At 37.4% G+C, this 288358-nt stretch overlaps 1 protein-coding gene and 1 long non-coding RNA gene across 7 annotated transcripts; one reads left to right on the top strand and one right to left on the bottom strand.

The window, feature by feature from the left end:
- Positions 1-126828: 126828 nt before the first annotated feature.
- Positions 126829-271574, bottom strand: SOCS5 (suppressor of cytokine signaling 5). Of its 6 annotated transcripts, none has more exons than XM_074205285.1 (5): positions 271498-271574; positions 176064-176131; positions 166231-166364; positions 154943-155003; positions 126829-143771 (listed from the first exon to the last, which is right to left on the bottom strand). In XM_074205285.1, exon 5 carries the CDS (start codon positions 143757-143759, stop codon positions 142110-142112), a length of 1650 nt encoding a protein of 549 aa, XP_074061386.1. In that variant the 5' UTR covers positions 143760-143771; positions 154943-155003; positions 166231-166364; positions 176064-176131; positions 271498-271574; the 3' UTR covers positions 126829-142109. The 6 variants fall into 6 exon arrangements, with proteins under 6 accessions (XP_074061386.1, XP_074061373.1, XP_074061403.1 ...); XM_074205272.1 differs by lacking the exon at positions 271498-271574 and adding an exon at positions 223618-223921; XM_074205302.1 differs by lacking the exon at positions 271498-271574 and adding an exon at positions 156929-156995 and having other exon boundaries at positions 176064-223364.
- Positions 224076-280858, top strand: LOC141501396 (uncharacterized). The gene is made up of 3 exons (XR_012472226.1): positions 224076-224201; positions 276538-276640; positions 280575-280858. It is a non-coding gene; the product is annotated as an uncharacterized LOC141501396 (long non-coding RNA).
- Positions 280859-288358: the final 7500 nt, after the last annotated feature.

Below are 288358 nucleotides of genomic sequence, written 5' to 3'. Positions count from 1 at the left end.
TGTGATGAGATCAAAGGAGACAATATTTGTAAAAGTGTTAAACCCAGTATCTAGCATACATTAAGTGCTGAATAAATGCTTATTCTTTCCCCTCCACATGTCTACATGTTTACATGCAAATGAGAGACAATAACATTAGCTCAGCTCCTCTCTGGAAGCTGCCTGGCTGATTTTTCTCCTCCAAGAACATCAATAATACAAAGTGGTGGTGACTCACTCGGGATGACTCAGCTGTGTCCTTGTTCTCAGCAAAGGGCAAAATTCTCCATATCTTCTTACATCTTCCCAGGGATGAAAGATGCGCCTGCACTTTGGGCTTCCGCCTTTGCTCCAGGTCCACCATGTAAAGGGAATGAGGGAATCAAGGAGGGACTGGTGGAGGAAGCAAATTTTCTCATTTCGGTTGGACCCTAATTGAAGTAAACCCCCTACACAACCATCTGTATTTATGAAATAAATACATTTGGGAGTTATTATTCACTTTGCAAAAGACCTCCCAAGTGGAATAAATTTAAAGAATTTCTCTTTGTGCATTTAAAATAGATCTTATTATTTCCATGCAATTTTTTAAAGGGACATGTTGATTGTATAAACTAAGGCAAAGCTCTATATAGTTTATTTTATTTTATTTTATTTTATTTTTAGACTAGGTCTCCTCAGCTTGTTCAGGCTATAAATACAGTAACCCCTCCTGAGCTCTGTCCCATGTCTGATTGGCACAGAACCTTTGACCTGCTCCTTTTCTGAGATTCCTCTACAGGCAGTCTAGTGTTCCCCTTTTCCAGGAGACTCACTCTATTGATGGGGGGAGTACTTGGGGAGGGTATCCCATAGACTTTTTAGTTCTACTGTATAGAGCTCAGAACTAAGCTTGAGACTCACCAGCTGGGGACCACCAGATCCTCAGGATCAGAGATTACAGGTCTGCACTCCCATATCTGGCCAGGACAATCTACATTTTTAGCAAAAGTTCTGGGAAAGATTATAGGGGAGGGACAGCACTTTAATGAAAATTCTGGACTCATCAGTAAAAAATGCCAAAAAGCATTCTGACCTTCATGACTTATCACCACCATAGCTATCATGACTAGTCTCATTGTCACAGTGACAAAACCATCCTAGTAACAGCCCTCATTTAGCAGTGAGAACAGGGACAAGCTGGGCAAGGCTTTGTACTGGGCTGAGAGCATGAGCTGGGGAGGAAGGAGGATGGAGTCCCACTCTGACTCAACTTTGTTCATGTCTAAGTGAATTGTTTTATCTTAGTTATATCCCATTTAATTTAGAACTTATCGAGCATCATTTATAGCACTGTTCTTTTGGCTATAGGAATATTAGAAGAATGCCCCTATAGTTAAGTTGGGGAGATCAGACAGAAGAGTTTGAGAACAATATAAGTCGATGTGTAACTAGGTATGGGATGGGATGGTAGAGAGGTAAGGATGGTTTGTGAGCAAGGATGGAGTTGGAGAGGTCAGAAAGCATTTTAGAAGATTGTAGAGTCTCAGAGATGGACTGGCTAAATTCAATAACTTGTGTAACTCAGTGGTTATAATAGCCATCACTATTGTGGGGAACATTTAGCATGTTTCCCCCCAAATGCTGTGAATTAGCTTTTATAAACATTGATAATCTCTTTTTGATATTTGAGAAAACTGAGGTTTAAGGGAATCAAGGGATTCCTTTGTCTGAGGTCAACCATGTCCAGTAAGTACTAGACCCAGAAACAGAATTAGAATACTACCTTAAAAAAAACCCCAAAACACCTAACCGGTTCCTAGGATAGAGTGCTTGGCCTTAAGTCAGGAAGACTTGAGTTCAAATGTGACAAAAGATATTAACTAGTTGGGTTAGCCCTGTTTGCCTAAGTTTTCTCATCTATAAAATGAGGTAGAGAAGGAGATGGAAAACCACTTCGGTATCTTTGCCAAGAAAACCCCAAAAGAAGTCCAAAAGAGTCAGAGATGACTGAAAACAACTGAACAATAACAACAAAACTTGATATCCTCTTCACTATTCCACAATGCCTATGGTGGTCCTACAGAGCTTTACATGAGTTAATAGCAGCTAACCATGGGATTACCAATCATGCCATCTCCACTCAAGGTATCACCCCCCTATCCCTACCCACTGTAAATTCAGTGCTGCTCCTGAGATTTTTCTGGACTTTTTTCCCACTTTGAAACCTCCCTAGTTTTCCCTAGATATCTCCAGCCATGCCACTACATGGGTATTGCCCACCTTTCCAGGTTCCCTTTATGTGTTGTCTTCTTATTAGATTGTAATGTATTTGAGGGCAGGGACTATCTAACATGCTTTTATTTGCATTCTCAATACTTTGCACATTCCTGACTCATAATAAGCACTTAATAAATGTTTTCTTTTTTAATCATTTATCTATCTATCTATCTATCTATCTATCTATCTATCTATCTATCATCTATCTAAACCTATCTATCCATTCATATTTCCATCCATCCATCTGGCAATCCATTCATTCATCCAATAATGTGTGTATGTATGTACATATCTATCTATCTCATCTAACATTTAAAAAGTTTTTAAGATTTGCTAGGTACAATGAGTTAGATTATCTCCTTTGACTCTTTAAGGTCAGGAGGAATCACCCTCCCAAGACTTGTCTCATGGTTCAGGGATTGCACATTCTGGAAAGACAAAGCTGTCCCTGATGATCACAGCACCCTCAGAGTCATCCTGGGCATTCATCCTCTACAAATCCTGCCAACCCTTTGGGGAAGGGTAATCAGATAGAGTTGAAGATTCCAGTCAGCTTTACTCACAACCCAGGACAAGGACAGTAGATAAGTATTATTCTTCCCAGCTTCTGACCTCAACCCCTTTCCATGCACTCATTTGGGAATTTCCAGAGTCCTTAGGGAGTTGGCTAACTCACAAAAGACCACATCCAGTGAGCGCTAGAGTCCCCACTGTTGGGTCATTCTCAGAACAAAGCTGGGGTATAAATGATGAGGGAGAGGAAAGGGAGGGAGGGGAAAGGAGAGAATGAATCACAGGGTCATCAGTTAATATCAATGAATACTCTTTACTGAGAATCTGCTTCACACAAACATTAGTGGAGATTCATGAGGTGGGCTTCAATTTCCCATCTGTAAGAGGATAGACTGGCTATAGAAACCTGACTCCACTGTGTTATCACAGACCAAGTCTGATCTTTAAGTCTTTTATCTCTTCTCTGTCTATACTAGTATATGCTATGGGGGAGGAATGAAAGAGGGAGCAGCCAGACCCTAAAGTGCTCTGCTCTGCCTTGCTCACAAAGAAATATGTGCAGGGTCAGGGTGCTCCCTATCAAACCCTATCCATGGTGCTGAGGGCTGCCGGCCTCCTCACTCACCTACTCTTTCATTCCCATTACCTTCATATCATTCTCAGAGACTAGCTAGTCTAATCCCCCTACCAGTTGAGAAAACTGAAGCCCAGAGAGGAAAAAAGTTGGTTAAGGTCATATAGGCAATTAAGTATCAGAAGTGGAATTTGAACCCAGGTCTTCTGACCTTAGAAGGGAGTTAGTGTGATAAAGGGAGAAAAACAGTGACTGTGGCATTAGGGGTCCTAGATTGAAATTTTACCTTCGATCTCCTCCAGCTCTAGGTCTGTGATTCAAAGCTAGAGTTTTTTGCACTCTACCACTGCCTTCAGTCTCATTTTCTCCCAGAGATCACAAGGGATCACAAAAGACCTCATGGGAAAGTCAGTGCTCAAGCTTAGCTTTGAAAGAAGCTAAAAATTCTCAGGGGAGGGCAGAGAAAGGGTATTCCAGACATAGGAAACACCTATGCAAAGGCACAGAGAAAAGAAATGAAGAATTATGTGTGAGAAACTGAGAGGGCAGTTGGGTTGGATTGTTGGTTGGTTCTTGTCTTTTGTTATCAAAGAAGACCAAAACAACATCACTATGTTTGAAACAAATTACAGCAGTTGTGGCTGGAACAGCCCAATATGAGTTTGGAATGCTCTACGACAGGGTGGGCACAAATAGTTCATGTGAACACCTGGGGTGTGTACTCTAAACTTACATAATGTCATGTTTCCTTTGAGCTGCTTCAATTCTGCCTTCCTCCTAGAGTGCAACACCCTCCCTGAAGAGGGCATACCATGCTGGGCAGTCCTGTACCCTTGCCTCCCAGTTCTTCAATGAACATTCAGGGTGTCTTGGTATCACTTCTTCTGACCCCCTTGTGAGTGCTTCCCCTGTGTGAGTTCTCCATAAAATAGTTTTTGGCAAGTGTACATCTGGCATTCTAGCAAGGTGTCTAACCCATCATAGTTGCACTCTGTTTTAATGTTGGAATGCTAGGCAGTTTAGTTCTTCAGAATCTTCCTAAGACAATTTAAATGTAAGCAATTCAGTTTCCTGACATGGTAGATGGTCCAGGTTTCTCAGGCATATAGCAATGAGATCAATACAATGGCTCTGGAGACCTTCAGTTTGGTAATCAGTCTAATACTGCTTCTCTCACATATTTTCTTTTGGAGCCTCCCAAATACTGAATTAGCTCTGGCAAATGCAACTGTAGTATATGAAAGAGAGTCATATATCTTAGAAAAATATATAGAGGCCAGGTTATAGGTGCCCCAAACAGTAGAATTTAGTTCCCTTCTCAGATAAATGAGGTTGGTATTCAATGCTACAGGTAATTGGGAGCCAATGGAGTTTATTAAATAGAAGAGAGAGAAAGTAAGAAGACCAGGTCTTTAGTAAAAAAGAAATTTGTGTAGAGGATAGATTTGAAAGGGTCAAAAATTGAGACAAAAATCCCAGTCAGGAGGTTGTTATAGGAGGTGAGGGGGGTGGTGGCTTGACTTGGGGTGGGAGATGAGTGTAGAAGGAGAAAGGACAAGGATAAGGAGGAAGAATCAACAAGACTTGGTCACTGATTGAAACTGTGGGGTAAAGGAGAGTAAAGGGGCAAAGGTGACACTGAACTTGGGAACCTGGGAGACTGGAAGGGTAATAGTGCCTTGACAGATGCAAGAAATTTCAGAAGGAAAGATAATGACTTCTAGGTTGAACCTGTTGAGTTGGAGATACCCAAGGATAATTCACTGGGTAATATCTAGTAGAAGTTAATGATGTGTCCCTGGAGCTTAGGACAGAGATGAGGGCCATGTGTGTGTATGTGTGTGTGTGTGTGTGTGTGTAACATACTTTGGGGCTCATTCATTCAATTCTCATTACCACCAGCCGCTGGGGGACTGGTAATACTTCTAAGGGTAACCCTTTGGGTGGTTATCTTCCTAAAGCTAGTTCACAAGCCCTCACAGTTGTGCTTCCTCTTAATGAACCAGGTGACTCAGTTCCTTAACAAAGGGATTTATACAAATGGCACAGCAAAGGTAGAAGTCACAAAACATTTTCCCAACATCTTGAGCTCCCTCTTTCACAAACAAATCCAGAGTCCAGGAGTATAAGGAAAAGCAGACATGAACTTAAAATACAATGGAACTGAAGTAACACACAAGTTTGGACCTACAGGGCTTCTGTGTTGTTTCTCTCCCCAAGAGCTCTCACTAAGTTCTTGCTATGAGTCATTCTGCTATTTAGCTAGCCTGGCTTTTTAAAGGGCACAGCTACTTTGATGAACTGGCAGCTCAGCTGAATTGCTCCTTCCAAAGAATGATATCTTAGCTGGAAGGACCAGTGTTTCTGAGCTGAATGAAGCGGGTCATTCACTTTGCTGGTCTCTTGGGCTCATTCTGGTTGACTGCAGTCTTTCTCTTTACTAAGAATGTTACTAAACTCTTGTAGGAAGGACAGTAACTTTTAATGTAAGAGTGTCACAAGCTTCTTCCCTTTGACTCTTTCTCTCCATTAGAGAAATTCTTTCTAGCTCAAATGTTCTTTCCTTTGGAAGTCACTCTAATTGGCCTCAGAGGGAACAGTTATGACAGACATTTTCACCTCCCATCCTTCTTCTGGAATCTTAAGTAGGGGAGTAGCAAGAGTTAAAAGTACGAATGCAATTTATGTCAGAAGGACTTTCGTTGTCTTGCTGGCCACTTTATATACAATTAAAGTGCTTATATTTCCCACACATTCTAGGATCAGGAATATTTATTTTGCAACTGAAAACTTTTCCTTTTTTGAAGTTTTGTTGAAGTCTCACTGGGATATTCTTATTGTATATATCTTTAATGCATAAATTCTTGATATATAGATAGGAGTTATCAGTGTAAAAGTAACAATTAAACCCATGGAACTGTTGAAGTCAACAAGTGAATGTATGTAGAAATGATATAATAAGGCCCAAGATGGAACTTTGGGATACACATAAAATTTGAGGACAAGATATGGCTGATGATGTAGGAAAGAAGACTAGGAAGAAATAGTCAAGGAGGTAGAAGAAGAAACAAGTGTGAACAGTGTTATAAAAATCCAGGGAGAAAAGAGTGCCAAAAGGAAAGGAGAGTCAATGGAATTAAATACCACAGAGATATCAAGAAGGCTGAGTATTAAGACAAGGCCTTTGAATTTGCTAATTTGAAAATCATTAATAATTTTGTGGAGAGTAGTTTCTTTTAAATGAGGAAATTGGAAGCCAGAAATCGTCAGTGATCAAGAAATTAGTACATCTGAACTTCACTTAACAGTCCTTGATATATTGAACAAGGGAGAAGAAATGGCACTATAGGGAGAAAAAGAGCAGTTGAAGCAGATGAAATATGCACATGGGAGAGAAAAAAGAACATAAGAGTAGACAGGTTTTTTAAGAATTTGCTTATGAAAGAGAAAAAAAGGATGTCAGTTTGAGGCAATGAAGGATCAAATGAGGGTTTTGATTTTTTTTTTAAGGATGGGATAATGTGGGTACATTTTAAGGCAGCAAGGAAGGAGACAGTAGAAAGAGAGAGATGAATAATTAGAGGAGGAAGAAGATTGTGGGGGCAGTAATTTTGCTGTAGAAGACAGGAGAAGATAGGATTGAGCAAGAATAAAAATGAGAAAACATGGCATCTCCATCTGACATACTTAGACAGACTGTTGACTCTGGAAAATGGGCAATGGATAAAAGAACTTACATTGACACAGATCATCATTGTCTCATAGAAAAGTTAACTGGCATTAATTAGTCATCACAATGAGAATCATGACCAAAAAATCTAGAAGTTGCCTTAGCTAGCAGACATTTGAGACAAGTATAGAATAAGGGCAAAACTCATTTAGAATAACAACTCATTTGTAAAAATCTCATTTGAGGAAAGGGAGTGGAAATTTATGAGCAATGTTATTTTATGAAACAGAGAAGATTTGGAGAAAAAAGCAAATTTATAGAAAATGGTGAAAAACTCAATTAAATAGCATCATTGCAAAAGTATTTAAGGATAATATTTAGGTAAACAACATGAAAAAATTGGGAAAGATCTTTCAAGATTACTGTACTAAGCTATTCATTCACCACACTAAAGAAAATTAAAAATTTAAAAAGCAGACCAACCTTATGCACTATGAGATTAATTCTCAAGATAGATGAAAGAGTGGAAAGATTGTTGCTGTTTCTCCTTTGTTCGCAAAGAGGATCAGGACATCAGGGAGGTGATTCTATGACATGCAAGTGAATTGGATTTCAGGCAAGGGGTGCTGTGCAAAGTCACCTACCTCACTTTTTCTTTCAGAGCCATTTGGGACAAGTACCCAGATATAGATCAGAATGACAGGAGGTGGCCCTGGATGCAGAGGGAGACCTGGTCTTTTAAAGCTAAGATCTTTCCCAGGTCTCAATGAGTAAGGCTTAGGTAAAAAATGAGGCAAAGAATGTCCTCTTTTACTTAGTCTAAAATCACATTCAATCTGGGAGGGGAAGACTCAAAATCTTACATCTCATTAATCCCCTAAAAACTTATCAAGAAAATATTAGCAACTACCAACTCATAGGCCTTCTTTTCCATTTGTGCTAAGCCATCATTAGAATAATCTCCACCAACAGTAAGCATAATTCATCAAAGGATCAGAAGAAAACAATTGTTTTGTAAATAATATTCCATAGCAAACTTCATCTTTATAGTCATACAATGAATGAAAGATAAAAAGAACCCATGGCCCACTATATTTATTGTTCCTTGCCAAAAAAAAATAATTTTGATTAAATAGAGAAAAATACTGCCTTAGTGGTTTGTCCTCCAACTAGATGTCTCCCAAGCAAATGTTAAAATCATGCAGGAGTACTCAAAAAATGCAATGATAAAAATTATTTTGCATGGGAAATTCATGCTTGCTAAAAGAGCATTCCACTGTCATGAAGGATGCCCAGAACAAGAGCACAAATGTAAGTGGCATTTGTGATGTATACAAAATCCAAAAGATGTAATTTCTGGGTAATTAATCTCTCATAAACCAAAGACACTCTCATGGAGGTCATTTGATGCTTATATACCCTTGGAAGAGTGGGTGTTCCCAATAAGAGGGAATCAACTCTGAATGTTCAATAGTTAATGAGAGAATGAATGATGAGAGGTGGACCTAATCTAATGAAGGTTCAAGATATGTGACTTTGATCATGTCTTTCTTGGACAAAGAAAGACTCATCTCAAGCCAGACTTCTCCACCTCAGGCAATCCATACAAAAATCTATCCTCCATCCAATCAGTGAACAATGAACAATGAATTCCATCTAAGTAAGATTTTCCTTGTAAGGTCTTCTAGTTGGGTAGAGTCCCACCCGAGGGTGTACCCTGAGGATTTGGACAATCTTATCTGTCAGCAATATCCTTCAGACACTGGCTGAATAACCCACAAGAAGCTGAGTTCTGAATGAGAAACCAGAAAAGGGAAAATTTTAATCTCAAATAATAATTGGTTGTTAATAGAAGAGAGAAATAATCATTTTCCTCAGATTCCCTATAGATGGTGAATTTTTCTATATGCTCCTGCCAATTACTGGAACATTGCCAATTATTTTGTTCATGCCAATTACTGTGGAACATTGCAAAACCTCTCAATTATATCAATAATCACTTTAAAGAGTTTAGCCTAAATAGTCATACAGGAAGAAACCAAGCAGATAAAGAATTATTGTTCAGGCTCCAGCCTGCATTTGAGTGCAGCCCACGGAGTTGATCTATTACTACACAGTACCTAGTACAGATGGACAATGAACTAGGCCCACAACTGAAGAAGAGGAGGAGAGGAAGCTGGATTAATTACACAGTTCTTTTAATGGCCTCAAGTTTCTTCCTGAAATAAAAGTCCGTTTTTTAAAAACCAATATTCTTCCAGTTATTCTATATGGTGGTAAATAATGGAACAGTCTCTGAATAATAAAAGATACTAGCTTCCCAAAGAGTAATGTAAAGATGTATGGTGAGAGTGAGTAGGTTACCAATGAAAACAATGGTAAAGGAGAAGCACTGAAAAAAAATATCATATCAGAGAAATGTATGCCTGGAAAGGCAAGTTGGACAGTTGAATGACAAGAGGGAAGGATAACTGATAGACAGACTATGCTAATCTCTACCTACAGAATATCAAAAGACTGAAAGGTTCTATGCCATTGGCTGGACACTGTGGAGGATCTATAGTCAGACATGGATAGGTATCATGCATGATAAGAGGGTATAGCAACCAAAATAAGTATAAATATAAATTTCTACTAAATCAATATGACTATCATCACTATTAATAACAGCAGTGATAATAAAGGGCACAGAACCTTCAGCTTATTAGGCTCCAAGAACTCTGGAAGATGACTTAAGAGGCAGAATTGTCTGGCTGGGGACATTTCCTTGGGAGATGTCTGTAGGGTCATGTTCTAAGCAGAAACTTGGTCCCTGGAACAGCAGAGCTTGTTTCTTTATTGATCCAGTATGGTTTTGTTGTTGTTCTTGTTGTTGTTCCAGTACATTTTTAAAGGAGGAAATTGAATGAAAATGAAAACTCTAAATGAAATTAGTACTTTAATTAAAGTCCACAAGTGTCATGGCTAGGGCTTGTGGCAGGGATTGTTTAGTCAGAGAAAAAGAGGCAAAAAAGAGGGCGAGGAAGACATACATGAGGGAGTGAACAATAAAATCTAATTTATAACTTAAAAATAGTATACCTAAAAAACTCTGAGTTCTGAAAAATAATGTTTTTCTTTACCATTGAAGATTTTGAATGTTTGAAGGATATATAATTAACTGACATCATAATACATCTCAAGCCATGGAGACAAGAATTTTGTAGCACTGGAAATATGTACATTTACAAAAATAATGTTAAAATGAGTCTTTCATCATGATCCTTTACTGCATTGTACCCTGGGATCCTGCCTGCTTTATTTATTCCCAGTTTCAGTTTCAATCAAGGGTAAGATTTTATGTAATGGTAAGATTCATATAACATAGAAGTGTTATATGAATTCAAAGAAGGGAGAATGTTTAATTGTCTGAAGTGATTAGAGAAACATCATAGAAGAGTTGGAACTTGAAGGAAGAGAGGATGGGGAAGCTCACCACAACAAATGTACAAAGATAGGAAGGGATAAAACATATATTGAGAATGCAGTTTGGCTATAAGTGGAACAATGGGGCTGGGTGGTCTTTCAAATGACAACAAATACTCTCACTGGCATCCTCTATAAACAAACAGAAGAGAAACCCCAGCTTTGTGGAAACAATGATTGGGTGCCAGCCCAGTTTTGTGTCTTGAGGTTACCAAAATATCAGAAATTGAAAAAGCAGGATGCTGTCTTAGAGGCATCCCTTCTAGGGAGTGGTTGCGGTAAGTGTTTAAGAAATCTGAACATTCTGTACTTTGAGAAAAGTCCCCACAGACCAAAAACCTCCAGGGGACAAGGAAGCTACAAGGAGGAAGTGATGGGAAAGGAGACCAGTTCACTTCTTTTAGCTTATTTCACAATTAACAAATGAAATCAAAACATTTACTGACCATCTCCTATACGAGCTACCCTGTAGAAGAAAGAAATACATTATAGTAGAAAGAGGACCCCTGGTTCTAGTGCAAAGGCTGGAAGATAGGAGGTAGAGTGTGTTGTGTGTGAGGAACAGCAAGAGGACCGATTTGGTGGCATCTCAGAAGATGACAGCAGTGATGCTGATGGTGGGGGCAGAATTACAGAGTTTGGAAAAGAGGTTGTGACCAGATGTGAAGAGTTTGTAAAAACTAAATATCAGAGTTTAAATTGCCTAAATAGATTTAATTTAAATTGCCTAGAAGCCAATATAGATTACTGAGCAAGGGAGTAACATGGTCAGGTCTACACTTAAGGAAAAACACTGGCAGCATTGTGAAGGACTGACTAAAATGTAGAGGTGAGGTAACTTAGATAACTCAGGACTTGAAAACTTGACATAATATAGGACACCTTTTGCAGTAGTGTAGGTGAGAGATGATGATGGCAATATGAGGAGAGAGGAGGCTAAGGAATATGAGTTAAGTGGAAGGAAAACAGATTTGGCAACACACTCTTCTCATCTGTCAAATGGAGATAATAGTGCCACCTAGACTATGGTCAGTAATTAATAAAGTAACAATATAACAATATTAAATATAATACATATAATTTAAAATAATAATAAAGTAATAAAAAATCTTTCATCTATCTTTTTATCTATCTCATTAAGTTGGTATCATGCTCAAATGTGATAATAAACATGTCTCTCATCATTCCCTTACTGTGTTGATATGCTTATAAATAATTTGTTATGTAACATGTAATGCACACATCTATATTTCTTTGTTCCTTATACACAAGACACTGTCTCCAGCTTCCCTGTCTTTGCAGTGGAATCCAAGGACTCCCCTTTACGACGTAGTCCATCCACTATAGGCAGTTCATACAGGAAGTGGTCAGCCAATGTGCTGGCTTTCTTCATTAATATAGAAATAAACAAAAAGAAAGCAGGATGCTTTCAGGATGCAGTCAGTTTTCTTTCCTTCCTGTTCTCCCTTGCAGCTGGACCTATGATTCCATCAATATAAGAAACTTTTTTAGTGTGGATGCAGATTTACAACTCATTGATAACTGATAGTCTCACCTAACCATTATATTCCATAGGCAGAGTTTGAAGCCAGGTCTTCCTGACTCCAAAGGTCAGCTTTCTACCTATTATGATAGGCTGCCACTTTATAAAGTAGAAAGTATCACTATTGAGATGGAAAAGACATGAAGTAGCCTGTCACTAACAGAAGCTACCCTTAGGAAGAACCTGTCGTGGTCAGGTATCTCTCAGTACCTGAAGACCCAACTCTTCTTTTTCTCCACTAATCAGGGGTCACATTATATTCCAGGGACAAGACAAGTCCAATATTAAAAGGGAGGAAAGGGGGAAAGAGGGATGCACAATCTGAAGTCACAAATACAGATATCTATAGACTCATGTTCAAGTCCTTCCTGGACTTAGTGGGGTTTTTGCCTGAGTCCCACCTTCCCTTCTGCCAAACTTTTTTGATTTAAAAAAATCCAATAAAATGAAATGGATCAATGGACTCAGATGATGGAGAGGTCACTGGTGAGAGGCAACCAAGTTAGGGAGGTTTTAAATTTTAATTAATATTGAAATAAACTAAAAGTAGTGGACTGTTCTCTGTTCCCATCACTTCCTCCTTGCAGCTTCTTTGTCCCCTGAAAATTATTGTTCTGTGGGGACTTTTCTGAAAGTACAGAATGTTCGGATTTCTCAAGCACTCACCACAGCCACCTCCAATAGAAGATATTGAGTGAGCGATACTTTCAGAAGAGAAGAGTGCAGAAGGGGAGGGAAACATTCCAATAACTGGGAGAGAGAAAATTCAAGGGGGAATATTGCTTTCTGAGTCTTCTGCTGTTAACCTCTACCCTCTTCCCATATGTATATCTCTCACCTCTGCTCCATCCATGCATTGGGATCATCAAGAGCAAGGAAGGGAAGAAACAAGGAAGCATCTGTTGATCATTGGCAACATGTATGGAGTACCCTAGAAATGCACAAAGGAAAAGAGAAGACACCTTTTCTGTCTTTGGAGACTTCTCCCTCTAAAGCACTTCCCTCTTTGATAGTCAGGATAACAGAGAAAAGAAAGGGACCTGGAATAAGAAAAACTTGGTTCAATTCCTAGTCATAACACTTAACAGTTATCTTTCCTTTGTGTCTCAGTTTTCCCATATGTAAAACAGAAATAATAATGTTTCCTCAAGTTAACTTAGAGTTGTTATGAGGAAAGTATTTTCCAGATCTTAAAGTCTATAGAAAGATTGTGATGTAAATTTGTGGAGAGGTAGGAATGATCAGGAAAAATTCCTATTTAGTAGTCATAGATTGGACACTCAAGTCCTCAGACACACACACACACACACACACACACACACACACACACACACACACAGACATATATACATATATATACCACCTATCACCAGAGGTGATATTTTGTTTTTTAGTTTTTGTGAGGCAATGGGATTAAGTGACTTGCTGAAGGGCACACAGCTAGGTAATTATTAAATGTCTGAGGTCACATTTGAATTCAGGTCCTCCTGACTCCAGGGCTGGTGCTCTATCCACTGTACCACCTGCTGCCCTACCAGAAATGATCTTGAATAATCACTAAGGTCCTAGATACTGTGGATGGTTGCAACTTTCCCTCTGCTCTGCCTTTGGTGGGTCTTGTGGATTTTCATTCTAGGAGTGTGGACAAGGTTTGGTTCTGGGGCCCAGTCTCAAATAAAATGAGGGAGGCTTCCTTTTCTCACGTACTTCAGTTTACTAACCCTCCACCATGGTACCTAGTGAGAATTTACTTAGAGCTTAGATTATGGTATGAAGGTATAACCTATAGAACCTGGCAACTGATTGGATATGGGGAAATGAGAGTGAATGAGAATGTAAGGATGACCTCTAGATTATAAGTCTGTAACTAGGAATATAGTAGTACACTCCCTGTTTATAGGAAAGTTAGGAAGAGGGGAGGTTTTTGAATATGAATTTGAAAATAATGAGTTCATTTATGAATAAATTGAACTTTAGATGTCTATGAAATATATAACTCAAAATGTCTAATAGGAGATCAGAAGAGAGGTTAGAGCTAGAAAAATACATCTAAGAGTTACCTCCTTAGAGATGATAGTTGAATGCCTAGGTGCTGATGAGATCACCAATTGAAATTAGCACAGAGGAAGCTGAGAAGAGGGCCTAAGAGAGAGCCTTGGGGGACCACTATAGTGATAAGCATGACTTATCTGGAAAATCCAACAGTAAAGACTGAGGAGTGGAGAGACAGGTAGAAGAACCAGGACAAGGACTTTGAAAAGAACATTAAGAAAAAAGTCACTGGAAACGTAAAAGGAGACAAAGAGGTCAAAAAGAATCAGAATAGAGAACAGAAAAGGCTCACAATTGTACATTCAGAAAATTGTTTTTAACAAAAACATATTTAAAGCAAGTTTTAGTATTAACTTACTACTACTTTACTCTTTCGGGAGATTGACACTCAAACATTTCTTTGGAGCAAAAAAGTAGTTGGTAAGACTGTTAATTAAATTTCATATTTCATCTAAGTCAGGGGTTGGCACACTATAGCCTGAGGGCCAAATCCAGTCTGCCTCCTGTTATTGTAAGAAGTGAGCTAAGAATGGTTTTTTACATAAAAACCTGGTGGGCTGTACAAAAACAGATGGCCAGCCAGATTTGGCTCTCAGACTGTAGTTTGAAGATCCCTGATTTAGGTTCTCTAGCTTTGAGTAATGAAGGGAATAAGCATTTATATAGAGTCTACTGCGTGTTAGGGACTATGCTGGTTGGTTGTTGTCCTTCATTCTGGAAGAGGACCAAGTGATATCACTATGTTGGAATCAAAGTCCAAGAATAACTGATCAGACCAATACAAATTCAGAAAGTTCTACCACAGGTAGGGCACAAATAATCCAGATGAACATTTGGAGTGGAGATATTTCTAAATGTGTTCATCCCATGGTTATTTTGAGCTACCACAATTCTACTTTGTTCCTAAAGCACAGTCCCTTCTCTGATGAGAGCATACCATACTGGGAAGTTCTGTGCCAGTGTCTCCCATGTCTCACAAGTGATTCTTGAGTTCTTCAGAGAGACCTTGAGAGTGTTCTTGTATTGCTTCTTCTGACAACCATGTGAGCACTTGCCTTATATGAGTTTTTTATGCAAGTATGTTTGGCATTTGAACAAAGTGATCATCCCATCAAAGTTGCAATTTCTGTAGTCTTGTTTGAATGCTTAGCAGTTCATCACTGGAAAGGACCTTAGTGTCCAGTACCTTATCCTGCTGGGGGATCTTCAGGATCTTCCTAAGACAATTCAAATGAAAGAGATTCAGTTTTTTTTTGCTATAGTGCTGGTATCCTATCCAGATTTCATAGGCATATAAGAATGAAGTCAGCACAATGGCTCTGTAGACCTTCAGTCTGGTAGGCAGTTTGATATTTCTTCTTTCCCTTACTTTCCTCTGAAGCCTCCCAAACACTGAGCTAACTCTCACAATTCATGCATCAACCTCATTATCCATGTATACATCTTTGGAAAGTTTATTGCTAAGATGAATGAACTTAGACACAGTATTCAGATTTGCTATAACAGATGACTCCACAATATCATTGCAGAGTGCTGGCTGGTAGAGAACCTCCATTTTTGTTAAAATTTAAATTGCTGGAGTAAAAGTAGAAAAGCAGAGAATTGAGCCATACTTTTATTGCATCTTGGTCTCAGAGGTTGCATTGAAAACAGTCATCTCTAAAAAAAATGTCAAGCACCAATTCTCCCTCTACTTTAGTCTTGGCTTGTAGCTTTTCAAGTTAAATAATTTCCCATCAGTGCTGTAACTGAATTTGATGCTCTTTTCATCCTTCTTGAAGACTTCTGATAACATCACAGAAAACATCATGCTAAAAAGCACAGAAACAAGCACACATAGTCCTACTTTACTCCATTGATGACTGGGAAATTAGGAGAGCATTGTCCATTATCCAGAACTTGTGCAAGCATGCTATCATAAAAACTGATGTACAATAATAATGAATTTCCCCAGCAACCAAATTTTGCCATAGTTTTCTCCAAGTTCTCAGGACTAAGGGCTTTATAAATATTATCTCATTTGCTTCCTAACAGACCTTAGAGGATTATCTTTATTTTACAAATAAAAATACTGAGACAAACAAAGGCTAAGCGACTTATTAAAGTTATTAAATGTCTGCAACCAGATTTGAATTCACACCCTCCTGAGTCTAGACCTGGTACTCTATCCACTTTACCATCTAGCTGTATGTATCTGCTGGCAAAACATCCAAGTTTGACTGGTTTCTTGTTGATACCCATTCTCTCCAAGAGTATTAGCACAGTCTTCAGGGATTCTTCTTCTTGTTAAAATTCAACTCTGCCTTGTTGGTCTCTCAAACTCACACAAACATCCATTTCAGAATAAATTCTTGTTTACCTAAGATTGGGAAAGGACAAATGCAGGAGAGGCAAGTCAAACCCCAGGCTCAGGCTGCACGGGCTTTAGATGCATGTGCCACTTGGAGGTCAAGGTAGGATAATGCAAGCTGTTCCTCCCCACTTCCCATTCCTAGGAAGCAATTTGATGCTTAGAATCAAACCTCATAATGGGAGTGTACTTAATAAATACTTGTTGCCTGCCTGACTGAAATGGTCTTGACATGATTTATAGCCCTGAGATGAGGAGGGAACTAAAGGAGAAGTGGGTCCCTTTTAAACATTCTCTAAGTCATTTGATTTTCTGACTTTATAGTCCATAAGAGTTCTCTTCATCATTTAAAAAGAAGGGTGTTTTGTTTATTTTTTTTAATTTTTAAAATTTTTAAAAATTTAAAAAAATTTTAATACTATGTCCCACACAACCAGTAGCAGTCCCTAGAGCTCCCATATAATTGTCCAGAACTAGGAATGTCAACTGAGGATGCTCTATTGTATGACCCTTGTTACATAAGCAAAAGGCAAGGCTCAAGCTCAGAAGTAAATTTAAAAAATAAAATATTGGAAAACTAACTGGTCATGAACAAAAGAAGGATAGAGATCAGAAGTCAAGATATTGAAGCAAAAATCAGATAAGGTAAGCAAAAGTTTGATAGACATTACAATTGGAGGTTCAAGAGCTTCTGAAAGTAGGAAGCAGATTAGAACCAGTAGGACACAGATGTTGAGGGGCAAGGCAAAGAAATTTAGTCAGAAGCCAGGAGATGCATAGGATCTGAAGGAATAGAGCAGAAAAGTTAGGAGAACAACTATAAGATACCAGCATTAAGAAGACTTCTGTAAGAAAAAAGAGCTTTTTGTTTTAGCCAGGGAGTTATTTTATGCTTCCTTTTAGGTCACGAAGCAATTCCTCCAATCTGAAGCAATTCTGAAGATCTGCAGGTGGAAGCAGCTAAGTAGAAATATCTGCTTGGGTAGACAGAGCACCGACCCTGGAGTCAGGAGAATCTGAATTCAAATGTGACCTCAGACACTTAATAATTACCTAGCTGTGTGGCCTTGGGCAAGCCACTTAACTCCATTGCCTTGGGAAAAAAAGAAAAAGAAAAATCTGCTTGGAGATAGGGACCCAGAGACAAGAAAGACTTCTAACACACTGATGTTAACCCACTTCCTGGAAATTCTCTGTATAACAAACATGAATCTCTCATAGCAATCTCTTTGATTGAATTAGGACTTTTATTTTTATAGATCAGATGTTACTTTCTTCTTCTGAAGGAAACAAGCATTTATTAAATGCCTATTACATGCCAGGCACCTTATAAATATGATCACCTTTGAACCTCAGAGTCTTAGAAACTATTATTATCTCTATTTTACAATTAAGAAAACTAAGGCAGACAGGGTTTGAGTGACTTGTCCAGGGCTACACAGCTAATAAGCATCTGAGACTGGAGTTTGAACTCAAGTCTTCTTGCTTCTGGGCCTTTTGTTCTGTCTACTGGTCCATTTAGCCTTTTCTGGGCAAATAGCAGAATTTTTCCTCAGAATAGAAATAGAGGGGAGACTGAAGTAATGTGTTTCTTCAGGTGGATGTTCTGTTAAGAGAAAACTGTAGATAGGTATGAAGATAGAGCCCAATATCCAAAGCTGGGGAGGTATGTCAATAATATAATGAAAAATATCATGTTTTTTAAAATTTCCACAACCTAATTTTATAACCCTCTTCTATCTCTTACTGCAGAATGAATTCATGTTTTTAAGAAAAGCAAAGCAACATCCTCATCATCATGAACAAATTTCTAAAATGTATATAATAAAGAATCAGTTTCAATACTAATTTGGAAATTTGGAATTGTTAAATGCAGAAGAGAAATGTATACCATCAAATTAGGGGGAAAAGCCACGATAAAAAACAATGAATTTCAACCCTGGCAGGATTGTGGAAAACTAGACATGTTCATTCATTGCTTGTAGAATTGCAAACTTCTTTTTGGAGAGCAATTTGGCAATAAACTCTAAAAGTTACAGAAAACACAAAAAATTCTACCCTTCAATCCAGTAAGTCCATTGCCAGGAATGTAGCCTCAAAGTTTAATAAAAGCAAAACAAACAAGGACTGATCAAAGATTTTCATAGCAGCATTAAATGTAATTGCAAAAGAAAAAAGGGAAAAAAACCCTTTTTTAAATGTCCAACAATAAGGCAATTGCTAAATAAATAGAGGTATAATGGAAGATTATAATGAAATTTAAGCTGACAAATATAGACAAGCATGTCAAGAAAGACCCTTATGAAATAAAGGAAAACAGAGCAAAAGCATAAGTAGGAGAATAGAATCCACACTAGGACCATGTGAAAGGGAAAGTGACTGAGCACAAATGGAAAATAAGAAATTCTGATGTAAAATTAGAGCTATAACAGGTGAGAGGATAAGGGAGATTCCCATTCTTTTCTCTATTCCTCCATTCCCTCCCCTCCAGGGCTATTCTTTTTCTGGAACCCTTCACGTCTGGATTTGATCAATTAGACTTCTGCTCAAACATGAAATTGACCTGCTGAATTATCCATGGGGTCCAGAGCTGTATTTGAATTTTTTTTTTGCCAAAAGTGAAATATTTCCTAAAGTGTCACCTGTTTTTTTAAATTTGATTGAGATAGCTAGGCCTTCTGTGATTATTAATTGAAGTTTGTGTTGAGACTCATACCCTTAGAGAGTAATGACTAAAAATTGTGATATTTTAAACATAAAACTTAATTAATTTAAATGTAAGTATATTTAAGGTAATTGCAGTAATGTTTAAGTTTTAAGTTTTAAAAATATTTGATGTGCCTTTTTTCAATTTTATGTTTTGAATAAAAAAATTAAAAAGTATTTTGAAATATACAATCTATGGTTGTTTGGTTAGTTGGTTCTTGTCCTTCATTATCAAAGAAGACCAAAACAACATCACTATGTTAGAGACAAGTTACAGTGTGTCTGACCAATACAAGTTCAGAAGTCTCTACCACAAGTCGGGTACAAATAGTCTATGTGAACGCCTCAAGTGGGGTACAACCTCTATCAGATTACTCTGGGGAAGGGGGCGGAGGCAAGGAAGGGGGATAAAAAAGAAGTTTATGATAAGATGAATGTTGAAAACTATCTTTGCATATAATTGGAAAAATAAAATAAAATGTTTTTTTTAAAACCATTGTGGAGAAAGAGAGAAAGCTAGACTCAGAGCCAGGAAGACCTCAGTCAAGTCATAGTAGTTATGTGACATTTACATTTTCAGTGCTCCAGACAACTTTCTAAGATTAAAGTTGCAGAGAAGATGCCAACTCATATTGGTGTAGGAAATTCTTTATCTGGAAATTTTCTGTACCGATAAAATAACAAATCTAGTTCCTATCCTTATTTAATTAAAATTTAATTAAAAAATTCCTATCAATCTTCTTTTGAGGGATGAGGGAGTGAGGGAGATGAAAGGAAAAGGAAGGAATCAAACCCCATTAAGAAAGTATTTAAGTTAAAAAGGTTAGGAATTAACAAAGAAGCATATGGTTTTGCCTCGAAGAGCCTCCCTGAATTTATTTAGTTCATTCCTCTGATGGGACAATCTCTAAGCAATCACAGATCTTGTTTGAGGTAAATGGGATATCAGGGAGAGAGACAAAGAAATCTCTCCGCTTTTGGGGGGGGGGTCTCTTTAGAAGATTGCCTATCTCTCTCTCAGGAATTGTGATAGAACTCAGCCAACCACCCACAGTCAATTTGAGGGTGATTGCTGACGGCCTGTTATGTCTCAGAATGTGGAGAGAGGGTCCCTCCTTTGATCTGTGGATGGGGATCCATGCCAATTGTGAACAGCTAGTAGAATAGCATTGTGGACTTGTAACAGACATCTGCTGGCAGTATTGAGGCGAGCCTGTAATGGGAGCCATAAATCAAATGTGGACAGAAGAAAAAAACATCAGAGTTGCCCTGAATTCTTTCATAAAGAAAAGGCAGAAAACAAAATCATGCTCTTGTGGCATCTGATGCTCAGATACATAGTTGGCCAAGACTGGCCTCCCAAGGAAGTCCCAGGTGATGGATTTTAAGTTTTGGCGTCTTCAAGAAAAAAAAATGTGACCAACCTTTTACTAATAACAAAATTGTCAACCCTGAACAGAGAAGGATCCCCTTTACCCCTCTCCCCTCATTTAGCTTTGCTCCTTGGAAACAAAGTATGATAAAGACATCATCATATTATTTACTCTTGACTTCTCTTCACCCTTGCTATGTCCTTCACCCCATCCTCAATTTCCTAGACTTGTCATTGATTACTCAGAGGCCTCTACTCTAGAAAGTACCCTATGTTCCAAGATTTCTTCCTCTCTCAACCACAGAAATTTCCATTCCCAGTGTTCTACCTTCAGAAGACAGGGAGGAAATGTTCTGTTAAATTAAGTTACACTAAGATATTACTGACTAATTAGGTCTTAGTGTGCTATTTAGAAATAAGGTCCTTCTTTTCTTTTCAGCCAAAGTCAATATGACAGTAAATATTTATCACTTACTATGTATACATTAGGTATTGTACTAAGCACTGGATCTACAGATAGAAGCAGGAAGACAATCCCTGCCCTGCAGGAGCTTACATTTCAGTGGAGGAAGACTATACAGAAAAGAAAACTGAGGAAGGGTGGGGGAACAGGGAAGGGAGAAAATACCTCCCCAGGGGTGTGGTAGAGAAGATCATGAGAGCAGGGGATGGAGATGAAGACATGGCCAGCCTAGACTCTTTACTTAAAATAGAGGTTTGGGGACAAACCTATCAGAGGAGGTGACCATAGGGACACATGTCCACTAATGAATAGACCAGTGGAGGAACTTTGGGGGTGAGGAGACCACAAAGTTTATATGAACTTACAAGAAATCTTTGTGGCACAATGGAGAAAGTCTAGAGTCAGAGGTGAAGTCTGGAGAAGAATGAAGAGATTTCAATAGTGGAGGGAGATCCCAATGAGGGGAGTCTAGGAATGAATACCAATAAATAACTGGGCAGTAATATGAAAGCCTAGTTCTAAATAGGATAAGGCATCTCTGGTAGTTGTACTGAAGGGGTTGAATTATTTCCCCAGAATTGTACAATTAGTGTGTGCTGGTGGGTGGAAGCCTTTCTGACTTCAAAGTCTACTCATTTTCACTAAGTTATCCTGCCTCCCTCCAGGTGTATTAAGAGAGAAAGGTCAATCTTTAACCATTTCTTTGTATCCCCACACTTGAGACAGTTAGGAACCCCAGAATAAATGTCAGTTAACTGACTGACTGATCCTAGGAAATATATTAATCAAAGATAGTGAAGCGTGAGAACTTTGACTTTTATACTAGGGGGCTGGGAGAGAACTTCTTTGGGTATAGAGGATTATTCCATCTCCACACTCAGAACTGTGAAGATAGAAAGACCTCAGTGTTATCTTGGAGTTTTCCAATTTATGTGACGTTTTGCTGGTTCTATTGCCCAGGAGTGTATCAGCTTCTTTCAGACAGACTGTTGGCAGGACACAAACCATCAGCCTAGCTGGCTTCTCCTAATAAAGTGCATGGTCTCAGGATATGAATTTAAGTAATTGATGAGACAGTTTGCAAGTGGTTCCTATGCTTCCCTTTCTTTTCTTATTTTCTATTATTACCTTATACTAGCTACATACAGACTTACTATACTAACTGGTGGGGTCAGGGGACAAGAACAAAATAAAATTTCAATATGTTGCTGGCTAGGACACAGGAGATGGAGGGTGGGCCAGTGCTAGTACTGCCAGAACAATGATGGGAACCCTCAAATCCTCCATGTCCTCAAAAGCTCATGAGGTCCTCCTGTAGACAGGAGACCTAGTCTGAATCCTCTTTTCTCTTTTTCATCTGCTAGCCACACAAATGGCTCCTCTTCAGGAGGCACTTGATCCTATCTTTGGAATAATTCCAGTTCTCATCTTAGCTTGATATTTTAGAGATAATCTTGAAGACATAACCAAGTTTCCTTAACCTATCTTTCCATTCACAATCCCTATGCAATGAATGCTACTTATTTCATTCAAGGTTTTTTTCACTAATCCTGTGATTGATTGATTGAGACTTGTCCTCTTCTCATTAATGGCATCATATCAGGGACTGATTCAATAACTCATTGTACTCTTTGTGCTTATTACAGTAAACATTTAAAAATGATTTTCCTTTCCATTTAAAACCCTTCCCATAACCCCTGTTGTTATTCAGTCATTTCAGTTGTGTCCAATTCTTTGTGACCCAAATTGGGTCTATCTTGGCAAAGATACTAAAGTGATTTGTCACTTCCTTTTTCAATTCATTTTACAAATGAGGAGACTAAGGGTAAGTGACTTGCCCAGGGTCACATATCTATTAAGTATCTGAAGCCAGATTTGAATTCAGGGCTTCCTGACTCCAGGTCTGATGTTCTTTCCACTTTACCACTTAGCTGCCTCTCATCACCCATAGGATCAGATAAATTCCTTGAAACTGGTAACTACTTTTCCCTTTTGTCTTATCCTCAGTGCCTCCCATAATACCCTGAATGTAGAAGGTAATTAAAAATGTTGGTAGAATAGAATTGAATGGATGATCCATTCCTAGGGCCAGTACAAAATGGGTGCCAAGATGGAAAGAGGGTGACATGAACTCCATAAAAGTTTCTATTTTAGGCACTTTTTAAAGATCGTATTGGAAGTCCTGGTTTTCATCAGCATTTCTATTCAATACTCAGTTTGGTGAGTCTGAAGACCCCTTCTGAATAGTCCAAGAAGGAGTTAAATTATCAAATAAAATGATTTCATTGTATTGTAGTCCTTTGAAAATTGGAAACTTACCTCTGGTATGAGTGATTACTGTAGAAACCATGATGTTGGATTAATCAGATTACCCTAGTCTTCTTTTGGGTCAGTTATCAGAGAGAACTTGTCACTTATTTTCAAATAAAAAATAATCCTATTTCATTAGTCAGGGAGTCAATTTATAGAACTTATTACTCTAAGTAATGAGTCGAAAATACTAAACAGGTTTATACAATCTCTTGGATAACTGACAAATCATTCCAGTCATGTTGCATTTTCACAACTGTAGATGTAAGACAATAAAATTAGGAATGCTTGAAGCATCTTACCAAGCTTTGGAGGTGACCATGCTTCCTCTAAACTACCCTTTGGTGTCACCCTCAAAGAGAGGACTTGGGACTGAAGGGACCCTAGAGTTCATCCCAGAGGGACATTGTTTATGTTCTTAAGTTTCCATTTGGGAGATATACAAGCTTTGACATAGTTTGTCAAGTGGGGAGATGCTCCACAAGGAGGTCCAACATGGATTCACCATCCCTCCTCTAAGAATATACACAAATAAATCCCATAATAGGTAAATATTAAAAAAAAACTCTATCCCTACTTCCCAAGCTATAGAGAGAAGTGTATATTCCACTCCTTAGCAAAAGAAAACTGCAGAGAGCTTAAAGAGAAGGGGGTCGGGGTCAGGGTCCGAAAGAAGAGAAAAGGGTAAAAAAGGCTTTTGTGGCACTTGGTCAGGGTCACACACTTCTCAAAGTTTTAAGGAAGGAATGAACTGAATTAGAGCACAAAGCAGGCCCTTTCTCTCCCCGACCACTCACTGCTGCAACTGTTTAGGGCTTGGACAGAGAAACTGCCCAGACAGCAGTTTGGAACAAACTCACAATTCACTGAATAAAAGTTGTCAAGGCTTGTCCCCTGCAGCTGGCTTCAGCTCCTTTCCTGCCGGCCGCTGCAGAGATGGGCCCTTGGGTACTTTGTGACTTCATCTATGTGGGTATAAAAATTCTTCACCAAGATGTAGAAAATAGGAATACCCAGGGCTTGGGGCTGGGGCTGATTAGAGCAACTCTGCAAAACAGTCAAGGCCCAGAGAAGGTCTCAAATTGGTCTAGGGCCAGGAGGAACCAGCTACTAGAGTCACCCAAGGCTGTGCCAAGGTCATGGTGGTTAGCACAGCCTATCCAAGGACAAAGGGAGAACTTTGATTCAAAGTTAGGTAGTGAGACCTGAGTTCTAATCACGTCCCTGACATTTATTAACTGTGTGATCCTGGGCAGGTCACTTAACCTCTATTTGCCTCAGTTTCCTCATCTGTAAAATGTAGGATATTAATAGTTTCTTTTTCTCAAGAGTTGTTAGAGGATCAAATGAGATAAAAATTGTTAAAAGTCCTTAGCACAGTGCTTGATACACAGTAAGTATATATAAATGTTAACTATTATTATTATTATTACTGTTTTGAGGGTTTTTTAACTTCTCTTGACTTTTTTTAAAACACAAAACTTTATCAAGTTTTGTTATATGCAAAATTTTATTTACTTTAAACAATCTGAGGAGGTGATTATGCATTGCTCTTCCTTCCCCTGGTCCTGGGGATGCTAAATTCGATATTTTGTGGTGGGCCTTGGAATAGAGATAAGTGTGAGGCAATAGAAACAGGTCTGTTATAGCAGAGGGGGTACAAAAACTTCTATCTCCAGAAGATTGTGGGAGGAAGAGAGCTAACTCAGTAGAAATCCAACTTTGGCAAAGTTTTGTCTCTGTGTCTTCTCTTCAGTGCTCCATCCACTTTCCTGTAGTTAAATCAAATTATTTGGTTAACTGACAATAGACTTCAAGGTTTTTTGCTTTTTATCCTATAGGACACATTTGAATTTTAATAAGTGTAATAATTTGAAGGTGGGGAGACTGATGCCTAACCTTATATATAAGGAGCAGGTACTGTCAATCTATCACCCATTCCAAACTATTATGTTGTTGTTCAGCTGTGTTCCACCCTTTGGTTTAGGGAAAATGTTTTTTGGTGGTTTGTCAATTGAGGTCACTTGACAGATGAGGAAATTGAGGTGAACAGGATTAAACAACTTATCCAGGGTCACCCAGATAGTAAGTGTCTGAGGTCATATTTGAACTCAGGTCTTTCTGATGCCAGGGCCAGTCCTCTATCCACTCTGTTACCTGGTAGCTCTATGTCACAATAATTCAAAAACCCTTTCTTATTCTCAGAGAACAAGGTAACTCTCTCTCCTCTTAACTCCACCTCCATGTACCTGGCTTTCAGAATGTCTTTGATCCTGGTTTTTTAGGTGTGGACTAAACAAATCAAATCTTGGCTCAGCTGTCATTCTATTAGAAATATTCCTGTCATTCATTATATCATGCTGTTTCATTGATTCATTTCTAACTCAAAGACATCTTACATAAACTTGATTTTTGTTGTTATTGTTAAGTCATATCTAATTCTTTGTGACTGCTTTTGGGGTTTTCCTGGCAAAGATACTTTGCCATTTCCTTCTCCAGTTCCTTTGAAAGATAAGGAAACTGAGGCAAATAGGGTTGTGACTTGTCCAGGGTCACATAGCTATTAAGTGTCTGTGGTTGGATCTGAAATCAAGAAGATGAGTTTTCCTGACTAAGCCTGGTGCTCTATACACTATATACACCTTACTATCTCACTGCCCCAATTGCAATTTTAGAAATAAATAAATAGCATCAATATATCCACTGTAGGTCCTGCATTCACTCCCAGCCTAAGTGATTCTCCTTATCCCCAGTTTCTGGATGGATGCAAGAAGGTTAAAAGGCAAAAGTTTTGTTCTCACACCCACAGGTTGCTGACTAAAGCATTTAACTTGAGGTTTTGCAACTCATGATAAAAAAAAAAGTATGTTTTCAACATGCTGGTTTGGTACAGAAAGCTTCTAAGCAGGACTCCAAGGGAGCAATTATCTTTTCTCCTTGGGTTCCTTTTTTCCTTAAGATACCTCTATTGCCTTTGTATCACTGCCTCTTTTCCTGACCAGCTATTGTGTGAATGGGAGTTGGGGGGGTGGGGAGAGTATCCAGAGGTTATGGTGACCTAGGTCTCAAAGTCCTTCCCAAGTGGTTGGAGAAGAAGAACACAGAAACTTGCCTCGCTGGGTGCCCCTAGACTCATTCCTCACATTCAGTTCAACCTCTCTCTTAAATCACTCAAGTTTTCAGCTTAGAAGCCTACAGGCACATTCCCTTTATATCATCCTAGCTAAGCATTTTCTATGGGTCTGCCAAAAGCCAAGTGTGCATGTTACATAAGGAATTTGAGGAAATCTGGGGTGAATGGGGTACTTTGTACGGAGAGAGAAGTTGCAGCCAAGTTACAGATGGTACAATGGTGAGCCACTGACATTTCCCCTTCTTTTGATTAGAGGGAATGAAATAGAGATGGGGGGTAATGTAAGACTTGGAAATGCTTGGGTTTAAATCATTCCTTTGGGAAAGTCACTCCATTTTTCTAAGCCTCAGTTTCTTCATGTGTAAATTAGGGCTAATAATTTAATAATAATAAAAAAACAGGGATTAAATAAGGATTAAATAAAGTTTGTCATTCAAATGCTCTGCAAAATTTTATCAAGAAACAGAAATGTCAACTAAGATTATTATGAGTTATAAAGAAGAATTTTAGGAAGATTCACCTTCTCTAGTTGATTTTGAGGAATTATGCAGAAACAAGAGATTTTTTTAATGAGAAATTGAATTTAGGATTAAGGCATTGGTTATAAGCTTAAAATTCAGAGGAGTTTCAGGAGTCAAGATGACAGATTAGCAAAAAGAATTACAGTGAACTTTCCATTCCACTACTGCTACTGTTCCTCCAAACAGATCTAGAAAGCACTCTGGATAAAATTATGATTGAGAAAGCCAAGGAAAAAAATTAGTGATGAATATTTTAGCCCAGGTTGGCATGGGGAGATAGAGACCTTCAGGGACTAAGACCAGGAACACAGCAAATGGAATATTCCAGTGCAGGAAGAGGTTGTGTTACCAGGGCAAGAAGTTCCTGATCCAAAATAGGGAACCTAAACTTGCTGAGGTTGCAAGAACAAGAGTCAAATGGCAACTTCATTACTCACTACTATGTTCCTAGTCTTAGGGCCAGGGTGGACTGAGGAGGGGACTGCACCTAGGGTTGGCATTCTTCAGTGAGGAGTGGTCTTGGGTCCTAGATTGTATATTGAACAAGAAGGAAGCAGTTGGTGTTTATTTAGACTCGAGGAGTAGAAGTAATTCTAGGTTACAATTCAGGCTATAGCTTACATAGAAATAACCGTAACAGGAATCCCAGACCCAAGGGAAGCCTACACCTCTTTCATTGAATAAGCAGAGACTGTCATCTCTGGGGAAAACCTGACTGTTAGTGACTGAGTCCAGTAACCTACTGGGGTCTACTGAAGATCTAATTCCTGCAAGCTTACAGGACTGTTTTTGTGACCCAAACCCATTTTTTTTTTTAAGGCTTTTTTTGCAAGGCAAACGGGGTTAAGTGGCTTGTCCAAGGCCACACAGCTAGTTAATTTTTAAGTGTCTGAGACCGGATGTGAACCCAGGCACTCCTGACTCCAAGGCCGGTGCTTTATCCACTACGCCACCTAGCCGCCTCTGACCCAAACCCATCTTGAATTGGCAGATCTCAAACCAGGAAGGCAAAGATCAGATTTTGCTGTGGAAGCACTGAGACCCTGGAATTAAAAAAACAAAACCACTCAATATTTATAAAAGACACCGGTAAGACCAACCTAGATATTTCTTCCAGAGGTACACTGATTCTGACCATAACATAAAAGTCTGGAATCAGGAAATTGGTTAGAAGAATGAGAAGATTAAAAAAAAAAGAATTCTACCATTAAGGACTATTATGGTGTTAGGGATGTGTAAGACACAAATCTAAAGAACAGCTCCAAAATATTTCCAAGAAAAGTCTCAACGCCCCCCCAAACAACATAGTTCAGATACAAACTCAAACAAAATTCTTAGAAAAGGCAAAATAAAAGTTGTTGATTTTTTTCTTTAAAACTTAAAATGTTTTTTTATAAATGAAAAGAGAGTGTTAGAGGTAAAAACTGGAGAGCAAATGAGAGTTATGCAAGAAAGATTTGGAAAGAAAATTAACAATTTGACACAAGGGGTGCAAAACCTTGCTCAAGGAACAGACTACCAAATGGTCTAAATAAAAGATGATGACACCACAAGTCAAAAAGAAATATTAAAACAGGTCACAAAAAGAAAATGTAAGATACCTCAGTGAAATATAATTTGAAGAGAGCTTACATAAGAATCATTGGTCTTTACTGCCATGACCATAAAAAAGATATTAGACATCATATTTTAAGAAATCAGAAAAGAAAAATATTCAGATCTATCAGAACCAGGGAGCAAGGTTTAGATAGAAAAAAAATCCATCAGTTACTTCCTGAAAGAAACCTCCCAAATGAAAACTCTAAGGAACAAAACTCCCAGCCCAATCCAGAGCTTCTGGTCAAAGAAAAAATACTGCAAGCAATCAGAAAGAAAGAATTCAAGTACTAAGTAGTCATAGTCAGGATTTCCTAGGATGTAGCAGACATTACTTTTAAGGAAAGGAGGACTTAAAATGTGATATTGTAGAAGGCAAAGGATATAGGCTTACATCAGAAATAACTTACCCAGAAAAACTGAGTAGAATACAACAGGGGAAAATTGACCTTTAATGAAATGTAGGACTTTCAAGCATTCCTGATGAAATGACCAGAGTAGAGTAGAAATTTTAAAGTGCAAACACAGGAGTCAAGAGAAATTTAAAAAGGGAATGAAAAATTATAGAATTCTAAACAAGGATAAATCACTTGTTTTCTAGTATAGAAAATATATGAGCCCTCATTTTAACCCTCCTTTAATCAGGGGTTATAGAGAGAGAGTATAATAAAAGGGTTAGGAATGGTTCTTTTATGTTTTGATGATCTTAAAGGAAGCATGGGAAGTAGGAGAGAAAAAGAATTCCTTGTCTAGGATTGGGGTGGAGAAGGAAAAGGAAGGGAAAGGGAAAATTATTTCACATAATCAGGATATGCAAGTAAAAATCTACACCCACATTGATGATGAAGTGTGAGGAGCAATGACAGATGAATTTCTCTTTCACAGTTGGATATAGAAATATATTGTACTGTAGTAGAGAAATAGAAGTGAAAGGGGAAAAGGAAGAAAAGGTGGATAGATTAAGGAAGGTGTTAGTTCCAAATAAAACAACCTTTAACTAAAGATACATGCTAGTGATCTATTTCTTTTCTAGCTAAATTTCATCTAAGATCTTCAAGGGATACCTTCACTTTCTCTCCCCACAGTATATAATTCCCTATGGTCTGGTTTTTGACCTTTTAATTTCACCAAAACTACTCTTGGCCTTTTCCCCCTCAGTCTGTAATTCTTCTTGACCTCTTTCCAGCTTTGACACTTTTGATCACTTTCTCTTCTTTGATTTTCTCTTCTCTTTACATTTTCAGGACATCAGCCTCTCTTGGTTTTTTTTCCTACCTACCTTATTGCTCCTTCTCTGTCTCCTTTAGTCCCAACTACAGTTCTACCTTCCACAGAAAGCCTTTCCCAATATCTCAGTTCCAACACCTTCCCTCTGTTAATTATTTCCCATTCATTGGATATATAGGCAGCATTTATATATTTGTTTGCACATCATTTCCCTCATTAGATTGTTAAGTTCCTTGAGGGCATTAACTATCTTTTTGTCTCTTTTTGTATCGCCAGGACTTAGCACAGTGCTTGTGCCAATAAATAAATATTTATTGATTGATTGGTATGCTAAAATATTTATGGCTCTTTTTGAGATGGCAAAGAATTGGAAACCAAGGGAGTGCCCATCAAGTGGAGAACGACTGAACAAATTATGTGTATATGATAAAATATTATTATTCCAGATACAATGAAGGGAAGGGTTTCAGAGAAGACTTATATGACTTGATGCAAAGTGAAGTGAGAAATAATATGGTAAAGACAAATAAATTTGAAAGACTTAGGAACTCTGATCAGTGTAATAACCAACTACATTTCTAGATAATGAAGCAAGCTCCCTTCCTTTTGAAAGAGGGATGAAGAACTAAGAGTGAGGAATTTATACATATACAAATACACACATACATCATATATATACATATACATGCATATATATATACATACACAGGCATATAACGGCCAAAGTGGACATTTGATTTGCTTGATTGTACATGTTTGTAGTGGGGTTTCTGATTTTCCTTATTTTGGGCTTGGCTGGGATGGGATGAAGAAAAGTCAGGTTTTGACTGATTAAAGATATTTAATTAAAATTACTTAGGGGATCTAAATGACACAGTAGATAGAGTACAACACTTAGAGTCAGGAAAACCTGAGTTTAGAATTGTACTTTATACATTTACTAACTGTTGATCCTAGACAAGTCTTTTAACTATGTCTGCCTTAGTTTCCTTACCTATTAAATAGGTATAATAGTAGTACCTACTTCAGAAGGTTGATATCAAGCTAAAAATAAAATGTTTGCAAAGTACTTTGCCAATCTTCAAGCACTCTATTAATAATAATAATAATAATTGTTGCTGTTGTTAAAAATGTCATTCATTAAAACCTTTATGTGAAATAATCTATAAACCCCCTTCTAACTTTATTCTAGTGTCTGACACTTCACATTGAGTAGTGAATCTGTCTAGTTATAAGGTAGACTCTGCTGGCAATGTCTGGAATACTTTGACATTTCCTTAAAATTGTCTGTCCCAGCCCTCGAATGCCACCCTGATGTTTATGTCCTTAAATTCAGATCCATATTGCCTCTCCTTAGAGAAAGGACGGACAGGGAAGAATTCTCCTGAGATGCCCTTGAAGTCCGGTCCAGCCAGAGTTGTGGGGGTGGGAGTGTGTTTAGTCTCTTTGGCTCAGTGTTTTCACCTCTCCTATAATCCACCAAACTTTTGACTCATCAGCTGTTCAGGTATCAACCTCATAATCAGCAGTTATTTTCCTGTGGGCTTTTGTAATGGTACCACAACAGGAAAAAGACATAGTTTCTTGGAGAACTATGTCTGGTTCCTTTATGAAATCCAAGTTAATAGGTGCAATAATGTTCTGAGAGTCTATGTGGAGTGAACATCTGGAATTATCCCCTTGGCACAATGATTAAGTCCCCTATCTAGAAGGATTCAGTTGTTCCCAAATGTTTTGTAGCTTTATTAGTCTGGGAAGTCAGTGTTACCACTGGTCAAATCTTCCCCTGCACTAACTGCTGGGAAGCTTTATAGTGGATCCTGAAGCTCCCCATTGTCCTCCAAAGAATGTTCCAGGTCTTCAGGAGAATGTGAGAAATTGTCAACAGTACATCCCAGAGGCTTCTAGTGTTCCTCTCTGCCCTAAACCCACCCAGGACCCCTGCCCATGGCTCAGTCCTACTTTCAATAGCTGCTCTCTCTCCCTTCTAGTCTCTTTCTAACTTCTTCAGCTTCCTTAAACTTCCAAGGCAATTTGATAGATTTTTTTAAGTCATTTAAAAAAACACCCTATGCCAGAGGAAATTTCAAAGCAATGACTAATCAAATTCCTGCCCCCTCCCCCCTCACTTTTTTTCTTTTATCTAAGGCTGAATAATTTCTTAGTGAGATCCCTGCTTAGCAGAAAGAAAATTGGAAGTCCCTCAGATTCAAGAGAGACACAGTGCTCTATGTTTTCTTCAGAGACTCGCCTTCCCCACCACCTACTTTGGTCTGCATCTTACCTTTTCACAATGATGTTGCTTCTAACCAACTACACAGGGCTGGTTGCATAAAAGGATATTTCTGACCTGTTTAGGTGATCTGACTGGGAGTGAGGCACTGAAATTCAGGCTTAGGGTATCTGGAATGGTCCCATGGAGCAGGGGTGAGGCAATTCTCCCTCTCAACTCAGGAACATCCAAAACCCAACCAAAGCTCTAAGATCCAGTTCTGGGCATCTTAAATTGATGAGGGAGGCATGTGAGGAATTTGAAAAGAAGTCAACAAATAATACAGAAAACCAGAAAAAAAAAAGCTCAAACTTTAACACGAGAGACCTTGGTTAGATAGAAGGAAGACTTTCCTTATTGTGAATGATACTGTAACCTAGAGCCTATTGCCCCAAGTTCTGAGCATGCATACACTCATGATTACCCTTTTCTCCTTTCCTTCAAATCACTAACTCTGACCCATCTTGACCTCCAAATCTCTGTATTTACCTCCTGCCTAGGACTCCACACTTGTGAGTAAACTGTCTCTCAGCTGCTTCAGAAGCACTCAAGGAGAGAGAGAAGCTCCTTTTCTTTCACCAAATGGGACCCAAGGCCACTCTTAGTATCTCACAGACAAGGTAAAATGATCCAATGGAAAGATCATTGAACTCAAGAGTCACAGAGTTTGGGTTTAAATTTCCACTTATTGGTATGACTTGAGCAAGTCACGATCTCTCTGGGCCTTGGTTTCCTTGTCCATAAAATGAGAGGGCTGGTTTAGATGACTGCTAAGATTTCTCCAGTTTTTCATCTATGATTCTATGACCAGAACGAGCCTAGGCCAGCACAAATGGAGTGCCTCATAATGTTGGGAACCAATCAATGTTGGGGACAGCCCTAGTCATTGCATCTGAATAAGGAGATGACTTGAGACTTCCCGGGGTGGGGGGTGTCAAAGGATATGGTATTTCCCATTAATTTGGACAAGACATTTATGCTTTGAATCTGAGTTGGCCTCACTTGTAAACTGAGAATAGATTAGCTGACCTCTGCAATCTTCTAGCTCTAAATCCATGATCTAATCGTCTTTTATAGAATTAGACTGTGGTACCCATGTGTGTATTATAGATAAAGATTAGCTAGGTAGTTCAGTGACTAGAATGCTGTGCCTGGAGTCAGGAAGACTTGAGTTTAAATCTGAACTCAGACACTTATTAGCTGAGGTGACCTTTAGCACGTCATTTAACACTGTTTGCCTCAGTTTCCTTATCTATCAAATAAACTAGAGAAGGAAATGGTGCTCTAGTATCTTTGACAAGAAAACCCCAGATGAATTAACAAAGAGTTAGATACAACTAAAAATGATATAACAACAAAATATATATTTTGTATATTTGTATATAGTATAAATGGTATATAGACACATATGCATATCATATATAAACATATATGATAATGTGAATATTCAGAATCAGAAAGTCCTTGTCCATAAAACCATGTCTATAAAACCTGCCCAGAGAGATCGTGACTTGCTCAAGTCATACCAATAAGTAGAATACTGGTTCTGCCTCTATAGAACATCCTTTAGTTCATCTATGTATCCATATATACTCACACATATATATATAAATATAAACACATGTGTGTGCATATATACACACATACAAATATATACACTTAGGCATGTGTATGAATTATATATGTATATCTATATTATAAGCTTATCAAATTGCATCAATAATAGATCATACCTTTAGAACTCTAAAGGTTATCAAGTGTTTTCCTCATGACAATTCTGTGAAATAGACAGTACATGTATTATTTATTATATGTATTTTATAAAAAAATTGCATCTCAACAAAATCAAATGATTTGCCCAGAGTAAGTGGTGGATCTAATACTTTGACTGAGATCTTGCTAGAATTCTAACTGATGAGTCCTTCCAGAATGCCACCATGTTTCAAAGGATGGGATGATCAGGAACTTGGTTTCTGAGCTCTTCCACATCTGTTGTGGGGAGGTCAGTCCAAAGAGGAGGAACAGTGGCAGGCATGGGTAAAGGGTGCAAACTACATTAAAGCTCCGTTCCCCCAGCTTAGCTTTTTAAGCCTGCTATTTCCACAACCTCAGAATCCATACTCTTGCTTTCTCTCTTCAACCCCAGAAACCTCTTGAATGTCTTGGAATCTCTTGGAATCTCTTGGAATGATCAAGTCAAGGTGCTAGAATCTTGATGGAATTCCACAAGATTGTAAGGAGTCAATGAGCAGTCTTGGTGAAATGAGAAGAACCAGTTCCATGACTTAAAAGGGAAGGAGGGAAAAGGGAGGAAAAGAAGGGAGCCGCCTGGCTTGTACAACTCCGAATGCTTTACTTGGGTTTTCTCTTTGAACATTTTTGACCCAGAGATCGCCTGCCCCCTTCTCTAGGAAGATAGCTTAGCAGCCAGATGCTGTATTTCATTTGGTTTCTTTAGGGAAGATCGCCCAAGGTTGAGAAGGGGAAACAAACATTAACCACAGAATGTGCAAGTTATGAAAGCCTCCCTCACAGCCCAGCATTCCTTGCAAGAGTCATTTTGTTATCTTTGGATGGTTGCTGATGTGGGGGTAGGAAGCAGAAAAGCAAGGAGCCCAGAAGCAGAGAAGATCCCCCAAGCAGCCCATGCATTTGGCAGGGTTCAGAGGGACACGGTGAAGGATTTTAGCACGGTGATGAATAGGAGCCCTCTCCAACACCTTGGCTTCAGGCTCCTGAGAGTTTATTCCTATGTCCTTATTTGGGACTCTACCTCGGATGGTTGTCAAACCCCTAAGGTCACATGCAGCTACATTCACAGAGAAAAATAAAGTACATTTATTTATAATATTAGAAGAGAGCTAGAAGAAATCCAAGTGATTCCCCAGCCCTGCCTCCTCCTGCCTAAACAAAGTCATCTATATCATTTGATCATTCATATGATCTTTCAGTAGGAAATATGGAAAGGTCAGTGGCAGAGAATGCACTCTGTCCTTGTAGTTAAAAAAGATTTCAGTCCAAATTTGACTTCTGACCCTTACTAGTTATGTGACTATGGCCAAGTTACTGAATCTCTCTGAACCTCAGTTTCCTTATCTGTAATATCCATAATCTCTAACTCCCAGGGTTGTAAAGCTAAAGTAATGTATGTAAAATGTATTGCAAACTAAATTACACAAAAATGACATTTTCCAAGCTTATTGTCAAGCAAGTCACTTTACTTCTTTGGGAGCATTTTCTGTGAAATGAAAGGATTGCCTTACCTGATATCGAAGATACTTCAAGTTCTAATATTCTATGAATTCCTGTGAAACTGTCATCTCTACCCCAAGGTAAATACCTTGTAAAAACTATATATTTATTCAGTTGCATTCATGTGTATCTTCAAAACAGAATATAAATCTTCGAGGGCAGGAACTATTTTGTATCTCTGCATCCCCTAGCATTTTAGAATGTAGTCTTACACACAGTAAGGGCTTAATTAATATTTGTTGAATTGAAAGGAATGGAATTGAAAGATTCTATGACTGGATTGGTAGCAGAGATAAAAGGTCAGAAGTCATCAGGAATTATGCCCCAATTCCAAAATTTTACCCAGTGAAGAACTCCTTCAAAGATACCATGGATACTTCTATTTTTAGGATACAAAGTCCTAAGTAATTACTTTAGATGAAACTTCAAGCCTAAAGTATGATCCTAACCAGCCTAAACTATATTCTGTGAAGGTCCCTATACACATCCTCCTTCCTGGCCTTGGGAAAATTCAGCTTTTCTTCCTTTCTTGTGTTTTCTCCCCCAGTCCTCCCCTGAACCCGAATACCTCTTCTTGGCATCTTGCCATCCCTTCCCCTGGGCTGGATTTTTGGCTATTCTCCTCCCAGGAAACTATGTCTGTTTCTTATCTCCCCTTCCATTCTGAGCAGCCAAAGTAGTGTTTTAGCTGCTGGGAGGAGGTATTGTCAGCATAATAACTGAATGTTCAGATGCAGCATGGGTGAGAATCCAAAGGCCGTCCAGTTCCTTATCCCAACCTTTTGTCCCAAGATGAGGGTCATTGTGGGGTTCTTTCTGGGTGAGGGCAGAGAGGTCATGACATACATCTTCCTGATCATTCTCCATCCTGCGCCCTCCTTCCTCCCACTAAGGACTTTTCTGCTGTGGATCTTGAGGCACATACCCTTTGTTTTTTCTTGGTTTGAGCAAAATTAAAAAGACTGCCCTAATCTGTTTGTTAAAATGTTGTTCTCATCAAGATCTCTAGCCAAGGCATCTATAGGAGAATACATAGATAGACCCTGATTCTTGGGAGTTCTCCTTCCCTATGAAGGCTGTGGGAGCCTAGTCATATGAATTGAGGTTTGAAACAAGCTACTTCCCTTCAAGTTTTGGAAAATCCCAAACCAGAGCCTTTTCCACAGCTTGCCACTGCGGTTGGCTGTTTTTCAAATCCACTAATGATCAAGGAAGCTCAGTCTCCAAACTGAACTCTATTCCCCCCCTCCCCCCTCAAAGCCAGTTCTTGTTTCCAGTTTCCCTTCATGGCATCACCATCCTTCCTGTTGCTCAGGCTTAGAAACTCAGGATCATCTTTGGCTCTTTCTCTCCCTCACCTCCCACATCCAATCTATTGCCAAGCCCTATCATTTCTAACTTAACATGCATCCTATCAGTTCCCACTGACATTACTCTAATTCAGGGCTTCAAGATCTCTCACCAGGTCTACTGCTATAACATTTTTGTTGTGGGATCGAGAAGGAGAGGGAGCAATTGGTCGGGGTCACAAAGCTAGTTAAGTGTCAGAGGTCAGATTTGAACTTAGACTCCTCTTTTTTTTAAATTTTTTTGTAAGGTAAATGGGGTTAAGTGGCTTGCCCAAGGCCACACAGCTAGGTAATTATTAAGTGTCTGAGGCCAGATTTGAACTCAGGTACTCCTGACTCCAGGGCCGGTGCTCTATCCACTATGCCACCTAGCCGCCCCTAAAACTCTTAAAATGGTATTTCCACCTCTAATTTCTCTCTTCTCCAATCCATTAAATGTACTGCTGCTAGTGTAACCTCTGCAAAGTATAATTCTGATCATGACCCTCTTCTGCTTTATTCTATTACCTGTAGAATAAAGTTCAAACTCCTTAGACTGGCATTCCAGGTCATTCCATCTGGATTACTCACCATTCCCTGAACAAGTCAAGTATCTGCCCCCACACTAGGCTTTTGCTCTTGGTGCTTCTTCAGGCTGTAATTCCCTTCCCCCTTCATTGCTATTTATTGAAATTCTGCCCATCCTTCAATAATCAGTTTGAATGCCTCTTCTTCCATGAAATCTCCTCTGATTAACCCAGCTGGAAAAAAAAAACTCTACCTCCCCTATCTTCCCATAAAACATTGTTGTTTACCTCTTCTACTTATCAAATTTTTGAATTCACTTGTACATACTGTGTCCTACAAGGGCAATGACCAAGTCTTGTTTGGCTCCTTATATTTAATAGATATGTGACCCTGTGCGAGAACCTCTTTATTTCCTTTTTATAATTGTTAGTTTATTTATTATATCCATGCCAATCAAGTGTCTGACTCACTGCAAAGGGTTGTTGTAAAGAATTAGCTGTAGGGGCGGCTAGGTGGCGTAGTGGATAGAGCACCGGCCCTGGAGTCAGGAGTACCTGGGTTCAAATCTGGTCTCAGACACTTAATAATTACCTAGCTGTGTGGCCTTGGGCAAGCCACTTAACCCCGTTTGCCTTGCAAAAACCTAAAAACAAAACAAAAAAACCCAAAAAGAATTAGCTGTAAATTTTAGAGTATTATACCAGTTATGCCAGTCAAGATTTGAAGAGCTAGGATAAAACATGTAAGAGGGGTATTGCATATCCCTCAATAATTACAGAGGTTCTTAACTGCTTGATTGAACTTATCTGAGGTATGAATTGAGAATGAATAAGTTCTGGACATTTCTAGTGTTTGATGTTATCGATCCAGTCTTGAAGAGGATCAATAACATCAGGAGGGTGGCATCTTGACTTGCATGTGAATTGGATTTAAGAGAGACAGGGTTATGCAAAGTCATCAGATTCATTCTCTCCTCCAGAGTCTTCAGAGTTCAATAGCAAGACATGGGTCAAGATGACTTGTGATGACCATTTCTATTGATTCAACAAATCAAAGGTATTTTAATTAGGTTGAAAAGATTCTTGATCCATTTTGAAAGACTCAAGGTCATCTGATGAAGTAAAATGACACTACAAAAGAATGTTCTTAGAAATGACAAAAGAGCTCAGGTTATACTCCTGTGAATTTTACATAAAATAGAAGAACAGTTTGGAACCCAGACAAGAACAATGGCAAACCCGGAAAGAGGCAAACCACCCCTGAAAAGCTGCCGCCTGGTGTTTGTGGGTGGTGGGGAAGAGATAAATCTCAGTTCCCCTGCTTCTACTCCCTCACTCACCAGCCCCAAGACTTGTCCAAATAAAGACTTTGCGAATATTAGAGAATCAGAAGATCTGAGCTTTTCATCAGCATCTGATAGCATTCCTAAGATAGCAGTGACTGGTAGCAGTGTCTATGTTAGGAGCCAAGGATAAACTAAACATACTGAGGAAGCCCAACTTCAAGACCCTAATAGGAGCCTAGTAGAAAATTATCTAGGGGGATAACAAAAGAACTTCTAAGAGCTGAGAGTTACCCCCATTTCCATATGCACTACGTCCTGATAGAAGTGTGTGTCATAGACTTTTGGAGGGATGTTTTATTTTAACCTTCTTATTATAAATACCTAAATAAAATGTCTCCTTTTAAAAGGTTAATTCAGCCTGGCTCACTAATGAACTGCTAATCAGGGAGGTGGCACTCTGGTAGGGGCTCATAAACCTTAGCACCAGAAAACTACCTCCAATCCTTCTAGAACACCCCTAGACACCCCTGAAGGGAGTTGTAGCGGCTATGATCTGGGACCCCAACCTACTATCAAGAGCGTGGCATGGGAGAGTCCTCTAGAGCATATGCTAGACAAAGAAAAAAATAGCCCCTGACTTTGAGCAGTTTGTAGTCTATTGTTCACCTTTGTATCACCTGCAGCACCTGCTCTTTAATAATGCTCAGCAAATATTTATTGAATTGAATTGTGAGAACCAAGAAAGAAGTCAGGCTGTCACGATTGTGAGATTTTGGAATAGGAATGATGTTTTATTTTCTTCCTAGGGGATGGTTAAAAACAACCCAGATCCCCACTGTTCCAGGGAAGGTATAGGTACTGAGGTATGTGTAGGTAAGAAGAGAACCTGGATGACTTCCCAGGCTTCTATTTAGGCTACTAGATTGTGATGATTGGGCCTTGGAAATTCTTTTTCTTTTTTCATTTCTTTGAAAACCATGTATTCAAGACAGACTGAGTGGTCTATTCAAAAATGGAAAGAAAAGTGGAAAAAGATCCTCTCTTTCTCCTTTTCCCCTAGCCTTCATTCGCCAACATTACACAACAAAGTGACTTGTGCTTATGAAATATGGTTTTCTTAGTCTGCAGGGGGATTGCTATGTGCTTTCTCTCCAGAGGAGATGGAAGCCCAGATTACATTGTGGCACTTCAAAGGCATTTCCCTCAAGGCCCTTAGCTCAGTTCAAAGCCTCCTGTATTTTGGCCAATCTCCTGACCTCTCCATTGGCCTCAAACCCAGAACTATGTATCCCTATCCAGTCCATAAATCCATGGGACTGCTCTCCCTGGAGTTCTTCCTCTGCACTCAGATGCCTGAACTTCTGCCTTGATCAGCCAAATGCTTTTCTAGAAGCCACACTGAACCAGGAGTGTTTTCCCCACTTAAAGAATTATTTTCTGGAGAATAGTTGGGTCTGATATCCAATGGATACCAACTGCATCAGTTACTTGTGTGCCCTTAATGGGTCTGTTTCCTCCTTTTTGTTGCTTGGGCTTTTTCACTAGTCATCTCATTAGGGATTTAGTATGTCAAACAAACTTTAAGGGTTTATTTAGTATATGGGGTGTTCAGGAGGACTAGCACCTCTGGTGTGAGGGCTGCTGAGTTTTTTTCAAGGCTGCTATTTTCCTTTGATGCCCAACTTCACTCAACTCTCACCTGTGGCTCCAAGAAGCTTTTGTATGTACAATGGTTACAGCTAGAGCTAAACCAGGTTGTGGGTAACTGACAGGCCTCAAACACATTGGTAAGGTAGCGACGTCTACCCCAAGCATGTGAAAACTTCCTTGGTGGAATGGGCAGATAACAATCCGTTCCAGTGGCCATGAAGGTGGCTGAAGCAGATGCTGTGGAGCATTTAGAATTGGTCAGACATGGAAGATGCAACCCAGGTCATTTGGTGTTTGTTCTGAGTTTTGTCTTGCCCTTGGACTTCAGCGACTCTGGAAAAGAGTGAGGTTGATGACTGCCTTACTTAATCCAGTTCATGCAAGACATTATCCCATGATGTCACTAACTCTTCCAAAATGAAGGACAAATAGCAATAAGGATTTACTAAAATCCAGGATGAAATGCTGCAGATACAAAGAAAAGCAAAAACTCAGTTCTTGACCTCAGGGAGCTCACATTTTAATGGGGAGACATGTTTCAAATGGTATATACAGTGAAAAAGATGCCATTAATCTCAGAGGGAAAGTAGAGATGACCAGAAAGGCCTCCAGTAAAAGGTGAGATTTTAACTAAGGGAGCCAGGAAAGAAAGCCAAGAGGTGGAAGTTAGGAGGGAAAGAATTCCAGGAATAGATGAGGGGCAGCCAGTGAAAAGGCAGGAACTTGGGATTGAAATTTCAGTTAAAAAAAATACTGGAAAGTTAAGAAAGCTGTGAAGGGCTTTAGGATTTTATTGTAGATCCTGTAGATTTTATTGTAAGTAATAGGTACCCACTAGAGCTTTTTGAATTGGGGGGTGACATGATCAGATTTGTGCCTTAAGAAAAATTACTTTGGAAGCTGAGTGAAGGAAATACTGGAATGGGGAGAGACTTGAAGTAGGGAGACCAAGTGTATTGGTTTTTGCAATAATAAGAGAGGATAAGAGCCAGCAGCTGGGTGGTGGCAGGGCTAGGGAAGAGAAGGAAGCATATACTAGAGATGTTATGACTAAAAATGACAAGACTAGGTAATAAATTGGATATAGTGAGGGGAGTGAATTCAATAAAGAAGAAGCCGAGGATGATATATCCCTAGTAACTGGGAGGTGGTAAGACATTCCACCTTAGAAGGAAGTGTGGAAGAAAGGAGGGTTTGGAGAGAAAGAAAATGAATTTCACTTAGGATATGTTGAATTTGAGACATCTGTGGGACCTATGGTTTAAGATATCCAAAAGACACTTAGTTACACATGAAAAACTAGAGCTATGGCTAGGTATAGTTGGGGTGTTGGACAAATTCTCCCTACATTTATGGATGCTCTTTGGTTCTCAAAATTTGTCCTGGATGTTGTATAATGCCCTTTTGGTGTGATATGAGTTCCAACAAAGTCAGGACAGAATTTTACAATTAGATTGAGAAGAGATAGAGCAATAGAGATGCAGTAGATAATTGGTTGACTAACCGACTCAAGTTCCATTCCTAACTGCACCATTAAATAGTTGTGTGAACATGAATAAATTGCTTAGCTTCTTTGGTACCCAGTTTCTTCATCTATAAAATGGGGATAAGACCATTTATCCCTACCTGTTTCAGAGCTGAGGTGAGCATTTGGAAAACATTAGTTTTTTAAAATTTTGTAAAAATCTAGTAATTAGTAATTATTTAAAATGAATAAAATAATCTCTAATTATTGTTTATTAATAATTAACAATTAGTCCAATTAGTATTAATTTTAGTATAATACTACTATAAAAGATCTGTGTTTTCACTGGTGAGAGCACTCTTTTCTCCAAGGCAGATCAAAACTTCACCATATAATAGAATATGGTTTATAAGCCTCCAGTGTCCTCTTCTTTCAAGTGAGCAGAGCCTGGATCAGAAGAGCTCTGATATTCTGTGATTCTGTGATGTGCTGTGTACAAATTTTAAAAAATCATCACAAAAATATTCATATCACACATTAATTACTCATGTTAATATGGTAGTGTAAGGTTTACAAAGAACAGTCCTTACAACCTCTTTGTGAGGTATGTAGTACAAGCTTCCTTGTTCCCATGTTTCAGATGAGGGAACAAAGAATCAGAGAAATGGAGATTATCTATTATCCAGGTTCATGGAGCTAGAAGTCAAAGCCAGGAATCAAACTCTATTCTCCTGTTGTAAAAATTTCAAACTCCTTCCACTACATTTCATTGCTTCTTGAAATAAGGCCCTATGTATTATGGGACAGCAGATTTTTTTGGTTCTAAAATCCATGTGCTCATTCAAAAAAATATTATTTAAAAAGTTGACCTCATTGAGCCGCCAAGTAGGTAGTGTTTTGGTCATCTGCCTATCTGTTTGGACACTGGATCCAGTGTATATGAGTATGTGCGTGGGAGTGGGAGTAGGAGGAGGAAGTTAAAAGAACACATAATTATCTTCTCTAGACACCTTCAGATTGATGAAAGTCTGACATAGATGGCATAGGACTATGGAATTTTAAGCTAAATGGCATATTAGAATCATCTAGACTCATTTAGTCTAAGCCCTTTCATTTTATAATGAGAAAAAAGGAGACTCAGAGATAGATGGCCAGGGGAAATTTTAATGACAGGCAGGTGGGTTTTTTAATCCTGAAGATGATATTAGCTCCGGGAAACTGGCCTGGAAGCTAGGACAGGAGAGAAGGAAGAATTTAACCTACAGATGTTCAAGTCCTGGGACATGGCAGCCAAGCCCATAAACCAATGGAAAGATACAGCCTTCTGGGTGAGAAGTAACACAGTCTCCTTCCCCCTCCATTTTATTGCCCCCCCCAATCTAAATACAGCTTTGGGATTAAAAAGCATTTGTTCAACTTCTTCATTTTTTTTTCTATCAGGAGACAGAAACATGGCCTGTAACCAAGCCCAGATCTGTTCATCGAGGCCTAGGGCTCTTGGCTGTGCTCTCCCTAATTATAATCACATGTGGAACACATGCTCTATGGGCTGGAAGAAGACAGGTTTTGCTTTGGGGGGGGGGGGGGGGGAGCGATTCTGAGCCATGACTTCAAAGGGAAAGGAATAGAGCTAGAGGTAGTGTGGAAGAGTAGAAAATCCTGGAGAAAATCCTGGAAACTCAGCCTTGTTGGGTTCTAGTCATGGACCTGGTACTAACCTGCCATATGACCCTAAGGCAAGTCATCCCCCATTCTGGGCCTCAGATTAATCATCTCTGAAATGAAGGGGATTGGAGTAGGATCATAAAATTTAGAGCTGGAAGGGACCTTAGACATCATTTAGTCCAAGTTGTTCATTTCTGTTGTTCAGTCATTTTCAGTTGTGTCTGATTCTTCATGACCCCATTTGAGATTTTCTTGACAAATTAATGGAGTGGTTTGCCATTTTCTTCTCCAGTTCATTTGACAAATGAGGGATCTGAGGCAAACAGGGATAAGTGACTTGCCCAGGGTCATACAGCTGGTACGTGTCTGAGATCACATTTGAACTCAGGTTTTTCCTGACTCCAGGCTCAGCCTTTTGCTACAAAACTATTTAACTGCCCTTTACAAAAAGATAGAAGCCTAATAAAAATGGTATAACTTTATACATGTTATGTGGTTAAGAGATAGATAAACTACAATAAATAGTGATGGTGTCTGGAGCTTCAGGTTGCTGCTCAATGAGGAAGCTTCATGGGCTATAATTTCATGGCTCCAGGCTTGGTGCATGGTAGAAGATGGTGAAGAGGAGGGGAGACCCAACTCTCCTCTGCCCAGAGCTCCCAATAACCAGAAGATACATACATATATCATATTTTACCTTGAAAAAGAACTGAAGCTTGCTTGTGGAAGTGGATGGTGTAAGAGCTGCAATTTCTGTGACTTGGGAAGGCACCAGCATTAAGAGAGGTTGGAAATGGTTCCTGTAAAAGATGGGATTTTAGTTGGACTTAAAGGAAGTCAGCGAAAACAATAGTTTGTGAAGGGAGACCATTTCCAGGCATGAGGAACAGTCAGAGAAAATGCCTGGAGATGGAATATCTTTTTTGTGGATCAGTCTTATTAACATTTTCTCCATCACTTTCTTGTCTAGACAATCAAGCCCTGAATTGTAGTTTCCCCCAATTTCCAAGGTATAAATAAATGCTCACTGAAAATTTAACAATTGATTCTTGAGAGCCCTTGCCTTCACCCCCAAATGAGACATTAGGAGAGGACCATAATGGGCCTCAGTGTAAATGAATGATTACATGACTTTCCCCTTCTAGAATTTCACAACTGGGCAAGGTTCCTAGCAGCTATCTTATTCAATCTATACAACACCACCTGGGCAAGGTGGTGCACAGACTGAGACTGAGGGATGGCTAGAGCAGTTCTGAGCTTCTGTAGTAGAGCAGAAGCCAAGGAAGTATTTGTATTCAATTCAGAACCAATATAATGAAACTCTAGAAGTAGCCAGTGCATTCCAAATGGACAAGATAAGGAAACCCAGTCTTAGAAAACCCCAAATCAAACTAAACCAATAAACCTATACCTGAACAGGGATCCTCCCTTCAGTTGCTTGAACAATACTCAATCAACTTCTGGGTTATAGTCCTTCTTATGAGCATGACCCATGACTAGGTAATTTTTTTTTAAAAAAACTTTAGTGCTTAGATATAAATTCATAGGATCATGGATCCCCACAGATCCTCACAGGTCTCCCATTGGTCCAGCCTCTTAAAGTTATAAATGAGGAAACAGAGACCCAAGAAGGTACTAAGCATCAGAGATAGGATTTTAACCTAGGTCCTTTGCCTCTAAAGTCAATGCTCTGGTGTTCTGTAGCTGGCAAAAAAGGAGAAGGAAAAAATTATTTAGGAACAGGGGGTCGGGGTAGGACTCCAGGAGGTCACTGCTTGCTTTCGATAGAGAAAGAAGAGGAGGAAGACAAACTTCAATGACATTTCACCAAAGTCATTGTACTGACCCCCCCTTTTTTAAATTGATATTTTATTTTATTTTTTTCCAGCTGCATGTTTTTGAAAGTTTTTCAGCATTCATCCAGTTACATATTTATAAGTTTCATTTTTCTACCTCTCTATCTTCCCATCCCCTTCCATTAGCAATGAACAAGAACTGGACGATTTCTTCTCTGATTCTTGAGTGATTTTTTTTTTTGTTTGGTTCAGACTTGTGAGTTCATTGATGTAGAGAACTTTTAGTTTGAGATTTGCTTCACCAATGTAGACTGGCAACATACCTATAAGTAAAATATTAGGGAACTGCCTGGGTCACTTAATAATTAGATGACTTATCCATGTTCCCATCTAGTATGCATCAAAGGAGAAATTAAACCCAGAACTTCCTGAATTCAAGATGGGTCTCCTATCCCTGGTATCTCTGACATAGTATAAAGCAATTTCTCTTTAGCTTGAGCTTATTGAATTCATTGAGATCAGCTGAGTGTTGTCTTGCCACTCTCACTTATACTTCATATAAAGGGCATGGAAGTCAGACCTCATCTGCCTAGTCCTTAGTTGTTGAATGAGCATCACCTTAGATAAATTGAGGTCTAGAGATGATCTTAATTTTTCTTTTTCTTTTTTTTGAAAGGCAATGAGGTTGAATGACTTGCCTAAGGTCACACAGCTAGGTAATTTTTAAGTGTCTGAGTCTGATTTGAACTCAGGTCCTCTTCACTCCAAGGCTGGTGTTCTATCCACTGCACCACCTAGTTACCCTAAAAGATCTTAATTTATAAAATTCAAGGTCATCCCTTGTAGCCTGGACTATTGCCAGTTGTCTTGACTTTCGCCTTATCCCTAGACTGATCTCTCTGGGAAAAAAGAGTGAGGCTTACAATTTTGTGCAGCTCTGCCTCACTTATATCCAAATCATGTGCAAGTCAAGACTTCATTCTCATCATGGAACAAAGAATAACAACAACAAGCATTTAGAGTTTTACTTTTAGTTTGGGGCACCACATTTTTAAAAAGATGCTGTTATGAGGCTGTGTCTGGGTCATAGGACTAGAACGAAATGAGATGCTCAAAGGGAAGTTGCCTTATATCATGGAATATACCATCCTATGAGCTAGACATGTCCCATATTCCCTCCATACGAAAATGCATCTGGTCAGAAACAATGTGCTGATTTGAGTGAAAATAAGGAATAGATAAGTCTGAGAGTCCTTCATCCTTTGTGAGTCCGTCCTAATTCCTAGGTGACTGGAGCCCTGGTCCAATGGATAAATCAAATCTCAGGACAGACTTTTCTGCTTTTTTAGGGAAAAACTAACCTAGCCCATATAGCAAATACCTCAGAAGATATTATACCTCCTGCAAATGTTGACCAGCAAGAACTTGTTTGGAAGGAGAGTGAAATAGATAGCAAGGGAACTAGAAACTATTCCATTCAAATATTAGTTTAAGGTGAACATGGAGAAGAGAAGATTTAGGAGAGATATAGTCGTTTTCTTGAGGGCTGTTATGAGAAAGAGATGTTAGATTTTTTTCCCTGCTTAACCCTTGGAGACAGAACTAGGAACAATGTGTATAAGTTAGAAAGTTCAATCATATTCAGTATCACATTCAATAACCCCTCTTCTGGACTACTTAACTCTATTTGCCCGGGGATTTGAATCCCCAGAGGGTGGCTGATTACTTTTCCCCTCACATATCTGTTGTTCATGACTTATTTTAGAAGACCAATGACATCACAATACTGAGGTATGAGTGACATCTTGACTTGCCTATGAATTCGATTTAAGTGAGACAAAGTTGCACAAAGTTGTTGACCTCTCTCTCCCCTCCAGTCATCAAAGTCTAGTAGTAAGACAAAAGTCAAGATGATTGGCAACAAATGGGATGCAGGAGATAACCTTGGTGTCTTCCATGTCTAACCAAGCTCTAAGGGCTCCGTAGTGCCTGCTTTAGACTTCGAAGATGTTGGAACAAATTCATCTGCCCATTCTACCAGGAGAAATCTTCACTTGCTTGGGTTAGCTACTCTCTAATTCACAATGAGTCTAAAAACCTGTTGACTAAATGTTTTAGTTGGTCTGCCAAAATGGTTTTTCAAGGTGTAACTAATGTCTGTGCTAGCAAGGGAACTAGTAACCATCTTTTTCAAGTGTTAGTTTAAGAAAGAGGGTGCTTAGCATGGAGAAGATGTAGAAAGGATATAGTAGTTTTCTTTCAAGTGTTCAAAGGGCTGTTATGTGGAAGAGGTATTATAAATACATATATATTTATAAATACACATGTATAATATGTATATATATAATCAGTTTATTCATATTCAATATCATATTCAACATCTCTACTAGGATTTCTTCTCAATTTTTCTCCATTTACTAAGACAGCTTGGGTCTTCAAAGTGTGGCTCATTACTTTTCCCCTCAGGGATCTAAGGGGTAATTGTAAGGAGCTGCGATTTCTATTATCTGTAGTGCCCTCCATTGATCATCTATTACCCAGCCAGAATTAATTAGCTATGTGAAAGGGGTGTTTACTAACCAGGTATAGCAAGGAAAATTATCATAGAAACAAATACCCACCTGGAGCACACTTTCCCCTTGCACACAAAAGGTCCCTGGGAGTCTAGGTTCTAATATAAAGTTCACATGGCTAAAGGGGAAACTTAAACTTCCATATTACTAAAAGTTCTCTTCTCTCTTTGTGGGTTCTCCAAGAAATTCCCCTTAGATGGAACTCTCTTATGAGCTCCAACAATCAGTGGAGTCTTGAAGTTGCTTTTTTTCAGTGTGTCTAATTAGTTCTCCCCTCTCCTGGTGCAGAGCTTGTTACTATTGCTAGATGACTTTGCTGTAGGTTTTGTTGCACCTAACTGAGACAGTTAAGAATTGCAGATTTTCCCCTCCTTTTGTAGTCCACAAGGTCACCCTTTGGTGGTCCTGGATCAGAGAGAAATTATAACACTCCAGGTTTCACTCATACCCTTCACTTGCTGCCCTCTAGTATAGTCTGCCTTTTCAAAGTGCTCCCAAAGGTTGACGACTTTTTGCTCAGTCTATTCTTTGATAAATATGGGCCTAATGTTTGGCATGATTGGATTTCATCCAATGACTTAAAGCACTCCATTCCTTCTACAATCAGGGACTTAGTCTCACCTAGTTTATATCTCAATTGAATATTAATTGATTTTGTTACTCAGTTTGCATTCTTGCCTGATAAAATTATTATGGCAGAGAGTTTATTAGTTTACACTAATTAGAGTTGAGGGATGGGACTCCCCTCTTGCACAGGGAAAACTTGAGAACAATTAGTTATTTAAAAGTAGAATTGGGTGCTTGGGGAGGTATCAATTTAACTTTTATTCAAGGGCTTTAGATGATGGTTGGATGACCACATGTAGAGTGGATTCTAATTCATATATGGTTTAGACATGTTGGACTTTTAATTTTTTCCAACACTGATTCTATGAAATAGCAAAATCAACATTGTCATTCAAGACTGTTGCATAGTTACAAAACATAAATATGAAAAATTCAGAGAAGTACAGGAAAACTTGTATGAATTGATGCAAAGTAAAGTAAGCAGAGCCAGAGCAGTGGAGTTATCCCTTCCATGTTGAGAGGGTTAAGGGCATAGAGCCCTTGCTCTCTAGAAAATGAACAAAATTTTTTGTTCCTCCCTTCATATCAAAATAGAAGTCTAATTGTTTTCTTTTTCTTTTAAGGGGTGTTTACAGTACCTTATTCTAATATTTGGATTAAGTATTTGGTCATATACTCTTGTCATCTGCTAGCTTCAAGTGTCATCTATGGCTTCCCAAATTCCCATTTAATTTCTTATACTGACCTGCAATAATACTGAATTGAGATGGGGAAAGTTGAGATGTGGATTAACTGTTTATACAATGATGTGAATGTGTTACCTATACTCCAATAGAGTACAAGCTGTTGGAGGGCAGGGTTAATTTCATTTTTTTCTTTTTTATCCTCAGCATCTATAACAGTGCCTTGCTCATAATTGGTGATGAATACATGTTTATTGAGTTTTGAAAATGACAGAATATTAGAGCTTTGGGGATGTTTGGAGGTCATATTATCCAATTTTTAAGATGAGGAAACTCAAGTCTAGAGAATATAATTAGCTTCTCTAACATCACACAGCCAGTTTAGACAGACATAGGACAGGAATCCCAGTTTTTTGATTCCTAGTCTAATGTTCTCTTTTATCCCTCATCTCTGTCCCCACTGGACCATATGTTCTATGATATCTTGTGCAGACCAAAATGTATAGGATTTCTCATTAAAGTAAAAACCATTTCTACCCTAAATTGATTCTGTGGTAATTCTCCCCAGGGAAGGGATAAAAAACTCTATTGTGGAAATGAATTGACTCAAATGAGAACAAGTCAATGAACTTTTTTGAGAGAGATCCTATTGTGTGTTACGTAGACTGGGGAATACAGAAAAGTAAAAGATATTTTCCCTGTCCTCAGGGATCTTACAATATAGATGGGAAGAGAACACAATTAATAAACAATAGGAGATAGCATGACTCCACACAAAATGGAATGCAAAGGGTCATGAAATTATATGGTACAGACAATAAATCAATTGAGACAGCCAACATTAATTGGGTCCCACATGCCCTTTTCTCTCTTGAATGCTGTGAAGTTGATCCAATCCCATTCCTTCCCCTAGCCTTCTAAGACAGACAAGAAAGAACTGGAACTTGCCAATAGAAGTCTATTTTCTTTTAACTCCCTGAACTCTGAACCACAACCTTCAAAACCCTGGCCTGCTCTAAAGGGCCTCATTATGCCATTGATTTATTTATACTGGCTTACCTTGTATACACAGATTATAGAAATCTCCCTGCCTTAACACTGTGGGAAAGCACATGTATGTTGCCTTAGTCTTGTTCTTGGATCCCAGCTGGAGCCTTATGTCTGAGGTTCTATTCTTCTGCCAAGTTCCCTTGGTTTGGGTGTCCAGTTAGGGATAGGGACTCATACTTTGAACTCCCAGAAACATCTGGCTTCCTAACAGCTCTCTTTCTCCCTATTCCCCATCGGCTATCCCCCTCTCTCCTCAGGAACAAGTTAGCTACTCTGAGAGAGCAGACTCTATATTTAACCAAGAGGAACCATGAGGGAAGCCTGGTAGTGAGAAAATTCACTGCTTACCATCAGGTTTCTAATTCTCAAAGCCAAGCAGGTGTTTACCTCATTATTACCTATGGACCAATATTATGCATAAGTGGAGTTGGCTATAAGATACCCAATATTCCCAAATACTTTTCCCACTGGTTTGTCATAACTCCACCTTTACTTGGCTACTTCTTTGGGTCTCAAAAACCATCCTGAAGAGTTCCTATAAACCTCCAAAAGGAGGAATACCTCAACCCCTTATCAATTATCAGCTGATGCTATTACGTCTGGAATTATCTGACTACTCGTTTCAGAGCAAGGACAGAACTGGGAGTCATGGGTGGAACATAAAGAGATGTGACTTTGGACTGGACCTAGGGAAAACCTTTCTAATGATTAGAGTCAAAAATTGGAAAAGGTCACCATGGGAGGTAACCAGTTTCAAATCAAAGAGGTAGGGGTTGGGTTAGATCACTTCTGACATCTATTCCAATTCTGAGGTTCTGTGAACTTCTTGCCAAAATACTGGGATGAGAAAGGGATATGGGATGAGAGCAAAAAAGGAAAAGAGGAGAATTGTTTGCCAACCCCTTATAATTCTGCCAAGTAACTGGTCATACTGCCACTGACTTTCTGTGGTTCTAACTTGGGTACTTCATCCCTATGAGCCTCAGTTTCTTCTTCCATATAATGTTTCTTCTTACTTCCCAAAGATGTTGTTTTGAAAAAATGAAAGTACTTTGAAAAGGCAGGAGGAGGGCATGGGCATTCTACCCAGAGGCATGGTACAACCCTAGGGGACTGGCCAACATCCGCTCCCTCATTCCAGTGTGTGGGTACAGATGTCTCCTCTGTTTCAGCCTTAAGAGTTTCACTGACTCTCTGCTCTCCCCCTCCCCTGGAAAAACCACAGCCGTGGCTCTCTGAAGCCTCCTTGTGCACTGTGGCTGGCCGGGCAAGCAGCCGAGGCCTTGGCCCAGGGTCCAGGAAGCAGGACTTGGGAGGCGAGCTGGTGCCCCCGGCACAGAGAACAAAACTGAGCTCGTGGGCACTTGGACCTATTTAGTTTGGAGAGGCTGGGCAGTGTGAGGAATCATCTCCGACAGCTTCTTAGGAGCAGCTGGAATAATAGTTGTAGAGGGTGAGGGGCCAAGAAGGCTTGGGGGCAAGAAGGCTTTAACTTAATCCCAATCACTATTGGGAGCACGGGTTCATTTTTAATTGATTGAATTTTTTAAAGGGAGACTAGCTATCTTTCCTTCCTCTGTAGGGTTCATGTCTCTTATGGGCAATTAATTGGATTTTTATACGGGCTTTGGTGGGGGTCTGGGCAGATCTGAAGTGGGGTACAGATATCCAATTTTTCATACCTCATGCCTTATGCTCAGTTATCAGTCAATAAATATTTATCAAGCTCCTCCACTGTGCTACATCCTGAGGATACAAAAGAAGGCTAAAAAACCCAGTTCCTGGCTTCAAATGGCTTTTAGTAAAATGGAGGGGGAAAGCATACAAACAACTATGTAGAAATGAAATACAGACATAGAGATAATGGGAAGGCATTAGCAATAAGGGGGCATCAGAACAAATGCCTTGTAGATGAGGGGATTTTCTATGTTGCTGTAGCTCACCCAGGGATGGCAGCACCACATACAGCTGGGACAAACTTTAAGAGTTGAGGATCTTGGCCATTGTGATGCCCATAAAGTTCCAGTTTCCTTCATGGTCGTGGTGTATAACAAACTTTTTGACTTGAGCATGAGCTGCTCCTTTTCTGGGCATTCCTTTATTTCTTGTTCATCTCACCATCTTAGGAGTTGAAAGAGGAGAGGAATTTTTTTAAATTATGACTGTACTTCAACACTTTTTTAAAAAAAAAAAAACAGATGGTATTATCGTTACATAAATAGGTCTGATATTGTGGTCAAAGGCATAAGCTCTTAGAGGAGGGAATCTGGTTCCAAAAAATTCTGAGTTACTGAGCCACCTGATCCTTTCATTTAAAATAAAGAACCAGAGACCTTTCTGAAATTTTTGCCATTTCATTATCAAACAAACAGACCTCTAGCTTCCCCTCACCCAATGAGCAGTTTAATTTGGGGGGGGGCAAGGGGAATTTGTATTGGGTTCAAACACTATTCCTCCATTTTTTGCCTTACCCTCTCCACCAACCTGGGTCTGTGGAGCCTGGGCATGAACTATACTCTATAAACCCAGAAAAAAATATAAATCAGTTAAATTAAACACAGTTGAGTTTCTGGACAAAGGACTTCTTCTGCTCTTTGAAGTTAGGGAAACTAGCAATCCAGAACCTTTGTGGAGGAAATGGGTGCCTTTTTGGAGTAAATAGCAAGATAATGATGGAAAAGTAGAGGATAGTGTGTAGCAGTGGAAAGGAAATATGCACTTCTATGGCACTTCCTATGTATGTGCTAAGCACTTTACAAAGAGTATTTCATTTGACCATCACTACAACCTTTTAAGATAGGTACTGTTATTATTTCCATTTTATAACTGAGTAAACTGAGGCAAACAGAGGTTAAGGACTTGTCCAGCTAGTAAGTATCTGAAGTTGGATTTGAACTTAGATCTTACTGACTCTGGGTCTACTGCTATTGCTACTTTACCACCTAATTAGGTTAAGGAAAACTTGCTTTACTCATTTATTCCTTCAAAAAGCATTTATTGAGTGCCTACGCTAGGCTATGGAGATGATAGGCAGCTAGATGGTTGCAAGAGTTGGAATGCTGGACTTGGAATCAGGAAGCTATGTAATCAAATCTCACCTTAGACACTTACAAACTGTGTGACCCATGGCAAATCACTTAACTTCCATATGTCTCAGTTTCCTCAACTGTAAAGTGGAGATAATGACAGAATCTGTCTCATAAGATAGTTGAAAGATGAAATGAAACAATTTTTATAAAATGCTTAACCCAATGTCTTGGTAATAGTAGTTATTTTATCTCTTTTGGGTATAAAAAGGCAAACATGTCTTCAAGGAGCTGGAGAATGGAATTCAGAGAAGAGAGATTGGAAGCAATGAGACCACTTAGGAGAATATTATATTAGTCCAGATAAAAGAGGATGAGAGCTTGAAATAGGAAGTTAGTTTTGTGGGATTTTTAAATTTTTATTTATCTATTTTTAATTTTTAATTGTGATTTCATTTCTATAATTTATATTTAAATAAATTTATTTATTTCAACTATATGAAATGGTAGTTTTCAACAATCATTTTTGCAAGGTTTTGAGGTTTACATTTTTCTCCCCTCCCTTCCCCCCTTGATAGAAAGCAATTCAACATGGATCATACATGTATAATCATGCTAAACACAGATTCACATTAGTTATGTTGTGGGAGAAGAATCAGATCAAAATGGAGAAAAAACAATTAGAGAAAAAAATAATACATAAGACAACTTTTAAAAATTGGAGATAGTAAGCTTTGATCTGCATTTAGACTCCATAGTTCCTTCTCTGAATATGGAGTGTTTTCTATCACAAATCTTTTACAATTGTCTTTGATTATTGTACTGCTGAAATGAACAAGTATATCATAGATCACCATCACCCAATGTTGCTGCTAATGTTTATAATATTCTCCTGATTCTGCTCACTACACTCAGCACCAGTTCTTGGAAGTCTTTTCCAGGCTATTCTGAAGTCCTGTCCCTCATGATTTCTTGGAGAACAATATTAAGGAAGATGATTTTGTTGAATGGGGAGAAGGGGATGGAGAGGAAAGATGCAGCAGATATCAGATCAACAGGACTTGCCTACTAAATAGAGGGAATGAGGGAGAGGAAAAAAGAAGAAGAGACTGCTTCAAAGGTTTGAGTTTGAGCTGCTTTTGGAATAACCACTTGGAAATGCCCAGCAGGTAAATGATATATTGATATTATAATGCAGAAGAAAAATAGAGTTCCTCAATGAATGAACATATAGATAGTGGGGGGGGGAAGGGGGGAGGAGGGGAGAGAGTCATACTTGCCTGAATTAAATTTGTCTAATTATACTAGGGGAGTGTTGCTTATTTCTTTCTTTTTTAGGGGTGTTTTTTTTTTTGCAAGTCAATGGGGTTAAGTGGCTTGCCCAAGGCCACACAGCTAGGTAATTATTGTCTGAGACTGGATTTGAACTCAGGTACTCCTGGCTCCAGGGCTGGTGCTCTATCTACTGCACCACCTCGCCGCCCCTGGGAGCTGCTTATTTCAAAGAAACCCTATAGAAAATCACTTTGCAAATCAGCTAATCCTTCTGTACATTTGAAGAGCCCATAATGTATTAGTCGTGCAGAATGGAATTTTCTTATATAAAATTTGCTTAAAAGTAGACACATCTGTGACTAAGAGCTCTATATAGAAATTCCTTTACTTCCTGGCTCTCCAGACCTAATTTATGGGTTATGATAATTGAACAAATAAAGAATAAACTTCCAGTTATGACATTTAAAGTCCTTGATAGTAGGGTGCCAATCTTTTCTATCCAGCTTTACTGCTTTTGTAGGTCAGTTAGTCAATAAATATTTTTACCTTGGAGTCAGGAGAATGGGAATTTGAATCCAGCCTTAGACACTTGACACTTACTAGCTGTATGACCTTGGGCAAGTCACTTAACCCTGATTGCCTGGCATTCAGGGTCACCTCCAGTTGTCCCAATTCATATATGGTCACAACATCCCCTCATTCAAATGCAATTCATGTGCTTGTCAAGGCATCACCTCCCCTGATGTCATTATCTTCTTTGAGAACAAAGGACAAAACAAAACTGTACCACATCAAACATTTATTAAGTCCTTACTGTGTTAGATCTTGTGCTAATGTACTCTAGTGTAGGAGAATTTAAAGAAAGGACCCATAGATCATTATAACTTACTTCCTGCCCCTCAATTGTTACTTGACTCAATCCTATATTTAGTCTTATCAACTCAAGTTTTAGGATAATTTTTTTGGGGGGGGAGTAAGTGTGTTTATACACATGGGTATGTATATCTGTATATATACATATAGCTATACATAACATACATATCATGTATATCCGTGTTCATATACATTTTGTGTGCATATATCGTAATTGATAAATAAAATTTCAATACGTCTTTGACTACCCTCAAGTCCTATTTAACATATTGAAAAAAATCTTAATTGATAGTTCTCTTATTTCTGTTGTAAAATCCATTGATCTCTGACAAGAGAATATTAAAATCACTGAATGTGCCATTTATTAATAATAAAACAAAAAATAAACCATCTATAGTAAGATATCACTTATAATAATTTAACTGGATAGTCAGTTATCTCAAACCCTCACTGTAATGGCAGATAACTTCTTGATTTCTAAGAACACAGTCCTACACTCTTTAATTCATTCAGTGAAATAAAATCTCCTAGTAAAAATTCTTTTCATATTCTTTATAATAAAAAAGATTCTGAAATGGCATCCTCAAAAAAGAAAGCCTCTTCATCTTCTATCTTTCTTCCAACTATGATGGAAAAAAAGATTATTTTTAGCTTCTCTCAAGTCATCAGTCTTAGTAAACTCTCCTCAGACTCATTCTTCATAAAATTCCTATTATGTTTCTTTATAAAATAATACTTGACAGTTCCTACAAGAAAGTAGTTTCTCCTCACCTTCTTTCTACCTTCTCTATATAGTTTTATCATATGAATTGATGATAAAGAGACATACTTTTCCCTGACTCTATAGGAAGAATCATAGAACATGATAATTTCAATTGTAACTTTGGACTTCTAGTTTCTGAAAAAGATAGTAACAGTTTCTGTAGTCTGTAGAAGAGCCTTTTAAAACAGATATCACATTACATTGCCTTGTTGTGTGGGGTGGGGTGGGGGGGTAGCTCAGTGGATGGAGCACTTCCCCTGAGGTAAGGAGGATCTGAGTTTAAATATGACCTCAGACATTTGACACTTAAATAGCTGTGTGACCTTGGGCAAGTCACTTAATCCTAATTACCTCACATCCAGGATCCTCTCCAATTGTCCAGATCCATATCTGGTCACAAGCTTCAGATGGCTCTGGAGGAAAAAGTGAGGCTGGTGAATTAACCTAGCACCCCCTCACTCAAATCCAATTCACGTGCTTGTCATGGCATCACCTCCCTGATGAATGAAGGCCAACATCACAGACCTGGAATGAGGAAGGTCTGAGATGAAATCCTGTTTCAGACATTAATGAGTTATGTAATTTTAAGCAAGTCACAGCCTTAGTCTCCTTAGTTTCCTCATTTGTAAAGTGAAGACAACAATAGCATCTCTCTCCCAGGGTTTAAATGAAAGGCAAATGAAATAATATTTACAAAACACTTTATAAATGATAATGTTATTATTGCATTTTGGTCAAATTGAATTACTTTCATATCAATACTCATTCTGACTTCTTTCTTTGTGCCTCTGTTCACATTGTCTCATGTCAGGAATAGAGTTTCCTTCTTATTTCCAAGTGTTTATGTCTCTTCCCTTCCTCAGGGACCAACCCAGTTGCTATCTTTACTATGAAAACCTTCACCAGCTTCTCCAAGTAACAAATTTCTCTCTCCACATATTTCTTATAATCCTTTGTTTGAATAATAATAATAATAATAATAATAATAATAATAATAGCCAGCATTTAAGGTTTGTGAAGCATGCATACAAGAATTATTTTGATCCTTACAATTTTGATTTGATCCTTATAATAACCTCATAAGATAGGTGCTTTCTCTCTAACCTGTACTTTACAGATGAGTAAACTGAGGCTGAGAGAGGTTAGGTGACTTACCCAGAATATACAGGTGAGAAAATTTCTAGGCAGGATTTGACTCCAAGTCTAACATTGTGCCATCTAGCTGAATCTCTCTTTTGCATTTAGCTCATTCTCCTTTGTATCATTGATTTGTGTATACTTCTTACTCTTTCTCTCATCTCCCATTACTTCTGGAGAGAAGGGCAGGACAAAGTACCCCACCTCCCTGATCTAATAAGTACAATATTTATCAGTGTGCCCACCCACATCAATAAACACAAGTCCCATAAGTCCCTGTATTGCTAGCTCAGGTTCAGAATGGGTCATTTTGAATAATAATAGTTATAAAAACATGGATCCAATCCTCAGCTGAGGTATTTGCTACTACCCCCTGATCAATCAGGAACCATAAAGTAGCAACACTTTTAATTAGGGCAGAATAGCATAAAACCAGAAAAATCAAGTTGTGGTATCATGTTCTATACCCAAGTTGTGCAGAACTCCAATATTCTATGAAGTTTTATACTAGCAGATGATGGAATACTCCCTAGATAACATCCTCCTAGAGTTTTCTTCTTCTTACAGGAAAGAATGCTAGACCAGGAGTCTGCTGATTGGAATTCCCATTCTTGCCCTGATATTTACTAGCTATAGGATCATAGGCATGACATTTAATCTTAGTTTTGGTTTCCTCACCTGCAACTTTCTACTTCACATATAAAGAAAGTGTTAGCAAATCTTGAGGGTTATATAATTGTGAGTTATTTAACAGAACCTTTCATATGATAGGCACTTTCAAAATTTATTGAATTAAAATTTTGAATTATTAGTATCCAGATTTGACCTGCATTACCAAACAAACTTGTATGTTTCCAAAATATTCAAGGGGGGACTGTCTCACCTTGGACCCTTCTGAATTCAGTAAGACTTAGAAACGGCGATGAATTAATTGATTTCTCAAGGTCCCTTCCATTCCCAAGGATCTGTGCTGTTCTGGAAATGGAGAGAGAGTTTCTCTACATATAAAATTCTCCTCTTCCCCCCCTCCACACACACTGTTTCTATTCCTAAGTCTCTGTCCTGTCTCTCCACCTCACATACCACATCTCCCTAAGCCAAATTCTCATAAACTATGTAATTCAGACAAATTACATTCTGGATGTTTTCACTATGTGACTCAGGGCTGCTGCTTTTTCTATTGATTTTGGGACAAGCAAAAGAGTTTATAGGGCAGAGGGGAGACTTCAAATGAAAAGGATACCCAGAACTAGTCTAAGATGAGGAGGCCTGTCCACTGGACTGTCCAGCTTCCCTGATGGTCTACCAGACTCCCTCCCATGGAAACCAAAAGGCAAAGTATGATCAGTGATTAGCTTAAGGCAAAGTCTAGCACTGTGAATGTCATCAAAGTAGAATTTTGACACTAGATTCTAGAAGAATTGAGTGGGTTTGAACCTGAGTTTTGTCTAGTTCTCAGACAGGGCTAGGGACTGGGGACCAGTGCCAGTATCCTCAGTACTCTGAGGCCAGAAAGATGCCATCTGTACCTGGTTCAAGCTCAAAGACATAACCAAGAGCTGGGTCAGGTACTGGAAAGATTTGGATGTGACTAAATCATAGGCTTAGGTTCAGGTCAAGGCTGATCAGTCCCTGGAGGAAAAGAGGGCAGGGAAGGTCCCAAAGTTGTCCTGAAGGAATATGGGTCTGTTTCCAGTCCATCCCACCATACAGTCTGCTCTCTTTTCCTCCAGTCCTGGGGCAGGACCTGTCCCTTTGGCAGCACTTTTTGCAGGTCATCACACTATAAAGGCGTTTCTGTTTTGACTTGCCAATTTATGAATCAGGAGCCAACATCAGAACTCTGGCTCACTAGACAGTCAATGAAAGCTAGTGGCACTGGCAATGTCCCTGAGGCAAAGGAGCTGCAGCTGGAGCTTTCACCTCCCCTCAATCTGGGTGGGCGTGTGGGCACTGCAGCCAGCATTTCAGGATGGCCAAGGTTTCATGCTTCAGAGTAAAGCCAAACTGCCCTTGTTTATTCATTTTGTAAGCTCTGCTTCAAAATTCTCTACAAAGCCCAGAATGAAGAATGAGGACAGGAAGTGAAGGACTAGAGGGATGTTAAGGCAAGGGGCTGGGGGCTGGGGGCTGGGGGCTGGGGGCTGGGGGTGGGGAGGAGAAAGACATAGAGAGATAGACACAGAGAGAGGAAAGAGGCAAAGATGGCAGGGAAGAAAGACAGAGAAAAAGGAAAGGGAAAGAGTGTGTGTGTGTGTGTGTGTGTGTGTGTGTGTGTGTGTGTGTGTGTGTGTGTGAGAGAGAGAGAGAGAGAGAGAGGATACTTATACTCTTTATGTAAGAATGTATATCTTTCAATGAGACAGAAAGAAAGGAGAGACAGAAACAGAGGGAGGGAGAGAAAGAGGGAGAGGGTCAGAAAGGGAGAAAAAGGGAGAGGGAAAGAGGGCAAGGAGTAGGTAGAAAAAAGAAAGGAGAGAGAGAGAAAAGAGAAAGAAAAAAGTTATTGAATGAGACAGAGAGGATGAAGAATGGAAAAGGAAAGTGGGATTTTGAAAATATGTTCCTAGGGGTGGCTAGGTGGTCTAGTGGATAAAGCACTGGCCCTGGAGTCAGGAGTACCTGGGTTCAAATCCGGTCTCAGACACTTAATAATTACCTAGCTGTGTGGCCTTGGGCAAAGCCACTTAACCCCATTTTCTTTGCAAAAAAAAAAACTTAAAAAGAAAAAGAAAGTATGTTCCTAAAAAAAAGAGATGGAAGAAACATAAAAGAAAAAGTGGAAAAGGAAGAGAATGAGAAATTATTTCAGAGTGGGAAAGGGGATAAGTAAAAGTGACCATAAAATTGCTTAAAAACTCTAGGCAGTGTAGAGGGGAAAACACTGGAGGGTCCTCTAGCAGAATGGGAGATTCTGGTCAGACTCAACTCCTCTCCCACTATCTCAAAAACAATAAGAAATAGTCCAAAGGAAGTAAACTATCAGAAACTGAAAGAGGAGAAATTTTAAAAATTCTTTAAGATAATCCTTGCAGACACACACACACACACACACACACACACACACACACACACACACACACACACAGACACCAGCAAAGCAATAGACCATACACTAGTGGTTCCCTATTTCACTACTCCTACCCCCATTCAAAGCTCTATCCTGAAGGTTTTGACATCACTTTTTACTCTGTGCTCCTCACTCCAACTCCAAGGTCTTCTCTGAGGGTTCCATATAATTGACAGCATGTAGTTCCATGTAGTTGCCTTAGCCCACTTCAGACCCCATATAGGGGACCAGTAGTTCTATTTCTATGATAAGCTACCTACTCCTTGCCTTAGCTCCAGGTCTCCGAGTGGAAGTGACCCTGGTTGTTACAGAGTCAAGAGGGATTTGAAAGTAATAACAGGTGGGGCAAAATGTCACCACTTATCTCTTGAAAAGTAATTCAGGAATGATTCAGGAATGATTCAGCCAGTCTTCCAACTATCTGTAGGGAAAAGTGCTACAAAGGAAAGAAGAAAGACATTGGAAAGATTAAGGAAATGATTAATCAAAGGAAAACTTCTAATTCAATAAAGAAATATTATGAGTAAAGAAAATCTCAAGACAAAATTCCAAAGCCAGAATTATTTTCAAATAAATACAAGTAGAACCCCCCAAAGGAAAATGAATTGACCATAAGAATCCTGAAGAAGTTTAGAAGATCTAAAAAAGAATTTAAAAAGAAATAAATAGTAAAATAAACTCAATTTAAAAATTGAAAGGAGAATAAACAGTTTGCCCTGAAAAGAAATAAAAGAAACGAAAATCAGCAATTCAATCATACAACAGAAATATAAAGGCAAGGTCAAAAGATAGTAGTGGAGACTATGTGAGATGTGTGCTATCAAAAATGTTTGGTTTGGACATGGGAAGAAATTTTAAGTATTGGACTTCCAGAAAGTTATAATGAAACAACAAATTCAAATACTATATTTCAAGAATTCATAAAAGAAAATTATCCAGTGGTATGGAATCAAAGAGCAAATTAAAAATAAATAGAACTCACAGGTCACCACCAGCAAGAAACTCCAGATATAAAGCACCTAGAAATATGATTAACAATTTCTAGAGAGCAGAGTTCTAAAGAATAATATAGTAGCCAACAAGAAAGATCCACACGATATTTGTATGTATATCTATAAACATATTCACACACACATATAAATACTAAGAAACACTAGTCAGAATAAAACTGAACTGAACTTCACATAAAATACAAAAAAACTGAAGAAATGTTTCTTCAGTTTTTTTCAGTTTCATTCAATTTCATATTTTACATATGGGCAAACTGAAGATCAGAGAAATAAAATGACCTGTCCAGGGTCACATGGGCAATGCACAGAGTTAGAAGTCTCCCAGGTTTTCTGATTTCAGCCTTTCTATCAGGTAGGAATCCATCTAGTTGAATTATCCGCTAATCCATATCTGGTTGAATTGTCATCTAATCCACATCTCTCTATTTTCTCCACAAAAATAGTAATACTTTATCCCAAGTTTTGCTAAACTTCAGAGAAACTATCTAGAGCAATTTTACCATTCCTAGTTTAGAAATCATATCAAAGAAAGGAAATGAAGTTAGTCTGGAAGAACCTGGTGAAACCATGGTGAAACCATGCTGGCTCTTTGCAAAAATCATTACTTCCCTGTCTGGAAATTCAACAATCATCTCTTTAGTAATCCTTCCTAGAATTTCTCCAATTACAGACAAACTCACTGGTCCATATTCTACACACTCTATTTTCTTCCATTTTTTGAAAAGCAGAACAACATTTTTCTTTTTCCAATCTTGGGGAAGCTCTCTAGTTTTCCGTGATTCAATATCATTGAGAGTGGTTTATCATCCACATCTATTAATTCTTTGAGGACCCAAAGATGCAGTTCTATTGAGTCAGATGACTGAATTTATCAAGGGCAGCTAGTTAGCTACGTTCTTACAATCTCCTTGCTTTCCTTTTAGTCATTTTTGTTTATCATTTTCCAGTATAAAGGTAGAGAAAACAGAGATAACATTGAGCAGCCCTGTTTACCCCACTCTGTCAATTTATTCATCAATTTATTCACTCCAAGCAAAAGTCCTATCCTTTCTTTGATACTCTCTTTTTTCCTCAACAGGATTTAAAAAAAACAGTTATTTTTATCTTCTCTTGGCAGCCCTGACCTCATTCTGAGTGTTGGCATTCCCCAAACTCTTTTTTACAGGACTATGCTACATACCTATATTTATCATATTACTTAACCTTGCTTCCAATTTCTATGCATTTCTTTTAAATATCTATAATGGTTGGTGAATTCTCTGTATACCCATAATTTTTATTCAAACAAATCTCATTTTTCCTCCTGACTGGAATTCTTTTCCTTTGTATCTTCAGGATTTAACCTCTGACTTCCCTGCTCCTTTCTTCCCCCCTCCCCCACCAATATCCTCCACTCTGAGGACTAGGATTGTCTTTCTTTTCACTTGTATTTGTATCCCCAGCTCAGAGCACAGTGTCTGGCATATGGTCAGCCTTTTATAACTTTTCATTAACTGGGGACTATCTCCTTCACATTTGGTCTTCAAACAGATATCGGGTTTTGCTGTTGTTGTCTTTTTAAAGAGTTTATAAAAAGGTATTTACTGAGAAGATATAGCAAGAATAGCAGAACAAACATTTACACCAAACACCAGGGGAAATATTCTCCCCATACCCTTTTAATCCCTGGGGAGAATGGGTTCAAACTTAAAGTACTTTCTACAAAACATTTATCTCACCTGGCTTCACTTCAGAATGCAGCAAGGCTGGATGGATATGTCTCAATTACTCCTTAAACTTCTTATGTGGGATCAAACATGATTGCTCTGGATGTTGATCACTATAAAATCTGACCTGTCCACCAACTGCTAGCCCTTTGATGGCTCACTCTCCTAATGTTTTGAAGCTTACAAGGTAGAGCATAGCCTGGTACTCCTTCATTTAAGAGCAGAAAAGAAACAGAAGTCACAGCAAGGCTATGTCCTTCCAGTCTACAGTGGAATGGGTATGGAGATAAAGGCCTGAGACTTCTTCCCTCCAAGTCCCTCAAGTCCTTCAATGCAGTCTTATAAAAAAAGATGATGGGTTTTCCTATAGAAAATAGTGACAGAGAGCTAAAGATTTGGAAATAGTCTCTACCCTAAGGGAAACACAAGGACTTGGTTTAAATTACAGTGTAAAGGTCATAGATTGGACATAAGGAACAACTCTGTAAAGATCATAGAACCTCAATATTAGAGACAGAATGGATTTTAAACATCTAATTTTACCCTCTAATTTTACAGGAGACAGAGGCTCAAAGGCTACAAAGTCACTCAGACTATAAGCATCAAGAGAAGGATTTGAACTAAATATCTCTGACATCAAAAGTAATGCTTTCTACCCCCCCCCCACTCCATGCCCTTCTACCTCCCTAAAAAAGCAGGGTAGATGTTTAGTCGCCAGGGTGTGGTCCTATCTGGAAGCAGGAAAATGAATGACAAAGCCTCTCAAGGTCTTTTCCAGTCTCTCATCATCATGAGAGAGGACGGTCAAGTCAATAATTATGAGGATATGTGTGATGCAGCTTTTGCATTGCAAACCACAGAGAAAGGGTAAAGACAAAATTAAAATCTCACTTTCATAAAATAAACTATGAGCTGTCTTCCCCTATCTCTGGGGAATTTGGTCTTCCTGTACCAGATGGTTATGAATCATTCTTTTTTTGGAACCTTATGATGGCCCACCCCTTTCCCTGACTGCAATTTCCCCTCTCAGCCTGAACGGTCAATTCCTAGGCCATGCAGGACTCTTTGTGACCTTGGAAGGGCTGTTGCTTCTCTCAACGAGGAATCTCATTTGTTTTTCTCAATGCCACACACAGAGCCACCAGCCATGGGTTCTGGATGGCAATCCTGGAGAAAGTTTCCAATCTGAGCCTGAGAGGGTTAACAAAGTGCTGGACCCCCAGGGTGGTAATAAGGAGGAAAGGGGGAATAGGGTAGCTCACCTAAAGCATTGCTTCATTTGTGAATGATGCTGAAATCACCATGGAGAATATTTAGGATTCTTACAAAATATAGTAGTAAGAGCATCACCCATTCAACCAACCAACAAGTGTGCTTGGATTGAACATTATGGGCCTGCCTGGCATCATTGGGTAGGCAAGAGAAGGAGAAGAGAAAAGTTTTGCCCTTGGGACCTTATGGACTAACTGGAAAGACAAACCATATGTATACATTAAATAATTAGAAAACAAGGGCAACATAGGATATAAATAATGGGGTCTGATTTTAAATATAATAGAAGTTCAGGACTATAGTAGCTTAAGTATCAGGGAAGGCTAAATGAAGGACATGGGAGTTAAAGTATGATGGATAGTAGGATCAGATAGGCAGATGTCCAGGATTTCCTTGATGCTTAGGACCCAGAGTATTTCCTTACTGGGAGAAATTCCCTGAACTACATTTCCCAGAAGGTGTTTGGCTTGTTGTCTGTGCTATGGCAATGTTGGTTGAGCACCATGATGGATGGGAATCTTTTGGAGGGCAGGAAGTTAAAAAAGTGAGGACACTAAGAGCCAAGTGGGTGGAGATGTAAACTAGGGAGACAGAGGAGGACTATGTGGAATAGTATGATGATGACGTTTCTGAGGCTTCAGTTGCATGCCAGCTTATTCCAAAAGGCTTCCACAGAGCAGAGTAAACTAAGACTCTGGTTTGTTTGTTTGTCTTACCATTGGGCTGAGAGTTCAAAGTAGTATGTAAGGAGAAGGGAAAAGAACAAACATATTGTTAAGTGTCTACTGTGTGCCTCTGTAAAATAGAAAGATTATCCCATTTGATCTTCAAAACACCCCTGTTAGGTATTATTATCCCCCCCCATTTTACAGTTGGGGAAACTGAGGAAGAGTGAAAAGACTTGCCTGGGGTCACATATCTAGGAAGCATCTGAGTCTGTGTTGGAACTCAGATCTTCCTTATTTTAGTCCAAGGACTCTATTCACTGTACCATCTGGTTGCCTCAAAAGTGAGTTTATAATATTTCTGGTTTTTAAGAGGATAGTGCCTATTTGAGTATTACTTGGTTTGTTCTAGCTATTGATACTGAATTTATGTCTAAATTTAATGCTTTTGCTATTAGATTTGTGACTTGCATGGTCTAGGAATGAAAGGGTTGTCTAGGAATGAAGGTTCAGATCATGATTTGAAAACTCTATTACCTAGAACACAGAACTTTGGAAAATAATCTAGGAGCTCCTAAGTCAGAGTTCTCAAGAGATATACAGGATACCAGAGTTTCACAGAGTTGAGAGTAAATATAAAAGAGGTTAAGGTACAAAAGACTTGCAATTTCTTTGGGGCAAAAAGATAAGAAATTATCAGATGTATGCTTAACCAAAGATGTTGTCATCTGTTCAAGTTGAGGATTGGAAACAGAACCCCTCATAGTGGTGGTTTACAGGGTATCCCCCTGCCCCCCAGCCCAACAGGGAGGTAAAAGGGTATATCAAAAGAAAAATACTGGCCTGAGAGTCTAGCCACTAACTAGCTGTGTGGCTTTTCAGAATGTCACTTTGCTTTTCTGGATCTCAATTTTTTTCATCTGTATAATGAGAGTGTTGGAATGGATGGCTCCCAGGGTCCCTTCCAGGGCTAACACTGTGATTCTGTGGTCAAATGTCCTCTCAATAAGAAGGACCTACAACCATCCGGAGTTCCTAATATCCTTCCCCAGCAGTACTAAAACACTATATTTTCTTGTATACCTCAGCTCCAAGTAAAGGCTATTATTGACTCAGTAGGTTGATTATGTCTCCAGAAATAGGCCTGAGTTATACTAAGCTAACCATTTGGACTAACCTCCACCACAATGGTGTAGATAGTTGTCTACAAGAGGTAATTTAATCTTCTAGGGAAGTCCTCTTCACTCTTCCAAATATCTTCATCATTGACCTGTCACTTATGCCTGTCATTTTCACCATTAGGGTGAATTTTCCTTTGGACTAAGGCACATTGGAGTGAATTGTGAGGTTCAAATGAGATAATGAATGTAAAGTACTTTGCAAATCTTAAAGTGCTATATAATGTCAGTTATTATTATTAGCCTATAATCACAAGGGTTGGTGATGACTTCATTCCCTCAGCCTTTTACTATACTTTTGCTGAGCTCAAGAATTGTTTATAGAGTAATACAGGGGTATGCTGATAAATGTTTAACAACCAGGCTCTTCTCCCCACTCCCCCCAGATATACACACACACACATGTTTAATATATATTGCATATGTAATATATTAATAAATTGTATATGTCATTATTTAGTCAATAATATTTAATATTTAAATTATAAACATAAAATTTAAATAAATGTATAATAAATATTTAAATACACACACACACACACACACACACACACACACACACACACATATATACACTACCTTATTGATACTTTCTTAAGCCTAGACAATCAACAAAATAATAAATCAAACCCTGATTTATAACCTTTGCTGATTTCTTTGGGTGTAAATGCTCAGGTTGAAAGTTAACAATGAGGACTCTCAGTGGTGTCTTTGTCAAGTCCCCTGGTCATAGCTCTTTCCAAGCTTCTCTTTTAAAATCCAAATTTCCAGGAAAGGGAATCATGTGTGAACAGTTTAACCTGTCTATTTTGTGAAGATGTGTATGTTTGCATGTGTGTGTGGTATGTGTGTGTGTGTGTGTGTCTGTAGTGGGAATAGTTGAATTAATCGAATCTTAATATAAAAGGAGCAAAATAGCAGATTAATGCAGTCTAGTTGAGAAAGACAGTTGGATTTAGAGTCTTGAGTTCAAATCTATTTCTACTATGTGTGACCTTGGGCAAGTCACATAATCAAAATAGGCTTTCAACAGATGTTCCTTTATTTGTAAAATTAGAACCAGAGGTTCTTAATATTTGTCACAAACTCTTTTGGCAGTCTGATAAAATCCATGGATTCCTTCTTAAAGTTTTAAAATGCATAATGTATGTATGTATGTATGTACATACATATATATATATATATATATATATATATGATTCCATTATATTAAAATAAGCAAAATAAATATTTTTTTAAAAATCAAGTTCATAGACTCCAGGTTAAGAGCCTTGTAGTAGATGATTTTTAAAAGCCCTTCTAATAAATCCTATGAAACCTAGATAAAAGCATATTTAGAAGGTGAGGGGTAGGGAGAAAGACAAAGTATAAATCTGATTTCATAATTTTGACACAGACTGGCCTTATGAAGACATTTATTCTAGAGATACTCACGGGCCCTTCCTTCTCTGAGCCCCCCACATCTGCACACATACATACACCCCTTCCTCTTCCACTGACAACAGAGCTCTTTCCACCAAAGCCCGGAAGAGAATACCACCACAATGCAGAATCAGCAAAATTCTTCCAGTTATTTCCCCAGTGTTCTGGGTGTAGCCCAGCCCAAGGTGAGCACACTTGCCAAAAGCCTCCCTCCCTTTACAAGCCTTTTAAAAGAAATATGATCCACATGGGTAGGATTGAGTTACACCAACTCATCCCTGCTGCTGTTGCCCAAGAGCTACTCTGGGCCAGGGGGAGCGGCCAAGGAGCCCCTCAAAGGCAGATCCCCAAGGGGGTCAGAAACTGGACACAGTTCCAAAAAGGTTTTTTTCCTTGAATCCAGTACCACAGCCCATATATACCTAGAGACTCTTAATTGGTTTCTCCCTCACCCCTATGGCAGGGCTAGATGAGTCCCAGAGTCACAATGCCTGTCCGAGGAGACCTCACACTTTGTGAGACACTGAAGAAACAGCTACAGAGACAGTGGGGGTGGGCAACAAGAAATCAGGGGATAGTAAAAAAAGGATTTATGATGCAGGTGTACCTCATTTAAGCAAACTTGATTAGGTGACAATTGAGATTGAAAAAAAAATAAAACATGAAGTAATTGTGGCTTTTCTGAAGAATTCTTCAGTTTATGAGATATTTCCCCACTGACATCTCCCCCTGATGCCATCCATATCTAGGCCAACATTAAAAATTTTTCTATTCAAAAACATTTTATTTACAAGCAACTTTTTAGACAAAACATCAGAGCAAGATCTCTCAATATATGTGAGACAAGGGTATAAATATGACTGGGATACATAGGGAGGAGAACTGGGGCAGGGGGAAGAGATGAGGGGTTTTACCATGAAAAGGGCCCTGGATTTAGAGAGCAAAACTCAGATTCTTGCTCTATTATTTGCTAGCTTCATGATCTTGAACTAGTCACCTCTCCCTCCCTGGGTCTGTTTTCTCATTTGAGAACTAAGAGGATTAGAATAAGAGATAAGGCCTTTCCATCTTTGGAGTTCTCTGGTTCCATTTTAGAGAGTGAAAAGATTCAAATGGGACTTACTTTTTCTATGATCTGATAGGGAAGTGCAGTTTCATGGAAGAAGAGGGATTTCAGGAACTATTTGAATGAAGTTAACATAGAGAGAAAAGAGCTTGAATTTGGGCATCCCATCAAGAGCTGTGACTAGTCATGGGAATGCTTGGTGGGAGCAGTACAAGCAAAGTTGACAAGATGCCACAAGGTCACTGGTAAGGAGAATACCGCAGTGGGAGGGAGGAGAACAAGGACAGATCTTTCTGGCTTTCAGGACAACACTTTATCTACTATGGCACACTGCCTCTTTCTATCTTGTTGTAATAGAGACAAAATCCCAATGACTAAAGGTAGCCCATCCTTGCACCTTCCGTTAATGCAGAGTTGGTGTAGCCAAATATCCCTGCAGTTAGGCAGGATGGCCTTCAATTGACAGATATAGTCATCTGTCCTTGGAACCCACCGATAAAGGATCAGCCAATCAATAAACATTTCTTAAGCACTTATTAAGTGCCAGACACTAGGAAAATATAGGAATCATATCCTTTGTTGCCCTTCAAGAGAGACCTCACTCTTTTTTTTTTTTTTACTTACTCTTTAATACACATCACTGAACACTAGGAATCAGCCTGGAGAATTCATACTCAATTTCCTCTGTTTAAAATGAGGTGGTTGAATTACATCTGTTTCCCTAGGAAAACATGGATTTCTCTGATGTAATCATAAGACCACCGACTCAAGATTCAAAGGACCCCAGTTCAAATCCTGGCATGACTTTTAGGAAATCACTTCTCTTAGGTTCAATTTCTTCCACTGTAAAATGAAGGGACTGGCCTAGATGAACCTATCATCTGATCCTAAGTTCTAGGTTTATAATAAGAAAGAAACAATAGCCATCCCTGGGGATGAACAAGAGTGAGAAAGAGTGAGATCATGTCTGGGAAAGAGAGAGGCAGTAGGAACACAGGATATGAGTCTATTCCTGCAAGGGCGGAGGAGAGAAATCTGGAAGGACTATTGGAGCTCCTTATCCACTCACTAAATTACAGAATCATAGACCTGTATGGAAAGGAAGCTGGAAAGGACTCCAGAGGTCATTGAGTCTAAACTCTGGTCCAACCCCATAAATCCCTTCTGCAATATCCCTCCCCTCCCCCATGAGGGGTCATCTGGCCTCGTTGTGAACATCTTCAGGGACAGAGAACTCAGTGATGGCAAGAAGTATCATGGAAAGAGATCCAGGCTCAGAATCTGAAATGCTCCATCTTATCTATGACATTTCCTAGTATGGACAAATCCCTTCACCTCTATGAGGTTTCACTTTCCTCACCTATAAAATGGGGATGATCATACCTGTACAACCACTGTTACAGGGTCAGTATGAGAAAACTCTTTTGTACAACTTTTAGACCTTAAAGTACCATAGAAACAGGGCAGCTAGTAGACAGAGCACTGTCTCTGGAGTCAGGAGTACTTGAGTTCAAATCCAACCTCAGACACTTAATTACCTAGCTGTGTGACCTTCGGCAAGTCACTTAACCCCATTGCCTTGCAAAAAAAAAGTACCATAGAAACACAAGCTATTACTATTCCTCACTAAGGCAATTCCATTTGGGGGCAAGTCAAACTATTCAGAATTTTTTCCTTACATTGTATAAATATTCACTTCCTTGTAATTTGTATTCATTGATCATAGGATCATAGACTTAGAAGTGTAACTGACTTTGGAGATCATTGAGTTCAATGCCCTCATTTTAGAGAGGAGGAAAATAAGACACAGGAGATTAAGTGTTTATAGAGGTAGTAATTATTGGGGTGAGGGTTCAAACCCAAATCTTCTTACTTTGGAGCCAGTGCTTTTCACAATGCTCCCCATAGGGTTAACTAGCTTCTACCTTTCTACCCTTCTACCTCTACTCTACCCCAAGTCTTCTTTTAATAAACATTGACAATCCTTTCAAACTGATCCTTATATATAACATATTTTCCAGTCCCTTCACCATTCTGGTTGCCATCATGATTACATCATAAGACATGTATGTCCCTGAACAATACTGCCCCTGAGAGATTTTAGGAGAATGGAGCTGTGGGAATGCATGTGCATGGAAGGTTCTCTCCCTGACTAAAATGCTCCCAGATAGGAAAATGTCCAATTGTTCTTTGCTGTTCTTTTAGACCCTCATACCCACCTACCACAACTTCTAAGTTTTTTTCTTAGATCTGACCTCAGTCCTCAAGCTGTGAAAGTACCAATCTCAACCAACCAATTAAGAAAGCATTTATTACATCCATAATGCTTGCCTATCCTGTGGAACAATGCAAAAAAAATAATAATTTACATATATATACTCATGTAGATCTAGCCATCATTTTAAACCTGTTTTCAAATATTATTATTATCTTTATTTCATATATTAGAAATTGAACCATAGAGAAATTAGATGACTTATTTAAGGTCACATGAATGTTAAGTTTAGGAGTTAGCATGCAAACCTAGGTTTTCTTGTCCTCTGAGAGCTTAGGAAAGATCTAGTTTTAAAAAACCAAGGTTAGAGGCAGCTAGGTGGGGCAGTGGATGAAGCACCGGCCCTAGAGTCAGGAGTACCTGAGTTCAAATCTGATCTCAGACACTTAATTACCTAGCTGTGTGGCCTTGGGCAAGCCACTTAACCCCATTTGCCTTCCAAAAACCTAAAAAAACAAAACCAAGGTTACCCACTGTGTCCAGGACTACCTCTATTCACCTTGATCCATATCTGGCCACTGGACCCAGGGGACTTGGAAGGAGAAAGTGAGACTGGTAATTTTGCACAGCCCTCCCTCATTTAGATTCAGCTCACTTGCATGGCATGGCATCTCCTCCCTGATGTCATGATCTTGTTTGAGTACGAAGGACTAAAAACAACAACAATTTTGGAAAAACCTGCAATAGTTAGAGAATCATAGGGCAGCTAAATATTGACTTGTTCAAGGTCACATGCATATTAAATAGAGGAGTTGGGATACAATCCAGGCTTTCTGTCTTTACATCTTATTCTCTGGGGAATTACAACTTTACTTGAGGAAAACCATGCAATAATTACAAAAATCACAGAATAGTTAAATATTCTAGAGTTGATCATAAGTACAATAGGGATTCTGAGCAGGGGGAGATCAAAGTATACTAAGGTTGAAAAAAAGCTTCTATGGGGATGTGGAGTTTGGGTTGAATTTGAAGGATTGGTAAACTTTTACTTAGATCAAAAGGTGAAGGAGTGTTCCGAGTAGAGAGGAAACACAGCATGGAAACCTAGGCTTCTTTTCTTGATGATGTGGATAAGTGCTCCTCAATCTACTACTGCTAATGATTTTTCTGTATCTAAATATCATGATTAGTTCCTATAACCTTTCCTCAAAAGTTATTCTTACATCCATCCATTCATTTACTCATTCATTCATTCATTCATGGACATTTTTGCAAACTTCATCACAAGATCCTAGTTTGATGCCTGTTTGTAACCTGCAGTTGGTTTCATGTTTTCTAAAACTATGCCAGTAGAGCATAAACTCTGAGAGTTTCTATCCATGTTGGAAAGGCATTTACTGAAAACATCGCTGACAAGGGGGGAGAGGGAGAGGAGAGTTGAGAAATTCTCTTCCTTTTGCTCCATCCTGCTTCACTTTCCAAGATGTATAGAGGAAGGGTGAAAAAAGTTAGTCTTCAGAGTGGAGCATTTCCTCCAGTGCCATCTTCTTGACTGACACAACAGCTCTATTGCTATCAGGATTAGTTAACCTTTTATACACTCAGTGTCCTCCATGTCAGTGAGTGGTCAAAGGGTCAGATCCATTGTCTTCCCTAGCCTCAGACTTCTTTCTTCACCTTTTCTTATGCAAATAACCCTGAGGTTTGAAAGGAAAGAGCCCTCAAAACTCATAATTTCTATTACCCACCCTTTACAGCCTATGATTTTATCAAGCAGATTGAATTATGATCCAGTTGGTGAGAAGACCCCTGATGAACTGTGTCTCTCTTTTTTTGTTTTTAGGTTTTTGCAAGGCAAAAAGGTTAAGTGGCTTGCCCAAGGCCACACAGCTAGGTAATTATTAAGTGCCTGAGAGTAGATTTGAACTCAGGTACTCCTGACTCCAGGGCGGGTGCTTTATCCACTATGCCACCTAGCCGCCCCTAAACTGTGTCTCTTTAAATGCATTTCCTGAAAGTAAGAGTATGAGAAACCAGTCATAGAGACAACAAGCTATATTATTAAGGTCTGTATGCTCTCTTCTGGTGCAGACCCTCATCATCTCATGCCTAAATTATTTCAATAGCCTGCTATTAGGTCTCTTTGCCTCAACTCTTTTCCCACTCCAGTCCATCTTCCACTCAGCTTTTAAACTAATCTACTTAAAAGGAAAATCAGATCATGTTCAAGGATTTTTGTAGATCTAAGTAGTTCTTTATCTGTGGGTGTGGCATCTATCTATACATGTACATATTTACAGTATGCAGATAATGCTTGTCTGTCTTTAGGGATTAGAAAGGTACCTCCTTTTACTTGTCAAATAAGAAATGTCTTGAACAACTTAAAAGATGCTTCTAGGATACAAAGAAGCATGTGTTTGTAGTTCATTTCCTCATAAGCTTACATATTGTCTAAGAGTTGAGAAGATAAAGACACAAAAAATTAACAATACAAGTTAGTATATGAGAAGTACCTAATGACAGATATGGGAGAAATCTTTGAGATCACCTAGTCTGGTCTTCTCATTAATTTCTATGGACCAGACTAGTTCCATTAAAATTCTGAGAAGGAGAAAGATCATCTTGGGCTGGGATGGTCAGTGAAAACCTAATCACAGAGTTGAGCCCTGAAGTGGGTTCAGAAGGCCTTGGCTAGAATTCAGGCAGCTTAAATGAGATAATACATGTAATGTTGCAAACCTTAGAGTGTTATGAAAATAATAGCTTTCATTGCTTTTAGATGAAAAAGAGTGCTTAGGACATTACAGAAGAGGGAAATTACTAAATGAATGCAAGAATGGCAAGACCTGTATACAAAAGGCCAATATTTGTGGCCAAACTATTCAGTCATCAATGGTTCAATGCAAGAGTATGTTGGAGCCATCTCCAACTGTCTAGGGAGAGCTGATTGTTAAATTTTCAGTGTGAGCAATGACACCCTGGAAATCAGCAAATGCTACAAATCAGGACTTCATTCATTGTTTTGCTGACTGTCTAGACTTAAGAAAGTTCAGATTGAAGTTAAAAGTGTGTCCTATATATAGTCCCCCCAGTATCCCAGAGCCAACTTTTAAATATTTGCCAGTATACTACTGGCTCAATGTTAATTTGGAAGAGAGTTCTAGTAGAGTGATCTAAGGATAAGTGCTTGGCATCACACTGTTCAATATTTTTTACCAATAGCCTGGTTTAAGGCACCCATGGCATGTTTATAAAATCTGTTGACAACAACAACAAAAAAAAAACCTAAAAATTCAGCAGACATAATAAATGACAGCCAAGATTTAAAAATACTTTGACAGGCTAGAACATTGAGTCAAATCTAATAAGATGAAATGCAATAGTAATAAAAGTAAAGTTTTATACTTGAGTTCAAAGAATCAATTCCCAAGTACAAAATGGAAGAGGTTTAGTTAGACCAGAGATGGCAAACTCAAATAGAAACAGATCCCCAAGAGCCACATATTGAATTAGAAAGTCACCAATTAACATTACCTATGCTATATTGTTTCATTTTGTTAAATATTTCCCAGGTACATTTTATTCTGGTTCAGGTTGTGCTTGGGAGTTTTGTGAATCTGATACTTCTGGGCAAGAAAATGGTTCTTCTAAAAAAAGATCTGAGATTTTTATGGACTACAGGATCAATAGAGCAGCCAGGAAATTTTATGATGATAGTCAAGAATAGGGAGTTGATCATCTTACTATGTTATTCCCTGATTAGACCATACCTTGAATACTACAGTCAGTTCTAGAGGACATATTTTAATAAGGCTATTGATAACCTAGAGAATGTTCAAAAGAGAGATGAGGATAGGATAGAAAGAGGAGTGGAAACAGTGACAAAGAAAACAAGTTGAAGGAATGGAAGATGTTTAATCTGGAGAAGAAAAAGCTTGAATAGAGGATAGGAGAAGTATCGTCAAATATTTGAAGGATGTCATGTGAAATTAATTTTTTATGGTTAATTTTTTTTTCTGTGTGACTCCAAAGGACAGAACTAGAATCAATGTATAGAATTTTCAGACAGATTTCATTGTAATATAGAGGACTTCCCAACAACTGGTGTTGTCTCAAAATGGGTGGTGTGCAATGTTGGTCTTGTATTAAAGGGTATGCATGTGTTGATATGTTAAAATATTTTTGTGTTTATGGGTAGTTATTTATCTGTGGTATGATGTGTGTGTAAGTATACACATGCATATGTACATATATACATGCTTACATAAAGATATATCTATATACATATATTTGTATAGGGAGAGTGAAAGAGAGATAGAGTGCCTGGATAGTGACTCTGCCTTAGGGGTGAGACTGGCACATCTAGACATTCATCAATCAGGAAATAAGTTTTGAACATCTAATAGATTGCCTTAGAAGTTAGTGAGCTTGGGCTGGCTAGGTGGCGCAGTGAATAAAGCACCAGCCTTGGAGTCAGGAGTATCTGGGTTTAAATCTGGTCTCAGACATTTAATAATTACCTAGCTGTGTGGCCTTTGGAAAGCCACTTAAACCCCCCCCCCCCAAAAAAAAAGAAGTTAGTGAGCTCACCTTCCTAAGAGTCTTGAAGCAAAGTCGGAATGATGACCTATAGGGGATGTTGTAGAGACAATTCTTATTGTTGGCGTTTGGTTGTATTAGAAGGCCTCTGAAGTCTTTTCCAACTATTATTACTAGTAGTAGTAGTAGTAGTAGTAGTAGTAGTAGTAGTAGTAGTAGTAGTAATAGCTATTGTAGAACTTACTATTGCCAGGAATTGGACTAAATGCTTTAAAAATATTTTCTCATTTCATCCTCACAACAACCCTGAGAGGTAGTTGCTGCTATTATAACCACTTTACAGGTAAGGAAACTGAGGCACACAGAAGTGAAGTGACTTGCCCAGGTGAGTGAGTGAAGCTAGACTTAAACTCAAGTCTTCCTGACTCCAAGGATAATTATGGGCAACTCTGAGACTGAGATTCTCTCTGCTTCCTCATTCTCCATTACTTTCTCACATGTTCCATTCCAGGTTTGCCTGCACCACTGTGCTTTCTGGAATGCCTGTTCCATTATTAGCAAATTTTCTTTCATCTTGAGCCATTTCCTTTCTTAATCCGATCTTCTGGCAGTCCCTGAGGCCTGACTCCCTTCTGATGACATAGTATCCTTGGCCACCCTTTCTAGTACTCATTGTATTTAACTGCCTATCCCCCCTCCCCCAGTCCACCTCTGATTCACTGAGCATTGTTGAGGAGGAAGAATATTCTTCATTCCCCTTGACCACTTCCAGGCTGTCCTTCTACCACCATCACTTAAGAATTTCTTTTCTTTTTGAAGTCTAAGCAATCCAAATTTATTACTCAGTCTAGATGTTGGTAGACATTTTCTATTAAACCCCACCACAATTAGAGTCATAGTCTGAAGAAAGATTGAAATGATAAAAATGTGCTCAGACCAGCTCACAATTTTGTAGAAAATATATATGTGTCTATTATATATATATATATATATAGTGTGTATTATATGTGTATATATATACATATATATATATATGTATGTATTGGACTAAGTGCTTTACAAATATTTTCTCATTTCATCCTCACAACAGCCCTGAGAGGTAGTTGCTATTATAACCACTTTATAGGTAAGGAAACTGAGGCACACAGAAGTGAAGTGACTTGCCCAGGTGAGTGAATGAAGCTAGATTTAAACTCAAGTCTTCCTGACTATATATATATATATATATATATATATATATATATATATATATATATGGAGAGAGAGAGAGAGAGAGAATGTATTTACACACACACACACACACACACACACACATATATATATATATATATATATATATATATTAGGATCACTACTTGTGTTGTCTGTATCATTTCTATATACAATAGTAGAAGTGATACAAGTAGTGAATGTGACCACCATGGCTGTGATTAGGTATTGCCATGTTTCTAGTAGTAATTAAAGAGGGAAAAAGTAATACAAAGACTATTCCAGATAGTTTCCCCAGAAGACTTTGATGAGAATAGGCAACATTTGCAAAGACATGACAACCAGTCAAAAAGTATTCCAAGAATTCCCCAAGCCTTCCATTTGTTACCTAGAAGGATAAGGGGGAGAAAGATTTCTCTCAGTTTTGCAGATGAGAAAAACTGAGGTGCAAGTAAGGACCAAACAGCCCAACCTTCCCACCCACATGGTTCTGCTATTATACCCACATTACCTATTTCTCCTGCAATCCATTAAAAAAGTGCCTAATCCTGTTCTTAAATATAGTACCCAGAATACTGGGAAGTTACTGAAACCAGAGTTCAGATTTAAGGCCACCCTTTTCATCATTTCAACACACAACCAGCAATTAGACCCACTTCAATCAGAAAGTGACAACTCATTTAAACTCAGTCCCAGAACCTGCCTGTCATTGGTTATTTAAAACCCTCCATCCAGGCCATCTGAAGCCTATCAGTGTGAGGACTGTTTGTCCTGCCAAGAGTTACAGTAAAAAAAAGGAAAAAAAAAAGAGAAGAAAAGAAAGGCCTTGATACACATCCCAGGAGCTGAAACATATGTGCTAGAATGAGGGTGGTTTATTTAATCCAGTCTCCTCTGTGCCATGCCTATAATTATGGATCTTTGGGAGACCTTGGGAAATTGTACTGCCTTCTTGGCTGGGACCCTTCCATCCCCTTCATTCTGACAAGTTTCTATCCTGGTTGCTCTTCCTGAGGTCAAAGGGGAAGGGATAATTTAGGGGCACATCTCCTTTCTGATAAAGGTTGGTCTTAGATAATAGGGGCAGCTAGGTAGCAGAGATGTTAGAGTGCCAGAACTGGAAAACTCATCTTCTGGATGTCAAATCTGGCCTCAGACACATATTAGCTGTGTGACTCTAGGCAAGTCCCTTAACCTTGTTTGCCTCAGTTTCCTCATCTGTAAAAAGAGCTGGAGAAGGAAATGGTATACTGCTCCAATATCATCCCAAATCGGGTCACAAAGAGTGAAACATTGACTGAACAATAAATAAAAATGCACTTAGAAGAAGCATTGAATCAAATCTCAATCTGACACTACTGATTGACCACATGCAAGTCACTTAGTCTCTCTGATTCTCAGTTTTTCCTTCTGTAAAAGAGGGCTAATCTTATATAGGGTTTTTGTGGGGGAAGCACTATGCAAAACTTCAAGAGTTGTATATAAAAGTGTTTTCTTTTTATAAGCAGATAAGGCAATCAAAGATGAAATCAGAGTGTGTTCGAAAGTTTCAGTTTGAAAGTTCTGTTGGTGTTCAAAGTCCTTCACAGAGGAGATAGGGTTTGAGCTGGTCCTTGATGAATGGGTCAAATTAGGATAGGTGAAGGGGAGGAGGATGATAAATAGGAAAGAAATTTGAAAACATTGTTGAAAGAGCTCTTGAGAAAGACAAACACTATTTTTAATAGCAGTTATTGACGAATAGTCACATGCATGGAAAGAAGACTCATTCTGACCTTAAAATGCATTCCCCTCCCTGATTTTCCTCCTTCCAAGCCTGAGAGTTTTCCAGTTTTTTTCCCCCCTGAGAGAGAGGGTCCATCCTTTGAAACTGGTTCATCAGAGCCAAGACCAGGAGAGGTAGAGTTCCAGAGTGGATTAACTGCTGAACTTGATGTCAATAAGATTTCAGTATAAATATCACATTTACTTTGTAACCATGAACAAAGACTTCATCTCTCTGAGGCTCAGTTTCTTCATCTTTAAATAATACCTGAAAATATCTACTTGATAAAGTTATTATGTGACTCAGATTCCATTTCCAATGCTCAATATCCTACACTAGGTGGCTAGAATATTAATCCTAGAAATCAAGACCTGAGTTCAAATCTAGCTTCAGACCCTCACTAGCTGTATGAACTTTTTGGAATATAATTCCACAAATTCTGAAAAATTAAAATTATTTTGACAATAAATGCAGATTTCCTAGAGAATTAAAATTTTAGGTGCATTTGTTGCATATTTTCATTGTTGGCTTTTAAACTCAAGTTTTGTCACAATTATGCCCCTGAGATGTAGTACAAGCCTCATGAGGTCCTCTGAACAAGAATATAATATAAAATGTATCTAATTATCATGTAAAACCTTTATAAAAGTAGATCAGGATATAAGGAAATTATAAATTTTTACAGAAATTCTCAATATACCCATTTATATATCATTCCAAAATAAAACTGCAATCAATACTGGTATCATAAGATTTCTATAGAAGAGATATTTCTTAGGATATGTCAAAAAGTATTAAGTGTTGGGAATATGGATACAAGGAAAAGAAAGACAATCCTACCCTCAAGGGGCTTACATTTTAATGAGAGAAAATGATACATCAAAAGGAGCTGGAAAGGGGTGAGGGGAAGGTTTCTATCTCAGGATCCAGCAGAAAATAAATATATAGAGCAGGAGGCCAGACTGGGTTAGAAATTTTACTTTGAGTAATTTCTAGCAAAAGCAGATCCTTTTTTTGGTGGTCTCAGGATCCTAATACACTATTTCCTATAGGATCAATGTATCAACATGTGTATTTTTTACTTTCGGGGCTGTTTTCTAGGTCCACGAAGCCCCAAAGTTGAAAATTTATTGTATGATGACCAAGCTTGACTCCAGAGAAGAGCCGAGAAAATATCCTGACCTGGGGAAGCTAAATGGCACAGTGGAGAGAGCACCGTCCCTGGAGTCAGGAGTACCTGAGTTCAAATTTGACCTCAGATACTTCTCAATTACCTAGCTGTGTGACCTTGGGCAAGTCACTTAACTCCATTGCCTTGCAAAAAACGAAAAAGAAAGAAAATATCCTGACCTTTCTTGCAAAGGTGCTCTATTCTACAGAAATAGAGCATTTCATAATCTGTCAGACTTTATTGATTATATTGGTTAGTTTTACCAAACTGCTTCCCAATCCCCCCCTTTTATTTCTTTTTTGGTTTTGCAAGGTCACACAACTAGGTAATTATTAAGTGTCTGAGGCAGCATTTGAATTCAGGTCCTCCTGACTCCAGGGCCAGTGCTCTATCCACTGCACTACCTAGCTGCCCTCATCCCCTTTTTTTTAAAACAAAGGATAGCTTAATACACTAGGGAGGGAAGAGCTATATTTAGAAGTGAATGGAATAGAAAAAAAAATGTATCAATTTTTAGGGAAAATTAGCTTTATTGACAATTATTTTATCTTTACCATCACCTCCCAATAACTGTATTCACCCCTTACCCATTAGCCACCTCCCATTAAGCAAAATGTATGTTTTTTAAAAAGTACTTTCCTGGGCCTAAAGGCCAAAGCAGATGGACATCTAGAGAGACAGCTAGCAATTTAGATAACTTATTAAATCCTACATTGCTCCAGGCTCTCCACACTCAGCCTGGAATTCTTGTAGACAACTCATCTCCAGAGATTGTCCCCAAGCCTTCATTCTTATCCCTTTCTCTGCATGAACTGCTCTCCCCCACCCCTAAACACATGCTTCAAGGAAGAGAACTGCAGGGGACATAAAGGGTTAAGCCAGCTCTCTCAGGCCTTGAGCCTGGGCTCCAAAGGGGTGCAGGGGGTCAGAATTGATTACAGTTTCTATGTCCTAACAGCCTTGCCTGCTTCTGCCTCAGGCAGCCTCAAATTTAGGCTTAGGTTACCAGTTAACTGTGGGTTGGGGACTGATTTTTCATCCTCAGATATGTACTTTCTACACTTCATCCTTAATGAAAAATGAATAGTTCATGTGTTCATTTCATTAAACTGCTGCCCCCACAAAAGTGTAGGCTCAGAGTTATTCTCCAAAGTCTGTCAACTGAAAGATAACTCAGAATTCCCATAAATTAAATAACTTCATTTTGCTGCCAAGACTCCTCTTTCTCTCCCTCTTTCTTTCCCTCTCTGTGCTCACCCCCTTCCCTCCCTTCAACACTTTTCCCTCTCTCCTCTTTTTCTCTTTTCTTTTCTCTCCCTCTCTTTAGCTTTTCCTCCCCTCCCCTTCTCCAATTTCCATCACTCCTGTCAATTGGACCAGATCAGCCTTGGGCAGTGATTGTAAAAAATCTGTGCATTCTTGGAAAAAAATCCTCTCATGCCCCTTATTGCTAAAGCAGTCTTTCTCTGAGGTGATAGGAAGGGCAGCCAAAACCTGAGTTTTTGCAGTAGGGTCCCAAGTTTGGTTGGGATGGGAATCTTCATCTTGAAATCATCAACCTGGGCTAAGTCATGGGTATATTTAGAATTAGGGTAGCTGCCTGACTCCTTCCTTCAGACTTGAGCCTTAGAAAGGACTTTGGGGACAGTGGCTCATTTTGTCCCTCTTTGGCCCTTACACAGATCAGTTTGCTCCTGGCTAAGCCTCCTGAGTGATTGGCTGTGTCTAAAATCTGAGAGCTCCAGCTTGAAGGTATTTAGGAATAGATTATCTAAATCCACGATAAAAATATCTATAAAAAAGCAACTTGAAGTGTGAGGGGAAGGCCTAGGGTGGAGGGGAATGAATTAGGGGCTAATTTCTAGGAGAAGAACCACTCAGCATAGGGGTGCTTAATGTTTTTAGTGTCGTGAAATTAGAAGTATGTCGGAGTCAGCTAATTGAAACCAGCTCTGGAGAGCTGATTGTTAAATTTTCGTCACAAAAATGTATGCTTAATGTATTACAGTGTTGCTTTCCTAAACTTTAAGAAAGTGGAGACAATGTTAATAATGGAGATGAAACTTAAAGGTGTTTTGGGAGTACATCCCCCTCAAGGCCAGTTATTAAACATTAGCCTGTATTATTAACATGTAACCCTTTGGGGGGGGGGGCGGGGCGGCTAGGTGGCACAGTGGACAAAGCACCGGCCCTGGAGTCAGGAGTACCTGGGTTCAAATCCAGTCTCAGACACTTAATAATTACCCAGCTGTGTGGCCTTGGGCAAGCCACTTAACCCCATTTGCCTTGCAAAAACCTAAAAAACAAAACAAGCAAAAAACCCCCAAAAAATACCATGTAACCCTTTGGAAGTCTGGTGGAATGGACAGACCCCTTCTCAGAGTAGGGTTATTGTCGTTATTGTTACCATAATGGAAGGAAATACTAAATTTCAATCAGAGGTTAGTGAAACTAAAGATGCAATTATTTCTCATATCCCTATTCATAAGATCTCCTCACCTAAAGTAATTAGTCTCCCAGAGTAGAAATTAAAGATGCCATCTAAATGGGGTGAAGATGGACGGAAAGAGAAAAGGGGACAGTTAAACTTCCAACTGTTTTTAGTTGTAGAATTTGGTTACAATGACTCTACCTCCTTAGGAAACATATCCCTATTATCATAGGATCTAGAGACAGCTGAGAGTTATTAGACTTGACTCTCTGAAACCAATTAAGAAATGAAAAGAAGTTCTATAAACTCAGTAGAAGGAGGAATGACATGCAATGCGCCAATCACACTGCTCCTGAACTTGGGGCCATGAGGAGTCCCACGTTTGAATACTACCTTTGACTTTTGCTAGCTATGCCCCTAGAGACAAATCACCTAAAATTTCAGAGTGATTATTTCTTTATAGGTAAAATGAGAATAATCATAGAACCTACCTCAAAAGATTGTTGGGAGGGTTCAAAGGGCAGCTCATAGAATTAGAGACTGATAGATTTGGGTCTAAACCTGGATCAGAACTTCATAATCTAGCATCCTTTCCCCTTTATCCCACTATGAAGTACTTTCTAATCTGATGGTTTTATGAGAAAATTAACATCATTAACTGCTATTTGATGGTGGGACAAAAGAAATATGAAGAGTTCAATTCTCTTCCTCCTTTACTTAATTAGCCTCAGTGAAACCACAATATAGCCAAGGAGTATTTTGTTTGCTTGCTTTTTACCCATGTGTCAGAGGCTCTCATAGCAAAGAACCCAGGTTCATTTTAGGGAATGTTTGTTTTTTTCTTTGGCTCCTAGCTCCCAATCAGAAATTCTGGAAAAAATCATTCTCTGATACCATCCAGTGACCAACACCAACACATTGCTAAAAAAAAAAAAATCAAAGACTATAATTTTATAATTATAGTTTAATTACATTATATGTAATTATTAAAAGTATAATAGAAAACATAATTATAACTCATTTATTTAGTGCCTTAAAGATTCTAAAATGCCTCACGTGATTTTCTTATTTGAACCTCCCAATAACCCCATAAGGTAGATACTAAAAATATCATCATCATCATCATCATCATCATTGTCATTTTATAGATGGGAAGATTTAAAAAATTGCTGAAAGGCAGAAGAAAATAAAATAACCCCCCCAACAGAAGACTTATACTTTGAGTGTGCATAATGCATTAAGGTTTACACTTAGCAAATATTTTCTGATTCATCTGCACAACAACCCTGGTAATTGGGCATTATCCTTGCCCTGCATTTTACAGATGAGGAAACAGACTTGCCTAAGGTGTGATTTCAACTCAAGACTCCCAGAGCTCTATCCACTGAGCCACCTAGCTGCAAAAAGAAATGTTCTCCAATAAGAAAACTTCTCCCAAAATGATATAGATGCTAAATCACCCATAGTTTCAAATCAGCACGTTCTTTTCTCTGATGCTTCCAAATAGTGCCACAAGGTAAAGATCTTCTTGTAGATTTTTGGAAGTTCTTTGACTTTAGTGCCATTCCCTACCAGGTAATATCAACTTGGTTTAGCAAGGCTAAAGAACCCAAGCTAAAGCTTGCCACTAGGAGCAATGTTAATGATCACAAAAGACAAGTGCTCCAGAGTCTTCCCTATCCAGTCAAGTGAAATGATCTTTTATGCACTATAGTCTTAGAGAAGCAGATATGTATCCTCAAATGTACCTCAACTCTATTAAATGCAGGAAAAATATATTAGTTGTATCCACAAGTAGAAAATTTTTATAATTTGTTTGTAATTTCTGAAAATGGGAGATCAGATGTACCAAGTTTGCATTTAGAATATATTATCTTTATTTGCCTTCTGTCTCTTGGATTTGTCTTTCTTTGTATTCCCATCAGTTAGTTAGTAGTGTCTGGAACATAGTGAGTCCTTTAATAAATGCTTGTTGACTGATTCACAGAGTGGACTTCTTTGTCTCCTTAGCTGGCTCCTCTTCCTTCTTGTATATACCATAAGTAGGTATTAATTAAAGTTTTGGACCCCTTCTTTTCTCTCTGAATATTCTCTCCCTTGGAGATCTTCACCTATCACTTCCAAAATCTTAATTTTCCCTCTCGACCAAGCTATGGATATATGATTCCAACTATTTGTGAGACATCTCCCTCTGGATCCCCTGTCAGTATTTCCAAATCCATGGTTTTGAAACTCTACTCATCACTTCCCCCTATCATCCCTCCACCCCACAAGAAACTCAACTAAGTTTCCTTCTGGTTATAGAGAGTTACTAAGATGCACCTGTTTCATATGCAGAAAATGTCCACAGCCAAAACTCATTCAGAGAGATAGGAGGACAGGGTTAACTTTACACACCAGTACTTAAAATGATGCTCTTCCTTCTTTGCACAAAAATCAAATCTATTCAGACACTGAGTTTCTTTCAACTCTAATCTGTTTTAAGACTGTATTTCTTGCTAGCTCCTGGGAACTCATTGCCACCACAGTGCTGACCTACTCTTTTGACCCAGAAATGTCTCTGCTGCCTTGAAAGCCATTTTTGGTATGTTTTGCTTGCTATATTGTTATATTGACCCAATTCTTTCTTCTTATCCCTCAAAAGAATGAAACTTTGCCATCACTGAGATTTCTGTGCCAACAAGATTGGTGTTCCCAGGGAAGGGAAGAAGCAAATAAGCAATAATTAAGTACCTACTATATGCCAACTATTTGATTCTCACAACAACTTTGTGAGATAGGTGCTATTATGCTGCTTATTTTACAGTTTATAGAAAACTGAGGCAGATGGAGGTTAAGGGACTTTCCCAGGGTCAGCTGTTAAATAGATTTGAATTCCTGATCTTCACATTTCCAGGTCCAGTGATCAATTTACTGCTCCTCTCATTATGCCTATAAAATGATAGCCATTCTATGGAATTTTCTCATTTCTATCATGGAAATCATCATCATCTCAGCAATACACACTCAAAACTAAAGTCATGTTTTACTTTTCCACTCCATGTTCAATTAGATGTCAAATCTTATTACTTCTCCCTCCACAATGTCTCTCATCTATATCCTCTCCTCTCAATTCCTACTATGACCATTCTAGAATCTTCACTTATCTGGGTTACTATAATAGCCTAATTCTTCTTGCTGTCTCCAATCTCTCCCTGTTCTTCCATCTACTGCTTGCTACCTGCCACTTCCAAATTGATCATCTTATTATAGCTTGGATATATCTGGGATATTATAGCTGGATATATATCTGGGGAGACCCATTGTTATTCCTTGCTCAATGTGTGATGTTTTAAGTAACCAAAATTATGGAAATATAGCTCAAGTCCCCATCCAGTGAACACAAATAGTAAAGGAGCTAATTGAGATGGAATAGAAAGATAAATAATAATGATAATAATAACAACAACCACAAAATGGCTAGTATTTATATAGCCCTTCAAAATTAAAAAGAAGTATTTTACATGTTATCTTATTCGATCCCCACAATAACCCTATAAGAGAAGCACTATTATTATTCCATTTTAAAATGGGGAACATGAGGCTGAGAGAAATTAGATGATTTACTTAGGGTCATGCAGCTAAAGAATTTCTGAAGAATGATTTGAACTCAGGTCTACCTGACTCTTAGTCCAGAATTCTATCCACTATGCCATCTAATGATTAAAAAAAAATCAGTCCAAATATACAAAATGGGTTTTGAAATCTAAACAGAAGAGTTTATATTTTATCCTAGAGACAATAGGGAGACCACTGGAATCCATTGAGGAGAGGAGAGATTTAATCAGATTTCTTTGGAGAATTTATGAGAGGACATGAACAAGAGTCACATAAGATGATAAAGCATGGAGGGGTTATGATCTGCTCCCTGGATTTGCATATGGTAGACATTTAATAAAGGTTTATTGAATGTGAAAAAGAAATAGAATAATTATCAAAGGTAGAGAATAATCCAAAGCTAGGAAGAAGAGTTAATCTATTAAATTATAGAATCTATCTTCAAAATTAACTCCTTGGCAGAGACCAACAAGACTGGACTTTAAGGAGAGATAAATGGAAAGTCCTGCATTTAAGTTATTTTTTAAAAAACCAACTGGAAATGTGTAGGGTGTCAGATGTTGGGTAGCAGCTCATATAAAAAAGATTTGGGGACTTTTGTTGAAGTTCAAATGAACATTATGACCCAGATGCCAAAGAAGCTAATACAGTCTTTGGCTGCATTTGGGCAAACCACATCTTAAGTACTATGTTCTATTCTGGCTGTGACTCAGGGTTGATCCAGATGTTGAGGGATCTGGCAACCATGCCATATGAGGTACAGCTAAAAGATTAATTAAGTGGACTGTTTCAAGAGGGAGTAGGTTTTCCCTCACTAGAAGTCTCCAACAAGTGAACAATCCCTCAGACTAGATGGTCTTTTAGGTCCTTTCCAACTCTAAGTTGCTGGGATTCCACATTCAGGATTTTTCTTAACTGTGGTTGCTTCCATTTGCCACTACTTTTAGGAATAGCTGACTTCATAAAAACTTGCTTAGGTTGTAGTATCACCCTTTCCTCTCCAAGCCCTAAAGATCTTGCCATCAGTTTCAGGTTTAGATATGGTGACCACAAGCTTGATGTCTTTTCTCCTTATGCTTGAGAGGGAGGGATGTTACCTATTGCTATTGTTGTTATTATTTCTATCCCCAGAGTTTAATATAATATCTGTCCAATTGAATGGATTTGGTAAATGCTGTCTTCTCAATTTTTCCCATCCCTCCCTCCCTCAGGTGGCAAGGTGAGACATTAATTGTCATGGCAGATAAAGAGGTGACAGGTCAGGAAGACCTGTGTTTATATCCTGTGTCTAGCACATACTTATATCTTTCATTCCTTCTAATTCTGCTTGAAGCAAAATCAGACTTGTATTTGCAAGTTTTCTTAATTTTACTCTCCTTTTTCAGTGTTTGTACCCCTTTTACTCCTTGCCAAAACTTATCTTGTATCTTTTTTTTAAATATAGATGAGGCCACATGGAAGTTTCCTCACATGGAAAATGTATGTAACATGTGAACTCGATCACCTCTGAGCCCCATTCTAGCTCTGTATCTATGCAGTGAATATATCATTGACCCTGGAGTCAGGAGGACCTCAGTTCAAAATAGTCTCAGACACTTGCCACTTACTAGCTGAGTGACCTTGGGTAAGTCATTTAATCCTGATTACCTCACATCCTGGGCCATCTCTAGTCATCCTGATCCATATCTGGCCACTGGACCCAGATGGCTCCAAAGAAGAAAGTGAGGCTGGTGACTTAGCCCAGCCTCCATCATTCAGATCCAGTTCATGTACATGTCATGGCATCATAGTCTTTTTTGAAAACAAAAGACAAGCATCATATCTATGATCCCACAGTTTCATGATATCCATTAGATCCATTGAGTCTATTGCAACAATCCTATAGTAACAATAACCGATGGCATTATCTCCTTCAAGAAATGAGAGACATATAGCTTCAGGACTTGATTCAGGCATCAGCCCTCAGAGCCAGTCAGAGAGTTTACCCCAATAAGGGTCACTTCTTGAAGACTCCATGAAGAGAGAAGAGGACTCCCAATAAGCTAAGAACTCTTATACACACTATTTTTTTAATGGAAATTTTATTTAATTTTTCCAATTACATGCAAAGATAGTTTTCAATATTCATTCATTTGCAAGTTTATGAGTTCCACATTTTTCTACTACCCCTCCCTATGGTAGTGAACAATCTCATAAAAGTTGTATGTGTACATATTTCCTTATTAGTTATATGTACTCTTTAAATCTGAGCCCATTCTTCCCAGAGATCTTTGGTATGCAAGGTGAGACTATACTCTCTGTGTAAGTGGGGATGTTTCTGTAAGAACTGCCCTTGCTTACCTGCTTAGAAAATGCCCTTTCTAAAAGTCAGTAGATTCTGGCTGATAAATAATGAGGAACTCTCCTGTGGGAGCTCAGAGGTAACAGTACTAGAAACCTCCAAGTCTTAGGATTACCCTTAGAATTCTGAGGGGAAAGACAGTCAGCTGCATCTCTGGGAATCTAGTCTGCTAAAACTGGTGGGAGTTGGGGAATTAGCCCTGGAGGGGAGGCTATATGTATATATTTATTTATGTACCTGTTGTCTCTCCAAAAAACTTTAAGCCCCCTGAGGCAGGAACATTTTCATTTTTGTCTTTATAAACCTAGTAGCTAGCACAGTGTTTGACATATAATTGATATTTAGTCAATGGTTATTGATTGATTCACACTAATTGTGACCCTGGGCAAGTCACTTAATCTCTCAATAACTGATGATTCTTTATCCCCCACAAATTATAGAATATTTATTAACCTGCATTAGTAGAGTAGTTTCCACATCAAAAATTCTCTGAATCTATCGATCAATCAGTGTTTGTTAACCAATGAAAGGGGGTAGAGTGATGGGGAATCAATATATAGAATCCCATTTAGATGACCCTGCTGAGGTTCCTTTCAATTCTCAAATTCTGTAAATCCATGAAATCACCTATCCAGACCCCCCCCACACAAAACTCCCTTGCTTTATGTTCCTCCAAAAAATTCACCTTCAGCAAGTATCAATCTATCATTTCCTTCAGTAAGTATTTATCATATACTTAGCAAGTATAGTGCTTTGAACTCATTGAGGGCTTAAGAATGTTGAAAGAATGAGGGTTATCACTTTGCAGGGGTGGGGGGGAGAATATTAAACTAGAAATGAGATTTGACTTGGAATTTGCAAATCACTACCTTTGTGACCTTGGGCAAGTTACTAACATTCTATTTGTTTTCCTTATTTCCTCATCTGTAAAATTAGTGTTTTAAAGGGAATGATCTCTAAAGTCCCTTCTAGTTCTAAATGCTATGATGCTAGGGAAAAAAAAGGAATCCAGAGGAGGAGGAAAACAGGAAAAGAGGTAAGAAGGGAAGGGGTAAAGAGATAAAGACTCCTATGAAGAAGGAAGAAGGGAGAAAAGCAGATAGAAAAAATGAGAATGGGGAGAGAGGAAGAGGTACAGATGAGAAGAGGAAGAAAAAATGACAAGGGAAAGGAGAGGGAGAGAAAGGAGAAAGGGAGAAGGGGTGCATAGAAAGAAATGAATTCCTCCTAAGACAAAGTTGGGTCAGCTGCAATGCTACAAGTTAGAAGTCTATGAGATTGGGTGGGAGAAGTCAATCTAGGGCAGGAAGAGGCTCATAAACTTGAATTTTTCCTTCAGTGATCTCACTGCCACCCCCAGCATCACATCCTGCTGCATCATGGAGGCCTCTGCTAGGCTCAGATGTCTATCCATAAAAATATGTGGCTGGCTGGGCCCCAGAAACACTGAACTGATTTGGCCTAATTAGACTTTGAGTCCAGCTGAGCATGCAACATATTGGATGTGCTGTCAAATTCACCAGCAGAGAGAACTCCTTAAGCGTTAAAGCCATTCCTCATTGTGGCTGTTTTACATTGCCAAAGTGATTTCACATTCATTATTTCATTTGATCCTCACAATCTGGTCAGTCCTAGAGGAATTAGGGTTAGGACTGAAATTATTATCCCTATCCGACAGATGAGAAACTGTAACCAACCCAAGATCATGCACCCTGCGGTTCTGATGTCCCTTCCTTCACAAAGGTCACATTCTTTGCTCTCACTTTACCCCTCCTCCCTGCTAAGCTGATGATGGGGGTTTACCATCAAACAAATTTTGATATATTTGTTTAAAAAATAAACAAAATGATTCTCACAATTTTGGATCTTGTCTCCAAAAGAGTTCAAGTCGATAAGAGATACTTTATAGATACTGAGGTCCTCTAAGTTCTTCTGTTTGCAAATGACATGAGACTGAGTACACCAAGACCCAAGAGAGGAAAGAAAAAGGTAGATGCATTTATTAAATACCAATTGTGTAAGTATTAAGTGTTTTACAAATGGTGCATCAGTTTATCTTTGCAACCATCCTGAGAAGAGGTGCTATCCCCATTTTACAGCTGAGGAAACTGAGACAGATGGGGTTAAAGAACTTTCTAGCATCATATGGCTTGAGGCTATATTTGAACTCAGATCTTTCTGACCCTTGGTCCTGTTCTTATCCACTATACCACTTAGGTGTCTAAAGACCAAGAACTAGATTCTCTTACTTGAGATTTATGGTCAGTGGAAAGAGTTTAGTCTAGTTATTTATACGTGAGTGTATGATGAATGTCCACTGTTGAGATTTTGACAGGTAGTTACATGGACAACCTGTAGACCTTGTTCCTGTATCTGGGATAGACATTGCAAATGGAAAATGAAGTGAGCTCAGAGTGAAGCAGAAAGTGGTAGACAGAGTAGGTGGTCTTTGGGAAACTGGGCAGAGATTTAGTGGATTTCAGTTTCTTCCTGAAATAAAGATTTTGGGCACCAACATTGTTCCAAAAATGTTGGATGACAGTGAGTTGTAGAGATAGGGCTTTTTTTTTTTAGGAAGAATCTTGGGGTCACTAAAGTTCTGCTCAGTCTTCCCAAGATCACCTTGTCTGCTTATCTTTTCCTATTCTGCTCTGGACTCAGATCTTTTTCTTATTGAGGAAAGTTCCATAATGAAAGTTGTGTTTTACAAAGATTACATTGGTAAGCAGATTGGACATAGAAGAGATTGGAGACTGGAAGACCAGCTAGTCCATTCATTTATTCATTTGACAAACATAGTGCAAAGCTAGAAGGTTACTACAGTAGTCCAGGTTAATTAGAATAGCAATGAAAATAGATTTAGAATAGGAACTGGACTAGGAATTCAAAGACAGGAAGTCTAATAGGCTCATTAATTAATCCATAAGCATTTATTAAGTAACTATTATGTATACAGGGCCCTGTTCTTGGTGCTGAATAGGAAAGGATGACATTAGAGAGTGAGAATGATCTACAAAAAAAAAAAAGAGCACCAGTAAAACATTTTAAAATAACATATAAAAAAGGAACTGAAAATTCATTGTTACTAGGTATATATGATTAATAACAGTTTAAAGTATGATTTCCTTATGCTCACCCACTATTGTCCAAGAAGATTTGCATTGTAAAAGGAATTAAAATTTCATGATAAAGAGACCACAGGATCTTAGGGTTTATATGTTTCAGGTGCTGTAATAAGAAGTAGAATACAAATACAAAAGTTAGAGAGTACCTGTCCTCAAGGAGATTATATTCCAACAAAGAAAGATAATGTATATAGGAGATTGTAAGGGAAGGGACTTTCTGATCTGAGAGTCATAAAGTTGGTAAATTGTTCCATAGAGCAATTAATTCCCTTGCCTTTTCCAGAAGCAATGATTACTATGCTTAGGATAAGGAGGTGGCAAGGTGGGGAGGGATGAGGCTAAAGGAACAGGCACATCAAGAAGGTACCATTGTGGATGGCAACATGGAATGGGAAGCAAGCTAGATACAGCAAGCTTGCCAAGTTTATACTCTCTTTCTTATCAGTTAAGACAAGGATGAGTGGACTAATTTTCCCAGAGATAGAAGGTCCAGTTCTGATGTTGGGTCCACTTCAAAGAGCACTGTGCCAATGAGAAGGGGGTTCATCCCCTTTATTTTGCAGACAATGATGCCCCAGCATCAGTCATGTATTAATAGCTCATATTCACATAGCACTTTAAAGTTAGCAAAGAGATACATACATTATCACATTTGATACTTGATTCATCCCCATTTACAGATGAGGAAACCGAGACTGTCAGGCTTGTGCTAAGCACTGGGGATATAGAGAAAGATAAAAGACAGTTTCTGCTCTCAAGGAGCTCACAATCTAATGAGCGAGATGATGTGCAAATAATTACATACAAACAAGTGATAAACAGAAAACTGGAAACAATCAAGAAAGTATGAAGAGTGAATGAGAAGACTTTTTTTTAGAAGATGGGATTTTAAACTAGGACTTGAAGCCAGGGAAGCCAGGAAAGCCAGGAGGCTGAGATAAGGAGGCAGAGTATTCCTTGCATGGGGGGACAGCCAATGAAAATATTTTGAGTGCAGAGGTAGATTGTCTTTTGTGTAGAGCACAAAGAGGTTAGTGTCCCTGGATGGAAAAGTGTGGGGGTGGGCTGTGTATGTGTGGAGAGAAATCTCTCTTCAGTCCATAAGAAGACTGAAGAGGGAATGGACAGGTTGTGAAGGGTTTTGAATGCCAACTAAATAGGAGGTTGTCTATTTGATTCTGGTGGTAATAGGGAGCATTAGGGTTTACTGAGCAGGGGTGTGACATAATCAGATCTGTGCTTTGAGAAGTTAAGAGACATGCTCAAGAGTACACAACTAGTCTTCCTAGCTCCACACCTTATACTCTATCCATTATCCCATACTGTCTATTTGAAGGGATAGGGCCCTGCTCATTCTCTACCCCCCCCCCCAGGTCCCCACTGCTTCCCCTAAGAACCATCTTAGCCACATTTTGGGGGAGGCACTCAACATTGACTTGCCCAAGGTCACACACCTAGTAAATGCCTACGGTCACATTTGAATTCAGGTCCTCCTGATTTAAGGGTCCAAAGGTTCAGCTAGCCTGGGGATGGACATAATTTTCTCATGAGATTCCCTTTTCCTGATAGAATTACTAGTTCAGAACTTATTATAATTAGCAAATGTCTTCTGGGATTGTTAGAACTAGACTCAGGGAGTTTCTGGAATTTGAGAGAGAAGGCACTAAAGACACACCCTGAACAGGCTTTGGGTGTGGGGCTACAATACTTTGAAAAAAATGTTTTTTTTTAAATTAACTTCTATAATTGTAATCATTCTTAGTCTGAAAGCTGTGGGTACAGGAAAATACAGATTTCTGTCTTCCTCCAACTCTTTTCCTTTGAGGCCCTTCAAGAAACTTCCAGATGTTAGTTCCTTCTACCCTCAGCTCCAATGAGATTAGAAGTTATAGGTCATGGAAAGAGCATTGAATTGAGGCAGGAACCCAAACTTTAGGCCCAGTTCTGACTCTATGTCTTTCTGTGACTGGCTAAACCTCTGTGGGTCTCAGTTTTCTCATTACAAAATGAGGGGTTCCTTACTGCTCTGATGGAGTCTGTTCTATCTTTCTTGCTTCAATAGAGTCAGGGCTCCAAACATTCAAGGATCTTTTTCTTATATAGAATCAAATAAAGAACAGAGTTTGATTCTAGCCGGAGAGTAGATCCAGACCTAGTTTAGCAGGAAGATCTCAATCCCAAGCATCAGTAACTGTGTTCTGCTGTTTGAGATATCAAACAAATATTTAGACTTTCTGGGTCATTCCCTAATGCACCTCAGTTCTGCTCATAACTGTAAGTCAGACTCACCCTTAAGAAATTGAGAGATGGGTGAAATTTGACTTCAACCCACCTCTTACCTATCATGTCCTGGATTTTACCTGCTCCTACAAAACACTGAAATACTCTATAGGGTGGATTGTAAAGGCCCTGTGGATGGGGACTAGGGCCTTACACTTTTTTATAATTGTTGCTTGTCCTTCATCTTGAAGAAGACCATGATATCAGGGAGGTGATGCTATGACATGCAAGTAAATTGGAGTTAAATGAGGAAATCACTGTGCAAAGTCACCAGTCTCACTTTCTCCTTCGGAGACATCTGGGTCTAGAAGACCAGATATGGATCAGGATGACTGGAGATGGTCCTGGAGGTCGTGGGAGACTTTGTTCTTTTTAAACTAGTCTTTATAACTCTAAGACTTGCACAGATTAAATGTCTTGACCAAGGTCATAGTGCTGTAAGAGTAGGAAACAGGATTTGAACTAGGGCTTTATTGATCCACAGTATATCACTCCATCCACTGGCTATGCAGGATTTTATGGAAAATTTCACTAACATGTTCATGAATAGAATGTACAATTATGTATAACTTCACTAACTTGCAAATAACTATACCAATATATTATTCTTCCCAAGGTTTTTCTGAAACACACACACACACACACACACACACACACACACACACACACACACACACACATATATATATATATATAATAGAAAATATAATAATATTCCTTAATAACATAAATTCATTAGATTGTGAATTCCTTAAGGGCAGAGACAATCTTTTTGCTTCTTTTTTTGTATCCTTGGTCCTAAGTTTTAAATAAATGTTTATTGATTGACATGAGTTTAAAATATGTGCATATACAATATGATTAATAAAGAAATATATTTAACATATATATGGAAATATGTATGTATATATATATATATAAAACATGTATAACTTTTATTAGATTATTCTCTGACAAGGGAAGGGGGGAAGGAGAAAATTGTGCAACTCAAAACCTTACAGAAAAAATGATCATTGAAAACTATCTTTACATGTGGTTGTGGGGCAGCTAGGTGGTACAGTAAATAGAGCACTGGCCCTGGAATCAGGAGGAACTAAGTTCAAATCCAACTTCAGACACTTAATAATTGCCTACCTGTGTGACTTTGGGCAAGTCACTCAACCCCTCTGCCTTACAAAAACAAAAAACAAACATGTAGTTGGAAGAATAAATAAATAAATTTAATAGTGGAAATAAAATAAAATAAAATATGTGTATATATACATATAAGTAGCAGCTACATCATTTTGGGAATTCGAATCTGACCTCAGACACTGCCACTTATTAGTTGGGCAAGTTATATTATATTATATTAATAATAAATTATATTATATTATTATAATATTATTATAATAAATTATATTTTAACTTTGGGCAAGTTACTTAACCCTGATTGGCCCACATCCAGAGCTGTCTCCAGTCATCCTGATCCACATCTGGACACTGGACTCAGATGACTCTGGAGGAGAAAGTGAGGCTGGTGACCTAGCATCGCCTCCCCCTCACTCAAATCCAATTCACATGCTTGTCATGGCATCACTTTCTTGATGTTGTAGTCTTCTTCAAAAAATGAAGGACAAAAATCTATATCATTTAAAATAATGAGCAAAATAAAATCATGTATGGAATAATTCTCTACAGAGTAAAACTAATAATTGCTAGTTTTATTCCTTTTTCCCAGGGATATTTGCATTTTAAAAGAGAACTCATTCTGCATGAATATATCTAGTGATGATATTTCAGGCAATAGAATTGGCAAATGAGGGGGGAGATTGGGGAGGCAGGCAGTTTTTCCTAGCATCCTCCAGCTTAAACCATGTGGCTACTTCCTATTCATAAATTTGGCTCTGAGTATAACACCCACTCATTCCTCTATGATTCTATTTGTTTAAAAACCCTATATACTGACCTAGAGAGGTGGTCAACTCCATAAAAAATCAAAATGATGTTTCATTAAAATGATTCTGAAACTAGGGACTGAGAAGGCAGAAAACATATCTTCCCCTTCCATTATGTCATCTGGACCCCCCCCCCCAATTCTATTGCTAACAAGCTCCCCTTCATCCTACCTTCCTACCTTACATCAATTCCATTATTTTACACCCATAGGCAGCTAAGTGGTACAGTAGATAAGGTTCCAGATCTGTAGTCAGGAAGACTCATCTTCCTAATCTAAAATCCAACCTCAGATATTACTAACTGTATGAGACCCTGGGAAATCACTTAATCTTGTTTGCCTCAGTTTGCTCATTTGTAAAATCAGCTAGAGAAGAAAAGGGCAAACTACTCCAGGAAAACTCCAAATGGAGACATGAAGAGTCAGGCACAACTGAACAACAACAATGACAATGGAACATTTGAACTATTCCTTTTTCCCCTTCCAACTCATTACTTCTGCTCTGGCTTTACTTTCTCCCTCTCATAGTCTTAATCCAAAGTTAGCCATTTCAACTATATACTGTCCTCATCCTTTTTTTTTAGGTTATTTTCAGGGCAAATGGGGTTAAGTGGCTTACCTAAGGCCACACAGCTAGGTAAATCATTAAGTGTCTGAGGTCGGATTTGAACCCAGGTACTCCTGACTCCAAGGCTGGTGCTTTATCCACTGCACCACCTAGCTACCCCGTGTCCTCATCCTTGAATTCATTTCCTCCTTGTCCTATCACTTTCCACACTTTGTCACCCCCTAAATCTGGGTCATCTATTACACATGACTTCTCCATTCCTATAGCCAAGTTGCAGATGACACCTGTGCCATCTGGGTCTACTCCACATTACTGTCATCTCATCTTAAATGGGATCAGGTTCTTTTTCTTCCCCAAGTGATTTTCTATTGCATTCTATAGCAATTGTTTCAAAATTCCTTCTCTCTCTCTCCTCAAGCCTCACAAGTCACTCCTCCCTCAATTCTCTCTGCAGGGAACTTCATTTTCTCCTTAAGACAATTGCATAGCTGGTGCATAAAGAAGTTGGATTTGGAGACAGGAAAACCTATGTTTGAATACTGTCTCTGACGCTTACTAGTTGTATGACCATTTAACTTTTCTATGCCTCAGTTTCCTTATCTATAAAATGGGTATTAAATAATAGCATCTACATCCCAGTATTGTTGTGAGGATCAATTAAGATAATGTATGCACTTTAACTTTGTAAACTCTAAAGGGTTTTATATATATATATATATAGATATAGATAGATAGATATAGATATAGATATAGATATAGGTATAGATATAGATATAGATATAGATAGATATAGATATAGGTATAGATATAGATATAGATATAGATATAGATATAGATATAGATATAGATATAGATATAGATATAGATATAGATGATATAGATATAGATATGTATAAAGGGCTAACAGTTGTTATTACCTTATGAGATAGTTTGTGTAAAATGCTTTAAAAATTTCAAAGCACTAAAGACACTATTATTTTTATAATATTATCATCATCATTATTATTTCCTTAAGAAAATCAAAGCTGTCCATGATAAACTCTATCTTTCTCCTCACTTCATACCACAAAAGCCTCTATTTCATTACTCACTCTCTTCTCTTTAGTTGCAGGTTCTGAAGAAGAAACTTTCTCTATCAAAGCCAACTCCTATTTTTGTGCCTTTGATAAAAGTTCCTTTGTAGTTCCTTTGGGAGTCTGCTATCTCATTTTCATCTCTAATCTTTCCTTATCTTCTAGCATATTTCCTGATGTCTACAAATGGGTCTAGTTCTCCTTCATCCTAAAAGCAAATATACATTTTTAAATGCTTTTATTTTATGCAATCATTCTCTCAAATTAACATTCTCTATTTTCCCCCTTTTACAGTCAAGTCCTAGAAAAACTGTCTCCCTTCATTTCCTGACTTCTTTCTCACTTCTCAATCCCATTCATTTTGACTTCTGATGCAATCACTCTACTGAAACATTTCTCCAATGTTAGCAATGTTAGCTCAGTGTGACGGCCTTTTCTCAGGTTTTAGCCTACTTGAATTTTCTGAAGTCTTTTGTACTGAGTCCCCCACCTCCACTTCATAAATACTTTTTCCTCCATTGAATTCCATGTGACATTGTTGATTCTTCTTTCTTTCTGAACATTCCTTCAGTCTCCTGTTCTGGGTCACAGCCATTGCTCATTCCCTAAATATAAATTCTGTTCCTCTCTACTAAGGCTCTGTTCTGAGCCTTCCTCTTGATGTATTCTCTCTCCCTTAGTGATCTCATTGTTTCCTGTGAATTCACTTTAGCTCTCTATGCAGATGACTCTCATATCTCTACGGATATCTAATCTCTTTTCTGAACTTTGATTCAACATCACCAACTGCCTGCTTGACATTTCCATTGGAATCTCAAATTCATTGTGTTCATATAGAACTCCTCTTCTTCCCTAAATCTACCCCTCCTGTGATATGGTATCTTCCATCTCCACAAACCCCCTTAATCTTATTAGTTGCCAATCCTTGTTTATACACAAAAGCTCTCCCATGCATTTTCTTCCTTTTTTCCACATAGGAAATCAACCCACTAGCCTAGTTCATGCTCTTGTTACCTCTTGCCCAGATTTTCACAACAGCCTCCTTAATTCAGCTCCGGTCTCTAGACTCTCCAATTTATTTTACACACATGCCAAAATAATCTTTCTAGGATATGCCACTTTTTTGTTCAAAAATCTTCTTAGCTCCCTACTGCCTCTAGGATAAATCATAGAGTCTTTAGTCTGGCATTTAAGTCGTTTTTCCAACTTATCTTTCCATATTTATTTCATGTTTTTCCCTCATTCATTTTACATTCCAATCAAATTGACCTATTCTTTATTCTCTCTTCTTTGAACTTGATAGTCTATCTCCCTTTTCTATGCCTTCACATTATTGTTGTCGTTGAGTTGCTTCAGTCATGTCTGTCTATTTGTAACCCCAGTTGGAGTTTTCTTGGCAGAAATGCTTGAGTAAGTTACCATTTCCTTCACCAGCTCACTTGACAAATGAGGAAACTGAGGCAAATAGGGTTAAGTGACTTGCCCATGGTCACACAGCTAGTAATTTGGATTTGAATTCAGGAAAATGACTCCAGGCCAGCTACTCTTTTCACTGTACCACTTAACTGTCCCTTGCTGCCCTGTATCTTCACATAGACTAACCTGAATGCTTGGGCTGAGTTCTTACCTCTTCTTCTTTGTATCCTAACTCCCTTCAGGGTTTAGTTCCTGATCCTCCTCCCATATGAAGCCTTTCCTGATTCTTTCCCCCAGTTGTTAGTGGTCTCTCCTTCCTAATTTACCTTAATTTGCTTGTATATTATGTGTTTTATTTCTTATATATGTTACATATATATATATATATATATATACACACACATATAGTTGTATATATGTTTCTTTAGGAAAATGTATGTATGAATGAACAACTGTTTATTATATATGGTGTCAAATTCTGGAGATACAAAGATAGTCTCTGATCTCAAGGAGCTCACTCTAATTGGGGGAGACACAACAAATTAAAGGATAGAAAGAACCCAAAGTCTTCAGGATGCACTTAGTCAAATGGGAGTGTCTGAGGGTCTGCAATGAATAGAGGCAGAGCAGGTGATACATCTCAGAAAGTGAAGATATAGTGGCCAAACAAGCGGTAAAAATCACAGTTGTCCATTCTCACCGGAAGGACTTTCTTCCTATCCAAATACAAAAGAGCAATCATATTCCATCCTGACAGCCCTGAAGGGGTTGAGCATTAGGAAGAAGAGGAGAGGAAAGGAAGAGCAGAGAACATTGCCAGTTGCTGGTCTTCCTATTGCCTGGCTGTCCCTACAGGTCTAACAACTAGAGTTTAGGTAAAGAAAGGAAATATGGGAAGCTTTTTTTAAAATTTTTTTTTATCTATATATCAAAGTTTAGTGACGTTTGTAGCAGGTCCTTTAAACACATTTAATTAAACACATGGAATCACAGAGTTTGAACTGAATGTTTTAAAATAGTTACCCTTTAAGAAGAACACAAAGCTTTTATTTAAGGGAAAAGATGATTTCATGTGGTAATGCCATCTGATAAAACAAAACCAAGCCCATGTTGGACTAAAATCTGCAATTAAAAAATAGAAATGTGTGCATGGGCAAATCTATTTATGTCCTATTGCTTAGCTAAACTCATCCATTCCCCCCATTCTGTCCCATTCCATCCACCCCCTCAATTCACTGTAGTCAGTGTTCTGGGGCTCCAGGCATTGAAATGAATAAGCCAAATTCAATTTACTGCCATGGCAGGAGACAGGGATAGAAAAGAGAATAATGGGAGAGAGGAAGTCGAAATTAAATACAGTAACATTCCAATTATTTAGAGGTCAGACTTGTAGCAACCTCAACTGTCAGGAAGCCATGCCCTCAAGTTTATGCAGCTTACTCATGGGAGAGGTCCTTGGGCAATCATTCAATCCTTAATAACTCATATTTGAGACATCATTCTAACCAGCTTGGTTATCTGTTTTCCTGGTACACAAGAGAAAACAAAACATAAATTGGAAGATAGATGGGAAGTGCCTCTAGAGTTAGGCACACTGACAGCAGAAGGAAATAATAGCTGACAAGAAAGAATGAAGATTGTCAATCCTTATGCTTTTCACACATGACATTCCAGGAAACTACACTATTAAGCAAATGGTTGCAATGCAAATCATAGCCCACCTTAGAGATCACTTGGGTCATTGTCTCTCTGAGCTTAGCTCCTCTAGTCAGGATGAGCCTGAATGTAAAACACTTCAATAGAATGTTCTATACCATTTACTCTTATTCCATCATCTTTAAAAATTCAGAATCTTACAATGAAGAGGCAATGGAAGAGGATGTTAATGGAGGAATTTCCTATGACCCAGTATCCCAGGCTCTGGGTTTGCCTGGACTGTGTTCAGTCTCTACATTCTCTCATTTGGTGATCTCATTAGCAACTGTAGGTTCAGTTATCATCTCTATGCAGCAGATCTATTTATCTGGCTCTCATCTCTCTCCTGAGCTCTAATCCCATCTCACCTACTACCCATTAGCTATCTCCTGCTGGATATCCTGTAGGCATATCCAATATAACAGGCTTAAATCAAAACTCATTTCCTTTTCCCCAAAACTCACCCATTCTGAACTTTCCTTTTTTCCTTTAAGTACATCACCAGTCCAGTTGCCCAAGTTTGGAAGCTCAGTTTTATTCTTGACTTGTCTCTCTCACTCCACAATTTCAACCAGTTGCCAAAGCTTGTAATTTTTTTTCTCTACTACATTTCTCATATACATAACTTTCTACTCCTCTTACTCAGATACCACCCTAATACAGATCCTATCATCTCCATCCTTTACTATTTCAGTGGCCATCTTCTCCTCTGTCCTCCACATGAAGCACATAGAAGGAGCCCAGATGTCCCCCTGTTGGAGATTTAGCCAATTAACCCAAATCAGCTCTATCAGTCATCATATGCAGGTTACTAGCATCAAACTTGAAATAGATAATTTCACTAGCCTCCAAATAAAGCAAAGTGGTTCACTCTGGTGATAGAATCTGGGTATTGAATGGTCATCAGATGGGAGATGATTTTCATTTTCACAAAGATTTTTCTTATTCTGTGCAATTTCTTCTTTGCCTCTTTATTGCAAGGTAACAAACAGCAAAGCAGACCTTGGTGTCATATACCATATGGAAATGTTCACCTGATTTCTTAATACTGATGATATCCATAATGCCAGCAGGAGAGGTCAAATTTATGTAGACCTTGTCTTCAATTTATGTTGGTTTTAATTAACCTCATATCCTCTCACAGAATATTTGAATCAGTTTTGAGGATGATGATGAGTCAGGGGCACTTTTTAAGTTATTAGGATGGAAGTCTGTGGATAGTCTAGGAGCAAATGATAGAGGAGGAACTAAGTGTGTCTGGTTTGAAAGACAGCAAGCAGACCAATAATAATATTGAAATGTAGCCTGTGTGGGGAGGAAAATGTGATAAGAGACTGGCAGGGTAGGAAGGGAGGCGAGGTGTAGGAATTTTAATGCTAATCACACATTTCTATTTGATCCTAACGTTCCTGTAGATCAACTATAACACTGTAGTTTATTGTAAAGGAAGTAAAATGATCAGATCTGAACTTAAAGAAAATTATTTTGGCAGCTGGAAGAGACTAGAATGTTACGTCTTTCCCCCAGCATGATGCAGCTCATGGTTCCAAGAAGCACTTGAAGCTAATGACCACCTCCAAGCACCATAGTCTGGACAAATTAACAGGGGGGTTTGCTCCTAGACTCTCCACAGACCAACACCACACCAGTGACAAGGGACAGGCTGCATTGTTCCTAAAAGGTAACAAGGATAAGGTTTGTTTTGCCTAGGAGTGAGAGATAAGATATTGTCTCCCTTGAGGTAGCTTTCTGGTAGCTCCACCCACATGGCGGTCGGTGCCCACCTAACTTGGTAGATGTCTGAAAACCAGGATGTAAATGGACTGTGAAATTTTCAGGAGTGACCACTCACATTTCAGAGATCAGCAATACTATAAATAGGGGCTTGATTCATTGTTTTGTTGATTGTCTAGACTTAAGGACTGCTGATCATACAGAGTAAAATTAAAAGTACATCTTCATCTATCTCTACCCCCAAAGCACCCCCAACAGTTGTTAAACATTTTCCAGCATACCTACATTGTTCTAGAAACACTGCTTGAACTCATCAGGAGTATAATAAATGGTTTAGAGAATGTAGTAATCACCAAACTGTAAGTCTGGGTAACTATAGGCAAGTAATAATAGTAATAATATTGATAAAAAATGGAATTTATGTATTTTAATCCATTATCTCATTTGAACTTCACAACACCTCATAAGTCACCACTACACCCTATGCTGCTAAATAGACATGTTTCCCTATATATAATCAAGAAGCTAGTGCCATAGTATCTTTGTTGCTTATCTTTGCTCTATTAGGAATAAGTAAACCTCCTTTTGTTAACTGTTCAATGGGCACCTACTTTCATTGAACATCACACCTAATCTCACAGGGTGAATGCATCAGATCCATTTCTGCCAACCTTTTAGTGAGTCTCTACTCCCCTCCTCCCTCAGTCCCACTTTCCTAGGAACCCACATAGTCCTCTAGCCTTATGTTACCATTTTAAGGTTTGGAAATATCCCTGTCAGGAAAATAAGCTTAGAACTGCTGACTACTAGGAAGCCAATTCTCTTTCCACTGGAACTGCACTACCTAAATAGCTTTCAGTAATAGCAAAGGATGAAATCCAAGTCTTTTGCTCCCCTCATGTTTTGATTTAGTTTCATGCTTTTCTTACTCCTCTGGTCCCATGAGCCCAATCTTCTTCCCAAGAGGCTATCATTGACCAGAACACTTGTGTGGTCTTGGGCAATTTGCTTAACCTCTCTTAGCCACAGTAAAATGAGGTTTGGACCAGATAGGGTCCCTTTCAACTCTACATCTATGACCTTATGAATGCCCTCTTTTCTCCCAAGGTAGGCTGAATTCCAGAATCTTCTCTCCAAGAGTCTGGCAATGGTCAGAAATTTTACCTTCTGTCCCTAGAAGGTTGAATTATAGAACTCTCCAGGAACTCAACATTTCCAGGAAATCCTCAGTCTTCCATCTGAGAGGAAGGACGGAAGCAAACATTTATTATACAGTGTGCCAACTGCTTCACAAATATATTTCATTTTATTCTCACAATGACCCTGGTAGGTAGGTGCTATTATTATATTCATTTTATAGCCAATAGGTAGACCTCATCTCATCCTCAGCAGGAACAGAAGCAATTGATTCATCAGATGATGTTCATGCCAATGGATATCTTTTGATATACATGTGTCCCAGAGATGACTAACATGGGAAAATTTTTTTGATGCTCTCAATATGTTCTGATAACTCAGACATAAAGATGCACATTACTGAGTGATGGGCCAAGATGGTATTTCAATGTTTGTGGATTCCCCTAGATTGTCCTTGGGGACTGAATTGAAACTGGGTCAAACTCACAACTTTCTCTCCTGGGATGTTTGAAGGAATCAAGGTCATATGTTCAGAGTTTTCAGAGTATTTGTTGATGTATTTTCTTTATTCACAATGCTTGTGTTTCAAGTCAATTATTCTATTAAAAAATTCACATTATGAGGTCTAAGTGATTCTTCATGACTGAACTTAAGTATAAGCTGTTTCCAGTAGGTGGGGCAGAACCAATAGATTCATAGATTCTTAGGGAATAAGAAGAAGAGAATCCTAAAGAGATTCTTCCACCAATACCCCATCAGTTTACATAAGCATGAAACAATTCTTACAGGACTTAATTCTGCTATTGAGTCACTCTCTTTCTCATATGTGATTATTTTCACTAGCTCTGCATAGTGCTGAGTATATAATAAGTATTTAATTCTTTTTTTCCCACTTTTCTTGGACTTCTCTGCTGAAGAAAGTTAAGGTAGACTGCCATTTCATTTACTCAACAAGTATTTATTGAATGCCTACTATAAGCCAGGCAAAGAAGTTACAAATGCAAAGAATTATTAATTCTCACTTAGAGTAATTTCTGGAGGTGAGTCAAGAAGGACACGTTTTAGTATATACAGAATAAATACAAAGATAATGGACACAAAGCAGATGGATTTAAGATGGTCTGAAAGGGAGGGAATTTAGTAAGTTGGGGGAATTATCCTAGGCTTCATGTTTTTGAGCTGTCTTGAAAGTAAAGAGGGATTCTGTGAGACACGGGTGAGGAGAGATGGTGTGTTTCTGGCATGGGGAACAATCAGTAGAAGATAGTCAAGAAGATAAGAGATGGAATGCTGGGTATGAAGATGAGAGAGAAGGCTGGTTTGGCTGGATTGTAAATTGGAGGAGGAAGGGTGATAGACAATGAGACTAGAAAGATAGGTTGAGGCCAGGTTACAAATGGCTTCAGAAGCTAAACAGAGTTTCTATTTGATTCAAATCAGGATCATATGAGATAATATTTTTGTAAAATGCTAAGTGATTTATAGTAAATACTTATTCCCTTTCCTTCCCCTGGATTCTAGAGACAATAGGAAGCCATATATCTCTATATAATATACTCTGTATTTTTACTACACTTGAAATAACTTCCTACATAATAAAATTACTTAGAAGAGATATTGTTATTATTGTTGAGTTATTTCAGTCATGTCCAGCTCTTCATCAGGCTATTTGGAGTTTTCTCAGTAAAGAATGAGGTGCTTTGGTATTTCCTTCTTCACTTCATTTTACAGATGAGGAAACTAAGGCAAATAGGGTTAAGTAACTTGCCCAAGGTCACTCAGCTAGTAAGTAGCTGAGGCTGAATTTGACTCATCTATTGAGCACCTAGCTACCCCAACATTAGTCAAAAATCTTGATCAAACATTTTCTCTTCAGTCAACCTCCATGCAGTTCATTGCATTTGTAATACAATAATAGAAACAGTGTTGAATACATTGTAGAGAGAGCTTCATTTGGAAGTCTTTGGGAAAAAATTAGCTGGTCATTAGCTTGGATCAAAACACACACACACACACAAATAGACCAAAAAAAATCTCCATTTTACAATTTCTAGGGCAGGTGTAAGTCTGATTACTTGTGGGGTTCAGGGGGCACTTCTCTTCATTACACATGTAGCAGGAGTATAGAGGTGAAATGCTGAAATGAGAGAGGGGGAAAAAGACTAAATAACTACTTTATACCTATCCTTGTCCCTGGTCTAAAGGAGGTAATAGCTGCCTTGGGGGAGACAAGAGTAACACTGCAATTATTGAATCATTGAATGGCCATATATAAAAACAATGTATGATAACATATCACATATTATTGTGTTGTATTATTATATATGATATTATATATTATATAATTATAATTGTATCTTACATATATAATGACATATAATAAGTGCTAAATTGAATAATCTAGACAAATAGAAATTAAGAGAGGATATAATAAGACATTTACTGAGTGGTACAGAAAATCACAGCAAAAGAGATTGGAGAAAAGAAAGGACAAAGGTGGTCTGGTATTGTGAATTAAAATATCATTTATTGGCTTATCTTTTCATGTGGGATCTGGTCTCCTGGTATTTGACCACGTTGATAAGATTTAAAACATTTAGTTTTGCTTCATCATCTTTGTCGAAGTCCAATGACTCTATGGTCACAGGTAAGACAAAGCAGAGCCTACTGTTTTCCTTTTAATAGTTACTGCATTTTGTGTCCAAGGCTAGATTTAGATTCTTCCCAAAGAAATCCAATTTTAGCTCTATGTAGAGTCTATGGGAATGAGTGTGGCAGTATGAAGAAAACCTTCAATGACGTGTTCATTTGCATGATTTTAATTCAACCTGTCAAAGGAAAGAGAAGCTTCCATCTGCTAATTTTTTCCCACAGTTTTCCTTACTTATTTAAATCTTTTATTTCAAGAGACCCACGTAGAGCTAAATAAGGATTCTCTAAGCTTAGCCAATTTTAACTTCTCTATTATTAACCATGGTCACACTCCATAGTTAAACTTTAAAAAGGAGGGACCATTTATCTTAAAATATACTCTATAGCTCTTTTTAAACCTAAATAATTTAATCATTGCCTTGTTTGGATGTAGGAGCATGTCTACACTAGCATTATCTGGGAGTCTATAGTGGAAAGAGGCATGGGAAACAGGGGCTTTGTTTCTTGTCTTCTCTTTATAGATTATTCTCTATGTCATTTTGCTTTTTTAATATTACAGGTGAGAATCATTTGGTTTCAGTTTCTTTACTTGTAGGTAGCACAGATGTGCCTGGCATGGTACTATTCTCTAACTCTCTCTGAGGTCTCTCTTTTCCTGGCCTGGGGCTGGATCACTCATCCTACCATCATCTATGTCCCCAGAGGGGCAACAATGCAGCCACAAATCATCCTCAGAGTCCTAGTGGTAATTCTGGTTTGGGGAACATGCACTTCTACACTCATGACTATTATTTCTGAACTCCTACCAGAGTGCTTACCTTTTGCACAAGTCTCATTAGTCCAGCCATTCCAGAAAACTATTTGGAACCATGCCCCCAAAAGAAATTGTGCATATTCTCTGAGTTAAACTACTGCTGAGCCTTAGACATCAAAAAAAAAAAAGGAAAAGGACTCATACATACAAAAAAAATATAGTAAATATTTTTATAGTGGTCAAAAAATGAAGGGTGATCATCTGTTAGGGAATGGTTAAACCAATTGTGGTACATAAATATAATGAAATAATATTCTGCCATAAGAAATGATAAAATGGATAATCTCCCCAGAAACTAGAAGGATCTCTATGAACTAATGGAGAATGAAGTGAGCAGAACTAGAACAACAGAATGAAAAAATTATAAAGAAAAACAACTTTGCAAAACTTTAGAATTCTCATCAATGAAATGACAAATTATGAATCCAGAAAATTGACTATTAAACACACCACATGCCTCCTGCCAGAAAGGTAAGGTGAAGCATTTAAAATGCAAAATGATATGTTTATATTTCTCTTTGGATATGGACAATGTAAGAACTGTTTTTCTGGACTATGTGTGCTTGTTATGAAGAATTTTCTTTTTCTATAATTCAATTGGGTGCATTAGGAGAAAGAAATAATAAATGCTTCAAAAATAAATAAAAATTTTTAAAAGTTAAATTAGTATCAATGACATTCACTTAGCATGAAACATTTACTAAATAGAAGGCAATAGCAAGAATAATAAAAATATAAAAGTTCCCCTAAAAACCAGAGGGAAAGGGTGAGTTGGCATAAACCTTCAGAAACTTATCAGGGAGACTCATGAATAAAGGAACCTATGTACCTGGAGCAATTCACAACCCTGGGTTGCTGGTCTGGATGTGTAGTGGTCTCTTTAAAGAACATCTGAGGGGGAAGTCAGGTAACATAGTGGATAGAGGACAGGCCCTGAAGTCAGGAGGACCTGAGTCCACTTAATAATTACCTAGTTGGGTGACCTTGGGCAAGTCACTTAACTCCATTGCCTTAAGTAAAATTTTTAAAAAAGGAACATCTGAACTATGCAGCACCTTTCTGTATTCTTGCAGGATAATTATGCTTTTCTGCTCCTCCTACTTGATGGTGCAATGTTAAGTTCTTTTAGCTGGGGTATGCAGAGCTTCCCAAATCTACTGTATGTCAAAGAAGCTTTTCAGTAAGAAATCAATTTCCTTAATTCTGGGAATCTACATAGCTATTCAGTTCTATTCTCTATCTTTGAATAATTTTCCCCATTATAGAGTTAAGTAAAAGGCAACATAGGCAACTCTCTGAGAGGTTTTCCCTCTCTAGAGGTGAAAATGTTACTGGAAAGCAAAGTAGCCTTGTTCCAGGCAGTTCTTCAAATAAGACGTTGCTTTCTCAAGTCAGCTCTCAGCATCAGGGCTTCCCTCTAACTAGGTCAGCTCCCTACCGCATTTGCAAAATCTATCTATCATTAGTCATCTGGTCTGAGCAATGCTCACCTTCTGTCAGTTTTTTAGCACCATTGCTTTCTGTCACTTATCAGCTTCTCTTTATTTCTTGGTTCCATCAAGTCTCTGTGTTCTGTCTTCTATAAGTAACTTCTCTGAGTCTCCTCAACCAGCTTCTAATTCCTCAAATCACAGTGTCTTCATATAAACATTTACCTCTATCTCAGGCAGAGAAACCCCAAATTTATATTTTTATCAGAAATGACATAGTTAATAGAAAATAGTCCTATACCTCTAAAACAATTCTGATTCAATTTCTCAGCAAAATAACTTCCAAGTCCTAAAAACAGTCATATTTAAATTATATACTGGAAAGCAATGTTCTACGAGTCATTTTTAATCGGTCAAGATAGTTGTCTCCAAGCATGTTTTCACTCAGGTCCTCTTAGAACTTTATGCATCTTTCCTATATTACTTTTATCTGTGGGGTTGTTTCTTCAGGGTCCTATCCCATTTGTATTTCTCCTTAAGCTTCATTTCTCTATGTTTCACTAGAAAGAAGTGGGAAATTACAGCACGTGGATTTTGTGTATCTAAATAAGATGTCAATTATAAAATGCTGTAAAAGGTAAGAAGATTAGGGAGGATAAATCTTAACTATTAAGTGACCATAGAGTCTGTTTTTACATATAAGAAAGGCATTCATGCTTGGGAAAGAAATAGTGAAAACATGGAGGGCAACTAAGTGGTACAGTGAATAGAGCACTAGCCGTGGAATTGACTGGATCTGAGTTGAAATGTGATCTCAGATTCTCAGTAATTACTTAACTGTGTGACCTTGGGCAAGTCACCTAACCCCATTGCCTCGCAAAAAAGAGTAAGATATCAGATATATATGATCAGAAGTAAAGGAAGAATAATCATGAAGGGGACAGCTGTGTGACTCAGTGGAGTCAGGAGGATCTAAATTCAAATCCAGTTTCAGACACTTAAAAATTATTTAGCTATGTGACCTTGGGCAAGTCACTTAACCACATCGCCAAACAAACAAAAAAAGAAAACATATGAAAATGTATATGGCAGTGGATAGAGTGCCAGACCTAGAGTCAGGAAGATCTGAGTTCAAATCTAGTCTTAGACACTTACTAGCTGTTTGGCCCTGAATAAGTCCTTTAACCCTGTTTGCCTCAGTTTCCTCATCTGTAAAATGATATGGAGAAGGAAATGGCAAGTTACTCCAGTATATTTGCAGAGAAAACCTCACAAAGGGTTCTGAAGAGTCAGACACAACTGAATAACAACAAACATCTGATTTATATTGTACATTAAGTATCTTTCTACACTTCCTACTGTGACCTTTTCTTTCAGAGACCCTTCACAATGTGCCAAACTTAAACTTTAATTAATTTTCCCTGGGGGCTCTGGGATGGGAAGAGAAATAGTCAATGAATGTGAGAAAGGGAATTTAACCCCTCTTATTAGAGCCCAAGATTCCCCAGGACTGAACTCAGTTACTGTGTACATGGGTCCAGGACAAAAGAACCCCCTTAGAAGAAAGGGAGAAGGTACAGTGCTACACTTATGATTTTAGATCCCTATAGTAACTCTTCTTGTAACATATAAAAAGAAAATTTAGGGGCGGCTAGGTCACGTAGTGGATAAAGCATTGGCCTTGGAGTCAGGAGTACCTGGGTTCAAATCTGGTCTCAGACACTTAATAATTACCTAGCTGTGTGGCCTTGGGCAAGCCACTTAACCCCACTGCCTTGCAAAAACTAAAAAAAAAAAAAAATTAATTTGAAGGGGCAGATGTTAGCAGCAGCTGAGGAGATCAGGCAAGATGTCACACAGAACTGGTAATTGAACCTATCTTTGAAGAAAACAGGGATTACAAAAGGTGAAAGTTAAAAGAAAATGAATTCCAAGAGTAAAGGATAGCCAGTGTGAAGGCACAGAAAAAAAAGAGATATAAGGGGTGAGAGGAAATGAAACCAAAGTTACAGATAAATTGAAGAATTTGCCTTAGTGAGGAAGCACTAAGAGAAGTACCTGATAACTGAGATAAAAGTACCTGGGGAAAAGACAAGATATAGTTATTAGAAACTGAGTTGAGTTCAAAGCAGAACCAGCTGCAAGGTTGACTTGATACTAAGCTGCAAAATCCTTCCATATACATATACATATACATATATAGATACAGAGATATAGAGATACATAGATATAGATATTTATGTATATATGTGCATATATGTATATACACAAATATATATTTAAGAAACTACATCCATGCTAGAATTTGGATCCTACTAAATCTACTAAACCTGTAGGTGGGAGACTAAATCCCTTAGCTGCTAGTACTGGAAGGCTTTGGACACAGAACCAGTGCAGTCTTTGCACTGGGTTTTACTGCTGAAAGCAGCTGTAGGCATTAGTAAATATTAGTTAGTTCTTCCTTTTGACATTTCTAGCTAGGGGATGAAATGGGAACTTGGATTCTTAAAGTGATTGGTAAATTAATCAAAGACATATGGCAAGAAAGGAGAGATATAGGAACAGAATCATAGTCTGTTGTCCTTGTTTCCTTGTCCCACCTCTTCAGTGATTGCCTAAAAGAAAAGTAAGATCCTTGCTCCAGTGCTGCATCCCATGTGGGAACCACCCTAGATCTGAATGGGAACCTTGCCAAGATGGGACCATGATGGATTAGGAAAGAAGAGATGCCATCTGGACTGCCAGCCCCGCCATACTAGACTGGAATCTGGTTCTAACCTTGAGAGAATGGGCTATTTAGTCCTCATGTTGATAGTTGAGCTCTTAGAAATATAGCTCTAAATTGATATGAGGCCATCTAGTAAAGCAGGTACCAATAAGTCCTAAATGAATTCGAAAGCATCCTGGAACTTTTGGGTCATTGAATGAAACCAGATGATGCAATTAGAAAATATCTTCAGAGGGGTTGTGCAGGGAGGCAGGGAAAGGCTGCTTGGAGGGGGCTCCTGTATCAAGTGTTATGCAAAAGTGTACATTCTATCAGCAAGTCAGAATATAGGTAAAAAAAGATCCACCTGGATAGAGATGGGAATGAGGGCTGGAAAGGGAAGGTGGGCGAGACTAGGTGACAACTTTGTGAACCTCAAAAAGTCAGAAGACCTGGAGCCTCCATTGGCTCCAACTACATCCATGCGAGAACTTGGATCCTGCTAAAACTACTAAACCTGTAGGTGGGAGACTAAATCCCTTAGCTGCTGGTATTGGAAGGCTTTGGACACAGAACCAGCCCAGTCTTTGCATTGGATTTTATTACTGAAAGCAGCCGTAGGCATTAGTAAGTATTAGTTAGCTCTTCCTTTTGACATCTCTGGCTAGGGGATGAAATGGGAACTTGAAACGTCCATCTAATAGGCAGTGTTGACATCAGCATCTGCATGGAGAACTGAGAGATACAAAGCATAGAAAAGAAAGGTTTCAAGGAACACTGATTCTCAGAACTCAGGAGAAGAGAGACATTTCTAAGAGGAACTTTATGAGGAGCCAACAAAAGCTTTAAAAGGGACTTACAATAACCAGAAATTGTGAGTTTACCCTTTGGCCACAAGTGATTAGTTTTGTTTTGAGATCTTAAATGAACAAAGAGAAAATGAGCCTCCAGGCTGATGGGATGTTTAACAACTGTCCTTATTATACCTAATTTTCAAATCTATTTCTCCCTAAAAGTTAGTTCACTCTGGCTGATAATCAAGAGGTAACAATCTAGTGGGGGGACTATAAGGAACAGCACTAGAAAATACACCTTCCCTCAGGTTGCCTGGTAATAGAACCTTGAGTAGGAGTAGTAGCAGTTGGTTCTCTGGGTTCCCAAAGTAGGAGATGGGGAAGTAGTCCTGCAGGGTTATTACATACAAATGAAATAAAAACTGAGGACTAGGGAGGGTAAATTATTTGCCTAAGGTCACAAAGGTAATATGTATCAAAATATGTATTTGAACCTAAGTCCTCTATCAAGAAGGAACTGATAGGTGGTTCAGTGAATAAAGCATCTGGAGTGAAATCAGGAAGATATGAGTTCAAATTTGGCCTCAGACACTTACTACCTATGTGACCCTGGGCAAGTCACTTAATACCTTTTGCCTCATTTCCTCATCTGTAAAATTAGCTGGAGAAGGACATGGGAAACTGCTACAGAATCTGCCAAGAAAACCCCAGAAGGGGTCCCAAAAACTTGGACATGACTGAAAAAATTCAACAACCACCTCTATCAAGAAGTACTAGAACATCAGCAAAACATAGGTGTCATTAGGATCTTTATTTTTTGGAATTAAGAAATCAAGAGTCAGATAAATCTGCCTCAGTCTATGAGCAGGATCAATTTCCAGAAGTATGCTGGGAATGACTTCTTTCTACTTAGTCCTGATTTTGGAAAGTCATGGATTTCAGCAGCTCAAATATCATGTTAAAAATTTACATTTTGCTTTCATTCTTAAAATCTTCCATTTCTATGTGGAGTGAGTTAGAAGCATTATATTCTTTACCAAAGATACCAGAAGTTTCTTCTTCTTTTTTTTTTTTTGCAAGGCAATGGGGTTAAGTGGCTTGCCCAAGGCTACACAACTAGGTAATTATTAATTGTCTGAGGCTGGATTTGAACTTGGGTTCTCCTGGCTCCAGGGCTGGTGCTCTATCCATCGCACCACCTAGCCTCCCTGCAAAAGCTGCTTCTAATTCTAATATTCTTAAACTGGAAGTGACCTGAAAGTCTGGACCTGAATTCATTATATTTTCCCCTAAACCCTTCTTTCTTCCCGAATTTACTATTAATGTCCAAGGCACAATATACTCCCATTCACCTAGGCTCAACAATCTATGCGTTTTTCTCAACTCCTCACTCTCTCATCCTCAAACCCCCACTTCCCATATCCAAATCCTTTCAATTTTATCTTCCCTTAGCTTTTTCTCCTCTGATGCTGCCATCATATTGGAGAGGATCCTCATAACTTCAATGCAACATTCTACTGGTTGGTTTTGCTTTCACAAATGTCTCTCTCTCTATTCTACAATCCATCCTCCATTCTTTTGTCAAATAAATCTTCCTATGGTGCAGATATGACCATGTCTCCCCTCCCCCATTCACAAAATCCAGTGGCTCCCCAATGACTCCAGACTTCGCTGTAAATTCCTCTGGCACTCAAAGTCCATCAGAATTTTGTCTCTCCCAACTTTTCCAGTCTTTTTACACTTTACTCCCCACCAAGTACACTTTGACTTTGAGTCCTGGACCTTCTTACTTTTCTTCACACAAGATATTCCAACTCCTGCCTCTTTAGCACCTGGAAGTTTCACCCTTTCCATCTCTGTCTCTTGGCTTCCCTTGCTTCTTCAAATCCAATCTCACCCTCAACCAGAAACTTTCTTGATCTCCTTTAATTCTAATACCCTCTTTCTCTTCATCTTCTCTCATTTATCATCCACCCATCCCTCCCTTCATCCATCCATCTCTCTATCTCTCCCTATCTCTCTTATTTGTCTAACTTTCTATTGATCTATTTTTCTATCTCCATCTCTCTCTCTATCCATCTATCATCCATTTCATCTCTCTCTGTCTCTGTCTTCCTTTCTTTCTATCCCCATCTATCTATCTATCTAGCTAGCTAGCTATCCATCTATCTATCATCTATCTACCTTCCTATCTTGTTTGTACATAATTAGCTATAAGCCTTCTCCAATGGATTATGAGCTTCTTGAAAGCAGGGACTCTTCTTTTTCCTCTCTTTGTATCCTCAGAGCTCAGCACTGTGCTTAGAAGATTGATTTTTATTGTTGTTAGTTATTTTCTTGGCAAAAATAGGGGAGTGGTTTGCTATTTCCTTCTCCAGCTCATTTAGCAGATTAATAAAATGAGTCAACAAAGTTAAATGACTTGTCCAGGGTCCACAACTAGTAAATGTCTGAGACCAAGTTTGTACTTGGGTCTTCCTGACTCCAGACCTGGTGCTCTATCCACTATGCCACTTTACTACCATTTCCAAGAACATAGTAAGTGTTTAAAAAGTGTTTGTGCTTTGATTTTGGCTTGTAATATTTCTTCACTAAGGAAATGAAAGAATGGAATCTACAGGGAAAGGAGCAACAGCTGGACCATCTATCTGTTCAAGGCTTCATGTTGATTGTAGGGTGGATCAGAGATTTCTGGTACTGGTTCTTCTTCCTGACCAGGAGGCTAATCCAGGACTGTACTGTCAAATGCCTAACAATTTGTTTTCCGGAGGCGGGGGGAACTGGATTCATGATTTACTTTAAAATTTCATCTGCATCATCAATATTTACTCCATCATTTTCTCAAGTTTAGATAATCAATAAAACATTAAATTAAGCCCAATTTGTAACATTTACTTTTTTCTGATGTAGCTCATTCTGAAAATTTAACCAACAGCTCTTGCAAGCTTATGCCAGCTAGCTTCAGTCTGTCTCCCTTCCCCCACTCTGGCACAGTCCATTTTGTGTGATCCCATGCATGTCTTCTGTGTGAATAACCATTATCACCTTAGCTACCAATCCAAAAGACATAGACTACCTGCTCCTTGGGGGGGGGGGGGGGTTGGTGAAAATGAACAAAACAGAACCTTTCCATTATGCTTGCCCAAAAGCAACTTCACCCAACCTCAACATATACGAATCAATGGATGGCACTTCCCATTGACCATTTCCTCCACTGTAGCCCATTGTCTGGCTGCCCTTTGCTTTTTAAAATATAAATATTTTATTTTTCCAATTATATACAATAAAATTTTCTACTAATCATTTTTGCAAGGTTTTGAATTTTATAATTTTCTCCCCTCCCTCCCTTCCTTCCCCCTTACTCCTAGCCCCCAACAGAAGGTGGCCTGATAGTCTTTACATTTGTTTCCATGATATGCATATATCAAAATTGAATGTGTAGGGGCGGCTAGGTGGCGCAGTGGATAAAGCACCCCCTGGAGTCAGGAGTACCTGGGTTCAAATCTGGTCTCAGACACTTAATAATTACCTAGCCGTGTGGCCTTGGGCAAGCCACTTAACCCCGTTTGCCTTGCAAAAAAATAAATCTTAAAAAAAATTGAATGCGTTAAGAGAAAAAACATATTCTTAAGGAAGAAAGAAAATAGTAGGAAAAGTAAAATTATGGAATACATAAGATGATTTTTTTTAAAAATTGAAGATAATCTTTGGTCTTTGTTTAAACTCTACAGTTCATTCTCCGGATAGAGATGGTATTTTCCATCACAGATCCCCTAAAATTGATCCTGATTATTGCACTGATGGAGTGAACAAGACCATCAAGGTTGATCATTACCCCATGTTGTTGTTAGGGTGTGCAATGTTCTTCTGGTTCTGCTCATCTCACTCAACATCAATTCATTCAAGTTCTGGCTGCCCTTTGCAATGATTCCACTCTCCCTTCTATGAAAGGTACTTTTTCCTTCTCCCTCCTGACCCTTCAGATTATCAGTTAATTGAGAACTGAGACATGAAGCATGTGTCAAATCTATCTTTGCATTCATATGTGACTGTGGTTAGTTCACAACCTCTCAGGGCTTTGGCTTCCTCATTCTTTTTTTTTTTTTAGGGTTTTTCAAGGCAAACGGGGTTAAGTGGCTTGCCCAAGGCCACACGGCTAGGTAATTATTAAGTGTCTGAGACCAGATTTGAACCCAGGTACTCCTGACTCCAGGGCCGGTGCTTTATCCACTACGCCACCTAGCCGCCCCTGGCTTCCTCATTCTTAAAATGAGGCAACTGCAAATGCAATGTTGGATCAGATTATCTCAGAGGTTCCTTCCAGGAACAAATCTATGATCCTATGATTTTTAGTAGTGAACCCTGAATAAATATTTGTTGATTGGAAATGAGCTGAGAGAATTGAAATAGTATTGGATTAAGATTCAGACAACCTGGATTTGTAGACTGATTATTCTAACAGTATGACCTTGGACAGGTTCCTTCAACTTCTCCACTCCTCAGTTCTTTCATCTATAAAGTGAGGAAGTGGGATTTGAAGCTTTATAATCTCTTCTAGCTCTAAACCTATTATCCTATAAATTGGAAGGGTTATTACTTAGAGACCAGTTACTCTTTCACCCTTTTATTGAATAGAGAAGGAAACTGATGCTAAAGAGTGGTCATATGACATAATCAATAGGATCAAATAGGATTCAAAGCCAGGGATTTTTATTCTGAACCTACTGTTCTTTCCAAGATTCACATCATGTTCTAACATAGGATATTTTCAGTTACATCCTTTCAGAAGATATGAGGTTTGATTATATGTTTCAAAGAGATAGTCAGCATTAACTTATCTTTGCAATATTCACTTGTTAAGGGGCATCTAGGTGACAGTGGATAGGGCACTGACCTTGGAGTCAGGAGTACTGGAGTTCAAATCTGGCCTCAGACACTTAATAATTAACTCACTGTGTGGCCTTGGGCAAGCCACTTAACCCCATTGCCTTGCAAAAAAATTCTAAAGAAAAGATTCACTTGTTAAAAGTTTTACAAAATTTTCTTGGTATTTGCTAATGGGAACAATATGTAGATTTACAGCATTTATCAGGCTTCTCAGAACTCCAATGTTCTCCCATTTATTCCCACCCTCTCATTCTCCATGCTTTAGCTCAGATCATTTATTTTTATTTTGATACATTTTTCACTCACTTCTGCTTACCTAAATTTAAAGCCCATTGCCATTGATTCATTACAAGAGAGAAAAATCAGGCAAAATATGTGTTTTATGTACCTTATTATACTCCTTAAATCCACCACCTTTCTACTAAGGGACTGAAACATGCTTCTCTATTACCCTTCTGAAATCATTATTAGTCACTACACTAATTAGAATTTTGAGGTTTTTCTATATTGTTTTGCATTACATTTTTGTGGTCCTTTGTGTAAATTCTTCTCCTGGTTCTATTTACTTTATCTTCCTGATCTCAAACAAACTCTCCAAAGTTTCCTTGAATTCTTTGGAATCCCTATTTCTTAAAACATAGTAATATTCCTTTATGATGGCATTTGTTTTACATTCTCAAAGAAGACCATGACATCCAGGGAGGTGATGCCACGACAAGCATATGAATTGACTTGAGTGAGACAGTGCTGTGCTAAGTCACCAGCCTCATTTTCTCCTCAGGAGCCATCTGGATCATGAAGACTAGAGACAAGACTGGATGGAAGGCATTTAGGATTCAGTGGCTTGCCCAAGGTCACACAGCTAGCAGGTATCAAGTGTCTGAGCTGGATTTGAACTCCTGTCCTATTGATTCCAAGGTCAGTGTTCTATCCATTGTGCCACCTAGCTGCTCAATATTCCTTTATATCTGCATATGATAACCTTTTTGGTCAAATGAATTCTATTTATTTTCTTTTTTTCACTGTCCCCTGAATGCCACTATACCTTATATCTGTCACATGAAGGTAGGTTAGTTTTACTGTCTCCTTATTTATTTTTCTGGAGTATCAACTTGGTTAGTCATTTCTGTTCTGTCATTTCTAGAACACAAAATAATTTAAGCTTTTACATGTAAATGTAATTTTTCTTAGCAAAAAAAATATAAAAGGGGCGGCTAGGTGGAGCAGTGGATAGAGCACCAGCCTTGGATTCAGGAGTACCTGGGTTCAAATCCAACCTCAGACACTTAATAATTACCTAGCCGTGTGGCCTTGGGCAAGCCACTTAACCCCATTGCCTTGAAAAATCTAAAAAAAAAATACAAAAAATAGGAGTTGAGCTATCCTTTTCTCTGTTATCAGTTATCATCATCCCACTTACCCTAAGCAAAGATACTCATCTTTCTTTTCTCCCCATATAGGTAAAACAAAACAAAGCAAAAACCCCCAAGAAAAAAATCCCAACCCTTTTTTTCTTTGCCATTCTCAATTCTTTCTTAATTTTAACATTCCTGAATATTTATATTAGATAATTTCACATTTATATTTATTTTCTATTCCTTTGCTTTGCTTCCATTTTCTAAACATTTCTCTTTAAAGCAAAATTGATCGACAAATTTCCTATGCATACACATCTGGCTCTTCAAAATAACCCAATTTTCCCTCCTCAATGATATTGTTTCTCTATTTGTCTTCAGAATTTCATTCTCAAGCATTTTCTATCCTTCTTGTGCTGATTCCCCCCTGAAGTATTTTATATTATTTCCTCTAAACCCTTTGAAATCTACTTTTTCTGAATCTAGGGTACATTTCAGGCTATGTCTCAATTTCCTTTCTTCTTTATCTTTATCTTTATCTTTATTCTTTATCTTTTATGATGGAATAATCCAAAGTAACCAGTGCCTTCCTCTTTATAAGAATAAAAGTACATACTAGAATGGAAGAATAGAAAGGGGGAAAAGGGGACTAGAGAAGAGAAAAGAAGGATGGGGAAAATTATCTTACATAATTATAAGTATATAAGAGTATAAGTAGAAATCCATAAAAATGAGGAAAGAGGGAGCAAGTGATGACATGAACCTCATTTTCATTTGAATTATCCAAAGGAAGGAAAAACACACACACAGAATTGGATACAAAAATACCTTTCACTCAACAGAAGAAGAGAAGGGGAAGCAGAGAAAGGAAAGGGGGGAATAAGAGGGAAGCAAGATTAAGGGAAGGATTAGTTCTGAGGAAAACAAGTTCTAACTAAGAATGAACAAAAATATTTATAGCAGCTCTTTTTGAGGTGGAAAAGAATTGGAAATTGAAGGGGTACCCATGGGGAATGGACAAACAAATTAGAGTATATATATGTTGGATAGCATTGTGCTAAAAGGAAGGATAAAAGGGATAGTTTCAGGAAAAAAAATGGGAAGACTTGTATGAACTGATGCAGAGTGAGGTAAACCGAAGGAAGAGAAAAATGTAAATTGTAACAATATTGTAAAAATACAAATACCTTTTAAAGACTTAGGAACTCAGATCAATGCAAAAATCAAACATGATCTCATCTTCTATAAGAAATCTTTCCAGCCCCTTTTAAATTTAATGCCTTTCATCTCTTACTTCCTATTTATTCTGTGTACAGCTATTTTGTACAAATTTGCTTGTTTCCCTCATTAGATTGTGAGCCCCTTGTGTTCAGAGACTGTCTTTGAACTCTTTTTGTATATCTAGAATTTAGAACCAACAGTGCCTGACCCACAGTAGGCACTTAATAAATTTTTATTGACTGATTGAACTCAGAAAATCAATGAAGAAACATGCTACTCACCTCCTGAAAGAGGTGATAAAGTTATAGTGCAGATTGAGACACATCCACATCCACACACACACACACACACACACACACACACACACACACACACACACATATTAAGACAAATCTATCTATCTATCTATTGATATGTGTGTGTGTGTGTGTGTGTGTGCTTGACTATACATGTTGTAAAAAATTTTTTTTTTCTCAATTGAAGATGGTGAGAGGTGGGAGGGAGAGAAGGTGGGATGGCTATTTGAAAAATATTTAATTAAAAAATTCTTAATTGAAGGAAATGCTATATTTTAACTTAGACATTAGTGAAATTTTAAAATTGTAATTTTTTTCCCCTTACAAAACTCATAAGCCTCTGAAATCTACCCAGATCCCAGGTTAAGAATCCTTTTTCTATAGTATCTACTTTAGGGGATAAATATAAATAGTCTCTACTCCCCTTTGATTAGATTTTTAAGACACCTGGCAAATTCATTCCTACCAACCATTGTCAGGTTTACTACATCTCTGGTAAGGAATCTGTCAATTCTATATTATAAGCTATGTTCCAGAAATGCAAATTCCATTCTCAGACATCACCTTCTAAGCCAGCTGTCCATTTCCCAAATTAATTTTTCTTTTCTGCATCTCTTGTTTTCAGTGGGCAATAGTGAGGAAAACACAATCTGTGTCCCTCTGGTCTTCAGTTTCCTGCCCAAGATTTCATACTCATTGACAATCCTTTTTAAATTGTTCCTGGAAGTGTTATTTGTGCCTACATGCATTGCCAAAAGTGGATAGCTGTCACTTATTTGGGGAAGTTTGCTGATATATTTTATATATATGTACCAGGAAACTTAATAGCTTCATCTATTGTTATCAGATCATCAGATCATTGCATAAATACCCCTGGTTAGGGAATAGCCAACTACTACTACTCTTCTCTTAATTCTTCTTCTTCTTAGTACATAAGCTTGCTCCTGACAGTACTAATTGTAGAGTGTATCTTTCTTCTCAGGATATCACTCCAGGATGCGTCATCATCTTGACAAAGCTTAAATCTCCATTCTTCAACCTCAGATTCCTTAATCTTTGGTACTGAAGCCTCATTTCTATTTGCCTTCCATTTTTCCTTACAATCTGGAGAGTAGAAAATCATTTTTTGAATCTTTTCCCCTTTCCATCCAGGAGGGAGACACCCTTCCCTTAGAAAACGGATAAGAGGGGCGGCTAGGTGGCGTAGTGGATAAAGCACCAACCTGGGAGTCAGGAGTGCCTGGGTTTAAATCCGGTTTCAGACACTTAATTGCCTAGCTGTGTGGTCTTGGGCAAACCACTTAACCCCATTTGCCTTGCAAAAACCTAAAAAAAAAAAAAAGAAAAGAAAACAGATAAGAGTCACTTGACTGAGACAGAAATACAGATCTGTCACACTCAATGAAAGTCACTGAACAATTTCCTCTATTCTCCAAATTGATTGAGATTTTTTTTAACCTTGGGGGCATTTAACCTCAACTCTAAGAACTTGCTTAATACTTATTTTGCAGACAATTTCACTGAATACTTTTTTCAAAGAGTTCAAAGCAAGACACCTTTATGTTTTTTTCCAGTGGACCCTATCAGTTTGCTTAATCCTCTAATTATTTGGGGGCGGAGGGATACCAAGTCTAGAGTCAGAGAAGATTCCTCTTTCTGAGTTCAAATTCAGTCTCAGACACTTACTAGCTGGGAAAACTGATTTAACCCTGTTGTCTCAGTTTCTTGATCTGTAAAATGAACTGGAGAAGGAAATTGCAAATCACTCCAGTATCTTTTCTCTTTTTTTTTTTTAGGTTTTTGCAAGGCAAATGGGGTTAAGTGGCTTGCCCAAGGCCACACAGCTAGGTAATTATTAAGTGTTTGAGACCGGATTTGAACTCAGGTACTCCTGACTCCAGGGCCGGTGCTCTATCCACTGTGCCACCTAGCCACCCCCACTCCAGTATCTTTGCAAAGAAAGTTGGGCTCATGAAGAGTTAGATATGATTGAAACAATTGGACAACAATAACGACTAATTATTCCATTTACTTTTTTCTTACTTTGCCGTCTTGATTCTTTCTTATCCTGCAGAAGTATGCTTCTTTGGGTTCTATTTCTCAAAAAAGTGTTTTTTGTCCATTTGAGGAAGACCATGACATCAGGGAGGTGATGTCATGACAAGCATTATGTATTGGATTTGAGTGAGGGGTGCTGTGCTAAGTCACCAGCCTCATTTTCTCCTCTAAAGTCATCTGGGTCCAGTGGCCAGGCATGAATAAGCGACTTGCCCAAGGTCACACAGCTAGCAAGTGTCAAGTGTCTGAGGCTGTATTTGAAATCCCTTCCTCCTGAATCCAAGCCAGTGCTCTATCCATTGTACCACCTAGCTACCCTTCTCAAAAAGTAGAAGCAATGGGAAGGAAAGTTTTTTGCTCTGGGCAAGAATGAAGTCCATAAAGCAGCTCCTCTCAGCAGTTCAGAGAGCTAGGACAACTGTATTAGACTGGCTATGAACAATGTTATCCCCATCCAGAGGAAACCCCCCCCAAAAGAAAACAGAACACCCACACACATACACACATACACACAAACCCCCCAAAAACCCAATCCTTCAGAATCTGATGAACACTTTATAAAAATTATCTCTTATGTATCTCTTTCCCTTAATCCTAATTTCTCATACTGAAAATAAATTATCTGTAAACATGTTTATCAAAAAAAAAAGAAAGAATGAGTTCCTTATCACCTGGTACTGCTCTGGCTCATCTATCACCAGAATGCTTTTACTAGGCTTCATTCAGAATACCCTCCTAAACTTCTGCTCCTTCTTCTCCATGGAAGATGATTCACTCTCTTTTCCTCCAATATTGTCTGGAATCTCTGTGGCCATTGTCTTGCTGTTGCCCTTCTTCTGACTTGATAAGCTCATTCTTTCCCTTGGTGATGGTGGTTCCATAATCTTCCCCCAAACCACTCAAAGTCAAAAGTGGTTGCCTGTGCCTTATCTCCTCTGTATTAAAGTCCTTGTCAAGCTCTGTGGGGAGACTACAGATATTGGACTGAAACTATAGTCAGAAAGTTATTTTTATTCAATCATGCCAGACTCTTCATGAGCCCATTTTGGGGTTTTCTTAGCAAAGATACTGGTTTGGTTTGCATTTCCTCCTCCAGCTCATTTTACAGATGAGTAAACTGAGGCTCACAGGGTAAAATGATTTTCCCAGGGTCACACAACTAGTACATGTCTGAGGCCAAATTTGAAAACACAAAGATGAGTTTTCCTGATTCTAAGTCCAATGCTCTAATCCCTATGCCACCTATCTGTCCCCAATCATTAATTATGCACCAGTAAGCAGGTTAATGAATTTATTTGGGTCTAGTCAATTTTCTAACACTTTATTATTGATCTGTTGCTATTTACATTTGCTCATAGACTGAGCAGTTATTAAGCCCACAGATTAAAGAGATAACTTCAATTCAAAGAACATTTATTAAACCCAAGTAAGAAAAGTCATTCCTGCTCTCAAGAACTGTTTTCCTGAAGAACTCTTCTTGGGGAGAAGGAATCAAAATTAGCCAAGTATTTAGTATTAATTTGTCATAAATATAAATTTATAAATTATAAATAAAAATATATTTATACTTCTATAATTTGATCTTTTAGTCCTTGGAGTTCCTCCCTATTCCTAAAATATTTAGATGGTTTAATTTAATCCAGTGTAGTGCAGTAGATTTTAACTGAAGAAATTAATGGGTTGCCTAGAGTTGTGTTGGGTCCTATGGGGTAGACAATAGAAGTATGAGATGTAATCCTCCTCAAGAAGTTTCCAAAAGAGGCTCATCTTCTTTTAGGAGGCCAGCCTGCTCTTAGGGAGTGGGATTCCCCAGATAAACTCTCATGCCCCTACACCTTTCCTTACAGCTGATGCTGCTATACTCTCTCCCTTAGCTTTTGCTAACCACAGCAATACATAAACTTTTTTTGTCCCTTAAAAAAGAAAGAAAAAGGAGTTTCTTGTCTAGTTTGGGGGAAAAATAAGGCTACACTTAAAGATAGAATAGACCTCAGAAATCTTCTAATCCAACCTCCTCATTTTCCTAATAAGGAAACTGAATCTTATAAGAAATTTGTCCAAGGTGAAAAGGGGTCTGGAAAAGTGAAGAGAATACAAGATAGTTAATGACTAAGTGTCAGTATGGGTGGTACAGACACACAGTGCTCCAGGAAACCAGAGGAGGGACATATACCGAAGCGCACACACACACACACACACACACACACACACACACACACACACACACACACAGAGATGCCTATGCATAAAAATTGGACTCCAGCAGGCAATCTTAGCAAGATGTTTTTAGTAATAGACTCATGTGGTATGGATTTAACAATTTTATAGTTTGGCAGTGGATATGTTTGTACTGGATGGATTTCCCAGATACATTTTCACATCTTCTATTCCCTGCCTTATTCTTAATGAAATATTGCTCCCTTCCTTCTCTCTTTTACTCCCTTCTCCTAAGCACCTCCCTACATTCTTTTGGTTATTTAGACCTTTGCCTGTGGACACAGCTAATACTTATCAAAATTGGGGTTTGAGCTGAGCTCCCCTGATTTTCTGGCAGTGTACTTTCTACTATATTAAATATTTACTCACCCATCTGCCTTTCTTAAGCCATGTCACCTCCATTTTCTCATTTATAAAATGTCAAGTGATAGCTTTTCCTTTAATATTTCACATGGTACTTGTGAAAATGTTTTGTAATTATTAAAAATAAGTGAGGCACATGGTTAGATTTGGAGTGGTTTGGGAGAAGTAGAGTGGGGAGAGGTTATGGGAATGTATCACAACAACAATCAGATCACTGATTAAAGGATTAAAGGATTCTATCGATTCATATGTTTCCTTGGGAGCAGCTCTTTAAGGCCTCTCTCAGTGATAAATTAATTAATTAAACAACAAGCATTCATTAAGTGCTTGCTATATAACAGACAATGTGCTCAGTGCTGAGGATAACAAGAAAGGGTAAAAACAGGACCTGCCTTCAAAGAGCTTATATTTGAATGAAAGGAATAACTTGAAAATAAATATCTAATGATAGCTAGTATTTATATACTGCTTTTTACAAAATCCTTTTAAAAGTTTTCATTTATCTTCACAATAACTCTAGTAAATAGGTTCTCTTACATTTTAAAATTTCAATAGAATATTTTATAGTTGAGGAAACTAAGGCTGGTTGGTTGTTGTCCTCATTTTTGAGAGGACCAAAATGATATCCCGGTGCTAGAGTCAAGTTGCAGTGTGTGTGTCATTGATTAGACCCATATGAGCTCAGAAAGCTCTGCCAAAGGCTGGGCACAAATAGACCATGTTTACATTTGGGGAGTGCATTCCCTAAATCTGTACTATCTCACATATCTTCTGAGTTACTACAATTCTGCTTTGTTCATAGAGCACAGTATCTTCTCTGATAAGGGCATGTCATGCTTAGCAGTCCTAAGACTGCGTCTCCCATGTTACACAGTCAACTCCAAATGAGAGACCTTCAGATGTTTTAGTATCACTTTCACTGACTATTATATCAGCAATTGCCCTGTGTGAATTCTCCATAAAATAGTCTCTTTTGGCAAGTATGTTTGGACAGCCCATAAGAGTTGTGCTTTCTATAGCAGGCTTTGAATGCATGACAGTTTGGCTTGAGAAAAGCTCTCAATGTCAGGTATCCCATCCCACCAGCTGATCTTCAAAATCTTCCTAGGGGTGGAGCCAAGATGGCAGCAGGATAAGAGCCTCTCTTAGGTGCTCTCTCTCCAAAATATTTCAAAAACCTTAAAATTATGACTCTAACTAAATTTTTGAGAGACAGATCCCACAAAAAAGATCCAGTGAGTCAATTCTCTAGCCCAAGGTAACCTGGAAAATAGTGGGAAGGCTCTGTTCCATGGAGTTGGAGGGGCAGCAGCATGCCAGATCAAAGGAGCTTCAGCCTTCCGGGAACAGCCCCAGGGTGCCTGGGTCCCTGGGAACCCTGGATCCTTGCAGCAGAAGCAGTTTCCTGACCTGCCACCCCAGGGAGCACCAAGCACAACTTGGAAGGTCAGCAGGGAAACCTCTGCCAGAAAGACCACAAAGCCCAAGCCAGCATGGCCCTCCTCACAGCACAGATCACAGGAAATGGAAGCAGGCTTGTAAAGTTACTCAGCAGGTGCTGCCTGGCAGCTGCTACCTGAGTGCTCAGCCCATGGAAGGTGGGGAGTGGAGGAAGACTGCTGAGGTCTGTCCTCTGTCCCTGGGACAGGACACTGGGGCTTTGACTACATTCAGACCTGGTCATAATCTGGGACCCCATAGGGATGAGCTTGTGGCCATTCAACAGACCAGGAGAGCAGTTAGAGCCTCACATACTGAGGTCCTTGTGGGGGTGTCCTAATAATACTCAAAAGCTCAAGAAGCACCTCAAACCCAGGCACAGGCTGGAGAAATGAGTAAACAGAAAGAAGGAACCTGACCATAGACAATTATTTTGGTCTCATGGAAGATAAAAATACACAGTCTGACGTGACAATGAGAAGGTCCAAACTTCTGTATCTAAAGATTCCAAGAAATATAGAAATTGGGCTTAGGCTATGACAGAGCTCAAAAAAGATTTTGAAAATCAAGAAAGGGAGGTAGAAGAAAAATTGGGAAAAGAAATGAGAGAAATGCAGGAAAATATGAAAATGAAGTTAGCAACTTAATTCAAGATAAAAAATGCTGAAGAAAATAACATATTAAAAACCATCTTAAGTCAAATGGATAAAACAGTTCAAAAAGTTAAAGCAGAATTGGCCAGATGGAAAAGGAGATAAGAAAGCTGTCTGAGGAAAACAAATCCTTCAGGTGTAAAATGGAGCTAAAAAAGTTGATGACTTTGTGAGAAATCAAGACACAATAATGCAACACCAAAAGAATGAAAAACTAGTAGAAAATGTGAAATATCTCACTGAAAAAAAAAGAACCAATTTGGAAAATAGATCCAGGAAAGATAATTTAAAAATTATTGGGCTACCTGAAAGTCATGATCAGGAAAAGAGCCTTGATCTCATTTTTAAAGAATTTCTACAAGAAAATTGTCCTGATATCCTAGAAACAGAGGGTAAAATAGAAATTGAGAGAATCTATCAATCTCCTTCTGAAAGAGATCAAAAAAAAAAAAACCCAACCCCCAGGAATATTATAGACAAGTTCCAGAACTCCCAAATCAAAGAGAAAATATTACAAAGCATCCAAAAGGAAACAATTCAAATATCATGGAGTTACAGTCAGGATTACCCAGGATTTAGGAGCATCTACATTAAGGGCTCATAGGACTTGGAAAATAATATTCTGTAAGGAAAAAGACCTTGGAATGCAACTGAGAATCAACTACCCAGAAAAACTGAACATCCTTTTCCAAGGGAAAAGATGGACTTTCAGTGAAATAGGGGAATTTCAAATGTTCCTGTTGAAACAACCAGAGCTGAACAGAAAGTCTGATCTTCAAGTTCAGGATGCAGATGAAGCATAGAAATGGAGGATGAGAAGGAGAAATTATGAGGGACTTAATGATGATGAACTGAATATATTCTTATATGGAAAGATGATACTACTAATACTCATATGAACCTTCTCATTTAATAGAGCAATCAGAAGGAGCTTTATAGATGAGACATGGGAGAGAACTGAATTTGAAGATATAATATATTGTAAAACTGGAATCAGTGGGTGAAAAGGAAATGTACTGGAGTAAGAGAAAGAGGTGGAACTAGGCTAAGATATTTCATGTACCTTTTGCAATGGTATGGAAGGGGGGGGAGGTGAAGGGGAATGAGAGAACCTTCATTTTCATCAGAAATGGCTCAGAGAGGAAACAGCATACACATTCAAAAAGGTATAGACACCTAGAAAAAAAGGGGAGAAGGGGGACAGGGGCAGAGTGAAAGGAGAGAGAAAATATAATAGGTGGTAGTGGGGAAGAATGGATGGAGGGAAATACAATCAGAAACAGCAACTGTGAAAAAATATGGAAATAACTTCTATGATGGACTTATGATGAAGAATGTGATCCACCCGAGACAGAGCTGATGTTATCAGAACACAGACTGAAACACATTTTTTTCTCTTTCTTTCATTTTATTTCTCATGAGATTTTATATTTTTGTGGGGGAGGGGGTATTGTGTTTGTTCTTAGACAAGAATAGTTTAATAATGTGTAAATTAAAGAAAATTTTAAAAAATTTCCTAAGATAATTCAAATGGAAAAGATTCAGTTTCCTGACATGGCACTGGTAGATTTTCCAGATTTCACAAGCATACACAATGAGGTTAGCACAGTGGTTCTATAGACCTTCAGTTTAGTACTTAGTCGAATACCTCTTCTCTCCCATACCTTCCTTCAGAGCCTCCCAAACACTGAGTTAGCTCTGGCAGTGTGTGTGCCAACCTTATTATCAACATGTACCTCCCTGTAAGTGAACTTATCCACAGCATTCAAAAATTCTCCATTTGCTGTAACCAGTGGTTCCACATATGGATGTTTTGGTGCTGGCTAATAGAGCACCTGTGTTTTCTTGGTATTAATTTTTAGGCCAAAATGAGCACAAACAGCAGAGAACTGATACATACTGTGTTATATCTCAGCTTCAGAGGCTACACTGAGTGCACTATCATCCAATAACAAAAAAAATCATGTACCAACACTCCATCCACTTTAGTCTTGGTTTGCAGCCATTTCAAGTTGAAGAATTTCCCATCAGTTTAGAGTTGACTTTGGTGCCACGTTCATCTTCAGTGAAGACATTTGATAACAAGGCTGAAAACATCATACTAAAAAGCATGGGAGCAGAGACACAGCACTGTTTCAATTCCACTGGTGATTGGGAAAGTAGGAGAGCATCGTCCATTATCCAGAACCCAGGCAAGCGTGCCATCATGAGACTGAGATATAATACAGATTAATTTCTCCAGGCAACTAAATTTTGACATAATTTTCCATAAATCCTCACGACAGTGTCAAAAGTCTTGATGACATTGATGAATGTTGTATACAGAACTCGGTTCTGCTCTTAGCATTTCTCCTGGCATTGTTGGATAGCAAACATTTCAACCATTCCTCAGCCCTTTCTTAAGTTACACTAGCTCTCAAGTAGGTGACCATCTTAAGGTGAAGGATCAGCCTATTAAGGGTGACTTTGGCAAGAATCTTGCCAGCAATGAATATGAGAAACATCCCACTGTGATTGTCACAGAACAATCTATCCCCATAACCTTCACAGAGATGGATAATGGAGATATCCTTGAACTACTGGGGATAACTTATTCTTGTCATATAATCTGGAAAATTTCAGTTAGCTAATGTATGAGCAATGGACTCCCCTCTACTTTGTTAATCTCAGCTGAAATAGAGTCAGCACCAGGAGCTTTGTCACAAGAAAGGAGTCACTGATGTTCAAAATCACTTCTTCAGTTGGAACTTCAGATAGAGAGGGATTAACTCCAAACTGAAGTAAATGATCAGTAATGTCAGCATTGATTAATAATGGTCTGTTGAGAAGAATATGGAAGTATTCAGCTCATCTCTCTAGGATCATGTCCTCATCATTAATCAAAGTGGTTCTATCAGCACTGAATAATTGAGATATACCATAGGTCTTTGGTACATAAATAACCTTTAAGGGATCATAAAAGTGCTTTGAATTGTTACTATCAGCACAAAACTTAATTTCATCTGCCTTCTTACTAAGCTAAACTTCACTTGTACTTTACTTTTGATGGAATTAAATTCTACCTTCTTAAACATGTTTGAACCTATCCTTAAAGATGATTGTTATATCCTATAAAGTTCTCATTTTTCATTTAGTAACTTCTGTGTTTTTTCATCATTTTCATCATACTAGTCTTGATGTTTATGAGTATTCTGACCAAGATGGGCAAAGGAAGTGCTGTACAAATAAATCTCTGAAAGCTACCCAACTTTCTCTTCAAGTTAACAACTAAGAAAACTAAGGCAAACAAAGATTAAATAACCTGTTCAGGGTTTCTCAGCTTGTTAGTATTTAAGGAAGCTAGATTTGAAGGAACTCAGTATTTCATTCACAAGGGAATCTTAGAGTGAGTCTGGGAAGATAGGAAAAGATCTACTACAAAAGGTGGTGCTTAAGACTTGAATCTTGACGGTAGCTAGGGTTTTTAAGCTGCAGAAGTGAAGAAGGAACCTCCTTATGGGGGCAAAGCACAAGAGATTGTTATTTGTGAAGAAGACCAAGAAGATCAAGAAGGCTGAATTATCAAGTGTGAGGATGTATATCACCTGAAAGATGGGAAAGACAGAGGAAGGGATCATATTAGGAAGAGCTTGAGAAGCCCAAAAGAGGAATTTAGATTTGAACCTAAAGAGGAACTATATTAGCACATATCCTTTAGCAAATTAACTCATTCAATCTCCTTGGACCAGGATTTCAGAGAAATGCTTAAATAACAAATTATTAGGCAGAACAAGATTTTTCCCTTCCAATAACCTCAAAGTCAAGCCAGTATCTGAAGGATATCGAAGATAATGAGATTGCACTAACTTTCTCTTTAATCTTGTACAAGAAGCCCATTGTTTTCTACTCATGGATTTTCCTTTCCAGGGTACAGATAGCAACCCATCCACTCCTTATCCTGTGCAGTGCTAATTCCATGTCTCCTTGTAAATCTGTCTAAGGGAATCCACCCAATATGGGAAACATTCCTCTAGATTTTTTTACATTATATGGAAACTAATGGACTTTATAAGTTACCCATTTGTTGTCTCTTGCTCTCTCTTCTAAAAAAAAAGGTTTATTGACAGATTTAGTTTTTCCATCACTGTCATTTAGGGATATAATCCCATATGCACACATCCTAGAGAATATAACCCACTTTGTGTCACAGAAAAACAGTTAAGTAAAAATAAACAATGGAGTATTTGATGGTATATACAACCCTCTGTCCATAGAGTTTCTCACCTGTCTTCCAAAAGAAGGGAGATAAGTTTCATTAATTAGCCTCTAGCATGATTATTGAATTTTTAATTACTCAGAATTCAGTTTCCTTTTAGTTATCTTTTCATTTTAATTATTGTGTTCATTTTGTATAGTATTCTTCTGATCTTTATTCTCACTTTAGGATTGTCCTCCTCTAAAAATCAATGCTTCAAATAGCCCTAAATCAAAAAAAAAATTATAACACCTTTTATAGCAATTTGAGATTCAAATGTGCTTTCATCATAGCAACCCTGTGAAAAAGTACAAAAATTATTAGACCCATTTTGTAGATATGGAAATTGAGATTGAAGAAGGTCAAATGACTGACTCATATGGTCACAACTAAATGCTGCCACCAAGATTTAAATCCCAATATTCTCCATCCAAGTCAAATGCTTTTTATACTATTTAAACTATTGAATCTATAGATTTTATTTTTAATTATTAAAGTTACATTCATGGTCCTTGTCATCGTTACAGTCTTTATCAATTTTTTTAGACTGATAATGTTTGTGGACAGGTAACAAAAGAAGAATAAGGTAAATTTCCATTTTAAAAATAAATATTATTTACCTATAATGAATACATAATTATTTGACCTCATTACCATGTCTGATTTTATGGTATGCATCATAATCTTTCCAATACAAAGTTGATTATATTTTTATAATATGCTTCTGAAATAAACCATTTGGAAAACATGTTTAAACTCACTCCTAGTTTTTGATTCACCATCAAGGTGTTGCAGAGAATGTCCATCAACTGACTAATGTCTACATATGATTGGTAAAATGGATAGTTTATTCTATCTATGCTCCTAGGTCTATAGGTAAATTGTAAAGTTATGCAATCACATACACATATTTATATACACACATACACAGGCATATTTATATATTATATATACATGAATTCTTGTTAAAATTAGTAATTATACCATTCTATTTCTATTTTTTATCAACTTCATGCTTTATTGAACTTGATGATTTATTATTAGGGGCCCTTAGTACATCCAAAGAGAGGGCAAAAGCAATTATCCTGGGGAAAATGAGTAAATGCAAATGTTTTTTCATTTTGTCAGAATAAAAACAAAATTTTGATGCCCAGGAGAGTATAATGAAAATAGCAGTCATCAACTAAATGAACAGATCATCAGTTTGAGAACAGGTATGTAGAAGGCATAATCTACTCACCTGTTCATCATCAATCCAGTACATTAGTACTGGAGACATACAGGAAATGGAAGACAGTGCTCAAGTCTTTGGAGGCAAAAGAACTGGGTTTACATTCCAGCTCTATTATTTCCAATGGTCTTATCCAAGACAAATGAGACAGTCAAAAACTTTCTTTTTTTCTTTCTTGTTTTGGCCTCTCTGATATCCCTAGTCCTCATGAAGTAGGGGGGACAGGCTGCTTCTTTTCTCATTCTCCCCTTTTGTGGAAACTTCTGTTCTCTACTTTAGAGTCCAAAACCTAGTGTCTCCCTGGCTCCAAAATCATAGAAGAAACCAGAGTGGCATGAGTAACAACTTACCTAAAATTCAAGGATTTATGGCTTCTTTGCTTTGTACTGGGTGTGTGTGTGTGTGTGTGTGTGTGTGTGTGTGTGTGTGTGTGTGTGTGTGAGGATTAAGGCACCCTACACATTGAGTATGAATGATGAGAACTTAGGTATACCTAATTCTTAGGTTTTCTTAGGTATACCAATCCAAAATGACTACTAATGCTATCATACCCACACACTGCCACCTGACCCCCCATCCTGTTTTTCCCTAAAGATAATCATCCCAGAGCTTCTGGTATCTTTTTCTTGATTTTCCTTTTTACAACCCTGCCCCTACCACCAAGTGTCTCACTTTATGTTTTACACCTAAAGAAAAAATAAGAAAAGCAAAACAGTAAGAATGTGCTTTGATTTCTTCAAAAATAGGTTATGTGTGAAAATAAAATATTTTTCCTTTTTTTAAATGAACTGCATTTTTACAAATATTTTAGAATACTCACCAATTCCTTATTATTCATAATTAAAATAACTAACATATATAGACCTTTAAGGTTCTTAAAATACTTTGCAAACTTTACATTATTTTATTTGTTCAAGTTTTGCAACAATTCTGTGAGGTACTTCAGGAATGATACTCATTTGTAGATGAGGAAAATGAAACTCAATGGAATTAATCAATCAACAAACATTGTGCTTGGTGCTAGAGATACAATTACAAGAAATGAAACAATTTCTATTCTTAAGACGTTCAATCAGGGAGACAGCATGCATATAATCACAGAAGACCTAGACTCCTCAATTGAATGAGTAAGTTAATATATTGATAGAGTTAACAAAATCTCTTTATGAGATTTGAACCCTGTGATTGACTCAATAAGAGAACTGTTCAATGGCTAATCAAACTTAACTAACTATGCCTCTGGGGGCTCTAAACAGCTGGAGAAAATTTAATTGTTAGTGTCTTAGTAGTGGAATAGTAAACTATTTTAGAAAAATAACATTTTCTAAAAGAGTATATAAAAATATATAATATATATTTAACTATTCATACACATATAATAAAAAATACACCAATAGGGGATTATGAGTAACAATACTAGAAACCCATCATCTTAGGATTTCTCCTAAACTCCTAAGAGTAGCAACTGTCCCCTCAGGACTTCAAATCATAATTTCAAGTTCTGAAAACCACCCAGAAGAGGCACTACATAGGCAATAATAAATAAATACAATAGTACTTAGAATAAATACAAAGTACTTAGAAAGGGAGTGCACCAAGAGCTGGGGGAATATTAGGAAACATAGAAGATGTTGCTTTGAGCTGCACCTTGAAGGAAAGAAGAGATTCTATGAGGTAGAAGTAAGGAGGAATGGGGCAGGTCAGTATAAAGGCACAAAGATAGAAATTTAAGTGCCTCATCTCAGGAGGTGAGAGTCAGATGACTGGACCACTGTGTGTTTGAAGGAGAGTAATATATAATGAGGTTGGTGGCAGGTTTTAAAGGACCTTAAAAGACAGTATAAGAAATATATATTTTAACCTAAAGGCAATAGGAAGCATTGGAACTACTAAGGAGGGGAATGACATGACCAGATCAGCAAGTAAGGAAAAACACTTTGATAGCTATGTTGAACATATAATGGAGTGGAGAGAGATTAGCAGGGAACAGACTAGGAGACCATTTACAATAATCCATTTGAGAGATAATGGGAAACTAAACCAAGGTAGTGGCTTGTAGTAGAGAAGTGGGTCAAATGCAATACATGATGTAGAGCTAGAAATGGCAAGGCTGGATATATAGAGTAAGTGAAAGTGAGTCAAAGATAAGGCTGAGATTAGGAACCTGGACTCTGGAAGAATGATGGTGTCCTGAGAGCTAACTTTAAGAGGGCAAGTGGGGTGATAATGAGTCTGTTTTAGACCTGTTGTGTTTGAGGTGTTTCCAGGACAGCCAGTTTGAAACATTCAACAGAATGCTGGTGATGAAGGACTGAGGCTCAAGGGAGAACAGGGATGAATCTTTAGCTTTGTGAGTCATCAGGTTAGAGACTATCAAGGCTTTGGGAACTGATGAAGTCACTAAAAGATGATTAGCTCCTGGTCACAAGATGGGGGAAAAAAGACTTTCCTGGTCCCCCTTAATTTTAGTACCTTCTATCAATTATTGTTCAATCATTTCAGTCGTATCTGACTCTTCATGACCCCATTTAGGATTTTCTAGGCAAAGATATTGAAGTGGTTTGCCATTTCCTTCTCCCATTTTACAAATGCAGAAACTGAGGCAAACAGGGTTAAGTGACTTGCCCTGGGTTACACACAGTTATGAAGTGTCCGAGGCCACATTTGAATTCAGAAAGATGAGATTTCCTGACTTCTAAGGCTGGCACTTAATCCACTGTCACCTAGCTTCAGCTAGCCAATTATTTATCTTGAACGTGTCATTTTTTTGCATGTTTAAATCTTTCCCATTAGATTATGAGCTCCTTTAGAGTATGGACTCTATTGCCTTTCTATCTCCAGCACATAGCTGAGTGCTTTGTACATAGCAGACATTTTAAAATGCATACTGATTGAAAGACTATGATTTCTCTAGATTCCAAGGCAAGTACTTTCTATCATGTTCTTGGATATCAAACACATCCTTTGTTTTCTATGTTGCTAAAAGCTTGTATTAAAACCTCACAAAAATTGTGCAAATGTTAGTTAGCAGTGTTTTCTTTCAAAAAGGTTTGGGGCATTTTGAAATTAGATTACATTACAAGATTGCTTTTACTGGGTAGATCTAATCTCTAATTCCTCTCTAACCTCACTGGGGTACTTGCCTAGTGGCATTTTTCCATCCCCCCCAACACTATTTCTTTTTGGATAAGTGTTATTTAAGGCTATTTCAATTTTATTATGGCAAAGTTACAGAAGTGGCAAAGTCATATAAGCTGTGACCTTTCCTCTTTCACAAAACTGCCTAGATGGAATTATCACCAATCTTCTTTTAGACCATAACTGTAAGAGATCCCATTCCTGCATCATATCCAAGCTTACCTGCTTTATTTGCAGAGATTTCAAAGGTTCCCATAAAACTCTCCACATTTTAAAGAAATGTATTAGGATCCAAACCCCACGTCCATTAGAGATTAGACATGCTCTTGCATTTTATAATTAGATGAAAATAGAGATAGAAAAATTTGCTATCCTAGTGTAGGGAGTCCTTCATAAAATCTTGAGCTTAAAACTGTTTCCCAAAAGCAACCTGACAATTATGACAGAATTTTCTTTCTAGCTTTAAAAGAAATCAATTGAAATCAATCACCTGAGCATTCTGTACTTTTAAAGAATTCAATTCAAGAAAACATTTATGAAAGCCTTTCTTCAATCAGGTACTGTGCAGGTTAATGGGGAGAAAAGTGAAAAATTATTGAAGGGGATAGATTCATAAACAGAAACAATATAATGAATACAGAACTTCAAGAGGGACATGAGGCTAACAATCAGGGCTGCAAAGTACAAGAAATGCATGAGATGGTATCTAAGCTATACTTTGAAGGAAGCTACAGATTCTGTTAAATGGGTGAAAATGTGCCAAATGGCTTGGGGAGAGTGGGATAAAATGGCATTGCCCATTTGGGGAGTACTCTTGTAAGTTTTGCCTTGCTTTCCTAGGTTTTACTTTTGTAATCCAAACAGTATATAAAGATCAAAGTTTTGATCAATGTGTTAGTACTACATAGTTCTGAACTACAAGACAAGGCAGTATTTTGCTTTTGCCAAGAGAGATATAAATCAGTGGGGAAAATGACATCAATTGGAATAAAAGACCTTTTATTTGGAGGTTTAATTTATTTATTCCCTCTTCTTTAGGGTAAGTTTGTTATCAAGGCTTAGCACATGGCAAAAATCACTATTTAGCATGGGGACTTCCTCAACCTATTAGTTACCTGAAATTTAGAGAAGTTAAATAACTTGTCATATCATAAAAGTTGGTGAAATGTCAGAAATAGGATTTTAACTTGTCCTTCTGACAAGTCCTACCTTATGCATACAGCACTAAATTTTGACTTCCTGGATATATATGTATATGTATGTATATATATATGTATATATGTATATACACACACATACATTTATGTGTATGATTAAGAGTCATCTGAATACTTTTGGTGCCTAGCTTTTAGGGACATAAGGGGTTTCTAGTGCTCTTTATTGTTCTTAAATACCAAAATATGTTGAGCACAAAATGTTTTGAGCAAGAAAAAAAATAATGAAAACATAATGCATATCCATAACAAGTTAAAAGAGCTCATCATTTGTTTTCATTTGGAGCATCTACCTCGGTTGTTAAGGAAATCTTCACAATAAACTGCTGGAAGCAGATCCCCAACCCTACATCTTGTCATCAAGACGGGCTTATTTCATGTCTCTCGAGTTCTTATTTTCTATCTCAGTTGATTTCTCCTTGATCTTTTTTCTCAGCTTTTGCTGATCTTAATCCATTCAATTTATATCTATTAGAATACTACTTTTCCTCAGTCATTATACTCATAATTCACTCCTGTTTTAGAACCTCTACGTTAAAAAATTCAGTCTAACAGTAAAGAATACAACTATTCCTTTTCATTTCTCCAGTTTAACATCCCATAATCTTCTAACTCATCCTCTCCAATAATAACTACTTTAATAATAGTACTTTTATGGTCTACAAATCACTTTACACACACATTAACTGAGTTGATCTTAAGAAAAGTAATTAAAATATTAACCTCTCTTCACAGTTGAAAATTGGGCTCAAGTGACCAAGATCACAGTGCTGGAAATAGCAGGGGCAGGACTGGAATCCTCCCAATTCTATATCCAGTGCTTTCACCAATTCAACTGTCATTCTTATGTCATGTAAGAACTGATTTCTCACTCTCTACTCCCTTGTATATGCCCCACCAATGCATAACCATCATCACTTCCTTTGTCTTTTCTGCATTGGTCAAATGTCACTACTTCTGCACCTATTAAGTTCATACAATTACTTTGTAATTTGTTTACATGTATTTTACTACTTTAGAGGTATTTTTCTACACCACCTACAAGTTGCACTAACCCTGTGGATATAATCTGTTAAAATTTTAGTAACTGTCAACTATGTGAAAATTTGTCTCACCATAATAACATGGGCTAAATTGGCTGGGCTAAAAATCAACCAATGCAATGAGCTATATTTTAATGCTTAATCACAAATATATGAAATCTTAAAGAAAAAAACCACTTATGAACCCTTAGGAGAGTCCCTTTTGAATGGTAAGGAAATGGAAGGGAACTAGGTGGCGGGGGGAGCAGTTGTGAAGCACTCTGGGAGTTCCAGTAAACTATGCTTATTAAACATAAGAATGTTTATGAAATATTTCTTCATTCTGTGTAAGAGTTAAATTTTGCTTTGGTACTACCAGAGGTTTTCTGTCACAAATATAACTTGATTTTACCATAAAAATAAATGAATGGTATGGAGCAGATTTTCTCACTTTTTCAATGTACATTTATTTTAAAGTATTAAAATCTGGGAAAACTTTGGCTCTGGCTAAAAAAAGATTTACAAATTTAACATCACCATTAAAATTATAATTTTAAAGAATTTGTAATTATTAACAGCTTTTATGTGAATAAGTGTATTGTGACTCAGTCTTTTTTTTTAAGGTTTTTTTTTCAAGGTAAATGGGGTTAAGTAGCTTGCCCAAGGCCACACAGCTAGGTAATTATTAAGTATCTGAGGCTGGATTTGAACTCAGGTACTCCTGACTCCAGGGCCACTGCACCACCTAGTCATCCCGTGACTCAATCTTTTCATAAAGATGGATGAGTCATTAACTGTATCAAAAGAAATAATACCTATATTGATAAGGTTAAAGGTTATAAGTACCTCAAAGAATATAAATTGATTTTTGTTAAAAATCCTTTACTTTCAAAAGGAAAGTAACCATAGTTATCAAGAATATTTACAGTCAAATATGTTTCCTACATAACAAATTAAATTTTCTACAAGTTTAAATGCTGTTTGATGGGAGAATTAGGGACAGGGACTGGACCTTTGGTTTCACCTCTGGATAGTGATTAAACTCTTCTACCAACATACCTTCTTGGTAACTTTCTGTCCTAGACACCATATAGGACATTGTGAAATGAAGTGACTCCCAAGTCACTGATATGTCAAGAGGTAGCTTTTTCTGATTTCGTGACCAGCTCTCCATAACACAGCCTTTTGTTATTAACACAGAAGCAAATATTTATTTTCCTATCAGATTTCCAACTTAACTATAATGTCCTTAAGGGCGGGCATAATTTTGTCTCCATAACCTTCAAAGTTCCAGGCACTCAGAAGACACATCACTTAAATGACTTCACAAATAGACCACCTGCATTTAATGTTGATATAAGAAAATCTCTCTACAACAGGCTACAATAGCCCTTTTCTGTGTTCTAGAAAATGGAGAACCATCATAGAGACTTCCATTAGTTTGTCTGTGGGGTAATGGAAGGGGCTCCAGGTTGTCAGAAATTTATCTTCCTGATTTCAAATCTGATCTCAGATACTAGCTGTGTAATGCTGGGCAAGTCATGTGACCCTATATGCCTCAGTTTCCTCATCTATAAAATGAGCTAGAAAAGGAAATGGCTAATACTTTTGCCAAGAAAAAACTTAAACAGGATCGTAGTTAGAACCAATAAACAACAAAGTCTGCCTGTGTTGGAGGGTTGGTTGATGCTTTTACAATCCAAAACTCATGTGGGTACATATACACATCTTCATTATAAAGTTTTAACTCTTTCCTCTTAAGATTACTCTTTTCAACTTAATCTGATTTTTACCTAGGGCAAGGAAGGGAGGACCTGCTTGACAGCCCTCAAGAAATGGAACTGAGCTTACTTAGTAATAGCCCTAAATATAAATAATCTTGTTTCCCTCTTTATTAAGCACATTGGGAAGGGGTGGTGAAGAACAGTTCTGGATTTTTGATTTCAAGGTTTAAGGAGCTCCGAATTAAAAGTAGACTGGCAACTGTCCCACGAGTCATCTATAGAGGGACTGAAAAATTGTTTCCCAAAGGGACATAGCCAATTTGAGAAAGACCATTAACTTCAGCTTTTCCCTAAATTTTACTATGACATATCCTTGTCTTTATTACACGGGCTGTGAGCTGAATCATTGCAGGGAACGCACACAATAGGTAAGGATCACGGAATCACTTAAATATTTATTTAAACTCTCACAAGAGCTCCATCCAAGTCGCAAATCACTACCTAGGCAAAAGCTGGTACTCAGTGCCAATGGTCTCTTGTTTTAAATGCAACTATTACACAGGTAAGGAAGTAAAAATGTGTAAGTAACCAAAGCACATGAATATATGGAAAGGAAAATCACAATTTTTGGTAGACATTTCTTGAGGTTCTAACATGCTTTTATAAATAATTCACCTCGTCTGTTCCAGCTTCCTCAAAAGACCTTACAGGAGGATGCATAGTATTTTTCAGCCTACTTATAGCCAAGAAATTTGAGTATAATCATGATTTTTAATATTTACTGCATCTAAATAAAGTAACCTCAATTGCAAAAGAAAGTGATTTTGCTGTCTTTGAAAGATGATAATGAATGATTTATCTCTAAATGCACTTTATTATAAGTGCAAATCAGAATTAAGATGGGGGCATTAAAAATCACTAAATGTTAACATTTCACAATGAAATAAGGAATATCACATCTGAGGCAAATTGTGAATCATAAATTCTATTCACGAAAATGTTTTAGGGATGTAAATTAATATTTCCTTAGCCAAATAATAGATTTTCAAATCTCACAGAAAAATCATTTGAGGTCTTAATAGAAATATTCTTAAGGAACATTTATCTTGCCCTAAACAAGGATCCCATGTTACTTTTCAGGCATTTCCAAACCATGCTATTCACCCCTTCCCTGGCCCCTTCCCTACTTTCTTCCCTTTATGTGTTGTTGTCTTGCTCCATTAGAATGTAGGCTGATGGGGGGAGTGGGAGGGGGGGGGTGAATTTTCTTGCTTGTTTTTAAGATTCCCAGTTAATTAAGCACAGTGAGTGCTCAATGAATGTTTTATCCTTCTTTGTTCATTCATAAATGAAAACACATGCCTACATTCTAGGAGATGTACTTTCAAAATAAATCACTTTAAAAAAGATCACAAAACCCCCAAATCTGATTGAGAAGCTTCAATAGAATTCAGAGAAAAGACACAGTCATTATAAACATAGGTGCAACTTCATGCTGGTGATGCCTTTTTCTTTCTTTCTTTTCTTTAATGTAATGTAAGCAGCTAATATTTAGGAGAATTTTTTTAAACAAAAAGTTGCATATTAATATTTATACACAAAAACTTAAACATAGGTGACATTAGCACACATACATGCTTACATAAACTCAAATATTTACATTTTTAAAAACAATTTCCATTTAACATATGAAATTCTTTAACACATAAAACCATTGAGAGCTACTACAAAACAACATAACTAGAACATCAGTTTGCTACAAGCATATAAAAACATACATTAAGTGATTTCTTGGAGTTTCAAGTGACCCCTTTATAATATGATCTTACTTGCATATAGTCCTTTCAATTATAATTATGGACTTACAAAGGGGTTTAATTTATTTTCCAGGTACATCACAAGCTCAAGAAAACGGACCCAACAGTCAGGCGATAGAATTATGCTGTAACAACTTAATTGCACATAATGCTTTAAAGTAGGTTTGGATGAAGTTCTCAAACACTTTGGTATATATATATGTATATATATATCACTGAGGGACCACTATTAGATGCAGTAGGTATTACAAAGTCCCTTCATTCCCCATTTTGCTTTAAAATGGACAAGTCTTTGGTAAAAGTTCTACATTTTGGGCATTTAGTATCAATTAAAATGGTCCCCAAACCAATAAACGATGCTGCTTTATTATCAGTTCACAACAAAACTTCATTATACCATTGCTTTTGAAGCAATGTGGAAATATTTGATATTTGTTTTCCAAAAGAAAAGATAGAACATTAATAGTTTCAGCTTTTTACCTATAATCAGCAGAGGAATTCATAGTAATAGGTTTAGCCAAAAATTTCTCTTTTATCTTGTTAAAAACTCAACTGCATAGTCCATAATTTGTAATAACTACAGACATCATTCAACATCATATGTGGTCGTGGTTGGTTGAAAAAGATGTGTGACTTTAAAGTCGGAGAGTTACTTTCCTCTGATAAGTCAATATTAAACTGCACGGTATTTCTGTATTAGCCCTACCAGTTACCAGGTATATCTCATCAAAACCCCCAAAACAATCCAATCTGCTACAAGATAAACTTTTGCCAATGTATAAAACAGCAGATATACAAAGAGAACACCAAACATACTTTATTAGCACAGAAAAGCAGCCAGAACAAGGCACAGCAAGCAGAAACATACATCCACAATAAAAGGGTTAGTGTTGCGTACAAATATAACTTTTCTTGTATTTATTTGTAGCCTTGGCCATTGCCAGAGGGGTGTAAAATAACATTTTGTAGCAGCAGGCAAAGAAACTCAGGAGCACTCACCATTGGTACAGAGCACATGAACAAAAGACACAAGTGTGGAGAGTCAACTATCTTAGTGCAAAATGTCTAGGACAGAACTGCTCATTCAGTCCAATGCTAAGAAACAAACACTAGAACTCGATATAACTTCCAAAATAGCTCACTCAAGTAGTCTCGCCTACTATTCTAAGTGACAAAAAAGGTGCTAATGTAATTATTTACAGATAGGATGGTTGTACAGTACCTTTTACAACTGTATTTAGCTTTCAGATTTTCCATTAAAATCGACTCTATTGGAACGCTATAAATTATCATCAGTGACTCATATTTTTTACACCAAAAGAGATAAATACTGCCATTCCAAACCATCAAACGCAGCTCACCTACAGTAACCATTCTAGTTATTAGCTAACTAGAGTCTGGCCTGCTTCTATACACTTTGCTTCTCGTCTTTCCAAGGTTCAAAAATGGATCACGGGCATGAGAAATGATCCAGTTTCCATGAATCAAAGTTTAGATTGCACGTCAGCATTTAAAAATTCACATGCAGCACTAAGCGGTCAGCAGCTATTCCAAATGCCTGTTCAAGTTAAAGCACTACTCAAAAATGTTCTCTCTCCTACTTCTGGTCTCCAAATAAGATTCTACTCTTGAGTATACATTAATTTAAGTTTTTAGAACTATTTTTTAGAAAAAACCGGGGTTGGGGATTTCTTTGTTAAAGAAGAAAGGGAGATTACAAACAATACCAACACTGAAAAGTGGACTGCACAGTGCCCTTGTGGCCAGAGCTTTTTTTCATTTTCTAAAAGGCAGTAGGCAAGGTAAGCCGTCTGACTTCTTGGACTTCTGAACCTTGATTTGGAGGAACTACAAACATTACAACTTTAGTAAGAGTATAGAAAAAATTCTTAGAAAAAATACTCATTTCAAATATTAGTCACACTGTTGAAATGCTCACCCAATAGTAATCATTTGTTCTTCAGTAGGAAATAGAATATCATAGCAAATGCCCCAAAATTGCTTCATCCTATTACTACAACTATTAAAAACCAAACATTTAGAAAAATCAGCAAATGTGTGTTTGTGTCTGGGTGGGCCCTATTGAACGTGTGCAGCTTTGTCTCCTCCTAATCATCTCAATAGGCACCACAGTTCTTTGTGTAACAGCAGAGCGCATCTGACAGATACTAAAACTAAGATCGAGTACGAGATCGCAGGAAACCTAATACTGGTAACATGTGCTTGCGATGGGTGGGGGACACCGTTGGATGCACACCAAAGCAGATCTGGGAGGAGCCCCCTCGGGCCCGGTCCGGGGCTCACTTTGCCTTCACGGGCTCTCGCTCCAACCAGCGCACCCGCACTTTCTGCTTATAGTGATACTCCTTTAAAAAGTCTTGCAACATGGACGGCAGCGGCAGCCCGTCGATGCCATCGTAGGTGGTGCACCTGCAGATGACCGCCCGGCAGATGTACTGCAGGCTGAAGGGGAAGGTCCTATTGAGCGACACGGTGAGCAGGGGCTCGAAAAACATGCAAGAGCTGGGGTCTTTGTAATGTTCGAGGAGCCCCGTCACGGTGGAGGAGTGGAACACGCAGGGGTCGTGGGCGTCGAAGCTGAAGTTGTGGTTCCACTGCTCGATGCGCGCGTGCAGGGAGCGGTTGTAGCGGCGGAAGCTGACGGAGAAGAGGTAGTCCTCCTGCGCAGAGTCCCTGAGCAAGAAGGTGCCCTCGGGCTTGCCCTCCAGCAGCGCCTCGGCCTCGTAGCGGTCCATGACGCCCCAGTAGCAGGGGTTGCCCGTGATCTGCAGCAGGTCCGGCACCAGGCAGTGGATGTAGTCGATCTGCGTGTGGACCTTCCAGGCGCCCTGGCGGCCCGCGTGGCCGTGGCCGTGGCTGTCCCCGGAGCCCTGGCGCTGCTTCTGGCGCCGGGCCTGCAGGCAGAGCGTGGTGGCATCCTCCTCCGGCTCGCAGCTGCCCGGGGCCGCCGCCGCCGCGGCCGCCGCCGCCGCCGCCCCGGCCGCCTCGCCCGCCCCCTCCGTCATGCCCGGGGCTAGCTTTGGTCCCAGCTTGTACAAGGGGTTCACCTGGGCCGTGGCCTCGAAGGTGTGGATCTGCGCGTTGGGGGGCGGGTCCACGCCCTCCTCGATGCTGAGGCGCCTGCGCTCGCGCAGTCGGTCCTCCTCATCCTCGGTGGAGACCAGGGAGGGGTCGAAGGTGTCGAAGAGGGTGGAGTGGGGGCTGACGGGCGCCGTGTGCTGCTTGATGAGGTGCCACTTCTGGGCCAGGTCCGAGCCCGCGGGGAAGGGGCACTTCTCCAGCATCAGCTCCGACAGGTGGATCTTCCTCTTGCTGGCGAACAGCGGCCGGGCCTGCCTGCTGTACGTCCTGACGGGGAAGCAGAGCCCGACGGTGTCCTGCAGCCGCTGCCGCAGCGAGCGGCCGCCCGGCGTCCTGGCCGAGCCGCCCTCGGGGTCGTGCACCGAGCTGACGCCGTAGCGCCGCTCCCTGCGGGGCAGGCCGCCGCGCGCGCGCCCCAGCCTCTTGTCGGCCTCCAGGGAGCTCTGGGTCTTGGTCGAACAGGAATGTTTCTTCTTCCCGCCCCACGGGGCGTGCCGGGAGTAGGAGTCCCTCCGTGCCAGCCGCGGGCCGCCGCCGGGGGTGGTGCAGGCCTCGCCCTCCTTCTCCAGGCTGATCTCCACGATCTGCGGGATTTCCGTGGCGCAGTTGGGGCTTCTTCTGGAGGAGGTCCTGGAGGGGCTGAGCGGCGGCTGCGGGGCCGCGGCGGCTCTCAGGGGGCTGCTCTGCTGCTGAGGAGCCGGGTCCCCGAGGCTCAGGCTCCTTTCCTTGACCGATAAGCACCTGTTGGAGTTCACGTCCACGCTTTCACCGCTGCTTCCTCCTTCGTGGTTAAAGAGACTCTGACATCTATACTTGAAGTTGTTCCACATCTTCCCCACTTTATCCATGGATTATGAGATCTGAATCCAAAGGAGGAAAGAGACAAAGTGAATTAGTTACGGTGGTTTTTAAAGATCGGACAATTCCTTCCCTCCCACAAATGAAAGGTCTGAGAATCAGTATGCTGACAATGTGTGTGTGTGTGTGTGTGTGTGTGTGTATAATTTTTTTTTTGCAAGGCAATGGGGTTAAGTGGCTTGCCTAAGGCCACACAGCTAAATAATTAAGTGTCTGAGCCCGAATTTGAATTCAAGTCCTCTTGACTCCAGGGCCGGTGCTCTATCCACTGTGACACCTACCTGCCCCAACAATGTATATTTTTTAAAAAGAAGTTCCAACTAGGAAAAGCAATTGGATCAGTTTAACATTATCACAATTATAGTCAAACTATTTCCTTACCCTAATTTGTTTTCTAAATGAATATTCAAAATTCTATTCAAAGGTCATATTTTCACCCAATCCCTAGCTATAACTTCTATTTTTTGGCACACGGTACTTAGGCTTATGGGATCACAGGCTCACAGATGAAGAGCTACAAAGACTCCTTTTTATAGATAAGGATACCAAAGCCTAAAGATGGTTATGATTTGTTCAAGGTCACACAGGTAGTAAATATCAAAGGCAAAATTCGAAGCCAGGATCCCTGACTGCAGAGTCAATAGTCTTTGAATTATATTTTTCTGCAAGTTTTTGAAATTATGTAATTCTCTGAAGATATCTGACAAAAAAGTAATATACCTCTCCATAAATATTTGATTAACTGAATATGGTTGATATGGTAATGTTTATTAATAAAGGAACCTTGTAAATGGATATCTGCTTCAATGTCAAAGCAGACAAAGAGCTGAAATGTTTTAGCTTCATGACCAGAAGCACATTCTAATACATTCAAGATGAAGCAAACAGCCACTATGTAATAGCGTCCCAAAATCTGTTTTTTGGGACCTGAGATCCCTATGGCTTATGTATAAGATACTCTACAATTATTCTTTCCTTTTCTGGAAAACTTCCATGCCCCATAAATGCTTTTCCTATTTGATTAACCAGCTCCCTCCCTGTGACATGAATACAAAAATCACCTAAGTATTTCTTAGGGAAAATAAAATCCTATCCCTTTCCCATGAAATACATCATCTTCACTGCCTATCATGAAGGTGACAGGAATCCAGACATCATGACATAGAGCTTCATGCGGCTTCTTCCTATTCTTGTGGCCATGTGCTTTAGACTCCAATAAATAATATTTGGTTGTACCTATACCTTCTAAGGACTTCTAACTAGTTGTATTTGCCCCGCTCCAGTTGCTGAAATAAATATCCTTAGACTTATACCTTTCTTCTCCACAGTCCCTGTCCTCACTCCATGTCCCAGGTCTTGTATTTTAGGGTCTGGACCTTTCCATTATGTGAACTCCACAAAAAAAAAAAAGTGTACACTACATCTTTTTATTTTTTTTTAAAGAACAACAACACAGGACTTCATTTTTTACAAGTGATGTGACAGAAAAGTTTCCTTTGAATGGTAGGTCCTACATTTGGCAGTTGGTGGCAATTTGGAGGAAAAGGACCAACCAAGTAGAAGTTGAACCGATATAAGGTAAAGATGTGAACCATGAAGGAAGCTATGGAGAAGATGATGAAGGTTTCTCTATGAATGTGTTAGTCCAGTGGGTCCCCAGTGCCTAGGTTAAGTGCCACACTATGGGCATTTAAATGTAGGTTGGCTAAGATTTATGACCTCATTCCTATAGGTTTTTCAACAACTGGTATAGATCCACAGCTTTCCTCTGATAAATCCTCCAAAAAGGGATTACTAGTGAACCAGCAAACTGGGTCTCTAATAATAGATATCTAATAAAGATATCAAGAGGAAATGGAGCTATATATCTGGTATTCCCTTTATTTTATGATTGATCTACCTTCTTTTCCTTTCATAATCTCTTTGAATCAATTTAACTCAATTGAAGCACTTAAAAGTAAAAAAGTGTAAGGGCATCTTGCTGTAGTAGACAGGGCCCTTAGTGGAAAGAATTTCAAGAATGGAGAGACAGACAGACAGACAGACAGAGACAGGAAACTGAAAATTTGGTTGGAACATAAAAATATGTAAAAGTGATGTAAATTGCACCTACAAAGCACTCCCAAGTGTATCCAAACCAAATTGAAAATTATTTGATAAAATAAAAATACAGCAAAACATACATTACACTTTAAAATGAAGTCAATACTTGGCCCACAGTTGAGTTTAGAGCCTTGGATCTGGAATCAGGAATTTGTTATTACTGTTCATTCATTTCAGTCCTGTCTATTTCTTCATGGCCTGATCTGGGGTTTTCTTGGTAAAGATATTGGAGTGGTTTGCCATTTCCTTCTCATTTTACAGATGAGGTAAACAGGACCAGCTAGCTGTGTCCATCTAGCTAAGTAAGTTCTGACTTCAAATTATGCCATCTAGCTAAGGAAAGTTCTGAGTTCAAATTCAGATTCATACATTTTCTCTCTATGTGATCCTGTTTTCTCAACTATAGGGTTGGGGATAATAATAAAATTTATCTTGTAGAGTTGTTGTGAGGATAGTAGGGACTATAGAAATGCTTATTCTCTTTTTTTTCTTCTTCCCTTCTCTTTTCTCCCTTCCTCATCATCACTCACACAACCAGGCCCTCATCATCTCCCATCTGAACTCTCTTCAGTCTGTGCTCCCAAAGCTACCAGAAGCACTTCTTTTAAGCACAGGGGTCACTCTCTTACTCAACAAATGCTAGTGCTTCTCTATTGCTATGCCCACATAAACTCCATTTAGAAATTAAAACTCCCCACAATACACCCCTGTCTTGGTCTCCTCCCTTCCCTTTTCACCCCAGTCTTCTTGATTTGTTTCTCTCAGGAGGTTCTCTCTGGGTTACACCTGGAACACAGTTCTTCCTTCAGCTTGAGCACTACCTTCTACACAAAACCTTTCCTGATTATCCCAAATGATAAGACTCTTCTTTTAAAAAATAAGTCTGTATATACTTACTTACACATGCACATGCTCTTTCCCACAACCTCCTTAAGAGCAGGGGCTGATTTATTTTTGTCTTCATACCTCCAGAATTTGCCACACACATTAAGAAATTAATAAACACCGCTTGAATTATTAGAAATGCATTTTAAATAAGATGGGAAAATTGCTCAAAATGCAAAAATAGAAAACTCCATCCTAAAGAGAAAAGCTTATGGAATTTAAAGTTAATTTACATATCACTATGTTTCTTCAATTCAACTATTATTAAGAGCAACTATTACTCTTATAGGAAAACTGAACATATCTAGAATACTTTTAAGTGAAATTTCAGTATACTGTAATATTCTGCTGTATTTTATGTGTAAAATGTCAGGTGACAGTTTTCAGTAACTGCAGAGATAAGTTCTAATTTAGTCTCTAAAGTTATTAAAATGGTTAGTCTAATACTAATGGCAATTGTATTGGCATATGTCATTTGGGGAAGACACTCATGTTTTTCAACTTCTTTACTGTGAAAAGGATTCACTGTCTTCTATCTTCCCCCCCTTCTTAGTTTAGCAAATTGAAAAAGATGTACATATACTCGATGCCTCATTTCCTCCCTTCTCCCTCACTCCTCAGCTCTTTACAGTCTGGTTTCTGACCTTATCACTCAACTGAAAGTGCTCTCTCCAAAGTTAACCTATGAACTAGAACATCTAATGACTGAATATCAGTCCATATCTTGACCTCCTCTGCAGCACGACTGTGATGTGCTGCAGCTTTTCTGAATTCTCTCTCACCCCCTAGGTTTTTCAGATATTGCCCTTTCTCATTCTACTCATCTGACCGACCATTCCTGAGCTCTGTGATCTAGTGCCAGACTTAGAGTCAAGAAGATTTGAGACTGAATATAACCCCTCAGACATTTTCTAGCTCAATAATTGTAGTTATGAGATCTGAATCCATCATGACTATTTCCTTACTTGAAAAAATTAGACTAAGTGATGAGCAAGATCATTTCTATGATCCAAATCTATGATCTCCAACTGTGGATCTACTCCAAAAGCTCTATCCTGGGCTTCTTCTCTTTCTACATGCTTTCATTTCATGATTCAGATTGAGAGCTTTATACCTCTCTCTGGAGATCCAGTTCCACTCACCTACTCGCCTACTTGAACATTTTGAATTGGATATCTGGAAGGTATTTCATACTCAACAGGTTCTAATCAGAATTCATTAATTTCATCACTGCTCCCAAACCTCATTTCAAAAATTCTGTCTTTTTTTTTCCTTTCAGTTACCTACCTCACATAGCCAATCAGTAGCTAAATCATTTCATCTTCATCTTGATAAGATCCCCACATCTTCCTTCTATCCTGTCACAGAATCATCACTTGTGGTCAGGTCCTCAATCAACTTCTATAAAATCACCTGTTTGTCTTCCTGTATCAAGCTTCCTCATACCTACTCTTGCCAATACAATTTCATCTCTACAAAGTCACCAAAGTGATTTTTCTAAAATGCAGATCAGACCATATCCCTCCATTACTCCATAAACTCACTATCAATACAATCCCCTGTTCAGTATTTAAAGTTCCTCACAATCTGGCTCTATTCTACCCATGCAGTCCCATTACACATTATTTACTGGCATTCTCACAGCTCACAGATGGCACTTATCTCTCATTTCCATGCCTTTGCTCTGGTTGTTTCCATCCTTGAAATGTTCTCCCTCTTTACTTTTACCTTTTGAAATCCCTGGTACCCTTCAATACTCAATTTGAGTACCACTTTCAGCATGAGTCTCCCCAGTCCCTCACTTAATCTCTATTTTCCTCAGTTTCCTCAACCATAAAATGGAAATAACAATAACATCCAACCCTTTAATGTTGATGTACGATTCCAATGAGACAATATTTATAAAAAAATGTTTATGACAGTGTCTAGCATTTAGAAATGCTTATTTTTTTCCCTAAATGCTTATGTGATCTCTCTCTCCCTGTCAGACTGTAAATTCCATGAGATGGACTGCTTCTCTGTGTATCCATTACCTATTGTTCAGTTGATGCTTATTATCCAGTTATTTTCAGTTGTGCCACGTTCTTCGTGACTCCATTTGGGGATTTGATATCTATTGGCAGAGATAGTGGAGTAGTTTGCAATTTCCAGCTCATTTTACAGATGTTTCATGAAACTAAGGAAAACAGGGTCAAGTGACTTGTCCAGGGTCACAAAGCTACTGAGAGTCTGAACTCAGGATGATGAGTTTACTCCAGTCTGGGCTTTCTATCCACTGTACCACTTAACTGTCCAAGTATATAACTGACAAATGCTTACAGATTCTCCTATGTATTTGTCTGAAGTTTTATAAAACTGTTTGGATGATGCCTGAATTGGTTTCCTTCTCTGTGAAATGAGAGGGTTGAAGGCTGATTTCACACCTTTCAACTCCAAATTCTATGATACTTTGTAACAAACTTCATAACACAAATAATTCTCAACAATGACCATGAGCAATATGGACTGGAAAATTATATGAAATTCAAAGAGAATCTCCTCAAGTACTTTACTACTTTTATAGCATCTCTCTATACTATTTAATAGACTTGTTAGAAGAAAATATAACATTTATGCTTTCTTCTTGACATTTGGCCAACTTATTACATTAGGTGTCTCTTTCTGGAGGGAGAAGACAGGCAGACAGAAAAGACTACAAGCTCAATGAGAACCTTTGACATCAAAGGCTTGAGTTTAATTCTTATCTAACCTACTTATGAATGGCATATTCAAAAGTACCTAAGGTTGGCTTACATTAACTCTCAAATGATAGATTTATAAAAGACTCCAGTTCCCTTTGTCTTCAATAGTGGGAAAAACACAGTCTTCAACTGCCTTAGGCCACTTACGATCATTCTAGAAGTCTGGATAGTTACAGGATGCAGTAATGTAGGTGGTTTCATTTATAAAATTAACAAGACAGGAGCCCAAGGTGAGGGAGAAACACCCATCTCTTTGTTTTCTTTTTGATGAATAAATGACCTTGATGGTTTGTATTAAACTCTATAACTTTATTTTTTTGCAAGTGAACTTTAATTTATCAATGCTATAATTTTGTTATAAGAGTAAACATAACCCCCCAACAATGAGAAACCTCAAGAACAGTGTGTGTGTGTGTGTGTGTGTGTGTGTGTGTGTGTGTGTGTGTGTGTGTGAGAGAGAGAGAGAAAGAAAATGTACTTCGGTCTGCATTCAGATTTCAATGGCTCTGGGGTGAGTTGCTTTCTTTATCATAAGTCCACCAGCAAAGTTGCTTCAATATTTTTCCCACAGTTGCTATTACTAGCTATATTTCCCCCTACTCTATTCCTCCCTCCTTTCATCCTGGCCCTGTCCAAAAGTGTGTTGTATCTGAGTACCTTCTCCGTCAATATTCCCTCTCTTCTATCACCTATTCCCCCCTTCCCTCCCCCAATTGCCCCTTTATTCCATCCCTTTCTTCTCATTTTTCTCTAGGATAAGATAGATTTCTATACCCTATTAAGTGTGTATGTTATTTCCTCTCTGAGACATTTCTGATGAGAATGAAGGCTCACTCATTCCTCCTTGCCTTTCCCCTTTCCACTCCATTGAAAAAGCTTTTTCTTGACTCTTATGTGAAATTTCTTAGCTTTTTCATCTCCTTTCCCTTCCTCCCAGTACTTTCCCTATCACCCACTGACTCCATCTTTTTACTACATTATACCATTATATTCCACTCCTTCCTGTGCCCTGTCTATATGCTCCTTCTAACAGCTCTTATAAATGAGAAAGTTCATATGAGTTACCAATATCTTCTTCCCATGCAGGAATACAAACAGTTCAACATCAAGTTCCTCATAGTTAGTCCTTCTCATCCACCCCCTCTATGGTTCACCAGAGTCCTGTTCTTGGAGATCAAACTTTCTGTTCAGCTCTGGTTGTTTCAATAGGAAAGTGTGAAAGTCCCCTGTTTCATTGAAAGTCCATGTTCAGTTTTGCTGGGTACTTGGTTGTAAACCAAGATCTTTTGCCTTCCAGAATATCATATTCCAATCCCTACAAGCCCTTAATATAGATGCTCTCAGATCCTGTGTAATCCTGACTATGGAGCCTCAGTAGTCAAATTGTTTGTTTCTGGCAGCTTTTAGAATCTTCTCTGATTTGGGAGTTTTGGAATTTGGATATAATAGTCCTGGAAGTTTTTCTTTTGGGATCTCTTTCAAGAGGTGACTGGTGAATTCTCTCAACTTCTATTTTACTCTCTGCTGCTAGGATCTCAGGGCAACTTTGCTGTATTATTTCTTGAAAAATGAAATCTAGTTTCTTTTCCTGGTCATGGCTTTCAGGTAGCCCAATAATTTTTAAATTATTTCTTCTGGATCTGTTTTCAAGGTTGGTTGTTTTTTCCAATGAAATATTTCACATTTTCTTCTAATTTTTGTTTTTTTTGGAAGTTTTATTTCTTCCTGATTTCTTGAAGTCATCATCTTCCTTTAGTTCCATTCTGCGTTTGAAGGAATTATTTTCTTCAGAGAGCTTTTTTTTATCTCCTTTTCCAGCTGGCCAATACTGCTTTTTAAGGCATTCTTCTCCTCATTTGCCTTTTGTTTTGCTTTTTTTCCATTTGGCCTAAACTGGCTTTTAACATTATTTTTTCATATTTTTTTTTGCATTTCTTTCACCAAGCTGCTGATTCGTTTCATGATTTTTCTGCAGCACTCTCATTTCTCCTCCCAATTTTTCCTCCACCTCCCTTAATTGCTTTTCAAAGTCTTTTTTGAGCTCTTTCATAGCCTGAGCCCATTTTCTATTTCTCTTGGAGTTTTGGATACGGAACCTTCAATTTTGTCATCATCTGAGTATGTGTTTTGACCTTTCATGAGACTAAAGTAATTCTCTATGGTCAGATTCTTCTTTTTTTCTGTTGTTTACTCATTTTCTCAGTCCAATACTAATTTACAGTATTTCTAAGGTTTTGGGTTTTTTGGGGGGGAGGGGGGACACCCCACTGGGACCTTTATTCCTCCAAGGTATTATGCTCTCTTGGTTTGATATGTAGATAACCACAGCATTCCCCTCTGCGCTGGTGCTATAAGGAGGAGTCCTGCTTGGCTATCTTAGTATGGAAGCCCAAACTGCAGCTTGGATCTGAGTGTGGACAAACAGCAGAGTCCTATCCTGAGGGAGAGCAGAGAAATTTCTGCAGTCTCCCCTGACTCTCTTACTGTCTGTGGGTTATGCTCTGGAGGTGCAGGCTGCTTTTTCCAGATTCTTGCTGCAGGTTCTGCAGCAGGTGCTCCTCATTCCATACTAATTCGGGTGTAGCAGAATTCTCTCCCCACCCTCTCAAGCTGTTCCCCAGGCTGCAAGGTGACCGGGGCTTTTTCCAACTCCCGGTCCTGGTGAAACACACCTTTAAACCGTGGAACTTCTAAATTATCTTGGACTGGGAAAATGTATCACTCAGTCTTCCTGTGGGTTCTGCCCCTCTAAATTTTGGCTAGTGTCAATAATTTGACTTTTGGAGTTTTGGTGGGGGGGGAAGGAGTTCCCAGGAAATGCTGCCATCTTGGCTCCACCCCTCCTCTATAACTATTTAAAATTAAAATATGAACTCTCTCATTTGGCTTTTAAAGTCCTTTAGAACCAGGCCCCAAACCTATCTTTTCTGTTTCCTTTTTCTCCCTACAGCCGTCTTGGTCAAACTGGCCTTTTCTTTATTTCTCACATATTAGACTACAGCTGTACTCACATCTAAAGTGCACTTGCTACTCACCTCTACCTTGAGAATCCTTAACTTCCCTCTTAGTTTAAAGTACCACCTTCTCCATGATGTTCTTCCTGATTTCCTTGGCCAAAAAAGCAAATGTGATCCTATGACATATTGACAGGCAGTGGCCAGGACTAGTAAGATTTTTCCTCCTGTGTGTATATTCCTCTCTGATGAGATATTGAGTTCAGTTCTGGACACTGAAGTGGCCAAACAAGATTAATCCAGACAGCCAGTACTGTATGAGGATCAATTTAGCCTAAAAAAAGAACTCAAGGAAATCCTCAAGAATGTAAAGGGCTGTCCTGTGGCAGAAGGCCTAGACTTGTTTTGCTTGATTCTAGTCAGTAAGAGCTGAAGATACAAAGTAGCAATTTTAAGATTTGGTGTAAGGAAAAACTTCTTAACAATAATAGTTATTCTTCAATTTCAAAGACAACCCCAATCATGTTTATTATAGTGAGTGGGTATATTGTGTCAAGACATCCTTCTCACTCATCTTTTCCAGAACCATTTCACCCCACAGCCTGATTTGATAGGAAACAAGTCTTCTGGTAATGGTCTGGTGCTGTGGGAGTCTCTTGGCTTTTGAAAATGGTTTCCTGTCCCATGTCAGTGAGACAACACAGTTTATCCAAACCGCTCTCTCAATGGCCTAATGGTCAGTTATTACTGTTGCCAGTACAACTTTTTCTCTCTGAACTTCAATCACACTCCCCCTGGAACCCAAAGATTTTGGTTTCTCAGAAGCTGCCTGGTGGGTCATGGGAATACTGCTGCTGGATCACTTATGATCAATGACATCAATTTATGGTCAGAGCTACAACAGTGTCTGATCATCTTCAGTGTCTGATCATCTTCAAACTTCCTCATTCTTGATAATTAAAACATTCTTGGCAAATGCCTTCTCTCTCATCCGCTTTGCACCAGTCCAAGATGTTCACCTACAGCAGCACAATATGAAGGCCCCCAGCCATCCTTTTAATCATGGACCCAGGACCAGAGATTCTATTCCATTCTTCCCAGCTGGGGCATCCAGGTGATTCTAGCCTGCATTGAATACTCTAATTTTTTGAAAGTAAATGCTTTAGCCCTTTCAGCTAAGAGCATGGAGAGAATGCCAAAAGGCAGGGTCTGAGATGAGAAGTGGTCCACCTTGTGGCAGGACCCCCAGCTTGATCCCAAGATCCAACTAGGAGCATTTTAATAGCAGCCTTTTACCATACACTTTTGGATCTGAAATGACCACGGCTACTGACATCAGACTTGCTCTCCACTGGATCCTCATTAAATGTTGCTATTTTCTTCCCCTACAATTAGGTTATCCAAAGCAGAATGAATCAAGACCCAGGAGACAGCCCCCACTGGAGGGCCCACCACCTGTGAGATATATTGTGGAGAGGATTACACTAAATGGCTATTGCAATATCTCCCAAATATTCTTTCGTAAAGTATATTTGCATTTTCTTACTATTATTATAGTTACTATTATTATATAGTTTTACAGATTAATACCAAATATATATAGCTGCACAATAACTTACTTTTGTTAATTTAACATACTGTTCAAATAGCACCATTTTGGCTTTTCTATTCCTCTTCCTTCATTTTCAATTACTTCCAAAAAAGGTATTATAACTTTCTAATCAAAGAATTACTGTATCTCAGGTAAAAATCTCAAACACACTTATTTTTGTTTTGAATAAACATTAGAAAGTAGTTTTCTATTTCTACATTTTATCGTGAACCTTCAACTCAAACATTTTAATCAAAGACTGGGAGGGAAAGTTCTAATACTCTTATCATTAAATCAGCATTTTGAACATACAGAAATAATTATTTAAAACTTGTATGTGACATTTCTACAAGTAAATGAGCTTTATTTGTTTTCCATTTTCATTGTCACAACAGCATCTACTCCCCAATCCTCTTGCCCATATCATTCCACATATGCACAAAGTTCTCTTACATATAACCAATCCTCCCAGGCTTTCCTGGCCTTTACTTCTGTTTTGAAACATGATCCACAACTGCCAGATAAAAGCTCTTTAGGAGTTTTCAATCAAGAAGTCAGCTGCTTCTCAAAAAACAGAAGGGAAAAACCATTCTTCTCCCATGTCTGCCTAGCAGGTTCTCTCTCTGCTTCCTCCCACTTCTGAGATGGAGGGCTGAAGGTACCATGGCTAACAATGAATGCAGTACATGCCAGGCAGTATAAAGATTTGTTTAGGTTTCAAATGACTTTCAATCTTGGGATGAAGGCACTGGAGGAAGAGTCAAGAGTTAGAGCAACTGCTCAGGCTTCTTCCAAAGATTCCAAAGAACTCAAGTGTGAAATTTGAAAGAAAACAAACTCTAAAACAAAAGTTTATAAACACCATGCAAACAATATTCTTACGTCTGTCTTTTACTCACCGAAAACCACTGGCATCTACAGACATCTCCCATCAAACAGGCTTTATTTACGGGAATGTTACTAGAATAAAGGAAAGAAATATTTGTTAGTTTCCAATTTACTTGACCACTGATTACCATATAGACATGAAAGTATATGATTTTATTCAAAAATAAGAATTTCTAAGATTAACAAAAACTGTTGCCACATAGAAAAATAACTTTCTACCCTTCTTCCCCCCAAGGGAAATATTGGGCTTGAGAAAGGAAAAGTTAGGAAGCTGCCTCTGATGCTAAGCTACTCTATGACCATGTGTAGGCAATTCAACAAAATTTATATGGAACTCAGTTTGCTCCTCTTAAGACAGAGAGAATATGACTTCTACTCCCTTAAACTTGACAGGGCTATTGTGAGCAAAATGCACATCCTTATTTCTTTTAGAACATCTAACTTCAATTAGGCATTTAATGTTTGTTTACTTTCTGCAAGTGACTGCTAGACAGTGGGTATACAAAAACAAAAACAGAACTGTATCAGAGGTCCAGCACTTTTCATTCTAAATGGGGGGGGGGGGGAGAGCCAGGAAGAAGTAAACAGAACATCTGAGGTGAATAATTAAAAACAAAATATAAGATAATTTGAGATAAAGGACAGCAAGAATAGCTAGGGGAGGAGGGTAGGGGAATGGAGGAAATTGGGGAAGTGCTACCTGGACTAAGTCTTTAAAGAAGAGAAGGCATCCAATGAGATGCAGAGATAGGGAAGCAAAATTAGTATATTTCAGGCATGAAGGGTGGTTTCTGTGAAAACAAGAAAGTTGTTGGATTTGGTTTTTCCAATTTCACTGGAATGTAGTGGGTAAAAAGACAAAGAACATAAATAGATATAATAATAGAAATATAAATAGATGAGGACAGGTAGGCTGGAATCAGATTGTGAACAGTTTTGTAATCTAGGCAGAAGACTGTGTATCATCATATGACGTCATCATCATCAACTTCATTCCAAAAATGAAGTGCATAACCTTGGGTGATAGGTAGGTGCTATTATTATGACCATTTTACAGATGATGAAACTAAGACAAATGGAAGTTAAATGATTTGCCCAGGATCCCACAGCTAGTATTTGAGGGTACATTTGAATTCAGGTCTTCCAGACTTCAGGTCCAAGCTTATCTACAGTGAAACCTAGCTGCTATTACCAGTCTAAAGGCAAAAAGAACTTTGAGTAAGAGAGTGATATGATCAGACTGTGCCTTAAGATCATTTTAGCAGGTACGTGTTGTTTGTCCTTTGTTTTGAAGAAGACCAATGACATCATGAGGTGATGTCTCAATTTATACATAAATTAGATAGTGAGGCAGAGCCCAAAGTCATCAGTCTCACTCTCTCTTCCAGAGTCATCAAAGTGCAATGATAAGACAAAAGTCAAGCCATCTAGTGATGGCCAGGGATGCAGTGGATGACTCTGGTGTTTTCAATGTTTGACCAAGCTCTAAGTGCTATACAGCACCTGCCAATAATATGTTGGAACACACTGTTCTCAATAGCCCATTCCACCAGGGAAAATCTTCATGTGCTTGGGATAGACACCCCCAAACTCACTAATGGATTTGAGAATGTTTATGGTAATGCTCTTTCTATTGGGGCAAAAGAGTAGAAATAGATACATGCCTGTAAATTTAGGAATGGCTGAAAAAAAGTGTGGCATATGAATGTAAAGGAATTTTATTGTACCATAATAAGGAATATAATATTCTTAGAAATATAAACAACTTACATGAACTCATGCATAATGAAGCAAGAAGAACCCAAATAATATAGGCACTACTCAGAAAAATATGAGTAGAAAAAATTCTGAAAGATTCTAGAACTTTGATTTGAATCAATCATGGGATCATAGATTTATAAATCTATATAAATATAAATCTGGCAGGAAAGAACCTTAGAGATCATCAACTCATTTTGCAGATAAGGAAATAAAAATAGAAATTCATAGTTTCTTACATGGTCCTCTTTTATGCTCCTTAGGTCTTAGATTTTTTTTGTTATATCTACATTAAACAAAACAAACCTAAAAGAAACAAAACACACAAATCAAAGTACAAGTATAGAGGCTAAGAAACAGACTGTGAGTCAGTCATTGAACTCTAAGTTATGAGATAGAAGATTCTAGCAAGACCTGAATTAGGAGATACTTACAGATTAAAAAAAAAAAGCCTTTTTCAGGCTGCAGAAAGGCCAAAGGGCTGTTTGCCAGGGGGAATGAGACAAGGAATACAGCTATTTTTCTTTCTGGTTACTGTGTTGGGTGAAGAGGATGGCAAGGCACACAGGTTCTTCTAGAGTGTTAAGTGCATTCCACAGTCCTCTAAAGAATTCACTTTAAGCTCCTGCTTTTGCTGCTTGCCACCTCTGGTAGCATGACAAGTGTACAACCACAACAAGGATTTTGAATATATTATCTCATCTTAGCTCCATAACTACCTTGAGTTAAGTATGACAGCCAACATCCTAATTTAAAGACTAGACTCTGAGAGGTAAAGGAACTTCCTAAAGTCACACACACAACTACTAAGTTTCTGAGAGGAAAGCTGAATCCAGATCTTCCCTTCCCAAATCCATGTCACTTCTATGCCTTAAGAAATAACTTTATTTCCTTGTTCCATTAATTCAGAAAGTCTAATAGTGAACAGTGTTGTCCCAGCACCAAGGGAGCAGAGGAGACCTTTCAGATGCAGGACTCATGGCTGTAGGGTAAGCAAGACTGAACTCAAGGACAGAAAAATCTTCCCCAGGCCCTATATTTTGCACAGCTGGAATTGAATATCAGGAAAAGCAAATACTGTAAAGTGAAATGAGCACATCAGTCTGGCTAAACAAATTTACTTCAGTTGAGTTAGAACTGTAATATCTGTATTATTATAATTGTAACTCTATTAATATCTAAAGAAAAACTTGACAGTACATCAGGTAGGAGGAAAGAAAGAAGTAAGAAAAAATAGAATCCAAACCTTTGGTTAGTACAAAGGGATAGAGCTGACCCACAAACCCAGAAACTAACGTTACTTAGTGTCTGTGGGGCTGGTCAGAGACTCTCTAAAAAGGACTCTACAGTCATTTAATGTTCTAAATTCAAACCTCCTTCAAGTTGATTAGGCAAAAAAAATTAAATAAAACTTTCATTTGATAGCCAATCTTTAGGTGATGATCCTCTCTGTATGAAACTAGATAGGTCACTAGAGTCAAAAAAAAGTTCACCATAAGTACAGCATATGTACAGCCAGAAACACAATACTTACCACAAATAAGTATAGTCAAACAAAACTAATCCACATTTATTTTCCATCATATTCATGTGCCATAATTTGTTTAGACTTTCTCTAATTTATATGTACCCTCTTATTTTCTAGTTCTTTCCTTAAAAATAAAAGTCGTTTTAAATGTTTTTGTACATATTGATCATTTTTCTCTTTCTCTTTAAAGTACTAAACACAATAGTGATATTATTACTAAGTCAAATTTCATGAATAATTTAGTAATTTCTCATTTGATTCCAAATTGCTTTCTAGTACAGTAAGGCTAATCCACAATGACCTCACTAGTCTATAAGTGTGCCCATCTTTTGACAATCCCTCTAAAAATCTTCCCCACCCTTGTATCTTTGTCAATCTTATGAGTTTGTTTTTTATTATTGTTTTTATTTTTATTGGATTTTACAATTGTTCCCCTAATCTCATTTCTCTCCCCCTACCCCACACAGAAGGCATTCTGATAGTCTTTACATTAAAACTTAGCTGTTTTAATGTGCATTTCTTTATTAATTACTTAAGTGTTATTCTTGCCTGGCTGTTGATATCTTGGATTTCTTCCTTTGAGAACTCTGTTATTTTAACTCTCAATTAAGGAATAACTCTTGTTCTATATTTGAAGATACATCTTACTGAATATCAGACTTTTGTCAGAGAAATTTGCTACAAAGATTTCCCAGTTAATTACTTTTCTCTTCTAATTTTTTTTTTGCGAGGCAAACGGGGTTAAGTGGCTTGCCCAAGGCCACACAGCTAGGTAATTATTAAGTGTCTGAGACCGGATTTGAACCCAGGTACTCCTGACTCCAGGGCCGGTGCTTATCCACTGCGCCACCTAGCCGCCCCCCTTTTCTCTTCTAATTTCAACTGCACTGTTTTGTATGATCAAAATATTCAGATAATCAAAAGTTAATTCCATGTCTAGTCACAAACTATCTATCCACTAATTTTTTTGGAAATCATGCAGCTTGTTTTATCTAGCACATGTACCAGTTTGAAACTATTATTGACAATAATGAATGAGAACTTGGACTAAATCAAGTATGTTTTAACCAGGTAATGTTTTAACTAGTACCAAGTAATTTTGATGATTATTGTCTTGTAGAAAAATTTAAAAACTAGAACTGTTAGTTTTCCTTCCTTTCCACTTTTCCCACATTATTTCCCTTGAGAATCCCACCCTTTAATTCCTTCAGATGAATTCTACAATTATTTTTCTAGCCCTCTAAAGTAGTCACTAATCCTTTGGTCATTTGGTAAGTATTAAAATGGATGAAGTTGAATCATTTTTACTACATTATCTTACTCTATACTTAAAAGCAATTAATACTATAATACTCATTAATACAATAATGCTGTATTAACAGATATATAAATTAACAACATATTATTAAATGCATATTAATATAACAAAATAATTACTATTATAATAATAATAGCAACTAATGGCCAAACACCACTGTGCTATAAGAAATGATGAGTGGGAAGACCTATGTGAATTGATATAAAGTGAAATGAAGAGAACCAGAGCACCATACACAGGAACAGTAATAGCGATCAACTGTGAAATGAGACAATTTCAAATGACTCACAATGAAAAATGTTATCTACCTTCAGAGAGAACTGATAAACTGAATATAGATAGAAGCATACATTTTGAATTTTTTTCCCCAATGAGTAAATTGGAAATATTTTGCATGACTTCACATGCATAACTGCTATCAGTTTGCCTAATCTATTGATGGAGAGACTGGAGAAAGAAAAAGAATTTGGAATTTTATAACTTTAAAAATCAATGTGGGGGCGGCTAGGTGGCGTAGTGGATAAAGCACCGGCCCTGGAGTCAGGAGTACCTGGGTTCAAATCCGGTCTCAGACACTTAATAATTACCTAGCTGTGTGGCCTTGGGCAAGCCACTTAACCCCATTTGCCTTGCAAAAACCTAAAAAAAAAATCAATGTTAAAATAAATACAGTATACTTAAAAATGTATCTCCAATTATTTGGGTCTATATTTGTGTAAAGAGTGTTCTGGGGGAAGCTAAGTGGCACAGTGGATAGAGCATTGGCCCTGGAGTCAGGAAGACCTAAATTCAAATTCAGCCTCAGAAACTTAATAATTACCTAACTGTGTGACCTTGGGCAAGTAACTTAATCCCATTGCCTTGCAAAAAAGAAAATGTGTTCTGTACTTGTATTCACAAAGGTCTTATGAAGGTCTTGGTAGAAAGACTTAAACATAAAAATTCATAACTTGTGTAGATTTATTTTATATCTTGTCTCCTTGGTGAAATTGTTTCAATTAATTTTAAAAATTAAGATGGGGGCAACAGGAAAAGAACCTCTCTTAGGTGCCCTCATGCTATAAAATTTCAAAACTAATAAAATAAGGGCTCTAACTAAATTTTTGAGAGACAGAACCCACAGAGGGATCCAGTGAGGCAATTCTCCAGCCCAAGGTAATGTGGAAAACAGTGGAAAGACTCCACTCCACTGGATTAGAGGGGTGGTTGGCCAGAATGAAGGAACTTCAGCCTCCCAGAGGCAGCCCCAGGGAGCCTCGGAGCCAGGCTCACTTCAGTGGGGGCAGTTTCCTGACCTACACCCCAGAGAGCACCAGGCACAACTTGGAAGATCAGCGGGGACCTCTGCCAAAGCAAGAGCATGAAGTCCAGCCCTCAGGGCACTCAGGAAGCAGCAAGGCCCTCTGCAGCCCAGATCCAGGAAACAGAAGCAGGCGGAGCCAGTAAGCAGGAGCACCCAGACAACTGAGCCTTGAATGCTCAGCCAAGATAGGGGAGTGGAGAGAGACTTCCGAGCTCTGTCCTCTGTACCTGGAACAGGACTCTGGGGCTCTGACCACATTCAAATCCTGATCTCAGTCTAGGCCCCCCAGAGAACAGCAGGGCCCTCCTACCTCAGCCCCGTGGCAAAGGGGTACATTTGTGGCCATCCACAGACCAGGAGGGAGGACAGAGCCTCACACACTGAGATCCTTGTGGGGGGGTATTCCAATAATACTCAAAAGCTCAGGAAGTACCCCAAAACCAGGCACAGGCTGGGGAAATGAGTAAACAGAGAAAAAAGAGGAACACCATTGAGAAATACATTGTCTATGATCCCAAGAAGGATCAAAATACTCAATCTGAAGATGAGGAAGTCCAAGCTCCTGCATCTAAAGACTGCAAGAAAAACAGAAATTGGGCTCAGGCTATGACAGAGCTTAAAAAAGATTTTGAAAATCAAGTGAGGGAGATAGAAGAAAAATTTGGAAAAGAAATGAGAGGGATGCAGGAAAAACATGAAAAAGAAGTAAGCAGTTTAGCCAAGGAGATCCAAAAAAAATGCTGAAGAAAATAACATGTTAAGAACCAGCATAGGTAGAATGGATAAAACAGTTCAAAAAGTTACTGAGGAGAAGACTGCTTTAAAAAGCAGAATTGGCCAGATGGAAAAGGAGGTAAAAAAAGCTCTCTGAGGAAAACAAATCCTTCAGATGTAGAATGGAACTGAGGGAAGCTGCTGACTTTACAAGAAATCAAGATACAATACTTCAAAACCAAAAGAATGAAAAATTAGAAGAAAATGTAAAACATCTCATTGAAGAAACAACGGATCTGGAAAACAGATTCAGGAAAGATAATTTTAAAATTATTGGGCTACCTGAAAGTCATGGTCAGGAAAAGAGACTTGACATCATTTTAAAATAATTTCTACAGGAAAACTGCCCAGATATCCTAGAAGCAGAGGGCAAAAATAGAAATTGAGAGAATCCACTGATCTCCCCCAGAAAGAGATCCAAAAAAAAAAAACAACTCCCAGGAATATTATAGCCAAGTTCCAGAATTCCCAAGTCAAAGAGAAAATATTACAAACATCCAGAAGGCCACAATTCAAATATCATGGAGCTACATTCAGGATCACACAGGACTTAGCAGCAACTACATTAAAGGCTCATAGGGCTTGGAATATAATATTCTGGAAGGCAAAAGAGCTCGGAATGCAACCAAGAATGAATTACCCAGCAAAACTGAACATACTCTTCCAGGGAAAAAAGATGGACTTTCAATGAATCAGGGGAATTTCAAATGTTCCTGCTGAAATGACTAGAGTTGAACAGAAGGTTTGATCTTCAAATACAGGACTCAGATGCAGCATAGAGAGTGGCAGAGAAGGGTAAAATATGAGGGACTTAATGATGATGAACTACATATACTCCTGCATAGAAAAATGATACTGATAATACTCATGAGAAACTTCTCATTTAATAGAGCAGGTAGAAAAAGCTTTTATAGATGAAGCACAGGATAGAGCTGAATTTGAAGATATAATATATTGTAAAAATGGAGTTAATGGCTAAAAGAGAAATGTAATGGGAGTAAGAGAAAGGAGAGGTGGAATAGGCTAAGATATTTCATATAATAAGAATTTTTTTGAAGGCAAAGGGGAATGAGGGAAACTTCGCTCTCATTGGAGGTGCCTAGGAGAGGAAACAGCATATATACTCAATGGGGTATAGACATCTACAGTAAGAAGGAGAGAAGGGGGGGATGTGAGTGATGGAGGTGAGGGTGGATCGTGGGGGAGAGTGGTCAGATATAACACATTTTCTTTTTTACTTCTTGCAAGGAGCTGGGATTGGATGACCTGTCTGGGATCACAGGGGTAGGCAAAATTGACTACAGTTTTCTTTTTCTGATTTTAACCTGGTTCAAGTATCAAGACCATATTTTTATCATGGAAGAAATTTGTAAGGATATTTTTTTTTATTATTTTCTTCCAAAAAGTTTACTTTTGGGCCTTATTTTTTTAATATTTCATAGAATTTATTTGTGAACCCGTAAGATTCTTGTGTCCACCCTCCTCTCCCCTGCCTACCCCAACCCTCTTTGGGAATTAATGTATGGGAGTTCAATAATTTCCACTTGAGAATTCAATTTTTCTGCGATTGGGTTATTTAGATTCTTTATTTCTTATTCTATTAATATTTATCTAATATATCTATATATCTAGAATTAGCAGTTTTGTTGTCATATAATTAAGACAAAATGTCTTTTTTTTTTTGGCAAAGCAGTAGGGTTAAATGACTTGCCCAAGATCACACAGCTAAGCAATTATTAAGTGTCTGAGGCTGGATTTGGACTCGGGTGCTTCTGGCTCCAGGGCCAGTGCACCACCTAGCTGCCCCTATATCCTTTATTTCTTCATTTTTTAGTTTTTTTTTCATTTTTATACTGTCAATTTGGTTTCCTTTTCTCTTTTATAAAATCAAATGAGTTGATGGATTATCTAAGGTCTTTGGTTTATAAAAAATAGCTTTCAAATTTTATTTATAATTGATTTTTTTGTTTTCAATTTTGTTAACCTGTTTTTTAACTTTAGGAATTTCTATATTAGTGTTTAGCTGAGATATTATTTATTAGTTTTCTAGTTTTCTTTTTAGTTGCATGCCCAATTCACTGATCTGATCCCCCCCCCCCCCACTTCTTGCTATGAAAACATTTTGAGATATACATTTTCAAGAAATTCACTTTGGCAACAATATCACTGTCAAATGGTTCTACAACATTCCTGGAAAAGTAGTCATCTAGTCTCTACTTGAAACACTTCTGACAAGGAAGTCTCAACCTAAATAAGACAGCTCATTACATTTTTGGAGAACTGTTATTTTTAAGAAATTCTTCCTTACATTGAACAGAAACTTTCTTTTGTATAAAACTTCTAGACAAAATTTCCCTATGAACAAGTTTAATTCTTTGGAGGAAAAAGAAGTTCCTTATATATTGGGAGAAAGAACTCATGTACATACCTCCTGTACCATTCCAAAGGATGTCCCCTAAAAATTTCCAATGTCCTTCACAAAATATGATGAGCAGTGTTCTGCAATGAAACTAAACATTCCTCTCATTCTTTCAAAGGCAGCATGGCATTGTGTGTGTGTGTGTGTGTGTGTGTGTGTGTACAAATAACACTGAATTTGAACTCAGAAAGACTTATGTTTGAAACCTCCTTCATATTCTTCCTAGATAAGAAACCCTTGGCAATTCACTTGACTTTACTATGCTTCATTTTCCTCGTCGGCAAAATGGAAAAACCTCTCACAAGGTTGTGAGGAACAAATGAGGTAAGTTTGCTTTGCAAACCTTAAAGTGCTATATATATATATATATATATGTATATATATATGTATGTATGTATGTATGTATATATATATGAACTATTATTGTGAGCTACTATTATGATTATACTGAGGTTTTTGACTTTTACATTTCCTGAGTACAAGTCATACCTTCTACACATGAACTTTCTTTCATCCCACTCCCTCCTAAAACCATACATTTACTATTTTTTGCTTAATTTAAGTGTAAACATTTATTCCTGTTCAATTTAATCTTGTTAAATGCAGTTTGACTTGTTACAGCAAGTCAAGATTGTTTGACTCCTGACTGATATTTGCTACCCTCAACTTTCCATCATCCAAAAATTTTATAAGCAGAATTAAGCTTTTATTGAAGTTATTAATAAAAACTTTGACCTTAACTTCCCTCTTCTGACCCCAAACAAGCATTAAAGAATTCAGAGGAAAGAGGTGACACTGAAAAAAAACATAATACACAAGAAAAGTGGCCCTATAGAACAAAGAGGGGGAGTAGTTTGGAAAATGGTAAGGAAACCTGCACTTCCCCCCCCACCAAAATCTAGCCCTTTTCTCTCCCCTTCCCTTATATTAGTTAAGATTTAGTTCTAAGTTTTCGACTCTGAAAGTCCAAGAATAAGTGAATGTTTTGAGGTTTTTTTTGGGGGGGGGGGAGAATATGGAGAGGAAGAGGAGGCTGATAAGTTTTTGGATATTTCTTCTTCTAATAAAGAAGTTTCTTACTTTTAAACTTTACCCATTCAACTGTAACTTCTAGTCCAATTGAGCATGAGCATTTTGGCCTAGCCAGCAGTTCCACCCCTGACACAACCAATAAAAGTCTTAAAATTTTGCCTAAATTTAAAAATAACACAAAAGTCTTAAACTATGGCATAACTTCTGTGCCACAACTGGAAATGTCTTCTCATATGTAACATCTGTCCAATTGAATATTTTATGAATCATTTGAACTCTTGTACTGTTTCCTAGGAAACATTTTGGGAATTCAGATATTCAAAACAGTCTGCATTCCTTGGTCCTGGCCAGCACAGTACAGATTAGCCATGCTTAGTTTATGTTGTAGATTAGCTATAATGTCAACTATGTTCTTGGTTTTTGTTTGTTTGCTTTTTTTATTTTGGTTCCAAACTGTTTCAGACAGATTGATGCCTCAAAATTTCAATTTTCTTCTATTAAACAGAAAATTGCAATGTTTTATTCTCTGACTAGACAATTTTTTTACAAGTACTATACTGATTTGAATGTTTTTATTGAAATTCTTTTGATCTGACCAGTTCCATTAGATAGCCTGACTGTCCAGCACTACATTATACACAAGAAGGAAATTACTGGTGGCAGTATGTCACCAGTAGGGGTAGGATATTTACTATGATAGATTCATGATGTCAGTGTTATAAATATTCCTGCCAATTGAAGTTTCAATTCCTCCATGTCTTGGTCTATAATAATTCTTGTTCATGTCTTTTTATAAATTATTCCCAAGAAGATGAACCAAATATCCAAGAGATATTACTCTTATGTCCATATTCTCAATAGATAACTGATCTAACCTTTCTGGTCATACTCACTCCCCTTGACATTTGTCATATAACTTGTGCTCAAGTAATTGGTAATTATATTCTATAGCAAGTAGTTTGAGAATCACTAGAAGTACTACTTTGCACTATTTCAACAAATATGATCAAGCCCAATTTCTGCCTCAAATCTGGGTTCCAATCATTTTCTTTATCTAGTTCCTATCACAAATTTGAAGTGCCTTCTAGATGCCAGGCCTTGTCTTGCTTGGGGAAATGTCCATAATGTTAAATATGCATATCCACACTTATAACTTTACCCACTTACTTTGATGGTTCTGTAGTTCATGGATTTGAGCACTCCAACAATACAAATCACAACCCATCCATGCCTTCTCATCTGAGCAACTCTTGGTCATGTTGTCTTCCTAACATAGTGGGGCTTTCTTCTACATCTCCACTCTATATAGGAAACAAGAGAAAAAACAGCTGTCAGTCAGGCTACTTCCAGGGTTGGTGTGCTATCCACTGTGCCACCTATTTGCCCCTTTTTATTTCTTTTTGATAGGTTAAAGACTTTAATCTTGATTATCATCTGCCTTCTATTCAGCCACAGCAGAAATGGAAGGGAGATGCAAAAAGACTAAGGACCATTTTGTATTCTTTCTTCATGACACTGGGAAAGTTTCAACCTCATTAAGGTCTTAATTTTTTTTCTCTGTAAAATGACGCAACTAGACCAAACTAACTCTAAAATCCTTTCCAAAATTAAAGTCCCATGAGTTTTATAAATTGCCATGGTCAAAAAATTCATCACCTGGTACCTAGCCTATTAATGATGAATCTCTCCTTACTTAGCTAGGCTGGCCCTCAGAATGCAGTCTATTGTAAGAAATTACCTTAAAATAGTATGAAGTCACAGTGATAGAGCAAATTTAAACCAAAAAAACCCCAAATCTATAAACAAATCCCCAAAGTTATTGCTTACAAAAAAAAACAAATAAACCAAAAAAAAAGCCCCTATTTATAAATTTAAATACACTGAGAATTAAAATGGGACCACTGGGTGATTCCAAAAAGGAGTTCCATTCACACTATAACACAAAACAAAAATAAAGATTTATAATGTTAAAAGAAAAGGAAATTACATTATGTCTAAAGGAATCATAGGTAATGAATGAATCTGAATATTCAACATGTCATAGAAATTAAATTCATATAAGAAAAATTAACTGAGTTGCAAAAAGATATGGATCTAATAAAGAAAATGTAGAACAAAATAAACGTGGAAAATTTAAAAGCAAAAGATTTAGAGATTCATCAGAAAAGTAACATTAAATATAAAAACTCATGTGGCATGGGCAAAGAGAATTTAAATACATTAAACATATATTTTATAAACCATAATTCAATAAAGAATAATAACATAGGGAGTGTAAGCAAAAGGCAGACTTGAGAAAAATTAATAATAAAATCCTGAATAATGACTGTATCAAAAAACAAATTAACAGAAATTATAATTATGTAAAAGACGTCAATGATGCAACAGACACCAAAATTTATGGGTTGAAGTTAAAGCTATTTTCATAGGAAAAATTATGCTAAGACAGAGTAACAAAATAGAAAACACATTTAATAAACTGAATATTCAATTTAAAAATAAGAAAACTAACTGAACATCTTTAAAATCAGAAACTAATTTGAAAAACAAAATATCCAGAAACTAATTTGAAAACCAAAATATCACAGAAACTACAAAACTAAAAGCTGATTCTTTAAAGGACTAACAAAACTGACAGAAATTTTTACCTAAAATTAACAATATCAAATAATTATGGAAACTGGACTAGCTATAAAGGAAGAAACAACTTGACTTGGTGCTCAGTCTCAGTCCATTGCTAGAATACAGAAGGAACTGCTATTCTATGTTCCTGGCTAGCTCCTTGCCCAGATCTTTCTGATTTTCTAAACTGTCCTGGCTTAGAAAAGGACTCATTTGATTTTGACTTACTGCTCAGGCTTACTGCTAAATCTGGTGTGTTTTCCAGGGTATTGTGAAAGAAGTGTGCTGGGGAGAAAAGGCTTTCTTTCACTCTACCATCCTGGCTCTGCTCTATTTTTGATGACGTGTTGATATATTAGATAATCCCAGATAAGTTGCAAAGAAAATAATGAGGCCATTAATTTAATAGCTTCAGTAAAGGCGTAATTATGAAATAGATTCATGAAAATCAATAGCATTTCTATAGAGTTGTAACAAGGCCCATGAATAAATTAATATAAAGAGAAGTTTCATTCAAAGTAACCATAATATACTTAAATTATCTGAAACTCATTCTATCAAAGCACACTCAAAATCCAGAGAGAAAATTACAAAATGTTCCATAATGAAATCAAGAACCCAATGAATCTTCAATTGTTAAAAAAAAAGATCTAGGAAACTAACCAAAAAACTCAACCATAAAAAAGTAATTCTGAAACTCAAGGTTACCAAAATAGAAAGGGGAAAAAACCAACCCAAAATATTGAATTAAACAAAACTAGAAGATACTTTTAAAAAAATGAAACAGAACAATAAACAATTAGCTGATTTGGTTTTAATAAATAGGAAAATCAAATAACCACTATCAAAATTTTTTTAAAAAAATGTGATTTCACACACAAAAAAAGAAGTAATAAATTAAATTTAATGGAAATGTCCTTGCTCAATTTTATACCAATTTAAGGAATGGATGATTATATAAAAAAATCTAAAGTGCCCAGATTATCAGAATAAAAAATATATTATTTAAATAATTCAATCTTAGAAAAAGAAACTTGCACAGACCATAACTGAACTCCTAAGAGAATAAACCCTGGGACCAGGTGGCATTACAAATGAGTTTTGGGGACAGTTAGGTGGCAACAGTAGACAAAGCACCGGTCCTGGAGTCAAGAGAACATGAGTTCAATTACAGCTTCAGACATTTAATAATTGCCTAGTTGTGTGACCTTGGGCAAGTCACTTAACCCCACTGCCTTAAACAAATAAAATTTTTAAAAAGATTGAAAAAACAAGTGAGTTTTATCCAATAGTTAAATACAGTATGACAAAATTAAAAAATTAGGAAGGGGATCCTATAAAATTTCATCTATGATACAAAAATGATTTTGAAACCTAAAGAAGAAGAATCAAAATGAGGAGAGAACTATAGAATAATAATCTCTAATTAATACTGATACAAAAGTGTAAATAGTATTAAAGAGCTACATCAACATATTACAAAAGATTATTGACCAGACTGGCTTTATACCAGAAATGTAATATTAGCTCAATTTTAGGAAAATTTTTAACATAATAGACAAAGTTAATCACAAGAACTACAAATGGTATATTATCTCAGTAAGTGCAAAAAAAATCTTTCAAAGATACAACCATTTAAGTTATATATTAAAAAATCATTTATAAACCAGAATACATAGTAATAAGTGGAATTGACTTAATTTTTGGGTGATGGGATGCAGAAAGACATATTGGACATGGCCATTGTAGCAATCTGTTTTGGTTGACTGTACATATTATTAGTCATAAGGGTTTTATTCTTCTCTTGGTTCCCCCCATGGAGAAGGGGAGGCATAAAGGGAGAGAAAAGAGATTTCTGCTCATTGGAAAAATTAAATTAAAATATTATCAAGTTAGTATTATATATATATATATATAATATATATATATATAAAATGGAGCCAAACAAGAAGTCTTTTCAATAAAATTAGGAAAAAAAGCAAGAATATTTATTATCACCATTACTATTTAGTACAGTATAAAAATGCAAGTTACAGCAAGAAGAAAACAAGAAAAGGAAATTAGAGTAAGCACATAGGCAAGCAAAATTACCATTTTGTGCAGATAACACAGTTGATTTGTATGAACAATGGAGTATCACCTAAAAATTAAGTAAAATAATAACAGTAAAGTAGCAGGATATAAAATAAAAAAATCAGCATTTCTATATATTGCTAATGAAACTCAGCAGAAATAGAAACTCCATTTTTAGAACTACGTGGTATTTAAAATATTCATGAACCTACCTACTGAGACACACACAGAATACAAGTATATTCTTTACAAAATAAGACAAGTAACCAGATAAATATTAATTGTTCATGGATGGGCAGTACTAATAATAAAAATGAAAACTACTACTTACATTAATTTACTTAATCAGTGTCATATCAAACTACCAAAGCATTACTTTATAGAGCCAGAAAAGTAATAAGATTCTTCTGGAAGAATAAAAGATTAAGATTCTCAAGAAAAATAATAGGGAAAAAGATGGGGAAAAATAGGAAGAGTCCAGAAATATCAGAAATCAAATTGCACTATAAAATAGTAATAATCAAAACAGATTGTTACTGATTGAGACATAAAGGTTGAACAGTGGAACAAATTAGGTACACAATATAAATAAGTAATGGGGAAACTAGAAAAAATAGAGGATAGAGCCCTGGACCTGGAAGTCAGGAAGACTTGACTTCAAATCAAGACTCAGGTACTTACTGGTTGTAGACACTGAGAAAGTATTAACCTCTCTTTACCTCAGTTTCCTCTTCTGTAGAATGGTGACAATAAAGGCACCTACCTCTGGAGACTGTTATAGGATCATATGATTTACTAATTGTGAAGCACTTGGCACTAGAGCCTTGAAGCTTTATATAAATTCTAGGTATTATTATTATTTTAAACAAATAAATAGTATCAAAGTGACTGATAAATCCAAAGACCTCAGTTATTACGATAAGGACTCACTATTAGACAAAAACTGTTAGGAAAACTGGTAAGTAGTCTGGTAGGTAGGTAAGAAGCTAGATACAAACCAACATCTCATGCCATATATAAGATATTTCCAAATGAACACATGCCTTAAGACATAAAACATGATATCATAAACAAAATTAGAAGAGCACAGAAGTAACTGTCTTTCAGATCTACTGACAGGGAAAGAATTCATGACCCAACAAAAAAATAAAGAACACTCAAATTAAAATGGACAAATTTAATTCCATAAAATTAAAAATAGCAGTTATCAAAACAATCTGCTACTAGCATAAAAAAATAGGCATCAAAGAAAGAGACTACATGAGGAAAAATCATGAAATTGTACTCGGTAATTCACTGCTAAGTAACTCAGAAAAAAATCTTCATAGCCAATTTCTCTTAAGTATGGTTTTTAAGATACATAAAGACATGATTTAAATGTGTAAGAATAGGAGCAATTCTGGTCAAAGGATATTAAAAGACAATTTCTCAAGAAATACAAATCAAGAGTCACATGAAAATGTGCTCTAAATCACTAATAATTCAAGAAATGCAAATGAAAATAACATGGATGTTTTACTTCATATTCATCAGATGCAAAGATGACAAATAAGGGAAGATAGCAAATTTGGGAAGAGCAGAGTTGCTGATTAGTTCAACTATTGTATAAAAGAATTTAGAACTATGTCCCACAGTTAATGAACCCAGCATATCCTTTGTCTTTGCTATACTTTTGCCTTATGAAAGGAGGAAAAGAAGCATATACACAAATATATTCATAATAACTTTTTTGGTAAAGAACTGGAAGCTGAAGGAGGATCAATGGGGGAATGACTAAACAAAAATATGATAGAAAATGTGATGGAATATTAATGTGCTCTAAGAAATGACAGAAGAGAAACCTGTTAAGATGTGTAAGAACTGATACAGAGAAGTCAGCAGAAAAAAGAGAACAAAGCATACTATCACAGCATTTTTGTAAAGACAACTCAGAAAAACTCATCAACACAATAATCAACCACAATCCAGAGAGCTAATGCTATTCACACCTCCTGACAAAGGGGTGATGGGATGCAGAAAGACATATTGGACATGGCCATTGTAGCAATCTGTTTTGTTTGACTGTACATATTATTAGTTATAAGGGTTTTGTTTTTCTCTTTTTCCCCCATGGAGAAGGGGAGGCAAAAGGGAGAGAAAACAGATTTCTGCTCATTGGAAAAATTAAATTAAAAATTTTTCAAAAGAAATTGTATCAATACTATCATATTGGCCAAGCACAAAATATATCAGAGGGTTTCTCTTAACTTGCAGTTACTGTGATTCACTGAATGACCTTCTATTTGGAGTTTCTACTATATTATCTCTAAGGAGGAAATTATCTCTACAGAGGAAGGAAATGATCTGATAGAATCTAGTATTTTATCTTCTGCAGGTTAGAACAATGGGATATGAAAAGTAAGAAATTAACACAGTAAAGAGTTAGATTGTATTATTTATTCAGTTTTTATGTCTGATCTGTGTCTATAAAATAAAATTGACAAAACAATAGTTTTAATTTACTAATTTACAAATTGAATGTCATACCAAGCAAACTATCAAGTAAGGAACTTTAGAGTAAAGCATTAGAATATCAAGAAAAACAATGGAAAAAAGTAAGAATAAAGTGAAAATAGCACTTCTAGACCAAAAGCAGCCATCAAAACAATCTGGAATTGGATCATAATTAGAAAAGTAATTTAGTGAAACAAACTAGTTCAAAGATCTTGAAAATAAAAGGAAAACTGAAAAGAAATTGGCAGAAATTAGATTTAAATGAATATCTTATGCATTTCTCACAAAGATGACCTGAATAATAAAGATTACATAAAAAAATCAGAAGCAGTTAGGTGCAACAGAGGCCAGAACACCAGGCCTAGAGTTCAAATCCAACCTCAGACACTAGCTACGTAACTCTGGTTAAGTCTTAACCCTGTTTGCCTCTGATTCTTTGTCTGTAAAATGAGTTGGAAAAGGAAAATGATAAACCACTCCAGCATCTTTGACAAGAAAATCCCAAATAGGATCATGAAGATTTTGACACAGCTGAAAAATGACTAAACAACAAAATTAGTTACAAAATTAGTCACAGTTATATCTAAGGGGCTAATTCTTAACCAAAGAAGGAATAGAAGTAGATAAAATAGATTAAAATTTTTGCCTGAACAAGATTAAAATAACTAAGATAAAAGAGGGAGTCAGCTGACTGGAAGCAAACTTTATGTCAGTTATCTCTAATAAGGGTCTGATATTCAAGATATAAAGACAACTAACAGAAACATGTAAGATTTAAAAATGGTTCCCCAATAGGTAAAATGATTAAGATATATAAACAAATAGTTCTCAAAAGAATCACAAGCTATTAACAGCTATATGAAAGAATGATGCAAATCACTAATACGAGAAATACAAATCAAAAGAACTCTGAAATTTTACCTAATATTCACTATATTTGCAATGATAACAGATGGAAATAACAATATTAGATGCTATTAGTGGAGCTGTGAATTAGCATAAGCATTTTGAAACCATGTTAAAAGTGATTAAACTATCCATACCCAGAGATAACATTACCAGACAAAGATCCCATAAAGGTCAATAATGTGAAAAAGAAAGTATCCATGATACACCAATATATCTATATCTATCTATCTATCTATCTAATCTATATATCTATATATATACATATAGATATGTATATAGATATATAGATATATATGTAGGAACAGGGAACTGGAAACAAATAAAGCTAGTATCTACTGAATGAGGAATAACTGAAAAAGTTGTAGGACATGAATATATTGGAATATATTGTGCTGTAAGGAAACAATGATCATGACATACAGAGAAGCATAAAAAGACAATGAATTGATGCAAAAAAAAAAGAACAAATAGTTGAAACAGCATATTCTGAAATTATAATGACCAAACTTGCCCTCAAAGAAGATAGATGAGGGGGCGGCTAGGTGGTGCAATGGATAGAGCACCGACCCTGGAGTCAGGAGTACCTGAGTTCAAATCCTGCCTCAGACACTTAATAATTACCTAGCTGTGTGGCCTTGGGCAAGCCACTTAACCCTATTTACCTTGGAAAAACCTTTTTAAAAAAAACACCCTAAAAGAAGATAGATGACCATAGTTCCCTTCTTTTTGCAAAAGTAGGAAACTGTGGTCACGGAATGTTGCATATATTTGCCCCATATGTTGGGTTAGTTTTGCTAAACTTTTCGTGGGTAAATAAGAGAGGGACAAAAATAAAGGGAAATCTAAGTACTGTAAAAACCTGAGGTAGTAATACAAAATTTTTTAAATCAAAAAACTTAGCTGAAGATTTTAAGGTACCTCTTCAAGAATTAGCCAAGACTAACAAAAAAAGGCATAAAAAAAAGAATTTAAGAATTTGAATTGTTAGTAAAGTTAGCTATGTCTCTAGTGATCACTTAAAAAGAATATACAGTCAATCCTCAACACTCCAATTAAATTTCAACAACTTTAAGCATCCACATAATTTATTAGTAATGTCATTTTCATGTATTCATTAGCAGTCACTTTTCTTTTTTTTTTTTTTTTTTAGGTTTTTGCAAGGCAAATGAAGTTAAGTGGCTTGCCCAAGGCCACACAGCTAGGTAATTATTAAGTGTCTTAGACAGGATTTGAACCCAGGTACTCCTGACTCCAGGGTCGGTGCTCTATCCACTGCGCCACCTAGCCACCCCAAAAAGTGAGTATTTCTTAAATCAATTGTGTTATTAGCATTAAAAAAAATTACAGAATTCTAGGGAATTACTTGTGAGAAAAATGTTTTTTCATGGTATCACTTTTATTTTCTGTACTACATTTTGTGGGTTATTTCAAGGTTTCTGTGTTAGAAAATGTGCGTATTATCAGAAATAATGCTTTGTCCTACAGACTTGTATATGCAGAAAAGTGCATTTTCTATAATCTCTAGGGAAACATTACAGTTTTTGCTGTTTTTGAAAACCTAAACCCTCATTTCTCATAGGGTTAATATATCAACATGAAGATCGACTGAATGTTTTTGAATTGCTGATGGTACCTTTGCAAAAACTGTCAGTGGGCTATACTATAACCTCAAACAAAAACAGAAAAAGAATTATTAAACAGATCCATTACTTATCACAATGCAATAAAAATTAATATCAATAAAAGGGCATTTGAAAAAAGATAACTTAAATAATACTCAAAAATAGAATGCAAAAGAATATGTGGATCAAAGAATAAATTATAGAAAGAAATAACAGGCAATTTTAATAAAGTGACAACGATAGAAAATAACACAACTTTTGAATACAAGCAAAGTAGTTCTTAGGGGGAAAACTATCACTTTATAAACTTTCATCATCAAAAGAGAGAGAACAATTTAATGAACTGGAAATGCAACTAAAACAACTAAAAAATAAACTAAAAAACTTCAAGTCTCGTTCCCAGCAAATAATATTCTTTCAGATACTTAAAGACAATTCTTATAATGATGCTCCCAAGGCTTCTCTTATTTCCTTCAATTAATCCTATGATAAGATAGACCTTAAAATCTTGAACATGACTTATGAAAAAGCTTTATTGGTAGAATGTTAAATTAAAAAGTCTTCAATGGCAAAGGAAAACAGGAGAATAATAGATCACTACCACTTAAGATAGTGGCCTTTTGGATGAGTGGAGCAATGAAGAAATCATTTCCTAGTGAAGTATCAGGCAGAATCAATTTCCATAATCTGGACATTTGGGTGATTTTTTTAAATCTTTCTTCACTTTCACTTGTCATATTAAAATCCATCACTAAGAATCATAAAGTCTTCTTTTGAAATCTCTTTTGCATTTATCTTTTCTCATGTCTGGAGACATTCAGGAATAAATACTATGGAATTCACAAATCTGAGACTGGTTAACAATAATATTTTTTAGAGGCAAAACTAACTTCAGAGATGATTTTTCAAAATACATGTCAAACTAGAGGCATGGTATGGTACAGGGGTCAAAGTGCTAGATTTAAAGTCAAAAGATGTAGGTTTGAATCATGGATCTGCTACTGAGCATTTTGGTGCAACTTTGGACAAGCAATTTATGACCAGAAAGGATTCCCCCCTCTAGGTCAAAATCTATGATTCTAAGGTCCCAATTACTTTTAAGTAAAAGTATTTAATGATCATAGATCAAAGGTGATATATCCTTAAGAAGATTACCCAAACCACCAAGATTACCCCTCCTTCCCATCTGCCCACCTCCCCCCAACTCCCCAACCTCTAGAAAGCATACCAATTATAAACCCAAGTTTCTAAATGAGTAAAAGAGAACCAAGGTGTACTCACTGGAGAAAAGTATGTCTTCCAATTTTCATGAATATTTTCTTAACAGTCATACTAAAGTTTTTCAGAACCTGAAAGAAAAAGTATACTAAGAATGGCAATCTTCTTAATAATTCCCACTTTATAGCTCTGTGACAATTTTAGAAGATTCATATGCCCCAGTATATTTGCTGATTATATAGCAAACTCCTATGGCTAACAATTACCATATCTAAAGTACTTTTAAAAAGCACCTTCAAAACCCATTCAGATTACACTGAACATTATTATTATTATCTCTGATGAATCAGAAAGTATTACTAAATCTTACAGTATATTCAAGTAACTGAGCATCATCACTGTATAATACCGTAGACAGAGAAGCTATATAAAAGTGATAGAGAACTTAATTTCTTCCAATTTCTTACCTTAGTAGAGTGAAAAAACAACAGGGGAAGGGGCAAGACAATTTTAATTTTTTTAATTTTTCCAAGAAAATTACAAAATGTTTTACATTTTTCTTAGTATAAAAATAAAGAACATAAAGAATGTTATTAAAAAAAACTAGTCATTATAAAAAAACCAAAACAAAACTTAAGTCTGCCTTTTCCTTCTGCAGAGGAAGATGAACCTCTACTTCCCAAAGTGCTCAGAGGCAAAAATCTAATTCATTAATCTAAGGTTCTCATGGACCTTAGATAAACTGTTATCCTCTCTGATAATCTGGAGTAAATAGTGTTAAGTTATTTTCTATTCCCTTAAGAAAGGAATTTTCTCAGATGCCTTTTTAGATTCAGAGAAATTGCAGTTATACAGCAGTTGATGAACTAGAGACTCAGGAGCTCCTCAGTTCATATCTAGACTCACTCATTTACTAGTCATGTGATCCTGGGCAGCTCACTTAAACTTCTCTCAAGAAAAATGGGAATAATAATGGTACCTATCTCCCAGGGTTGTAAGGACAAAATGTTCGGTTATTGTTACTTATCTTGACACAAGATATTCATACTTCTTGGGACCTGGTGGGTTTTAAATTCAAAGTAAAATTTTATGCATAAAACTATCTGCATCTCTTAGACATTACATTAAGAAAAAAGGAGCAAAAGGGGCCCCTAAGAAGGTCAGAGCTATTTCAGGGCATGTGAATTGAATGAGAAAATTTCTTTTCACTAACTTCTACCTGACATTATGTATTTCTTTCTATGATGAATATAAGACAACCAACCACAGTAGTATTCTCAGTACCTATGACTTTTTCACTAATAGAAATCACAAGTATTTTCATGTTCCATTTCTGTTGCAGATCTCTCAAAATAACATTTGGGTTTATCACTATTTCAAAATTACTAGAGTTAGCACAGCACATAATCAAAGTCTCTCAGTTCAGATGTTTTTCAAAATAATTATTTTTCTTTGCAATCCTAGTATTTTATTTTACACATTAAAACGCATGGGGGGGGGTGGTAATATACTTTGCAAGACTGTCAGAGAACCACTGACACCAAAAGGTTAAGAAATCCTTTTTGTAAATAAACACCATCATATATTTACTCAAATATTTCAGTGTCTATGAACAATAATATTATTTTAAAAGCTTCTATTTTGGGGGATACCATGGACCAATTCCCCATCTCAACTTCTATGACATATTTTCCACTGACATCTAGTATTTAATAGACATAATAATATAATCTAATGTCTGTTCGCTGCTTAATTCTACTTTGGACATTTGACAACTGAACGCTCCTTCCCCCTCCTGACCAATCTAATGCTCAAAAGTTCCCTGGCTTCACAGATTACAGGCTACCTGTTACCCAATCTGGAAACTTTGAAGCCATCTTTAATCCTCCTTGACACCCTCTAAATACAGGGTTAACATGTTGCTTTTGGTTTCAAATTACTTCTTGAATCCATCCCATTTCATTCCCACAGAACCCACCATAACTTGAAAATTCATTATTTCACACATGATTTTACTAAGCTTCTAATCTACCTCCATCCAGTTTCTTCCAACTAATATAACCTCTAAAATCCTAAATTCCCACTCACCTAGTTTTTTAAAGAACCAGGAATGCCTCTGGAGACTAACAGAACATGTGTTATCCAAAAGACTTTTCTTTAAGAGTGCTCTGCATTTAATATTTCTAGAAAGAACACATCTTTTTCATCTGTTGCTTCCTCTCTTTCACTATCACCAGTCTAGTAAAAGATCCTTATTACCATCCTTCTGAAATTAGGTAATTCATTTCTAAAACAGACTCTAAACTTGTGATTTATAGACTTTGAAAACAATTTAATAAAACTTCATTTCAATATGCATCCTTTGTAATTCCATGTATTTTGTTTTATAGATTTAAAAACATTATTCCAAGGAGTCTATAAGTCCATTACACAAATACAATTCCTACCTGTTTAAACTCAAATATCCCTCCCTTTAATGAATTCTTCTTTGATTCCCATTAATGACATTTCCCCATATAGACTTCATTCTTCTTTTTTTGTTGTTGTTTGTTTGTTTTTTTAGGTTTTTGCAAGGCAAAAGGGGTTAAGTGGCTTGCCCAAGGCCACACGGCTAGGTAATTATTAAGTGTCTGAGACTGGATTTAAACCCAGGTACTCCTGACTCCAAGGCCGGTGCTTTATCCACTATGCCACCTAGCCGCCCCGACTTCATTCTTCTAATGGACTCACAATGATCTGTAAATACATTTTATCCTGACCTTCCCCCTTACTAGACTATATGAGTGTAGGGACCTTGCCACCCAGTGCTCTGTGAACAGCAGGCCCTGTAATTTTTATTGAACTAAAATTCTCTTTTCCTCTAGAGAGTCCATATATCTAAACATTTCTTTAGAGCTGAAAATTTCTTCTGTGAATGTAAGGGAGAGGAGGGATTGGTATATAGAGTAAACCATAGAAAATACTTCTACACAGACAGATCTGAAATAAGAATGAATTTTACCCTTTACTGCAAATGGGTTCAACTTACTTGTAGAAAGATAGTCAAGAACTGCAGTTAAAAATCTTGTTCTTATGCAACTGTTTTCCAATTCAACACATTTTTTAAAGCTACTGCTTAATAATCTTTGACAATCACTTTGCTACACATGTCAACATAAACTAAAGGGAACCAGACATTGTGTTCAGAGAATTATTTCCTAGCAGAAGGCACTCAACATGGATTAGTTTTTTTTCCCAACAGATCAGTCACTCATACAGTCCCAAACTCAAATATAAAGAGATACATAACGAATGGAGTTTGATTTGGTTTTTAAACTGCAGTGACTTGTGAGTCTATGGATGTAGCCCCAGCCCCAGCTGGGCACTGTCATTTTGAGTTATTCAGGGAGAAAAATAATCTTGGCATGGTCTATATCTTATTGAAATTTCCTCAAAAAAGAATGACACATTCAATTATATTCCAATGGATAACTTCAAATATAGTTTAATTCAAGTGCATGTTTCAAGTCATCTTTTAATACTGGCATAGAAATGTTAGATTTTCAATAAAAGGGTATTATTCCGCTCTAACAGTTAATGATTCTAAAATACTCTGCATTAAAGAACTGTTCTTTTCACTTGATTCTGGCAATACAATTAGCTTAGTGTCCAGGTTGTCACCATTAATTTATATTACTGACAGACAGAAATAATGGTTTTAGACTTTTAAATTATTTAAACTTCTTTCCCACAAGATAATGGAAGCAAAAGTTAAATGACTTTTTAAAATGAGCACTCTACACCCCCTAAATCAAACCACAGAACACAACAAAAGGTACTTTCTGGTACTTTTAAGTGACAGTGACCATACAACTAATATTTAGATCCCAACCTGAACCAATACATGTCAATGAAGGCATATGTAAAAACACATGTTGTGATGTACACAAAGCTTTACATCTCATTTTTAGGAGACTTAAAATTATTTTTAAAACAACTTTTTTAATCAATCTAGTTTCAAATGAAATTACTTTGCTTTTTTACTAGCAAGTATACATGGTCTAAAAGTATCAAAACATACTTGTTCTTTTCAGGATTTTGTACTTCTAAACAGCCTTTTCCCTTCAAAATGCAGATAATTTTAAATTAACTTAGGCACCCTTCACTAGGGTTCTGCTACATACACCCCCTCCTCAAAAAAAAGGTCATGACACAGTTGGGTGATAGAATGTGTCTTCGAGTGTATTTGTGTATGTATACATGCAATAATGTTTGTCCTTCATTTTCAAAGAAGATCACGACATCAGGGAGGTGTTGCCATGACAAGCACATAAATTGGATTTGAGTGAGGGGCTGCTGTGCTAAGTCATCAGTCTCACTTTCTCCTCCAGAATCATTTGAGTCCAGTGGCCAGATATGAATCAGGATGGCTGGAAATGGCCCTAGATGTGGGGCAATCAGGGTTAAGTTACTTGCCCAATGTCATACAATGACTGTGGCAAGTGTCTGAGGCCAGATTTGAACACCTATCTTCCTGAGTCCAAGGCCAGTGCTCTATCCACTGCACCAGCTACCACACACATTTCTGTTGTATGAAGACAGGCCAAGTTTAAATTTTTTTTTAGGTTTTTTTGCAAGGCAAATGGGGTTAAGTGGCTTGCCCAAGGCCACACAGCTAGGTAATTATTAAGTGTCTGAGGCTGGATTTGAACTCAAGTAACTCCTGACTCCAGGGCTGGTGATCTATCTACTGTGCCACCTAGCTGCCCCAGGCCAAGTTTAAATTAAGAAAAAGTTCTTATCAGACAGGGTAATGAATTTTTCAAGCACTAGTAGTTCTCAAAGGCCTAAGCAGATTTCAAACTTAAATTCTCCCACAAACACCTCATCATCCATTTCCAAGGCTGCCCACCTATCCCTGCAGTGAATATTCAGAAAATCCCAAGAACTCTGTGGTAGCAAGACAACCAGACCACATATCCTGCTTCTAGCACAGCCTTCATCAGGGAAGTAATTCTCGTGGAAGTAAAGTGGCAGTCCTCCCCATCAACTTCCCCTCTTAGGGCAGGCAAGGATCAGTTGAAGGAGCAAGACCCTCTAAGGTTAAGACAAAAAGCATGCACAAGGCAAGTCCAAACACTTTCCTCAGACCTGGATGGCAACGGCCCAAGACTCTGAACCCAAGCAATTTGGCAAAGAGTAATGTTTCCAGTGGACATTCCTGTGACTGGAGGCATCATCCTGGAAAGCAAACCCTGTGGAGATGCAGTCTGGCAATTGTTTGTGTCAGGACTATAGTCTCAGTTACTGAAGATTCAGAAAAGAAAGTTCTAGCCACCAGTCTATGGCACTGTCAAATGGTTCAACATCAGAAACTATTTTATCAGTGGAAATAATATTAAAGAGGAACTACCATCTGTTTTGCAGCTGCACCCTAATGACCATCTAACATATAGTTGAAACCTTCTGAGAATTTTGTATTTGAATCTCCAGTTCCTAGACAATGCCTGGCAAAAACTGGTATTTAATAAATGCTTATGGAATGAATGAGTGATCCTTGTAGAGAAGATGATGATCATGCCACACAGTGAGATAGGTCTAGACTAGTTGAAGGACTAAGCCTACAGTTGTTGTTAATAGCTCAATAGCAAAGAGTGTGACATTTTTGGTGAAAGTGTCCCACAGCACTTGTATATGCTTGTTGGCCCAGAACAGTTGAACAGCTTTATCAGTGCTCTGCACAACGATTTAGAAATCAACACAAACTAAGGGGATTCAGACTTCTTGTGCCTAGGTAATTTATGTCCTGGCAGAAGGCACTCAAAAGAAAATGTATTAAGGTGGCATTTCATTTTATGGAATCAAAAGTCATTGTTTTATAAGGTCAATAACCACAATGGTATCTTGTATTCACTCTAGCTTTTGGTAAATCATAGCAGTGAAAATACTGTAGAATGTTACTTAGAAAAGCCTGTTCATTTTCTTCTACTACTATTGTCTAAGGTTGTCCTTAGTGAGTTGTGCAAATTATTCTTATAAACATTTTATAATAAGTAGTCTTGAGTTAGTAATGTTCTCTCCATTACTTCCTCTCTCCCCCTTCTGGGAATTATTGTGGTAATTGTGATTTTTTATATTGTTTTATGTTATAATTATAGTTAAAATGATAGGATGCTAATATGGAATCACTTAGGCTAAGTGATCCTAATGCTCATAAAGCATGATGCAGTGACAAAGTTTTGTACTTTTTTCCACTGGGTGACCTATTTTAACCTTGTCGCAAACAGTTTATGCTCAAAGATTCTGACTGGATAAAACTCTTGGGCAAATATAGCAGCCTGTAAGCCTCTGCTACCTCAGAGTCAATTCAAATCCTTACTCAATTTCTGATCCAATTAAAGAAACTCCATACCCCTCCCAAGACTGGTATCAATAAGTGAGTGACCCCAGGAATTTCTTCACATCTTAGGAATTTCCCCTCCAACATCTGGCATCAATTACCTATAAACAACCAAGTCTATTTTCAGGGATTACAACTGTCCTGCTTGAACCCCAACTTAGAGAACATACTTTTGCTCAACATGCCTTCCTCCTCCTTCAAGTTGGATGAGTTTCCATAGGGGCAAATCTATGTCTGTCTATATATTCACAGAATACAAGTGCATGTTTTTTTTTTTGCCAGCTTGCTATGTCACATAATAATAAGTTTATGTTTGTTCTAGTTTCTCAAGTACCAAGTTCCTATAAATCTCTAACCCAAGTCTTTGCTTTAACCCAAGCCATGAATTAATTATTAAAGTACAAGATATTTTCCCCTGGTCTTTGGTATCTTATTTTCCCTTCAGATAGCTTGAAAATTTACCCCTTAAAATTCTCATCTCTCTAAAATGGATTTCCCTCTATACAAATCTTTCCTTTCTTTGTTTTGGGATTTATTTTTTTTTTGTTACTTTTTTAAGTGTGATTTCTGTTTCCTCATTCAGCATATCTGGGATTGGGGCGTTGAGTTTAAATTCATGGTTCCACTGTCTTTGATAGGGGAAAAAAATTGTTTAAAAACTTCACGATTTGAAATGGAATTCAATAGAAAAAACAAAATCATAGACATGGGTTCAAAGTGACAACTTTACATGTACAAGATAGGGAAGCATAGGTAGACACAATTTCTTATGAAAAAGGGGGGGGGAATTTTTGTGAACTGAAAAGTCCAATAATGTGAAATGGCATAAAAAAAGTTAATGTGATCTTATATAATTTTCAGGAGAAAAGAATGTAAAAGAACTAACTGGAGAAATATTAATTGTTCATGGTCAGGTTGTGCCAATATAAAAACAAAAACAATACTACCTCTATAAGATTTCTCCCTGAAAGGGAAGCAGTTTATGACTAAGGAAGAATTGGAGAACATCACCAAAAACCAATTAGATGATTTCGATTACATTAAATTAAAAAGCTTTTGCACAGATAAAACCAATGTAACCAAGATCAAAAGAAATGTAGTAAATTGGGAAACAATCTTTACAACTAATGATTCTGACAAAGGACTCATTCCTAAAATATACAGAGAACTGAGTCATATTTTTAAAACAAAAAGCCATTCCCCAATTGACAAATGGTCAAAGGATATGCAAAGGCAATTTACAGATGAGGAGATCAAAGCAATCTATAGCCATATAAAAAATGCTCTAAATTATTATTAGAGAAATGCAAATTAAAGCTTCTCTGAGGTAGCACCTCACACCTCTCAGATTGGCCAATATGACCAGGAAGGATAATGATCATTGTTGGAAGGGTTCTGGGAAATCTGGGACACTATTACACTGTTGGTGGAGCTGTGAACTCATCCAACCCTTCTGGAGAGCTATTTGGAAATAAGCCCAAAGGGCAACAAAAATGTGCATAACCCTTTGACCTAGCAATACCACTACTGGGTCTATACCCTGAAGAGATGATGAAAAAGGGTAAAAACATTATTTGTACAAAAATATTTAGAGCAGCCTTGTTTGTTGTGGCAAAGAATTGGAAATCAAGTAAATGTCCTTCAATTGGGGAATGGCTTAGCAAACTGTGGTATATGTATGTCATGGAACACTATTGTTCTATTAGAAACCAGGAGGGACGGGATTTCAGGGAAGCCTGGAGGGATTTGCATGAACTGATGGTGAGTGAGATGAGCAGAACCAGAAAAAGACTGTATACCCTAACAGCAACATGGGGGCGATGATCAACCTTGAAGGACTCACTCATTCCATCAGTGCAACAATCAGGGACAATTTTGGGCTGTCTGCAAAGGAGTGCCATCTGTATCCAGATAAGGAGCTGTGGAGTTTGACCAAATTTCAAGGACTATTCCCTTTAATTTAGGAAAAAAAACAGATATCTTATTGTCTGATCTTGTTACCTCTTAGACTTCTAGTCTCTTCTTTAAGGATATGATTTCTCTCTCATCACACCCAATTTGGATCAAGGTACAACATGGAAACAAAGTAAAGATTGACATATTGCTTTCCATGGGGGGGAAGAATTGTAAAACTCAAATAATATCTTTAATAAAAATAAATTTAAAAAAAAGATTTCCCCCTGAAAAAGATTCTGGGGGACATGGATAACTGCCTTTAAGTATTGAAAAGTAGAAGATGGATTAGACTTAACTTAAGATTGCTTAACCCCAAAGGGCAAAACTAGAAAAGGTAGAAGTTGAAAAGTGATAAATTTATGATTGAAATCAAGAATTTTATTTTTAAAATCATCAGAGCTATTCACAAGTAGAATAGGCTTTCTCAAGAAGCAGTAATTCCCCTTCACTGAAAGTCCTCAGGCAAAGACTAGGTTGTACAGAGCACTCCGATTCAGATAAAGGTTGGTCTAAATGCTCTTTGAGGTCCCTCCCATCTCTGACGTTTTTATGTTAACTGTACTATCATTCCACCAGTAACTCAGTCTTGTATAACTTGAGTCATCTTGAAAATTATTCATTGAAAGACAGGAAAGAGTCAGTTGTCTACTTCTATTTATGCATATCTGTCTCTATCTTTCTACTCCCACTGAAACTATACTTTAGGCTCTTATGGTCTTCTGCCTCGATGTTGAATTAATAATCAGGGGACTGGATCTCTGCCACTATGTAATTTTGACAAATCATTTTTACCTTTCTGGTACACAGTTATATTATTTTTAAAATGAGAAAGGTGGACTAATTGACATCTAACCTCCTATAATCCTATGGACTCTCAAAATATTCTTTGTTTCTGCCCCAGTAGCCTTCCTACACTGATTGTGTTACTTCTATTTTAAATGTGTCTATAGTTATTCGATGTCTACCAAATAAAACAAAACTTCCCGATTCTTGTATTCATGACCCTCTAAAATTTTACTTCAATATATTTCTCCAACTTTTACTCTTTTTTCCCTTGAAATCAGAGCTTGTTCTTGTTCTAATCTTGCTCTTTCCTCCTATCTCCCAAACTTGGAATGATCTGATTTATTATTTAGTTTTGCCTAATTCCTTCCTTTCTTTCAAAGTCCAACTTATTTGCTCCTTTTCCCATGAAGTCTTCCCTGACCACTTTCCTTATGACTACTCCCTCCTTGGAGCACTATCATCAAATCACCAGTCTCATTTGCATATTCTCTCTTATATCACAGTTATTTGTACACAATTCCCCAATCCCACCCTGATCAGATTATAAACTCTTTGAGAAAATATTTTAGCATAGTACTTTTCACCAAGGAGAAAATATTTGTTGAATATTTTAATTATCTTCTGGGCCTATAAAAAATAACAAAAACTCTCCATTTGGGAAGAGTTGAGAAAGAAAGTTGTTGGAGTCAAAGTTTTTCTACAAAAGTGCTTTAGGTATTGGCTTTCAGAAGATACTGAAAAAAAAACTAGACTACTTGTTGGCTAGTATAATTGACTTACCACCCTAGCCAACAGTCCAACAAACCAGAATTAGCAGCAGAGCTTTCCAAGATTCTGTTTAGAGCACTGAAGGGATTTCATTCATAAACAAGGAGTTTTAAGGTTTGTTCAAAGGACTTACATAGAAATATTTGTAATTTGGACTATGTATATACTAATCAGGACTAGAGGCAGCATTCTATGGGAAGCTAGCAAATTATTGGAAATCAAATGTTTAACAATGTAATTTTTTTCAAATAGACTAATGAAACAAGAAGACAAGGAAGAATCAGAAATAAATGAACTCAATAACATAAATTATTCAGGAAAGAACCTAACTGACAATATTTGCTAGGAAAAATGAAAAGAGGTGTGGCAAGAGTTTGGTTTGGACTGATAGCTTCATCTTATGCTACAAGAAATTCAAAACCAATACATATTAAAAGATCATACTGAAAAAAGAACTAGAAGAAAACCAGATCTGATACCTTTCTCAACAATATCTGGGGATGAATTCTTAACTAAATAAAGGAAAGCAGCAAAAATAAAGATAAAATAGGTAACATCGATACATAAACAAAATTAATGCAACTGAGATAAGGAAAGCAGTTAAATAGGTAGAAATATATATGGGTCAACTATCTCTAATAAGAGTCTATTATTAAAGATTTAGAGAGAACAGAAATATTTATCCAATGCATAGGTTAACAAATATGAACAAATAATTTTTAAAAAGAATGGTAAACTATTAATAACCACATGACAATGATCTAAACCATTAATAATAAGAAAAATGAAAATCAAAACAAATCTAAGATTTTATCTCAAACTAAGGAGATTGGTAAACATTTCAAAAGAAATGAACAGCTAATACTGGGATGGGGTGTAGAAAAATGGGTCAGTCATGCATTGCTGGTAGTTATGAACTGGTCCAACCATTCTGGAAAGCAATTTTAATTTATGTTAAGAAAACAATTAAAATGTCCGTATTCTCTGACCCAGAGACTGCACTAATGGGTAAAAATCTTTGACAAGTCAATGACAAGACCTAAACATCCCTTCCTTATACACTGAATATTTACAGTAGCAATTTTGATGGTAGGTAAGAAATGGAAACAAAGTAGAAATCATGCACTGCTTCCAGAACGGTCAAGTGAATTCTTAACCCATTTTTGCCCTGAACCCAGGGCAGTTAGGTGGCACAGTGGATAGAGCACTACCTTTGTGTAAGTCACTTAACCCTGACTGCCCTCGCATTCAGGTCCATCTCCAGTTGTCCTGATTTATTTCTGGCCATCAGACCCAGATGGCTCTGGAGGAGAAAGTTATATTGGTGACTTAGCATAGCCTCCCCCTCACTCAAATCCAATTCATACGTTTGTCATGGTCTACCTCCCTGATGTTGTGGTCTTCTTAGAAAATGAAGGACAAATATTTGTTCTGAACCCATCTACCTCCAAAGCAAAATGGTGGAATTAAGGACCCTTTCTCAGAATAATAGTTTTAAATTCATTTTAAAAAATTGAGTATTACAAAGAAAATGATTATCACAATATTTAAGTTAGAAGTTCACAGAAACCAGTTTAAAACCCAGAGTTAAACAAACTTTGTTAGATGAACATAATTGTACTGTAAGAAATTAAAATATGACCAACACAAAGAAGCAGGGAAAGACTTATCTGAACTGATACAAAGTTAAAGTAAGCAGAACTAGTAAAACAATATAGAGACTGAGCCAAGATGGTGGAGTTAAGGCAGGGACTCACTGGAGCTATCCCTCAAACAATTCCAAATATCTTTAAATAATCATTCTAATCAATTTCTAGAGTGCCAGAACCCACAAAAAGATTGAGTAAAACAATTTTCCAGTCCAAGACAACTTGGAAGAACAGTGAGAAAGGACTACTGCACTGGATGAGAGAGGAATGCATGGCCACGCGGCACCAGAGAACCATCCCAGCCATCAAGGAGTAGGACGTGGGGGCAACTGGGTCAATGACAGTGGTAGTGGTTTCCAGCCCAGGAAATGTCAAGGACAGCTTGGAAGATCAGCAGGAAAACTGTCACACCAGAGAAGAGCACAGCCCAGTGACGCTTATTAATCATTGAATCAGCAAAGGCAGCTGCTTCTGGAGATTGGGGTGGGCGGAAGGGAGAGAAGTCAGAACTCAAGGTTTTAAAAGTTGAAGGCTGCAACTTGTTTTTGCATGTAGGGGGAAAATAAAGTAAAATAAAAAAAGATTTCTTCTAAAAACAAAAACAAAAAATAAAACTATATAAAAATGTAAAAAGAAAGAACAATAATAACAATTGAAACAGTGCTTTGAAATTATGAACAAATTTGGACTCTAAATATAATATATACAACTATGAGAAGGTATCTCTCCCAATTCCTAAGAGTGAAGGAAGGGTGGCTCAGTGGATAGAGCATCAGCCCTGGAGTCAGAAGGATCAGAGTTCAAATTCAGCCTCAAACCTTGGGCAAATCACTTAAGCTCATTGTCTTGAAAAAAAAATACACCCTCTCCAAAAGAGTAAAGGAAGGACCATGGGTGTAGAATACTGTATTTTTCCATCATTTTTGATAAGTTTATACCTGAATTTTGTTTCTTCCTCTTTTATATGGCTCTCTGGAATAGAGTAAGGGGGAAAAAAAAGCTCTTTCTGTACTGACTACTTATCATAAAGCCCAATTTTTCATAAACAAAGCATGTAGATTTATATTTACCAATGCACTCAATAATATTGTGATAATATTGTGCAAGACATGCACACACAATAATTTCTCCTAAGCCTCTTGTTTCTATCTTCTAGATTCTCTAGCAAGCTAACTTCAGATTACAAATTCAGTTTACAAATTTCAGATTGTTAGGTGTAAAGTGGAACAAAAATGAAATCATTAAATTCTTATATAATCAACAAAAGTCAAGATTTAAGAATTATGTTGCAATTGTTAGGTACTAATATTTTATGTTCTTCATCTTTTTGCTTCTAGAATACAACATGTAAGAGATAAATAAATACACAGCTAATTTCTGGAATTGAGGGAGGGTACCTGGGAATAGGGAAAATTAAAGACAGCCTTCACACAGGGTGTTGGTACTTGAGCCGGTCCTTGAAGAAAAAATTTAAGTTTCTAAAAGACTCAAAGAATTGGGTACAAACTGTATAAAGGTGCAAAAATTCTCTACTAGGAATAGGAAGGTCAGTCACAGGGATGCAGAGTTCCTGAAGGGGGTTGTGATATATTAAAGCCCGAGGTCAGATCCCATAGATTTTTAATGTCCAACAGAGGTATTTGTACTTTATCCTAGGGGCAACAAGAAGGCATTCTTGAGCAGGTATGTGACAGAGCTGTGTGGAAAATGATTAAAGAGAGACTAGAGGAAGGAGACTCAAATGGAACAATATTACAATAGTTTAGGCAAGAAGTAATGAAGGCCTAGACAGCAGCTGTGAGTGGATATAGAGGGGGACATACTCTAAAAGAACCTGGGGAGGGAGAATTACAAAATCTGGCAATTGATAGGATATGGGAGAATGAATAACTGAAGAAAGAAGAAGAAAGGAAACACTATCCATTATGTGCTAAGGGCCTTACAAATATTCATTTGATCCTCTTAACAACCCTGAAAGTAGGTAGTAATATTAGCCCCATTTCACAATTGAGGCTCTGCATTTGAGGCAGAGGTCAAGCAACTTGCCCAAAAACACAGAAGTTTCAGGGGTCACATTTGAACTAGGATCTTCCTAACTCCAAGTCCAGCATTCTCTCCATCTTGATGCCTCTAAGATTGTGAACCTGAGTAAGAAGGATTTTAAGGGTTAAATATACAACTAGTCTATTTAAAAGATTGTAAAATCAATAGGTTTAGTTAACTAACCTTAGGTATAAAAGTCAGTTATTTATAAATTCTAATGTTGGCAACACTCTTTCTCTAATGTGACTATTAGAAAAATCACAGCTTTTGTTTTCCCATCAGTCAAGCTAAAATTAGTCTGATTTTATTAATTAGAACAGGGCTGTCCAAAATGCAGCATGAAGTCAGGCTACTGCAGAGCTCTCACTCGAATGGCAAATCAAAAATATATTGTCTATTGTTTCAATAAAAACTTTTAAAAGTAAGGTTGGACAGCCCTGAATTAGAATGTCAGATTTAATAAGTGATAGGGAAATATTATTCCAATTTTTAAAATTATGGCTTGTTTTCATTGTAATGTAAGGGTATCACAGGGTCAACATAAATGGCTAAAGATGATGGTGAAAGTTTGAATTTGCTTCTTTTTTTATTAGTTTTTTTTTTGCAAGGCAATGGGGTTAAGTGGCTTGCCCAAGGCCATATGGCTAGGTAATTATTAAGTGTCTGAGGCTGGATCTGAATTCAGGTACTTCTGACTCTAGGGCTGGTGCTCTATCCACTGCGCCACCTAGCTGGTCCTTGAATTTGCTTCTTGTTAATGCTATTATGCCTTACAAAAATTTAAGTTTTTTCTCCCTCTTAGAAAATGTATGGTTGACCACAGCTCTGCTTTAGATTTTGCTGTAGCTTTCTCATCTTCTGCATATCCTTATTTCTATAGGTTCATATTTTAATCCTTCCTCTTTGCCTTTCACTCCACATTAATTCTTTGGCTTCTTAATCTTTATATATAGAAAATCTTATCTTGTTAATCACACTTGAAACCTTAATGTAACCAATGTAATATAAAGTAAGCTTGGCATTTTGCAAAACAAGCATTATAAAAAAATGAGCTATTTTTCATTATCCCCAAACAGATTTGTGTTCTAAATGAAGCAAAGATCAATTCTCTAGAGATACTCTCTAACTGTAAATGCCTAATTCCCTTCAAACCTATGGTTTTATTGTGCAGATCTATAAAGAATGTATAATTAGATCTAGCAAAATGCCTTGCATGTTGTAGTGTGCTTAATAATACCTACTAGTTTGCTAACTCCTAGCTAAAGCAAATTGTGAATTAACTAAGATTTGATGGAGAGAGAATATTCTTAAGTCTTTGGGTATTGACTCAGATTTATTTTAAGTATCTTGGTTGTGTTTATAAGAGTTATTGAAGACTTTTGAGAAGTTATATAATCTCTGCGCATCTTATCAAACCCTTCAAGACTCATACTTTGCAATTCTACCTTACCACTGCATTTCTTATTCAACACTTCCTCTATGTATTTCTAAAATTTCATTCACTCATTCAGCAAGTATTATACAAATTTGGCACATAAATGTAATAGATTACTGTGCAAATGAATATTAAGAATTTAGAAACATGAACTGATTCAAAGTGATGTAAGGAGAGCTTGGAAAACAGCATAAATGAATAATGTAAATGAAAAGAACAAATATAACTGAATGCTGCATAATAATAAGAATTCCCTCCTGTCAAGACTGAGTAGACATACAGCTAAGAATGGATGTATTTTGAAGTTATTTTTTCTAAAGTCAATAGGGCCTTCACTGTAACAAAGCAATCCTTCAGTCTTTTTATTCTTCTTTGATTGGCCTGCATACTTCCCCAAAGGCTGATCCAAATACTCTTGTTTTCAAGGCACCTACACACCATCCTCTATTCCATTCTTCTCAGGAAAGAACGCCATCTTATTTTTTATCGAGAAGAGTCAAGGTCACTCACTGTGAGATCTCTCTTTTGTCTAATTCTCAATCTCATAAACCTTTCAACATTATAAACTCTCCATTCTGTCTTTTTCCTAGTCTAATTTCTTTATCTCCATCACTTCTTATCCTATATAAGAGCCTGTCTCTCATCTTTAATGGCTCCTTATCAATTACCTTCTTCCCAGCTACCTGCAGACATGCTCAGGTCTTCCTCAACTTCAATAACCTTTTATTGAACCCTGATAATCCCTCAGGTATTTATCTGATATATATCTCCAACATTTCACAGCAAAATTTCTAGAAATAAATAGTTTAGGTATCTCTATTTTCTCACCTCCCATCAATCACTTCTCAATCCCTTGAAATCTAGCTTTTAATCCCACCATTGGTCTGAAATTGCTCTCTACAAGACTATCAGTGGTCTTTTAATTGCTAGATTAAAAAAAAAGTCTTTTTCTTAGTTTTATTCTTCTAGATGGCTTGGCAGTTTTTGACACTAGTAAAGCTAGGAAGCACAGTAGATAGTGTAAGACCTAGAGTCAGGAAGCTCTAAATTCAAATTTGACCATACAGATTGCTATGTGATCCAAGTCATGTAACTTCTGCCTCAATTTCCTCAACTGTAAAATAGAGATAAGCATCTCCCCCCTGAGAATGCTGTGAGGATCAAATAAGATATTTGTAAAATGCTTAGCACAATGCCTGGAATATAGTAGTCACTTAAAATTTTCTTACTCTTTTTTTCCTTCCCCTTTCAACTCACCCTCCTCAATATATACTTCTTAGGGTTTCTCCCCTGATTCATTTCTTACCCATCTGACCAATCTTTAGTTCTGTTGCCATCCAAGTCACATCATTTAAATTTAGTGGTTTCAAAATGAAGCCTCTTCTCTCATAGTCATCTAACCAGCTCCAATGGATTCAATTATTTCTACATCCAAATCTACATCTCACCCATATCAACTTTCTGAGCTCCATTTCAGCACCAGTTATATGCTAGAAACCTATGTCCAAGTCAATGTTTTACAGTCATCTCAAACTCAAAAACTCAAGTTTATATATCCTGCTTCCTAACTTTCTTATTTCATTAGAGTTCCACAATGTTCTGTTCTCTTCCAAATTTATAATCTGAGTTTTTTTCTGACTCTGCATTCTCTCTGACACTGATTGCACCCCCCACCCATATAAAATCACCATTTTTTAACCTCTGTGGCACCTCTCATATCCATCTCCTTGTCTCCATTCACAAAGTCACCCCCCCACCACTCATCTATCACTTGAACATTAAATGCTTTTTAACTGAAAGGTAATAAAGTAGAGTGACTCTTGAAACAAAGACTAGAATTTGAATTCTAGTCCTTACCACTTTACCAATATGATCTTGGGCAAGTCACTTTAACCTCTGGGCCTCAATTCTCTCATCTGTAAAAGCCCCAAATCTCTCATCTGTAAAATTAGGTCCTTTTAAGCTCTACATCTTATGCCCTACTACTGGTCTTTCTGCTTCCAATCTCTCGTTTCCAATTGATCATCTACATAGATGCCAAAAAAAATTTCCCTAAAAAAAATCTATCATTCTTCTGCACAATAAGCTTCTGTAGCTCCAGAAGACCCTACAAAAATATAACATCCAAAAAACCCTCCTATATTTAAAATGTTCTTAACCTGGCACTAGCTTACTTTTCACTTATTTCACATTTCTTCCCTTCCTGAACACTATGATCCAAGCCACTTGGACTAGTTGTTTACTACTCCCTATACAAGACACTATCTTTTTTGAAATGAAACCCCAGTTGTTATTCTTTCTCAAAATTACTTTGTATTTATGTATCATTACATATTTTATACCCACTCCATGATCTAATTCAAAGCCCCTCCTTGAGGGAAGGGGCTGTTTTCACTAAGTCTTTATATAGCCAGAACATAATATAGTACTTTGAAAGCATTAGGCACTGATATATGCTTACTATGCATGAAATATTATGAAGGTGGCAGAGATGAGCCCTGGGGTCCCAGATTCATAACCTAATATTCTGAAATTTATTTCACTATGCTTTCTCATTATTTCTTCTCATTTCAAATTCTTATTGTGCTTGTTTTGTTTTCCCAACTAGACTGCAAGGCCTTTACCAGGGTTTAAAGCCCCCACCTCATATGTCTAACATGAGTGCTGATGGTAATCTTTACCTATGAAACAGCACAAGGAGAAAGTAGGCTTTATTCTAAATGGGAGAAGTTCTAATATTAAATTTAATATTACTATTTATAATTAACTGAAAACTTTTTCTAGAAGTAATAGTTATATCTTTTGTCTCCAAATTTCACCTGATGGACATTTATTTCTTCTCTACAAAGGTTTCCTTTTCCCCCCTCCCCTCAAACAAACATAATAAAATCTAGAATACAGTTAGGGGAAGAAAAAGCCTTTGACCTATGCAATTGTTTCCCAACCAATGAAGACTATCCATAAAACATTGCTACTGACATCATCAAAACATTTAAAACAGTCTAAGTACAAAGCTTGTTAGAAAGGAAATTTTGCAGGTGGCTACAGATTATTTGAAATTTTATAAGTAACTTAAAATTTCCTACTCAATTTAAAAAAGTTCAACCAACTCTCTTTGTCATATAAAGGGGAGGAAGATGCAGTACATACACAAGAGAATCAGTAAAGGATAGTCACTAATAAAAATAAAACGGTTTCCTGTCAAAACTGCAAATAATGGGATTACAAACCACTAAATTAAAAATAGTAGGGAATAAACAAAATAAAATTTCATACTAGTGACTATCTTCCCAAAAGATCTTTTTTTTAACTTTTAAACATAATTCTAAAATCTGGCAACAGATTAAAAGAAAATCTTTATAGACATATCAATATCTACAGTATATCCTTGTTAGCCAATCAGTAATTCAAACAACTAGTGCCTTCAGGTACTGAATTTATTATCATCATCATCATCATCATCATCATCATTATTACCATAGCTGTTAATAAATACTTCTCTTACCTGTCCACACCCAATTTCTTTAAATGCTTATCAAAAGTCAAAAGGGCAATCCCACTGTTGAGTTTTCTAGACCTTTTGGAAGATTCTGTTTGTGGAGCTATGTGCCAAAATAAGCTTTAAGAATCAGCCAAGGTCTTGACCCCAAGTCCTTGGTAGAGGCCTAGAAATTAACTCAGAATATGAGGTTATAGGTCACTTAAATTATGAGACAATAAGGACTAGATAAAGTATTGTTTGGATAGTTGCTGTACAAAGACATTTGTCTCTTATTTGTGCCATTCATATTATAGTTTTGCCCCTTCTATATCCTAATCACACTAGACTTTATGAGTTATTTATGTATGGCTTCCACTGCAACTTCACTTCCCTACTACGCCCAACTAGATTTCAATATTTGTGAGGATGGGGACCATGTAATTTATAATTGTATTTCACTATGTAATCAGTATAAATCATTTTCATATATTAGACATCAATTAACATTCAATGAATTGTACTATGGAGCTTCAATGGATCCATGATCTCATGACTATCCTCTCTGATGGCACAAAACACAACAAATTCACGCTTTCTTATATAGTTGCCTATATCTTCTCATACTCTACAAATAATCTATTGCAATGTGTTAATGGTCTTTCTTAAGGCCCTTTAACATCATTTGAGTATATCCGTATAGCAATCAGACAATCTTTCATGTAACTTTTCCAATACTAGATTTTCCTGAGTGAAAGCCTTCATGTCATTTTGCACAAACATTCTCATTGGTAAAATATGTAGTAGTCTATTTACACCTACCATGTAGCTTCTCCATTTCATTACTAGTCATATACAATTTTGATTCCTTTAAGACTGGTTTTCTATGATACATTTAGCATACCTAAAAGAAAAGTGCTGTTATCTTTCTCCTCTCAGTGGAGGTGAGGAAATTATACACATAGAATAGTGTTGGATGTTGGATCAATGTTAAATTCCTGACAATTGTTTATTTACATTCTGTTACAAGGTTTCATGAAGGGAGATATATTAAAAACTGCCTATGGAGTACAAAATGAGCATTGGAATTATAAAAGATGAGTTTATGTGTCCAGAAGCAGCTTGAGACAGCTAAAATCACTCTTATTTCCTGAATTCAATCCAACCCATATGCCGAACTCTTCTTCTCTTTCAATTCTGGGACAGGACAATTTTATGTAGAGTTTGGCACACAAATACATTGTATACACACAGAGTCTGGGCTAATGGATTGATTTAATGAGTCAACCATCCAAATGCATGCTATAGTCCAGACTATTGGCATTTTTCACCCATTTTTTTTTCTGTGCAGACTCCTAATATTATCTCAAGTATACTTCAGTTACAGATTTCATTAATGAGTTTTTGAATTCTAGCATGACGCCATCTGCAAAGAAGAACATCAGAAAGACCTCATCCTCTACATCTATTAATAAAGACTTCTATTTGAAGATCCTCCATGTCAGTGGTCAACATACGGCTGCCTGTTTATGCACTATAATCAGGAATGCTAAAAAAACACTATCTATGGATATATGAAACAATCTTGTATGATCTTAAAATATGTACAGTTGAAGTAGAGTATTCAAAGTCACACTGTGCTTCTAATGCTTTAAAAAATTTTAATATAGTGAGATCTTATATTTTCTAATACCTTGCATTCAATTACATTACTGTGAAGATGAGTCTGTTGTAGAAATAGTTTAGAAAGCTTGTCTAGTGCCCTCTTATACTTTCATAGAGGGTATTCTCAGTGCATATGTAGATTGCTCTCATAAAGATTTCACAGCAATAAAAGAATAGGCATAGAAAAACTATTGCTGATGAGCTTCATTTGTTTTTCCCCCTTTGGTAATAACACAACAATGATAATTTCCAATTATTTGGAAGGTTCCTAAATTTTAGGTCTCAAGAATCTCTTTGATGTTCTAAAAATGAAGTTACAGCTTTCAGATTGTTCTTTACACCTTTATCTCCTTTAGTGTAAAGATCATGATGGCCTCAGAGGCCATCCAACTCAATCCCCTCAACTTGCAACTGAGAAGTGAGATGTCTGGCAGTGGTTCTACTAATCCATGTAAAGAGTGGGAGGGGAAAAAAATTACCACCCTATTTTTTTGTTTACTTTTGTTTGCCTTGAAATATTAAGTATTAAATGTTCTCTGGACAGAATGTTAGGGTTTTTTTGCTATCATATCACACTACAGTTTAAGGAAAAATGCCAGGTCCTTCCCTACCTTGTATTTGTGAAGATTTTTTTTAATAAACTTCCATCTTTTATATTTGATCAAATATTTTAGGTTTATTGATGCTTTGGGATTCTGGTACTATCTTTCAATACAATATTTAGCAACATTTTATGGTCATCTACTGATATGAAGTTACACTTACAAGGATGAAGATCCCTGGGGCACACCATAGAAGACTTTCTTCCAAATAAGACAATAAACTTTTCTTCAACTACTCTTTGGACCATACCATTCAACCAGTTATCTATCTAACCATTCTTTCCAATTGTACAAAAGAATATAATGAGAGAGGGCAGCTAGGTGGTCAGTGGATACAGCACCAGGCCTGGAATCAGGTGGAACACCAGACACTTAATACGTAACTGTGTGACCTTGGGCAAGTCACTTAACCCCAGGAGAATCTTTCAAATGCATGTTAACTCCTGCTTCTGTGCTTCTGCTCAAGTAGCCCCCAAATCTAGAATTCACACCCTTTCTCCATTTCTACCTCAAGTTTCCAAGAATCTTTAAGTTTCCTTCACAGTTTTCCTTCAAAGAGCAGCTTCTTTCCTCCTAAAATTATTTTGTATTTAATTATTGTGTTCATGTTGTTTCCCTTAAATAGGGTTCCTGAGGAAAGGGAAATGTTTTCTTTTCAATCTTTGTATCTCTAATACCTGCCATAGGGCTTTGCACATAGTAGGTACTAAATTTCAAGTATTTACCTTTTTTAAGTCTTCTCTTTTGTCCAATTTAGCACAAAAGAAAACAAAATCCTTTTTATTGTCATTAATATTTCTCAAAACCTCAGTTCTACTATGGTATAGTAAAAGTATAGTGGTTTTGAAGTCAAAGGACCTTTATAACCTTGGGCAAGGGAATGACGTTCTCTGGACCTCCTTTATGAAGGGAGCTAGAGGACTAGAGAGCCTCTAAGATTCCTTCTAGATCTAAGTCTATGATCCTATGTCAGCTGTTATTATCCTAAGCTCTAAAAATACCTAAAAGGAACCATGCCACACTTTTTTTTTGCATTTATCCTTCATTACTTATCCTTACTTATATCTGCTGTATTTTTTTCTTAATTGGTCACATCGTCCCTGCTACTTTCACATCATTTTCTTTAGATCCTTTTCCTCTAATTGAGATTGTCTTCTTGTTTTCTGAGGATTTCATTCTTAAGGGGTTTCCCATTCCTACCAGACTGACATTACTCACTGGAGAGAACCGGATTCCAAATATCTGCTCCAAATAGTGCCTCCACCTTCTTTAAGGAACAAATTCAAAATAAAATTGGAGATCAAATAAAATTTTAAAATTTTAGATTAGATGTACATCTGAACTTGTAAAAAGGAAAGAACAAAGAGTCATCCAATATACTCAAGTATCAGCTTCAGTTAGTGAGGTTCCTATTATTCTAAGTATTCAAGAAAAATGTTCTGGATAGAATTTCTACACTGAAATTCAATGATCACTAATAATCCTGGCACTTCTACGATAAAAGTTGGTGAACTCAGCCCAAATGATAAGAAGGAAACAGGCAATGATATAATGCCAACTATGTGCCAGACACTGTGCTAAGCATCTTTTTCAAATATTATATCATTTGATCCTTACAACAACACTGTGAGGTAAGTGCTATTATTGTTGCTATTTTACAATTCAGGAAATTAAGGCAAATAGATTAAATGATTTGCCCAGGATCACACAGTTATTAAGTATCTGAGGCCAGATATGAATTCAGGTCCTCCCAATTCTGGGCCCAATGCTTTATTTATGAGTCACCAATTTATGAATGGTTTACTGTCCAAAAGAGATTCATTTTCAAAATTGCTGGCCAGGCTAAGTTTACATATATGGTCATGGAACAAAGTCAAATGACCCATAAGAAAATCAAATCTGAAATCTTGACCTCATTGACCCCATGATATAACTAAGAAATTTGTCATAAATAAGCATACTTAACTGGCCACGTTTACAACTTTGTAGAATTTTAAAAATACATTGTTGTCAAATGGGATGAAAGCCTAAGATGACAACTTTTTAACCTGCCATTCAACTGAGATCCAGATCTTGCTTGAATTCCATATTAGACTGTGCTTATAATACAAAGTAACCAGGTCAAGGAAAAGCACTTGTTCAAAAATGAGATGGTTGTCCCCAAATATAATTTCTCAATCTTTTTCCTTATCTCTAAAGTATAATGTTCTAAATTCATTGTTAATAGGGTTCATTAATACTTGATTATTAAAGGTAATAACTGGGAGTTTTAGCTTTTGTGTATGTTTTCCCCCCATTCATTTCCCAGTAAGCACCTACTCAAATTCAAACAAAATAGTTAAATAAAACTGACAAAGTAAGAACTTGTAACAATTAAGTAGTAATTAGTACACCCACAAATTACCATTTCCCTACCTAAGGAAGATGTTGTTTCTATCCGTTTGAACTCTGAAACCAAGAATCTTCATTGTAACTAATTTAAGTTGAGCTACCTTTTAGAATTGTTTCCCTTTGACTGAAAGCTTTGTTCATACTGTTCTCTTGGCTTTGCTCTCATGACTGTATCACACTTCTCAGAAGTCCTTTCTTATTTATTTCAAGTCTCCGTAATGATCATTTCTTACTGTACAGTACTATTCCCTACCATTCACAAACATGATACATGGCTGTATCTTGATTGATGGGCACCCACTTTGTTTCCAGTTTTTTGATATCACAAAAAGGATTACTGACTTCTGGTAATACCTGGTGATATGTGGTTAATAAAGAAATCACTGGACAAAAAAAAATACTTTTCTCTCATAATTCTAAACTGTTAGGCAGAACTGTTCACATTTCCATCAATACTGCATTAGTGGCAATTACTAGACCCTTGCAATAAAAAAAATTGAGCATATATAAATCTACTGCTCTACAAATGCATTAAATATTCTTTATTGTGCCTGCTTCATCTTAATAAACTATATTTTATTAACTACTTATTAGTGGTGCCAAAACTTTGTTTAAAAGTTATTAATGTATTAATGATAAGTTTGAGTGAATACTTCATTTTTTATGAAATGTTTGGTTTAATACTTTGATAGATATATATGAAAGTTTAGTTCTAAGTTTATTTTATTTCAGTACTTAGTTCTACTGACTCATAACTGAAAAAGATACTTCACAAAGATATCATACCTCCAAATGGAAGATGTCTATTGCTGGCTTCACTTACTAAATATTAAGAATCATGTTTTGATCAAATGAGAGAACTATATACATGTAAAAGTGCTTAGCAAAGCTTAAAGGACTATACAAATGCAAGCTATTATTACTTTTCAATCCTTTCCATCAATTATGCAAAGCCTTCAAGTATAATTTGGCCAGCTAATTGCCATCTTCATTGCAATCTTCTTGTAAATTCCTTTAAAAGTATTATATTAGAATATTTTTGGATACAAGATTTTTAAACAGGTTTAAATATAAAAATATTTTATAGGTAAAAAAATTCTGGCAACAAAAACTTAGGTTTGAAATATGCTAATTTACTGATGGATTCATGTTATCATTAACAAAATTTCAAGGCACAACTACATTTAGGGTGAGGTTATCAATAACGATACTAGATTTAAATCCATTATCTCAATTAACTTGAATTTAGAATAAAAATTTAACTTTATCGGTGGCCTGTTTAAATCTGATTAGACCATCATCATTACCTTATAATTCGGCTGCTGAAGGGCGAGAACTGGTGGCATTTTCTTGCTGCTAGCTAGTTTATGCTTGTATTATTTTCAGTTCATGGTTACAATGCAAAAACTTTTTTATGGTATGGCAGAGTCAAGATGGTGGCGTGGAGGCAGGAATTCCAAGAAACTCTCTTCCAGAATGCTCCAAATACCTTAAAATTACGACTACCCAAATTCTAGAGCAGCAGAACCCACAGAAAGACCAAGTGAAACAATTTTCTGGTCCAAGATAACTTGGAAGATCCACAGGAAGGCTCTGTTCCACAGGGTTGGAAGGGGCTGCTTGCAGCGCAACCAAGGCTGTGCTGCACGGGAGCAAAAGAGCTCGACTTCCAGGAACAGCCTGTAGGGCACCTGGGTCCCTGGGAGATCTAGGAGATAATTTAAAAATTATTGGGCTACCTGAAAGTCATGACCAGGAAAACAGCCTAGACTTCATTTCTAAAGAATTTCTCCAGGAAAATTGTCCTGATATCCTAGAAATAAAGGGTAAAATATAAATTGAGGGAATCCACCAATTACCTCCTGAAAGAGATTCCCTCCCCAAAATTCCATGAATATTATAGCCAAATTCCAGAACTCTTAAGTCAAAGACAAAATATCACAAGCAGCCAGAAAGAAATAATTCAAATATTGTGGAGCTACAGTCAGGATTACACAGGATTTAGCAGGACAAATTATGAGGGATTTAATGATGTTGAACTGCATGGGAAGATGATACTGATAATTCATATAAACCTTCTAATTTATTAGAGTAGTTAGAAGGAGCAAGTATAGGGGCAGCGAGGTGGTGCAGTGGATAAAGCACCAACCCTGGAGTCAGGAGTACCTGGGTTCAAATCCGGGCTCAGACACTTAATAATTACTAGCTGTGTGGCCTTGGGCAAGCCACTTAACCCCATTTGCCTTGCAAAATCCTAAAAAAAAAAAAAGAACATATATAGACAAGGCACAAGAAGGAGCTGAACATGAATATATATATATATATGTATTATAAAGATGGAGTCAAAGGGCAAGAAAGGAATGTACTGGGAGAAAGGGAAAGGAGAGGTAGAATGGGCTAAGATATTTTATGTAAAAGAGTCAAGAAAAAATTTTTTGCAATGAAGTGGAAGAGGGAAAAATGAGAGGGAATGAATGAGTGAGCCTTCATTCTCATCAGAAGTGGCTCAGAGCAGAAACACATACAGCCAATAGGATATAGAAATCTATTGAACCCCCAGAGCAGGGCTGTTCAAAATGCTGCCCAGAGCATGTCTCCTGTGGATTTACTAAATACTTTAGTAAATGGTGATACAGAGCTCTTATTAAAATGGTGAATCAAAATATATTGTCTATTGTTTCTTTAAAACTTTTAAAAGAAAGGCTGGACAGTCCAGCCCTAGGGGGAAAAGGGAGAGGAAAGGGATGGGAGAAAAGGGACAGGGGGAGGGGAAGGGGGGGTGTAGCTAATAGGAGAGGGAGGATCCTGGGAGAGGGTAGTCAGATACAACACTTTTTTGCAGGGGAGGGAAAGATAGTGGGGTTCAGTGGCTTTTACCTGGGGTCACAGGGCTGGGTGATTGTTGGGTGTCTGAGGCCAGGTTTGGGCTTGGGTCCTCCTAACTCCAAGGCTGGTGCCACTTGGTTGCCCCACAATTCGCTTTTGAGAAGGGACAATAGTAATTATGGGAAAAAATATTGAAGCAACTTCTCTGATGGACTTATTTTATTTTTATCATTTTTTATCTGATTGACTTATGATAAAGAATGTGATCCTTCCCAGAGACAGATCTGATGGTCTCTGAACAGATTGAAAAACATTTTTTTTCTTTTCGCAAGGCTTCTCTATTGGGGGGGGGGGGGGCGCGGTGTTATGTTTACTTTTACTTTTAGTAATGTGTAAAATAAATTTATTTTTGAAAAAAAAACTTTTCATGCCATTTATTTATTCTATGAAAGTGGGTTTACTTACAACTATATAACATAGTCTCGACTCTACCAGACACATATAACTATAACATCACATTGTGATGAAAGTGATGGATGAGGGAATGTCAATCCCTCCATGCTGGAGAACTACCATTCTTTCTTCATGAGACTTGAAGGACTTAGACTCCCTGACAAATGGACCTCTTAGGTCAGTAATGTGAATCTATATATTTAGCGTTAAAAAATATGTACGTAAACACTGGGTTAAGCACTGGGGATACAGGGAAAGTCTTTGCTGCAAGGATCTCATGGTCAAATGGAGAAACACCAACATGAAAACTGCAGACAAACAAGCACTACAGGACATGAGGGCACTCTCAGAGGGAGGCACTGAGACTGAGAAAGGTTTCTTGCCAAAGGTGCGATTTTTTAGCTAGAATCTGAAATGAAGGGGCAGCTAAGTGGTGTAGTAAATAGAGCACTAGCCCTGAACAGGAGGACCTGAGTTCAAATCCAGTCTCAAGACACTTACTACTTGCCTAGCTTTGTGACTTTGGGCATGTCACTAACCCCCACTGCCTTAAATAAAAATAAAATTTAAAAGAAAGTTTAGAATGTGAATGAAGCCAGGGAAATTAGAAAGAAGAGAATTCCAGGAATAGGGACTAGCCAGAAAAAATTCCAAAAGTCAGGAGATAAAGGGTCTTCTGTGAGGAACAGCAGGAAGCCCACTGTTACTAGACTGAAAAGCACAAGGTGGTGTATAAAACAGAAGAAATCTAGAAGGAAGGGGGGAAAAATATGGGTTATAAAGGATTTTGATTGCCAAGAAGAGGATTTTAACCTAGAGTTGATAGTCATTGAATGTTACTAGTAAAGCTCAATTTCTTTTTTTTGAGATACAATAAATTCTGCTTATCTTATATTTTCTTAACATATCCCAAAGGATTTTTGTACATCTTATGAAGATCATTATAGTTGTATATATGTCTTCCTACAGCCCTTTCAATAAAAAATTCTTCTAGACATAATCATTTGTCAATTTGGTAGGTTTTAATTTACATTCCTCTAATTATTAGTGATTTGAAGTATTTTTATATGACTATAAAAAATTGCATTATTAATTATTGGGAAATAATTCTTTGCCTCCTATATTTGTGGTAATTCTTTAATACCTTATTGTAGAAACAATTTTCTAACTCCTTTCCCCAAATGGTATTGAACCCAACTTTAAAATTTTATTGGTTCAAGAAACTAAAGCCGTAAACTCTTGATATCATTTTCTGGTTGCCCAAGTACAAAACAACTAAAATGTCTATGCCTGGCACAATGGACAACTCAAGCTAGGGAACCTCTATCAGTTGAAGAAACACAAGGTGTCCTCAAAGCATATACTTCTGCTATGAGTAACTAAATCTCTTTTTTTGTTAACTTTGATGAACATATTGCCTGCAAGTGATATTTTGTTTCAATATTGAATCTAAATTACCAGGGAACTGGTCTGAGTAAGATCCAACCTAGAATACTTAGGATAGTAAACTTCTAACAAAACTATTTGAAGGAAAATAAATTTTATTCAATTAACATCCTCTCTTCTATTATGAGATATCCCCTGGTTCTAATGCTTTGGGAATTGGCATATCTATAATGTGTGTGTGTGTGTGTGTGTGTGTGTGTGTGTACACACATATATATTCATTATTCTGTTTATAATCTTCATAAATGAATGAAATTCAATCAAATTATTTCCAACTTCTTTCTTTCTAGGTAGAAGAAATCAAATTTTAGTTTGAGGGAAAACAGCAGCACCCTAAATATCTGGATCATTATGGTTACCCTTATCTGGATATAATGTACAACTACTAATATTCAAATGGCTTCCTTTCCAAAGAAGCAGGTTATAACTTGCTTAATCTAGGCTGTCCAGTGACTCATGTCCATGTTCTCCCAGTAAATTCACTCCTAGAATTCTACCCAAAATGCTAGGAGTCTTCCTCAATTTTACAAGCTCATATGATATGAATTCTATCCCAAACCCCTCATTTTACCAATGAAGTAACAAAGTCTAAAGAAGAAAGCAATTTTCCCAAGGTCACCCAGGTTTTAAGTAGCTCAGTCAGGATAATCCTTGTTATCTGATTCCAAATCTGGTACTAATGGAACATACAGATTGTCCATGGTCATCATGGGAGGATATTATTTTTCTATTTTGTTTCCAGTACTATTTCTGATAAAGATCAGCCTTTTTCTAAGTTTTTTAGACTTAAAAAAAAAACTAGAAAAACAGCTTCAAAAGTTGATTAATACTCTCAGGTCCCTTCCCTAGGTTACAATGAAAAACCTAAGTAGTTTTAATTATTTTTCACTAATATATTATTTTAAGCCTGCCAATAATGAAACATAAAAAGATGATCTTTTATAGTTTTCCTATGTTTTATTTTTTTAAGCTACCAAGGAAAGTATAATCCCTTATAAACTTCATTAATGTTTTCCAAGTGGTTTAGAAAAAAAAAGTTTAAGGATGAGTCTTTGAACCCACAATGTGCACATATTATACCCTAATCAGAGAATTGTCAGCTTTTGCCTTTTAAAAAATACTAAAAGTTTTAGGGGCAACTAGGTGGTGCAAGAGGATAGAGCACTGGCCCTGGAGTCAGGAGGACTGAGTTCTAACCTTTATTTTTGTTTCTCTGCAAATTCTACTACCTTTATATTTTTAAAAATTATAAAACTTCTTAAAATTTTAATATGTTCAAATTTTAATATGTATTTGCTCTTTAAAAGAACTCTAAGTATAACTTCTCATTCAATTTTTAATATATGTTTGTTCAAATTTTAACATGTATTTGCTCTTCAAAGGAACTCTAGGTATTAAAAAAAGTCATTCCTCAATTGACAAATGGTTAAAGGATATGCAAAGGCAATTTACATGAGGAGATCAAAGCAATCCAATCATAAGAAAAATTGCTCTAAATCATTACTTATTAGAGAAATGCAAATGAAAACTCCTCTGAGGTACTACCTCACACCTCTCAGACTGGCCAATATGACCAGAATGGATAATGATCATTGTTGGAAGGGCTGTGGGAAATCTGGGACATTATTACATTGGTGGTGGAGTTGTGAACTCATCCAACCTTTCTGGAGAGCAATTTGGAACTACGCCCAAAGGGCAACAAAAATGTGCATACCCTTTGATCCAGCAATGCCAGTACTGGGTCTATACCCTGAAGAGATGATGAAAAAGGGTAAAAACATCACTTGTGCAAAAATATTCATAGCAGCCCTCTTTGTGGTGGCAAAGAATTGGAAATCAAGAAAATGTTCTTCAATTGGGGAATGGCTTAGCAAACTGAGGTATATGTAACATGGCATGGAACACTATTGTTCTATTAGAAACCAAGAGCAATGGGAATTCAAGGAAGCCTGAAGGGATTTGCAAGAACTGATGCTGATTGAGATGAGCAGATCCAGAAAAACATTGTACACCCTAACAGCAACATGGGAGTGATGATCAACCTTGATGGACTTGCTCATTCCATCAGTGCAACAATCAGGGACAATTTGGGGCTGTCTGCAATGGAGAATACTATCTATATACAGAGAAAGAACTGTGGAGTTTGAACAAAGACCGAGGACTATTACCTTTAATAGAAAAAAAAAAACTGATATCTTGTCTAATATTTTATGTTTCTTCCTTAAGGATATGATTTCTGTCTCATCACATTCAATTTGGATCAATGTATACCATGGAAACAATGTAAAGACTGGCAAATTGCCTTCTGGGGGGGGGGGAAGTAAGATAGGGGAAAAATTGTAAAGCTCAAAATAAAATCTTTATAATTCAAAAAAAAGAACTCTAGGTATAACTTTTTAAGAGAAAGCATTCTTTTTTTTATTGTTTTATTTATTTGATTAAATAGTAAGGACTTAAAAGTCTGAGGGACCTGTGATGAGTTCCAATACTAACAATTACTAGATGCATGAGCATGGGCTACAACTAGCTGGCAGAATGGATAAAGAATCATCTTCATGAGTTCAAATCTGACCTCAGAAACTTCCTGGCTGAGAGACCCTGGACAAGTCATTTGACCATTTGCCCCAGTTTTCTAATCTATAAAATGAGCTGGAGAAGGAAATGGCAAACTAATCCAGAGTCTTTGCCAAGAAAATTTAAATGAGGTCATGAATAGTCAGATATGACTGAAATGATTCAACAAAATGACCATGGTTAAGTTATAATCTCCTGGAGTTCTTAGCTTCCTAATCAGTAAAATGCAAATAATGTGCAATTCCTTCAAGAAATAATTAAGTAGATATGCATGTGCTGTTTAGGTGAGAGATCATCTAGTAAAAGTTCAAAGCCACTGTCTACACACAGAATAGAAATGACAGCTCAGTCTTCTTGGGGCATACCAAATGTAAAATAGACCTGTCATAATAAATGAGCACCATCGATACAGACAGAAAGCAGAGACTGTTGCCAAAGATTACCAAGTCTTAAGAAAAAGACTAAAGACAATAAAGAAGAAAGTAGCACTCTTATTACTAATGCTCATCTAAGGCAAGGGATTCAAAACAGAAAAGTCCATTAAGGAAGTGAAACAACTGGTTAAGAAGATGGTATTGCAGAGAGGGGATTTAAATGTCTACAATTAATAAAGGAATGTCAGGTATGGAGAATTTTTGACCAGTGTCTTGAAAATCTAATCCAAATGGGCTTTAAACTTAAAGGGAGAAAAAATTCAAGTTCACCTATCAAGCTAAAAACCAAAAAGAACTGCTACAACACCCTAAAGCTCACCAGACCACAAAATACCAAGCCCCCCCCCCCCCAAAAAGGGGAAAAAAAGAGTAAAGGGGAATAATATAAATTGAGAAACTGGTTCATGTGAGGAAATATATGTAGCAGAGATCACAAACACCCTTCTACACCCCAAAATTGTGACCAGGGTCCCTACTCCCCTGGCCTATAGCCAGTCTTAACAAGGTCTTGCACCCAGTGGCAGCAGAGGGTCCCCTGTAATCTCCTTCAGGGATTCCCTCAGTTCTAGAAATAGCTTGCCATCTCTAGGCCCAGAATTCCTGGTTGCTGCTCGAAGCAGCTCCCACCTTAATGTCACAGCACTCCCCTACTGACCATCTAAGTTATCCTGGGTAGGAAAAAAATCTCACCCCCAAACTTTACTAACTACCATCCAGAACTGGATTTGAGATGTTATTTTAAAGTTGATTGCAGGGGAATATCTGGAGAGTTCAGTTGACTTGCTCTCTCTTCAACATCTTTCTTCGAATACTATAACCTCTTAAATTACCTTAATGATCATTTTTCAGAGAAATTATTATTTTACTATTAGTAACTAATTATTCATTTGTGATCCACCTTTTCCTTTTATTTTATTAAACTCAACTCTTGAAAAAGTTGATCTCTGAAGGACATGGTTGAGGGATGGAATTTGCTCCTAGCCCCCCCAAGGAATAGACCCCACCCAACTGGGAGACTTAGTTTCTGTTTAGAGTATAAACAGAATCTAGTCTGGGTGAGTCCTTGCCTGGGGGAAGAACCCACTGTCCTTGATTCCCCTCCATTAGAATTTAGGGTAATTCAGTTCATGATAATAATGTTTGCCTTTCATTCTAGAAAAAGACCATGACATCAGGGAGCTGATAACATGAAAAGTTCATGAACTAGATCTGAGTGAGGGGGTATTGTGCTAAGTCACCAACTTCACTTTGTCCTTCAAAGTCATCTGAGTCCAGTGGTCAAATATGAATCAGGGATGCAAGGCAATTAAGTGACTTGCCCAAGGCCATACAGCTACTAAGTATCAAGTATCTGAGGCTGGATTTGAACTCCAGTCCTCCTGACTCCAAGGCCAGTGATCTGGTCAGTGCTCTGTGAAAGAAAGAGAAAACTAAACGAAGAGGTCCAGATGGAAATGGTTTCCTCTGCCCAGATACCTTGAGGCAGCTGAATCTCAAGATCAAACCACAGTCTCTACAGGAGGAGCTGAAGACTTTTAGAGCATCTCATTAAATGTTCACCAATTAGGGTTGATTTTCATTTGTCAGGAAAGTTTCCATTCAGAAGGGATTTAAGGCATTTGGGGATCTCCCTTGCTATTAATGATTACCAAGAGAAACAAATGACCATTAACTTATGGATTGCTGGCTAACCTAATTAATATTAATTATTAAACAGAAATTTTGTCTTTCAGGATTTTTCTTCTGTCACAGTTTCAACCCTCCAAATACAGAGGAACCAACAAAGAGATAGTCTATTCTATTTTTGATTCTCAATGACAGGGAAGGACTGGTTGCTTCAGTGGAAATAATGGAAACCTGGGGGAGGAAATGAAGATCTTAGAACAGATAAGAAAACAAAGAATATAAAAGACCTCAATATGAATATATGGGTAATTCCATAACCAAATTAGATAGATATGTATAGAAGATGGAAATAAGAACAGGTAAAGAATAAACAGAAAGGTATGACAGTACTTGTAAGAAGAGTGCCAGGGTTGATAAAGTTCTGAATTAGCTAAGACTGATAAGGGCAGCTAAAGGTAACCCCCCCCAAAAAAATAACATATATATCATTTCAAATGTTTTGGGGAAAAATGATGAAGAAACGATAGAGAGGATGTTTGTTCAAAAATGAAGCAGATGATGAAAGGGTCAACGATTTGCTATATATTTTGTTTCTTTTATCTCTTCCAAAGAAGATGAACCTAAGGGGTGGCTAGGTGGCGCAGTGGATAAAGCACCAGCCCTGGAATCAGGAGTACCTGGGTTCAAATCCGGTCTCAGACACTTAATAATTACCTAGCTGTGTGGCCTTGGGCGATTACCTAGCTGTGTGGCCTTGGGCAAGCCATTTAACCCCATTTGCCTTGCAAAAACCTAAAAAAGAAAATGAACCTATACTAGAATAGGGCAAAATGATTAATAGGAAACTAATAGTCCAAAGTGAGGAGCAAAAAAAAAAATAACAAAAACAACTAACTATCCTGAATGCATTCAAGTCACCTGATTCAAATGAACTATAACCTGTCAAAGACATCTAAAAGGTGTGGAGAACAGGAGCAAACTGAAGAACCCTCCGTGTAGATCTAAGAGCAATGAGTGGAAGTTGCAGGTTGTATGAACTGAGGTGAGCAGAATCTGGAGAACAATTCATCCAATAAGTCTTCTTTTTCTGTGAATAAGAGCCAGGGTAGAGGAGGAAGGGGGCACAGATAGGGTGGTCCCCTCCCCCCCAAAAGACAATAGAACAGAGGGAAGAAGGCATTATAATCAGAGCAGCTCTGAAAATTACATGCTAAATTTATCCAAAATTTAAAAGAAAAGTAAGCTACACATAATGAGGTTTGATGAATAATCCTCTTCTGTTCTTAAATGTACTATGGTACTTATTTTTATTGGGTTTAAATTCACAATACAAATAAATGTGTTTTCAAAACAGCAAAAAACATTAGTTGAGGCTGGCTGTCAAAACCTTAGTAGTAAGAGAAAGAGAAATCTCCAATGGTTTTGGCTACAAAAGCTTCCAGAAAGAACAAAGTCTATCAGTCAATAAACATTTATTAAGAGCCCTTCAAAGATCAGGAACTGTCCAAAGTTCTGGGGATACAAACAGGAAAAAGACTGTCCCAGTTATTGAGGAGCTTATAATCTAATGAGGTAAGAAACATAAAAGGAAGCTGAAAATAAAGAATTACAGAAGTGTGTAGGTAGAGAAGGAAAAGATGGCTAACTTGGGTCCCTGTCCTTAAATAGAGGTTTTATAGTTCAATGTTCTATACTCAAATCAGAGAGTACAAATGAAGTGCTAGAGTACTAAAGTTGATCAGATCTCATGGGAGATTTTTTCAATGACTGGATTCCAGAAGTCCAAAGAAGTCCAAAAAAAGAATGCAAGTGGAACAAAAATAAAGAGTTTTGAACTGGTCTCCCTCCTTAACCACAGACAATCCTTCCAGAATGTAAAAAGAATAGATAACTTTGTTGTTGTTTGACAACTGTTGTTTTCAGTTGGGTCAGACTCTTCATGAACCCATTTAGGATTTTCTTGGCAGAAATACCATTTCCTTCTCCAGCTCACTTTACAAATGAGGAAACTTAGGGTAAACAGGGTAAAAGAGACTTACTTGTTCAGGGGCAGCTAGGTGGATGGAGCACAGGCCATGGAGTCAGGAAGACCTGAGTTCAAATTCTGCCTCAGACACTAATAATTACCAAGCTGTGAGACCTTGGGCAAATCATTTAACCCCACTGCCTTGAAAAAGAAAAAAAAAGAGAAAGAAAGAGAGAGACTTGCTCAGAACTTAGGAAAATGAGACTTCCTGGCTTCAGGTCTGGCACTCTATCTTACTGTACAACTTGGTTGCTGAGGTAACTTTGCAATAACTCAAATAAAATACATTATATTTGGTCAACTTATGCTTAAAAGCACAGAAAATACTCAAAGACTACCTCTCTACTTTTTAAGTTATCAGAAAGAAAAAAGTATTCTTTTTGCAATGGGAGCAAACTAGGGAACCCCTGAGACCCATGTATGTTCTTATTTAGTACTGAAGGGAAATATAGGGCCTACAAAGCAAACCTGAGGGGAGAAACCCCAATCTTATCTAAGACAAGGTTGTTACACCAATTTGGAAGGAGGGATAGTAGCTTTGGCTTTCTAGCTTTTGTCATTTTCCTGAATGTGGTGTAGCTTAGAATTCTTTGCACATGGTTTGTGAGAGTAGACTCCTCCATGTGAATCCGAGTCAGGATCTTAAGGTTTCCTCTTTTGATCTGCTTCTTTCCCTGAGAAAAGGAGATCATATAGTAATTGTGAAGAGGAGTGAGTGGTTACCCTGGGAATTCAGGCATTCCTAAGAGTGAGATGCACCAGAGGAGGTGCCCCAACAACTTCTATGGCATCTTTGAAGAGATAACTGTGACAATTTTGAAAAGATTACCACATGAGCATAACCCATGGTCTGGTTTGGCAGAAGATATGAATTTTGAGGGAGTTTAAACAGTAAAGAGTCAGGAAAAAATGTTTCACTTTTGATGTTTTTGGTATCAATCTCCTGAAATATTATAATCAGACTTTTAAGTTATTGTTTTTACATTTAAGTTTTTGTCATTGAGTACTTCTGAGTCTCTTACCTGTCTTTTACCTGGAGGAAAAAAAAAAACAGTGACCCAGACTCAATGGCCTCTAAGATCCCTTCTAGTTTTAAATGTATTTTCACAAGATCACCAACCATAGTTCAGATTCTCAGCAGTTTCTGCTTGGAATACTATAACTATACTATATAATACTATAATTGCCCAACTGGTTTCCTTAATTTTCCCTATCTTCTTTTTCTAATATATTTTCCACATAAACACCAAAGGAGTCTTCCTTCTGATTAAAAATATCTTCAATGTCTATCTATATCCTTAATATACAAACTCAGCTGCTCTACTCTGAGACTTCTCTGACTTCTCTACTATTTCTTCAGTCAGATGGATAGCTTTTCCAAGTGTCCCCCCCGCCTTTCAGCTTCCTTTTATGTATTATCTTTCCCCCACTAGATTATTTAAGCTCCTTGAAGGAAGAGGCTGTCTTTCATTTTTAGTATTTGTATCCTCAGTAATTAGCACACAGCCTGGAATATAGTAGCAATTAGGTGGAGTAATGGAAAGGGTGCTGCGTCTGGAGTCAGGCAGACTTGAGTTCAAATTTGACCTCAAAGACTAGCTGAGTGGACAAGTCCCTTCACCTCTACTTGCTGCAGTTTCCTCAAGCATAAAATGGGGATAATAATAGCCACTACCTCCTCAGAGTTGTTTGAAGATTAAATGACATGCTTCATATTTGATACAATGTCCGGTACATAGTAGGTATTATATAAAATACTGATGTTCCCATCTTCATTTAATGGCTTCTACAGGACAAATGCCTTGCTCTTTGGGGGCAGTGGAGTGGTGCAGTGGATTGAGTGCAGACATGTAGAACTTCTTCCTGAGTTCAAATCTGGTCTTATTGTTGCTACTTATACTACTTACTACCCTGGTCAAGTTACTCCACTTTGTTTGCCTCAATTTACTCATCTGAAAAATGAGCTGAAGAAGGAAATAGCAAACCATTCCAGTATCTCTGTCAAGAAAATTTTAAATAGGGTCATAATGAGTCAGAAATGACTATACAACAACAAAGGTACTTTGTAGCTCTAAATCTATGAGAATATTCTTACAAAATAGGTCAGTTGCCACCTCTTCTCCAAAGCATCACCTGAAATACCTAGTTCATTCCCTCTTTTTCTTTTTGGAAAAAAGGACTATTTTTTGCCACTGAATCTCTAGCATCTAGTAAGTAACATTTGTTGAACTACATTACTTAATTTGTTAATTACATAAATGAATAAAAAAATTTGTTATTATTTTTGGTCATATGAATTTAAAAGTTTAAAAAATGAGGTTATAAAAGTCTCTCTGGACCATCTCTCTAAATAGAACTAAACAGAACTCTCTAAATAGATACTTTATTGAAATAATTATGTATTAAGAATATTACAAAACCAGCTCTGCCCTCTTACACTATTGCTAGGATTGAGTTCACAAATCACTCATTTTAAATTTACTTCATTCTACCACATAGGTCTTTAAAACTCATTAATAATTCCAACTCAGAAAAAAAGATTCTAAGCAGCCATAAATACCCTCTCTTTTCTGCAAACACTTTAATCCTCTCATATGACAGTGGCATCATACTTTACAATAGTTATTTCAAAAAAACATTTAAGTAGTACCTGTTTTATGTCAGGCACCATGCAAGTATCTGAGGCTGGATTTGAACTCCCATCTTCCTGACTCCAAGGCCAGTGCTCTATTCACTGAGTCATCCAATTTGCTTATCAACTGATTGACTTCTGAGGTAGCAGGGGACCTTCTTGACTGAAAATAAACCTAGAGCCAATTCCTTTCAGACATCAAGACAGACAGATCAAGAGCTTGAATTCAAGAACTCTGGAACTAAAAGTAATTTCCCTTCTCTTTTCACCATCCCTGCTTCTAGCCAAGACCCCGCAACCATCACTGAAGGGGATTGACTTGTGTAGAAAGGCGCACATTCCTCATTACCAAAAATACTAGTCTCTGATTAACTGCCACTAACAGCCAGGAAAATCAAGCAAGAGCCTCAGCATGCCAGTACTCCCTCAGACAGGCCTGCTTCTACCCTTCCCTTGAAGTCATCATATATGGAAGCAACTCCTCTACAGATGCAACTGCTTCTCCACCTCCTCAGCAAGCACAGCTATCAACAATTCAGGAAAAAAAAAAAAAAACCAAAGTTCTTGGCACCAAGGTCCTTGGTATTGTCAAATGTCTTAAAATTAGAAATAATGATTTAGTCTGTGTAAATATTAAAGCAGACATTAGTATCTGCATTAATGCCACACCCCTAAGGATCACATGGGTTAGCTCCTCTATTAGAATGTGAACTCCTTGAAGGCAGTGTCTCCACTTTTCTACTTTTATCCTCAGAGCTTTGCACATAAGTGAGTACTTAATAAAAGCCTCTAATTCATTCATTTAAATGGGAGTTCTAAGAGGCAGAATTGAGAAAGGAGTACATTCTAAGTATAGGGCACAGCCTGAACAAGGGCACAATGGCAAAAGTTGAAACGTTATGAGTGGGAAGCAGTAAGTAACCTAGTCTGACTAAAGATCAGAGTACTTGAAGGAAAATGTATAATCAATCAAGAAAAACAGGCTAGTACAATATTAAGAATGGCTTTAACCCCAAAGAGAGGGGCTTGTATTTTAACCTAAAGGTAATGGGGAGCCAATGAAGTCTGATAAGCAAAGGAGGATCATCATTTCCTTCATTTAGGAATATCAATGTGGCAGGTGTGTGGAAGATTATAGTGGGGAAAAAATAATCCAGGCAGAAAGTGATGAGAGCTTGACTAGGGTAGTTTTGGTGCAAGTAGAGAGAAGGGGATGGATTTTAGAATTATTAAGGATGTGAAGTCAACAAGATTTAGCAAGTGACTGGTGAAGAGAAGTGTGAAAGAGAGCAGGATGACTCTTGCATTTCAAATATGGATAATGGGAAGAATGATGGCGCCCTCAAGATAAATAGGAAAGTTGGATTAGGAGAGAGAGGCAGATTTTGGAGGAAGGATGCAGGATTTGAGATACTTATAGTAAACTGAGATGGGTATGTCTAGCAGGCAGTTGAGGCAATGGGAACAGAGCTCAAGAGAGATAAAAGAGCTATTTTTAAGTAGAGATGGGAATTATCTGCATAAATTGACAATTGAATCCATAGAAACTGATGAGATTACTAAGTAAGAGAGTGTAGGTAGAGAAATGGGAAAGGTCAAGTCCCTGATACAACCTCACAGAGGCAGACTTAAAATGGAGACCCAGAAGGACCAGTCTGACAGGAAGGAAGAGAAACACAACAGTGGAGTATCACAAAAATTAAGGGAGGAGCAAATGATGGGGAGAAGGGGTGGGAATCAAGGAGTGTCAAAAGTTGAAGAGTAACTAAGAATAATGACACATGAGAAAAGGTCCATGAAGTCAGCAAAAGAATAAAAAATGTTTTGAATCACTGACGACTCTAGAGAAAGCAGTTGATAGGAACAGAAGTCAGAATACAAGAGACTGTAAAATGATGGAGAAAAGTAGAAGCAAAAGTATAGGCAACTTTTTCTAGGAATTTGGTTGTGAAAAGAAAAGGAGATTATTCTTCTACTAGAACTATAAATTTCTTAAGGACATAATCTTACTAATTATTTTCTGTATTCCTCACTATGACTGACAAAAGACGGTTCAAGAGACAGTGAGGAATCTTCTATCAATATGAATTTGCAACTGAACTACAATCTAAAATTATTTTCAAGATGAGTAAGGAAAGGGAAGAAAGAAATACAAGGTCAGGTGACTTGCTCAGGGTCACAAGGTCACAAGGACAGGGAGAACTTTATTAGCATGTCTTCTTGATATAGGGTCCAGCTATCTAGCCATTACACCAGGTTTTCTCTAATCAGCCAAACAGACTGGAGCTAAATAAATATTTGTTGAACAAATCCCTTGAAAGACCAGGATGGGGAAACTGACTGTTTTTTTAGGGTCCTCCCTCTAAGGTTTTTGTAACATGGTTTTATTCAAATAAGATTAATGTGTGTATGCACACAGTATTATTTATAATTTCAAGAAAAATATATCTATGCTCAAAAATATATCCAAATACCACTTAGATATACTTTGGAATTATACTCATCATTGCTTCCCCTTCTGGGATTAGGTGAGAAGTGATTTTATGATTCATCTCATCAAATACAAGAATGTCAATTTAATTTTGAGTTAAAACAGTCTATAAACTAAATGCTTAAAAAACTCATTACAGTGTCTACAGTAACTGATTACTACATAAACATGCTAAGCAATGTGAATTGGCAGGGCAAGGGTGTCATGTATTAATTTAATTACAAAAAAAGTTTCCAAACTCTTATTAAGGATTAGGCACTTGCTAAGGAGGCAATGAACACACATATGTGGGGAAAAATCATCAGTCCCTGCTGCCAGTGAGTTTATAGCCTAGTAGGGAGAATAAGAATAACTTAACTATAAAAATCAAGAATCTGTGATTCCATTAATTGCAAGGGTTCTTAACAAGGACCAATGAATTTTTTTAAAAAAAAGAAAATATTTTGCAAGCTAATTGGTTTATTTTGTAATTCTTTGTATTTGTAATGGACAGCTAGATGGCAGTGGATAGAGTCAAGAGTCAAGAAGACTAAGGTCAAAACCAGCCTCACACATTTACTACCTGTGACCCTAGGAAAATCACTTAATTCTGTTTGCCTCAGTTTCCTCTTCTGTAAAGTGAGGATAATAATAGTACCTATCTCCCACAATCATTGTGTAAATAAAATAATAACTGCAAAGCACTTAGCATAGAGTCTGGAATATAGCAAATGTTATATGATAGCTTTTACTTTATATATTTTAAAACATAAGATCCCTGAGCTTCATCCAATTGCCCAAAGAGCCTTTGACATACAAAAAGTTAAGAATCTTCAGTAATAGCATGAAGCATAAACAAGGAAAAGTATTAAGTGATAGTATCTTCAGAGAAAAGACAGATTTCAATGACTAACAGGTGGCAAAAGGGAAAAAATGGAAAAACTGAAGAAACAGGGAAGTTTAAAGAAGTTCTTTGACAACAGAAAGATTTCTAAGGGGCACCCTGGACAGAGACTGTATACTGAACTATCAATAATGACAGTGGGCATGGGTACCTAATATTGGGTGAGCCCCTAGTTTACTTCTATGAGTATTTTTAATTTATTTTATTTTATTAAATGCAATGAGGTTAAGAGCAACTTACCCAAGGTCACACAGCTAGGCAATTATTAACTGTCTGAGACCATATTTGAACTCAGGTCCTCCTGACTCCAGGGCCGGAGCTCTATCCAATGTGCCACCTAGCTGCCCGCAATTTCTATGAGTATTAATGAGTCCATGTCACAAAATAGAATACCTAGGTCATGCACTTTGGAAGGAAGGACCCAAAAACAATGATAACATCTCAGATACAAACTGATAAAAATATAGAAAAAATTAGCAAGAGGAAAGAGCTTACCCAGGGGGTAATTTTAGATAAGAAGCAGTAGAGCAGGACTTTGGAAAGTAAACTAAAAGGACTGCCAGCCATAAAGTCAAGTCCGTCTTTTAACTTCTTTTGAATATGTTTTCTTTCACTGGCAAAATTCAAAACAGTTGATTTTTTTTCAGGAAGAAGAATTAAAATGCACTTTTCCCTAAGGCTAATATGAATGAATTGAGCAATTCAGGATAATTATCCTTCAAAATTATTGTTCTAAGCAAGATCAAAAAAAAATTTTAAATCAGATTAGGTTTAGTTATATCATATCCTGGGTTACCAAGAACTAGTGTAGTGTCAATAATCACAAATTTTATATGCATATTGACATATAGACAATTTCATATGTACTACTTAAATAATACACTGTTTCCACAGTCTTCATTCCTAACTGCCATGAGCACATTTGTTTCCTCTTAATTTTGGAAAGAGGCAGATTCATACTTGGAGAGCTTTTTTTTCCCTTTCTTTTAACCTAAATGACTGGCAGCTGTCTAACCTAAAGAAAAAAAAAAGATGAAACTAGACAGGACAAGCAATGCAAGACATTGTTCTACAGCACAATGAAATCAAGCACTTTAAAAAAAAAATTTCCATCCCTGATCAGTCATGTATCCATGACTTTATTCATGGTTGACAGATTATCTAGAAATAATCATTATTCTTCTGTTTATTTTTATGATAAACCATATACAACATGGTGAAAGCTGGTTATAAAGTAATTCATTATACAATGGAACTGGATATCACCTAAGGACAGAATGAGCCAACTTAATGGGAAAATGAACTATATATAATTCAATATAATGTGGTATTTCTTAATTTCTGAAATATCCAACTTTTATGCCACACAGTATTAATATGCTAGGTTCTTCAAGAAAGAGACTGAATCTTCTCTTTCCTCAGCAAAATGCCTTATTGATATTTAATAATGAAATGGTCACAAATTATAACAAACGTGTAACATTTAACTCAAAATCTGAATTGTAAGATAAGTTCATTACTTTTCAGTTTAATTAAAGAAGAACTTATTTATATACCTTATATATATCCAAGGTTGGGATGTATGAACAAAACTTAAAAAGTTCCTAACTTCAAGAAGCTGGCTTTATACTGAGGAATGAATATATGTCAACTGATAAATGAAAAATATTCTGAAAGAGAGAACCACTAACAACCAGGGTGATTAGGAAAGACTTCCCTATCAGATGACATATAAGAGGCAAGCCTTAAAGGCAATTAGCAATTCTAAAAGATATTTTATCTTAGAAGTCAAAAGAAGCCACTAAAAATTCTTAAGCAGGGAAGTAAAATAGCTCAAACCCAAGCTTTTGGAAAAGTATTCTGACAACTAGGCAGAGCATAGAAGGTAGGAAAAAGAAAGAACTAGAGCAATAGTCCATTTAGGTGGACACAGATTCCCAAGAAGTTGTGAAAACCAAAGCAATAAGAGAGGCAACTAATTAGAAGTGGTATATCCGTATATGTGTCACTGAATATAAATTCTCTGGAGACAAGAACTGTTTTAGTTGTCTTTGTACTGCCAGGACCTCATCTGGCTCTTTGAACATAGTAAGTTAGTAAAAAATGCCTGATGAATTTAACCAAGGAAGACTGGAGCTCAAAAGAGACTAGGCTGGATATACAGATTTGGGAGTCATTAAGCAGAGACCTAATTATAGCCACAGAAGGAGATGGGGGGAAAAAAAATAAGAAAGAAGACATATAAAGAGAGAAGAGGGCCTAGAATAAGGGAATGACTTAAAAGTAATAACTAGCCAAGGACACTGAAAAGGTATGGTCAGACAGAAGAAGAATCTAGAAAACTAAGAAGAGAGTGGTTTATTTTTCATTAAGAAAGGCAATCTATACCACTTGCCATTATGGGTAGAAATGTGCATCCTAGGTACCTAGTCTTTTTTGTTTGTTTTTTGGGGTTGAGGGCAAGGTAAAGGGGTTAAGTGACTTGCCAAGGTTACATAACTAGGTTAATTATTAAGTGTCTGAGACTGGATTTGAACTCGGGTCTTCTTGACTCCAGGCAGGTGCTATATCCACTATGCCCTGTACCTGTTCCTCCTTTTCCCTCTACTCTTTACACCTATTCTGTCTTTTGTCTTATCCTCCTGCTTATGCCCAAGAGAGAAATCCATAATTAAAGTTTAATTTATCTGTTGTCACTCAAGACTAAAAAGCTAATCCCTTTCTAGTTCATCAACATTTATAAATATAATGGCTTTCCTGAGCCCAGAAACAGATATAAATCTAAAACCATATTATTGATTTTTTTCATCTTCCTGAGTAAAGTGTCTCACCTAAAAAAATAGGCAAAAGTAGTAGATTGGAAAATATAGAGAGTGCATTCAAGGACACAGCACACATCAAATGAACTCAAGAAAGTTGCTGTATGTTACAAAAAACTAGTTAAAACTAGGAGGCAATCCCAGCATAATAATAGCACATATTTACATGGTGCTTTGTGGTTTATGTAACACTACATTTTTTTAATCTCAGTTCATCACTTTAAGCATACATTTTTTTTTCTTAGATTTTTCAAGGCAATGAGGTTAAGTGGCTTGCCCAAGGCCACACAGCTAGGTAATTATTAAGTGTCTGAGGTCGGATTTGAAGGCATACATATTAAGGTTTCAGGTTTAAGAGAAACAAGATGATATGAAGTCCTATGTAGAGATAAGGAACCAAGGAAATAATACAAGTGAAAAAGCGGAGGAAGGACTAAAATCAGAATACAAAGAATTGAGGATTGGAAGTAGTGAAACCTTAAACAGGAAATATAGGAAAGAAAAACAAAACTTTAGGAAATGTATCATTAACCAAAGAGGCAAATTTCATTCAAGCTGTCACCAACATCATAAGCCACACCTGGCTTAAGGCCATGACACTGTACTACACCTTTGGTACAAATGAAACCAAGAACTATATTTTTAAAAACTGGAACATTATATCATATCACTTAAAACCTAACATTTTACCAATAAAATCAGAATAACTTTAGTTCAACAGAAGACAATGTTTGATGATTTTCTAATGGTCAATATTAGAGAAAATGTGGCTGGCATAAGAATTTGTATTTCTACAACAGGGTTTAATCAAATGGACCTTTTCAATCTTTTCTTTTATTATTTTCCTATTTTAGCTGTTATACATCCTTTGTTCACCAGGTTCACAATCATGGAATCCTCTTCAAGAATTTACCCTCTCTCACTCCCCAATTGAATTCAATCAGTTGTCAAGTTTTATCAATTCCTCAGCCTCTCTTGTCTCTTACTCCAGGCACAGTACTTAGTCCAGGGCTGCATCATCACCTCTTGCCTGGACTATTGGATGTCTCTGAATTAATCCTCCTACCTCAAGTTTATTGTTTACTCAGTTTACTCATTGGTCAAACTACTATTAACTCATGGCCTGACCACACCAATTCTCTACTCAAGAAGCTCAAAGTAGCTCTACTGCCTGTAGGAGAAAATACAAATTCCTCATTTGGCACTTAAAACCTTTCACAATCTAGCTCTTGCTAACCTTCCGAGGTTTATAGAGCACATTAATCCCTTTCAGAACTCTACATTCCAGGCTAAGTGACCTAGTTGGTTTTCCCCATACAGGACATTCCATCTCCCACCCCTGACTTTGCAAATGCTCTGTCCCTAGCTGGGGAATGTATCCCTTTCATCCCCACCCAGCCAGTTAAAATCCTTGGCTTTCCTCTAGGTTTGGATTAAGCATCACCTTCTCCAAGGCCTGGTCCCATCCTGTTTGTTAGTGACCCTCCATCGCAAGCCACCCCATCATTGAAATTAATAACTTAATGATTATGTGCATACTTTGCAATTATATACATGACTTTCCCCTTTCTCAAAAGAATGCAAGCTCCCTGAGAGTTTTGTCTTTATCTCCAATGTCTAGCACAGTGACAGGCCTTTTACTAACTAGACCTTAATAAATTTTGTCAAATTTTGTCAAAAGTATTTTCTTCTTCACTTCAAGAATAATTACAAAACTTGTTCTTATTTCATATGTAAGTAAACCAAGGCACTGAAAAGTGAAATGATTTCACTGTGATCCACAAAATTAATGTTTGAGTCTTAACAAAACTTAGAAAAACCTCCCACAAAAACAAAAGAAACAAAAGGCACTGGCTCAATAAGCAATTCTTACATGGATATGGATATGTGTGTTTCCTAAGTAACAAGCAAATTACATTCTATTAAATAAGTTTTTAGAAACCCATCTAGCATGTTAAAGGTAGGCAAATGCACTGAATAGCCCAAGCCCAAACACAGCATAAGCAAAATAAATATTTGTTGAATGTTTTACACACATATCTAAATAAACCGAAGGAAATGAGAATTAATTCATCAGAATTAATCATGGAATTGCATCACAATTCTTAAGACAAAAAAAATTTAATTACTAAATTTTCATTTTTATTATGTCAAAATGGAAAGAAGGCTAGCTTTGCCAAGAAAATCTGAGTCTCAGTCCCACTTCTGACACGTGAAGATTGTGTGACTTTGGACATGTCATTTAAGTCTTCTGCTCAAGGCAACTCTTTGGGACTTAAAATTGCACTGACAAAAGGTTTTATAAAAATCCACTTTAACATTAAAAGAAAAAACCCTTAAGGGTTTTAAAGTCTTATAAAAGAACTTTGTCTAGAATGAAATTTTAAATTAAGAATGCAAAAAATCAAACCTGTAGCTGCTAAGGAATCTTACCAATTAAAATAATTGTAATTTTAAAAGACAAATAAAGATGGATGATTCCCTTTCTTCAAAAAAGTACTAAGTACTTAGAAGAGTATTCTTTAAATTGTCCAATTAAAGTCAGTCAAGTTTATTTTCATTTGAAAACTATTACAAATCAATCCAGTACATGAAATAACCCCAAAATATTTTATAGTTGACTTTGGAATACATTTTACACATGAAGACACACATCCACCCAAGAGAAATGGCAGGCCCAGCACCAGAATACCAGCTTTGTCACTCTATGACCCTGGGTAAGTCACTAGATTGTGAACTTTGGTTTCTTCATCTGTAAAACTTTAGGATTGAACAGATTATCTCTGAAGTTCAGTTCTAACATGACATGATTTTATCTTTAAAATGCATGTAATTATTACTTTGTGGTGTTATAAAAATAAATTAGATAATGTAAAGCATTTAGTATCAATATACACATACAATAAAATTTATACATTCTTATTAATGTTTGCAAATTTGGCTTCATATTTTGAATGCATTCCATACGCAGGATCTTCCCTGGCTATTTGGTTAGGCTTAGCTGAAAGTATAAAAACATTTTTTGCTTCAGATAAGCCTCAAAGTGGATCACATAAGTATGAATATATTATTTCTAAGTCATTTTAGGACACTGTTCTATGCCCCAAAATATTCTCCCTAGGAAAAAAAATCAAAGTTAAATTTTAGATGCAAGATGCATATGGAGAACAAAAAATAATTATCTAAATAAAAATCAAAGAAAAAAAATGTCCATTAAAAACCAACTGTCAAACCTTTAGGAGCAATTTTTTGATACAGAAAAAAAAAGCATAAACCACCTTTTTCCTCAAAAGTTTTTCTTTTATTTGACTTTTTTCTATATTTTTCTTTCTATATGCATATCTGTTCAAGAAGGCATAAATGACTTTTCCAGTTTTTATTAAATTTATAAAAATTAATAAAACCAGCAATTCTTGTGTGCATTTTCTGTTACCTAGGCAAATTTTTAAATAAATGTCACGTAAAAGCAAGAAGATTACTATTGAGACAAGCCTCTGACATTACAATTCCTTCAACCTGATTTTTGAAATGCTTTCCAGGGCCCTAAGCTATCAGTTGTTAATAATTTTACATCAAGCAACCAGAAAAAAAAAATGTTGAAACTTAATAGTTTTTAAACCAAGTAAAATGGGGTAAAAGTATCACTCCAAGCACATTTAAACCGATTACGGTTTAGTTACTAAGTCAAAAAACAATTTCTTTCCGTGTAGCAACAAAACAATACAGAGCAAATGTTAAAATTGGGAAGTTGCTGGACAAGTTACTGAGCCCCAGGAGGAGGAGTGACTAGGAACAAGTCCCCAGTTGTAACAGGGCGATGTTTATAAGAGGGCAAAATGCAAATATATATATATATATATATATATATATTCATACACACACATGTATGTACATACGTGTGTATGTGTCTATGTAAAATGTACAACCAGGTCGGCGAGGAGCTTCTGGGTGGGACAAGCGTGCCCAAGTGTCAAAGCCGCTCACCAGAGCCGCCTCTCCCGAGGCGCGGGCACCGCGCTCGGGGCAGCGCGGGCACCGAGCTCGGGGCAGCGCGGGCACCGCGCTCGGGGCAGCGCGGGCACCGCGCTCGGGGCAGCCCGGGCAGCTGCGGGCCCCGGCCCCGGCCCCGGCTCGGCCCCCGGCGCCCCCCGCGTGCTCCCCGGCTCCCCGCTCTCCCCTCCGCCGCGCCGCGCCGGGCCGGGCGCCCGTGCCGGCCTCCCCGGGGGCGCTGGCGGCGCGCGGGCGCGAGACTCACCGGCGGGCCCGGGGCGCGGGGCGGCCTCCTCTGGGGCACCTGCGCCCCGGAAGGACGGTCCGGGCGGCGCGGCCGGGGCGCGGGCGAGTGCGGCTGCCGGCCCCGTCCCGACTTCAGCGGCCGCCGGGGCGCCTGCCCGCTTCCTCCTGACGGAGCCCGGGGGCCCCGGCCTCACCGGATGCCCCCCCTCTTCTAAGGCCCCCCACTCCCTCCTCAGCCTTTTCCCCTCCCCCCCAACCCCCACCGGAATGGAAAATACCTCCCGGGGCTGAGGGCGGGGGGGAGGGGCGGGAGGCGAGAATGGGAAAGGGAGGAGGACCGCTGTGAGGGGCAGCGTGCTGCGGCCAATGGCAGGAGCCCCTCCGGAGGGGCGGGGCCGTCCTCGGCCAATCGCGAGGCGGGAAGGCGAGGGCCGGAGAAGAGACGGAGGGATGGGCGGGCAAGGGAGACGAGGAGGTCCGGCGGCTCGGGCGCGCGCAGTGAGGGGCGGCCATTTTGAAGTCGGGCAACGGGAAGGTGCAGCCCGGTTCGAGCCGGGAGAAAGGGGAGGAGCCAATCACGTTGCTACACGGGATCACGTGAGGGTGGGAGGCGTACTCTGGGCCGGGTGGAAATGGGAAGGGGGGAAAGGATGGCGCGTCACGTGGGCTGAAGGAAGTGTCACGTGGGAAGGCGGGATCCATCAGCTGGAGAAGGGGTGGGAGGTCAAGCAAAGGTTAGGGATGGGGGAGGGGAGGAATGTCCGCCCCTACCTGGGCCGGTGGGTGGCAGAGAAGCGGCGAGGGGACGGGCCCAGCCGTGGCTCCTTCGAAATGCCAGTCATCCGGCTTTACAATTACGTCATTTGATTCTCGCCACCATCCCGGGAGGGATCGGCGACGGAACTCCGCCGTGGAGGAAACTGGAGCTGTCCAGGGTGGTGCGGCCTGTGGCCTCAGCCCTGTCTGTGAAATGGGCCGCCGTGAGGCGCCGCCAGCTCCCTGCCCGCGGTGGGAGACGCGGCCCTGGGCATCTCAGCCGGGGTCCCGGGCTCCTACGGCAGACCCTGCCAGAGAGGCCTACCTGAAACCCACCCCACCGCGGCCCTGGGCGCAGGTGGGCAGAGGAGGAACGGCCAGAGTCAGCCGAGGTGGTCACCGACCCACAGAGCTGCCTGGAAGCCCGAAGGAATGAGCCGCCCCTTCCAGGCCTCCATTCCCTGATGGGATCCCTCCCACATGGGGCGGCAAATGGAGGACTTTAAAAGTACTCTTTGTTTCTGATGATCATGGACAGACTCAAAGACCCGGGGCCAGGATAGGCTCCACAGGGGAAGACTGCAGTCCCAGTCTCATGTTTCCAGGCCTCTGGGTCTTGTACCCCAATAAGCAAAGATCCGGTGCCAGTGCATTTCATATTCATTGTATTTAAGTCCCAAGTTCTGGCAAAAAGTAGCACATCATTATGAAACATTATTATGGTTTTAATTATTAGGCCCCCTGCAGCCCAACCCAGGAAACCACAATAGTGAAACAATGAGAAGCCACACTCCTCTTCCCAGGTGGCACAAATTAATACCAGGTATATGGCACGTCATCTTAATATGGTGCTGTTGATGAGACCTAGAGTCATCTCTTTTTGGCAGAACTCATTTTCAATTTAATGAAAAGAGAAAAGAGATGTGATTTTAAATACATATTTCCCTTCCTCCCCATTCCAAATACAATGTACAAATAAACATAATAAAATTAAAATGAGAAAAGAACATAGAACAAAAGAAACAGAAGAATAGATGTTGAAGGAAGGAGGGATCTCCTTTAGCTGTGAGATTTAATATCAATGAGGAAGAAATGAGGGAATTCACCCTTTCTGGAGAGCAATTTGGAATTATGCCCAAAGGGCAATAAACCCTATGCATACTCTTTGATCCAGCAATGCCATTACTGGGTCTGTATCCTGAAGAGATCATGGAAAGGGGTAAAAGTCCCACATGTACAAAAATATTCAGAGCATCTCTTATGGTGTGTGTGTGTGTGTGTGTGTGTGTGTGATGGAACATTCTATAAGAAATCAGGAGGGATGGGATTTCAGAGGAGCCAGGTAAGACTTGCATGAGCTGATGCTGAGTGAAGTGAGCAGAATGAAGAACATTGTACACACTAACAGCAACATGGGGGTGATGATCAACCTTGATGGACTTGCTCATTTCAACACTGCAATAATCAGGGATGGAGAGTACCATCTGTATGCAGAGAAGGAACTATGGAATTTAAACCATATTTATTATCTTTAATTTTTAAAAGTTGTCATATATAATTTTGCTATCTTTAATGTTTTCTTCCTTTTGGATCTCATTCTCTCAAAACACTTTCAATTTCTATCTATGCTTAGTGTGGATGCAAATGTCAAGTCTATAACTGCTTGCCTTCTGTTGAGGGGAGGAGGAAAGGGAAGGGAGGGAGAAAAATTGTAAAACTCAGAACCTTGCAAAAAATGATTGGTTGTATGTTGTATGTAATTGAAAACAAAATATTTAATAAAAAAAAGTGGAGAATGCCTGAGCTACTCATTAAAGGGAAGGATTTTAGCAAATGAAGATTAAAATCAATCACTGAACATTTTTAAGAGACTGACTAGGGTAATTTAAAGATAAAAGTGAAACTCCCTTGCCTCAAGGAGCTTCCATTCTAACAAAGGAGATATTTTGTATGTAAATAAGTAAATCCTGAATATTTAATATTTATACCATATGGAATTGGAAACAGGTACAGAGGTTGTCAAGAGTATTAGTATAGTACTTGAGCTGAATCTTAAGAGAAACCAGGATCCTGAGAGGCAAAAAATGTAGAAGTGGCACATTCTAGGTAGGGGAGGAGAATGAACTTAAAGACATGGAACAGTATGACTGGCTCAAGCATAGGTGGAGAGAAGTAAGGTGTAAGGAGACTGAAAAAGTAAGAAACCAGTTTAAGAAGTCCTTTAATACTAAAAAAGGTTTTCATTTGATCCTAGATGTAATGGGAAGCCCCTGGAGTTTGCAATGGGAAACAACGTTCACATTAATTATGTTTTGTTAATTTTATAGCTAGAAGGGCATTCTATCATTTGAAAGCTGAAGAACCTGGGACCAAGAGGTAAAGTGACTTCCTCATTAAGCTAACCAGTTGACAGACTTAGGACTAAAACCCAAATGTTGCCACTGTCCTCTATGCCTCTTTTCAAAATGATAGAATCTTCCTAGCTTTGATTACATATGGTATGTACTAGTAGTCCCCCCCCCCCCCCCCCGCTCTGATCTGTTTCACTAGTGTAAGGAATTTCCAAGAAGAAAACACATTTTACCAATATATAACAATTCTGCAACTTTTAGTCTTAGAGTTGCCTGGTCATGGAGACTTAAGTGACTTGTCAAGAAATGTGAAGGAGGGGCACCTAGGTGGTATAGTGCATAGAGTACTAGTCTCGGAGTCAGGAGGACCTGAGTTCAAATGTGGCCTCAGACACTTAATAATTACCTAGCTGTGTGACCCTGGGCAAGTCATTTAACCCCATTACCTTGCAAAAAAAGAAATGTGAAGGAGAGAATAGCTAGGAAGTCTAGAGGAGTACAAAAGGGACAGAATGGGAAAAGGATTCAAAGTCAAGCAGCCTGACACTGGAACCTAGCTCTTTCTCCAACTCTTCAAAACCTGTCCTCTTCCTCTCCAATCTTGCATATTATTACCCTCCACACATTCTGCACAGCTCAGCCTTCTTAGTCTATTTGCTGTTCCCCACACAACACTGCCTCTCTGGTCTCTATACTAGTCCCCATGTTTGTAATCAACTCAAACACTTCCCTCTGCAAGAGACATTTTCTGCTTCCTTCAAACTTGCATGTTCCTGTGTGTGCGTGTGTGTGTGTGAATATATGCATTTTATACATAAATATATATGTATATGCATATATACATATATATTTATATATATATACCTGTTCATAATGTGAAAAACAGTATATACTTGATTGATGGTTGGTGACCTAGGTCCTCACTAATAATGTAGATTTATCTGGACTTTATATGTAGTTTTAGCTTTTCCATTAGTAAAAATTATGACCACTATTGCTTAAAACCCCTATCTATTACATTATCTCAGATATATTGTTGCTATTTTTAGGTGGAAGGAAAGTAAAGAAAGAAGCCAGTAGGGATCGTAGAATCAGGTTGAGAAGAAAGAAGATGGCCAAGCAATTTGGAAAGGGAATATATGTACTTCTACTTATTCCCCCTACACTCATCCTACAGACATATGCCTTCAGTTGATATCAGGAGACAGCAAGGGGAAGGAATCCAGTATTCTTTTTATGATTAGACCTATGACTTTTACCTAATTGTTATGTGATAGTTTAATCCCATAAATCTGAGACTCTACTGCCAAAGTTTTTTGGTAGAAAATTCTAAAGGCATTTTCTATAATGATATGACTGAGTTGGCAAATAAAAATCTTGTCTTTGCAGGGTTAGTGAACATGTTCCAATGAGAGCAGCTGTTCATTGTATCTCATAAATTGTACCTTTAGGTTGTGCACAGGCTTTGAATTTTCCATAAATTCCTCCCCACCTCTCTTAACAATAGTAGTATGCTTAATCCTAAAAAAAATAACAACCCTAAAAAAAAGTCAGTGTATGATATAGCCTGCCTAGATAAATGGCATCTCTAAAGTGTAGTCCAGTTTTTGTCATTCATAACATGTTAGTAGAGGTTCAAAGCTTCAAGTAAGTTGTACATTCCAATATATCTCACAATCTTGGTACTCTCATCTCCATCAATAATCTAATCCAATTGTCACAAGAACCTCTTCAACTTTTTCTACTAATATCCTCCTTGAATTTTTCTCCAAGGGATCCAACTTCTTCATGCTTGTCTATGAAAATGGCTTTTTGGACGGGGTGATTGGGCATTTATGACTGTGTCTCCCACTCCTCCTGCCACACATGCATTTCACTGAGCCTAAGAATTTTTTATCACTTGATTTTCCATCTGAACCTCCAATGAGGACATGGAATTCCATGGAGAGCAGTGGATCAGCAGTGCCATTTAAATTAGTGTCAGTGAACTAAAATTAGAAGACTTTTTTAGGCTTATTGGCCATATATACTAGAATACTCTAGCTTTACTATGTTTAATTATAGCACTTGGGGGGGAAATGCATTCAAGGTTACTAAAAGAGTAACATGTAGCAACCCAGAAATCTTTTATTAGAACTAACTTCTTTCCCAGGAATCATAAAATCAAAGCACCATTAAGACTGAAAGGGAAGTCTAGAGTTTCTCTTCATCTTCTTAGCTTTGAGTAGGATACAATGTCCTAACTCAACACAATCAAAGAAAAAGATACCTCCTTTCTCCGCCCCCCCCCATCCAAAACTCTGGGAGGCACAATCACTATCTTCAAGTACTTAGAGAGTTTCAAAGGGGAGGAAGGATTGCCAATGTCCTGCCTCAGGGGTAGGTGAAAGCTGCAAATAGGACATTTTATGCTTGATATAAGAAAATCCAGAAATGGACTAGGCTGTCCCTGGAGGTAGTAGGTTCCTCCTTCCTGGAGAATTTTAGAAAAAAGATTAGTTGGTCTTTTATCTGCTTCCCCACCAGGATAAGTCTTCACATGTTTGGGGTAGATACCCCCCAAACCACTAAAGGTTTTGAGGCCTGTTGGTCAAACTCAACTTGGCTTAGGCTGTGTGCTCAGTTTTACCAGGATGTGGCTGCATCTTGGAGCCACAGGTGAGAGTTGGATGAAAGGTGAAAACCAAAGGTAGAGGAGAGGTCCTGAAAAGGGTTCAGCAAGCCCTCACACCAGAGGTACTAATCCTCCCTGGATACCCCTGCAAACATCAGAGATGCCGAGGTTCTTCATTGTAATCTGGACAATAACAGTTATTCTGACCTTTTTTCTTGCCACTGAACTTTGATAATTCTGAAAAAGAATTTGATTCCTTTTGTGCAACTCCTTTTCACTTAAAACTAATTCATGAATGAGTTAAAACATGTGATATCATTAATCCTCTTCAAAATTGAAGGATGGGGGCAGCTAGGTGGCACAGTGGATAGAGCACAGGCCCTGGTGTCAGAAGGACCTGAGTTCAAATCCAGTCTCAGACACTTAATAATTACCTAGTTGGTGTGACCTTGGGCAAGTCACTTAACCCCATTGCCTTGCAAAAACAAAAAAATTGGATAGACAACAACATCAAGCTCCATGAGGCCAAGGACAGTGACTAAGTGAGGGGAATTTGAATTCTGAGGATCTGGGTCCTAATTCAAACTCTGCTATTTAATAGCTATGTGACCGTGGTCATTTTGCATAATTGTTTGTGCCTCATGCATCTCCTTAGCAACCTATAATGGTGGTAGGTATCTCACCACCATCACATGACATCTACCATCATGCCACTTCATGTTTCATTGTATGTTGATACCACAAGCCACATGTCACAAAATGTCACATTGCATTATCTCATGTAACCACATGTTGAGAGTCATATGTGTCGCACAACATTGCAATGCCATGTCACCCTCCCGTGTCATCACATGGCATTTATCACAATATTATATTTATCTTGTGATGTCACATATATATCATGCACCATCAGTGTCATGGTGTGTCCTGACAAGTGTTGTATAACATATGATGGTAGTGGTGTTCTATACACACACACACACACACACACACAGATATATATATATATATATATATATATATATATATATATATATATATATATATTACATGTTGGCATGTCATATTTTTTATATCCTGTTCTTTGGTCCTATTATTTACCTTCACTTTGTTTGATTACGTAGATTGTAATATTTCTTGTCATGTTATCACGTATAATTTCTCTGACCTACAGAAAACAACAGCCCTTATTTTATTGAGGAGTCAGATATTTGTGAATCTGTTTGGGAAGTATATGGTGGGTGCTTAGGGGATGTACCCTGCTATTCAGCATTTTACATCTTGCTTCTTAAAATACTCATTTAGCAATAGATTACATTCTTAGAAGAATAGTATTCAGAATGATACCAATGATGGTTAGACAACTGGAAGCCGTAACATCTGAAGATTGCTGGAAGAAGTTGAAATTGTTTAGCCTGGGGTAGAAAAGGCTACCTTATGTGGTGAAGGTTTGTCATGTAGAAGATAAATTCAATTTATTTTGTTTGGCCTCAAAATCCAGAACTAGGACAAATGGGTACAAGGTGTAAAAGGGAAGAATTTGGCTCATTGTAATAATAGACACAACTGGCCCAGAGTGGAATGAATGCCCTATTTTGAGAGGCTTCATTAGAGTTCTTTAAAGTAAATGGGGAAATTTTGTAGAAGAGGTACCTGCTCAGGTATGGGCACATATCCTAATATGGGGTCTCCAAGGTCTCTCCTTACGGAGATTCTGTGAGTCTAAAACCTCCATGGAAGCTCTAAGCATTATTTAATGTGTGTGTGTGTGTGTGTGTGTGTGTGTGTGTGTACTCTAGTACACTCTAGAAAAGTATATTTGTATCTATGTGCATATATATGTAACTGACAGAGAGAGAGATGGGGGAATGTATGCTAGATTTGGAATCAAAGGACCTAGGATTGAATAGCATGTTTGTGACTTGGGACAAATTGCTTAACATCTCTGAGCCAAAATTTCCTCATACTGATAAAAATGAGTACAATTTACTTGCACTGGCTCCTTCACAAGGTTGTAAGAAAAGCACTTTGTAAAGGTACAACATAAAAAAATGCCATCATCAGTAACCACTGTTCAACTGGCACAGAGCAAATGTTAGTATTTTAAAACTAAAACCAACTTGAGGGATATCAATGTCTCAAAATTCACTTAAAAAAACACTAAAGGCATTAACTGCTATATCAAAATTAGATAATCCTTTTTTATTGAGACAGAATTTTATAAAAATATTTCTTTGCATATTATTTAGTAATTTAGAAAACGTTGTATGATATTTTAAATTATTATAGAATTTATGATACTGTTCATCATAGATGCAGTCTATCTTGAATCTTTAGGATTAAGAACAACATTAATTATCCTATCAAGATGATGCTTCTTATAGGCTAGAGGATATAACTAAATTATACATTTGCTCATACTGAAACTAGGTATAGCCAAAATAAAAACTGATTTTGATTGATTTGACTGATGGAAAATGGAGAAAAAAATTCAGACTAGTTCCGATTGATTATGGATCTAAAGCAGAAATGCTTTAGGAACAACTCCATTCACTGATAACAGCAAACTAGTACTGACTCCCTAAAATAAACTGGCTCAGTTCCTAGTAAGAGGAATACTGGGTAAGACCATCTGTTCCTTTCTTTAATCTTGACAGTGCTCACTAGATAAACACAAGTACTGAAAGAGTTACTGAATGGAAATGAAAAAAAAAACAAACAAACCTTTGCCTGCCTGGACTTGCAGTTGCACCGAAAATAATAAAAAGCTATGCAAAATGGAAGATTAAGGAACCTTTTGGAATTGCCTAGAAAAATATTCTGATTACCATAATATTACTGGTTGACATTGTCATAACATTCACTATCACATTGAAGTCTTCTCCTGATGGACATCTCCATCATCACAGGTGTCTCAAAATCATCGTGTCTAAAATAGAATTAATTATTTTCTCCTCTATTCCCACTGCATTTCTTCATTGCCCTGGGTCTATGGAAGGCATCATTATCCTTACACAGGTTTAGAACTATGGAATCAACTTTAGCTCTTAATTCCCCCTCTCCTCTCCCCCAGTCAATCAATTGCCAAGTCTTTTCAATGTTGACAGAAAGCTCTATATAATAGAAAAGTAAGGATCTGGATTCAAGTATCATCTCTGCCACTTAAATATATGTTTAGGCAAGTCACAACTTCTCCCAGTCTCAATTTTCTTCCCTACAAAATAAAGAGGTTGGACTAGGTGGATTCTAAACCCATGATCCCTCTCCCTTACATCCTATATTAAATCAGTTGCCAGGCATTACCAATTCTAATCCTACAACATCTCTTATATCTGCCTTTTCTCCACTGACACAGCCAACACTCTAAAGTCTCATAGCCTCTCACTTGGATTGCTTAAGAGATGGCCTTGCTTCAGATCTCTCTGCCATCCAATCAGTTGTCTACCCATCTGCCAAAATGAGATCCCTAAAGCACAGGAATGATCATGCCCTTCCTTTACACACAAAACTTCAGTGACTCCAATTGTCCCTGGCATAAAATGGAAACTTCTCTTTTTGGCTTTAAAATCCTTCACAATTTATCCAGCATATCTTTCCAGACCTCTTTCGCATCATTTCACCTCATGTACTCTGTATTCTAGCCAAATTGGTTGTCTTCTTGTTTCTTCATATATAACATTCCATCTTTCACCTCTATGCTTTTGCACAGAATGTGCCCTCCTCCTGCCTTGAATATTCTCTGTTCTCAACTCCCATCTATTAGAATCTCTAGGTTCATTCACCATTAACTCAAGTGTCAATTCCTACCCAAGGCCTTTTCTCAACTCACCTAGACAAATGTTAATTCTCTCCCTCCCTCTTTCTCTGTCCTCCATCTGCCTCAATATATAAATATATGTTTATATATATGTATACATATATATTGTTAAATATAAAAATTATAAGTTTTTATAAAACTCTTTTCCTGGTCAAAGGTTGCTTTTCTTAAGCTATACTGAGGATCAATCCCTTTATAATTTTAAAAGGGAATTTTGTCTGACTCTCCTTAAATCAAGAGAATTCAATCCCCTGCCCAACCTAGTTAAACTCAAAAAACCTCAAAACAAGTTACCTCCCTGAAGGAAAATAGCATTGTAGTGGAATGGTCCTCAAAGATCAAATAATAAGGTTTTTTTTTCCTACTCTTGTTAGATATATTCTGTTCCCCTGCCATTGCCACTATATAAATTTTGTGATTTCACACAACTGGGGAGATCATTTCTAAGATGGTCTCCATTCCCTAATGGTAGTGGGTAAAATCCCAGAGAAATAAACTTTGTGACTTATATATTTTTCTCTATGTAGTTGTTTTTTTTAAGGTTCTAATTTTAGGTTAATAATATATATCATATATATACTGTATATATGTATATATGTATGTATATATATATATATATGTATATGTTTGTGTATAAAATTTTATCTAGGGATGTGTTGCTTCCTATGTCCCCCATCAAATTTCTCCAACATAATTTCCTTAAAGGCAGGAATTGGTTTCATTTTTATCTTTTGATTCCCAATGTCTTGCACAGTGCTTGGTACTTTCTTTTTGCTTTTCTCTATTTTTTTGTTTAGGCCTGTGATTGTATGGGCACGAAGAACTCCTGATAAAGAAACCCCCTCTCCTAATAAAGATCTGCAATGATTTTACCCCCTTTTAGTCTTAGAAAGTTGCCTGGGACATTGGCAGAATGAGCCACCTGCCCAGGATGACACAATCATTATGTGTCAGAGACTGGACAGATACTCAGATCTTCTTGACTTTGAGGATACTTCTCAATAGGTACCAAGAAGTTGCTTAATAACTGCTTATTTAATCAATTTGAATTAAATCCATCTTGGACCTTATGAAGAATGTTAGATGTTGAAGTTTTAAAAGGATCTTATAAGGTAGCTTTATCCTAAATCATTTTATTTTATTTGGATATTTCTTTAATGACTAAAATATTTGTTTAATTGCTTACTTGATGTTTCAACACTGCAATGACTTTGTCCTATCCTGAAATATCTTACTAGAATGCAAATGGGTCTTTAAAAGCTATTCCATACAGGTTGGTGGATTTAATTTTTTTTGAAGTACCCTATATAAATACTACAGTCTCTGAAGAACTGAAGTTCAAGATCACCTAAAGGGCAATGGCATAGACAAAATAAAGATTCAAAACATTCCAAATGAATAATCTTACAAGAAAAGTAGAATGAGAGATGTTCCAATTAAATCAAAATACATTTTTAAGTACCTAATATGTGCCAGACTCTGTGTTCAGCATTATAGAAAGAAAGGCAAAAACAATATCTGTTCTCAAGGAGCTCATCTTCTAATAGAAAGACAACATACAATTATGGTACAATTATGCATAATATATATCAAAGAGAAGGCATTAATATTAAATGAAATGGATAATGGACTTGTCTTGTGTAAGGAAAAGTAAGAATAACAGTGTCAAAGGAGGGAGTAAATATAAAAACTGAAAAGTAGGAGAGATAAGTTAATGAAAGGTTTTAAAAGCCAAATAGAAAATTTTACATTTGATACTAGAGGTAATAGGGAACCACTGGAGTAGATTGAATGGGGAAAGGCATAAGAAGGTGACATCATCAGACCTATGCTTCAGGAAGATCACTTTGATATCTGAGTGGACTTTAGTGGAGAAAGAGGTAAGGAGACCAACCAGAGGGCTAGTGAAGTAGTCCAGATGTGAGGCAATGAGGACCTGAACTAATGTGGTGGCAGTATCAGAAGTGCCATCTTTCTGGTATCTCAGAAAGATATTGGAAAGGGAGAATCAGTAAGACTTCACAACAGATTTTGCGTGTGGGAGTGTGAGAGGGAGAAAAGGAAGGTGAGTGGTGGTGTGGTGGTGAAAGAAAGTAAGTTGAGAATAACTCCTAGGATGTAAGTCTTGAGTAACTGGGAGGATGATGGTACCATAGATAGAATTGGGAAGGTAGGAAGAGAGTGTCATTAAAGAAATGTATGACTACAAAATGTTTAAAAATTGGATTGCTCTGATAGTGAGTTGAAAGGGTAATTAATGCATTGACCACATTTTTCACTTAATGTCCATATATTATCAAGAGAATTAGAATTGATTGAGCCTTCCATGTTGGATTTATAGAGTGTATGGACAGCAGTCTTGCAAGTTTAAAAGGCACAAATTGTTGGAATTTGCATCAGTAGAGCCAGTATCTACTTTGATGAGATCACAGATTTTTTGAAGTAAGGAAGGTACTACTAGTCCTATTTTTATTTCAGGACACTTGCAAAAGTGCTTAGGTGCTTGGATTGTATTATGTATGGGTGGTATGGAAACAACTTAAGACATAGTAACTATTTTCATACTTTGTAAAACATTTCTTACTTAAATGAATGTAAATAGAGAAAATAATAAACCCACTGTTATATATGTGGGCTATCACCACCCTAAGCTAATGGATTTTTAAAAACTTATTTTTCATATATATGTGCATATTATACCTTTTGTTCTACTCAGAAATTTTCATTTGCACAGATAATAACCTCAGAAGATGGTCCAATATTGTGTTAATTCAGATTAATTAAATAACCAGAACTGATAATTTGATCCAAAAGCTGATACATTGCCATATTTTCTTTTCTTTCTTTCTTTCTTTCTTTCTTTCTTTCTTTCTTTCTTTCTTTCTTTCTTTCTGTCTGTCTGTCTGTCTGTCTGTCTGTCTGTCTTTCTACATAGCTAGGTAATTATTAAGTATCTATGGTCGGATTTGAACTCAGGTCCTCCTGACTCAAGGACTGGTACTCTATACACTGTGCCACTTAACTGCCCCCAACCCCATATTTTTTACATCCTAAATGTGACTCACAAATTTCACTCTTTCCTTAGCCTTGTGTCATTTAAAGTAAAAACTCAGTTAAAATCCCTTTTTTTGGTTCTACCAAGAAATAAATGCAATTATTCTTTTAGCATTAAAGTCATATAGTTCTCATGTGTTATACAATATGGCTTAGATCTACAGCATTTAAATTTTCTAGCCCACCATTCTCTGGTGGTGACAGAAAAGGAATTTTCCAAGAAAAGGCCAAAGAGAAATTAATTTGCCTGATATTGCTTCTGTTCTTTTGTTCTTTCAGAATCTAAAATTAACCAACATCTGCAGTGTCAACAGGGACTCCATATGTCATTCAAATTCACATTCTTCCCCAAAATGCATTTGAGGCAATGCAATCTGGTTGGAATTCTAAGATAAGGGGAAAAAAAAGAATGAATTTATTGAAAAACTGACCATTAAAATCAGTGAATGGCCTATAGAACTTCATTGCATTGTATGTGGTACCTAGTAAAGAAAATACCATGAAAATTTTCTGGCATTCAGTGCCAGAAACTAGAAGTAAAACTTGCATATGTTTTATTTAATATAAAGGTGAAAAGTAGGTTTGCAGAATTTGATGGATTTCATATGTACAATGTTATTAGTAAAAGATTTACACAGAGATTCATCTGATTTCTCTTATGACTTCTTATTTTACTTAGCCAGGCAACTTCTCATCCCTGGATTTTTTCTTGTAAAGCTGCACCTCATAAATCCTTCTTTCCTGACATTTTGTAGACCAAACTTAAGGCTGTTTTCTGCAGAGAATTCAGTAGCAAAGTTTTCCTGCATAAGATCTTCCAATTAAGAGTACTTTCCTCAAAGTAACCAATTGTATTTTGCTGCCATATGTCTTGAACTATTTCCTTTGTATCCCAAAGTTAAATTTTTTAAGGTATATACGTATTTTATATATATATTTTTTCCACACCTTCTGCTGAGAATTCCTAACACAATGAAAACTTGCTTAACTTAAAGGATTTTTCAGGAAGATAATTCTTGAATTACTCCCATCAGATTTAAAAGAACTTGGTAGCTTTTTTTACAAGCATCAGCAAACTTATTTCTTATCAGCAAATCATAGAAATTTCAATTAATGTGGTTTTGTTATCTAAAATTAAAGAACTCAGTGATTTCCATTTCTAGGATTTTTTAACCAAAAATATTATAAATACTTGTTATTATAAAAGAGTGATAGTATTATGAAAAAAGTTCTGGTTGTTTCAAAAATGATGAACAGTTTTTGATGACATACAGTGATGACTTCAACAGGAGGGGCTCTGGGAATAAACTCAGAGTGGTTGACAGCAAGAAGGAAAAGCCTGAAAATATTTATTAAGAATTGATGTAGAAAGAATGTCCCAAACATAAACATACTTAAATATGGGAGTGATTATAAAAGACTTAAGGAGAAGATATAAGATGTAGTTGGTCAGAGATAACTGGAATAATGAAAGAACATGAAAGAAGAGATAGAGAATGCAGATTGGAGAGTCCTGAAATTGAGAGGAAGTTTAAGTCTGATTCAGGAAAGCAGTAAGAACTCTGCCAGTGCAGGGATTGGGAATGATTTTGGCAGTGGCGTTCTGAACTAATTGGCTGAAGAGGACTGTGTAAACTGGAGAGACTAGAGAAGAGAGACTGAGTTGAGGAAGGAAGTGGTTAAGATACAAGCGACAGTTTCCCTATCCCAAGTTGTGTTCAACCATAGTTTTTTTCTCACTGTGAAGTCATTGTTCTTTTTTCTTTTTACAAGAAGACCTGACCTTCAAGGCCTATGTTTGTCAAGTAAAAAATTATTTATTCAGTAATTGAGGTACAGAGACCCTAGCCTGATAATCATTTCTAGCAATGGCTTCAGTCCCATTCAGTTAAAATCAGAATTCCCAATCCATACACTTGCAAACCACAAAACACACCTCTTTGTGCTGAAACCAAGCAAAATTGTCCCTCCTGGCTGTTCAACTGCTGATTAATGGATTGTGCAGAAAAATGTTTGAAGAGTCATTACAACCACCTCCCTTCCCTCTCCCAAAGTACAACATATCTCTGCCAGATTGGCTGAAACATGTGTAGTTGATCATTTCAAACCATTCTGGCCAATACCTGTATGGTCTGGCTAAACTATAATACAAGAAAGTACATGCTGTTCTCTTCAAAGTACTACTTAAAAATAATAGCATAGAGAGTTTGACTGCGCCTATATCTCACAAATTAAATGAAAAAATCAGTATGGGACCTGTCTTGCAACCTGGATATCTCATTTACTCACTGATACATTAGTAATTTTAATATTTAATTCTGTTCATTTATGTTTTCAATCATGTGCATATATCTGATCAGGTTAGCATGTACAATCTAGTACAAGTACTAGAATTCTAGTTGTCTTTTTTTCCCCTACTTGGGGGAATGATGAATCAATTAACTTTTGGGTAGTGTATTGAGGTTTACAAAAAACTGTTTCTTCCAACAGCTTTGGTGAGACAGAAAGTGTTAGTATAATCAATTACTCCCTCTTATAGTTGCCCAGCAGGTGATCTCTCCTCTATTTGTGGTCTCTTTTAATCACAATGGTAACTTCTTGAGAGAAGAGACTTCCTTGATTTTCTCTTTGTATGCCCCTTAGTGAAACACTTAACAATGTTTGTCCCTTCTGTTTCATATATAATACTTGTATCAGGGTCTCATTTAAGAGAGAACCTGGGTACTCTTAAGGAAGTTCCCTCATTTGTCTTGGTTCATAGCCAAGGAAATTTGAAGAAAATGAATAATGCCTGGTACCCTCCATTTGCAAACATGGAATTCATATTTCAGAAGAAAATGTCATTAAGCGGAAGAAAAGAAGCAGAAAATATTTGAATGAATATTCTACAGTTCAAGTTGAAACTACAGGATGTGAGTCAATTCTGGTCAATTGCACTCCTGGGAATAAGGGAAGTCTTCCTTATTAAAGTCCTTTTCCTTCTCTAAGCCTTGTCTTGACTAGTTGTGCAAAGACAAGCTCATTTTAAAATTTTTCTTATCTCCCTCTCTCCATCTTCTAGCTATTGCTTATGCAACACTGTTCCAACTCTGTAATTCTATTAGCATAGCCAGACTATCAGTTTCTTAGATTAGATAAGGACAAATGTAATCTTTTCTAGGTCATCTCTCCCTAAAAAAGTGAAACCCCTTGGGGAGATGCTCTTATCCTTAGGTGTGGTTCTTACCCTAAAGATTTTCTTTCTTCAGCTTTTCCTTTCTATCAGTTATCAATCCCTCCCAATACAAGTGTATATACTTTGGGGGGGTGTCAGTAGGAACCCTTCACAGGTTACAGAAGAAAGGTATCTTAGAAGCCATCTAGTACCAACCTACAGGAAACTGAAATCCAGGGGAAAAAAAGTCACTAACTTGTCAAAGGACACACAAGTATGCATGCTTACAGGCTTAGAGTCAAGATCCTTAGATTATAAATCCAGTATTTTTCCTACTATATCACAATACCTGCCATTATTTTCTCCATTAACTCAAGAAAAAGAGGAAGGGGAAATATCAACATACTGGACACCTGTCCACAACCACCTTGTAGTCTCTAATAAATGAAAAGAAACTCAAGAGGGCAAGAGAAGGAAGTGACTATTCTAGTCAACAATCAAAAGATCAGAGACAAATCTATACCTACACTCATATTAAATTCTGCCCTTCTCCCACATTTTCCAAAGTAAACTGGGTGGAACATCCCCTCATTCTTTGTACACAGACAGTATCTTTTTGTGCCTTTCTTTAAAACTTGCCTTTAATATTGATTTTAGCCTGATTTTGTAGGCAAAATAGAGCATGTTGATCTACAGAAAAGTTGCCTCTAGTTCCAGGAACTCTTATGGCTCAGTACCTACTCAAAACCATAGCTTATGAAACTTTCTGCTCTTTACATTTACTATGTAACAATAGCATAAAAACACTCAATAGAAAAAATTTCCCCATAGATGAGACTTATGTTTTCCATAAGTTACCATGCACATGAGTTCATACTCAGAGAACATGACTAGGTTAGATGCATGGAGGACATGAACCAGGAACCAATGGGGCCAGGGCACACAGTGGAAAACATGCATATGTCTGAATTTACATGACTGCTGATGTATTTTAATGATGTTATCATACTATTCTTTTCTGGGTATTTCATCTCTACTGGTCCTGTGATTGCCAGGTTTCTTTTCTTTGGCTTCATCTTCCATGCTTCAGGTTTTCAGGGCTATCTGCTAATGTATAATAATTGAGGCAGGCTAGGAGCTTTTTAAGTATATACCTAAGGCCAGGGGTCCCCAAACCTAATTAAGGGAAACCAACAAAAGCCAGCCATAGTGCCTGGGGCTAAGATTATTATTTTAACTTGGTTTTATGCTAATTTGAAGTCTACAGACTATCTGTTTTAAGATTAGAAAATTCCTTTAATTCTTTAAATTTCTAAGTCAGGAATTCTTTAAATCTTAAATCTGCCCCACCCTCATCCATACCTTTTTTTTTTTTGAGACTGGGACTCTGTATCTGTTTTTTTTGGGGGGGCGGGGGGTTTGCAAGGCAGTGGGGTTAAGTGACTTCTCAAGGTCACTCAGGTAATTATTAAGTTCCTGAGGTCAAATTTGAACTCAGGTCCTCCTGACTCCAGGGCTGGTGCTCTATCCACCTAGCTGCCTCTGGGGCTCCATATCTCTCACCCAGGTTGGAAGTCCAGTGACCATTCACAGATCAGATCTCACTGCTGATGGTCACAGAAACTCTAACCTGATCCATTTCTAACCTCTATCATTTTGTCCCTCCTTAAGCGATCTGATATCCTCCTGCTCCCTGGGGTTTACTACATTGGTTCTGGGGTTAGTGTGAACACATTCAATCAGCCTGGGACTCATGAATCTACCAGCCTCAGTCTTACCCATTACAGTGATTACATGTGCCATCATGCCTAGTTTAATCTCAAAAATGAAAATAAAGATGAGCTTTTTTCCCCTATCCAAGTTCATTGATCCCTACATATTCCAAATTAGGAGACTTTGCTTAAAACACTCTTCTAAATTCATTGCAGACACTCTCCCCATCAAAATCCATCAGAAACTTTTTGGAGGCTTGAGTTTAAGATTAAGAAGTCTTTACCATGTTCAAAATAATAATAACACACAGATGAACCAGAGAAAAACTATTTAAAGAAAAAAAAAACCTTCTGGTTAAACAAGACAGTAATCTGGTAGAAACTAGGTTTAGACCAGCATCTTACAAAATAGACTAAAATGAGCTCCAAATTATAGTATATGAATGTCATGCCATTAGAGAAGAGATGGTATCACTTTTCTTGTTCAGGGAGATCCATAATATCCCAGAGTAGGGAAATGTATGGGCTACACCATCTTTGACCTCCCTGGTTTATTTGCCTAGTAGAGCTTCATGTGTTTTTAACTAATTAGGCAAAAGTAGCCTTTATGATTGGAAAATTTCAAAGGGTAGAATCTTTGATACAAGAGTAAAAGTGCAAAGATTTTCCATCATTCACTTTTTCATTCAACAAGCATTTATTAGGTGCATAAAATATACAAATCATGAGAAAAATACAAACTTCCTCCTGGAACTCATTCAAAGCTTAATACAAAAATAAGACATAGATACAGATAACTAAAATGTAATGATATATTGGTTGCATAAACTTTAAAGGAAAAGTAATATAATTAAATCTATTGACATACAATAAACCTTCAACTTTTTATATGTTTTGTTTTTTGTTTTTTAAATCTGGTGTTTAAAAAACACCAAATAAATTTAGCATTTCTACATACAAAGTAAAAAAGAATAGGATTGTTCCTGAAACTAGAATCTATTATGTACAGATTGTTTTTCTTCTAAATGTATGAAAAGTCCAATATATAAATTCCAAAGTTGTCCTACTTCTCTGTGATCCTTTATGAACTTCATTCCCTTTTGTGTATTTTTTTAAAAAGATACTTCAATGATGTTCTTTTCTTTTCCTTTTTTCTATTTTGATATTTCTAGTCTTCCTCCTTCCATTCCACATTCATTCCCATTGAGGTAAAAACAAATAGAAAAAAAAACCCTTGCAATATATACGTAGAGTTAAGAAAACAAAATTCTCAGACTGGAAAATGCAAATATGGTCATCACAGGGGATTTTCCAAAACTTTTCAACCTTCTTCAAACTACTCATATTTCTCTTCTTCTACACCCTTTCAGTTTAGAATCTTACTTCATATTAAACTGAATAAATACTAATCATTTAACAAGTCTTTACCTGTTCTCCCATCATGTAGCTATCTTCTGCCACTGTTTTCCTTCACCCCTATATCAATCACATGAAGGGATAATGAGAGAGTGGGGTGATAAAGAAGACAATCTGCTGATGAAGACAGAATGAATAGAATTAATTGAGCATGTAGAGAAGACCCTTTTCTTTGGTAAGAAGTATCACCTCAGGAATTAATAGAAACATAAAAAAAGACCTATACAAGAGAGCAATTGAAGGGCACTTCAATTAAATAGATAGGTGATGGTTGGATGGACAGACTGATAGGAATAGTAGATTCGATGAGGGCTTAGTCACAAGGAAAGCAAATTCTAAGCTTAGAGTGGAGAAATGTGAAGAGAGTTGTAAAAGGAATAAAGAAAGAGTAAGAATCTGTAATGGGGGTCTGATTGAGGGAAAGAAAAGAGAGTCAAGGGAGCAGATTCTCGTATCAGTCATAGAACATTTTTACTAGGCAATTCTCCCATAATATTCTTTATTACAAAGAGAGGGTAAGGAGTATAAAAAGGGAAGGGAGTACAAAAGAATAGGATGGAGGGAAGTATAAAATTAATAGTTATAACTATAAATGTTAATGGAATGGATTCATCCATAGAATGTAAGAGGATAGTAGAATGGAGTAGAAAGCAGAATCTGAAAATATTTTGCTTATAAAAAACACACTTGAAACATAAAGACTCAAAGAAATTTAAAATAAAGAAGTTTTGAGCTAAACTCCAAAGAAGCAATCACCATGATTTCAGATAAGGCAACAATAAAACTTGATAATCAAAAACCACAAAAGGAAAACCATGTTTTGCTGAAAGGTATAATACAGAATGAATTAATAATAGTACTTTATATATATATATATATATATATATATATATATATATATATATAAATTGAATAGTTTAGAATCTAAATACTTAAAGGAAATGTTATAAAGAGTAAAGGTAAAACTATAATACTGAGGGCCTCTATGTACCCCTCTTAATCCTAGATAAAACTAATTTTAAAAGTGAACAAGAAGGAAAATAAGGACCTGAATAGGATTGTAGGAACATTCTGTATATAAGCTTCTAGTGATTGTTAAATGGTAATAGAAAGGAATATGCCTATTTCTCAATTGTGCATGGCACCTTTACAAAAATAGACCATTTACTAGGGCATAAAAATCTCACAAAGAAAAGCAGAAAAAGAAAAATATTAAACAAATTCTACTGACAGGAGATAATAAAATTTTATTCAATAAAATGCCACTGAAGAAAGGATTAAATTTAGAGATTAAATGATACCAAAAACTAAATGGATCAAAAATTATAAAAATGATAGATAATTTTGCTAAAGAAAATGACAATGAAATAAAATATGAATATTTTGGGGATGCAGCCAAAGCAATTCAAAGGTGAAAATTTATAACTAAACACTTTCATCAACAAGAGAGAAAGAATGGTATGTAACTAAATAAAATCTAGAAAAACAAGAAATGACAAAGCTTAAGAAAATCAAAAAGATAAACAAAATTGAAAGCAAAAAAAATCATTAGTTTGTTAACTAAAACTTGAAATTGCCTTTTTTGGGGAGAGGAACAATAAAATAGATAAAGCAATAGTTAATTTGATTTTTTTTGTAAAAAAGAGAGACATCAAATTAGCATTATCAAAAATGAACAGGAAAAGAATAAATAAAATAAATTATTAGAAACTATTTTTACTTAAATATTTGATAAAGCCAACAATTTAAATGAAATAGATGAATCTTTAAAAAAATCTTTTTCCATATTAGCAATACAAGAAATAGAGAGCTTAAATAATCCAGTCTCAGAAAAGGAACTTTAACAACCATAAATGAACTCTCAAAGAAAAAAAACCCAAGATTGATAGAGTTTTCAAGTGAATTCTACCAAACATTTAAAGAACACTTAATTCTATTACTATAGAAAGTATTTGGAAAAAATAGTAAAAGAAGTCCTATTAAATTCCTCCTATGAAATTCCAAAAATAGTCTTGATACTTAAAGCAAGAAGAGTCAAAAGAGAATGAGAAAAGTATAGCTCAAAACCCTTAATGAATATTGAGGCAAAAAATTTTAAGTAAAATTTTGCCAATGAGAATACAACAATATATTATAAAGCTTCTACACTGTGACCTGGTTGACTCTATACTAGGATTGTAAGTTTGATTCAATATTAGGAAAACTAGAATCATAATTGATCATATTAATTACAAGAAAACAAATATATTATCAATAGCTATGGAAAAAACTTTTGACAACATTCTAACATGCTTTCCTGTTTAAAAAAATTAGAAGGTACAGATATAGACTATTTATCTAAAACCAAGAATCAACTTACCCCATACTGGGAACAGAGACCTTTCCAATAATATCAGGGATAAAGGAAGGCTATCCATATCACCATTACTATTCAATAGCTAGAAAAGCTAACTATAACAAAAAAAAAAGTTTGAGGGAATAAGCAAAGGCAAAAAGAAAACATAATTATTGCTTTTTACAGATGGCACAATGTTTTACTTAAAGAATACTAGAGAAATTAATTAAAGGAATTAACAATTTGAGCAGTTGAAAGATATAAAATAAATGGATATAAATCATCCTCATTTTTATATATTTCCCAACAAAATTCAGCAAGAAGAAGTAGAAAAATAGATTCCATTTAAAGTAACTACAAAACATATGCAATACCTGGGAGACTACCTGCTCAAAACACATGGGAACTATAAGAATTTAACTACAAAATATTCTTTGAACAAATAAAGACAGCTAAATAATTGGAGAAATGATCATCATTCATAAATAGGCTGAATCAATATAAGGATGACAATACTACATAAATTAATTTACTTATTAAGTGCCTTTCAATAAAAATGACAAATGATTCTTTTATAAAACTAGGAAAAATTAGTAACAATATTGATCTGGAAAAACAAAAGATCAAGAATCTCCAGGTCAAAAATGAAAAAAAAAAGGAAGGAGGAGGGTTTGGCAGTACCAGGTTTTAAACTACAGGAAAAAAATTAAAATAAAAATTGGTGCTAGTTAAGTAATAGAGCAGTTGATCAATGAAATAGATTAGCTATATAATATACATATACAAATGAGCACAGTATACTGTTTTTAAAAAAAACAAATTCAAAACTACCAGCTATTGCTGTAAGAACACACTATTTGGGGCAGCTAGGTGGCTCAGTGAATAGAACACCAGTCTTGGAGTCAGGAGTACCTGGGTTCAAATCTGACCTCAGACACTTAATAATTACCTAGCCCTGTGGTCTTGGGCAAGCCACTTAACCCCATTGCCTTGAAAAAGTCTAAAAAAAAAAAGAACACACTATTTGACAAAAACTATTAGAAAAATTGGAAACTGGTCTGGCAAAAACTAGGTTTAGACCAATATTTCACATCATATATTAAGATAAGCTCCAAAAAAAAAGATACATGAAAGTTATGAAAATGACATCAAAAACAAGCTAGGGGAGCAAAGAAGAAATTACCTGTGAGATTTATGACTAAGGGAAGAGTTTGTGACCAAACATGAGATAGATAGGATCACAGAAAGTAAGATGGACAATTTCAAATACATAAAATGAGAATGTTTTGTGCATTTTTGTACAAAGAAAATAAAAACAGATAAAACTAAAAGAGTATGGGAAAACAATCTTTTTAAGTTCCTCTGATAAGAAAAAGAGCCATTCCCCAACAGACAAATGATTAGAGGATATAAATAAATTTTCAAAGAAAGATATCAAATCTATGAATAACTATATGAAAAATGTTCTAAATCACTAGTAATTAAAGAAGTGCATATTAAACTAACCACATCCATCTGATTGGAAAAACTGATAAAAAAGAAAAATGAAAAATGCCAGAAAGGCTATGGGGAAATTACTATATTAATGCACCATTGATAAAGGTGTGACTTGGTCTAGTCTTTCTGGAAAGAAATTATGAACTATGTTCCAAAAGTTATTAAACTGAAAATTTTCTCACTCAGTAATACCAACATATAAGCACATAAAATATATATAGAAACTAATTTTTATAGTGTCAAATAATTGGGAACTGAGGAAAGATCCATTAATTGGGGAATGACTGAATATGAATATAACAAAATAGAAACCTAGGAAAATTTATGTTTGCTGGTGCAAAGGGAAGTAAATAAAATTAGTAAAGCAATATATAGGATAACAACAATATTGTTAAGACAAACGGGTTTGAAAGAATTAGGAACTCTGGCCAACCCTTTGATCAGCTATAATTTCAGAAGACAGGTGATAAAATATGCTACCCACCTTTTATTAAAAAGGTGCAGGGGGAAACTTTTTTTTAACAAACATGATCAATGTAGAAATTTGTATTGCTTGGTGATATTTGTAAGGACATTTTTCCCTCAATGAGAGAGGAGAATTAGAAAAGAATAGAAGGCATATTTTTGTTAATTAAAAAAAGTGTAAAAAAGGTGGTACAATTCAGGTTAAAGAAAAAGTAGCTGTGGAAAAAAAACTAAATAAAAAAGTTTATAAAGTATTAAATTAAGTTCAGGAAGATTCTCAAATTGTGTGTGTGTGTGTGTGTGTGTGTGTGTGTGTGTGTGTGTGTGTGTGTGTATGTGTGTGTGTGTGTTAGCACATGAAGAAATGTCCTTTATTCTCTCTCTCTCTCTCTCTCTCTCTCTTTTAGTTTTTGCAAGGCAGTGGGGTTAAGTAGCTTGCCCAAGGCCATACAGGTAGGTAATTATGAAATGTCCTTTATTCTCAAAGAAGACTATGACATCAGGGAGATGATGTCATGACAAGCAAGTGAGGGGAGGCTATGCCTCACTTTCTCCTCCAGAGTCATCTGGGTCCAGAGGTCAGATATGAATCAGGATGACTGGAAATGATCCTGAATGCAAGGTAATCAGGGTTAAGTGACTTGCTCAAGATCACAAAGCTAGTAAGGGTAAAGTGTCTGAGACTGGATTTGAACTCCTATCCTCCTGACTCCAAGGTCAGTACTCTAACCACTGCACTATCAACCCCTCCTCACTCAAATCCAATTCATGTTCTTGTCATGGCAAAACCTCCCCTGATGTTTGTATATGCACATCAATGAAAAGTAGCTTCAGAAGATTAAATTGAGGAGTTCTCCAAACAATTTTATGAGATTACAATGTGTGGATTATTTTAAATTGGTGATCAAATTGAAAGGTTTCCACAGGATGTAGTCTGTTGTTTGAAGGCAGTTGAAGTGACACTGGGAACAAATGGTGATTGACTCCCTAAGGATGATCCACTCTTCTTTGTGACTTAGAAAAGTACCCTGGTTCAACTCTCTAGGGCTATGTGGTTTTTTTACCACGCTGGATATCACATAGCATCCATCTCTGCCATTCTGGATTTGGGAATCTAAACTTGACTCCCCTCATTCCTTTTCCTCTTGTCTTAGTTACAATTTCAAAGCAAAAAGCTTTAAAATAAAAAGATAAAAAACTAATCAAGATTCAATTTTAACTGAATAAGAAACCTCAAAGTCAAGTTCAAGGTAGTAATAAAGAGTATAAAATTAGGCAAATTAAATTTGGAACTATGCTCAAAGGATTATAAAACTATGCATGTCCTTTGATTCAGTAATACCACTACTATGTCTGTATTCCAAGGGGAAAAGACCCACATGTATAAAAATACTTATAGCAGAACTTTTTTTTGTGGCGGCAAAGAATTGGAAATTGAGGAGATGCCCATCATTTGGGGAATGACTGAACAAGTTGTGGTATATGAATGTAATGGAATACTATTGTTCTGTAAGAAATAGTGAGCTGGCAGATTTTAGGGAAAAAAACTTAGAAAAATTTACATGAACTGATGTTGAATGAAACGAGCAGAAGCAGGAAAAAATTGTACACAGTAACAGCACCATTGTGTGATGATAAGCTATGATAGCTCTTTTTAGCAATTCAGTTCTCAAAGACAATTCTAAAAGATGTGATGAAAAATTCCAACACATTCAGAGAAAGAACTATGTAATCTGAATGCAGATTAAAACATAGTTTTCACATTTTAATTTATTTTTTATTTTCTCTTTCTCATGGTTTGTTCCTTTTGTTCTGATTCTTTTTTCCCAGCATGACTAATATGGAAGTCTGGGTAACATTATTGTGCATGTACAACCTATATCAGATTACTTGCTATCTTAGGGAGGAGGGGGAAAGGAAAGGTAGGAGGGACAAAATTATACAAAAGTGAATGTTGAAAACTGTCTTTGCAAATAATTGGAAAAAATAAAAAATTTAAAAAATGAATGCTGATGGAAACAATGTAAAGATTATCAGCCTGCCTTTTAGAGGGGAGGAAGGGAGAGGGAGGGGGAAGTGTAAAACTTAAAACTTTACCAAAATGTTAGGTAGAAACTACTATTGCATATGAAAACAAATAAAACATTTATATAAAAAATAATAAAGTGGCAGCCATTGAAATTGCCTTTACTGGCTAAAAAAAGGAATACTGAAAACTATATATGTAATTGGAAAAAACAAAAACAAAAAAGACATAAATTTATCACTAAAAATAGCCAAAATAAAATAAAATAATGCCAATTGGATATGCACTATAAATATTTCTTTAAATTCTAAGCATCTTCTTCCCTAAGAATAACCATATTCTATCTTTTGTCTGAAGCTGACTTACCTTTGCCAAGGAACTCTTTGAGACTCCTCAGTTGCACTTTCCAAAGAGAGCCCTACTTTTGTCAATCTAGTTGAAGCTAGAAATTTTCTAAAAAATAAAACGAGTTGCCCCCCTAATAAGGGAGAACAAGTCTCTTTTTCAGCTGATCTACTTCTCTTTGAGTGACTTCTTGGGCATTAGAGCTTATATCTTTAGGGGTTCATTTTTTTAATATGGCCATTTGTTTTGAACTGACAAAGACTAGCAGGACCTTATAAAAAAAAGAAGTAAAACAAGGAATTATGCTTTCATTTATAGCAAATAGACTAATAAAGGACATCATTCAGTTTCATCTAATAAAGTATATATACTTTGAAGTCTGGAAATTGTATACTGTGCTGAATCTTCAGTATATTCTGTCCTTCCTGAAGAAGATGCACGGTAGTTGCTTCTCCAAAATCATTCCCTTTTTTCCCTCTTGGCTGATCAGTTTCAAGGTCTGGCATGAGGCTATGATACACACAGGTACTAAGCTACTTGAAAATTGTTGAAATTTAAACTAAAACCTTTGGAAATGAACAAAGTTAAGGGAAGTTGATCTAGGCACCTCTTTAACTGTAGGTCAGGTGCCATTTGGGAGTATTCCCAGTTTTCTTTAAAAGCGAGTATATTTGACCATTGATTCCCCCCCCCCTTTATTTTACTGAAACTTTCACAGCAACAAGAAGCTTCCTCCAAAGATATTTAAGCTGAATGCTTATTGCTCAAACGAGGTGTGGGATTAGAATATGGGATTAGAACATATCTAATTCAGGAAGAAAATAAAGCATCCAGATTGCCTGTGTGGATAACCTCATGGTCCTTCCTCCCATGGTTAACTCCTTTGCTTTCTTTCTCCCTATTAACTATTTTCTATGAAGGCTTTGTGCAGCACCCGTGTCATTTAAAATTGATGCCAGAGTAGGAAATTGCCACCTCTATCCCAAAGCAACTCTTAATACGTTCTGCATTTATTTCCTGTGGGTCATGCCTGTGGACACTGTTTGTGTTATTTTAATAGAAGCTTTGCTGGATTTTCTATGGAGTGTGATGCCTGTGGTTATTCTCTAAACTAGTGATTCTCAAAGCCCAGACCAATTCTGTTTGTGAGAAGCTTGGGCAGTGCAGGTAGGTCCCACATTTTATAAAGTAATAACAGGAAGAACATTTGTCAGTAGACGCTCAGGAACAGGAGGAAGAAACTCTGTCTTCTCCAGGTCTTACGCAGCAGCAGCAGATGGAATGCTCAACAAGGATTCAGCAGAGAAAGGGAGCAAGGCCATATTTCCATGTTCAAAGTAGTTGTGGAAGAAATGCCTCCTAGCAGAGTGAGATGGGGCCAGATGCTTTCCAGTCTGAAAGTGATGATTAAAAGCAGACGTACATATGGTAACATCAAACCTCTTTCTGATGTTGGTGTTCTTGAGACTGGCCATTTTGTCCTATTGGAGCCAGAGCGAGGATTTAGCATCTCTGAGGGTGGTTCTTTCCAAAGTATATTGACTCTGGATGGCAGAACCAAAGTGCTATGCTCATGGAAGAGTTAGGTTAATATTATAATATTTATTTATGTATGAATTGATATTATTCTCTGGGATTTCCTTCTGTGGGATTTGTGCCTCAGAGAATTGATTGGGTGTGTATGGTATAAGGGATAGCATGATGGCATGATGAATAAGTGCTGGGTCTGGAGTCAGAAAAATCTGAGTTCAAGTATAGCCTCAGACACTTTCTATGTGAACTCAGACAATTCTTTAACCTCTTGTTTGCCTCAGTTTCTTCAGTATAAATGGATGTAAATGGATATAAATATAAAATGGAATAATGACAGTACATACCCCCTACCCATTGTGAGGATCAAATGAGATAATATGAGATAATATTAAAATGCTTAGCACAGTACCTGAATAGGTAATATATAAATATGTATACCTCCTCATTTAGATATGATACTGAAACAAAATGATATACTCATAACTCTTTCCAATAACAACAAAAAGAAATTTACTTGGCCACAGCAAAAAAAGGATAATCAATAAGGATAGGCATTGAGACTCAGCTGAGTGATGCCTCATCCTCCACTCAAGCATCAAAAAATGAACCCTGAGCACCTTATAACTGTTTTGTGATGAGGTGAGGTAGAAATGATGCCAACAGTGTGATCTTTGATTGTCCAAGACAACTAAGTCTTGAGGATATCCTCAAGAGTTTTTAAGGAAAGACCAGTCTAATTTACTTGAAGGAAGAGTTAAGATATTACTCCTGCAACTGCAGAGATCTCTATTCAAGACCTGGTCTATTCAGATCACATTTGAAATTAGCCTATTGAAATAGCTGTTCCCTAGGTCTAGTGACTTAGTGCGTGGCTTATCCTGCCTATGGGGAATGGTTTTAAAAAGCAGTCTACAGGGGTGGCTAGGTGATGCAGTGGATAGAGCACTGACTCTGGAGTCAGGAGTACCTGAGTTCAAATCCGACCTCAGACACTTAATAATTACCTAGCAGTGCGGCCTTGGGCAAGTCACTTAACCCCATTTGCCTTGCAAAAACCTTTTCTAAAAAAGCAGTCTATGACACAACTGGAACAAAGAGCATTAGGATCTCCTTCTCCATACATTTCTTGCCTTCCACGATTAAAAAACAACCCTACTATCAACAGAACTAATGGAATAATTGTGTTCTTTTGAAGAAATACAATTAATAACTTGTTAAGATATTAGTCAATGCCAGAAATAGAAGCATTAGCATCATTATACCATAAATAATCATTCTACAGAATGTTAGCTTGTGGGCCCTTTACACAGTCTGGAATTTTTAAAACTATATACTCCTTCCCCAGAAGTTCACCAAATGGCTTCGCCTCATCCAAGAGCATCTGCAAGAATCACTTCCAACAGGGTGTAGCAATAAAAGCTCTTTTATATAATGGCATTTTCTCTGCACTGATTGAGGTGGATCTCCAATAAATAATCAGTAGGAAAAAAAATGTTATTAAGTGCCTACCAGGCTTAGTAGGGCCCCTGTACTTGATGATATGCATTCAGTCTAAATCAAAAGAGGATTATGTGAAATTTTCTATTTAACTTTCACTCAATTATCGCATAATAGCAATTGGTTTTTGGTTTTGTTTTTTGCAGTTGTTATTTATTATTTGTGGGATCAGCTGTGGAAATCTTCTCCTGTACCACTTAGGGATCCCTCTCACATGTCAACATCTAGAGAATTGAGTTTGAGGCATTTTGTGGTTAGCATCTACTTAAAATCATTGCTCACAGCACCCAACCAATGTATTTCTCTTATTAAACTAATGGATAAGACGTTAATTTAAAACAAGAGATTTTTAATCAAACAGCATAGCAAAATAAGTGACAAAATAAGTTGTCATACACAGAGGAGTAATTTTAGTTACTTTAGCACCAGTGATAGAAAGAACACATAATAGAAACCCAAATGACCCAGATAACACATGGAAGGAATACATGTGGTCAAGACTCTTTATGCCTTCGTTACAGAGCCATCAATATTCTTTGGTGAATTTATCCTATTACCCCCTGTTATTTTCTCCTGCCATCTTTTGGTCTTCTGATATGACATAACTCCTTTACTAAGTTACTTCTACTCTCTGATACCATATGCTACTGGTCTTTTTATTTGATGTTGCTTCTTTTTAACAGGTTAAGAAATTTACCAATTCTTTAGCTTATTACATTGTAGACTAAAGTTCAAACACCTTCCATGACTCCTGCCAAGGACTCTAGGCACATATAGACTAGGTTTAATCTTGGGAACTGACCAAAGGTCAGCTCTATTTCCTTAGATCCATACTCAACCTAGAGTTCTAGGAAATCCCTTCTGTGGGATTTGTACCTCAGAGAATTGATCGGATTTGTATGGAATAAGGGTCAGCAAGATGAAGTGAAGGATAAGTGCTGGGTCTAGAGTCAGAAAAATCTGAGTTTAAGTATAGCCTCAGACACTTTCTATGTGAATTTGGACAATCATTTAATCTCTTGTTTGCCTCAGTTTCCCTAATTCACAAGGTCTCTTTAAATGAGGGAAAAATGGGGTTTTATCTCCCATACAAACACTCAGGATACCACAGGCAAAATGAGAATAGAACAGCCTTTGTTTTACTCCACAAAAAATGCAGAAGATGGAAATAACTCACAGGAGCCATAAATAGACACAGAAAACACATAAAGCACTGAAATTGCCTATTAACTCTCACAAGAAGGGAATTAATCTTGGAATTACTATCATGGCAACCGTTTCATATTCCAGTGGGTAGTTCTTTCTCATAAAATTGTATATAATTGCCCCCAAGACTTTTAGTATCATCTGTAATTTACATTGCCCCAGAAGGTAGAAGTACTTTGGGGGGATACTGAGCAAGCTATGCCTCTTCCAATTGGACTTAAACTGTCTGACTATCTCAATGAGTTTAGTCTCTAAGGAGGGCATGATACAAGAACCAGGGATGTGTGGTGAGGGGAGGCAGAGGAAGCAGAGCAGTGCCTCATCTCAGATTGTTCAATCCCTCACAATAAATGCCTGCTTCTGCTACCTCTACTAGGTTCCTATGCAGTCCTGACTGCATATCCTGACTCTGATATTGGCCATGCCTCCCCACTCATGGACCCCACCACACTTCACTGACAACAACTACATGAATAAGTCTTCTGTCTCAGAGATCATATTACTCAGAAATCCCCTTTTCTTTCCATCAGATATGATCTCTAAATTTTTTTTATTTCAGAAATTCTTGAACTTGTTGTTACCCTAAAGGCAACTCCCAAAGCTGTTGCTACTCAGAAAATCAACCTTCTCTGGCTAAAATGCTAGGTTGTGGAATCACACTTTTAAGGGATTCAGAATCTCCCTTCTCCAATACAAAATTTTTCATAAACTACTTTCTTAGGTCACCTGCAAGGATATGTCTCTGTCATGTCCTTATACTACAAGTTGCCATCAACTGTTCCTAGGGTAAGAAAACTGGACATGGGTACAAGTCAACTCTCCTCCACCACCAACTCAATGCAGGTCTATTCTTTTGAATGTTAGACTGTCTTCTTAAAGTCTGAAATTGAGATATTCTGACAACTTGTTTTTTGTTTTTTGTTTCCAACTGTAGAAAGGATTGAACTCCAACAACAGTCTGTTCTTCTGAATTTCAGCCAATTATTTATCTTGAGTAATTTATGACTAATCTGTTAGAAGCCAAAGGAGACCTATTTATGGGAGAAAAACCTTTCAGGTACTACAAAACAAAGGTTCATGCCCTATAATTTTGTCAAAATTATTGATTGAGGGAATTCAGGAAATTTATGAGGAATTCTCCTTGACCAAATCCTTTTATAATTCATCCAGCTACACCTACTCTTAAAATCTTAAGTTTGTAATTTTAATTGTTTTTCTTCTACTCCCTCTTGGAGTCACTCAGTCAAATTCTTATTTGTCTTAGAGTGACAAATTCCTTTCAATTCCTTGCTCTTCTTATGATGCCATTTGTGGTGGGTGAAAAAAAATTGAAAGGGGGTGTGGTGACTTTTTCCCTACTTCACCTCATCAACTAAATCACTGTGCTTTCCATATTCTCATCTTCCTTCACAGAGATAAGGGATTATTTGATATAAAGCCTTCTTTGCTCTCATTGTATCTGTCATACATCATTTGGGAATTAGGAAGTTGTTTCTTGTTTGTTTGTTTTTAATAGTTTATTTCTTTTTAAAAATTGCCCTAGTAAGTAGAGACAAAGAAGTTAAGATATACTGAAAACTGAAATTGGGAAATGGAGTGGATATTGAGGAGAATGGAGATAATCTGGGAAACAGGAGAAAAAAGGGTGTGTGTGTGTGTGTGTGTGTGTGTGTGTGTGTGTGTGTGTGTGTGTAAAAATATATTAAAACTAAGACCAAACAAGAGAAAGAAAAAAACAAGCAGGCCATTGTGGCAGAATATGAGCAGGAGTTTACTGCAGCTAGCTTTAGCAAAAGCAACTGGGCTTGGCTAAGACAATTTTAGAAGAAAATTAAAGGAAAAACAAAAAGCTTGGAATATCCTTCTATATTATATATGAAAGGATGATCAGCAGTTATGTGAAATACTGGTATATATGACACACATTTCTCACCCAGAAAACATTTTTTGATATAAACTTCACTTGAAAGGTATATGAAGCTGGTTTAAGTGACTTTCCCAAGGTCACACAGCTAGGTAATTATTACAGATTTGAACTCAAGTCCTCCAGAGTCCAGGGTTAGTGCTCTACCCACAGTAACACTTAGCTGCCCCCTTGGAACACTACTTGATGCTTATACCTCATCAAAGACACAACAGAGCTGAGAAAGGTCCAGAGAAGAACTGCTAAATTGGAGAAGGTGACAGAGCTTTTGTATATGATGGCAAGCATAAATTAAAAGTTAGGATTTGGGTTGGGAAACTGCAAGTTTGAGGAAATGATTTGTTTGTAATCACAAAAGACATAGGTAGAATAAACACTGTTTTATCCACGATGCATTTGAACACAAGAAGTAAAGCGAACTATCCTTACTTTTTATCAACAGGTTCCTTTCCTTCTCCCATAAATACACACATCTTTAGAAATGGGGAGCTCTGGACATAGAAAAATGTTGTAACCTTTTTTTAAACTTTTCTGTACTGGAGGGGCAGTGTTCTCCATTCTATGTTGTTTCTTTGCGATCTCTATTTTTTTAAATCACCTTGGACTTTTTGGTCACACCCTTTGAGGCAGGAGAAGACAGTGTGTAGAATACTACTCATGTTCAATGAGTACTGTCTTAGCCATTTCTTGAGGGCTAAACCACTCCTCAACCATCACCCAGATCTGTCTAGGCTGAAATCTTTTTCTCCTTGACTCCCAGAAGACATGCTTTATCTCTTCTCCTATTCTCTTCTCTAAGCTGCAACCATGTACTCTGGCCCATACTGCTGGAACAATATGACCCTGTCTCCATGAGACTGAATCTGTTGATCTTTTAACTTAACTACTCCTTTCCCAGCTTGTATCTATTCCCTTTGCTGTTCTCTCTCAAACAGATTTTTTTTTGCCTAACTTTATTTCTTTCTTAAGAAACCACTAACTCTTTTAAGAAACTCATTATCTAATTGATTCTTCACAGGACCTAACTTGAGAACTTGTATAGAGGCTTGTGGACTTTGTAGGAATCTGTGTATTTTGTAGTAACTTATAAACTTTTGTGCTACCTGTGAACTAAAGTCTAAGCCTCCTTGAGTCAGAGATGGTAACTTCATCATCCCTAAAATGAGCCACAGCTGTACCTCCCCATCCCAGTTTCTCTGGCAACATTTTTGTCATTCCTATGTGGGTACAGCTGTCCTTCTCTTTGGCTTCACTTCATCTCTAAAAACAAAATACAACAAAAATAAACAAAAATACTTTCTTCACTGGATGCTACTATTTCCAAAGCTATTCTCTCCATCCTTTCTAAGCCAAAAACCTTGAGAAAGCTAGTTATACTCAATGCCCCCACTTCCTTTCATAAACCTTTTGCAAAATTACTAATGGTCTCTTAATTGCTGAACAAAGGCCTCTTACTCAGCTTTTCCTTCTTTACTTCTCTGCAGAACTTTGACTATGCTATATTTGTTAAATTTCCTTCCAGACATTCTCTTCTCTTTGGGCTGTTAGGATACTGCTCTCTCTTGATTCCCCACCAATCTGATTACTCCTCAGTCTCCTTTTTGGTTCATCACTCATGTCTTGCCTTTTAACTGTGACTGTAACACAAGACTTTATCCTGGGCTGTTTTCTCTTTACAGTTCTTTACTTGGTGACCTCATAAGCTCCCATGCAGTTAATTTTTATCTAGAGATGTACACAGCCTGAATATCTCTCCTGAGCCATACCTGTTGAATATTTTGAACTAGATTTCTATAGGTATCTCAAATTTAACATGACCAAAACATGTTTTTTTTCCTCCAAGCCTACCTCTCTTCTGAATTTTTCTCTATCAAAGACATCATTATCCTATTCACTCATCAATTGCCAAATTTTATTGTCTCTACATCTCTTGTGTCCTTCTCTCCTCCAACAAAGCATCAAGTTCTGGATTATTTTAACTGAAATATATTATCAAGCTCCTGATTCCTTGTTTTTGATCTACTGTCTCTTTTAGGCATCAATCCATCAATAACAAGCATTTATGGAACAGTTCCCACAATGCACTAAGCACTGTGCTTTCACTAGGATTACAAGGACAAAGGTGATATAGAAAGTCTGAAGATAAATGTGATGTAGACCCTATCCTTGAAAAGCTAACATTTTATTTATTAGAAAAACACACACAAGGGGAAGCTAGGTGATGCAGTGGATAGAGCACTGCCCCTGGAGTCAGGAGTACCTGAGTTCAAATCCAACCTCAGATACTTAATAATTACCTAGCTGTGTAACCTTGGGCAAGTCACTTAATCCCATTGCCTTGCCAAAAGAAAAAAAACCACATCCAAGATAACTGTGTAGGTATCTGGAGGGAACAAGGAAGACCTCAAGCAGAAGTGGGCACTGTAACTGAAACTTGAAGGAAACCAGAGATTCTGAGACAAAAATTGAGGAGGAAGTGCCTTTGAAGAATAGTGCATAAATACACAGACATGGAAGTATTTCTGAAGTCTATACTGGGTGCTGGGGATTGACATGTGCCCTAGGAATAAAAATTCAGTCAGTTCTGCTCAAAGGCTTGTATTCAAAATATAAACTCCCTTCAACATAATTGATACATTAGAGAACAGTTTAAGCATAACTTGAATTTCACAAGGCTTATGTGCATTTTTGTCCACAGCAAATAGCAGGAGCACAAAAAACTGAACTACTTTTTTTGATAACTCAAAGCCCCAAATTCTCCTGATACTCTTGAACAAGTGAGCTTCAAATCTTTTGCAGAAAGTGCTATATTTGTGGAATATCTTCTATCACTAGAGAAGGGCTGTTCTGCATCATTCCTCCATCACCCCCACCCTGATACACAACATCAGCTATGGTTGTAGCCCTGATCTCACATCCCAGAGAGCTAAAAATGTAAGGATTATTTTTTGCCCCAAGTAGTGATATAGATTGAAAATTTAAATAGGTTCAAGAGAAGTTTGAATAAATGGTCAGATTTATGATTCATCCTTATTGAATTATTAAAGGTGGCTATGAGTGTTAAGGATAATCTCTCTAACCACACCTTGTCAAAAACACCTTTTGGTTCCACTGACAGAATAAAAGACTACAGGATTATGTATGTTCTCAGAAGATTATACTTTGGAAAATTGATATTGGCTCCATCATATTAAATCCTAATTGGATTGTCATCTTAGGAATGTTGTTGAACATCATTAATTAGCAATTTTTAGTAATTATTAATTACTATTATTAACTACATATACATGTTTTGTGTAATAGGCAATACACAAGACTGAATCAGGTCTCTTGAGTTGCATTCTGATGTCTACTTCTCTCCAAGAATAAACCATTTATCATTGACTAAGTAGGAATAGTTAAAGGAAAGCAGAAGATGGCACATTTATCAAAAAATTCTTAGTGTTTTTTTCTATATGAATTGACTGTGTCTAGACAGTCACAGACTATATTAGATAAATTGTCTCATAATTCATACCTTTAATTAATTTCTCTTCTTTTTTTGGCAAGGCAATGGGGTTTAGTGACTTGCCCAAGGTCACACAGCTAAGTATTATATGTCTGAGGTGGGATTTGAACTCAGGTCCTCCTGACTCCAGGGTTGGTGCTCTTAGCTGTCCCCATTAATTAATTTCTCTCCAAAAGAAGTGATTGAACCCTTGGATTAGAATTAATACTTTATTAGAGCAATCCTATCCTGGAAAGAGGAGAGAGAGAGAGAGAGAGAGAGAGAGAGAGAGAGAGAGAGAGAGAGAGAGAAAGGAAAGAAGGAAGTTTGACTGTCAAATTATTTAACATTTGAACTTCTGAAACAATATTGGTATTACTAGAATCTATACTACTTTTAGTTTGGTCTAATGGAAATAGTCCTGTGATAAGAATTAGCAAAGTTTTCTATGAACTTAACATGTAACAAGTTTTTTAACTTCTTAGTTCCTCACTCATTTATTCATTTACTGAAATATTTACTGTAAGTCTATTATATTGAAGATATTGTGCTTTGGACTTGAGATTGAGAAAATATGTGAGTTTTGCCCTCCTGAAATTTTTATGTGAAATATATGTGAGATTAAGCACACATTATAATTACAACACAAAACTTTCTATACTATATACATTTTTATCATTGACTTGGAAGAGACCATTGCTAGCATGATCATCAGATCTGTAGATGATACAGAGGTAGGAAGTTAGTTCATATGTAAAATGACAGAATTAGGATCCCCAAAAAAGTTCCACATACTAGAATGATGATGATGATGATTTTTGTCCTTTGTGGGGTTTTTTTAAGGGTTTTTTTTGTTGCATGTGTTTTTTTTTTATCCTTTGTTTTTGAAGAAGAGAGGGAGAGAGGGGGAGGTGACATCAGGGAGGTGATGTCATAACAAGCCCATGAATTGGATTTGAGTGGGGGGAGGGGGCTGTGCTAAGTCACCAACCTCACTTTTTTCTCCAGAGCCATCAGTGTCCAATGGCCAGATATGGATCAGGATGACTGAGATGGCCCTGGATGCCAGGCAATCAGGATTAAGTGACTTCCTCAAGGTCATAATACTAATAAGTAGCCAGTATCTGAGGTTGCATTGAAACTCCTGTCCTCCTGACTCCAGGACTGGTCTTCTATCCACTGGACCCATTAGCTGACCCTACATGCTGGAATAATAATAGATTAAATCTAACAGGGTGAAATGTATTTGAAATTTTATCTTGGTACGGTCCCAATGATGACCCCACTACTTAGAATAGTAAATTAAATATGTAAATAGTCTCTTCAAGGTATAAATAAATAGGAAATAGAAACTAAGTATATAAGGTTGAACATAGAACTTTGCTAAAACTACCTCCTAAATTAAGACCACATCCAGAAACTATGTGCTAAATTAAGAGAAGCTTCCTGTGTACTAATAAATGATACCCTGCCTGCAAATTGCAAATAAGCCCAGACATGTATAGTAAAACTAGAGAAATATATATTAATAAGGCAATTTAAAAGTAGAATTGAAAACTTGCAGATAATATTGATATGCTAATGAATCAACCATATAAATAAAGCTTAGTTCCTCAAACTCTATTTGAACCTTATTAAAGATGGGACTCCAGGGGCGGCTAGGTGGCTCAGTGGATGGAGCACTGGCCCTGGAGTCAGGAGGACCTGAGTCCAAATACAGCCTCAGACACTTAGTAATTACCTAGCTGTGTGGCCTTTGGCAAGTCACTTAACCCCATTGCCTTGCAAAAACAAACAGCAAAACAAAACAAAACAAAACAAAAAGATGGCATCCCAAAACTTACCCCTTCTTCACTCCTCTGATTGATACGGGTTCAAGCTACCCAAATGCTCCCAACTCCAATCAGCATTTACTTTTGTGTACCCCCTTCCATTCTCCCATTTATTTTTTAATTTAAGTATTTTATTTGTTTTCCAATTATATACAATAGTAGTTTATTCCTCTTTTTTTGTAATGTTTTGAATTTAATAATTTTTCCCCAGCCTCTCGTCCCTCCCCCACAGAAGGCAGTCTGATAATCTTTACATTGTTTCCATACTATATATTGATCCAAATTGAATGTACTAAGAGAAAAATCATATCCTTGAGGAAAAAAATAAAATAGATAGAAAAAATTGCGTAGTACATGAGACAACTTTCTTTTTAAATTGAAGGTAATAATCTTTGATCTTTTTGTTTATACTCCACAGTTCTTTCTTTGGATACAGATGGTATCCATCACAGAAATCCTAAAATTGACCCTGATTATTGCGCCCCATGTTGCTGTTTAGGGTGTATAATGTTCTTCTGGTTCTGCTCATCTTGCTTAACATCAGTTTATGCAAGTCTTTCCAGGCTTCTCTGAATTCCCATCCTTCCTGGTTTCTAATAAAACAATAGTATTACATAATGTACATATACCACAATTTGTTCAGCCATTCCCCAATTGATGGACATTCACTTGATTTCCAATTCTTTGCTACCACAAATAGAGCTGCTATGAATATTTTTGCTTTTACTCTTTTTCATGATCTCTTTAGGATATAGACCCGGTAGTGATATTGCTGGATCGAAGGGTATGCACATTTTTATTGTCCTTTGGGTGTAATTCTAAATTGCTCTCCAGAAAGACTGGATCAGTTCACAGCTCTGCCAACAATATTTAATGTGTTCCAGATTTCCCACATCCCTTGAACATTTATTATTGCCCTTTCTAGTCACATTGGCCAGTCTGCAAGGAGTGAAGTGGTACCTCATAGATGCTTTAATTTGCATTTCTATAATCAGTAAAGATTTAGAGCAATTCTTCATATGACTGTGAAAGCTTTGATTTCCTCATCTGTAAATGACCTTTTGACCATTTTGTCAGTTGGGGAATAGCTTTTTTTTAATATAAATTTGACTCAGTTCTCTATATATTTTAGAAATGAGTCCTTTGTTAGAAATACTAATTTCCCAATTTACTACATTTCTTTTGATCTTGGTTACAGTGGGTTTTTTGGTTCAAAAGCTTTTTTTAATGTAATCAAAATCATCTAGTTTGTTTTTAATGATGTTCTCCATCTCTTCCTTGGTCATAAACTGCTTCCCTTTCCATGGATCTGACCTGATAAACTATTCCTTGTTCTCCTAGTTTGCTAATAGTATTCCTTTTATGTCTAAATCCTGTGCACATTTAAAAAAAATTTTTTTCCTGTGCACATTTTGATCTTATCTTGGTATAGGGTGTGAGATGCTGGTCTAATCCAAGTTTCTGCCATACTAACTTCCAATTTTCCCAACAGTTTTTATTGAAGAGAGAGTTCTTATCCCAGAAGCTAGACTCTTTGGGTTTATCAAATCATTTCCGGCTGTCTCTTTTGCACCTGATCTATTCCACTGATCTACTAATCTATTTCTTAGCCAGTGCCAGACAGTTTTGATGACTGATGCTTTATAATATAATTTTAGACCTGGTAAGGCTAAACCACCTTCTTTTTCATTTTTTTTTCATTAAATCCCTGGATATTTTTTACTTTTTTGTTTCTGCGTATGAATTTAGTTACAATGTTTTCTAGCTCATTGAAGTAATTTTTTTGGAACTTTGATTGGTAAGAACTAAATAAATAGGTAGAATTTTAGGTAGAATTGTCATTCCCCCATTTATTTCTTATGCTTTCTGCTTCCCTCATCTACTCCTTTGCCTGCTGTTGCAGTATTGTCTGCCTCTGTATTCTCTATGCCTTATTAAAGTGTGATTAACATAGTATTGCCTGATCACTGTCATCATGATTTTTCCCAGAGAATATCCAAAGAACCAGACTTGTTCACCCTATCTATCCTGAACCCCTTTGAGATTCCTTTCTTTAAGGCATAAATGGGCTAGGACTTGGGGTGGACTTAAATTGTCAGCAGACACATTTACCAAGGAGATGTGAGGAATGCACTAGTAGAAGGCAAGAGCTGACAAAGGACCCCTGCACTCCTTCAGGTAGGAACATTTCCTCAGAGTTGGGCTTAAAGAACCAAAATGTAACAGGAATAAATGTAGAGTTCTACACTTAGGTTAAAATAAAAAAAAAATACTTTATCATTAAGCTTAATAGCAGTTCATCCAAGATAATACTTAACTATAAGCTCATCACGTCAGAATCCTGATTCAACCTTTTAAGCTTAATTAATAGCTGTCCAAATGGAAAGGAAATAATAGCCTCACTATACCATGTGTGGGTCAGACAACAAGTAGAGCATCATTTTCATTTTTAGGTGACATGTTTTGGGAAGTCCATTGATAAATAGGAACATATATATGGGAGGGTGATCAGAAAAGTGAGAAGACTTAAAACATTGTCATATGAGGAATGGTTGAAAGGACTTGTGGTATTTAGTTTTCAGGAGAAAAAAAATTGTGAGAATATGGTAGCTATGTTTAAATATTTGAAGAGTCAAAAATGGGAAGATAGATTAGAGTCATTCTTTGTGGTTCTAAAGAATTGAAATAGGGTCAGTTGGAATAATATATAGCACTTGATCCCTTAAGAAGAACTTTCACAAATGGTGTCTTCTTTGATCCTCATAGCAAGTTCATGTGCATGTGAATGAATATCCCTGTCTTTATAGATGAAAAAGTAGAGGTTCAGTGAATTTAAGTGACTTTCAATTAATAAATTAATTATCTACTGTGTTCAAGCCCTTTCTCAGTTATATACAGAAAGTAGCAGAGTCAAGTTTCAAACCCAGGCTTTTAATTCTAAAGTCATTATTTATTATGCCACACTGCCCAGCAGGATTGTCCTGTGCAATATAAAGAAGGAAAAAAGTCTAATGATTTGAGTTGAATAGAAATGAACTAGACTGCCAATGAGGAAGCAGGTTCTTTGCTACTGGGTATCTTCCAGCAGAGACCAGAGGACCAAGGATGCTGAAGGGAGATTCTGGTGCCGGGTATGAGGTTGCACTTTTCCTCTAAAGTCCCTTCTAAGAGGAAAATGTTGAATCTTCAAAATGCAAGCAAAGGATGAGAGTATTGAGACCAAATAGTGCAAATTACTGTACTAGACCTGTAGCTCAGGGTTCTGTTCAGATTACTGAGGACCTACCATGGCTAGCCTCTATGAAGTATCCCTTAAGATCCCAAATGTTTCTTCCTCTACATTAGCAATGCCAGTGGAATTCATCAAGAATTAACGTGTCAGGCTAAGTATAAAAAAGAACCAGAGATTTAGGACTAAAAGGAATCTTTTAGTGGTCAAATAATCTAATACCTTCATTTTACAGATGAAGAAACTGAGGTCCAGAAAGCTTAAGTGATTTATCCAAGGTCACACAGGTAATAAGTGACAGATGTGTGGTTGAAACTTAGGTCATTAATACCATATCAACACACTTCCCACTATATCATATTACCTCCCATAATTCAGTGTAATTTGAAATACCTCCTTGATTGGCCACTGACCAAAAGTGAGGGGAGATAAGTGGTATTCTATTTGTGTGGACAGACCAGTAGACTCGTTTTGTTGCTAATGGGACAATAGAAAGAGGAGGTAGATATTATAAAAATTGTGTCTATTTCTAAATTTCTAAGGATCTTAAATGTTAAATGTAGGGCAGCTAGATGGTATGGTGGATAGAATGTTGGACCTGGACTCAGGAAGACCTGATTTCAAATCTGACCTTAGATACTTCCTAGCAATGTGACTCTGGTCAAGTTAGCCTCAGTTTCCTCATCTATAAAATGAGTTGGAGAAGGAAATGGCAAACCACTCTAGGATCTTTGCCAAGAAAACTCGAAATGGGGTCAGGAAGAATTGGACAAATAAAATTAAAAAAAAAACTGAATAACAATATGCATAATAAAGCTAAGAATTTATATGAAAGGTTCTAAACTGGATCATCATTTACCTCTTTTGTTCTTGTTTCCATTTTTATTTGTATGACTATAAAGTAGAAGTTGAGGAGTACCTCACTGCTCTAGTTATACAGAGTTTCTATGTATTTTTTTAGGAGTCTTTACAAAGGTTTGAGAGAATGTGAATTATCAAGGATTTCATAGCATTAAGAACATTTATTCTAACCCCCAAGTCAGAGAGTTGACTGGAAATAGGAGTTTCTAGAGAAAATAGCAGAGACTTAGTTTAAAAAAAACAGACAGATAGTTCAAGTCTTAGGGTTTGGGGGGTTGACCAGATCATTACCATTTTCACTACCTTGGACCATATGAACTAAAAGAGTTTTCACTATCTTAAAGCAAATTAGTGCATGCACATCAGTATATGGTAGCAGAAGGAAGCTCAGGAAACATAAAAAAAATAGAAACCAGAAAGAACAAATACCCAGCAGAGATGTGACACCTGTCTGACACTGTACTCAGATAGGAACAGTAAAGAGAAGGATGATGGCCTCATCAAAAAAATATCAGCAGCTCTTCAATCAGAAATATGAGTTGCCTTGGACAACTCTGCCCTAGTCAAATGTATTCTTACTACCATGAAATTTATGTGTACCTGTTCTATAACTGTGTATTGGGAGTATCTCTTCACTTTGCCTGAATATAAATCCTTTGGATGTCAAGGATGGTCTTATTTATGTCTATATATTTCCAGTGCCTGTCACAATGTCTAAAATAGTACATTCTTAGTAAATTAAATTAAACTAAATTCTCAAATCACATGTATTCCATGAGTGTTCCTGTATTCTCTGTTTCTATGCATTTCTATTGTGGTGTAGCAACTTGTGAGAGAATGGGAAAATCTTTTCTTGTTACTTAATCTGCTGTGCTATATGGATAACTATTCTGAACTAGCATGTCCTTTCTGATTGACTTAATATAAATTAACATATTGGTGAAGGACTGAGAGTTCCAATTCTGAATTGGTGTTTCAAATATGAGGTGGGGTCAACAAGTAAAGGGAGGGCTGTCTTATCTACTACTTATAATGCACATGAAATGCATAGAAAATATTCATCAATGAGTGAGTGAACAGTCATTTGGGTTAAAAATATTGACTCTAGATACTGCTTTGAATCTTTGACGCTGAAAAATTAGACCTTACAAAACAAGATGAAAGCTTAGGACAAACTAATCAGTTATTATGAGGAGGGAAATAGTAACACATGTGGTAAGCAGTCTCTCTTCATTAAGGGAAAATCAGTTCCCTGGTAATTAGATGTAGTAGTAAGAACTGTGCATTTCAAATCTCTAAAGGTCTCATGAATTTCTTAATCAGCAAAACAAAGCTGGGCTAGAAAATCTGGAGACTGTCATTACCAGAGTTTCACAATAAAGATATCTCCCCAAATTGGATTTTCTGAAATGTTAGTCAATGAGTAATGGCTAGGCCATTAGTTGACCACTTCTCTGAGTATTTAGAGTTCACTTTTCTTTATTTTCTTTTTTTTTTAGGTTTTTGCAAGGCAAATGGGGTTAAGTGGCTTGCCCAAGGTCACACAGCTAGGTAACTATTAAGTGTCAGGCCCAATTTGAGCTCAGGTACTCCTGACTCCAGGGCCAGTGCTTTATCCACTGCATCACTTAGCCATCTCAGGAGTTCATTTTTCAAAGGATAATGTGCCCAAGTTGGTAAACTTGTGGGAAATAAGTTATATGGTCCCAGAAGTCCAGAACTGAAAGGACCTTTAGAGGCCATTTACTTTAACCTTCCATGACCAAGAAACCTTCTATAGTATTCTCTATGAATATTCATCCATCCTTTGATTGTAGGCCTCAAGAGAAGAAGAATCCATGTTCTCCTATTAAAGCTCAGATTTTTAGGAAGATTCCTTAAACCAAGTTAAAAGCTTCCTATTTTTTGGCTGCTATGTAACACTACTGACCCATATCAAATAGTTTACTAAAACTGTCAAACCTTTACAAAGAAACTGTTAAGTCACCCCTTCATCTTATGTTTGCAAAATTTACTTTTTGAACCTAAGTTTAGGACTTTGCATTTATCTTTGTTAAGCTTAATCTTATTATATTTGCTCCTTCTTAATTTGTCTGCTGAGTGTTCTTTGGATCCTGAATCTTCCATCTGATATGTTAAGCTGTCCTCTTAGCTTTGTATCATCTGCACATTTGACAAGTGGGACATCTATACCTTTAACCAAATTACTAATAAAAATGTTAAGCAATGCAAAGACAAGATCAGATCTGTGGGGTATCCCACAAGAGACTTTCTTCTAAGCCAATGTCAACTCATTAATCATTACTCTTAGGATCTGGTCATACAACCAAGACTGGATTTAACTAACTACTGTTATCTTGCCCACATCTCTTCATCTTGTCCTTAAGGATAATATAAGAGATTTTTGTCGAATGCTCTCTTGAAACTGAGGTGAACTTTCCCCTATTTCACCAATCCAAGTACTCTGTCAAAACAAAGCTCCTTTTGTATGAGTCATTCTTGATGAAGCTATCTTGGTTTTTAATGATCACCGTTTTATTTTCTAGATGCTCACATACCATCTCTTGTGAATTTGATTTATAATGTAGATTTATTTGGTTTAGTCCACTAAAATACTAGTCTAGTGTCTCTCATTTGGAAACAATCCTAAATTCTCAAATCTATATTACCAAAGCACAAGCTATGGTAGATTCTACCATGATGGAAATGTTTTGATTAGGGAGTCATCAATGTATGAATCTTGTTATCCAAGGACTAGACCACCTAGTGATCACAAGAAAATTAGTCACCAGTCAATTAATTTTTATTTTTGGCTTCAGGAACTAATAATGACCATCTACTAAAATTTACAGGGGTTGTAGTTTACATAACTCACATCTTCTTGTTGTTGTTACATTGGTATGGTACCCACACCCTGCCTTCAAGACTTATAGGAATAAAGTGAAATAAATAAGCAAACATATTCGATGAACAAAATGAAGGGGAAGGCATTTAACAAGGTCCAACTGCTCTGAGAGTACTATCTGAAATCCTGTCTTCCACCTGAAGCCTTTCCTGATATCCCTTAATGCTAGTACTGTCTCTCTATTGATTATCTTGCATTTATCTTTCTTTGAACAAAGTTGCTTCAATGATTTTCATCAGACTGTGAGTGCCTTGAGAAGAGGAATTCTTTTTGTCTTTCTTTTTATCCCCAGCTCTAGGCAAAGGGCCTGGAAGAGTAGGCATTAAATAAATTGACTTTTTTGATTGACTGACAGCATCTGACCATGTGCTTCCATGGACTAAATCAACTTAAATGTACCTGATGACAAGTCATTAAAATGTGCACTTTATGCAAGAGGGCTTATTTAATGCATGGTCCTCTAAATTCTGGTACATTGCTCTAAATTCTAGATTCTGGTATTTCCAAGTATGGAGTTTTGTCTTCCTCTTACAACTCCTTGATAAGGTTCAAAGTTCTTTTTGTCCCACTTTGTTCTGACATTATCTAAAGCACATATCTGAATTTTTAAAGGACTTGACCTTTAAGGGGGGGGGCTTTATTGGGACTGGCAGATTGGAAAGAGTTAGATATAAGAGTTATACAAAGACACATGTAGCAATTTTTTCAAGAGAAGCCTGCACAAATTATGTGTTCTTTACTGCATGGCCCTAAGGATAGAAGCAGATGGAAGTGACAGTAAAGTAGAAAGGAGTTTCTGGACTAAGTCAAAGATCTGGTTTGAGCCAGGGGTTGCAGGAGCCAAGGCAAAATGAGGAACAGAGCCACAATGAGGAGGAGAAAATCTAGACCTTGTCTTTCACTGGTATTGTCAATCATGTGCAAGTTCTTTCTGCTTTTGGGGGAACCTCAACCTTTGGGGTAGTGCTATGAGATTGGAATTAATATACTTATACACTGGGGAAGATGGAGCTTACCATAAAACAAATTTGTTTAACTTCCTACAGTAAATTCTTTCCTCTCAGTGGTATTCGAATGGAGAAACATTTAGGGTAGTTGTTCAGTGGACCAATATTATCATGATGTTGGGGTTAAGGTATGGTGTTTTCAACTGTGGCTGATCAATCCAATACTAACTCAGAAGACTCTACCACAGGCTGGGCACAAAGAGTCCATTTAAAATATTGGGGTTGGAGATATATCCAAACAGATTGCTACTGTGATTCTGTTTTGCTCATGGAGTGCCTTCTTTAATGCAGGCATGCCACATTGGGCATTCCTGTGCCATGTCTCATAAATCAATACTAAAGATCTTCAGTGAGACCTAGAGAGTGTTCTTGTATTACTTCTTCTGACCTCCATATCAGTTGCCTTATACTAACTAGTTCTCCCTAAAATATTCAATAGTACTCAAAGTCTGAAGAACTGTTTAGGTCATAGGGAAGGTAGAGTCTCAACAGGGGGCAAGAAGAATCATCCATTGTGACCACTCATGGGCTCATTTGTGTGGGGCCTTTGATTTTTCACTAAGGAGAAATAAAACCTGTCCTATATTTGATACCTCATTAGTTTGAGTGTTTTCATAGGTGCTGAGAGCCTTTTTTCTTTTTTTTGTGGAGATCTAGACACAAATCACAAAAAGTTCAGACTTAAATTGAAAATAGTAAGGAAAATCATCCTATTATATAAGTATAACCTAAATAACATCCCTTATGAAGTAAAGCTGATGAATAGATTTCAGGGATGGGATCTGGTAGATAAAATGCTGGAAGAACCTTAGACAGAAGTTTGCAATATTATACAGGAGGCAGCAACAAAAAAAAGCATTCCAATGAAAAAGAAGAGAAAGAAAGTAAAATGGCTTACCTTATAGGGCTACTCAAATAGCAAAGAAAAGGAAAAAAAGTGGGGCAGCTAGGTGGCGTAGTGGATAAAGCACCAGCCTTGGAGTCAGGAGTACCTGGGTTCAAATCTGGTCTCAGACACTTAATAATTACCTAGCTGTGTGACCTTGGGCAAGCCACTTAACCCCATTTGCCTTGCAAAAACCTAAAAAAAAAAAGAAAAGAAAAAAGTGAAAGAGAAATGAGAAATGGAAAAATATATCCAATTGAATGCAGAATTCCAGAGAAAAGTAAGGAGAGATAAGAAGGTTTTCTTAGCAATGAAAAGAAGAAAACAAAAGAATGAGAAAGATAAGAAATCACTTCAAGGAAATGTTTCATGTAAAAAATGGGCATGATAAAAGACCAAAATGTTAAGGACTTAATGGAAGCAGAAGAAATTAAGAAGTGGCAAGAATACACAAAAGAACTATTTGAGAAAGATCTTAACATCACTGATAACCACCTTGCGTTACTAATTCAAGACCAGACATCCTGGACAATAAAGTCAAGTGGATATTGCTAACAATAAGACTAGTGATGGAATTCTATAATACCATTAAAGTGTTGCATTCAATATCTCAGCAAACTTGAAAGATCAACAGTGGTCACTGGAACAGCTGGTTGGTTTAAGACAGGGAAAGGGGGATGAGATAAGACTGTAATTTATTATCTTATTTATTTAACTTAAAAGTGGAGTACATCATGCAAAATGCCAGGCTGGATAAATTAAAAGTCAGAATTAAGGTTGCCAGAAGAAATATCAACAATCTTAGGTAAGCAGATGATACCACTCTGATAACAGAAAGTGAAGAGGAATTAAGAAGCCTCTTGATGAGGGCAAAGGAAAATAGTGTAAAAGCTGGCATGAAGCTTAACATTTAAAAAAAGGATTTTGGCAACTGGTCCCATCACTTCCTGGCAAATGGAGTGAGAAAAATGTAAGGAGTGTCAGATTTATACTCTTGGGCACAAAGATCACTTCAGATGCTGACTTCAGCCATGAAATTAAAAGACACTTGCTCCTTGGTAGGGAAACTTTGGCAAATCTGGATAGCATACCAACAAGCAGAGACATCACATTGCCATCAAAGGTCCATATAGTCAAAACTAAGGTTTTTCCAGTAGCAATGTATGGCTATAAGAACTGGACTATAAGGAAAGCTAAATATCACATAATTGATACTCAATACTTTTTAAATGTGATGTTGGAGAAGACTTTTGAGAGTTCCTGAGACAGCAAAAAGGTCAAATCAGTCAATACATAAAGAAATCAATTCAGATTATTCACTGGAAGGTCAAATAGTAAAGCTGAAGTTAAATACTTTGGCCACATAATGAGAAGTCAGAACTCATTGGAAAAGACTCTGACGTAAGGAAAAATTGAAAGCGAAAGAAGGAGATGACAGAAGATGAGATGGATAGTTAGTATCATGAACTTGGGTAGACTTTGAGAGATAGTTGGGCTAGAAGGGATTGGTGTGCTATGGTCCCTTGAGTCACAGAAAGTCAGACTCTACTGAATGATTGAACAACAAGAAGAAGACACAAACCGCATTCTGATATTCTGAAGGAAAACCCTGGTTGGGGCCACAAGTTAAAATTAGTTACTGAGAAATTCACAAGATGGAACTGAATCTATGTGAGTTCTGAGATTCTGTAATGAACCTTGGATTATAAAGAAACAAAAACGAAGTGCTCTAGGTGGAGGTAGAGCAACAGAGCATCAGAAATACATTTTCAGTCTAGAATAAAAGTTTTAGGGCAGCACCTGGGAAGAAATCAGCAGACAAAATATCCTGGGAATAGGTCAGATAAATGAAATAGTTAAGCAGTGGGAGCTTCTGATAGCAGAAGTCTGCCTACTTCCTCCCACTTCCACATAGTTCTTCCTAGGAAGCCCATGATTCACAGATTGCTGGTACAGTATGGAGAGATATTTTTTCTTGCCAGTGACTTACCTGAAGTTAGTCTGCCTCCACAGCCTGAAACCTGGCCAAGATGAAGGTTCTTCTAGTCACTGCTTCTAGAGGGTCACTTATCCATTTTAGACAGTCTTCCCTTGTGCCTTGACTCTAGAGATGATTTACTTTTGATGTGAAAAGTCTGATCAGCTCTCAAAGTTGGTTTGGCTTGGCAGTCTCCAGTCTTGATGCTTTATTCAAAGTCAGGTGCTCACTTGAAACATCATCTCTGTTCCTGGAGTTACAATATCCTGAAGTGAGTTCTGGGGCTCTGGTATCTTTGGGTGTTCACTCCACCATCTGTGGGTATGAAGCCATAGCCAGAAGAACAGACTCATTAGTATGTCATGTGTCAAAGCCACATGGTGGAACAGTCATCCTCTGGGGGAGAGGCTTGCTTTGACATTCCTAAGGTGAGTTGCTATTACTTGTCAAGCCAATGACAGATGAGTTGGTGGTTTTCATTTAAACGTCTACAGGGCCAAAGAAGGAACAGAGGAAGAGAAGGTAAGAAAAAAAGGCAAAAAGGAAGGAAAGAAAAAGCATTTATCATGCCAGAAACTGTATTAAATTATGGAGATACAAATACAATTTGTATACAAATACAAATATAGCAGTACAAGACAATTCCTACTCTCAAGGAGCTTACATTTTAAAGGGGATGACAAAACAAATAAGGGAATGGTGTTCTGGGAGGTGTGTTATGGTAAGGGATGTCACAGGGATGGTGAGTGAAACTATAAGGCAATTGATTGATATGTTTCTTACTGGTTTTGTAGTGGATTTGATTACAATCCTCAGAGTCAGAGGTGGAAAGTGGATGCTGCAGCACAATAGTCAAGTTGAGTTGGGCTCCTTATTATAAATACTCAACAATCAGGAATGAGGGACCCAGGGTGGCAGTAGTTAGTGAGGCGGGAGACTAAAATGCAGGAAAAAGACACAAGGATGACCAGAGAGAAGTAACATTATGATGGGTCTGGCCTTGGGCTAATTGTGAGGAAAGCTCACTAATCTGAAGGGAAAGGTGAAGGAGGTCCAGGTTGGGAGGTGGAGGCTACAGCACAGAATTATGTATTAGTTTCCCCAAACAAACACTAGAGTCCTCTTGATTGAAGTTAATGGGCAATCTTGATAAGGAAGAGGAGTGGTGAATGGTGCTGGTACCTCAGGGAGTTCAACAGATGTTTGTGGTCCCCAAGGATCTATGAGTAGGCCAGTTTACACTGTCATTATATGAACAGCTGCTGCTTTTGTTCCATGGATCTGTCAAATAAGAATAATAAGGATTAGGCTGCTCTGTTTCAGACAGCCTGAAAGAAGCCAGTATGTGATTCCAAGAATCCTCTGCTTATACTTAAGTCCCAGTTGAGCCAGATCTTAAGGAACTGTGGAGAAGACACTCAACAAACAGGGAAAGGTAGGAGACAGAAAGAAAGGCATCCAATCTCCAGTGGAAAAACTACCTGAGAATCCTAGCCCTATAGAGAAAACCAGTGCTATGAAATCTTTATCTTTATTATGCCTTCAAGCTCAGTCATGGACTCCTGAGGATCCCTAATCCCCTTTTAGGGGGTCTGCAAGGTCTTTTCATAATGATACTAAGAGACTTTAAGTTCTAATATGATAACTGATAGACACATAAACAAAAGTATTTTGGGGAGGGTGTGAGTTTCAATAACTTTTAAGAATGTAAAGGCTAAGAAGCAATAGACTTACTATTCTGGTTGACAGAAGCTAAAATATTGACTTAAGACTCTAATGAAGGGGAAAGGAAAAGGGAAGGATTTGTATGGTGCTTACTATGTGCCAGCCATTGTACTAAGCACTTAAAAAAACTCCAAATATTATCTCATTTGACTGTCACAACCACTTTGAAATTTTAAGTGCTATTATCTCTATTTCACATTTGAGGAAACTGAGTCAAACAGAGATTAAGTGACTTGTCCAGGGGATAACTGAATTCGGCATTTCCTAACTCTATCTACTATGCCATTAGCTGCTACCTTAGTGAATATGCAGAAAGAAGAATTTTTAAAATCCCATTGTAAGTGATCTATGTAAAAGGAATAGAGCAAAATTATACTGGCACGTACCTTCAGAGAGGCTCATAAGCACAACTGACCTAAAAATCATATAGCTAATAGAGTCAGATTACAAAAAGGCCTCCTCCATGCGAGTTCACCTAGATTTGAGGTATGGTACCTCAATTTAAATCTAAAGATAAAAAATAGCTATTATTTCCTTTTTTCCTATTGCTTAAAACAATAAACAGGTTAGTTTTGCATTTTTGCCTGTTTGAGCCACCACAAGTTGGGGGGAGTTTCAGAAAATTATCATTAATGACATTTGACTGGTTGTCAATGTTCTATTCTAATCATACAAGGTAAAGGTCAATACTGATGTAAGACTCTAAGAAGACAAGCAACAATCCAAACCCTTGTGCTATTAAAAGGATTGGCAATTTGTGGACAGCACTGTCATAAGCAAGAACAACATCAATTAATAACACCTTGGCACAGAACATGAATTTGTTTAGCATCCCAGAGAAACCCTTTGGAGACAGGCTAGGATCTTACCCTTTGATCTAGATACCTGTATGCTGAAGTATCCATTAGAGACTAGGATCAAACTAGGTCCTTGAATAATAGGAATAACAGTGGCTATGACCTACTGCCTGGAATGAGCAAGAAAGCATTGGCATATTCAAGTACATATAAATATATATGACCTACTTTTTGAGTTCCCCCTAAAAGGCTTGGCCAGAGAGTAAAGGAGTAGGGGCCTATCTGCTGGGGGACAGTTTTTTCCCCTCCAGAGCTTAGGCTTTAAGGGGTCTTGAAATTGAATTGGGGGGTAGACTCCCTAGAATACCACTGCTGATGACTTTGGAAAGGGGTTTGAGGGTAGGAAAAGCAAGAGGCAAGAGGCAAGGAGGAGGAAGCAGAGATAAGGATAAGCAAGAGACGTAAGTGAAGAACCTTGGAGTGAGTGAATAGCAGGGGTTAAGCAGAGCAAATGATGACGATTCCCTCTAAGCCAGAGTGGTGTCAGTTTAAGACTTAAACACAAAGTATTTTCTTTGCAAAATCCATAAAACTGACCACAACAGAGAAGGGAATGAGATCCTTCATCTTCTTCCTCTTCTCCCTCCCCTTCCCCTTCCTCATCCCCTTTCCTCTTCCCCTCCCCCCCTCTTCTTCCCTTTCCCCTTCCACTTCCCCTTCTCTCTTCCCTTCCCTCTTCCCTTCCCTCTCCCTTTTCTTTCTCCTCCCTTCCCTTCCCCTCCCCTCTTCCTTCTTCTTCTTCTTCTTCTTCCTCTTCCTCCTCCTCCTCCTCCTCCTCTTCTTTTTCTTCTTCTTCCTTCTTCCTTCATCTTTCTTCTTCTCTCTGTATTATAGGTCACCTTCCCTTAAACTCCCAGTTCATACCTCTAGAAGATGTTAATCTTTTTCTAAATGTTACTTGATTTCTTAAGTTTTATTTGTTATAAAACTTTGATCAACTGAAACCTTAAATGTATTTGGTAATCTTAGTTAAGGTTCATACATGTAGATGAGTGAAAAAAAGTAGAAAAATTTCTTGTTTTAGAGATGAAATATTTTGTTAAACTGAACTTGGGGGCAGAGACATTTGGGCAAAATGGGGGAGGGGACTGGTAGAAGACTTTACAAGTTTAAAAAAAATTCAGATCCTGGATGAATCCCCAGTGTTTAACCTACATTCTGGAAGAGGGGTATCCTCTTCTTACAAAGAGGCCCTGATTATGGGTTTATATGGATCAAGTTCAGTTCTGAAGATGGCCGGGGTGGGGGGGGGGAGTCTCCTGTCCCTTCCACCCTCAAAGTAGATCAGATCTTTTCTCATATATAGTTTCCTATCTATTCCCACATCTCAAAAATGGAGCTTTTCAGAAAAATCTCTAAAACAAAATTTAGAAATGGCTTATGTCTAGGGTCTATCCAAAAGAGAGAATGCTTTTTTGGGAAAAATGTTCAATGTACACAATAGATCAGTTATAGTACATCTTATTTCCTTCACCACAAAAGAAATGCTTAAAACAGAAAGGCTTATAAGCATGTATTCAAAAATATTAAAATAAAAACAGTAACCTATCATTCTGTTTAATCTCTATTGGGAGCTGATACTTAAAATCTTAAAACATGAAACACTGAAACTTTTGACAGATTATGTTCCTCAGTGCTGAACCAGAGCATATGTATTGCCAGAAGTGGCCAGGGTGAGGCTCAATTTGATGTATGTTCCATAGGGGTGGTCCCCAAAGCCTCCTACCCATACATATTCTATGGATGTGCTCAGATCCAAAGTCCTCACTTCCCCCCACCTCCATCTGTATACATGAAAAAAATTCACTGGAGCCTATTTCACTTGAATCCCTAACCTGGGCTATCTGTAAGACTCTCCTGGCAGCTATTCCCTGGCTTGGCTTTCATCTGAAGTGTCCTCCTTGGAGAAGTTGTTGCCCTCCTGCTGGGAAACTAGCATCTGGATCCAGAATCTCCTAGCCTCTTTACCTTATGATACTGCTTAATATTAGAAACATCAGCTTAGTATCAATGTTCAGTCACTTGTGCTCAGGGAAAGAAATACAGAATATAAGAAGTTATGGACTTGAGATCACATCTGAGATTCTTCTAGGCAAGCATGTGCATTTACTACCATGTATGAGTAGCCTCTGTTCTATTAGAGAAGACTAAGGGAGGTGAAAAGAGAGAGATTTCCTCTCTATCTTGCCAGAAGTTTTAGAAACAATTGGAATTATCCCAAAATGTTTGACAAATGGAAGGAAAGTGTAAAAGGGCAATTTCTCCTTTTAAAAATTACCAACTGGGCAGCCCTTCCTGGCTCAGTGACCAAACCTCAACAGTACTTACAAAAGTTATGGTAGTCAATTGGATATTGTTGCATTATCCCAAAGGACAAGGCCTTCATTGCTGAACTAAAGGGTAAGTGTTGCCAGAAGAGGTTAGGGTGCAGGCTCAACCTGATGTATAATGTATGAAATGTTCCCCACAGGTCCTTGCCCAGATATGTACCAATGACTACTTTTCCAGTGACCCAACAACATATGGATCTCATTCATTTGACTCAGAGAGGGTTTCAAGGTCACATGTGTCAGGTGTAGTATTCCATCTATACTGTATTTTTTTTTTTAGGTTTTTGCAAGGCAAATGGAATTAAGTGACTTGCCCAAGGCCACACAGCTAGGTAATTATTAAGTGTCTGAGGTTGCATTTGAATTCAGGTCGTGACTCCAGGGCCAGTGCTCTATCTACTGCACCACCTGACTGCCCCATGCTGTATTTAAAATTTTTTTTAATTTATTCATTTTTTAATTTATGAAATAAAATAATCATTTCTATAACATAATGTAATAAATAAAATGATTGCACATGAAACTGCAACTCTATTATGTATAATTTACCATTCCTTTTAAATATAAGAATAAAATCATGATATAAATTTTTTCTTCTTTCCTGCCCCCCACCCTAGAGAGGGTTACCATAGACACAGATAGTAAATAATATATCCATATATACTAGACACAGATAGTAAATAATATATCTATATACACACACATACAGAGAGGGCTACCATGGGATTAAATATATATTTATATATACATATGCACATACATATATACATATAATTATACATATATCATATAAACATATGTATATACATATATATGTAAAATTATTCTATACATACTTTATTGGTTCTTTCTCTGGATGCAGATAGTGGCTTTCTTTATAGGTCCTTTATTGTTAATTATTTTATTTTATTAATTTTATTTCTATTACAGGCAATGGGGTTAAGTAACTTGCCCAAGGTCACATGGCTAGGCAATTATTAAGTGTCTGAGGGCAGATTTAAACTCAGATTTTCCTGACACCAGGGCTGGAGCTCTACCCACTGCACCACCTAGCTGCCCCAAGGGGGCTTTAGGTTAGAAATTTGGGACTATGCTACATAGGAACTGAACTAAGCTAACCCCATCCTCTTCCCTCCAAAGAGGATGAGGAAATGCAGAACTTAGGAATATGTTTGCATATTTGTTATTAGTTATTATGAAAGTTAGGTAAGGGTGAGGTGGTAGATTGTCTCTGAACTTTGCAAATGTTAATCCTTTATGTGCCTACGTAAAGGGGAAAATCTTCAAATTGAGGGAATATCATCAGAGGGGACTGGAGACAATTGAAGAGAGCCTATATATCCCAAAATCCCTTAAAGGTACCAGATAATATAGGGGCAAAGATGAAAAGTAGCAAACCCTCACCTTCAGGGAGTGTGGGCCAGGTAGTATACACATTTGTATATCATTTGTATAACATTTGCACACACATTTCTATATCGTGTGCATTTTTCCTTTTTTGCTAAGAGGATGCTATTGGACTCCCTTCCTCTCCTCCAGGTAATGACACTCCCAGATAAAACATGCCTATGGATCAGACATTTCCTACTTACTGGGATGTTAATTAATGTTTGTTCTTCATTCTTGAAGAAGATCATGGCATCAGGGAAGAGATGCCATGATATGCAAGTGAATTGGATCTGAGTGAGGGGGTCACCAGCCTCAACTTTCTCCTCCAGAGCCATCTGGAGGAAAAAGTGGCCAATATGGATCAGGAGGACTGGAGATAACCCTGGATGCAAGGCAATCACCATTAAGTGACTTACCCAAGGTCACACAGCAAGTGGGTGGTAATTTCTCCTCCAGAGCCAGATAAGGATCAAAGAGAAGAAACAATGATGGAGGTTATAGTAGCTTGTTCACTTCATTCATGGTGGTTCCCTTTGAAGGGACTTCAACACCTGGCAATAACTATCAGTTTCCTTATGGAGAAACCTAATGGACCTTGTTCTAGAGTAAAGGGACAAATAGGGAGAGAATGAAAATGACTGAATGAGTTGGGAACCATGAGAAGTCCTTGGGACCCCAGAGTATTCTTCTTTCTGAATGTCTATGCAGCTGCAACCAAGAGAGGTCCTCTGAAGGTCTACAGCACTCCAAACCTACCTCCAGTTAACACCCTGCCTAGATTCTATTTTATTAGGAACTGGGAAAGTATGAAGAGCAATTGGACTCAACTAACCTGTGACCTATGGCTTCATTCAGTTAGCAATGTCAGGAACTGGGGAAAAGACTTCAACCTAGAAAGGGTATTTGCTTTTAGAAGGACCTAGGTCTGAGAATAAAATGAAAAAGAATGATTATGTTATAGATTAGTATTTTTTATTGCCTTCTATCTAATCTGATGATATGTTTTATAGGTTCCCATAGAAGAAGTGAATTAATCAATCACAGTCTCATTGATGTAACAAATAGTAGCAGCTCATTGGATGCAGGTAACAAAGCAATCTAACTAATGAAAACACAAATCCATACGTTGAGGCTGATGACAGATGCTAGGCTTGGGATTCCTCAGAAAAGGAGCAGAGCTAAGGGTATAATTGGAATCCAGATGATCTGAGAACCTAACAGAGAGGTATAGGCAGTTTGGTTGATAGCCAAAGAACGTATTGTTTAGAATAGGCCACATGGAACTTATATATGCTCCAACTATAATTTAGGATCATGTCATCAGACATGAATTATACAAGAGCAAGAATAGTGCCTCCTTTTCCTTCTCTCTTCATACCTAATATGGACCTCAAGGCATGGAATCATGAAGACCTAGGTAAAATTCTGGCCTCAGATACTTACTAGTTGTGTGACCCTGAGCAAGTTACTTCACCTCTGTTTGCCTCGTTACCTCATCATAAAATGGGAATAGTGATAATATCCACTTCTCAGAGTTGTTGGGAAAATCAAATGAGATAAATAGTTGTGAAGAGTTTATTTTATTAATGTAAATGTTATATAATGTTACATATATATATATATATATAATGTTATATAAATTATCATTATTATTCATACAGGGCTCTCCTTTCACTGCAGGATTTCAACCCAAACTGTCAGATGTCTGTAGTATAGTAGAAAGAGCTGAGAATTTGGTTTCAAATATTAATTCTGTCACTCCCATGTTGTATAAACTTGGGTAATTCACCTTTTTAACTTTAGTTCTCTCATTTAAAACAAGGGGACTTGAATGAGATGACCTGAACATCCCTTTCAACTTTAATATTCTCTCTCTCTTTCACAGCTCTATGTTGCAGCATCCTAAAGCTTCTTACTGATCTTGAAACCTAGCTCTGCCACGCACAAATAGGCAGAACTCACCTGGAGTCAGAAGAACTGAGTTCAAATTCAGCCTCATTCACTTACTACTTGTGTGACCCCCAGAGTCACTAAAACCAGTAATGTGAAACTCACATAGAAACAGGTCCCTACCAACCCCATATTGACTTAGAAAACAGATTAGCATCAATCAAGCAATCAATGAACATTAATTAATCACCTACTACATCCTGAATACTTTGCTAAATTCTGGGTATACAAAAAAAAGAATCAATCTGGATACCTTACAATCTAATGTGGATAACAAAAAATAAATATATACAAAGCAAGATATATACAGGATGAGTGGGAATAATTAACAGTAGGAAGGCACTAGAATTAAAAAGAGTTGGTAAAGTATTCCTGTAAAAGATGAGAATTTAGTTGAGGCTTAAAGAAAGTCAAAAAATCAGTAGACAGAGTTGAGGAGGAAAGCATTATGTATATTCTATTGTATTTATTTATTTATTTTTGTTAATCATTTCCCAACTTCATTTTAATCTGATTCAGACTTCACCTGGAGTTTTGCCCCAGATTCTGGTCCCAGGTCCCAGGTTTGATATCGCTGAAAAAAAGAATTCTACTTCAGTTTTCTCATCTGTAAAGTGGGGACCAAAATAGGATCTATCTCCCAGAATTGTGAAGATCAAATTAGATCTTTATAAAGTACTCTATAAATGATCATTAGCTATTATTTATAAAAAGGATAACTATTATTATCTTTGTGTCCTTAGGCGAATGACTTTAACCTTCATGAAACTCAGTTTCTTATTAGAAAAATGTGGTTTTTAAAGATTTCCTTTCAACTCAACATCCTTTCTGTTCACAGACCAGCTCTGATCCAGGGCTCCAGGAAGACAAGCAAGCATGTTCTTGTTACGCCAGTGCCAGTAACAAGAAAGCTATAAGCTAGCTTCAAAATGATGGAATATTATTACTACAGAAATCTACCCTGCCAAGCTCCATTTTAGAATCATATTGCATCCCATGACTAAAGAGTTAAAAGGATTAACCGGAATAGCCAAGGATCATGTCCCCTTCTCATTACACCACAGCTCCCTCTAGCTGACTTATCTAATGGTTAACCAATCAACTAGGTCATCGAGTGCTGAAGATACATACTGGTGGGTGTCCCTTAAACATGCACACACACACACACACACACACACACACACACAAAGAGTACACATGATCTGAATGACTCACCAACTACGATGTGTCATTTGTACTCCATAGTGTGTTTTCAGTTGTGTAGGAAGGCCTCCCACTGCTGGCCATTCTCCAAAATTCACGCTTTCTCAGACCTTTTATCATCCACATTCATTGTATCATGTCTGAGCCCCTTAAACTGGGAGGGAAGTCACTTCATGCCAACCTTGTATATTTTGCTATTTATCACAGGCTGGCTCTAAGAGAAATCAGCTGTGGATGAGACATTTTATTAGAATATTGTAAGGGAGAGATAACCCGCAAAAAGAAAATGTACTGCCTAGACATTAATATTATCCTTCAGGCTATAAACTGTCACTGCCAGAATGATTTTGAGGACCATAGTAAGTATGCAAAGTCCAGGTTTAAGTTAAGAGTCTGATAGAGTTTTGGAACACATCTTTGAATTTCTCCACGTCCTATGGTCCAAATGGATTTGGATCTAGTTCAGTGTAACTACTTGGGTTAGCATTGCACCAGGGTGGCTGTTTTTTTTTTAATGGACTGGATCTATTTAGCAGGGTAGAATTTGTATTTTTTAATAATAGCTCAGAAAATGACATCCAGATGCTGTGCACAAAGAGTAGAGCCCCTTCCCTCTAATGCAGAGCTGTCACAGTGTTACAGAGTCCCGGGACCCTCCAACCTGGATGGCTGCCCTAAGCTCTCTCTAGGGCTACTTTGGGAGGCCGCCCAAGAGCTCCAGCTGGACCAGAATCCAGAGAAGGCAAGCCATCTGGAATACATCACCCAGATTTGCCTGCAGGCTGCCCAGCAGCACTGCAGGCTTGGGGAAATGATTTGAAGCATTAAGTTTGAATCCGTGAAGACTTCTGTGGCCCAAGCCCCTATTCTCTCCAAAATTCAATATCTATACAGGCACATTTTGGCCTGATAATCACTTCCAAATATGAACTCGAAAATAGGGCCAGCATATTCCCTATAGTGATTTATCATATCCCCCCCTTGGGAGGTAAAGGAAAAAGTAAAAGGAGTTGAATAGTTTGATGATTTATCCCTACTCTCTTGAAATTATATTAACCATCCATTTCCAGCATAAAAGGAGGGAAAAGACACAAGTCCCATGTCATAGTGCCTTGCTATCCATTCTATCTCTATACTGTCTAAGAGACATCAGGATAGTGATATCATGACAAGCAAGTGAATTGGGTTTGAATGGAGGGAGGGAGGGTGCAGAGTGCTGTGCTAAGTCACTAGAATGGTGGAAAACGAGCTAAAGATATTTTTGTTTATAGTTGTAAGCCTCTGTTGAATTATAGTTCTACCTGAATGAAGAGACAATATTTTTAAATGCAAATTAGGGTCACTAAAGTGCTTAAAATAGTTTCATAGGCTCAGAGGTACAGAGTCGAAAGATATCATCTTAACTCCCTTATTTTACAAAGAACACTGGGTTTCAGAGAAATAAAGTGACTTGTCCAAGGTAACAGGATCTGAACTCGATGATTTTGACCCAATGAGTACTCTAATCACCACATGCTTCCATACCATATATCTTTTTGAATCTAACTGTTTGACAAATAACATCCTCAGCACTATGCTCTCTTCTAAATGGATGTTCCCAGAGTTCTTAAAAGTACCATGCTTCTTTACACAGGTTAATTGTCCTTGAAATCTTGTTGAATTAACTTACCAAGCTATTTTTATCAGGGGAAAAAAGGTTAACTTCATATTTAACATCTGTCCAAATAATCAGAAATCAATTTAAGGTACACATTAACAGAATAAAAATCAAATAGGTTTTGTCCTGGTTATCTGGGACTTGATTCTCAGAGGAGTCAGTTGCCTTACAACACTTACCATAATTCTGCATAGCATTAACTTTGTAAGTAAGTTATTTAATAGTTAATAGCTAGGTTATTACTTGTAACATAAAGAAGTTAAGGGACTTACCCAGGATCCCATAGTTAGTATCATAGGCACCATTGAAATTCAGGTCTCCTTGACTTCTAACCCAGGATGATGCTCCAACTCTTGTCAACCCAAGGTATACATAAGCTTAGGCTTGCATTTAAATTCAAATATTCAGGTGCTATTCTTGATGACCTAGATATTCAGTCCAAGCTCCTTTTATATTAGAGGAGGCCTGATTAAATTATTTATAAAGAACTAAAATTGTAAAACCCTTAGCACCTATAGCACCTGACACTAGCTTTCATCATCATCATCATCATTATATTTATTATTATTGGTTAGGCAACAGTTTGTCTGAAAAAGATCTAAGGTTTTATTGGAATAGAGACTGTATGAGTCAGCGATGTGACAGAGGAGCCAAAAAAAAAAAGGCTAATGAGAACCGGAGCTGCATGAAAAGATGCGTCTCTTCCAGGAATAAGGAATTATTAGTTCTACTGCACTCTGCCCTGGTCAGGATTCATCCAGAGAATTCTATTTAGCTCTGGGATCTACATTTTGAGAAAAGATATTCATAAGCTGGAGAATATCCAGGAGGAGAGCAATCAGTATGGTGAATGACCTTGAGTCTATGTTGTATGATCATAGGTTGAAGCAACTGGGAATTTATGGCTACTAAAAAAGACTTAGTGGGGAATGTGTGTTTGTGTATGTGTGTGTGTGTGTGTGTGTGTGTGTGTGTGTGTGTGTGTAAAATAATTTGTAAGCCCCAAAGCATATATAATAATAATGATGATGATGATGATAATAGATAGCATTTATATAAAGTTTTCAAACTTGTTATAAATATCTCATTTTATCTGAAGATTTCCAAGGAAGCAGGATCCAGCAATACTCCAAACAATATGGGAAGTAGATGCTACTATTGTCACCCCTTTCACAGGGGAGTAATCTTGTTTTTCAATTTAAATATTGTTTATTTATTTGTTTTTCCAACAACAAGCAATGGCAGTTTTCACCAATCATTTATTTTGCAAGATTTTGAGTTTTAAATTTTTCTCCCTCTGTCCCTTCTCTCCTCTCTGCCCCTGACAGAAAGCAGTCTAATAAAGGCTCCACATGTGTAATCCTAACATAGATCCATATTAATCATGTTCACAGAGGAGTAATCTGAGGCAGGTTGAGATTAAATGATTTAACCAGAGCAACACAGATTGTAAATGTTGTTGGCTAGATTAGAACTCAAACTTTCCTAACTCCGGGTCTAATGCTCTATCCACTGTACCATATTATGAACATTTATTATTGGGCAGCAAGGTGGCACAGCAGATAGAGCACCAGTCCTGGAGTCAGGAAGACTTAAATTCTAATCTAACCTACAACATTTACAATCTGGCTAAATTATTTCACCTCAGTCTGCCTCTGTTTACTCCTCTGTAAAATGAACTAGAGAAGGAAATGAGAAACCACTCTAATATCTTTGCCAAGAAAACCTCAAAGGGGGTCACAAAGAATTGACTTGAAATGACTGAAATTGATGGAAATGACTGAAAAAAATGACTAAACAACAGTTGAAAAGAAAGCTCTTTGAGAGTAGGGATTTCCTTCCTCCTTAGAGCCTAGGATGGTGTAGGTACTCAATTCTATTTGCTTTCAAGTACTTTGAGGGTCTCTCGATGAAAGATTAGATTTGTTCTGTCTGACCCCAGAAGAGAGAACCAAGAACAAAGTCTGGAAGCTTCAAAGTTAGGTTTGGCAGAAGGAAAATCTTATTAATCGTTAGCGTTATTAGAAATGGCATGGGTTGTTTGGAATGTTCTTGCATCCTGCTTCCTTGGAAATCCTCAAATTTAGGCTGAATGGTCATGTAGCAGGGTTGTTTTAGTAACAATCCTTTTTCAGAGAAAGGTTGAATTAGATGGTTGCTGTGCCCCCCAATTCTGTGATTTCTCTGGTCTCAAATCATAACCTTGCTAATTACTTTCAGCAAATTGTTTTGGTGGCAGAGTGGATAGAGGGCTGGATCTTGAGTCAAAAAGTCCTGAATCCAGTCTCAGACACTTACTAGGCAAGTCACTTCATCTCTGTCTGCCTCATTTCCTTCTCTGTAAAACAGGACTAACAACAGCATCTCCTTCTCAGGGTTGTTATGGGGATCAAATGAGAAAATATTATAAAGTGCTTTGTAAACCTGAAGGTGTAATATAAATGCTAACTATTCTCATTATTTTTAGATGCTTCAGATTCCTCACCTTCAAAATGAGGGACTGATCTTGGATGATCTCTAAAATTCTCTTTCATTTTTAAATCTATGATCATCTCTGATCCTCCTAGCCCAGTTTGCCTGGCCCTAAAGTCAGAAATGGATGTTAGCAGAGAGGCCACAGATTGAACAATAAATTCTTGTCTCTTCTACCTCGTGCCCAATTCACTGGAGGTAAAAGAGGAAGATTTACTCCTTGCCACAGCCAAGGTCACCGACTCAAGTCCTAACCGAAGCAGTTTTCCATCCTGGCTCTCCTGCAGTGAAGGCTGCTAGCTGATTGGCTAACGGGCATCCTGATCTGCCCAGCAGCACAGATTTAATAGGCAAAGGGAACTGAAAGAGAAGGAAGGACAGCTGCTCTTAGCCACTACCTCCAAGTTGGAGAGAGAATTTTCCCCCTAACCTTTGGCATCTGTTACCTATGACTTTCTGGCTCAGGAAAACAAAACAGGACAAAACAAAAAACCCAACCTAAATCCTATTAATTCACGTGGGTTTGGCGGAGAAATATGGAGGCTACAACAAAAGACTCCATTTAAAAAATATATTTTTGTTCATCCTCTCTTTTCCTCCCACTAAACCCACAGAGAAAATGTTGTTGAAGAATTTCTATTCCTTTCCGTTTTTATGCCCCTCCATGGCATTCCCTATCCCTCTCACCCTGATCAGGTCAAAAATAGAATGCACTAGTCAAATACCTAGTTTGAAAGTATTTTGTCAATACCCAAAAGTCTTAGTGAAGCTTGAAGCGATGCTCTCCTAAGACTTTTGGGACAACCTGTATTTTTGCCTAAAGAAAATCAGCAGTAATGATAATAATATTTGTCCTTCATTCTTGTGTTTTTTAAAATTTTAATTTATTTAAGGCAGTGGGGTTAAGTGGCTTGCCCAAGGTCACATAGGTAATTATTAAGTGTCTGAGATCAAATCTGAACTCAGATCCTCCTGACTCCAGGGCCAGTGCTCTAGCCACTGTGCCACCTAGATGCCCCTAAAGTAACTGGTTTTTGTAGTTGAATGAAAATATTACATTTGCTCCACTGTGTCCTTACCATCATCATTATTACTATTGCTGTGATCATGAACAATTCACGTAACATTTTGGCCCCTGGGACCTTCTTAGACTGATTATAAGTTGCTGAGTAGGGCCTTGCTAGAGGGAGTTCACCATCGGGAACTCTTTACAATGAATGAAATCATAGGTCCAGAATACATTATATCTGTGTGTGTGTGTGTGTGTACATACACACACATATACATATACACACACACATATATATTATATTTGACTAGCAAACTAAGTTGCTGTAGCCTCTTAGATTTAGAGCTAGAAAATCCCTTTGATGTTATCAAATCCAAACCTCTCATTTTGTAGATGAAGAAATAAAGCTTAGAGAGGTAAGTGACTTGCCTAGGTACATACAGTAACTGGCTGAGGTGGAATTTGAATTGGGGTCATCCTGCATTCTAACTACTATGCTACCCTAATGGCTGCTAATTGGCTACTTGAATCTAACTGACTTGTCTAGGATTGTACTCTAATTGGTTGAACGTGGTCAGCCCAGATATAATAGGTTTCTTTTGTCTAAGATTAAAAAAAACTCCAGTTCCTCTCGGGATTCTTAACCGTGTGTGTGTGTGTGTGTGTGTGTGTGTGTGTGTGTGTGTGTGTGTGTGTGTGTGCCAGAGCTCCCTTTAGCACTCTAGTGAAGCCTACAGATGACTTTTTCAAAATATTGTTTTAAATTCATATTCAAAGAAAATGCTAACTTTCAGTTAGAGGTCAATGAAAATAAAAATGAATTTTTTTCTCATTCAAGTTCATGGGCTTCCTGAAATCTTCCCATGGATCCTAAGGGGTTTAGGGACAGACTCTAGGTTAAGGGTCTTTGCCTTAGATTGTACAAGAACAAGGGGGAAAATCTCTAAGGCAAGAGACAAAATCTTTACTTTTTTTCATCTGGCCCTTGATGATGTTCTAATTTAAGAAAATTCTCTTCACCTCAGTCCCTCAGGTCTGGTCCCTTCTGTTCACATCATGTATGCCATTTGGTATTTTCTTTTCAGTGTCCCACTTCAACTGGGCTGAAGTTTGTTTTCTCCTCTCTATTCCCGTGGTTTTTTAGGTCCCTTTCCTATTCCCTTGACCTCTCAATAAAGTCTCTGGCCAGCACTTGTTTCTTGCAGAGAATTCCTCTTAGCCTTAGGTCTTGGCATCCAGACTGCTGGTCATTGACCCTTCATATTCCATTTCAGTGGGACTCTGACAGATTCTTTCTCATTTGACTTTTTCAGCCTCTCCCTCCCAGTCTGTCTCTTTTTAGTCTTTCTGTTTTATTTTCTCTGGGTGGGTCACTCTGTTTATCTGTCTCAACTCATCTATCTTTCTCCTTTTTTTCCCCCTTGCCTTTCATTTAATTCTTTTCCTTCTCATTGACTGGCTGTAATACAAAACCAGAGCCTTAACTAGTAATTTTATCACCTGGGAGAAGTAGCATAAAAAGTGCCCTCAAATCAACTTTGTCATTCATGATGTGAAAATAATATGAAAGTTATGAATGTAGCAGGGGAATTGGAGAGTAGTGTCAGAGAGAATTCCTGGGTGCCTCTCTATTAGAACCCCAGGGGGTGGGTGGGTGGGCTTTGAGACTGTGACCAATGAGCGGGAAGAAGGGGAAAGTGAAATCTCAAGACAGATCTGTTATGCAAGAGGATCCTAAGTGTCAAAGGGTGGAAGGTCCAGGGATGCCAGGACCCTGTGAAGAGAGATGCAGCTGAAGTACAATTTTTTTCAAAATTTTCACTTCTCTCTTTCCCTTAGGACTGGTAGAGAGTCATCTCATCAGACACAGCCTCATATCCCAAGGGTGAAAATAGACAGACACTGAGGAATTTTGATCTACTCTCTGGTAATCTATGACCCACACATAAATATATTAGGGCAAAAATTCAGTTGAGAAGGAAGGAGTATTAGTTACCAGCATTAGATAAAAACTCAAAGTTGGAAGGGATCTTGGATGTCATCTAGCCACTTCATGGGGTTGTGGGGTCCTGTGCTCTTTTTCCTCCAATAAATAGACCTTGACAGGTTAGGCAGGGAAGGCAGCATTAAGACTATTAATTACTCACCCCCACCAGGAGGGCTGGGGATAGGGTTGAAGTGTCTCTTAGAGGAAAGGTGGAAGAGAGGGTGGACTGCCTGGAAAGAAGGAAGAAAAGTCCTAAAGAAAAAAAAATGGAGTGGAGCTGGGGGGGGGGGGGGT

This window comes from Macrotis lagotis, chromosome 1 (assembly GCF_037893015.1).
Source record: "Macrotis lagotis isolate mMagLag1 chromosome 1, bilby.v1.9.chrom.fasta, whole genome shotgun sequence".
Classification (NCBI taxonomy): domain Eukaryota; kingdom Metazoa; phylum Chordata; class Mammalia; order Peramelemorphia; family Peramelidae; genus Macrotis; species Macrotis lagotis.
The sequence above is the reverse complement of the archived record's forward strand: the minus strand, read 5'-3'. Positions and strand labels throughout refer to the sequence as shown.

What these genes read in the sequence shown, in the direction of transcription:
- SOCS5 (XM_074205285.1), bottom strand. Translation starts at nt 143,759, where the DNA reads ATGGATAAAGTGGGGAAGATGTGGAACAACTTCAAGTATAGATGTCAG.